The 258,110-nt window shown below is 42.6% G+C and overlaps 2 protein-coding genes across 4 annotated transcripts; both read right to left on the bottom strand.

Moving 5' to 3' along the window:
• Positions 1-4,173: 4,173 nt before the first annotated feature.
• Positions 4,174-36,949, bottom strand: Kiaa1614 (KIAA1614 ortholog). Of its 2 annotated transcripts, none has more exons than XM_036202201.1 (10): positions 36,342-36,949; positions 33,456-34,384; positions 32,577-32,640; positions 24,428-24,571; positions 17,314-18,839; positions 15,953-16,055; positions 13,390-13,642; positions 9,823-9,950; positions 8,916-9,100; positions 4,174-5,471 (listed from the first exon to the last, which is right to left on the bottom strand). In XM_036202201.1, exons 1-10 carry the CDS (start codon positions 36,383-36,385, stop codon positions 5,278-5,280), a joined length of 3,570 nt encoding a protein of 1,189 aa, XP_036058094.1. In that variant the 5' UTR covers positions 36,386-36,949; the 3' UTR covers positions 4,174-5,277. The 2 variants fall into 2 exon arrangements, with proteins under 2 accessions (XP_036058094.1, XP_036058095.1); XM_036202202.1 differs by having other exon boundaries at positions 15,953-16,031.
• A 26,826-nt stretch (positions 36,950-63,775) lies between these two features.
• Xpr1 (xenotropic and polytropic retrovirus receptor 1) lies at positions 63,776-218,923 on the bottom strand. Of its 2 annotated transcripts, XM_036202115.1 has the most exons (15): positions 218,684-218,923; positions 188,292-188,343; positions 142,009-142,110; positions 125,366-125,589; positions 121,621-121,770; positions 121,287-121,370; positions 115,886-115,967; positions 106,050-106,240; positions 105,697-105,876; positions 98,239-98,410; positions 96,895-97,089; positions 78,524-78,690; positions 74,428-74,567; positions 67,887-68,108; positions 63,776-65,845 (listed from the first exon to the last, which is right to left on the bottom strand). In XM_036202115.1, the coding sequence occupies exons 1-15, from the start codon at positions 218,750-218,752 to the stop codon at positions 65,785-65,787; spliced, it is 2,091 nt and encodes a 696-aa protein (XP_036058008.1). In that variant the 5' UTR covers positions 218,753-218,923; the 3' UTR covers positions 63,776-65,784. The 2 variants fall into 2 exon arrangements, with proteins under 2 accessions (XP_036058008.1, XP_036058009.1); XM_036202116.1 differs by lacking the exons at positions 188,292-188,343; positions 218,684-218,923 and adding an exon at positions 158,854-158,905.
• Positions 218,924-258,110: the final 39,187 nt, after the last annotated feature.

Below are 258,110 nucleotides of genomic sequence, written 5' to 3'. Positions count from 1 at the left end.
CACTCCTCCATGGCTTCTGCACCAGCTCCTGCCTCCAGGTTCCTGTCCTGTTTTGAGTTCTTACCCCTACTTCCTTCAGTGATGAACAGCAAAATGGAAATAGAAGCCAAAACCACCCTTTGGTCCCCAGCTTGCCTTTTGGTCATGGTGTTTTCAGTGCAGCAATAGAAACCCTGACTAAGACACTGGTATTTGGATCTTGTTTATAAGAAAATTGAACCCAGCTGCTTACAGTAACCCAAGAAAACCTGGAGACTGATGTGTCCAGGACGGCGTCGGTAGCGCCAGAGCTCCCAGCACATCCACGTTTCTTCCGATTCAGCTCCAGAGCTGGGTAGGAGCTGCTGAACTTGGGGAATCATGGAGCTGAGGCTGACCCTCCCCAGAAGCCTTTGTGGCCCCCAGGTGGAAATGGGTCTCCTGCTTTAGGTTCTCTTGTAGCCCACAGCATGTTGATCTGCCTTATCTCACTGACTCCACTCTGGAGCTGTTGGCATCCCAAAGGGCAGAGTGGGCCTTACCTTAGTGCCCGGCGCCTGGCCAGAGCCCCAAGGGCAGCCCCACACTGTGATAGAGGCCTGAGGCCAGATTGCAGAAGGACAAGACAAAGGCGGGCCTGGCAGGTGGCTGGGCATCCGCAGAACAGCCCCGGATACCCTCCAGGACTGGCAGGGCAGCTGTTGAGCCCTGGCTCCAGGGGCACAGTATCTGAGCCAGTCCCAGCAGCTCCCTTCCTCGGGCCCAGCATGGCAACCTGGCCAAACCCACAGCCTTTGCAAGCTGGGCAGAGCCTGCCAAGGAAGGCCATTGCCATTTGTGAGCAGGTGCTCTGGCTCCATAGGGAAGAGCATTCACAGAGCATGGTGGGAAGGGATCCGGGCATGGAGGGCCTTTGAATGGCTCCAGAACGAGCCTGAGGATAGAAGAAATGGCTTGGGCAGGTGCACCAGGGCAGAGCAGTTGGCTGCCAGGTAAGTGCAAAGGATAATTCCACTGAAGAAAGTCACAGTCTAAAGTTCCTGATCGCATGATTGGTTAGAGTTAAAGGAGACAGTGCCAGCACGCAGTGTCATGGTTTGCTCCCCGGGACAGACGCTTCTCTAATCCTTGTAAAGGTTGCCAGGCAGTGGGGAGGTGGACGAGCAGTCCAGCAAAGGCCACGGAGAAGCAGAATGAGAGGCTAAATGGATGTGTTGAACTGGAGCCCAATGAAAGGGCGCCCAGCAACCAAAACTGTTGTCCCAAGTGCCCCCAGTGGGCAGCCCCCTCCCCTGAGCTGGTGGGAAGGGCCTGGGAGTCCAGTTATGCCAGCACATCTGCTCCTAGGTCTCTGGCTTCACGGTGACTTGCATCTAGAACCAAAGATGTCCTCTAAAGACCATGCCTGGATTTCATCAGTTCCACCAACTCAAGCCAAGGTGGTAGGGACCTTGTCATTGTCCTGTGGGAGGTATACTTTGTTTCCCAGCCCTTCTCCCCAAAACATCCCACTTTCAGTGTTGATTAGGGCCAGAAATACTGCCAGGGAATAAATACCATCTCTCCTACAGGCGGTGGGAGGTTGGATCTCATCTTCCTGAAGGACCTCAAAGCTGAAAGTGAGGTACAGCACCCCTACCCTGTAAGGTCAGCAGATCAAGGTGGCCCCACTGCCTGTCCCTGTACGCCCTAGCTAACTTCAAATTTTGAGCCATGTCTCCTGTGGCTCCCCATCTTACTTCAGATCTGGGGAGCCTGCGTGCATGTGCCCAATGCTCATCCCTGCACACACACACACACACTTGGGTCAAGTGTATGTGGCCCGGCATTTGCCTTGGCTCAGCTTCGCTAGCACCCCCACCCCCAGCTGGGGCCCCTCCCTCACCCTCCACTGCATTATCGTCAAGAGCAGACCGACATCTTCATCCAGGTCACTGCACACTAGGTTGTGATGTCCTCAGCCTGGCAGAAGCAGGCCCTCTGGGAACCTTCCTCAGCGGCCAGTGGCCTTGAAGGTGTGGCTGACAGCTAGCCTGTGGCCTGCCGGGACCTTCGGGGACTCCTGCCCTGCTGAACTTGCCCCTCACTCTTGTGTCTTAGGATATGCAGGAGAGTTGCAGGAAAGCTGCTTCTGGCTGGCTGGCAGGGTGACAGTTACCTATTAGCCACAAGGCCTACAGCACACTTTCTCCTCTCCAAGGTGAACCCAGTACCCACAGTGCCTAGCGGCGGGAATCCCGCTCTCAACTCCTGCCAGCTCCTGTGCAACCTTAGAGGCACACCTGAGGGGTCACCCACCCAGTGTCCTCTTCCTGGAAGCAGAAGCAAGGCTTGATTTATAACAGTGCCTTCTGAAGTCCTCTCCAACCTTCACACACCCCCGCCCTGCAACCCCTTGGGAGACTGGCAGGTCTGAGGTCAAAGTCGGTGCTTGTTCTGTGGTCTCCAACATCAGCTGCCATCTGTGAGCTTAAGGAACAGGCTATTCAGGGGAAAGCCACATCTTTGCACAGGGTGGGTATTTTTAATGCCTTGCTCTCACTGCAGGTGCCCATTCACTTCACAAAACCTGGCTTGAGAGCCTCTTTGCCCTTCTCGTCAGTACCCTGGCTCTGCACCAGGCTGCACCGGGTCAGGCTTTCAGCTGCACGGCCTGGACAGTGTGATGCTCTTGCTCCTCCTTGTACTGCGTGTTGATGGAGTCTTCCTCATTTTCCCCTGCCCCTCTGGCCTGCACCGGACCTGGCTCATGGCAATTAATTAACTAAGTTCTGGAAGGTTCCGATGGCGCAGTATTTGCAGAAGGGCTGGACCAGGCCTTCTACGTCAGCAGCTCTCTAGGTAAAGCAGATGTTGGAGATCGGACAAGATGATGGAGAACGCAGCCCCTCCCCCAGGTACACAGGTCAGGGGCTTTACTGCAGGGAAGAGCCTCAGATCCCAGGTCAGGGGCTGGAGGGCCTCTGTTGCCTGCACACTCTCTCTCACATCCCGGTTCTGTCCTCTTCTGGCACGAGGGGAAGGCTCGAGAGTGACAAGTGGGTCACACACCAGGCAGACAGGGCTGGCATGCCTGGCACCAGTACTGGCACTGAACTGGGCTTCCCACCTCTGAAAGGGCAGGAAGCAGGATGTTCCTGCCAGGACGGCAGAAACTGCCCCACGGCAGCCTTTTCCTCCACAGCCTCAGGCCTCCACTGCTTCTCTCCAGAAGACAAGCGACCATACAGAAAACAGGTGACTTTCGCTACTGATGCTTGTTCCAGGGTGAAGTTTTTCCCAGGCCAGGAAATAGCCTCTAAGGGCTGCCAGGGTCCCCAAGGCTGTGGTCTCCTGCTAGGGGGCGCTGTTTCTGCAGGGAAGGGATAGGGGGCAGATTTATCTCTGGGGTGCTCCAGTACCCTCTTTACACCCTGAAGTTTCATGCACTTGGTTACACTGTCTCCAGCCTGGGGTAGCTTTAGCCAACCTGTCCTGCACTCTTGGGGTTCTGAAACACTCCCCCACTCCTCTCCCTCTCTCCTCAGCCTCTGGGGCAGGAGCAGCAGGTTGTTAAGTGATTTCTGCGAAGACGGTCCCATCTCCTCACCTCACAGGCTGAGGCTGCTGTCACCTCTCCACAGGCCCATGCCCTCCGTCAGTGTCTACCTTGTCCCGCGAAACCTGCCTGTGACAGTCACGTCAGCCCAGCCTACATGTAGCTGCTTTGATTTTTTAAAATAATTTTTCATTTTATTTCATGTGTATTCATGTTTTGCCTGCGTGTATGTCTGTGTGAAGGCGTTGGAGCCTCTGAAACTGGAGTTCCAGGCGGTTATGATCTGCATTGTGGGTGCCGGGAATTGAACTCAGGACCTCTGGAAGAGCAGCCAGTGCTCTTAACCTCCAAGCCCTCTCTCCAGCCCATTTTAACTGTAGCTAGCACCACGGCATGTTCAAAACTAGCAGGTAGCTGCCCGCTCCAGCCCTCTGTGAACCTTAGCTCTGTTTTTTCCCATCCTTAGCCTTGCCATGGCTCCTCTCCTGACTCAAGGACTCCAGACCTTCTGCATCCACCCTGGCCGTGACCCTACCCCTGCAGCCTCCCACTTCCCCTCTGAATGCCCTCTGGCCACACCTGGACCCTTCTGCCCCTGCCCAGCCCCCAGTCCTCTTAGGGCTGATAAAGGTCAAGAGAACACAGAATTCCGCAACTCCAATGGAAGCAGCTTCAGTTTTGTATTTTAATAATTTAAGTCTGACACCTGCCCACGCATCTAGACCTGAACCCTCGGGCAGGCTCTGAGCTGAGCAGACTGTGCCTAGGTGGGATGGCCACCCCAGTACACAGCCTCCCTGGCTGCTGCCCACCCACGGCTGCCACCAGGGAGGTCTGGACAGGAATCCTGCAGCTGGGGGACAGCCAGACACCAGCTGCAGCTGACTCTGAGCTGGACAAGAGAACAAAGACCAAGCAGCGCCCCTCCCCCCCTCCCCAGGCCAGGCCAGGCTGCAACAAACCTTGGTCTAGGCAGGGGTGGAGGCAAAGGGCTGGCTGGGCCGGCCTCCACTTCTGCATCCTTAGTACCATGGCCACACTTACTGAAAACAATGGCCGTGGTTTCGGTTTTGTTTTTGCTTGTTTGTTTGTTTGTTTGTTTGTTTTTCAGCTTTGTGTTGATCAGGAAAATTTCTTAGAAATTCTTAACATTCTGGCTCCCAGAACCTCTCAGATGTTTACATACCCAGAAGGGGCTCAGAACTCTTTAACAGGCCTTGGTTTGGAATGTACACTCTTGGCTATCTGCTATGCCAAGACACTGAGCCCCCTCTGGATCAGGAGCAAAGGTGTAGTCACATGGAAACCGGGCAAGCCACAGCTGAAAGAGACGGACACAAGGCCAATGTGGCCACTTTGTCTCTGATGTGCTGGGGGGCCTGGGGAGGCTTTTCATTGTGTGTGACCAGGAGGTGAGGCCAGCTCTCCGGGACCAACTCAAGGATATAGTCAGTCACTCTTCTCTCCTTCCAACAAAGGGACACATCCTACCACTTCTGTCATGGAAGAAGACCATTATTTTCTTTCCCCAGATCTGCATAAATTAGTGACCTTAACTGAAACACACACAGACTCTTCATCTCTTCCTGCAGGTGGCCGATCAGAACAGCTCGGCCACAGCCCAGGCAACTAGATGCCACCCTGATCTGTGAACAGTACTTTCCATCCACAAATTATCTCTGAGTGGCGCATTTCCAGCCCCTTCTTCCCGGTGGGGTCAGGGCTTCTAAGGGAGTGTTGAAAGGAACAGGGCGTCTGGGTCACTGGGGAAGAGGCCTCTGTCTCAAGACGCGAATTGACAAGCTCTCCACATGAGCCAGTAGCTCCTTGATGTGGGCCAAGCCCAGCCCAGCAACCTTGGCCCCGTTCACCTCCAGGATCTCATCCCCTACCCCAAGCAGCCCCGAGTACAGCTTGGCAGTGTCCAGGTCAGCCATGGCCTGCACGTAGAGCCCTGCAAAGGAGAAGAGGAGAGGAGAGGAGAACTCACGGAGGGCACAGTGACACCCCCACCCCCTCACAACTGCCTGCATGGAAACATGTCATGTGGCCCTCTTCCCCGCCTCCCCAAGCATAACCCCATTCTCTGTAGCCTCTTTCCAAAGAGGAAAATCCATGCAAATGATGCTTAAAGACGTCATCCATCTACAGTTAGTAAGAATAAACTGATCTTACCCTTTCTGATACTCAGCTTTTAGGGTAAAGAGGAAGTCCTCTTGACAATGAAGACCATCAGGACTTCCCTGTCTGTGTTCCCTGCCTGTGTTGCTCTGGACTCATAAGTAGATGGCCGAGGTGGTGTCACTCAGGTAATGGAAGTGGCCGAGAGCAAACCTGCTTCACAGTACTGTCCAGGACACGCCCTGGCCTCAGCCTCACACAGTTCCTCACTTGGGATTTCGGGCATCTGGGCCAAAGTCCAGGAAAAACAAACATTCTGCCCACATTTATGGCTCACTTGCCTCTTTTTCTTGTACCCTTCCATCTCTACCACTCCAAGAGGCTCAGCCAGGCCAGCAGGATCATTCCTTGGGTTGTGAAATGTACAGATCAAGCCTGTCGGGGACTTGTGGCTGGCTCTCAGGAGACCCATGTTGTGGGAGAGGCTATGGGGGCTTAGGCTGACAAGGCAGGCCTCCAGCCAGGGCTCCCACAGCCGAGGAGTGTCCAGCTGAGATGTAGACAGCTCTCAAGTTCTCTGTCAGCCGTCCGCACCCGACAAAGCTGGAGCCCATACCATGTTCTGCTGTGTGAGCATAGCCCCCTGCTGGAAGACAGCAGGGGACAGCCTTTGTGGGTGACTTTCCTGCAGCTGACTATACAATGGGGTTTGGGCCAGCTGAGCACAGTCCTGACCCCTTCACCAGCTGGCTGAGAAACACAGCGACTGCCCACATGGTAGCTTCTACATGGCCCTTCCCTAGTCAGCTGCTTAGCACGAGCTAGGCAGGATGTCTGTTCTGGTGCCCCCATCTCTGGCTCGAAGCATTGTGGACTATGGAAAGTGGTGCCTTAGCCCATAGACCAGGAAAAGGCCCTTCATTGCAGCCTGTGGGCCCCAGAGAAGCCAGGCTCTGAATACGAACTATACAACTCCTTCACCAAGGCACCTAAAAGTTTGTGGCCATTGGCTGATCTGAGCTGCATACGCGCTTCCTCTCCTGTCCCTTTCTGCGAGCCTTTCCAGAAGGCGTTTCCACTGGGGCCCTGCCCTCCCCCTGATCTTTCTTCTCTGATGCTTGAACAGCTTATCCGCTGGGTCTACACACTGTCAGCATGGAGAGAGGGAGCCACCCCTGCCTCCCCACATGAACCCACAGGAGTGTTTGGTGTGCAGGAGGAGAGGCAGGTGGGGGGAGGGGATGACAAAACCCAAAAGAATGTAGCCAAGCCAGACCAGACACTGATGTCACTCCAGCCACTTTGGGGAGACTTCCCAGCTGAAATCGTGACTGCGAGGCAACTCTGGCATTTATGGTCTGCTGGAGACAGCCTTTGTTAAGGATGTTAGATGCCTGTGTTGTAGCCAGTTAGAAGCAGAAGGCAGGGCCTGCTGTTCTCGTGGGTGTGGTGCCAGATGGGACACATGCTGGCATCCTGACTGATGCTTAGCAAGGAGCCAGGGCAGCCTCCAGCCATGGCTTCTCTGAGGTTCAGGGGAAGTGGCCCTCCCCAGCTAGAGGAGGGCCCATGGTGGGAACAGCAGCAGTCACCACACTCACTGCCTAGGGTAAGATCCCTATGTGACATCTGGTGGCCAAATACAGCCGCAAGAGTGGGACACCACCTGGACAGGACCATCCAAGTAAGGGACCCAGAGACAGCCTGGATGGCACTGTCTGGTTCCCAAATGTCAGTTCCCAGTGTGCACTGACATCTGATCCTCCCTAGGTCCAGACTGGGGAAGGCCCACCCCATACGTTCCCATTCCCAGTCTCTCTCCGTCTCCCATCAAGAAGTTCAGGTCACACTAACTGGAAATCAGGCAGATTCAAGCCCCCGCTAACCTCCTCCACAGCCACCACAGTGCCACCTGATAGTGTGTCTGCCTCCTGGACTGTAGAAATCAGTTTGGTGCCGGTCCTCATCCCATAGTGTATTCTCAAGGCAGCTGCTTTCACCCCCTGCTCTAAAACCTCTCCCTGTAGGTGGTTCCTGTCCTTCTCAGTGAGGACAGCACAGCCTCTGGGCTCAGCTCTAGCCAGACCTCGATTGTCCTACAAACTTCACGGGCCCTTTAGGACTTTTGTACCTGACTCTCATCTCTCGACTCCAGAGGGCTCCCCACTTCTTCTGTCCATCTCCACTGCCGCCATCTCACCCCAGTCTACACAACACCTGCCATGCACATGTGCTCCCTGGTGCTTTTCACTATGTCACATTCCTCATACAGAATACATGAAGGAAACGTGGAGAGCTGGCCCAGCACCCTAGCTGGAGAGTATGCTGGTGAGGTCAGAGGTCTGTGCGCTCCATGTGGTGCTGTAACCCCAGGATCCACAGGACTTATGAGTAGGCACCTGGATGTGTGTGTGTGTGTGTGTGTGTGTGTGTGTGTGTGTATTCCCTGAAAGATGCTGAGTGATGAATATGAGAACAGGTGCAAGAACACATGCTGTGTGCACACTCAGCAGAAGGATTGCTTTCTCAGGTAACCAGCCTTGACCTAAAAGACACCAAAGAGCAGGACTCCCCCTCCTCAGCAGGGCCCAGGAGCACAAACTCCTGGCTTTCCAAAGCCACCCCTCCCCCGCCTCCGCTGCCTGCCCTCCCTCAGCATACCTCCCCACCTTCCCCGCTTAGCACGGCCTGTGGATAGCTTTCAGGGTCTCTTGTACTCAAATGCATTCTGGACTACAGGCTTTGGCCTGGGCAAGTCAGGCTGCCACGGAGGACTCGTGGATGTAGAGGGACCAAGAACTGGTCAGAATTCGGTGACTGGTGGGATTGAATTAGGACACAGCAGGCGGCCTGGCCAGGGGGCTGGAGCCAGGATCCATCTGAACAAAGCCTCAAGGAGCTGGTGAGGGAGGGCTCTGGACAGGATTGCAGACAGGCAGGCCCACTCCACATGCCCAGACACACCAGCAGCTGGAGGACGGGAACCGTTGAAATACATCAACCACATCAAAGGAACAGCCGAGAACTGGCAAGCACAGACAGTTTTCCTTTGCCTCTCTGGAAGAGCCTTGAGGACTCTGATTTCAAGATGTCACAGGATGGCAGGGGGACAGTCAAATCTGCCAGCACAACCCCCACAGCAGTAGGGGCCCCTGAGACCTGACACCCAGTCAGAGCTTCTGAAGGGATGAAGGAAGCCTTTCTCCATTGCTCAGCCAAAGCCCAGAAGGAACCTGGCCACACCCTGGGCACTTTGCTGAGGATCCCAAGGGCATACCTGAATCTCGACGGCCATTGCCGTAGGCCACATGGAAACCAAAGGTGCCCTCTGGGGGTCGCTGTAGCTGCAGCTGACTCGTGCCATCTGGGAACACCTCCACCACCCGGCCCACAGTGCGAGCCAGGCTAGGGGCACTCACGTCTTCCACACTGAGGGCACGATGGGGAAAGGCCTTGGCTGGCCTACAAGGAGATGAAAGAGTAGAGGTAAGGTCAGGCACGGGGCCCAGCTTTGCTGGCCCTACGGGGACTGCACCTCTGACGCAGGAACCTGACATTAGAGGCTGGGGTTCCTCTGACCCCAGCAAAGTGAGCTCCCCAGGGTGGAGACACTTCCCACATGTGCTGCTCCTCAGGGCAAAGGGTTGAAACAAGGACTGTGGTTTCTAGCATTTTTAGGAAGAGGCGTCAGAGAATTAGAGGAAAGCTGTAATTTTACACCGTGTTTTCAAGAGTTAACGCCCCCCCCGCCCCCCAGCCCAAAGTCCTTCCAGGAAGCCTGGGTGAAAGCCGATAGGCAAGAGGACCTGGGCAGAGAGGTCAGGAACCAAGGGCCTCTTTTCTTGGGTGCTCTTGTCTCTGGGAGTTTAGAAGGATCTTTAGCTGCATTTCAAGAAACTCTGTACATTGATTTTAGGATGTCACCGGACAGCCACGGGAGAGAGGCTTCAAGCTCCCCGGCACCACCTTCCTGCAAACCCACACCTCTCAGTGCTCACCCGCACAAGGCAAGGGCACCCAGGTGTCATTCTGAGCATCACTTCCTCTCTCCACACCCTGCCTCACTTCTCTTAAAGAGGCAGGCAGACTGGCTCACGGCTGTGGTTCTGAGGGAAGAGAGGTCTAAGTGTCTAGTTCCATGGGCCACTCTGAGTTTGTCCTACAGGCTCTTGTGCCACACTTACCTGCTCGGTGTACTGGGGTCCCCCGACCCCTCCACCAGGTAGAGGCTGGACCGGTCTCCCTTGCCACCAAGCAGGGAATGGAGGTTCTGAAAGGAAGTTGCTTTCCGATGCTGGTGAGAGGGTGACACCTAGTGGGCAAGATCCAATATTGCAGGTGAGAAAAGTGGCCTGGGAAAGGGTCAGCAACAGAGGATTTGCAGGGACCACAAACCTAAAGTCACTCTAAGAAAGCATTGGTACGTGCTTTGGTCAGCACATCTGCATGCCTAGCAAGAGTCTGCAGAACAAGAGATGGGACTACACAGGCATCCAGACAGTAACTTAGCATTAGGCTAGCACTTTCTCACTATGAGAATCTACCCAGCACTCAGAGGCTGTGGCAGGAGGATCATGAGCTTATTAAGTCACGTAGGAGACCTTGTCCAAAGGAAAGGGCCTGGGGGCATGGCATACTTGATATGACACATCTTAGAACAGAATGCTTCTAGCTGGGAGTGGGGGTGAGTCTGGGACCCTGATAGCTCCAGGAGCTTGTAACCAGTTCCTTGAGTCTAGAGACATTCTGGTCCAGAAGGTTTGGGGACAGGGGAGGAGCTGGTACTTGAGTGAGGCCATGAGCAAGAGTTCTCCAGTTGAAAAGAAGGCACAGGTGCTCAAGCCAAAAAAAAAAGACAGGATGAGAGGACAGGGGGACATGAGAGAGGACATGGGGACATGAGAGAGGGCATGGGGACATGGGAGAAGACATGGGGACATGAGAGAGGACATGGGGACATGGGAGAGGACATGGGGACATGAGAGAGGGCATGGGGACATGAGAGAGGGCATGGGGACATGGGAGAAGACATGGGGACATGAGAGAGGACATGGGGACATGGGAGAGGACATGGGGACATGAGAGAGAACATGGGGACATGAGAGAGAACATGGGGACATGAGAGAGGACATGGGGACATGAGAGAGGGCATGGGGACATGGGAGAGGACATGGGGACATGAGAGAGGACATGGGGACATGAGAGAGGACATGGGGACATGAGAGAGGACATGGGGACATGGGAGAGGACATGGGGACATGGGAGAGGACATGGGGACATGAGAGAGGGCATGGGGACATGGGAAAGGACATGGGGACATGGGAGAGGGCATGGAGACATGGGGACATGAGAGAGGACATGGGGACATGAGATGACATGGGGACATGGGAGAGGACATGGGGACATGGGAGAGGACATGGGGACATGAGAGAGGGCATGGGGACATGAGGACATGGGGACATGAGAGAGGACATGGGGACATGGGAGAGGACATGGGGACACAGGAGAGGACATGGGGACATGGGAGAGGACATGGGGACATGGGAGAGGGCATGGAGACATGGGGACATGAGAGGACATGGGGACATGAGATGACATGGGGACATGGGAGAGGACATGGGGACATGGGAGAGGGCATGAGGACATGAGAGGACATGGGGACATGAGAGAGGACATGGGAGAGGACATGGGGACATGGGAGAGGACATGGGAACATGAGAGAGGACATGGGGACATGGGAGAGGACATGGGGACATGGGAGAGGACATGGGGACATGGGAGAGGACATGGGGACATGGAAGAGGGCATGGGGACATGGGAGAGGGCATGGGGACATGGGAGAGGGCATGGGGACATGAGAGAGGACATAGGGACACAGGAGAGGACATGGGGACATGGGAGAGGACATGGGGACATGGAAGAGGACATGGGGACACGAAAGAGGGCCTGGTATGTGCTGGCGTGTGTTTGGTGCGAGGAGGCCTGGTATGTGCTCAGCATTTGCACTTCTGGAAGAGACTGGTCCTTTCAGCTTCTTGAATTTCTCTTTTCCAGTTTTTGAGTGTCTGTACCATCCTTCCTGCATGTCCTATCCTTTCTTACTTAGCCAGGCTGCTCTCTCCCTGCAGCCACTCAGCTTGCATTGCAGCCGGACCTCTGAGACACAGTGGCGTTGTTATTTCCCTTGAGGGGTTTCTGGAGACAGAAACTCCAGTGGCAATAAATGCAGGTGACACGGCCCACAGCTCCCGCCAGAGAAGCTGAACTGAAGGCAGCTTCCAGGGTGCCACATCTCCACACTGCCTCCCTTCTCAGCTCACCCTCCGCTTCTCCCCACCACTACCCAGCCAGCCAGCAGACCTCCACCCCTAGATACTGTCCTGATGAAAGCAGTCCACGAAACTGCCATGCTCTTCCTCCTCGGCCTTTGAAATGAAAGGCTCCCATGCCGTAGACCACGGCTCTCTACCTTATTCTGCAGAGGAGGAGGTCAAGGACAGAATAAACAGAATACCTACAAGCTCCTAGTCCAGAGCAGGATTCCTGCTCGAGGCTCGTGTGCTGAGGTGATTTGCTAAGCACACCGAGAGGGAGATGTGAGCTGGTGCCTGGTGTTCACCCAATGTAAGCTGGATACACCAGACTAACTCCTGAGACAGGCGTTGGGATATAGATACCATACCCCAGTAAGAGGAGAGAGACATGGAGGAGGGAAGCCCTGGCAGGAGGGTAGGGAGGGCAGAGAACAGAAGGCCCCTCGGCCTGCAGACTGTGATGACTTCTGAGAGAGACATGTCTGGAGTTTTGAGGAAATAGCAGGTGTCAGCAGGTGAGACACAGTGTGATCTGACTGTAGAAGGGAGAAGGCTTAGAATGTTCTGGAAGTGATGAGACATAAAAGTAGACAGACCACAGATCCTCTCACAGCACTAAGTGGTCTCAACGTTATCCCGAACATGAAAAATGGACTGAAATGGATTCACTCGGGCGAGGGGCAGTTGGTACGGCCAGGTTTATGCATCCTCAGAAATACCACTCCGGAAGCCACATAAAGACCAGAATGGACAGGGCAGTCAAGGCTTGCTGTGCCAATACATACGAAAATTAACTGCTTTTGCGAGCTGGAGAGATGCCTCGATGGTTTTAAGAGCATTGGCTGCTCTGCCCGAGGACCCAGGATCAATCTCTAGCACCCACATGGCAGCTCACAACTGTTGACAACCCCAGTCCTAGGGACCTGATGCTCTCTTCTGGTTTCTGTGGGTACCAGGCATGCACGTGGTGCACATACACACATGCAGGCAAAACACACACAGAGAAAATAATTTAAAAAAAAACAATAAAGAAAAGCAAGAAATTGCGTTTGGACTAAAAGAGTCACTGTGGCCAAGGAGAAGGTTAAAGAAACCAGGCCGTGGGTTGGGGATTTAGCTCAGTGGTAGAGTGCTTGCCTAGCAAGCACAAGGCCATGGGTTCGATCCTCAGCTCAAAAAAAAAAAAAAAAGAAACCGGGCCGTGAACTCTCCAGGAAGTAGACACAACAAATTCACAGGAGAGTAAGAAAGTGCCGTGGGTGGCGGGCAGAAACCAGTTTTGAGAGGTGCTGCACACACAGCGGACACAGTCCTGTGGGTCGGCCGTGAAGACACCACCAGGTCCCCACTTTGTGACTTGGACAGGCAAGGACCCTTCATTCCAACAGATCCCACTCCTGGGGCCACACCCTATTGTCCCGGGCCCCGGGGACTCACCAGATGCAGGATTTGTAATGATGGGGCTCTCTTCACTTTGGAGGTGCTGGTATGGGGAACCAGTGCTGAGGGCTGCAGCTGTTCTACACTGTAGCTCCGGGATGTGCCAAGTCTGGGCCGGGGGGCGTGGCCCAGGGCCGAGAAGAGCTTTTTGAGCCCCAGGGTGGAGGGGATACTACTCCTTCTTTTCTTGTTCACATCAGAATGGGCAGATGAGGGGGGCTTGTGCTCTGCACTGGCCTCAGGTGATACTCTGAAACACAAGGAGGGCATGATGTGGCTGGAGATGGCTGAGAGGCAGGCAAGAGCTGGCCACATCCTGCATCCTAGGGCCCACAGGCCCAGATGGACCAGTGCCGATGTCCCCAGGGAGGAACTGTCAGGAGTAGCAAGGGGAGGCATGCAGACTCTGTCAAGTGCTGAGTGAAAGCAGCTTCTGCAGAGTCCAGGATAGCCCTGCCATAGCACACAGCCATGAGTCCAGGATAGCCCCTGCCATAGCACACAGCCATGAGTCCAGGATAGCCCCTACCATAGCACACACCATGAGTCCAGGATAGCCCTGCCATAGCACACAGCCATGAGTCCAGGATAGCCCCTGCCATAGCACACAGCCATGAGTCCAGGATAGCCCCTACCATAGCACACACCCATGAGTCCAGGATAGCCCCTGCCATAGCACACAGCCATGAGTCCAGGATAGCCCTGCCATAGCACACACCCATGAGTCCAGGATAGCCCTGCCATAGCACACAGCCATGAGTCCAGGATAGCCCTGCCATAGCACACAGCCATGAGTCCAGGATAGCCCTGCCATAGCACACAGCCATGAGTCCAGGATAGCCCCTGCCATAGCACACAGCCATGAGTCCAGGATAGCCCTGCCATAGCACACAGCCATGAGTCCAGGATAGCCCTGCCATAGCACACAGCCATGAGTCCAGGATAGCCCTGCCATAGCACACAGCCATGAGTCCAGGATAGCCCTGCCATAGCACACAGCCATGAGTCCAGGATAGCCCTGCCATAGCACACAGCCATGAGTCCAGGATAGCCCTGCCATAGCACACAGCCATGAGACCAGGATAGCCCTGCCACAGCACACAGCCATGGATTCACAATTCACTCCACTCATTTGGGAAGTCTTACCAGTCTCCTAGATGGCCTCAGCTAAGGGCGTGTAGAAACTTATCAACAACTGACCAATACATGAAGGAGAAAAACCATTCACAGTGGTGTGTGGGGCGAAGCAGAGCGTGGCCAGGCACTTGTTTTAAATTGTTTCCAGGGAAGGGCTCTTTGGAAAGAAGATAATCTTCATACCAAGGGCCAAGGAGAAGCAGGAGTCAGGACACTATTACTCCTGGAAGTGAGAGCTGCAGACACAGAGTGGCTGGGGCCTCTGCCCGAGCAGAGCGAAGTCTGCTGTGTTCAGCAACAGCGGCCAGGTAGTGAGAAAGACAGGAAGGGTGTGAGATGAGGCAGGCAGGCCCGTCACACTGCCGAGGAACCTCAGGAACAACCTCAGGAAGAGGAGGACAAGAGAGCCTGCTGTGGGGCTTCAAGTAGGACAATGATTCCATTTAATTGGATTTTTTAAAAATATTCCCTCGTGCAGCTAAGAAGTGAGGCAGCTTAGAGCAGATGGTAGACAGAGGGGTTGGGGGCTGGAGGGGGGCCAGAGGGTGGAAATGGGGAAAAGCAGAGGAAGTGCATGCAGGGTTTAAGCACTGTGTGGATAGCAGCATGGTGGCTAGGAAGGGGCTGTGGGGGAGCAACTGTTGAGTTTTTGTCGAGGGGACAGCTAGACACCTGGGAAAGATGTCCCAAGAAACTGGCCAGACAGACCTTGCATCTGACAAACACCCAGGCCTGGCTGGGTCATAGGGAGGCTGTGGGCTGCCATGTGGTCACAGACACAGGATGGAGCAGGGAAGTACCAGGCTCACCAAGGCTTTGAACTCAGCCCGAGGGGGTCCCAAGGCAAGGTCTCAGATGTCTAACCCCAGCTGAAGCAAAGAAGGAAAACAGTTTGCATCCTAGAAACACCCTGAGGCCTGTGGCTCTCAGCTGCAGCATCAGTAGCTGGGGGCTTAAGGGTGGGCACATAACTCAGAAAGACCTGGGGAAGGTGGGGGCTGGGAGCAGACTAAGCACTTAGCATGCAAGCCTGAGGACCTGAGTTCAGATTCCCGGCACCCATTTAAAAGCCAGGCACATGGCAGAGCACGTTAATAACCCCAGTTCTGGGGAGGCAGAGACAAGAGGATCCCTGGGGTTCAAAAAACAAGGTGCAGAACAACTAAGTAAGATACTCAGGGTCACATCTGGCCTGTGCACATACACATGCGCACACACCCACATGAACACATGTGTAACACACACACACACAGAGGGAGAGAGAGAGAGAGAGAGGATTGGGAAGGGTGTGTTAGGGTGCCAGGACATGGTTTAGGAACCTTCCAGGGTTTGAGAAAGAGGAACGTTAGAGATGTTACTGCTCCAGGTAGTATTTCCCTATCCAACATGCCCACTGCAGTCAAGGTATGTTCTTGCCACTCACCCAATGGGCATGTGGCCTCCAGAGCTGGATTCTGTCCTGTGTAGACCTCCTCCCAGCTCCAGGCTGCACTCAGGCTCCTCTGAGGTGAGGGAGAGGGTGATGGCTGTAGAATTAACAATGGCAACATCTGCTGACTGGAGAGAGTCCCCGAGGATTCCTGTACCAGCACGGCACCCCCGCTACACTGACCATCCCCACAGGGCCCAGTGGAGAAAGGCCCATTCCCCAGTCTTCAGGTCAGGAGATGCGGGAGAGAGCTGGGAGCCCCGGAGCAGAGGCAGTCAGTGAAGGTGGCCAGGGCCCATCCTTGAGCACCTTCTAAACCGGAAATGGTTTGAGGACAAGGGTGGGGTCCTACGGACTACTGTGACCCTATCACAGCGGAGCTCCTGGTACACGGCGGGTGACTAGTAAGCATTTGTTAAGTGACAGGCCATTTGTGCTGTGTGCCGCCCTTCTACGTCAAGGGACAGAGTCAAAGCAGGGGAAACAAATCTAGAATTGTCACAGCTTTTACAGCAGCTTCCGTCTTGTGCACTGTGTGCACCTCAGTGATGTTGGGCCCTTCACAGACTTGACGGTGGTCATGACACGGGCTGTATTTTAACCTTCGCTTTCTGGATAAGGAAAACCTGAGCACGGAGAGAGGAAGCCGTCACTAATAAGAGAATCCTCACCATGCTTTCAAGGAAGTGCAGACCCAGGCTTCCCAGAAACATCACTAGGTCTCAGAAGCCCTGCAGGAAGTGGCTAGGTACAAGCCCGCCACAGACCCACGCGGCCACAGTCAGCTTTGAAGGCAGGGATCCTACGTCATTTTCTTACGTATTCCCCACAGTGTCCAGGACAGGTTCAAGCATGTACCAGGTGTCTGTCTGGTCAACAGTGAAGGAAAGAGTGCGAGGCACAAGAGAAAGATGGCGGAAGAGGCAGGGTGATCATGGAATAGTTTAGTGTTCTAAGCGGTAGTGGATTCTGGGGCTGCTGGCTTGTTTTTCATACTTTACAGGAGTCAAACTCCCACAAACCCTGGTCTCCAGCAGCTCTGGACTGGAGTTCCCCTACACACCTCAGAGTTCTCAGCAATAAGAGGGTACCATCCCCACCTTGCCCACGGTCCGAGCCCTGGTTCCCCATCCTCCAAGCACAGAAAACTGGCTAACTTGCTCCATGCTTATACTAAACCCTGCGCCTGGCCCACATGCCCTCCCCCACTTCCTGGACTCCTGCTGCTGATCCCAGGGATCCACAGGGATGCTGGGAGTGGTGTGTGGCCTTATCATACAGTGACTATGATCTGGAGAGCTAATGAGTGCTACAGACCTAGCCTGGGCTGAACATGTAAGGGTGGCAGTCCTTACCATCTCCGTCACCCTCCAGGGGCAGTCCAGGCTCCTGGCAGCAGTGGTCCTTGCCAGCTCTGTGCTTGTGGACAGCTGCTCCCCGAGGCTCCTGCAGTCCCAGAGGGACATTGCTGGTGGACAGGTCCAGCAGTGGATGCTTGACACGGGGGCTGTTGGGCTGGGTCTGGGGTGGGGTGAGAACCGAAGTTCTTGGAGGAGACAGAGGCAGGGGGATATCCATATGCTCCACCTGATGTTCCTGCCTGTGATGTCCAGAGCAGGCTGACTTCTTTGGAGGGATCGGGCAGCGGGATTTCCTTGAAGAGGGAGGGGTCGGCACCCAGCCTTCAAGGGAGAGGGGCGAAGTTGGTGGCAGGGCTGGGTGAGGTGCAGAGGGCTCTTCATGGCTTTGTTGGCGGGAAGAACTGCACACAGTTTCCAGAGACTCACGGCTTTCAGTAACTTGCTCTGGTTGGCCTGAGCCTGAGGACCCAAGCTTCTTGGAAAACGACACAGCATAAGCTGTCTCACATGGAATCCAGGAGTCCTCAGGGTGGGCCCAGTGACTTCCTAACCGTGGTCCAAGCTGTCTCTGGGTCCAAGGCCTCTTAGATTTCAGGGCAAGTTCAGGTGCAGCATCCTCCCTTACAAACAAAGTCCCCTGGGGTATGTGTCCTGCGGCTCCTTTTACCTCTCCTCCTTCAACCACATCACCAACCTCACGTAGGTGAGGCCAGGCCTGAAGGCCCCAGGGCAGCTCCACCTCAGCCTTTCTGGACCACCTGGGACCTTCCTGAGGTCTAGAGGCCTGCGGCCACTGTCGAGGGCTGCTGCCTTGGGTCTGATCACCTGCCCTGCTGGGCTGAGAGGTCCTGGCATCCTTACTGTCTGTCCAGCTGTCTGAACTGTTGGTGCTGGCCAGGGCAGAGTTCCCCTCCTCAGGGTGTGTGGCAACAGTGTCTGTGATGTGTGTTTCCCGGATCCATTCTGTGTGGAGCCCTGGGAACGGGGAGCTCAAACCATGGGAATTACAGGGCCCCAGCAGCAATGCCTCTGCCTCACAGGCTGCCTGGAGACCCTGAAGGACCCTCAGGTCAGGGGCTGCTCTCTCCTCCGCAGGGCAACGCTCCTCAAGACAGCTGCCACAGGCTGGACACTTTCTCTCATTGTCCCATGTAGATGGTGGTGCAGAGAAGTTATTGTGGTCCAGGGAGCCCACTGGCCTGTGGAATGAGATGTTTCCCGTGCTGCGGTGAATGTAGTTGGTTAGGTCAGGCTTGGAGCGCAGGGGTCCTTGACCCACGGCATGAAGCACTGTGCCTAACACCTGACGCTGGCGCTGCTGGAGCCGTTCCAAGTACCGGAACTCAGCCTCGTGGGCAGACTCATCTTCAAAACGGACATGAGACAGGGGCATTCCCTGCTTGGGCCACTGCCCATTGCCAGACTCTACACTGGAGGAGTCACTCAGGTTCCCATCCTGGAGGCTCTCTCTGTCGGCAGAGGTGCTCCTGACATCCAGAGCTGGGCTTCTTTGGCCATTTCTAGTGAGGAGACAGGAGAGGGGTCACATGCAAGAAGGTGGTGAGGAAGAGAAGCATTGCTCTGGCCCAGGCATCGCTCATAAGGTTACCCCCAGTCAGGTTCCTGGGAAGTCATACAGCAAACCCTAAGCCCATCCTGCACATCCCACAAGATGGATATATCCCAAGCCCATCCTGCACATCCCACAAGATGGATACATCCCAAGCCCATCCTGTACATCCCGCAAGATGGATATATCCCAAGCCCATCCTGCACATCCCACAAGATGGATACAACCCAAACCCATCCTGCACATCCCGCAGGATGTGCATATCCCAAGCCCATCCTAGTACACACTGCTCAACAAAACCAACACAACTCCTTTTACTTTTAACTTACTTTCTGGTGCTGGGCTCAGTATGAGTAAACAAGAAAAGCTACTAAACTAGGGATGGTACAGAGGAAGATGGCAGAGCTTATATGTGCACTCTGTGTGTGTGCACTCTGTGTGTGTGCACTCCGTGTGTGTGTGCACTCCATGTGTATGCACTCTGTGGGTGTGTACTCTGTGTGTGTGCACTCTGTGTGTGTGCACTCTGTGTGTGTGCACTCTGTGTGTGTGCACACATGTATGTTTAGGGTGAGGGAGTAGCCTGACTTGGCAGTAATGAGTTGCAGAAACATGTACAGTCAGTCCTGTGTGAGTGGGCTCCACATCTGGGGAGTCTAACCGCATAATAAAAATATTTGAAAATAAAACCCCATATCTGTATTGAACATGTAGGGACTTCATTCTCCTTGTTGTCCCCTAAACATGACAATATGGCCACCACTGTGAAGCACTGCCGTCGCATTAAAGGTTGTAGGCAATCTAGGGATGGTTTAATGTGTACAGGAGGATATTTACCATTCATGGGCTCTGGTATCCAGAGGGGATCCTAGAACCAGCCCCCTGTGAACACTGGCGAGCAGTTTAAGTGTCTCAAAGCCTTCCTGGAAAAAAGTCTCCATGGTCATTCTGTGAGGCTGGAAGTCTGGGACTCGAGCATTCTTGACCTGCCATCCCCACTCAGGATTCCCTAGGCCTTGCGAGGACAGACTGCAGATCAGCAGCTCCTGGTGCCATTCTTGGATAGCCCACAGCCGCTGTGCCCCGTCACACCTCGCACACCCCCATCTTCAGATGTGCATCGCTATGTGAGAGAATCTTCGTATCTTTTATTAGCTTTGGCTCTGGAAAACACTGGCTGGTGGCCAGATCCTGCTCAGAGCTACACAAGCCTCATCTCAGGACTCCAGTAGCCAGCTAACAGAGTTATGCAGATGGGCCCAGGTCCAAGGCCCATACTTTTTTTTCTCTTCCCTCTGGAGCCTTCCCCACTGATTTACGGGCTGTCTTTGGGACTGAGCGAGTTTCTTCCATTCATTGCTTTATTTCTCAGAGCAGTGGCCTCTCAGCCTCTTCCCTCCACGCCCCATGACTTGGTTTTCACAGAGCACAGCTGGCTCACATCACACTACCCAGCAAAGGGCATCGTAACAGCCTCTGGGGTAAGCATACAGGGCCTCCATCTCTTCCCTCCTTCCTCTCCAGCTCTGACTTCCACCCACTGAACAGCATAACTTCAAAGGCCATAAAATCACACACCTAACTTCTGCCGGGATATTTAACTGTGGGCCTTTCTCGATGCCACACTCAAATCTGTCTCTTTGTGCCCACCTTTGTTTAATAAGCTCCAATTTGCTTCACAAAGACTCATCCTAAAACTTCTGTTCTACGGAGTAAGTCAAGGGCTTGGCTGTACCAGAGTGGAGATCTCTGAGAAGTCCTCAGATTGCAGAGGGTAGAATCTCCCATGGCTGGTAACATGATGGTTAATCTAATGTCAATGTGGTGGGCGCCAGGACCTAAATAATTGGTCAAACGTTATTCTGGATGTTACTGCACAGCGTTTTGTTTCGTTTTTTTTTAAGACAAAATTAACAATTAAACTGACAGATTTTGAACAAAGTAAATTAACTTCCAGCATGTGGTGGGCTTCATCCTATCAGCTAAAGGCCTGAAGAAAGCCAAGGCTGACCTCCCTGGAGCAAGAAGGGATTCGGTCTGCAGGCTGTCTTTGGAACTGAATTGGCTGCTCTGTCCTGCAGGTTCAGCATTTACCAGGCTTCTGTCAGTTTTCGAGCCAACTCCGTGAAAAAACCTCTCCATATACAGATACATCTAATGGTTGTGCTTCTCTGGAGAACTCTGAATAAATAAGTACCCTTTGAGGATGTGTCCCTGCCCTGAACGCCTGGACCACCCACTTCCTGTCACAGAGGGTTACGGGTTGGAAGGAGCCACTGAGCAACCGCATATAAGTGCTACCTCCTAGGCGTAAGTTCTAACCCCAGCACAGAGGTGGGACAGGCGGGCAGCCAGGTCTATACTACACAAGCATGGCTCTGGTGATTCTGGACCTGGCTTAGAACCTCTTCTACCTCCTGGGCTCCTGGGCCAGTGCCCTGCTCTGCTGGAGGGAAATGGGCTAAGTCCTGGGAAGGAAAAAAGTGAATGTTTTCAGGGCAGTACAGTAATAGTCTGTGTTCCATGAGCTACAGCAGTGGCCTTGAGTTTACATCCAGATGGTGAACTAAGTCATCTTAGAATTCATTCCAAAGAGAGAAATACTATTTTTATCTTAAAAGAAAAAAAACAAAAGCTGGGTGATACATATCCCCAGTCCTAGCACTCAAGAAGCTGAGGCAGGAGGATTCTGAGTTCAAGGAAGTCTAGAGTAGAGAGTGAGATCCCATCTCAAAAACAAGGACTTGATAGATATGGTGGTGTACACCTTTAATTCTAGCACTTCGGGGGAGGGGGGTCAGAGACAGAAGTACGTCTGTGAATTCAAGACCACCTGAGTCTACAAAGTGAGTTCTAGGTCAGCTAGGACCACACAGTGAGACCCTGTCTCAAAAACAAAGTAGTAGAACAAAATCCCACAAAATCAAATTCATCTTCATAATAAGCAGAGTAAAGTAAGGAAGAGCTAATCAGGTAAGGGTCTCTTCAGTGTAACTACTCAGACCACCAGGCCCCATGCAGCACACACAGCAGCACAGGCAAGCAGGGGAGGCCGAGGCAGACATGTACACGAGGGAGGCGTAAGCCAGAAGCAAATCCCAGAGCTGCTTTGCCTTTCAAGGTGAGGCCCCTCAAGGGCAGGATGGCAGCCAAGCTCAGAGCCTCTGCTGTCGCCCTGAAGTTGCACGGCCTTTCGGTGGGTGGGGAGAGTCCCTCTCCACAGCCTCACTTTCTATGACAATGCTGTCCTAGGTGCACACACAGCCTCTGGTCACACAGGACAAACCTTCCCAGGGTGCAGCCTGCTGACGCGGCCTATGTTCTTGCGATTAAGAGTGAGTACCAACCTGAGTCTGCCTATTCCCCAAGTGGCAAAAGCCAGGAGCTGCTCGATTTCTACATGGATTGACTTCCAGACAACACACCTGCCTCCACCTCTTTCCTCCTCGAAAAGGCCTGCATCCAGACTCACCTGGCCGCCTCCAGGTAGACCTAGGCTAAAGAGGGCCTTCTACAGATCGCTCTGTCTGCCACTACTCCTCCCTTATCTTTTGCCAAGCTGTTTTTTTAGAAGGAGTGATAAGGCGGGGCTGGGACCTCCTCCTGCTTCTAGCTGAGACCTGGGGCCTGCGTAGCATCGCCATGCTAACTCTGCCTGCCCTCCAGGGTGATCTGATGGAGCGTAACCTTTCCAAGCAGCTGCAGCAAGCCATCTGGTGTGGATTTTTCAGCTCTCCCCTCGGAGGATTCACCAGCGCTGCCAAGTCATAGTAATTCTTTTCTGGACACAGCAGCTGCTGAAGTAGGTCACCTTGCATTTTTACAGCATTTTTATGACCAAGAAAGAGGAAACCTACTTTACAATAGCTACTGGATGCTAAGACGAGGTGTAATGAACTAGAGAAGCAGGTGCCCAGGAATACAAAGCACACCAAGGTGTGTTTTGCAGAGTCGTGTCTGTGTGTGCCTCAGTACTCCGGTGTAATTCCTACATAACACTGGGCGGGAGTGCCTTGGCTGTCTGAGGCATCTCTCTGCAAATTCCAAGAACAACTAGGGTACCTCAAAGAAGCCATGTGATTCCAGTGAGTACTCTGTAGTTAGGGGCATACACATGGAATGAAAGGGTAACCTGATGGCACATTTTACTGGGTTTGGGGGTCTCTTGTGACTCCCTCCTAAGGGTCACAAGGACATTGAACAAAGAGACCTCTGGCAATGGAGTCATGGCAGTTCTGTAAATGTCTGGAGCCTTTAGTGAGCAGGCACAGCATCCCCCATCAAAGAGCACGCCATTCAGCTTTACTAAGAGTTCTCATTACCCCTAGCACCACATAGTAAGGAGGAAGATAAGCAAATCCAGTGCGCCTACCATACCTGTGAAGCCACAGGCCTTGTCATTTACAGAGGGGGGCCTGCTTGGGCCTGGCAAGATCTGGCATGGCCTAGCAGTTCAGAGCATGACTAGGTGCTGCATCTCTGTGTTGGAGAATTCCATGTATAGGTAGCTCTTTAAGGTGTATCATAAAAGAACAAGCACAATGCTGGGGATAGACCTGTGGTTTGGGCACTCACATGACATGCTAATCCAAGAGTTCCTGACTCTCTTTTTTTTTTTCAGTCTCCTCACCCTGGATGGGCTCATTTCTTGCAGCTCCAGCATGATGAAATCGCCATAGTAACCGCATCTCCAGTTCTGACCTCACCTCTCACGATCCTGTATCTAGCTGTTCAGTGGGTATCTCCAGTGGCTGCTCCAGTTCTCCCCTCTAAAGCCTGACCCTGAACCTAGGCATCATCCTTTGCCTAGGGGACCATGAGCATGCTACTATAACCCTAACCCTGTTGAACCTACCTGTTCACCCATCTCTGTGGTCCCACACTAGTACAGGGGCTTGTGAGCTGTTGTTCAGCAGGCCTGGAGTTCTTCCATGGCTGGCCTCTACGCAGCTCTCTAGCCTTCATGCTATACTAGATTTCTCCCTTCCAGGCTGGCTGTGCTTCCTCTCACGGCTCCCATCCCTTAGAACAGCTCTCCTTCCTCCCTGCATCTGCCCAGTGAACATTTACAGCTCCTGTAAGCCCCATCTGGGAAGCCACATCCTTTTGAAAGCTCACCTGCCCCTTCCAGGTGGAGCAATGTGCTGCCAGCTCTGCACACATGCCTCCTCCTCCACTATAACCCACATTGCTGACGAGCGGTTTGGCCCTCTCTCTCCCTGGAGACCCTGAGCTCTATGCCCCCAGAGAGCTCAGATCACATATTTCATTTGTCTTTATAGCTCAGCTTAGGACACCCTGGGTAATGATGTGTTGACTGACTAAATGATCACAGCAAGTGCCTGACACAGAAAACATATGCGTGCACACACCATACAGATATGGGGAGAAGAAGAGGGAGAAGAAGAGGAAGAGGTGGGGTAGGGGGAGGGAGGGGAGAGAACAACAGCATTTGGGCTATATCTGAACTATTTGGGCTGTTGGCCCTTCTCTGTCACAAGCCCTCTCCCAGGCCAGCCTGGCTTAGGCCCCACTCACCGGCTACCCTGAGCAATGGTGGGCACAATGTCATGGCTGGCTCGGAGCGGTTGGGTCCTGGCCTTCATTCGAGCAGGCTGTGTCAGATGCTTGGTTCCCTCATACCTGGCACTCAGCACAGGCTCCAGCTTGGGAAGAAAGGTCCTTCAGGGTAGCACAGGCCAGGATGGACAGCGCAGGGATTAGAAGAAAATAACACGGCTTAGGAGGCTTTAACAGCATCAAGCCCTGCCCTGCCAGCAAAAGCCTTGTATACACAGCCTTTCCTTCCCTTCTAACTCACACACAGGGCTCCCTCCCCCCACTCTCCCCTGCCAACCCCTGAGGCCTGGGAAACACCCTGAGCTCAGACAGGAGCTGGGGAGCCAACCTGACCTCGGACATCTGCTTGTGGAGGGGGCGGTCTGGAAAAGGGGCAGGAGAGTCTGGCTGTCTTATTGTCCCTCTCTGGGCATTAGCAGGAGATTTTGGGAAGAGGAAAAGGGAAGGCCCCAGGGTTATGGATCTGGGCCTGTGCCCAGACAGATGGTCTTTCCATGCATGGCCTCCCTGTCTCCTTCTGTCTCTCAACGCCCACACATGCACCCACTGGAACCCACACAGAACTGTCCCCGTTTCCCACCACAGACACAGGGCCAAGGCACTGCCTGTCACAGCCTTGGTCCGTTGGGGGATAATGTTTCATAAACCCCGGCGTCTCCTCATCATAGTCTCAATCCAGACCTGTCAGGAGTCAGCTCAGGGCTCACAGACTCAGGGCTCACAGACTCAGGGCAGAGAGAAACTAAGCTGGATTCAGAGCAAGTCAGCATGTGGACGATTTTCATAATAATAAGGACCTCTGGTGGTGAACCACCAGTCAGATGCACTGCCTCCCTGGTCAGTCCAGGGCTGCAGGGATGACAGGTACCTCTTTCCAAAGCTGTCTTCCAGACAGTGACACACCACCTGTCCTGGGTTATGGAAGTAAAGACAGCCCACACTCTCCCCCATGACAAGATGGCTTTTCTCCACACAGCTCCCTTTCTACAGCCAGGCTGCCCAAGGGCAGGCATTCCAAGCTTGACAGATAAGGGTGTCTGGACTGGAGGGGAATATTGACATATTGTTCAAGGTCGAGCTGAGCAGAGGGATGCAGACGACCGCCAGCCTCGGTCTCTAGCCTCATTCCACATCCTGTCGTCCTCCTCCATGGGCACCAGGGTGAGCAAAGATGTCTGCGGCTGAGGTCAGGCCGACTTTGATGGAACTCTAGCATCCACACTATCACGTTTGCTTGGCTCTGCTCAGGGAGGGTCCCCAGAAAGAGAACTCAGCCAAAGGCTCAGCAAGGCTTAGATCTCACACCTGGGGTACCCCCTAACTCCCTTGATAGGCTACATGGGGAAAGGGCCTCACCCTGACCTCAGGAAGTACTAGGGACACTCTAGACAGGAGTGGACAAGGGCTCCTTGGGCTACCCTTGAACTGGCTCTGAGTGGACCACGGTTCTTTGTTTTCTCCTTGTCACGTGTTCTGAACACTGCTTTGGGCCAGAGGGGGAAAGGCTGCTAGCATAAAGAGACTGTCTGTGCCACGAGATCTGGCAGGGCAAGGCCGGGCTTGGAAGGAGGGCTTCGTCACAGTAATGCAAAAAAAAAAAAAAAAAAAAAAAAAAAAGCACTTCTCCAGGCCTGTGGCCCCATGAGGCCTCCATTGGCAGGAGAGGCTCCCCCGACATGGCTTCCAGACTAGGCAGCTCCCCAAACCGCAGCTGAGAGCAGCTGTGCTCCCCGGGGCTCCAGCTCCAACTGCAGAGATAACGAGATGGCCAGGCACAGAGGTTCCCCTGCAGCCGCGGGCCTCTGGCTGCCAGCCTGCATGCTCACAGCCTTCCGGTGACAGCTGAGCTTCTGTGACTGTTGGAGGGCATTTGTCACAAGGCCTGGTGGGCAGGCAGGAGAGCCCCTCGGCAGCTGGCCGGATGCTGCCGCGATCAGCCTTGCCCCCAGGTTCCTAAGCCATTTCCAGCTTTGCTGTTTCCTTTTTGGAACAGCTGTCTGCCCCTCTTCCCGCGCCCCCCCCCCCCCTTCATCAACTGCCCTGCTTCGGTCTGGCAGACAAAGCAAGTTTCTCCGCTGATTAGAAAGGCAGGCTTTCTGGCTGCCTGGAGGCATCTATGCAGCAGCAACACACCACACAGGGAGGAGGAGGGGGGGCAGCCACCTTCACAGGCTGCAGCCAAGGTCAGCAAAGCAAGACCGCTATTGCGCGCCCTGGAGATGCAGGCTCCGCCAGCTGGGGAAGAGTGGGTGGTCTTTCTCTCCCAGGAGGAGGAGCAAGCAGGTACCACCACACCGGAGGCGGCCCTCCAGTCCAGAAAGAAAGGTTCAAGCTTCCACCTGAGGAAGACTTTACTCATCATTCGATCGGACCGGAGAGAGGGCCAGCAACCCCAGAGCCAATCCTTCTTATCATGAATTAAAACCCACAATCCCAGTTCTTCCAATTCCTTTGGAAATCTCCTGGCAAAGTCAGGCAGTGTGCAGCCAGGTACTGGAAATATAAGCAGCATTTATTACCATCTTGAAGCCTGAGTTTCTGAGGCCCATTACTTCTGTGCGGGGGGGGGGGGGGTGGGGAGTGCGTAGGAATAAGGCCCCTGAGTGCTTTTCCTCTAGGGTCTCAGTTTCCCAATCAGTAAGCATGAGCTTTTATAAAGAAGAGAGGGTTCACATTGCTACCCTGAGTCTGGGGCTTTGGCCAGGTAGGTTATGGTGGGGCGGGGGTCCTGAGCTCCCCACCTAGGGGGCATTTGGGCCACAAAACTGTCTCTTATGGAGTGGTGACCCAAAGAACTGCTTTTATTGGGGGAAGCTAGAGGTCCACAGGTGTTCAGGCCCTTGCCTCTAACCCTCACACCGCCTGCATCCTGAGGACAAAGGGAGCCTGTGACCCTTGCCCTCTGCCAGGTTCTTGGAGCAGGACAAGTTTAGCGCCCCTTCAGCTAAGCAGGTCAGAGGAGCCCTATCTCTCTCACTGCCAGAGAAGCCAAGAGGAGAGAGACATTTCTCAGCAGCCATCCTAATCCTGGATTACAATGATGAACTCCAAGAAGCCTGGAGTTAACCCCTTCATCTCAGGAACATGAATCAAGAAATCAGGACTAGAGTTCAGGATGCAAACAGCAAAGGAAAAGCAGAGAACAGGCAGGGCATTTCCAAAGCCTTTGCTTAGCCACGCTCCATTTGTGTGTAGCCGAGGACAGAGGTCTTCTCTGTTGCTTCTGAGGGAGGAGGAGGGTGAGTCTGAACTGGCTGTAGAGTGTGGGTTTGTGAGGGCACACCCTTCTTGTCTGCAGGACACCCCCACAGGATGGAATTAAAGAGGTGCTTTACAGTGTGCTTCCAGGCGGCTGGCCCAGATCCTCATCCTCATCCGCAGACCATCTCTTCCTAGCGGGTTTTACCTGGTGAGCGCATTCGGGAGTGAGTCTGTTTCCTCACCTGCGGATAGGGGCTCCGCTGTTAAGATCTGTGAGACGTGTTCCCCTCAACACAGTGCTATTCCACAGTGTTAGCATTTACTGCTGTGGTTTCTGTTATTAGCAGTGCGGTTACTTCCAACCCTCCACTCTGGGTGTGGAACTAAGGTCCCCTGGCCATGAGATTACCCTGCCTGTTTGGAGGTGACCCTCAGCGTGCAATGTGAGAGGGCAAACTGGGTTTGCTCTAGACTTTCAAAAGCCTCTGATGGGCTTTATGGGAAAGAGAAGGAAGAAAGGGGTCCTTAGAAAAGGCAGGTCAGAACAGTTCTGTCCCAGGTTCCCAAGGAAAGATGATAAATTTGCCAGGGGAGCCCAGAACCATCCCTGCCTGGGCTCAGTAGGGGGCTCACAGGCAGCCTGAGTGGTGGCTGAGACATTCCCAGAAGGGACTTTGCCTAACCCCACCCAGAAGATGTTCTCTTCTGTAAGCTCCTCGCGGCTCAGGATTGAGCCATGATGAGGGTTTTGTGTGTGTGGAGTGAATGTGATGAGTGTGGTGATGAGTGTGGTGATGAGTGTGGCACGGGACAGTGCACCTGAAGGTTCCCAAGCACTGGCTTTGAGTGGAATCAACCCAGGGGACAGAACACTGGGCGCTACGGAAGCCGGTTAAGCATTGAAGGCTTTGTGTGTTACTCTGTTGTTGGTTTGTTTGTTTTTTTTCTTTGAGTCTCTTGGGACTGCAAATGGAGAGCTTTCTCTGTGTCAGTATATCGACATGGCTGGTACAGGACAAGGGTGAGCAAGCCGCACAGGGCTCAACCACTTTCAGTGACATCTGGCCCGGGGTGCTCCTCAGCAGCCTCTATGACCCCAAGCATGCTGGAGCTGGCCAGTACTCTGTCCCCTAGTCTTGCTACATACACGGCTCTTCATACCTCCCTGATGCTCTGGGCCCAGAAGATACCAAAAACGGCCAGTGACTCAAGATGGCCTCCAAACCCCCTTCCCAGGCTCCTCAGTGCTCTTAGCCCACAGGACTCACACCAACCCCTGTTTCCAGGAGATAAGGTCATCCTCCTGGGCAGGAGGAGGCAGTGAGAGAAGGAAGGAGACCGTTGAATGCCTCTGCATTCAGATGAGATCTCAATCCCCGGCTCTCCCCGGGCGGGTGGCTACCCTCTACGGATCACCACACATTCCACCTCAGATGCTCCCAAGCATTTCGGCAGCCTCACCCATCTGGAATGCTCCTTCTGCTCCTATCCAGACCCTTGCAAGCCCTCACAGGCTCCAGCTGTCGGGGAGCCCTCAATCAGTGCTTTCCCGCTTTGCCTCTGCCAGGCATTTTATGAGCACCTGTTCCAGAATGGCACAGTTCCTACCTCCAGGAACTCAAGGACAAAGACACCAGTGATGGCATCAGTGGCAGTGAGTGATGATGACAACGTGGGCTGAGCCCATCTGAAAGCACATTGACACACACAAGCTGGCCCAGACATCTCTACCCACAGCGGAGAACAGGCCAGGCTCGAGGGAGGTAGAAGGCCCTAGATCCCCAGCCCAAGGGTTGCTTATGCAAGGGATGGCCTGCAGAGACGTAGGAAGGATAGCTCAAGGCATGCCCCATAGCAGTCAGAGCATAAGCCTCGGGGCCTGAGTGCAAGTCCTGACTCCAAGTCCTGGGCAAGTCACTCAGCCTGCTCTAGAGAGCTTTCTGTCAGCAAAGCAGGAACAATGGCTAAGATGTGTCCAAAGTGAGACGCAGAAACAGCACTTACCCAGCACAGCACCTGGTACATAACCAGAGGATGAATCTTTCAACTGGCAAAAGCTCAACCCTTATTAGAGGACAACCCTGGGCATGGGGATGGAGGTCTCCTGACTCCTTAAGACTACCTTGCAAACAAACTGGCCCAGACACCCCAAACTTAAGCACTGGGCTCTGCAATCAATGCCATTCCATGAGCTTGTCTTATCACCTTGAAAAACAATAACAATTCCGAGCATGATATGTTGGGCTAACCTGGCTGTCATGGTTCTTTGATTGTAACATGAATTATTCAGATTCTAAACTTGATTGAATGGGAAGCAGAATCATGTGCTCTTCCAGCCCTGAGAAGGTCTGCAATGCTTGAAGACGTCGTGCCATGGCACATATTGATGGGTAGCCACTGAGGTGGTCACTACACCTCAGAGGACTATTCTGCCCAGGGTCCTACATCCCTTAGCACAGACCCTAAGCCCGGGACTTAAGTGTTCCATGGCACTCCTGGGGTAATGCAGGCTCTGTAACTGAAGCACCATTAGGTCCTGTCTCACTCAGACGGGAGCCCTGCAATGTCTTGGGGTATCACACCAGGGTTGGCACTTTCTTTTCCTTGAACCTGACTATCTTCCCTGGCCCTTCAGCCAGGTGTCTACCTACTAGGGACTTGACCTTCATGCCTGTGGCTCTATATGCCAGGCACTCTAAGGGGACATTTTATTAGTCTTTGAACAGGGTCTGTCCTTCTCTCTGTGTGTATATCTCCCTTCAGACACATACACTGATCCACCATACACACACACACACACACACATATGTGTGAATCATACAGTACACATGCACATATGTCATACCTGAGATCAGTTTGTCTGTCTATCTGTCTCTTTTTGAGACGAGGTTTCACTATGTCGCCCAGGTGGAACAAGGCATGGAACTTGTGACCCTATTGCCTCAGCCTCCCAAGTGATGGGATGCCAGCTTTGTGCCAGCACACCCGATGCTCATGCTTGAACCCTGCTATAAAGCCTGTGGCTAAAGATGGCCTGTCAGGTTAAACTAAACTGGGAGTCTAGTCTTGAGAGTTCTAAACATCCTCACAGGCATGCGTGAAAGTCCTTCCCTCTCCCTGGCTGAGCGGCTGCTTTATGTGAAGCAGGTTTTGTTACGTATTATCTCAGTGCAAGCCAGGGGCTGGCCTTCTTTCTGCAAGGTCCTCAGAGCAGAACTCCAGCACTTAGTTACATTTCCTTGTGAGGGAACTAGGGTGGGCTGAGGGGCTTTGTGGGGGAGTGTAGCAGCTACAGGGAAAGGAGTTCTGTCCCCACAGCAAGCAGGTGCCTTTTCCTGGGCTTTCTCAGAGGCCTCCACAGGGATGTAGCTGGAGAGAAGCTATGGGAGCAGAGCATCACTGAGGACCACAGTGGCAGGGCGGGATAAGGATGTGATGAAAGGCTGAGAACAGCAGCCAAGAAGGCAGGAGAAGAGACTAGCTATAAATACAGAGGGACCAAAGAGCCAGGCATCCCTCTCGCCACCCCCCACCCCCACCCCAGCCCCTATTCTCCGGCTAAATGCAACCCTGATTACCTGACTCTCTCAACTTGCTAAAGCAGAAGCAGACATGGGGCTATGTTTCCCAAAATGTGTATGTTGAAATCTCATCCCCAATGTGACGGGATTAGGAAATGGGAACTGATTACTACCCTTGAACTGCAAGCATGGCATTCCTGCGGTTTGTAAGTTACCTGCTACATTTTGTTACAGCGGCAGACCGGGACTAAGTAAGGCAGAGGTCTTGCCCATACTCTGGGGAACAATAGGATACACAGGGAGCAGCCTGAGCAAGGCGAACAAAGCTGACTGCTGTGGGCAGACATCATGGGACTCTGCAGAGACTGATGTCATGTGCAGCTGTGGAAATGGAAGGCACTCCCAGTCCCGGGGCCTATCTCAGCCTCGTGTGTTAACATCCCAACAAAGGTGAAGGCTGAGGCCAGCCTCTGAGTGGGCACCAGCAGAGGTTCAGACCTCTGTGCGGCCCCCACCACACCTCTCTTTCCACTCTTCCAGGCTCAGGACACCGGCTCGCTTTCCCCACTGTGCTCTGGACACCAGCTTTCCTAGAACAGTGATGGACGGCTAGAACACGGTCTGTGGGCCCAGTGAGAGGCTGAAACCCTTGACCCTGAGCCCAGCACATTCCTCTGGTTAGCAAAAGAATAGGGCGAGTTAATATTTTGGGTTTCCCTAAGGAGTTTCGCCTCCATGCCCTTTAGCTTACAATAACCCTGTGAACTAATCAGACCGCTAAGACTTCTCAATTTCTCCTGCTTGAACACGGAAGCCTAGGCAGGGGAAATGGCCTCCAGGACACAGAGCAGGTAACTGGAAGGCCTCTGTGTAGTGGGTAGCCATCCCAGCCTTGGCCTGGAAGTTCCAACCCCCATTGAGGCTTCGGTAATGGTCACGCCCACAAGGCGGGGCTAAGAGAGGATGCTGAAGACCCAGGATCGAGAGGAGAGGCCTCTCTTGGTTTGGGACCCTGGACGCTGGAGGTAGACCGAGCAGAGTTCTCCAGAGAACACCGCCGGACTGCGCCATACCTTTCCCAGACCTGCAACCTATCCCTTCATTTGTAAGTTACCCCACAAAATAAACCTCCCTTTTAACTATGTGGAGTGGCCTTAATAATTTCACCAATATCTGGCACCCAATGTGGGGCATTGGCCGGGGACCCTCTGCATCCAGTGGCTTTGCTCAAATGATAGGCAGGCGGCAGCCTGGTACCTTGCACAGGGTCTCCAGGATGACAGTTGGCAGGGAAGGTTTGCCTTTCTCTCCTCTGGCTCTTGCAAGGTTCCCTACTGTTCTGGTGCAGGGTAAATGGAGGGATGGTGGTAAGGAAGAGCCCTTACCTGCTCTGACCTGAGTCCTGCAGGGGGGTGCCCGGGTCCCAGTCCACGTCTCCCGCTGGTCGCTCTAGGGCCCAGAGCAGAAGCAGAGATCAGGGCAGGGCCACCCACTGGGCTCTCAGCTGCTACTCGGTGAATACAGAGGAGGGATGCTCTACTCCCTATGGATGCTGAATGTGAAGAAGTGAGGACTAGGACCCGTGTTTTTTGTTGTTGTTTGTGTTTGTTTGTTTTTTGTTTTGTTTTGGTTTTTTGAGACAGGGTTTCTCTGTGTAGCTTTGCGCCTTTCCTGGAACTTGCTTTGGAGACCAGGCTGGCCTCGAACTCACAGAGATCCACCTGCCTCTGCCTCCCGGGACTCATGTTCTGATCTGAGAAGCTGAGGCACAGGCTGTCACAAAAGACTGAGTGAACCCAGAGTAGGCAAAGAGGACCCCCCCAATACATGCCCTCAGGTAAAGAAAAAGCTCAAGCACTGATGTCTTTTGGAGTCTGAGCACACACCTCCAACAGTGTTCCTGTGGTGCTCTGTTCAACCTCGAAGGGTAGTGCTTCTGCAGGCTAGCCCACCAGAGGGCACAAAGTTCAGTGGGGATGGCATGGGGCGCTGTCATTAGAGGGAGTGCAGGAGGCCACTCTGTAAAGAGCTACAAGGCACAGGTAAGAGTCACATAGCCTGTATCCCCAAGCACAAAGGATGGTCTCCCACTGATCGGGAGGGCCACAGTGCTTGTGGCAGTTAAGGCTGCCTGTGAGGTACAAAGGACCTTATGTCCCAACTGGACGGTGATTATTTGGGTGACATTATTGAGTTCACCCATCTTTCCAGCTTCCCTACCACTTCCCATTTGCTCCAACCCAGGTCTGCAAAATGAGGCTCACCTGTTGCAGCCCTGTCCCAGGACGGAGTCCAGTCCGGGCTTCCCTCCTTGGCAGGACTCTGTCTGGAAACCTTCAGCATCTCCTGCACCAGGCGGCGGTTCCTTTCCACCTGGTCAGACAGGGACAAAGCATTTGTCCCAGTGCCCAGCACCTCCAGGCCACCAGCTCTCCAGAGTGCCTCTGGCAGGTCTGCTCTGGGGACCAAATCCTCCTTGGAGGCTAGGGCTGGGCTGTCCAGATCTCCCTCTGTGACCACACTGTCTCCAACTGGGTATGGTCTTCTCTTCTTCAGGCTGCTCAAGTGGGTGGTTTTACAGGAACCAGGCCCCTGTAGCTGGCCCACAGAAACATGGTTGTTGGGGCTCTCTTGTAAAGAGCCAGATCCTGGTGCTGGGCCTTCCTCAGAATCAGCCAGCCTCCACACTGCTTCTGGAGACCACAGGCTTTGCCCATTCCAGCTCTCAAGGCCAGGGGTAGATGGCCTGGAGCCACCATTCCTGGCAGGTTTCTTCTCATTATTAATGCTGTCCAGCTGCCCATCGATCTGGTTCTGAGCACGGGGGACCACTAGGGCATTTGGTAGAGAGCCCTCAGGTAAGCTCCAAATTGCTTTGGGCTTGACTTGGTGGCCTTTGGATTTTGTGGGGGATGGATGCTCATAGGAAGTGGGGCAGGGATTTACTCCCTGTTTCCTGGAAGTCATTTTCTCCTTCAAGGCCTTGACCTTGGACTCTAGCACAGAAGGGCCTTGGAGCTGTAACTTCCATGGACTGGGAGGCTTGGGAGCCATCAGGCTAGGCATTTGGTCTTCCTGGGGGTAGAGCATGGGTCTTGGGAGGGGCCCAATGTCTGGCTGCTCAGGACCATTTCTGGTCACAGCTGGAGTCACGTGCATGGGGCTGGTTGTTCTGCTTCCTGACCTGGATGCCCTGCAGGAAAAAGGAGAAGCTGAAACCTTGTACCTGGATGGCCCCAGTAACCTGCTTGGTCCCCAGAGTGCTCTGAAATGGATCCCTGCTCAGATATCTCAAGACAGAGCAGAGGGGTGTCCTCTACATAATGTAGACACACATTGGAAAGGACAAGTCCAAGGACAGTCGGAACAAGTTACTGGCAAGCTTAGTTCCTTCTGGCATGAATAACATTCTTTCATGGGTGAGGAGGGGACAGGGGTGTTTACTGGAACATAGGCAACTTACCAGTGTTTATACCACTGAAGAATTGACACCTCTCCCCCAGCAACCACTAACTGCCAGTAGTCCCTCAGAGGCTCTGGGGTCTCATGTGTGCTGTGATCCTAGTATTTCTAACCCCATTTTACAGGTGAGTAAAACAAGGCTTCAAACAATCCTATGCCAAATGTGGACCACAGTGCAAAGGAGTGTGATTTCCCAACCCTGGGGTAAAGGGTGATCTCAGAGAATGTCAGTGTTGGCTAACCTAATGGCCAATATGCTCTTCCTTGTGAATGAAGGACCTGTGTGCCTCCAGAAGGTGGTGCCTGCCAGCCTCATGCCAACCACAGTGGAAAAAGCCATAGACTAGAGTCAAACTGTCCTCAAAAGGAGGTAGTCACAAACTATGCTCTATGCCAGGCAGAGACTTCAAAAATTTCAGCATTCTCTAAAATAATTCTGACATGTCTGTGCTAGAATGTTATTAGTATTCTCTTTTTTTTAACAGGTGGGGAAACTGAGTCATAGAGATATTACACTCCATGGATTCCATGGGGGAGTCCAGCTTATAACTAAAAGCTTTGCCTCCCAAGCCCAGGGCTCTTTCAGAACAGTGATCGTTTACCGCACCCCCTTATTCTTAGGTAAGACTGAGTCCACAGAGGTCAGAGACTCACCAGTGTTACACAGCCCCTTGGTGTGTATTTCCAACGGCTTTATGGAGGAGGAAAGGAACAGCTGTTCACTCACTGGAGAAGCGACTGTGTCTTAATGGTTACTCTATTAGGCCACTCTGAGAAATCATCCTACATCTAGATGTGCCCCATCTGAAGTAAACTCAGTGTATAAGAATCCATGCCTAAATGGCAGATTAGGAGCCAATTACTCCCTTCACACAATAAGGATCCACCATAAGATGTTCTTAAAGGGTTAAGGCCACTTCATACAATTCAATTTATATGCTTTTCAGGGATATATGTCTTTCATAAAGCAAGACGCATCTGTAACACAAAATTTCACAGCAATAAATCTGTGAAGTTTAAGGATTATCTTTAGGACAGAAGTCATTTCCTCTACCGATCGCCTAGAGCAGCGGTTCTCAACCTGTGGGTCACGACCCTTTGGGGGGACTCAAAAGACCTTTCACAGGAGTCACCTAAGACCATAGGAAAACACAGATATTTACCTTACGATTCATAACAGTAGCAAAATTACAGTTCTGAAGTAACAACAAAAGTAATTTTATGGTTGGGGGTCCCCACAACATGAGGAACTCTATTAGAGGGTCGCAGCCTTAGGAAGGCTGAGAACCAGTGATCTAGAATACTCCAGGCTTCTCTTTGCAGCTCAGCTACCTCTTCTTCTCTGAGGTCCAATCCAGAAGCCAAGATTGGGGTTGCAACATGAGCCCTTTCAGTAAAATCCAAAGAACTTCAGGACCTCGTACACTCTGGAGCTGCGCCCTAGACATCCGTGTCTGCAGACCTCAAAGAATGAGACCCTCCCCCTAAAGGCCTCTGGACGGTCTCCCTGGAAGACAGCTTCCGAGCCCTCCACTCCTAGCACCGCTGCTCTGACTCAAGAAACCTGGAACGAAAATGGACGTGAAGAGCGGGGCCTCCTCAACTCTTCGGGCGGTGGGAGGTCGAGTCTCGGCGGCCCAGGTCCCCTCTGCGCCCCGCCACCCGGCCCGGCTCCTCGGGGTACTCACTGACAGCGGCGCGCAGACTTTGCTGCGGCCTCCATCCCCTGCATCCCTGGGAGAGGCGAGGCTCTGCCCTCCTCTCCCCGTCCCGGGCCGCTGCAGAGTCCCGGACAGGACTCGCCCTAAAGCCGGGCGAGCGGTAGTGTGGCCCGCAGGCCTCGCCCCTGGGATGGCGTCCGGCCCCGGGGCCCGCGAGGCGAGGCCGGGCTACGGGAGTGCGCCGCATCCCAGGCCCCGCAGGGCGCGAGGGGCCGCCTCGACCGCTAGTTCGCGGCTTTGCTGGAAGGTGAAAGGCCCGGGACCCGCCCGGGAAGAGAAGGCGAGGAAGGCGAGAGGAGGGGCAGCGGAAGGGGCTGGAGGATCGCGACCTCGGCCTGTCCCCACCCCCAGCCTCCCGCGTCCTCCTGGGGTCGGGGCCGCTCCACCGGGCGGACGCTGGGAGCCCCGAGCAGCCGCGGCTCCGCTCCCCTCCCGGTGCGAGGGCCTCCCAGACGACGGGGGATGGATGCGTCCTGAGTTGGGGCGCACCGGTTGCCACCCGGCCGTGTCCCGGACGCCGAGCAAATCCCTCCCCGGGGACGCGGGCGCGAAGGCGGAGGGGAGCCGAGGTGACTGTGGGGCGCAGCCGGAGCGCCACGCTTCAGCAGACTACACCCCGCTCCGCTGGAGGAGGAGAAGGAGGAGGAGGCTGAGGATCGTTTTCGGGACGAGTCGGTGGACTTGCCTGCAGGGCAGACCCCATCGCCCTTGGGCGCCCTCCTAGGTCAAGGTCATTGGTCCCCGCTCGGTGGAGGCGCCAGGGCAAGCCGGAGTGGACCGCTCACCCTGTCCCCAAAAGTGGGGTCTGCATGGCCAGCCGCATCGGGAAGGGACCAGGGCACTGAGGACTCCCGAACAGACCTGGGTTCAGGCCTCGGCTGAAGGAGCAACAGAGGGCTGGCAACTGTACCCCAGATCGATGGAGCTTTCTCTATGGAACAAGAGGGAGGTGACCAAGTTTCTCCAATGTCCAAACCCATTTTTTGGAAGAAAAAAAAAAAAAAAAAAAAAGAGGAACCAGGACATTTCAAAAACCTCTGCAAAGAGAAAGTGCTCATTCATCTTCCTTTTCCAACAAGTTTTACCTCAAGCTAGAGCACTCAATCTTTTGTGTGGGTCAGCTGCTAGATGGCAGGTGTAGTTATAGGATCAGCTGCACAAAGCTAAGGGTCTGAGAGGGTACATAAGGGAAACAACAGTTCTGCCCTTTGTGCTGGTGTGGGCCTGTAATCCCAGCTGATCCAGAGATTGAAGCAGGAGGATCCTGCTAGTTCAAGGCCAACCTAGTCAATTTAGTGAGACCCTTTCTCGAAATGAAAAAATGAAGAAATGGGCTGGGCACATAGTGGTGGTGGGGGGGGATAGAGAATTTGCCTAGTGTGCAAGAGGCCCTGGGTTTAACCTGAGTACTAAGAAGAAGTCTACCTCCCCTGAAGTGAGCTGAATGTGGGAGGGAGACCCTGGGCAGGTAATCCACCCCAGATCTGAGCAGACTGTCAGTAGGACCAATTTAGGAACCAGAGATGTTATCAAGAGCAAACCTGTGTAAGTGAGCAAGTCCAAGTCACAGAGCTCTCTGGTGAGCAGAGTCGGAGGCACCTTCCTGCCATGTTCCCAGAATAAGTAGTTCCTTAAATGAGTCACTTTCTGCTCCAGCTTAGTGCTGATCACATCCTGGTACGGCGACAACTCATCATGAAGGGTCTGTCTCCCTGCACAAGCATTGTTCTGAGGACTGCGCTGTCATCGTACCACAACCCCAGGAGTCCAGCACTACCGTCCCTTTGTACAAATGCGGTGAACAGTCAGGACCAAGCTAGTAAGAGCAGGTCTTCAAGGACTCAAGGACCTCGATCAACACACTGTTCAGTGTGGTCATTAGCATCTGCACATAACATGAAATATTTAATCTTTCAAAACTCAAATTGAAAATGGGCCGGTGGTGGCAAATGCCTTAAATCCCTCAGGAGGCAGATGCAAGCAGATCTCTGTGAGTTCAAGGTCAGCCTGGTCTACAGAGCCAGTTCCAGGACAGCCAAGGTTATACAGAGAAACCTTGGCAAAGAAAAACAAACCAACAAAAACAAACAAACAAACAAACAAACAAACAAAAACCCTCTCAAATCGGGGGTTTTGTAAAGGACTAGAGTTGGGTTCTGTGTGTGTGTGTGTGTGTGTGTGTGTGTGTGTGTGTGTGTGTGTGTGTGTGTGTGTGTGTGTGTGTGTGTTGGGGGCAGTCAGCTATGCTAGTTTCTCCAGCTTCAGGGAATCCAATACCCTCTTCTGACTTTCAAGGGCACCTCCACATACATGGCATATATATACACACAAATAAAAGTAAAAAAAATCTTTAAAAAAAAAAAAAAAAAGTGTGTGGTAGGGAATGCCTTTAATCCCAGCTCTTAGGAGGCAGAGGCAAGTGGATCTCTATTGAGTTCCAGGCAGCCTGGTTTACATGGTGAGTTCCAGACCAGTCAGTGCTACATAGTGAAACCCTATTAGAAAATAAATAAACCAAACACATCAAATCAGGTCAAAATGTAGCTCAGTTGGTAGAGTATTCCCCTAGCAAACATGAAGCCCTGGGTTTGGCTTTGGTGCCTAGCACCACATAAACTGAGTGTGGTAGTACACACTTGTAATCACACTTAAGAAAGAGGCAGGAAGATCGCAAGTTCAAGAACGTCCTCAGTTACACAGGAAAATTCACAGCCAGCCTTGCATACATCAGACCCTGTCTCTAAACACCAAACAACAAAATCCTCTAATCAGGGCCAGGGAGATGGCTCAGTGGTTAAGAGCACTGGCTGCTCTTCCAGAGGACCTGGGCTCAATTCCCAGCACCCACTTGACAGCTCACATCTGTCTGTAACTTCATTCCAGGGGGTCTGACACCCTCTTCTGGACTCTGAGGGCACCAAGCATGAAGTAGTGTACAGACACACATGCAGGTAAAGCACCTGTATTAGTCGGGGCAAAGATAGGTAGATAGATAGATAGATAGATAGATAGATAGATAGATAGATAGATAGATAGATGCATACATACATACATACATACATACATACATACATACATACATGATAAATAGACAGATACATAGATGGGGGAATTCATTGGAATGACTTACAGGCTGCAATCCAGCAAATCCAACAATGGCTAGCTGTGAATAGAAAGTCCAAGAATCCAGTAGTTGCTCAGTCCCACTGGGCTGGGTGTCTCAGCTGGTCTTCTGTATATGTTGGAATCCTGAAGAAGTAGGTTCCAGTGCCAGTGAGGGAATGGATGTGCTAGCAAGGCGAGGGCAAGCAGGCCAAGAATGAACAGCCCCTTTCTTCTACCATAGTCCTTCCTTATACAGGCTTCCAGCAGAAGGTGTGGCCCAGATTAAAGGTGTGCCTTCCCCAAGGTCCGGATCAAAAGACTGTGTCATCCAGCCGCAAGATCCGGGTCACAGGTGTCCCTCCATTTCTGGATTGTAGTTCATTCCAGATGTAGTCAAATTGACAACCAGGAATAGCCATCACAGCACCCATACACATAAAACTGAATCATCATCATCATCATCGGTGGGGCGGGTGGTGGGTTTTTTCAATACCCAAAGTATTCTGTCAGGTGTGAGTGGCCCTGCTCCTTTGGATTCTACCTGCCGTACCTTATTCCTGCAGTAAGCCCTGCAAACAGGTTAGCCTCTTCATGTCTTCCACGGGCAGCATCATTGAACAGTTGCTGCTTGCTCTTGGGACCTACAAAACTAAAGTACTTCATAGGCGCTCTTAAATCTTTACAAAACCGGCAATAGTGGAGTGTGCCTCCACTTTGGTAATGTGGAAATCTGGGCTACAGAGACAGTGACTTGCTCTGGGCCACACAGCTAGTGTAGCTAGAGTGTAAACCCAGTCCTATCTGGCTCCAAGGTAGTCTGCCTTGCTTCTTCTCTGAACTCAGACTCCCACAGGTAATTCCACAGAGCTCCTGGTCCCTTCCTCTCTGGGAAGTTAATGATCTGTAAGGCAGATTTCTGAAAGTTTCAGTGAAGGTTTAATATTTAAAGGATCCTGACTTTCCTCCAGCCCTCTAAGATGCAAACGGTCACCTTCGGTTTGGTTTACTCATTAATTCGTTAGGAGAAAAGGACAAGTCTCCTCCCTAAAGATACCAAAGAGCAAGCTGGGAGGTGGTGGCACATGCCTTTAATCTCAGCACCCAGGAGGCAGAGGCAGGTCAATCTCTGTGAGTTCGAGGCCAGCCTGCTCTACAGAGCTAGTTCCAGGACAGCCAGGGCTACACAGAGAAATCCTGTCTCAAAAATAAATAAATAAATAAATAAATAAATAAATAAATAAATAAATATAAATAAATAAAAATAAATAAATAAATAAAAATAAATAAATAAATAATAAATAACAACAACAATAAAACCCAAAGAACAGATTCTTAAAATGTCATGTTAAATCATCTGGGCATATGGGTGTGGCATGCTACAACCAACACTCAGGAACCTGAAGAGGGGGATTGCCACAAACTTGAGTCTAGCCTGGGCTATTGTAGCAAGCACCAGACCTTCTGGGCACCTTTCTCTTCAGCCAGATTCTGCTTGTTTCCACAGATATCTGTTGAGCTCCTGTGGTGCATGTGTCAGGGACCACAGAACAAAATTAAGTGTCGTAGATTATGTCTTAGGAGTTTCCAGCAACATAGAAGCAGGCGGGGACAGGCGTATACATTTTCGTGTTGGAGTTTCAGGACAGTCTAGCACAGGGTAGTGAGGACTGCTTGCAGGAACAGGGGAAGATGTTGTGTGGGAAGTGGTGTCCCTGAGAACTGGGCCTCAGAATGAGCAGAGGGTAGCTAGCGGGGGAGGGGGGGTGCATTTGAGAAAGAAGAGCATATACACAGCACAGACGGTGTGAAAGTGCCTTGGAAAACAAACAATCCCTCGTCCATTTGAGCAGTTAGAGGAACAACTCTCCAAGAAGCCTTGGAGTCACCTTGGATGAAACCCAGGCAGGCCTCCCCTTCCTCCCCAGCTTCTCCACTGTGCTCCTAACCCAGCAGGGCTGAGGAGCCTGGGGTGTGAATTGGGTTTCACTTAGGTCAAAAAAAAAAAAAAAAAAAAAAAAAGAGAAAGATTGTCCTTCCAGCTCACAAGGCTAGAGTCCAGTCAAGCAGAAACAAGGTTGGGGGTGGGGAGAGACAGCTCTTTTCAGACTAAGGGAGCTTGCCCAGCTGGAAACCTGTCCTTCTCCAGCTCTCCTGTCTCGTCCTTGGGCAGACACATGATGAAGGACGGAGGCAGCTGGCCCCAGCAGCACGGCTCATAGGCAGGACATCTGAGCATCTCTTCAGCAGGAGCCAGAGACGGTGAGACTGGGCTGCTCTGTACCTAAGGTACCTACCTGTTCAGTACCTAAGGCTCTAGGGACGAGACTGACCAGGGCATCTGTGGACTCGATGGTCACTAGCAAAAGACTGCTTCCATGGCCTCCCCACAAGGACACTGATTCTTGACGGAGAGGCCCCAGGAACCTACGTCCCGATGAGCTTGCCAGGCAATAGGAAGCACACAGATTCCTCCAGCCTCAACTCCAAGCCTTGACAGCTGTCCACACACCCCACAGTGCCGAGCTGCTTTTGTTCCCCAACTGTGGAGGCTGATTCTGTCTCCTTGCTCTCTGCCCAGGCTTCAGACCAGTCACCCAAGGACCCTGCCACTGAGGAGGACACCTCCATTCATGTTTTGAAGCCTTAATCCCTATTATGACTGTGTTGGGGGATGAGGTTCTTGGGAGGTCACGAGGTTGGGCCCCCATGACGGGATGAGGGACTTTCCAGGAAGGGGTGCTGGTGAGCTTGCTTTCTCTCTGCCAACCCCTTCCCTGACAAATGAGAGCAGACTAAACCAGGAACAGGATCCTCGCCAGACCCCGGATCACACTGCCTCACCACTCACAGACATCAGGACTGTGAGAAAGAAGTGTCTGTTCTTCAAGCTGCTCAGTCCACCTTACCTTTTTTTTTTTTTTTTTTTTTTTTTTGAGAGAGAGGCTCTTGTAGCCCAGGTTGGCCTTTAACTCATGTGTATATTAAAGTTGACCTTGAACTCCTAACCCCTGCCGCTACCTCACTAGTACTACCGGTATGCCCGCCACACTCATCGGAAGCATCCTTGTCCTAACATCCTGCCCAGTCCTTCGAAACACTGACCACACGTTTTCCCCTTAGAAAACTTCCTCTAGTATTGTCGAATCTGATCCTCACTTGCCCCTGGTTTTGTGTCAACACAAAAGATATCGACGGCTAAGGGAAAAAGAGAGAAATCTGTGCTAGACAAGGCTGCCTAAGGACCGCTGCTTGCCAAGTAGACTTGGGTTACTTTCAAGGGCTTTGAGTATCCACTCAAAACAGCCAGTCCTGCCCTAGCCTCATTGAGAAACCTGTTTGGGGGCAAGGCCAGGCTTACCATTCAGGCACGTGACCTTATGCTGGCCTAGGTCTTACCACACTGCCCATCTTCCCCAAAAGGCCACCGATCATAGACAGCGGTGTTGTCCTTACACTCCAATCCTGAGAGGTCCTGGTAATTCGGAGGTACGACATGGATTAGATATGGTAACGGAGAGGGAGAAGAGCCAATGATGGGAGAGACATACAAAGACAAGCTGGAAGAGAACACTGAGAGAGGTGCAGTCAGCAGTGTGGCCCTGGGGACCTCCAGATGGCCGCCACCGTACTTTCTTCTGTATCTCTACGTGCCTGTGTGCCCGCGCCTGCGCGCACAGACACACACACACACGCACACGCACACGCACACGCACACGCACACACACTCACCAGCTCTCCCATGCCACAGTGGCTGCAGCTAAAATCCAAGGAAAGCAGAAATGTAGTTCTTACCTGCTCCCCAAGACTGGCAGGTGAGGGGCTCACTGGGGCAGGAACCTTCAAACACAGGGACTTCAACTCCGGACCTCGCTGGCTTGGCAGCTTCTCGCCCTGACTGGACGCAGGCTGACTCTGCCAGGCAGCTGTGCTGCGGCTTTTTGTTTTGTAATCCTAATCACAGGGAAATGACTGAGATTAGGAAAGCATTTGAACGCTCTGCCCTACCTGCTCAGCACGAGGCTGTCATTAGTATGAGAATCTTTGACCCTTCACCAATAGTCACCGTCATCTTGACCTAGCTGCTGTCAGCTGTGAACAAGGGATGCAAGGGTAGAAAGATCAGGGAGGGTGACGGAGGGTGGAAGGGGTTATTGTGATACCTTTGACCTTGAGAACAGACAGAAAACACTCTTTGCTGTATTGCTAATTGGCCTAATACAGAGCAGAGACTATAAAAGCTGCACTGGCATTATCCTCACACCAGCAGTTCAGTAAAAAGCTAGGACTATTTCAGGGAAAGCTAAAAAAGGTATCTGACAGGATTCAACACTATGCTGAGTGGAGTCTGCCTAAACAGAATAAAAATATCTTTCTCAAATCCTCCATGCAACAGCCAACATGTTACTAAATGATGCAGTCCACCGTGGGCCCATCAAAGGTAGAGATTGAGTGAGGACACTTGGAACCGCCGTGGTCATTTACTGTGCTCCTGTTAAGATGTGTGGTCGCTTAGAAGGTACAGTCAAAATCCCTCTACTTACTAGTTGATGGTTGATATGATCGTAATTTTTTAAAACGATTTATTTATTTATTCTATGTATATGAGTACTCCATTTGCACATATGCCTGCAGAAGAGGGCACCAGATCTCATTACAGATGGTTGTGAGCCACCATGTGGGTGCTGGGAACTGAACTCAAGACCTCTGTGAGAGCAGCCAGTGCTCTTAACCGATGAGCCATCTCTCCAGCCCTTATGATCGTAATTTTTACCTTTTAAAGTTGATGGGAAGTTTTGGGTTTCATATACGTGTCATTTTTACTTTGCTCTTATTCACCCCCTTCTTCCCCCTTCCCCCTCCCTCCTCCATCCCTTTCACCATCCCCCTCTGCTAGTCCCCTACCTCCTCCCAAATATTCTGCCTTCTTTACACGATTGTTTCCCACGAAAAACTGAAGCCAGATGGACACAAAGTAAATGTTAAAATGTAATTTCCTTAAATACCAACACTAGTCAAATGTACACAATTGAAAGTTACACTCCATAAAGACACGTGTCAAATGTCCACGGGTGACAGAAAGGATAATTCTGGCCCCACTGTAAAATGAAACATTGTAACAATGGAAATGAGCAAAGGTGGTCGCCGGTGGTCGCCGTGCAAATGTAGATGAGTCCCTATCATTTTGTGGAACAAAGTATGCGGAAAAACAAACAAACAAAAAAAGGTAAATAAGGGGGGAAAGTGCTTGCTGGGTAAGCAAGAGGCCGGAGTTTTGATCCCTGGAACCCAGATAGGAAGGTGGGAGTGGAAGTCAAGCCTGTAATCTAGTGTTGAGACAAGAGGCCACTGGAGCTTGATGGACAGCCAGTGTAGCCAATAGGTGAGCTCCAGTTTAGAGCGAGCCTCAGTCTCACAAACAAGCAAACAACAAACAAAATAACACTTTAAAACGGAAGGTGATTGAGGAAGGCACTAAAAGACAACCTCCCGCCTCTGCATTTGCAGACCCCTTACACACAAAATTGAATGATACACTCCATAAGTGGGGTACGATACTCTGGAAATGAGACAATTATTAATAGGGATCCAAGTGTCTTCTCGGTGTGAGAAGAGAAGGGGACTGGTAACTGGGCAGGACAAGAAAGTTCTAAAGGCAAAGGTGGGGCTGGAGAGCGCAGTTCAGAAGAGAGCTCTGGGTTTCATCTTTAATCACACACACACACACACACACACACACACACACACACACACACACGCTCGCTTGCAAAGGTGATACTTTGTAAAGGTGAATGGGGCATTCCTTTATGATGTAACATATCTATCTATTTGTCCGTATTTTTTTCTTCACAATTTTAAAACTGTGGAAGCCGCCTGAAGGAAGCCTTGCCGGGAGTACAAGAGGTCCCCCTCCACGTTGCTTGGGGACGCTCCTTCCTGCCTCCTCTGCTGAGCCCTGAGACATTCCTCAGGCCCTGGCCCAGCCTCACGTGGCAGAGCCCCGGGGTGAAAAGCATCTAAATGCTGTGTTCCTGGGGCTCCAGCCCTGTGTCTTAGCACTGGCTTCGATATGACGTCACCAACTGTGCTTTGAAGCTGTGAGGCCGGCATGTCTGCTCTGTGTGAGTGGTGTTTTCAGGAGAAACTCGGGGTGGGGTGGGGATGGGGGAGCTTATTTTCTCCATCTGTTCACAAAAACACTACCACAGTCACTCACTATCAAGCTGACTCTTGACCAATGCTCGCCTCCTTTTTAAGCAGCCTCAGGGAGAGTGCGGGGAGATCTTTCTGGTCCCCAGGAGTGCAGAGGTGAAAATCCTGACTGATTATTATGACCATTTTCTTTTTATTTTCTGTGTGTGTGTTTTGAGATTCTGCCTCTTGTAGCTCAGGCTAGCAGAAGCTGGCCTTGAACTCCTGATTTTCTTTAGTCTACCTCTCAAATTCTGGGATTACAGGCATTATAAACGACCACATCCTGGGGTGGGCATTCTCTACTGACCATCTCCCCACTGTTTTTCCTTTTTAAGTGTTTATTGACTGTATGACTTACCACATCTGCTGCCCCATTGATTTGGCAGGGTAAGCTGGGGGCTCCTGGTACATGGGAGCAGAGATACTCACCTGTTTGGGTTCTCACCACATCTTGTGATGTGGTCCAGTTTGGCATTACCCCCCTCTGCATCTGCACCCAGCCCAGCTGGACTGCTGCCCTCTCGTGCGATGGGAATGTGTTCACCAGGGTCACAACACTGAGTATTGAGAAAGTGGGAATGAGATCACCAGCTACTTCCCAAGGAGAAAAGTGGGCTAGCCACCAGGGGAGAGCCCTGGTCTGAGCACAGCTGCAGTACCGCAATGTGAGTCAGGGGAGGCCTGGTTGGGAGGTCACATTTCTCTGCTTCTTTAGTATTCTCTTGTTAATTTTGCTATTGCTAATATGTGTTTTTAAGATTAGTGGCTTTCTGTGAAGATTTAAAACAAACAAACAACAAAAATCAAGGATCCTGGGTGTATTTCCAGGAGCATCCTTGGATGCTCCTGCCTGCCAGCTTCGGCTAACTGATTGCAGATGCAAAGGATCTCTCTCAAGGTTATCCAGAACAAAGCACTTAAAATGCTTTTCAAGACAGGGTCTCATCTAACCCAGGCTGGCCTCTAAGTCACTGTTCAGCCTATCCAATTAGCCAAGGATAACACTGATCTCCTGATCCAAGTGCTCAGGTTTCAGGTGTGTGCCACACCATGCCTGGCTTCACACAGTGTTTGGGATTGAACCCAGGGTTCTGTGCATACTAGGCAGGCTGTCTGCCAGCCGACCAGCTGAGCTACCTCCTGACAATTAAATGCATAATTTGGGGTGGAAGGGTCAACCATCAACTGAAATATAGGGGGAAACAATGAAAGACTTGGGAATGAACTGAAAGATTTTTGAGTGCTCTGTCTTCATCTTTTCAATGTTATTTTACAGATAGCTTTTGCTGGCTTACATGAGCTGGACAGCAAGCCCGGGGACACTGAGCATATTAGGCAAACACTACCGCTGAGCTACATCCTCAGCCCTTTCCAAAATTTAAAATTTTACTTTGAGACAGGGTTTTGCTAAGTTGCCTGGACTAGACTTGAACTCACCATCCTCCTGTCTCAGGAGTACTTGGGATTACAGGAATACACCCACCATGTCTGGCTGCTATTGTATGATCCTAGAAACTTCAGAAAAACTAAGTCGTAGAAATGACTTTTACCATAATAATGCAAATTGTGTTTGGTGAGACTGCCCCATGAATACTGACTTGCTTTGACAGTTTTCCATTTGCTTATAAATTCTCAGTATTTCTGATGTTGAACACTTGGGATTCATTTTTGAACCAACTGTAATACTTAATGAACCTCTCACTAGTGAGTGGCTTAGATAGAAATTCCTGACATGTTCATTTCATGACTGTTGCTAAAATTCCTTCCCTGGAGGAAAATATGAACAACATTTGCCTCTTCTCCTAAGGCTCCAAAGACAAACCAAGGTACATTCAACCGAAAAGCACTCTGGGAGAACTGATGAGTCTATTAGGTGTAATTACATACGGAGCAATGGGCAAGGGGTCCCAGGCAGGAGCGTAAGTGGCCCTAAGACAGCCATGTTAAAAGATGTGCACCCAGCATGGATAAGGACTCTCCAGAGCCAGATAGATGGAGTCTTCTGTCTAGGCCCGTTCACCCATATACTACTGGCCGCTCCTGAGGCTAAGTGCAGTTACGGCAGAATTGTTACATCAGGTTTGGAGTGGCTGGATAGTCAGGTGAGTCAGTCCAAACCCCTACTTCAGCCCATCAGTGATGTATGTCGTTTTTTAAAGTAGACACAGCTGAACTCATGCGGACAGCGATGGTTTGGCTCAAAGGATTGTCCTGTGTGTGCCTCACTCAATCCTCCCTCTCTTCTGAAAGGATGTCTGAGCCCTAGAGAAGGTGACATAGGTGTTTGATTATTCTCTAACCCCAGTGAAGTACCAAACTCTGGTGCCCAGAGAGAAATCCCTCTGTCTCCAGAACATGGCTGTTGGCAAGTCTCAGGGTATCCTTCTACTACCAAACCCGTCAGGAAAAGGATGAAAAATGGGAAATAGAGGCATATCAAGTCAACATGGACTACAGCAATAGCCCATGACTGTAACCATGAATGTGGGAAGTACCTTAGCTGGTACATCATTGACAGAGCAACAACAGTTGCATCTCCGCTGGATTATGTCTTCCCTGGTCACATGTTTTGTCTAAGTTCCCAGTATCCTGCAGAGTGGGCCTTATGTCCAATCAGAGAGTTGGTTCAATCCATAACTACTCCTGCCAGTATCCCACGAGCTGGCACACCGTGCCTAGCACTTCCATCATGGAGCATGCAGGATCCACAGTGATGGAGGATTCCTCCCTAACTCTCGCCTGCATCCTTAACAGCACTCACCAGCACTACAGGGGCTAGTAGGCATAGAAAACACAAGGCCAGCCCAGTCCCAGTTTTATTTCCCCAAGCCCCGAAACCAAAGCTCTATGACTTTCCCATCTATAGCTCTGGAATGCAGCCAACAGCAGTTGTATTAGACTTTATTGTTAAAGGGCCTCTATGGCCTCTGGCCGCCACTCCTAGGGAGGTGACCTGCTCCCTAGCAAGGGGATCCTTAACAGTCTTAGTGCTCTCAGGAGCATCTGTTACCATTTTCACAAGGTTCTTGTTCGATCTTTAGCATTTACCGGCCAAGACTGTTGAGGCTTTTTCTAATCACCTTACACAGCCATCGCTCCCCCCAAAATGCCACAGTAACCCCTGGCTTTTCTACCTCTCTGAACTAACTGGCCATGATTGCTTCTTCAGGTGCACTCTCTGAGGGGTCTCCAAATCTCATGAGGCCCTGCTCGATCATGATGGACCTCCTGCTCAGGCTGGTTCCCTGAGTCAGAGAGCCTCCAGGTTAGCACTGTGGCTGTAACTGCTTTGCAGCCCCTTCACCCACCACTGCTGGCCGCTGGGGGCATCCCGTGCTGGACAGACGATCTCACTCCTAGCATAGCCTCATATACGGCAAGAAAGAAAGGCACTCTGCTAAATTAGAGGAGAAGATAATTGCCCACCCCTGAGATGGGTTTGATCTTCTGAACCTGCATTATTTGATCACGGATGCATTCTATAAACTTCTTTCTGGCTTTATAGCCTTCCAGAAGTTCATTAGCACAGAATTTGGCCTTCTGTCCAGTTTGGTTTTCCTTTGAGAGTTTGAGCTTGATGCAATTCTTGCATATTTACCTTTGAGTAATCAGAAAGGCCTTTCTCTTTGCTCCTCTTGGCTGTTCTTTCGCATGGTGGACACACTTTACAAGCTGGTTTAAGTCACTTAGATCTGTCAATGACTTGCCTACTGCATATTTATGGGTCTTGTCCCACCAAAGGACTCAGGAAAGCCACCAGAGCTCCATGCCCATCTCAAGGTCATGGCTAAATCAAGCCATCCTTCAAAGTCACTGGTAAACAATGAGAGCCAGTCAACTGGGCATCATACGTTGCTTTCCCTCAGTAGTGCCTGTCCCTCCTCCCTATTGGTCCAGCTAGTGGTATCCATGGCAACCTCCATTGGTGATGATCAAATATTTCCAATGGTATGCCAGCTTACCAGGGACTGATGCCCCTCAGACTGCCTCAGGCTACACAGCCTGTGTCTCAAGGGTGGATACATGGCTATTTTGCTCAGCTTGTATGTCCACAGCACTCAGACCAATTCCATCTGCTTCCATCTCCCACAAACCAGCCTGAGAGACTCTTTCAATGCTTGTTTGAAGCTTTTCCCTAATTCCAGGAATTCCAGGGCTGCATATGCTCTGATTACCATGGTCTCTCACACTGAACCATTATTAAGAGCACATCCTCCAGGTCACCTCTCTCTTCCTGCTTGTAAGATCCTGGATTTTCCCTGTCTTTGTATTGAAGATCACACCCGAGCCAAAGGGCATCTTTGTTACCTGACTCCTCTCATAGATCCCAGATTAGGGGGTCCCAGGAAGGGCTCATTAATACAGATCTGATTTGTGGTTTATCTTTCAGCCTCCTAGCTGTGAGAAGTGGGAAGCCAACAGCTCCATCTCATCCACCAATCTCTCTCTTTCACCCAATTTCCCTGCCAACTCAGAGGCTTATGCCGAAGGTGCTAGCCACATGTCACTTTTCCTGCTGCAATTCCTTCCTTAAGCACACAGTCTCAGCCTGGCAGCCATGTCAGTTCAGAAGCGCTTTTTACCCCTGGCCGTGGCCAAGCCACCTCTGCAGTCACCTGCTGATCCTCTCGTCTCTGGTGTCCTACTCTCAGATGGCAAAACCTGCTTTGGAGCTTCAGGTGTTCTCAGGGTATCTCGGTAGTGCAAGGTGGACCCCACTCGTCAGGCAGCCAGACCACTTCATACCCTATGGTAGTCCGCCATTCAGGAATCCCCCTGCAGATCCGCCTTGCCCTCATTGTGTGACGGCAGTCCACCTCTTCCTAACGGCCAAGGCCAGTTGCCCTGTCAAAACGCCAACCACTCTCTGCCTCTGGTCATTGGGAACCTAGACTCTTCTAGCTCTAGGCCCTAATGAGCTCAGAGTTAGAGGGACAGAAAGGAGAAAGGAGAGCCACGGGCATGAAGGTAAGCGGGGCTCCGAGTCCACCTCCTGATCTCAGACGCCATGTGTCCTTCTTTTCTTGAGGGCACAGTACTGTATCTGAACCTTTGATTCAAAGCATGTATCATGTCCTGAAAGGGATTCCTCATGCTCATGGCAGATGCTTTTGATATGGCACTGTAGGTATGTCCTCAGTATATTAGTCCAGTGCTCATTTAATCTGGAAACTTCTAGATGGTGCCTCTGTGATACCATCAGTGAATGACATAGCCATGGGCCCACTGATATTCCTCTGGTGTTGCAAAGCTGTTTTTCAGGCCTATGGTGATATTATATAGAGTCTTGTGCCAGTAGATCAAACACTCTCACAGCCATACTCAGGCTGGTTGGACCTGGGTGATAGATCTTGAAATCTTTTTCCATAGACGCTGCATGCTGTTGACCGACAAATAGCTTGTCTCCTCTTTACATTGAAGGGTTTGATGTACACTTTGACTGTTGTTATTGAGCCAATGTGAGTGGCCAGTGACAGAGACTTCCTGAGGTCTGTGGGCTAAGTCACTGGACACCTGTCTGTTTTGTTATCAATGATGGGTGCTGTTTTAGTGAAGCTAACATGTGACTGGAAGACTTCCCACTTCATGCTTCCTTCCATAAGCCCATCTACAGACTTCTCCCCTGACTCCTTAAAACTGACCTTTGGTTTTTCTGACCATTTTCCTCTAATTCTGTAACTGTTGATCTTTCCTTGTCAAGTAGATGAGCAGGTGGATTAGTCAAAGCCTGATACCTCCTGTTTTTTCAAGGTTTCCCATGTATTGAATCTGAAGTGCAGCTACCAGTTGGACCTACTGGTAGAAAGTGTCTAGTCACCAAGTCAACAAGGATCTTGTGACTGCCCAGTACATGCTGAGTCCTATCAGACAGGCTTAGCAACAAACCCATTGTAAGACACACATGATATCTTCAGGACTGAGCACAAGCAAGCTTCATGAGGTGGCTCAGACCTCCCTGTCTCTTGCTCCTCCCTATGGGCAGGCCTATGAGTGTATAGGGATCCAGTGAGGTCAGAAGGAACAGAGGGAAGAGCCCAAGATAAGACTGGTCAGCTTCGCTTGTGGGGGATGGATGCAAGGGGTAACAAGATGGTAGCTCCACAATCTCAAGGACCTGACAAACTCTACCCAACATTTAAAGAGGAACAAACACCAATTCTTAATTCTTAATTTATTTATTTTGGACCCACTTATGAATTGGTGAACCAGGTGGCACACACCTTTAATCCCAGCACTCAGAAGGTAGAGGCAGTCAGATCTCTGTGAGTTCGAGGCCAGCCTGGTCCACAGAGAGAGTTCCAGGACAGCCAGGGCTATACAGAGAAACCCTGTGTCTTAGTTAGGGTTTCTATTGCTGTGAAGAGACACCATACAGCATCTTCTTACACAGGAAAACATTTAGTGAGGTGGCAGCTTATAGTTTCAGGGGTTTACTCCAGTATCCCATGGTGGTGTGGGCAGACATGATGCTGGAGAAGTAGCTGAGTGTGGGACATCTTGACTTGCAGGCAGTAGAAAGTGATCTGTCTCACTGGTTGTAGCTTGAGCATAGGAGACCTCAAAGCCCGCCCCCACAGTGACACACTTCCTCCAACAAGGCCACGCCTCCTAATAGGGCCACTCCCTTGGGGACCATTTTCTTTCAAACCACCATACCCTGTCTCAAGAAACTAATAAATGAATAAATACATAAAAATAAAGAATTGGTGTTTGTTCCTCTTTAAGTGTTTGGTAGAATTCAACAGTGAAGCTATCTGGCCTGGGCTTTTCTTTGATGGAAGGCTTTTAATTACTAATATAATTTCATTATTTTTTATTGCTCTTGTTTTCTAATTCATCATGATTCAGTGTTGGGGAGGGGAGGCATGTATGTCTAGGAATTTCTCCATTTCATATATACATGTATATATGTATTTCTTTATTAAGTATTGCCGCTAAATGTTTTGATTTATGTAGTTATTTTTAATCTATCTATTAATATGCCTATGTGAGGATGTTAGAACCCCTGGAACTGGAGTTAGACAGTCTTGAGCTGCCATGTGGGGTGCTGGGAACTGAACCTAGGTCTTCTGGAAGGGCAATCAGTGCTCTTAACCACTGAGCCATCTGTCCAGCCTTTCCATTTCTTTTGACATCCATTGACATAAACTGTTCGTGACAGCCTCTAAAGATCTTTTATGCTTCTGTAGCATCAGCTGATGCCTCTTTTCACTTTAAGATTGTTACTTTTTAAGAATCGTTTATTTTCATTTTATGTGTATAGGTTTGCTTGCATGTACATATGTGTACCATGTATGTGCCTATGGTTGCTCATGAGCTATTGTGTGGGTGGTAGGAACAGATCCCTCCAGCTCATTTGCTTTTTATTTTTATTTATTTGTTTTTGTTTGTTTGTTTGTTTGTTGAGACAGAGTCTTATCATGTAGCTCTGGCTATTCTGGAACTCACTATGTAGCCCAGGCTAGCCTCGAACTTAGAGATCTGCCTGTCTCTGCCTCTCTGTTGCTGGGATCAAAGGCGAGCACCGCTGCCGCCACCACCACCTAGCTGTTTTTATTTTTATGTTTGTGCATGTGTCTGTTTGTTTGTGTGGAGGTGCACCAGCATGTGCATGCGTGCATGTGTGCGTGTGCGTGCGTGCGTGCGTGCGTGCGTGCGTGCGTGCGTGCGTGTGTGCGTGCGTGTGTGTGTGTGTGTGTGTGTAAGCTAAAGGACAACGACAACCTTAGATATTGTTCCTCAGAGGCCATCATTGTTCTTTAAGACAGAGTCTCACATTGACCTGGAGCTTACAGATTAGGCTAGGCTGCCTGGCCTGTGAGGCCCAGAGATCCTCCCGTTTCCACCCAGCCCTGGATTACAAGTGTCTACCACACCTGGCTTTTTCATGTGGGGACTGAGTTCAGGTCCTCATGTGAGGCTCTTCAGCCACTGAGCTTTCTCCTCAGCCCTCTCCTTCTACCCCCCAGTCTCTTCTTAGTAATTAATTAGTCTAGCAAAGCATTTGTTCCTTTTTACCTCTTCAAAGAGGCAACTAACTCTTTGTTTCATAGATATTGTCTATTTTTGTCTCAATTTACTTCTGCTTTGGTCTTTATTTCATCCCCTCCTCCTTCTGTTCCCTGTCTCCTTTCTTTTTCTCGGCCCTTGATTGAGACCAGCTCTTGCTCTATAGTCCAGTCTAGTCTAGAGTTCACAGCTGCCCCCACCCCCACCCCAGTGCTGGAGCTGCAGGAGTGGGTTGCTGTGGTTGGTACCTTGTCTACATTTAAAGCAGAAAGATCTCACATGACCTGTCACTGCATCTCAGGGCATCGACGCCTGTAAACCTCCATCAGCCTTGCTCTGGGTGTATTCCGTAGATTTTAGTACGTTACATCTCCATTTTTGTTTAAGACGCTTTAAGTTCCTCTGTTCATTTCTTCCTCGGCTCATGGGTTATTTGAAAGTAAGTCATGCCATTTCCATGTATTTGGTGTTATTTCCCAAGTTTTTATTACTGATTTCTGAGTATTTGTGTTTGGAAACCAGGTATTGCTCTGTCTCCCAGCTGACCTCAAACTCACAATCCTCCTGCTTCATCCTCCAGAATATCTGGGATTACAACCATGCACTGCCATGCATGCCTGACCTCTGTCAAAGATATTATGTTGTCATCAAAAAAAGATAATTGATATTATTTCAGTTTTAAAGTTTTTGAGAATTGTTTTTATGAACTATGGGCGCAGAGTCAGAGTGTAGTAGGACTGTCCATAGCATAGTTCAGTGGTCCTCAACCCGTGGGTTGCAGTCCCTGGGGTTGGGGGTTGGGGACAGGGAACTGTGTTAAAAGGTCCCAACACTAGGAAGATTGAGAACCACTGCCTTAGTTGCTCATGATCCAAGGAGATTGATAGACCTGGGGCAGCGGCTCTGAGTTCATTGTCTCACATCAATAAAGATTAAAGATGCAGACATTCCTTGGGAGTATGCAAAAAGGAAGTAAGCTTTATCAAGGAGAATTATAGAACAGTGAAACCCAGGGAAAGGGTGATAAACTCCCAGAGAGGGGTTTCCAAGAGAGGAAAGCTTTGAACTTCCTCGTCTGGCATTTCCAAGGCTGGAGTTGTTGCTGAGAGACTAGTTAGTTGATGTTTTTCTGTCAGCTTAGTGGCTGCATATGAATCTATTGATATTTAATTGTCATCTGCCACCCATGGCCCAACTTTTGGTCCCATGATTAAATTGTCTATATTGGTCTGTTTATCAATAAGACTCAGAAGTCAGAGGCTGAGGTGAAAACCCGCTAGATCGGAGAGGCTGAGTAGCAACTAGCTGACCTTGTTTTTTGGCTGGAGACACCACAAGAGGCATGTCTCTCCCCTCGTCCCAGAACCAAGCAAGTGCAGACTCTAGTCTTTCCTTCCTGTGCATCTTCTCTATCCAAATTGCTGGCTTCTCTATGGCTAGTTCCCGTCAGCTAGTCACTGGCTCTGCCCCCTGATTCGAGGAATAAGTTTATTGGGCAGTCTCAGGGGTGTCAGAATGCGATGAAAATATTCCACAACAGGTCTCTGAGCTACCATGGGCCAAGCCTATGGAGGGTGACCTATGTCTGTCTGTCTGCCAAGGCTCCACAAGGTAGATGATCACATGCTGTTTGTGTACTGTCCATCCAGCTAGGGATGGTCTATACCCTCACCTCTGACTTGTGCTTTGCTAGCTGCTGACCTTGAACCTGACTGTCTCTTAGCTGTTAGTCCCAGCCCGTGTTACAGTGTTAACCTCGAAGGTGCCTTTCTGGTGTTAAGCAGATTCTGCTTTCTTTGTTCTTACACTTCCACAATGAGCTTGTAGAGCTGTACTGTGGCTGGGAGTTCACTCTATCCCAGTCACCAACATGTCCCTGCAGTCTCTTTTGGTCAACTCATACTTAGCTCCTTGTCTACAGAGGGGTCTTGGGTGGAAGTGATTTACAATTCGATCTGTTACAGTTAGTTGCACTAGAAGCAACGATGTATGAAAACAGGGTTAGAGGGACAGCTCAGTGACTAAGAACACTTGGTGCTACTGCAGAGGACCCAGCACCCACATGGCAGCGCACAACCATTTGTAACTCCAGTTCCAGGGTATCCAATGTCCTCTGCTGACCTCTGTGGGCACCTGGCACATACAGGGTGCACCTGCATACACACAGGCAAAACACTCATTCACATAAAATGCAATTAAACTTTTAAAAAAGGGAGAGAGGATATTGATGCCTTACTTATGTACCTCACGGGCGTCACAGTGGAGGGCAGCTGGCTTACCGTCACTGTGTCACTACAGAGCTCTGTCCCTTCATCTGTGTAGCCCCATCCTCTCATACCCAGCTACAAGCCCTCTCTTTCACCTTGCTGTTTTAACCTCAACCTGTTTGCACTGCAACCTGAGTGAGCAACCTGCAGTTCCCATCAAAGACCTTTTCTCCTGCTATGCATAGAGAGTTAGATCCTGCATCACGTTCTCCCCATCTACTGTAGATCTCCTGCTATGCATAGAGTTAGATCCTGCATCACTTTCTCCCCATCTACTGTAGATCTCCTGCTATGCATAGAGAGTTAGATCCTGCATCACATCACTTTCTCCCCATCTACTGTAGATCTCCTGCTATGCATAGAGAGTTAGATCCTGCATCACTTTCTCCCCATCTACTGTAGATCTCCTGCTATGCATACAGAGTTAGATCCTGCATCACGTTCTCCCCATCTACTGTAGATCTCCTGCTATGCATAGAGAGTTAGAGCCTGCATCACGTTCTCCCCATCTACCGTAGACGATGGTCTGTGCTCCGATGTGTGTTCCATGCGCTGACATGCAGCCTGCAGTTGTTGGACAGATGTTCCATAGGTGTCTGTATGATCCATTTGGCCTGTGGTACAGTTTTACTCTGACACTTGTGTGTCTGTACGACTGGCCCATTGATGAAAGTGGGGTGTTCACCTGTTCTGTGTTGGAGTCTCTCTCTTCCCCACTGATATCCACTTCACATTTGATTGTTTGCTTTGTCTCCTACAAGTTAAGTAATTTGCTCTAGTAGTGAGCTCTGATTTAGTATTATATTTGGCTTGTCTCCTACAGGTTTCTGCTTTCTGTTTACAATGAGGCCCACAAAACATATGTAAATAAAATCACCTTTTTGAAATAAAAATTTAACATTAAAGATGGAAGCACAAATACACTAATATGCTTCTTCCTCCCTGCACTTTGAATTTTTACCTCTTCCTATATTGCCTCTTTGCCATGAGTGTTTTTTAATTTTCTTTTTAGTATTGAGGCTACAGGTATGGTTTATGTAACATGTTTAGAATACTGGCACATTCTGAACATGCTTGTATAGTAACACCAACAAGTTCATACCTTCCCCTTTCATATTCATCAGCATCTTTTCTATCACTTTGAGACAGTCTCACTCGGTAGCCCAGGCTGGCTTTTAGTTCTGTGTAGGCTAGTCCGTCCTCACTTACAGCTCCTCCATAACTTCTCAGATGCTGAGATCATGGGAGCTAGCCACCTTGTCTGGCTAACGTTTCTTACAGCACAGGTCTTGCTGAGCGCTCAGCTTTTGTTGGTCTGGGGATGTTTGTTTCTCCTGTCTTACTAAATGAAAGCTTTCCTGGATACAGTAGCCTTCCTGGAACTAGAGATTCAGGAGGTTAAATTGACTAGTGACCTTGACTTGCCTTTATCCAGATGTGCCCTTTTCTAGGCTCAGGGGACTTTTGTGTTATTTCTTTTAGTAAGCTTTCTATACCTCTTTTTCTCTCAGCAAACCAAATATTTTCTCTTAATGCTGTCACAAAGTTCCTGTAAACTTCCTCCATTATTCTTTCTTCTCTCCCAATTATATATTTTTACGTAACCATTTTTTAAGCTTGGAGTCTCTCTTCCATTTAATCTTCCCTGTTATGACTTCTTTCTATTGTTTTGAATTTCCTCAAATCCTTTATTTTTAAAGGCGGCTTCCATCTGTGGTTACATTCTCTGAGTATTGAAGGATTTGTGTTTTTTTCAGCTCACTGAGTATCCTTACTCACGGGCTATACATGTTCACCTCCCCTTTACTGGTTATTCTCACATCATTTCTGGATTTTATGAGGTGAGGTCATGCTTTCAAGCTCCTCCTGAGGTCATCTGCACACCGAAGGAGTGGGCATTTATTCCACTGTTCTTCATCTGGCCTTGTTTGGATGTCTTTCCTGAATTACTGGCTGGTTGATGCCTAGGTCCTGATTTGCAAGGAGTCTGTTGTTAGGGCACAGATTGTTCCAATACAGAGGGTAGTCTATGCTGATTTATCCCAGGCATACTCATTCGTGGTGTGTTGCTGAGAAAGAACCAGGAGATTATTTAGCAACAGCAGTCTGTCTCCTCAAATTTCCCCCTGGTGTTGGAGTAGGCCTGCATACTTTCCCCATAGTTACCAGGCATTGTGGGATTCTGTGCAACTACAGGCAGACTCCCTGAAGATGAACCAACTCCAATTCCTACATCATACCTCTGGCCACTGTTAATGCCAAATGTAATCTGAACAAACAGTCCGTGAAGACCAACACAACACTCAGGTAGGACCAAGAGCCACACAGCTATGGACTGCTTATTGCTGGGGACTTGTGGTTCAAGATTCGTGCCACCAGCCACAGGTGATGCTAGCTGCACTATTAGGCCAGCACACTGGTGTCATATGTCCTCTCTTGGCACTGAAGCTCCTCCTAAGGTTCTGTGTACAGGCAGGCCTGGGAATGGCATCTCTTTTGCCAGCAGCGTTCCAGAGAGATGTCTTGTGCTTCTCCCTGGCTTGGTTACAACCTAGTTACACGACCATGGAGACCTGTACCGTTTGGGGAGTGGCATTAGAGCCCACACCACAGTTGGTAGTGATGCAGACCAACACAGATCTATCCTACTAGGGTGCAGGCCTCTTTCTGCTATCAGCAGTTTTAAAACCTGTGGGCACCTGATAATAGCTGAGCTGTTTGAGGCTGGAGGAGGGTTGTAGAGACATTCTTGCGCATGGTAAGTCATGTTATTTCTGGATTTTACCATGGAAAGCTTGGTACTGGGTTTCAAGTCTAAGGCCTAGTTTTAATGGGAATTAACTAAGGAGGGCTCCCATCAGTAAGTGGGAAATGCCTCTGCTGGGCAGCCTGAAGTAGAGGAGGGGTGTGGTGGCAAGGGCATGTTTTGTCCTGTTTTTCATTGTCATGCTAAAACCAACCACTGTGGTCTCTCACTGGATATCCTCAGCCATCAAGAGTGTAGTGCTTTTGGTACATGAACTTTCAATGTCTGTAGGGAGATAGTAATTGGAGCATCTTGCCCACCATCTTGTTCTGTCCCACACTTTGTTTCTTAAGGGATGAAAAGTATCCAGAATAGGTTTTACTGATTGCCCAGAACAGGGTGAAGAGCCCCTATGAATTAGTAGAGAAAATCCAGTTTATTCTGGGTTGAGGATATCCAGGAGTCTGGCTTATTTTGCCAATGGTTTCATAAAAGTAACTTTTACCATCTCCGGTTCATAAAATTAATGAAACCAACTTCAGCGAAAGCCAAGTAATGTCGACTGAGCACATGGAAGGGACTCAACAAACGTGTGTAAATCTTTAAAAATGTAAGAACTATACGATGCCCTTAGGAGGAAAAGTGGGAAGCTGGAAAGTGAGTCAGAAAGGATAAATTGACTGTTACTCTCATAACCTTTGAAAAAGGTTTAATTAAAAACAAAAAGACAAAAACAAAAACAGAAAAAGATGCAGATGACTGAAAGTCCAAGGATTTTGGATGTATCTGCAATGGGACAAAGAGCAACTGGGATCCTGGAATTATTTAGGATTACAGATTCATCTGCTCTGGGTCCTAATTAAAATGAGAATTGCCCATGGGTCCACATGTAACTGCAGGGCTGTGTACTTGGCAAGCACAGAGTTCACAGGCACATCAATGCTGGGCTACAGGAAAGGGGCGACAATCTCCAGTGGTTCGTGGCTTGGAAACCCCATTACCACAAACCTCTCAGCCTGCAGGGAAACAGGAAGACGGGCAGAGGCTTCACTGCTCAGTCAGCAAATCACACTCCTTTTCTCTCAGGGTCAGTTAATTTTGTAACTTTCCTAGTCAGACATCAGTACGGATTTACCCAGGCTCCAGCAGGAAGAGCTGTGTTCCCCGCTTAGACTTGGGCTCGAGGCAGCAAGGGTGCTGTTCTCCAGCATGCAATAACAGTGTCTCACTTAATATTTGAGATTCTTTGTGTAAAAGACAAAACTTGCTGGATCAGCTCCCCTGTTTTAGAGCCATACCATGAAAAAAAAACCCATTTAAGATTATTTTAGTTTTGGGGGCAGGGTCTTTCTCTCTCTAGCCTAGGTGGCCTGGGACTCATTATGTAGCCTGGGCCTGCATCAAACTCATAGCATTTCCCTGCCTCAGCCTCCTGAGTGCTAGGGATTATAAGTATAGCCCATGATGTCTGGATTTTTTTTAATTGTTTGAATTCAGTAAATTATGTTTTTCCAATTCACCATGGTAAGCTGTTTGTGTTAGGCCCACATACATATTAGTACTAAGGGGAATAATGATCAGGAATCCAAGACACGCAGAGAGAAAGGCACACAGTGACACAAAGCACTCACCAGTGACATGTCAGCAAACTGTTGGAAAACAGAGCTTGTAATAATGAAAAAGGCCAGAGTTTTGTAACCAATCACTTTTCTTTTAAAAACACATAAGCACATTAACTTTTTGCTTTTTACACCATCTAGAAACTATAGAACAGTACCACATTGTGCATTTAACCTACTTATCCAGAAGGGAACTCCACAGGTCATAAGAATGCTACCCATATAGAAGGAAAAAGGAGAGAGCTAATAGCATAGTCACAGATACAACGTGAGTCCAAGCAAGCACTGATTCTTTGACGCCACCTTTTCCATTCACCAGAGTGGAGAGTAGGAAAGAAAGCAAGGGGCAGATGGGGCGAGAGTCACCCACAGAGGACTAATCACAATCCAGAGTTACTCTTGACAACTACAGCTCTCAGGGAGTCACAGGACATCATCTGACCAACACGGGGTGTGTGTGTGTGTGTGTGTGTGTGTGTGTGTGTGTGTGTGTGTGCGCGCGCACACACACATGTGAAACACAGTAGAGGGAGAGGGTTTGAAAGAAAAATAACCAATTTCACTCAATTTCCCTCCTACTCTTCATTGATACAAGGGTCTGTGCTAACCCAGAAACCCCACAAAAGGAATCTTCACAATGTAACAAAGCTTCAAGGGTTCTGTTGTTTTTGCAGCTGAAACAGGAGTGGTTTACATTTTTCCTTAACAGTTCAAAACAGTAACAGTGTCACAAACCCTCCTCCTCCCTATCCACAGCACACCCGTGCTGCTAAGGATGACGGGAGAAGTGCAGGCAAGAACTTGAGGGATAGCCTTGGAGAGACAGTGAGGCAGGACCCCGCCCGCTCTTTCTCACAAGCCCACATCCGTCCAACAGTGCTGCCGGCTGCCCTCTGATGGGTGGTGGTCACACGGATAGTCAAGTAGAAATGAAGTTCGAAGGTACACAAGGTAAGACTCAATCAACAGACACTGAATCCAAGGCAAACAATAGATCATCTGATTGTCCTCCGTAGGTGGATGTCGCCATACAAAAAAACTGAAGCTGGCATTGGTTTAATAAAATAAACCGAAGGTCTGCTACAAGGAAACATATTCAGTTGTAAATTGACATGATTCTCCCCACTTCAGGGAAAACTCATGTGTCCCCTTCACTTCCTCATCCACCGTAAGAAAATATACTCTGAAGGTTGTTTCTAGGGGGCAGCTCAGCATGGGTTTTAAAAGTTCATGTGAGAAAGGCATCGGGGTCACGCCCATCAGCACCTCTTCTCCATCAGGCAAACGTTTGTACTAACTTCGGCGCTTTCAAATTTAATGAGATGCTTCTGCTTTTTTGCTACTATTTATTGAGTAGAGTGTAGTTTGTGCTGGCTAGGAGGCTGGTCTGTCACACTACATACCACAAACTGGTTCTACAATATAATCAACTCTATCCCACATAACCACGTGTTCTGACAATGTATAAGCCTGAAATAGGCAGATTGGGAGTTTTAAGATTTAATGTCATGACTGAAATCAGAAATGCAGAAATCCATGTTTAAGTGAATGACCAGCAAAAACCAATTAGACCAAGGAGAAAAAAGCAGATTACCATTTTCAAAATCCAATCTGAATTTCTATTTTCACCTGGTCAGTAATGACACTGGTTTATTAGACTAGAGAAAAGTCTGGTTTCTGTAGTCGAGGGAGAACAAGATTCAACATGATCAACTTTTAGTCTAAGAAGTATCTTAATTTTAGACACCAGAGCATATTGTTGAAAGTAAGAAGTATCTGTTAAGAGGGAGGCAAATTTTATTAAAGTAGTTTAGCATGACAACCATATTTACGAAATAGTGTAATCATTTTAGAGGATCCCAGGGGCTTAATATAATAATGTCACAGATAGTGTTATTTCTAAGTTCTTTTTCTTAGAATAAGAAATCTCTGTAGTTAGTGCTTGGAAAATCAAATTTGGGTTTAAGGAACTATTCTTAAATGATGCAAAGTGATAGGAAGTGGAGGCATAGCGAGATGGAAAGGTCATGTGATTTACCTAGTGCTCTGTTCCTGCTGCCAAGGCCCAAATCCTGCCATCTCCACAACCCTTTTGTTACACTCCAATTCACTGCTAATGTGCTTCTGGATGACTCAGTTCTGCTCTCACCTTTTTCGGTTCATCTGTTCAGAAACCAGGGAGGCACTTTGGAAAGACACCGCCTAAAGACTCAGCTAAAATAGGGGAGATCTCATTTAGAATGTTGGGGAGCCATGGCTCCTAGGAGGTGGGGCCTCCTCCAAGAATTCACCAGGTTCTTGCTGAGTTGCTGGCATTCTTTCACAGTGTCCCCTGAATGTAACATTAAGCAGTCTGTCTCAGGAGTCTAATGACAGGGTGCTGGAGACACAAAGCCCGCATGACACGCATGACTGTTACAACCCAACTAGCAGACGACTCCATTGCTGATCACGCCATTGTCTGTGTATGAGGACATCAGTGATCCACTGTCATGGCATGGCATGTGCAATGGCCGCTTCTGGTATAGGCATTCATTTGTTGGGAACAAACCTCTAACAACTCTTTGTACTCCATTGCTTTCTACATAGTATAAAATGAAAAACAGCCTTTTTCTCCATTTCATTCCTTTTGGGAGTATTTTAAGTGCTATTAAAAATGGAGTCCTTTTCAAATAAAACTAAAATTAAGGGTGGTATGGATTCACTTCTAAGACTTCCATCAGGAGTTTCACGGTACAGGGGTACTCAATTGAACATTAGCAGGACACAGTGTTCACAGTGCCTAAGGCAGATGAAATTGAGGAGAAAAATACACATTGCCTTTTTCAAAGGAAAAACTGAAATGCATACTTAGGTTCCCAAATTCTTTGAAGTAATTTCTTTAGAGTTAGGGGGAGATGAAGTTGGAGTATGTTAGTAAACACTGGGGCATCTGCTGTGGTAAGCTGGATAGCATGGAAGCCTTACTTTTCAGTAGTTAACAGGACACACGTCAGAAAAGGAATACACTCTATCACTGCATTATTTATGAAAGAACTAATACTGATTCTAACAGGTGAAGAAAGAGCAAACTGGCCATATGCCAGCTGACGTAAAAACATCAAGGAGTCAGAAGAGCATTAATCAACTGTGAGTTTGTGTGTCATCATACGGGCTCATTAACAGAGAAAGAAGCTGATAATCATATGGCTCTGGATACACAGGACCACTGATTTTTATTTGCACACAAAATGACTGGTCACTGGACTTTCCTATATATTCTTAATAATTGCTGCGGTTACCTCAGAGACCAGTGAAATCTACCACCTGCTTTAAAGTACAAAAACCCAGAACAGTTAGGAAAAAAATTTCTAAATAGAAATAATGTAACCTTTAATCTACCAAGGGTCTCTAAATTGTTACCACTGATTATTGTAAAGTATATAATTTATTTAAAGCTTGTTTTTTATTTTTTGTTTTTTGTTTTTGTTTTTAAATAAATGTTTGTTCTTTAGTTTTGGGGCAAGGGACATGCTTGGCAAAACACAAAAAGCAACAAAACCTACAACACTGTGTGCACGTTCGAGGGTGTGTATGTATGTGTTAAAATCTCAATTCAGAAGGAGAAAAATACTGGAACCTTGTCAGAATAAAAATGAACAACTCTAAAGGGAAGTTGAGGAGTTAACTGGTAGAATTTAGTAGTGCAGTAACTTTAATGAGTAAATTATGATACACAGGCAGGCTAATGACAAGAGGAGAGTTCAAGGGCAGGAGCCACGGTTTTAAAACAAAGCAAGTGTTTAAAAAATGCCATCTTCCTTCCTATTCACTGTTGCTCTGTCTAAAGTTAATGTGAAAAGGGCCTAAGTGCATGGACACTAATGACTCTCCTATGTGGGACTTTCATCTAGGTCTGAAGGGAAGGGGCATTAATGCAGACTTGACTTTTTCCTGGTATTTTTATTAATTTTATTAAATAATGGTCCCCCCCATGATGGAGAGAAAACCCAAGGTCTTAAGATTGCTAGGCAATCACTACTCCCAATGATCTATATCCCTAGTCCTGAAGGACACTAAATTTGATACCAGCCATTTTCAAGAAAGTCAAATGTTTTATGTTTTTAGGTTTCTCTAGAGAATTTAGAAAGATGGAAGGAGATAAAGAAGTAAAGGTATTTATAGCCTGGCATTTCTAAGAAATATAGTTTTAAAAGTATGGCCAGGTTTAGAGGTCCCAAATTTAAAAACAGGTTTTTATTGTGGGAGGTCATAAAATCCAACATTTACCTTTCAATACTGCTGGGCTTAAGAAATGGTTGCCAAGGTCTTCTTTGTCAATGCAATTTGAAGGATGAAGGATTTGTTCTACATGCTCAAAAGTACAGTCCCCACAAAAGACTTTGAATCAATTCTGGCTAAAGTAGATGAGAGCAGACGGGGAAATATTTAATAGAGGCATGAAGAGTCTGAAATAGGCCTGTCTTCCCATTCCGCCAGTGAGACTCAGACTACACTTCTCTTACATGCAGAAGCACAAGGCAGAACCTCATTGCTGTGTCTGGTTTATGAGAGAGTGGATCCGGCACCAGGCCCTAAAGACACAGCTATTGGAGCCTCTTCTCTGAATGGCTACCAGCTGGAAGCAAGTGGGATGCCAGGTCATGACAGTGCCGATCGGGACTCTAGAGCGGCAACTTAATATTTAGCAATAAAATTTTGGCTTAAAGTTAAAACGAAAAAGGAAAAGTCAAACTGGTCAAGTTGTTTCCTGAAAGAGGTATGTGGGCTTGACCCTCCCAAATGCAATCTGACTTTAGTTTCTCCCGCCTCCCTTCAAAGGAGTAGTATCATTCATTTATGGTTAAGTTTCATAAATAATGAGAAGACCACAGGTAACGAATACATCATATTCCCCACCCACCCGAACCCCTCCCCAAACGAGAAAACCCACGTCAAATTGAAAAGCTCTGTGGAGGAGGGTGCTGCTCCAAGCTGCACTTCCTGCAAGTGCTGCCAGTGCCTTTACGCTGGCTAGGAAGGAAGGGAAAGAACTCTCCACAGAACCTGACGGAAAATTTAAGAACCAGTGTCCGGCTTCAAACAGTCAAACCCGGGCCAGGCGGAAGCTGAGTTATGTCCATGCTGTCCACCAGAGCCCTCCTTCCAACGCCTGTTCTTCATCCTGACGGGCATCTGTGTCTTTGTGATTGTAAACAATCCATAAGATATTAGGTTTTTGTTCCTTAAACATCCTCTGATTGGCAAAATGAAGTATTTGTTTTAACAATAGAAAAATGAAGATTAAACCAGAAGAAAAGAAAAGAAACACAGGGCGCTTGCTCGGAGTCCATAGGACCCGATCTGAAGAGCCCGGGAACGTGTTCTGTTTTCTCCTGTTCTCAGCTGGAAAAAGGTGCTGGAGGTTGCGTTGGTCAAGGGAAGAATTGTAGAGTAGGAAACCAAGGATGGGAATCTAGACTTCAGAGAATTCAAGTGTTAGCTTCGTCATCTGTGTCTTCTATCAATACCTTCGTGTCTCGGGCTTTGGATCTAGGGTAATCAGAGGAAACAAACACATAACTGACCACATACAGTGCTGGGTGCATGCCCACCCTTACCACCATTGGGCATGCATCCTAAACAGGAACTATCTCCTGCAGAAGTGAACCAGCAGGAGCCACAGTGGGTCATCTCCAAACATCAGAGGAGCACTCAAAACAAGATCAGAGTTTGGGTACCGACTACCCAGTGATAATGCAGGCACCTCAGTTAAACCGATTGCACAAAACAATCAGTTACTGAGGACTCTGTGTGGAGATTCTTGTACTCTATAAAAGTGGGATTAAATAAAACAAAAATGTCCTCCAGCTCGTTAGCCCCAAGTGTGAAGGGGGTGTCTGTGAAAGGAGACTGTTATTCCCACGAGGCAGACGGGGAAGCTGACATTTAGAAGGCTAGGAATGTGCTATGGCTGCAGGAATTGTACGTCAGAACTCATAGACTCAGGTCTCACTCTAGATTCCCGGCACTTTGTGGAGCAAAAACCTGTTCCTCTAATTACCACCCTCTGGTTGCCATCTAGTTTCCTGTTAAACACCTGAAATGAACACAATCTGGTGCCGAAGAGCCTCACTTCTGAAACAGAACGTGTGTAGACTGCCCTCTGCTGGCGGCTCTGAGACCTCCACACTGAAGAGCTCTAGCTCACCCGCTTTATTTTCTTCAGCGGTGAGGCCAGTCAGCGGCCGTCCCTTGACAGAAGCGCGCCTGGCTGGCCCCACTCTTCTCGTGGCGTCCTTGTTGACTTCTGCAGCTTTACTCCTCCTCTTGCCTTGCTTTCTGCCTTTTCTCTTCTCCTCTCGCTTCCCAGACCTCTAACGAAAGCTTGGCAGGACCTACCCTACTTCCCACGCTAGGTGAGCTCCAGCCCCTTCGGCTCCCTCCCTTTATGCTCCTTAGTCCCACACTTCCCACCACGCTGTGCCACTCAAATCCTTCCACAGCGCTCCTTGAAAGAACACGTTTCCTTCCTGCAGCCTTCAGTCTTCGGCTACTGGTTCCTTTGTTTTTGAGACAAGGTCTAGTGTAGACCAGGCTGGCCTTGAGCTTGCTATGAAGCCAAGGATAAGCATCAGTTGATCCTCCTGCTTCCACTGTCTGAATGCCCGGCCAGTCTTTGACCGTTCAGGGGCGCAACCCTATTTTCTCACAGTTGTTCTGGACACGTGCTTTTCCTTTCCACCCTTCATTTCCACCGTGGTCTTACCCAGACACTCCCTTATCTTCAGAAAACCGGTCAACTTACGTCTCTTTATTCTAGTCTACTCTGTCTGTTCTCTAAATCTCAGTGAGTCAGCAGATGTTCTACGCATACTATTCATTTTTGAAACAAAAGGTAAATGGCCAATAAGAATCCTAGTGTATGTGTTTAATAAGATAGTGTCTACTTGCTGGGTTCTTTCTGTGAGGATACTGGGTAAGTTTCACAAATAATGAATTTATTCCTCCTCTTCCTCCTCTTCTTCCTTTCCAAGACAGGGTTTCTATGTGTAGCCCTGGCTGTCCTGGAACTCACTTTGTAGATGAGGCTGGCCTTGAACTCACAGAGATCCATCTGCTTCTGCCTCTCAAGTGCTGGGATTACAGGCCTGTGCCACCATGCCTGGTAAATTTACTCTTGTTAATCTCCCTTTGAACTATGTACATTCCAATGTACAGAAGAGTGGTAACAGAGAAATTCAAGAATTTGGTCAAGGTTACACAAATGATAGGATTCTAAACTAACTTGAAGGTTTTCTGTATACAAAGCATACCATATTCAAGAATCAAGTGAATCATTTTCCAACAAATTTTTTCCTATGTTCTTTTATATTCCCAATTAGTAGGTAATACTCTGACATTTATCTGATGTACTCATGAAGACATTCTAGAAATTGATCATATGGAGTGGTTTGTGACTCCTACTGTCTGGAGCGGAAGCATGGCTGAGTATCAGCAACGTCATCTGGTTCATCTAGGAGCTTCTTAGCTGGTGTTACCCGGTGTTACGGACCCAAACAGTACTCTACTCAGAAGAGGAGGCTATACATACTGGGACGCGAGGCGAGGCCGGCGCAGGGATATGCTCTGGTTGTACTTCCATGACCGATTCTTCTGGCGGTTTCGAACCCCATCTTCCTGGTCCATCATCTGCTCAAGGAGTGTCTGATCATCTGCATTCAGGGGGGCCACAGAGATGTCCCGCACGGCACGGAATTCACCACAGTTATTTAGATGCTCATTCTCCAGGCGGAAGAAGTTCCATACGAATCGCCTAATAAAATGGGGGTAAACACATTCACGTTAAGATCTGAATATACTACTGTCTGTCAACTTCCAGGAGACTCAAGTTCCTACTCACCAAGAACAGAACAGAACACTGACTACAGGCTAGACTGTTACAATCAAAGGGAGGGCTAGGAAGATGACGATTCAGTGGTAGAGAACTTGCCTCAAGAGCATGAGGATGTGAGTATGGAACTCAGAGCTCATGTAAAAGCCAGGCCAGTGGTGTGCACTCCTAGTGACAGCAATGGGGAGATGGGAAGCAGAGACGGGTGGATCGGCACTGGACCAGTAAAGCCAGCCCAGCCTACTTGGTGGAGTTCCAGGCTGCTGAGAGACCCTGTCTCAAACAAAAGGGGGAAGGCATCTGAGGAATGACCTTGACCTCACATGTACCACCCCTCTCCCCCTGTGCACACCCACACAATACATAAAATGAAAGGGAAAGATGGTGTGTGATTGGGGGAAAGTCAAAAAGATTGTCTTCTGGAATATAATCTTTCTCTTTGTCCAGTAAGTACTTGCTGAATGCTTAAATGACACTGACCGACACAAATATAGTCTCTGCCCTTCTTCTGGTAGTGAAGACAGGTAAATAAATAATAAAGTTGTTAGGTGTTCTGCAGACTGTTGAGCAGAAAAGAAACACAGAGCACCCTGCCATAAGACTGGTTAGGGAAACTGACTGACAGATAGATGGCATCCAGGAGAAGTCTGAACGATACAAAGAGGCAAATCATAGGAAACTCAGGGAGACAAGTATCTTAGCTTGGGGAACAGGATAAAAAAAAGTAGACTAAGAAAACACTTTTGGTGTTATTGGAATAGAAGCAAGGTCTGTGGGGCCAGCATGGAAAACTGTGGTTAAAATAGCAGGAAATAAGATGGAGATTCAGAAGAGGACCCATCCCCAGAGGAACACATACACCCCCGCGAAGAGCCCAACATGATTTGTTCTAAATGGATTGCTCTAGTGATAGAAGAATGACTGGACCAGGCAGAGAAGAACACATGGAGAACAGTTAGAAGTCCAGGAAAGAGGGTGGTGACAGGGAGCAAGACTAGAGATCTCCTAAGAAGAGGAGCTGGCAGGACTGCCTAGTGGTCTGAGTGAGGGGAACATTATTTACTGGAACCAAAAAAGCAAATTTCTTCCTGTTAGGCTGGAATTACCCAGTCACTAGAGACTCAAGTGGAGAACTCAGTAGGTAGATGGAGACAATGAGCCTGGAGATCAAGTCTGGGGCTGGAGATAGCATAAGGACAATATTTCAAATCATGGCCTTTAGGAATAATATGACTGGAAGAAATATGTGCAGAGCATCATCCCAACACTTAAGGTCAGAAAGAGGAAGAAAAATCAAGTGGAGGAGTTGAGAAGAAAAGCTCTGAGAGAGGAGAACACAGTTCCTGAGGAGCTGAGTGAAGACAGTGCTCTGCTGGGAGATAAAAGAGAAACACAGAGGACTGAAGGCAAGAGTTTTCACAACAGCACCATCCAGGAGCTGCAGCTCTGCAAGACTCTCCAGATTCTAATCATGGCTCCACCACTTACTAGCTATAACGATGATGGATGAGTTAGTTTCTCTGCCTCTGCTTTTCTGACACCAGGATTGGGTTAACACTGGAACGTCACCCTGGCTGTGCAGGCTGAGACAGTGACAGAAGTATAATTGGTACCACAGAGTACTTTGTGGTGGTATTTTATCTGTATACTCCAATAAAGGTGATCTGAGGATCACAGGGAAAAGCCAGCCACTATAGTAAACACAGAAGTCAGGCAATGGTAGCACATGCCTTTAACCCTAGCATTCAGGAGGCAGAGATCCATGTGGATCTCTGTGAGTTCAAGGCCACACTAGGAACAGAGTCAGGTGTGGTGACACAAGCTTTTAATCCCAGCACTAACCATGGAGGTCTGGAGGTCTATACAGAGAGACAGGAGGTGATGTAGCCGGGCCAAGAGAGGAAATGAGATGGCAGAGCAGAAAGGCATATAGGCGTGGGTATACAGGAAGTAGGTCTCTCTGGGGGCTGAGGGTTGGTAAGGTGAGGTTGGCTGTGGCTTGTCCTATTCCTCTGGTCTCTCAGTTTTAACCCCAATATCTGTCTGGTTTTTGTTTGTTTTTGTTTTTTGGAGACAGTGTTTCTCTGTGTAGTTTTGGCGCCTGTCCTGGATCTCGCTCTGTAGATCAGGCTGGCCTCCAACTCACAGATTGATTTGAGGGTCAGTGAGATAGCTCAGCAGGTAGAGGTGCTTAAGTACAAGCCTGATAAACTGAGTTTGATCCTGGGCTCCTATAAGGTGGCAGGGGAGAACTGACTACTGAGTTACAGTGACAATGGCAGGTTTGCACTTACACTCACATGTGCATGCATAAATACAGAATAGTTATTAAAAGTGGCCTGTTGAAAGGAAGAACAGTGAGAAATGAGAGCAGACAGCCAAGTGCAGAGGGTGGTTACTATGGAGTGTTTGGGCCTCAGACACAGATGTCCAGGGAAATGAAAAGGGGCTGGGGGTCCAGAGTAATCAACGGCATCCACAAACGAGCACAGTCTTTTTCGAGCCCTCCTTCGCCTTTCAGGGTTAGCTCTGTTTCCAATCCTGTCTTATTTATCAGGCTATGTTTGTCCATCCACCTATCTAAAAGTATCTTTTTATCTTCTCATTTGTGCAAGTTAAAGGGAGGGAGGCTTTCACTTTTCCCCCAGCACATTTAAGACATAATTTTAGGGATTTTTGACTTTCACTGTTACTGTTGAGGAGTTATCTGTCAGTCTAACGGTCACTTATTTCTCCAAGGTTATTTTAAAAAAAAGTTAAACACAGGTCAGTGAGATGGTTCAGCAGGTGCCTGCTGCCAAGCCCAAGGACCTGAGTGCAGTCAATGGGACTCACAGAAGGGAGACAGCCAGTTTCTACAAGCTGCCCTCTGACCTCCACATGTGTACGATGACACACATGCACCCACACACATAATACACACAAGATAATTATAAATATGCAATTAAAAACAAGCATGTCACATACACCTCAAGTTCACATGCTAGTCAATAGCTTGGCCAGTATACAAAAATACATTGCGCAACTACTGTCTTGAAACATGAAATACATCACTACACTGAAGGCCACCTCCAGGGCTCTACCAATGTTTAGCAAGCTTCTCTGCTGCTCTTATTTAGATCTGTGACCTCCCAGTAAGTGATTCTATATACTGCATATGAGAGGTTTCAGGACTCATTTTCCTCTGTAGACAGTCAGCTGACTCATGTTTAATGTTCTCTCTTCCCTGGTACGCAGCTAATTTTGTCAACAGGTGGTGTCACGACATATATGGGTCTGTCTCTGGATGCCCTATTTCATTCCAGTGGAGCCTGTTGTCTAACCTCTTACTAACAGGGTAGGCTGCCTTGTTCTCTCTTTATATGACCAGTCTGCAACTTAGACTATTACTCTAACCTTGCTCTTCTTGAAATAGTCTTGGTTATTCTTTGTGTTTCTATATAAATTATAGAGCTGCCAGGGATGGTTGGCATAGACCTATAAACTCAGCACTTGGGAGGGAGGCAGCAGGATCAAGGTCAACCTTGGCTGCATAGTGAATTGGAAGCCAGCCTGGGTAACTCAGTGATAACTCCATCTGAAACACACATGCGCACATGCCACTATAGAATTGGCTTGTCAATTTTCACACATATACCAATCTCTCACTAGACTGACTTCTTGATGTTTTAATGTATTTGGCATTATTAAAATGATATGGTTTAAGTTCTGTATGACCTCCTCATTTTACTACCCACACTTCCAGCATTATGGTGGTAAACATAACTGGGGACAACAGACATGGGCTCGGCTGAACCACAATGGAGAGCTTAGAGTGCTTTATGACCTTATATCTTTTCCCTATTTTTTTTCAGGAATAAGTGTCGATTTTTAAGTTGCTGAAATTTTTGTTTGGTTTTGAGATAGGCTCTCACTGTGTTGCCTAGTCTGAACTCCAACAGTCCTCCTGCCACAGGCTTCAAAGCAGCTGCTAGATACAGACCCCTTTGCTCAACCAGGTATTGTTAACAATGGCCTTTCTCACATGTAACAGACTCCTCCCTTACTCTGTTACTGAGTTAAATGACATGAATTAGTTTTTGAACATTGTGGTAGTCTGAATAAGGAAGGCCCCCATAGGCTCATATATTTGAATGCTTGGTCCTTAGTTGGTTGAACTCTTGAAGAAGGATTAGGAGGAATGGCCTTATTAGAGACGGTGTGTCACTGGGATGGGCTTTAAGGCTTCAAAAGCCCATGGGCAGAACCAGTCTTAATGCCTCTGCCTGCTGCCTCCAGGTCAAGATATAGCTCTTAGCTACTGCTTCTGCACCATGTCTGCCCACTGCCATGCTTCCTGACAGGCTGATCAGACCCTGACCCTCTGAAACTAAGTAAGGCTCCGATTAAAGGCTTTCTTTTATAAGTTGTACCGGCCATGGTGTCTCTTCACCATGTAACAGAACAGTAACTAAGACAAATACTAAATCTTAAGTCATAGAATGATCCTAAATTTTGAAGTATTAACCTTTTTAGTGGACTCACTGGCCAATGTTGTGTTCAGGATTTCTGCAATTATGCTGTAAGACAACAGAGTGCTAGCACAGGGTCTTTCTGGGAATATCCTTGGAAGTTTCAGATGACTATCATGCTGGTCTCATATTCCTTTTTTGTCCCTCTCCTTTGAAGTGCTTTGTAAAAAAACATAAGTAAAAAACTGACTTCTGCCGGGCAGTGGTGGCACACGCCTTTAATCCCAGAACTGGGGAGGCAGAGGCAGGCAGATCTTTGTGAGTTTGAGGCCAGCCTGGTCTCCAAAGCGAGTTCCAGGAAAGGCGCAAAGCTACACAGAGAAACCCTGTCTCAGAAACAAACAAACAAACAAACAAACAAAACCCCTGACTTCAACTATTTGGAAAAATTTCTGGGTCTGGCGTTTTCTTCATGGAAAATATTTTGATATTGATTTAAATTTTGATGCCTTCAAAGAACAAATTTCCTAGATTTTTTTTTTTTTTTTTTTTTTGGAACTTGACTGTTTCATCCAATGGTACTTAAAGTCTCTTTAAACACCTTCACAACTCCCCTCCTGTGCCAGGGAGGGGATGCAGAACTTTGTTCATGTTGGTCAGACTTTGCCTCTGAACCACATCCCAGCCTTCTTTATGGTTTCTGATGAACGTCTCCCCCCCAACCCCCCACTCTCTCTGGAGTAGTCTAATGTACCGCTTCATCAATTGTTACTTTTTGTTAATGTTCTGCACTGCACAGTTTCTGTTCAGGTCATTTCTAATCTATACATTTCCTTCTTTTGGGTTTGATTTGCAGTTTTAATTTTTTTCTGATACATGCATTTATGGTTATGTTTCCAGTGGCTTTGTAGTTGCATTTTCACTTTCTTTTGGCTATCACTTTCAATTTCAGTCTATTAAAAATATTTTACCATTTTTGTTACAATTCTAACTTTGACTCCAGGGCACTAGACATTACAATGTCCCCAAAGGCTCATGTGTTGAGTCTTTCCAGTATTACTTTGAAGGCTGTGGAACATGCAGGAGGTGGGGCCTGGCCAGAGAAGGGCACTTGGGATCTTTGAAATTTAGACTTGCCCCTAGTTCTGGCCTCCACCTTCTGGTTCCTGGTCCACCGTGATGGACCAGCCTCTGTCACAGGCTATGTTACCACACCTCTGCCATGCCACCCCTGCCATGGACTCAAGTCTCTCAGAAACCTTCCTTTCTACCCTGTGCCTGTTGGTTCTCTTTCTCAGTGGAAAAGAGACAAACATGTTTTGGTTCATTCCTAAATGTCTGCTATTTTTAAACCTATCTTTTTGTGATTTTATAATAATAATAATAATAATAATAATAATAATAATAATAATAATAATTTTTTGAGACAGAGTCTCTTATGTATCTCTCTCTGGTCTAGAACTCTCTATGCAAACCAAGCTGGCCTCGAGCTCATAAGGATATACCTGCCTATGCCTCCTGAGTGCTTGGATTAAAGGTTTGTACCACCCTGTGACCAAATAAAATTTTTTATTACATTTAATTGTCTTCTTTGTATTTGTGTGGGCACGAATGCCATAGCTCATGTGTGGAGGTCAAGGACAAGTATCTTCTACCATCTGAGTCCCAGGACTGAACTCAGATTATCAGACATGGTAGTGTAAGTGCCTTACCTGCTGAGTCAGCTTGCTGGCCCAGTACCAGGCATCTTTTAAAAGAATCCTTGATAGACTGTTCAATGGTTTGCTTACCGGAAAACCTCCAGGGGGGCAAAGACAGTAGCAATGATGTCTCCAACGTGAGGCTGAAAATTCGTAGCAGTAATAGAGATTTGGATAGTCCAAGCAAAGCGCAGAATCACATCTTCTATGATGGCACAGTAGTAGTAGGCCTAAGTGACACAAGCAAATAAAGTATGTTCTGTTAACAGACCGTTCTCTCCTGCCTGCCAATCCCTGAATAACCACTTAGAGGCTTAATATTATTTATAAATGCTTGGCTGGTAGCTCAGGCTGATTACTAGCTCTTACACTTAAATTATTAAATAAATTAACCTATAATTCTTACCTATATTTAGCCACATGGCTTTGTACCTTTTCTCAATACAACATTCTCATCTTGCTTCTGCATCTGGCTGGCATGAGACTGTGAGACTAGGAAGCTGCATCTGGATCCATTTTTGTGTGTTGAGAACCTTCTTCTAAGCTTTTTTAGGTTTTATGTGGAAATTTCAGCCACACGTTGAAACTCCATAGGTAAATGGAGTTTCTCTGTCCCACCCCATCCCACAGCCACTTCCAAATCACTTAGGGGCTTATATTATAAATGTTTGGCTGATGGCTCAGGCTTATTATTACATTTAAATTAACCCATTCCTATTAATCTATTTATTGCCATGTGGTCCATGGCTTACTGGTCCTCCAGCATCCTGTTTCTTGAGTGACTCTGTCTGACTCTGCCCTTCTCTTCCCTTTCTTGGTTTGGTTGTCCTGCCCATACTTCCTGCCTGGCTACCAACCAATCAGCTCTATTATTAACTATGAGAATAATACATATTCATAGCGTACAAAAGATTGTTCCACAGCAATGTTTCTCATCACGTTTCTCACAAAGTACCCCTACATTAGCTGTTGAGACTCATAGACGTCTCACCAACAGATACATGGGGGAAATGTTACATAGGTTTTACTTTCCCTAAATAGTGCAGTAATATTTAAAATAATGTAGCACTGAGTTTGAGAAATCATTTAACAAATATAGTTCATGTGTACACTGTACGTAAGACTCTTTCTAAGTTAAATGAGAACCCTGATCAAATGAGATTATATTCTAGGAGAAACATGGTAAGCCAATGACTAAGTTGCTAATACTAAGGATATTAGCAGATTTATTAATTGTACCATTTGTACTTAAAATTTTAAATTTCTTTATCCCATATATAATATAAGTTTTGTCTTGTTTTTCATTTGATAAATCAAATGAGGCTTAGATTTCACAAACATGGCTGAACATAAGAGATATTATTCAACTAATCCAGTTTAATTACCCAAAAGTCTTAAATATACAAATTGCCAAAGATCCCAAAATTCATGGATTTGCTTATTACTAAGCAAAATTAGCACTTCAAAATGTATTTAAAGGCTAAGGTTTTGATAACCAGAACTGCTATATACTAAGCTATAGTACTTATTTAATTTACTTTTAAATTGTTCTTGTTAGTATTGTTATTAGTATTGTTCTTTTATGCGTACAAGTGTTTGCTGGCATGTTTATATGTATACTGTGTGTATGCCTGGTGCCTTTGGAAGCCAGAAGAGGATACTGAGTCCCCTGGAACTGGAGTTATAGGTGGTTGTGAGTGGCCATGGGGTGTTGGGAACTGAGTGCAGGTCCTCTCCAAGACCAGTAAGTGTTCTTATGCACTGAGCCATCTCTACATTCCTATTTAATTTTAACAAAGTGTATGAGTCACCATCAGAAGGCTATTAAAAAGAACCAACAATCAATCCTTGCACTTCCTCTTTTCCATTCCCCAGAGACAGACATTTGTATGTACCCATTCTATTTGCCCTCCACAATTTTAAATAATAATGTGTTTAATGTTTTGACTAGTCAGTTTTAGACATTGTCCACTGACCGATTAGTTTTTAAATTACAAATTTAAGTTAGCATACAATAAGCTATAGGCTCCAGAGGGCATTTCATAGTCTTTATTCTTATTCCTTCTGCCCCACCCTTTGCCCCATCCCATCTTCCTCCCCAACAACAGCTCCTCCTTATTTTCATGTCATACATGTGTCCTCATTTCCATATTCCTCCTTCTGTAAGGTCTTTTTAACCCTTTCAGGGTCCTCTTTCCAGTTTCACCACCACCACACACACACACACACACACACACACACACACACACACACTCACTACATACCAATTTAGGCTCCCACATGAGATAAAGCAGGCAGTATTTTATGAGGCCTATGATAGGATTTTATAATGAAGGTTCACTGGACTTCACAAATGGTTTCTTCACTTTTTTTTCTTTCTCATAAATTTGCAATTACAATGTAAGAAAGTATATCCTTTATTTTCTATGGCATTAAAATGTACAATAATAGCCGGGCGATGGTGGCGCATGCCTTTAATCCCAGCACTTGGGAGGCAGAGCCAGGCGGATCTCTGTGAGTTCAAGGCCGCCAGCCTGGTCTCCAAAGACAGTTCCAGGACAGGCGCAAAGCTACACAGAAAAACCATGTTTTGAAAAACAAAACAAAACAAACAAACAAAAATGTACAATAATAATAATAAACTAATTGAAAGATTCTACTCACTAATTCCATTACATAGAAAACAGTAAATCAGAACTCATTTGAACAGAAAGCAGACTGGCATTTATGTAAAGATATGCTGCACTGAAACATCAGCACAGGAAACAAATGTGTAGTGGTGTTCACCAAATACCACAAGCAGTAATAAAAAGCACACATGTGGGGAATTGAAAAGCAGTTTTAACTGAACTCATGCCTACTCTGATTACTGACCTTCTTCCTCTTTTTTTTTTTTTTTAATGGCATTAGGGATTAGTCTGGGTACTGGTCCTGCCAGTGCTTTACCAGCGTGCTATTGCCTGGCCCCACGTGTTCATCTTCCTTTTAATTGAGAATTATAAAAATGTTTAATGCCTCAGTCACAGTCTTCTCTCCCCAATACTACACAATCATATACTTTTCAAAACACAAATTTGATGTAATGGTGACATTTTAGTATAGGATAAAATACTATTGACTCACTCTATGCGTTATCCATAACAGAACTTCAAGTCTGAAGTCTGAGACTATATCAAGAGCTAATGTAGTCTAAACCCTTATCTTTGAGAATCCCCTGAAGCGTCTGGCTGACTAATAGCTTAGTGATACAGCTGGGATTGGAATACACACACCCAGATTCCCAGGTCATTGTTCATTTTTTTTTCCAGGTCTAATCATGGCACTTACCTTTACTAAATCATCTGTGTAAAGATACTTTTTTTTAAATTTAAAATTCAGTTTCTCATACCCCTCTATTCTAATGTGCTGGTAAAATGCTAAAATAATTCCTATAGAATTCTCTACTTGTTTTCTGATTGGGTTGCCACCACCAAGTACTCACTGCAATAGACAAAAGGATCTGAGCAGCTGGCAGTCCTTTCCTCATGGGTGTTCATAAAGCTGCTTTTCCAGTCAAGTATGTAGCCACTCAGTCGGTGTACACCAGGTCTACTACACACTAGAATTACTCTGAGCAGTGAGGAACACGAACACCCAAGCATCATTCTAACACAACATAATTACTATAGCAGAGAAGATCACTGAGGTTAGAGAAGGGAGTGTGCAAATGGCCAAACACACTAAGAAAACAGGCTTCTCAGAGCAAGTCACTCTCTCCACAGTTACTACTGCACTGCATTTGCGGATCCGCTTATGTTCTCACTGCATCTACCACATGGCAAGCATGATACTTTTTTTTTTTTTTTTTTTTTGGTGGAATGAATTAGAATCTTGGATAATTTTTGTTTGTTTGTTTGTTTTTTGAGACAGACTTTTTCTGTGTAACCATCCTGGCTGTCCTGAAATTCACTCTGTAGACTAGGCTGGGCTCGAACTCACAGAGATCCACCTGCCTCTGCCTCCCGAGTGCTGGCATTAAGTGTGTACCACCCGGCTGGATAATTATTTTTTTATCATAGTTAGGTTAATGTAATTAGAACTTTGGGTCAGTATTGCTGTAAAGTCTAACTACTGATACAGGTAAGGTTTTTGTTTTTGTTTTGTTTTGTTTTAACCTTTCCCTTAAGTGTGAACATTCCATACATACTTTTTGCGGGTAGACAATCTCTTCCCGGAGGAAAGTGTTTTCGCCTGCATTCTTGTCGAAGAGACCCCAGTCCATCTTGAGATCCCAGATGAGGGTGTAACAGGAACTGATGACACAAAAGACAACCCACAGGTAGAAGAACACCACGGTGTCAGAGTGCTGTCGCTCTGGAGAGAGGGAGGAAGAGAGAAACCTATTAGATTCTCCCTAGTGCCCCATAAAGAAATCAAACTTCTTAAAACCAACATCCTGAGTAGAAGCATCGTCTGACAAAGGATAATAATAATTATGACTTCTCTGAGGTTCAAAAAAATCAGTGAACCAGTAGAATACAAAATTATACAAATGTTTATTAAGGAGTAAAGATCTTTAACGAATCTCTTTAACATTTCAATGTACTCTTTGGATTTTATAAACGTGTCATTTAAACTTTTGCCATTAGGTGGCAGCTTAGGGTAAAAGATGAAAACAAACGACTGCAGAACTATCACAAAGAACGTGTCACTTCTTCTCCATGAAGTCGTGGGTTGTTTTTGACATCAGAGCATTTCCTTCACATACTTTGATCTTGTCAATACTCACTGTGAAGGCAATCAGGAAACTCTAGAAAAAAAAATGCCCAGGAACCCAACAGACTGATGAGGCATTCACCCATTACGTTTATGAAAACGAATTCCCTCAAGCCACAGAGCTTGGTTAGTTTTCCTTCTTTCTCAGGGACATTACTTATACAAAGGCCCAATCCATCTTTGTACTGGAAACAGTACTTTTGGCTTTATTCTGAGAACACCATAAAGCACACTAAATCAGAATAAAAATAATCTGTAAACATAGTTAAACAATTTGATCTTTTTTGGTCTTCAGTGCCTTGTTTGCTCTCTGAAATTCTCCTTCAGTAAATTCCAGAGTTCCCGTGATGTTCTCCAGTTTCAAGATATGGACAGATAACAAATAATCTGGTTCTGAACTAGCAGGAGAAAGAACGGTGCATATGATCTAATTTCAAAAACCTTTAAGTTTTGGTCAGTTTCTCAGTCTGTATCATGCACTCTCCAGAATGTGTTTCATTAAAATAAACAAGTATTTATTAATCATTTTAAAGCTATTAATGTGTTGAGTACAGTATGATCCAAAGGTAATTAATAATCTGCTGAACGATAGACATTTGCTACAAAAATAAACTTGAATTCAAATGAAGTACAAGGAACTGAAAAAACATCAAGGAGAATGGGAGTTTCCCACAGAAGGAAATGAGCATCAGCAGCATTTGTGATATTTCTAGAAAAAGAAATAAACAGTATTGCGAAAGCCAGGCAGATGAAGTGAGGTCATTCAAGGCTGAAGACACTTTTGAAAAGGTTTGGGGTAGGAAAGTGTACTATGCTTAAAAAAAATTACAAGTCATCTTGGGCAGGGGACACAGAACATAAGACAGTTTGTAGCTACTTGAAATGACATTGAAAAAGATATGTGGGACTTGACTGCAGAATGACTTCTTGGGCCTTAGGATCAGCTCTGTATCTTAGAAAAAATAAATGCTTGGACATCTACCAACACCAGAATTGTATAGTTGGAAAACAACTGATACCTTACAGGTCTAGAACAACCGGAGTTAGTATGTATCAGCTCATGAGATACATATTGTTTGCTGAAACAATCCTTATTAAACATTAAGTCACACAGACATAATTAGCTATATGAAGGTAATAGATACTTGGAATTCATCACTTCTTCAGGGTGTTAAACCTTGTTCTTTTCTACCCTTCGGAGGTTGTATACATACATTCTGTCTGCATGATGGAAACACTGTATGATGCTGAATGTATAATGTGTAATCTTTTCTCAACACTACATTCAGCATCAGTAGCCTAAAACTGGGTCTGAAGAAAATATCTACATCATGGAAATCAACAAACACTAAAACAGTGTCCTCAGTGTCTACTCACCAAGAACTGGTTTAGTGACCCCAGCACAGCACTTGTTTAGTTTCCTTTAGACAGTCAGGAGGAGGAGAAGGCAAGGGATTCTGATTGCTCCATCCACAAAAAGCAGAAAAGCTCTGCTTCGAGAGAAACTAGTCTTCAGGTTTAAATTATAGTCGTAAAATTTTTCTTCTTCAAAAGCATATTGGTCTGAATATTTATATTAGAACATTGAATATGAATTCTAGGTGTCTAACACATTATTAATTACCTAGGTATATTTGGATTTGTTCAGAGGTCAGTTAACTAGTATCAATTATCAGCTTCATGGATGCATTAAAACATGCTCACAATTCATCTATCAAGGTTTGTAAAACAATACAGCAAATTTAGAAATGGAATGAAACCCACTCTTCCCCCACCCTCCCCCCCGAGATAGGGTGTAGCTTTGCGCCTTTCCTGGAACTCACTTGGTAGCCCAGGCTGGCCTCGAACTCACAGAGATCCGCCTGGCTCTGCCTCCCGAGTGCTGGGATTAAAGGCATGTGCCACCATCGCCCGGCGAAACCCACTCTTTGTATTTCAAGCAATTTAAAGTTATATTTGCAACTTTAAAAATAATTTTTAATTATTTTTTATTTTAAAATAAAATTAAAAATGTTTATGATAAGCCATATACTCTACAAATACTACTTCAACTTTTCCAATAATAATCTATTAATTAGTTTGCTAGTAAGTAAGAATTTGCACACAGAGTAACAGGTATACATTCATCAGGTCACAAATTGGTGTTTATCAAGTGAGTATTGGTACTGCTGAGTCTTATTACTGAAAGCTGATGTTCTTTATTAATTACTGAAGAAATAATCAAATATAAATTATTGTCAGAGGAAAAGTAATTAATAGTGAAACAAAACACTGTGTGCTAATTTTCCTGCATTTCTAGATTTAAGTTTTGTCTTTATAGTACAATTCTTAAAATGGTACACTGATTCAAGTACCTCCCTCTTTCTAAGCCCAATTATTCTATGAAGTTTCTATGAGACACATGTGCAGATTTACTGACCTTTAAAATAAACAAATATTCCTAAAGAATATTTCAGAATAAGGGATATTTTACCTCACAGACTTAATGATGAACATGTGCTATATCTTGGTCTTTCCCATTTCTCAGATAAAGAACGTTTCTCCTTCATCGGTATTCAGGGACATACTGCTAGGATGTTATCACTTTAGGCAAGCGATTACACCTTACTCTCTCTTGGCTTACGCTGGTAGTCCACTTTAGAAATGGTGAGAATCACAGAAAATCAAGTCATTGCTATTCTACCAGCAGAGTCTCTCTCTTACCCATCTGCCACGTTAGAAGCAGAATATATGGAATAAATTTGTGGGAATGACATCCATTGAATTTAAAATAAAAATAAATTTCCTAAGAGTTGCATACCCACAGCCATGAGAGAAATGAAAAGTGAAGAGTTGGAGGAAGTGCTAGGCAGAAAATCAGAACATAGTCCAGCAATCAACCTCTGTCAGGAAGGGTAGTCTAAAGTGAAGAGAGTGAGCAGACTTTTCACCCAAAGATAGTCCTACTCTGACAATTACTACTTTTTACCCTAAAACTAAATAAAAAAATAAAATAAAATAGAGAAGGCATTGTTTTCAAAGTCCAAACCTTGAAGTAAACTAAACTGTGCCTGAGCTTAGCACATAATAAATTCTGCGTTTATTCCTATAGACCCCAAACCAAATCATTAAATTATGAAAATAATCCTGTTCTCTGAGAAATGAATAAATACACAGATAATCTGTAACATATAATGACATCAAAGCCATACGCTCTCAGGAGAAATTATAGTTTGCGTTTTGACTAGCTATATGCCTCATGAAATTCTCACTCTGACAGGCAGCAGCAGTAGGCACAGCTCCAGCAGCCATGAGTTCATGCCTTCAAGCAGCTGGTCCTCCACAGTGCACAAGCTGTGATGTGTGGTTTGTTATGTGTCCTGAACACATTTTCACTTACTATATTCTCAGTGCACACAGATTCACAGGACAGAAGTATCAGTACATAGTCAGTGATCATCACCTTTTTAGTTAGCACACAAGATTGCATATAATACTCTTTAGGTGATGACCACCTTTACATTGATGCATGCAAAATGGCTTTTCTTACTTCATTTACAGTTAAAGATTCTAAAGTTAGAGAGACAGGAAGTAGAAAAATAACTGGTTTTGTAGTTAAAAGATCTGGGTTGGAATATAGACAGACTATCACTTCCCAACCTTGTGGTTACACAAGATTCATACTCTTACATGATTGAGACAAAAACATACAATTAATTAGGCCCAAGAATAAAAGAGGAAAAGAGAAATAACAATCCCATTCAAGAAACTTTTTGTTTGTTTGTTTTTTGAGACAGGGTTTCTTGGTATAACAGCCCTGGCAGTACGGAACTCGCTTTGTAGACCAGGCTGGCTTTGAATTTATAGAGATCTGCCTGCCTCTGCCTCCCAAGTGCTGGGATTAAAGGTGTGTGCCCACCACCAGGCTCAGAGTAACACAGAGTGTGCTTTCCTGAGCTCCTCTCACCTTTAAAGTGAAAGGGGAAGTTCTAGGAACTATGGAGTACCATTGAAAATATTTCCAAGATAATGCAGAAAACTGACTTAAAAACTGCACACAGAAGCTAAGGGAACAGCTCTGTGGTAGAGTGATGCTCAACAAGTGTGAGACCTGGATTCAACCTTCACAACAAAACAAAATCCAGCCAAAGAGTGGTGGTGCACACCTTTAATCCAGCACTCAGGAGGCAGAGGCAAACACATCTCTGTGAGTTCTAGACCAGCCTGGTACATACATGAGACGCTACCTGAAAAAAGCCACCCCTGCAAACAAACCTCAAACCAAAACAACTATACACATATTATTTCACATTATTTTTGTATATAAAATGATGATTTCAGCAATGACAAAGATGATTATTCCTGATGAGGGAACTCATTTTAACTTTAATTCTTTAATACAATTATAGTAACACATATCTACACCTACATATATCTACATATATATCCATGTTTTACTTGAAAATTTCTTTTTAAAAAAAGACTTATTTTTATTTTTGATGTATGATGTTTGCTGCATGTCACCCCATGTATGAAACTTGTAAATTTCTTTAAAAGGAGAAGGGAAGAAAGTGAAGGAAGAAAAATAGTCGTTAGCATGGTGACATTTATAAATGATGTATTGTTTTTTATAGTAACAAACTGTACAGGAATCCCTTTCTTCAACAAACAGCTATAATTTACATCATTTGTTATATGGCTATAGCACTGAAGATTATCTTCTACAGAGTGAATGTGGCCTGTAACCTATTCTAGAGAATTAGGGGCATGCTGAAGAACAAGAAAAGGCTACATCCAGAAGAGATGGTGCAGACAGACACAGTCCCTAAGAACAGTCAGAGACCCGGGCATGGAGGAAGAAGGTAGCTTTTAGGAGAGGCAACAACCACGAAAGGCTTCATGAAGGAGCTGCTACTTGAAGTGACTCTTGAAGGGACTTGAGCTGAACAGTTTATGGGTGCAGAGAGAGCCATTTCCAGCGAGTGGAAACCACTCATCCAGCATATGAGCATCTGCTGAATGTGAATCAGACATTATCCTAGATGCTAGGTACCTAGCAGTCAATCTTTTTACTAAAGGGCAGACAAATTTCCTGCCTCATTGAATCTTGCTGTCTAGTGGGGTAGATAATTATCTCATGCACAGATGAGCAAGATAATTGTGGACAGTGAAAAGAACCATGAGGAAAACAACAGGGTGATATGGCAGGTGGGTAGAACTCCTTCAGATGGTACTCAAACACTGTTCTGGCAGAGAAGGTCTGTGGCAGTATGCTGAGAGGGAGTCAGCCACATGAAAATCTCAAACAAGTTACAGAAACAATGCTATATTTTCTAGCCACCATGTTATAAAAATGAAAAGAAACAGACAAAATTAATTTAAATAATACATCTTATTTAATTCAACATATGTAAGATATTTTAGTCATTATAAAATTATTGAGGTATTTTATACTCTTTTTCATACTAAGACTTCAACATTTAGTTTGTATTTTGCACTTATGGAATATTGTATTTATACTTTATGGCACATTTTGGGGGCTTGGGTAATAAAGCTCAGTGCCTACCACATGAAATCCCAAGTTTGAATCCAGCACTAAAGATAGAAGGAAGAGAAGGAAGGAAGGGCATGGGGGGTGCTGGCCCCAGAAGGCCAGACTGACTAACTCTGCTACCACCCAGGCCCACATCCAGGGCTTTGAGTTGGTCCATTGCAACATCTACCCCATCTAAAACCTGCTGGAGCACATGAAGAGACTGGTCTCGTGGAACCAGAGCTGCAGGATCTCCATGACTCTGGGCAACAGGAGGATCTGAGAGAAGTTTCAGTGAGGGTCCAGGGATGATGGTGTGCCAGAAGCCAGAGGCCCTGAGCCAGACCAACAACTCACTGAAATGAATATTTGTAAGGAAAGCTGTTTAAACAAAGGTGTCTACTGCATGACACACCACAGCTCCCAAGGCCAATGACAAAGGAATATGTGATGGAGAGGTGGGAAAGACAGAGAATCAAAGTGGTTTTGGTTTTGGTTTTTGTTGTTTTGTTTTAATAATTTTCATTTTTTAAATTTTCTTTTTTAGGGGAAGGCTACAAGGGTGGAGAGAAGACATAGAAAGGCTAGGAAATGAGTGGGATTGGGGTGTATGATGTGAAATTCCCAAAGAATCAATAAAAATGTTAATAATAATAAAGACTGAGATTAAAAAAAAGAAAGAACTAGGCTTGGTAAAGAGTTGTTAGTCTTGGGTTGGGGATTTAGCTCAGTGGTAGAGCATTTGCCTAGCAAGCACAAGGCCCTGGGTTCGGTCCTCAGTTTAAAAAAAAAAAAAAAAAAGAGTTGTTAGTCTTAAAACTAAAAAAAAACACAGTCCACACAAGGAAATATTGATAAACTAAAGTCTGCCCTATAAAAGGACATGTTAGGAGAATGAAAAGCTGCAGATGGCAAAACATATTTTAAACACTATCTGAAGAATTCTATTTAAGTACACAGAGAACTCAACAAATTCAAAAGTAGCAGCAAGTTCAACCAAAGATGGGTAAAAGGTATATACTGGTACCTCATCAAAAAAGACATAAAAATTCCCAATGAAATGTCTAAATTCCAAATCAACCATCTAGCGAAGTGGCATACTTGCAAACAGCGCTACAAGAATAACAGATGGGAAACTGAAGGGACCGCTGATCTTTGTTTTCTTTTGAGACAGGGTTTCTCTGTGTATCTTTGGTGCCTTTCCTGGAACTCACTCTGTAGACCAGGCTGGCCTTGAACTCACAGAGATCCACTTGGCTCTGCCTCCTGAGTGCTGGGATTTAAGGCGTGTGACACCACCACTGGCTGAGACCTCTGACCTTATTGAAGTCCTCCACAAGTGTGTTAAAAACAAAACAAACACCTTTCTGGGACTGGCTCAGCCATTAAAAGCACTGTCTTCTCTTCCAAAGGAACTGGGTTCAATTCCCAGCACTCACATGGTGGCTCACAACCACCTATAACCCCAGTTCCAGAAGGTCCCATGCCCACTTCTGACCTCCAAGGACATCAGGCTCACACTTGGTGCATAGACATACATGCAAGCAAAACATTCACATACATAACAATGTTAAAAAAACAAAACCTTTTCTAGTATTTTACATGTGTTTTCTACATACTTTTACCACACCATGGAGAGATCAACTAATCACAACCAGATACAGAATTCTTACACAGAAGTTAAAGCTTACAGGCAAATTTTGGCAGAAACTGGTGTTTTGAATTTATGAACCTATAATCCAGATCAGTGTCTTTTTCAGGGTAACACAGTTAACAACTGAGTTAACTAAGCTGGTCCTCCTGTTGAAACTCCCAAGCCCATGTTCTAGTTCTTCACACACAAGAATGCTTGTCACGGAAAATGCCACTTCAAAGTGCTTTCCAGCAGAGGACTTGGTTACACTGACAAAAGGAAGGTAGTGAAACCTTCCTGTAGGCAAGAGAAAGTTAGGTGGGAGGTTCTAAAAACAACTGCAAACATCAACGTTTAAAGTTTTTTTTTTTTTGTTGTTTTTTTTTGTTTTTTGTTTTTTGTTTTTTTGAGGGAGAGTCAGGTGGAGATGTTTTTGAGACAGGGTGTTTGTATGTAGCCTTGGCTGTCCTCAAACTCAAAATCCTCTTGATTCAGCCTGTCACGTGCTGGGATCCCTGGCATGTGGCACCACAATAAAGAAACAGAACAGTGTGTAAGTGACAAGGACAAGGAGGACCAGGCAACAGATTCTAGACTTTATTCAATTTCTGTATCAGGTATGAAATGTGTTGAGTAGGCCTTAATATTCCACTTTATTTGGTAAGTGTTGAGTTTCCTTGTGTAAACAGGTATAAATTTTGCCTTTAAAGAAGATATGCTCTAGGGTCTTATTCTATAACCATTAAAAAATTATTTAGAAAGCCCCGAGAAGCCTGCATGAGGACTCCAATGCAAATGCTATGTGTCAATGAGATATTTAGGTGATAAGTAGATTTTGATTTTCTTTTCCATTAAACAGAATGAATGAAGCACTATTTTACTTTATTAAGAGACAAAATTCTTTCAAAAATTTGATGAAAATCACATCCTATCCCTCATTCATGGTATTACTGAAGAGGCTGAGGTTGTAGTTCAGTCTAAGGATGTGTTGAGCATACTCAAGGCTCTGGGTTCATGTTTGTGCTACAGAGTTACATTCTGTACATTCTAAGAGGCATGTAAATGACACGTCTTGTTTATTAGCATAATAGTCAACTTCCCCCTAATTTTTTCCATATTTCCTTTTTAAGAGTATTTTCTTCTTTTTTGTTGTATGTGTATGGGTGTTTTGCCTGCATGTGTGGCTGTGCAGCACTTGTGTGCCTGGTGCCCTTGGAGACTTAGTACATAGGATCTGGAACAGGAGTTATGGACTGTTGTGAGTAGCCATAAAGGAGCTGGGAGTCAAACCTGGGTGTACTGGAAGAGCAATGAGTGCTTGTAACAGCTAAGTCATCTCTCCAGCCACCTGATAGTTCTTCAGAAGTGAATTTAAGACCATAAAAAAGAGCATTATTCTGACCAGTCAGATGGCCTGGAGGAAAAAAGCACTTGCTGTGAAAGACTGACCACCTGAGTTCGATGCCCGGAACCCATGTAAAGGTAGAAGGAGAAAACAGACTTCACAAAGTTGTCTTATCACATACACATGCACATGATGGCATGCAATGTTCCATTATATACATAAATAATAATGAAATAAAAATTTGAAAGGAACACAACACTAAGCAAATTAGTTATGCTAAATCATTTTCCCTCTACATTATGCCCCCCCCCCCTTTTTCTTTTGGTTTTTCAAGACTGTGGTGATACTATATTTGTAAAATGTGACTTTATTTGTATATTAATAAAGTCGCCTTGGGGTCAGAGCAAGCCACAGCAGAAGCAGGTTGTGGTCGTGCACCACTTTAATCCCAGCATTTGGAAGGCAGAGCTAGGCGGATCTCTGTGTTCAAGGATACAGCCAGCATGGCAGACACACGCCTTTAATCTCAATACCAACCATAGAAGACCTGGAGGTCTGTACAGACAGGCAAGGACGAGAAGGTCATGTGGCTGGGTTTACAACCAATGAGAAAGCAGAACAGAAAGTCTATAAAAAGAAAAAACACACAGAAGTAGCTCTTGCGGAGAGGAAAGACAGCAGAAACAGTGAAGGGTAAGGTTTTCAGCTCTTGCTCTGACCTTGTGGCTTTTAACTCTGCAATTGGATCTGTGTTTCTTATTTAACAAGATGGTTACATCTACACGAGACAAGGTTTCTCTATTGACCAGGCTGTCCTTGAACTCACAGAGATCCACCTGCCTCTGCCTCTCAAGTGCTGGGATTGAAGGTGTGCACCACCACCTGGCGAGCGTTAATATTTCTGTTTTCCTCTGACTCCTAGGTAACTCTTCTTTCTGGCAGAGGGGAACTTCCTTTCATATTGGCACTGATTCCACACTGCTTGAATCAATGCTGTGGCTGTCAGTGTGAAAGGCAAGTTCCTGGCTTCGTTGTTCAGTGGATGTGGCAATTAGGACCAAGAACCAGGAAATGGGTGTCTTCTTATGAATACAGCCTGCATTATTCTTACTCATGTACTTGTATGCTTTCTCCAATACAGCTTTGTCACATGGAATGACAGCACACTACTACCCTACCTAACTGGTTCTGTTTTGTTTACCTAGAGTTTAACAGCATGCCACTGGGTAGAGTTCAAGGAATTCTACAAACCTAGAGCAAAGAATGGTACAGCAAAACTAATCATAAGGAAGGCCTTGATGTGAATTCTAGCTTGTTACCCACTTGCTAGTTGATTTTGGAGATACAATCTCTCTATACATAGTCACAGGTTCTTCTACTTCCTAGCTGGAGGACTAATATCTTAACCACTGTTTTGAATTTCCTTCCCTGTAAAATGAAGATCAAGCATTTGTCTCTATCAAAGACTCTCTCCTTGACCAGCTTAGTTAAGACACTTGACTCTCTCTAGGCCCCAACCCTAGCACCTGTGCTTTTCGAAAGTCACCCTGCTGTAGCAAGCATCTTGTTAAGTTTAGTGTCTCCAAATCCCATAAACATCAGAGAACCTATGTCTGCCTTCAGTAAGAACCACATCAAGTTGGTTTAGCCAATGTGCCTAATCCTGATGTTTCCTTGTAGTAATTTTCCATCCTCACCTTCCTCATTTGTTCCTTCTTCCACAAGCGGAGTTACAAACACAAAAAGAATAATGACCACTTTTCCTCAACTGCAATATTTCTCAATGAAATGCTATCTTAAGAACTGCCCAGCTCTGCTTTTAATAGCCAAGGTTGCTGTGAACTAAGCTAGTTAGTACGTGTTAAATTAAGTGTCCAGCCCACAGATGTATCCCATAAATATTACATTTCATAATATTAGTATTCTTTTTGTGCTTGTGTTTGTATATATGGAGGTCAGAGGATAACCTTAGGTGTCCTTCCTCAGGGGCCATTTCCACCCCCTAAGACAAGGTCTCTCCTAGCCTGGAACTTGCCAAGTAGTGCTGGTTGGCTGGTCAATATGTTCTATCAATCTACCTGTTTCTACCTGCTCAGCACTGGGATTACAAACATGTGCCATCACACCTGGCTTTTAGATTGTGATGTCAATCACTATTCTTCATCTACTCTTTGCAGGTGATGGAATTATCCTTTGGCAAGCTACTGTGTAATGTTTCATGTACTGCACCTATGAAATCTATTATAAACTTGTTACATTGTTTCATTTTCTTACTATATAGTGCCATGAGCATGTCTTAAATTTTCCCAAATTCTCTACTTATGCTAGTTGTGGAAGTGGATTTACTAGGACAAAAGATATATATTTTGGTTTTCTACGACAGGGTTTCTCTGTGTAGCCCTGGCTGTCCTGGAACTCACTTTTTAGAACAGGCTGGCCTCAAACTCAGAGATCCACCTGCCTCTGCCTCCTGAGTGCTGGGATTAAAGATGTGCAGCACCACACCCAGCTAAAAGGTATATTTTTAAGACTCTTAACAAAATAACCAATTACCTGAGACTGGATGTTCACCAGCCTATACCTTTGCTCACCATGAGCATCACTGCTCTCTCATCAACTACTATTTTAACTTGCATTATCCTGCTATTAGTTCATACCCTCTGCCAGTTAAGGATAAATTTAAATTGTTTTCCATATAATGGGAGATTAGATTATAGCTGAAGAATATTCATTCCCTTCAGCCCCTCCATTTCCAAGGCAAGAATCTTCTTTGCCTCAGTGATGTTGGGTTTGGTGACTGGCTTTAGCGTCCGAAAAGAGACTTCTTTTGGATCTGCTGTGTGACTTCCACTGGCCAACAAGAAGCAGAAAGACAGCAAGTAAAGACGCCTTCCATGTATTTGTGCAACAGGACTTGCTTTCCTCAGTGCCGTGTCAGGAGACTCCTGTGCTAAGTGCTGCTCCATCAGGTGTGGCTCCAGAGCGAACACACATGGAACAGACTCACCCCCAAATGAGAGTGAGAGCAAAGCCCAGGTAAGATAGTTCGGCAGAAGCAGTCCGAGCAGACAAGCTCAACCTATCCCAGTCACTTTCCAGCTGACCCAAAGGGGCTCAAGCAAGAACACACTGCAGTTTTTCCCTTACCAAATTTTGGGTTGGGTTACTATGTAGTGACAACAGCTGATGAGTGAAATCTCTTCTGCTCCCTAAAGTACCATACATAGTAGAAATAAGGCCTTATAGTTTATTTCCTCACTCATTTTTCTGCCTTTTCTTTCTTTGCTAAAAAATGTAGATACAATAAGTTCATTGTTTTTCACTGACAGCATCAATATAAGATTATATGCATAAATTAAAATGAAAATTAAACATTCTATACATCTCAAATTTCTCTCTAATCAGGCATTGTTGTATAAGTTGAATTCAAATAATTTTCACCTTTGCTTCCTTTTAGCATCAAAAATCCTATAATTCTGAGCAATAAAATATTACAGATGATTTAAAAACTTTAAACTATTATACATGAATGTTACTACAGCAACATAATTTATATAGAAATGCTGTTTTCATGAGTTTTAAGAACAATTAAGATAACCAATGTGACAAGAGAAAACCAAAATTGTATCAAGGTGTCAACCTGTATGTTACTTTTTAGAAGTATTTTAAGTTAGAAAGAAGGTAAAAAGGTTTAATTTATTCAAATATATATGTAAATCACACATAAATATCACACATATAAATTTATATATAGAAACAATTATAGCATTTGAAAAATTATCTTTTTTTGTTTGTTTGTTTGTTTGTCAAGACAGGGTTTCTCTGTGTAGCTTTGTGCCTTTTCTAGAACTCACTTGGTAGCCCAGGCTGGCCTGGAACTCACAGAGATCTGCCTGGCTCTGCCTCCCAAGTGCTGGATTAAAGGCGTGTGCCACCACTGCCCGGCATGAAGGAAACTATCTTATTTTTGGTTTTCTGGTATCAACAGGTCTTTTAGCCAATCTTGTCTAGATAGACTGTAAAAACAATTTTTTCCTGCTGTGAGGAAATTACGACTGAATAAATTAACTTTCAAAAGGGTTAATGTTTTGAGCTACTTTAAATAGCAACACAAAAAATGAGAACATTTCTCTAAATGAGTTTTTCTTTTTTTAATTGAACATATGTCTTTTAAAGCTAATGGAACAAAAATTTCCCCAGAGAATTAAAAAAACACAATTACTATTCCTATTATAATATGAGAAGATGAAAGTGTGGACTAGAAGCCTATTATTCAGGGTAGCAAGAGGAGAGCAACTGGCTGTACCCCATAGAAGCAGCACTTGAGGATTGTGTGCTCACGCTGAATAATGAAGTGGCTACTGCCCGAAAGGCCCTGACTGCTACTGGGGAAACCTCCCTGGGAGCCTCAGCACCCTTCATAATGCACAAAGGATCCAGACGAGACCTGGGCACCAACAACATGGATGTAATTGAACTTGAGAGACAAACTCTTTCAAAAAATGTTATAGCAAGTCTCAGGAAATGTGAAGTGTAAATACCCCTCAAGTATTTACATGAATAGCAAGGTTCTAACTCCACTAAGAACTTTATGAGTATTAAAGAATTTTAGAAGCTACAAATGCAGTATGATCTAATGAAGTACAACTTGTTAGAAGTAATAATATCACGGCCTTTCTGCTATTATACTTCTCAAAGACCTTTCCTTGCAAAGTCCAGAAACCTCAAGGAAACCAAAACCCATTTCAAACACTTTCCCACCTCCTCCAATCCCAATCTCAAGAAAACACTTGGAGGAATTGTTTCAAATGTGGTCATGTAATGAAATATGAATTTTTAAACACAGAGATTAGCTACTAGCTGAATTCCTTTGTCTCTAAAAATCAATGACAGAAAATAAAATGTCCTGAATTATTTCAAATGTGCTTCTTTTTTAATACAACAAAAGAGGCCTAACTAAAATATTATCATGATTAATCTTCCTAAATGGGCTGCCTATATCCTCACCTTCTAAAAAAATGATTCTAGGTTCAGGGTTAATGCTTACACATCCATTTTTACAAATCATGCAGCATAACATAAGAAACAACCTCTGTACCACTTTTGAAAGTGCACTTAATATAATGCTGTTACTATGGTAACCATGGCAGGCTAGTTCTTTGAAAAGACTCAGATGTGAGTCTGAACAAGGTTATGTCATGATCTTTTACTCTTCTTTCCTCATAAATGTAGCTTTTGTAACAGCACATGCACACCATAGAAAAGTAAATAATTAGTCACTTTGAATTGATTCTTCTGACTCAGTAATTATTTCTAAAGTCTGAATTTTCTTAGAATACTATCCAAGAAAATAAAACAACTTAAGGCTGGAGAGATAGAGCTCAGTGGGCAGAGCACTTGCCTAGCATGCATGACTCCCCGAGTTTGATGCTCCATCACCACACAGAACTGTGTGTCGATGCACACTACTGCAATCCCGGCACTCAAGAGGGAGACAGAGGCAAGGGCACCAGAAGTTCAGTCATCTTTGTTGAGCTATGTGAGACCCTGTCTTTTCTTTTCCAAGACAAAGTTTTTTCTGTGTAGCCCAGGCTTTCCTCAAACTCAGAGATCCACCTGCCTCTGCCTCCTTAATGCTGGAATTAAAGGTGTGCACCATCACGGCCTGTTGTGAGACCCATAATCACAATTCAAATGTCAAAATTTTGTCATTCCAAGTTTTAGGCTTTTTGGTTCAAAAATTTAGTGATATATTCAATATATAACAACTACAAAATATTTTTTAAGACTTTAGGGATATGATCAACATACACAAAAATGGTCTTTCTAAAGAGTGCATTTTCTGCTCTTGACTTTTAAAAATCTGACATGGGCCCATGAACTGTGCTCAGTGAGAAAGCTGCTATACCACATGAACTAAAGGTCAAAACCCTTCCTGATTGACACTGGCTCTCTGTAACCCTAAACCCAAGGTCCTAAAAGTTTCCCTCAGGAATCTTTGTAAAGGAAAGTGCACAACATCAGCACTGGTCAGCAAATGGAGCTATTCTTTCATTTTCCTATCCATGCCATTTATGTAGCCTATCAGTCTATAATGGGATTTCATGTGCAATTCTTACAATGCACTCATGAAGTAAATACATATAGGTAAAAATACTGCTTTGTGTGAAACAGAAACAACCATGACAAATGAGGCCAAGGAAACAGAAGTAGGAAACAGAATTGACTCTACCCTCCAACTGCAAGGTGAGGCTGGGATGAACTCAGAGATATAATACTTGCTGGCATGCCACACACAAGGCCCTGAGTAGGACGATAGTATCACAAAAATAAAAATAAAGAGCTAGGCATGGTGGCAGCACACATCTGTAATCCCAGTACTTGGGTGGTGAAGGCAGGGGATTCAGAAGTTCAAGTTAATTCTTAGCTACATGTCATCTGGACATTACTTTTCATCTGTGGCCTATCAGGCTGGGTCAGAGATTTGTGCCGTGTGCTTTTCTGGTACCCTGCTTATACAAAATAGTACTCTATTTTGATGTCTTTCAAAATATGTAGTTTCAAACCCCCATAAAATTTACCATTTTAACCATTCCTCAGTATACAGCTCAACAAAGCTCAATAATTATAAAAACAGAAGTAGAAAAAATTCTCTTAGCACCTTGTAGTGAGAGGATATAATTTTTTTACATATATATGTAGCAGATATGTCAACAACTATAAATATATATTATATCAATGTAAAACTATCACATCAAAACATAGTTCAATAGGAAATACATATATATTACCTATTACAGAACTGCTTCATTTAAAGATAAATTATGCTGATTCACCTTCCCCAGCCCACTGTAATACTGGGGATAGAACAGATATCTCCACATATGCTACTGTGTAAATGCATAGGGAGGCAGTTCTCCTTCTACCATGTGGTACTCAGGGACTGAACTCAAGTTGTCAGGCTTGGTGGCAGATGCCTTTACCTGTGAAGCCATTTGTCTGGCCCATCCTAGCCTTCTTTGTACCTATTTCTTGATTTAAAGGGTCTCATACATGCCTAGTTTATACTGTGGTGGGAATTAAATAAACACAGGGCTTCCTGCATGGTGGCTGAGCTACATCCCCTGTCCATTACACTTATTTTGAGACAAGGCCTACTATGTTGCTAGGCTTGCTTGAATTCATTCTGTAACTAAGGCAGGCCTTGAACCTGTGATCCTTTTTGTCTCAAATAGGTCTTTGTATAAACTGAGGTACTGTGTGTGTGTGTGTGTGTGTGTGTGTGTGTAAGCCATGCCTGTGTTAAAAGATTCCCCAAGGCTGACTGGCTGAACTTTGTGATTGTGGATAGTGAAGACCAGAGCCAGACTACCTTGGATTGTCTTCAGTCCTTTTAAAAGCCATTCGCTGTCCACTCCTGATTCTGACTGAGCATCCCTATCAGAATCTTTAAAATGTACTCTTTGTGTGTGTGCAGAGTTTGGTATCGATATCTTCCTCAGTCACTCTCTCCCCTGTTTTCTGAGACAGTGTCTCTGACTGAACCTTGAGCTCAATGATTTCACTCAACTGTCTGGTGAGCAAGCCACAGGGATCCTTCTGTGTCTATCTCCCCAGGGTCGGGATTATAGGTGCCTGCTGTCAGGCCCAGCTTTTAGATAGGTTCTAGGACCAAACTCAGGTCCTGAAGTTTGTGCAGCAAGCATTTTCCTGAATGAGTTATCACTACAGCCCTAAAATGTATTCTCAGCAGAACATTAGCTCCTACCAATCTAAAAGCTAAAAATGTTATCAGACAACATCCCTGCCCTACCCAGACTTTCCCTTGGTTTGCTGTAGCCTGCCTACTTGCAGTCACCACCAATGTACTCAGTAAATATCTTGATTGATGGTTTTCTTTGTTCTGTAGTTGTAAATTCTCATGTAGCCACTTCCAGTGGAACATGTCTTTCAGGGCAATCTGAATCTGTGCTCCCAGGCTATCACCACTTATGTTTGGCTCAAGAATAAACTATTTCCTGAGGTGAGTGCTGTATTTGTGTCAATAGCACTAGCAGCCCAGACGACTTCTCAATGAATGTATTATTAGTATAAAATATTTACTCCAAAATAGTGGTGCTCATTTTTACCTAAGATGAGAGGCAAGTATCCCTAATAATTTAGTAAGAGGAGCCATAAGGCATCTTGCATCAGATTAGTTGTCAAATTTATAAATTTGATAGTAATAACTGACTAGTGTCATTCCTCAGCAAGAATTAAAATTATGGGAGCTTTGGGGATGTGTTTCCTTCACTGAGGTATTCAATTAAATTCTATCACTTAACAAGAATGGCCACGTGGTGGCAAAATTTTTGACTCCATTTATCAACACTATTCTAAGCACAGAACCTATATCACAGTGTGGATGCTCAGTTTAACGTGCTCCACTGATACCAATCTCATGGTATTAACAAGTGCCTTCATCTTTCATGACCATCAGACTACATGTTATAGCAACAGCAGTTTTGTACCACTGAATTAAGACTCCCAAATACAGCCTCACAAAAAGGTTTCTGAAAACAGTTTACCTATTTAAAAAGCACTATACTGATTTCCATTAGTCACATTTCTTTGCCACCTACGGATGAGAAATTGTAATGTCTAAGGTGTGGGCTGATAGTATAATGTGTTTTAGTAAAAGGAAGTGAAATCACTGATTGACAGTTCTTGGGAAAAGGTTAAAAATTCAAAAGGAGTGTCTGCATGTGGCTCAGAACTTAAAAGCTTTTTTTCTCTCCTAACAGAAGAGCAGTAGCAAGTAATAGCAGGTTGCCATGGAGACAAGAAACTAGAGGGATCAGAGAACTCAATTTGCAGTTAAATGGGCTGGAAACAATCCTTACTAGTTGGTGAAGGAAAATGATTAAAAATATACTTGATTGCCAGAGGGAATCTTGTTCACCTAGCCATTTCCTAACCTCATTAATGAACAAGGAGATCTTTAAAAAAAAAAAAAAAAAAAAAAACCAAACAAAAAAACCCACTAATACAAAACCACTAAATGAAAGCCCAAGGCATCCATAGGTTAAACCCACTGAGCATAATGTAGTATTTCAAACAGTATCACATTTCTTTCTATCTGACCGACTGTGATTCTTGTTAATGATATTTGCTAATATACAGTGAAATGAGACTAAAACTGTGTTCAAGGATAATTCATGATAACCAGGGGCTGGAGCTTCAGTGGAAACCAACAGCATAAACGGTCAAGTCCAGGGCAACAGATTCAAGGAGCAACAACTCAGATTTAAAAATCCCAGCATACATACATACCTTTGTGAGTGCTGTAAAGGGCTGCGAAGGTCACGGTAAAGAAAGTGGTGGAGTATTTGCCAGCATTTACTAAATGAGGAAAGGCCCTTTTTGTGTCACGGTACCGGCGCAGGCACTGGATGAAGCGGAGCCAAGCAGGAATGCACTGAACAACGGCTCGCAAACCATATGAATATTTGTGGCAAAATTCTGGTTCTGTGAAGATTTCAAAGAAGAAGAAGAAGAAGGAAAATAAAATCAGAATTCAAAAGAATGAACTGTTCACGGCATTTAGTCACACAGTCCAACTACCCATCAGCACACCCATACAATCCAAACCATTCCTGTGGGTTCAGTCACTTTCTCCTATGCAGCTACTGTTTGCTCAAGCTTTGCTGTGGTAGATAAGCCAAGAAGAGAAGGTACAAACCAGAGGGACTACTGGGAAAATTTGTCCTCTCAGACTTCTGACTATCCTAGAATTATTTTTTTTCAGGTGTAATAAAACTATAGGAAAAAGAGTCTATGAATCAAAGGAAGAAAAAACTGCTTTGTTCTATGACAACATATGAAAATCTAAAAAAATTGCAGGTACCCAGACAGTGCTAAGCTACTATAAAAATATACTCAGAGTACCTGTTCTATGGCCTCCCTTTTACTCAAGAACAAGGTAGGGTTCATTATTAATTGTTTCCTGCTGCTTTGTTGTGTTTTTGTTTTTGAGACAGGTTGAAATGGGACTTACTCTCCTATGGCTTCAGCTTCCTCAGTGCTGGGCTGCAGGTTCCTGTTAGGCTGCCACACCCAAGTTTTCAGTCTCTTTTGTGAGCAGATGCTGTATGATCTGTCTACATTAGATCTTTGTTATGGATGCAAACTTCCTAACTACACAGACTTGGCATTCCCTAAGAGTGGGTAAAAAGCTAGAAGAAAACTAAGGTTTCAAATAAGATTTCTAAGCAATCTACCAGGACTTTGTCAAGGCACTTGACCTGATTCTAAGCAATCAGTACTTGGATCACTGGTACCTACAATGGTATCCTGAGCATTTCTGTGAGGACAAATTGCTGGCACTCTAGCATTTGTGATACAGCTACAAACATATAGGAACGTTGAGAAGTAACTGCAGAATTCTGAAGTGTAAGTTGTAAATTTCTTGGCAAACGGATGGCTAAAATAACACAATTTAAAAGCCAAATTATTTCAGTGAAGGAGATTGCTAACAGAATGCCAAGTACATTTAATTAAATTTATAATGCTATTGGATGAGTTTTTACCATGACCTTAACTGTTGCAGTTATCATTCCCAATAGTTCTTGGTTTATGCTGGCAATGCAGCAGTGTGGATACAAAAATCATACCTACCTTGTGGATCACTTGGCAACAGGCCCTTATTCTCATCCCATTTGAGCTCAAAACTGTAGAAGCAGATCATATATTCCAGGTCCATGAGTATCACTGACAGGCTGTTCAGCTGATCGGCCAGCCAGAAATCAGCAAAGCCGACCTTATGGAAGGGAGCTGTAAATACTCGAAACTGAGAAAAAGGAAGGAAAAAGAGAGAGAAACATAGAAATAGGAGAACTTATATTCACTTTCTCCAGTCTCTGTCTGACCACTCAGAGTGACTGCTGATAAAAACGGAACCAACAGAGCGCGGACGCACACAAAGCCCGGGCAATCAAGGCTGGATGAAGTAGTGGTAAGGGAAGAAGCCGAGTGCAAACTGGAAAGATAACAGTGTGCCTGTGTGAGGTGCGGGTCATTGGCAGGAGTCACAGGTACAAGCAGACGTCAACAGGGGGAGAATAAATTAGGCACAGTGGATCATTCCTGCAAGCCCAGCACTTAGAAGGCTGAGGCAGGATCGCCACAAGTCTGAGGCCAGCCTGGGCTGCAGAGTAAGGCCCTGTCAAGAAAAAAAGTGTTGCAAGTCCAGACAGGAAATCTAGTATTAGGCTACAAAGCAAATTTATTGGACAGAGGAGCACTTAGCTAACTGAACACAAAGCTCTTCTTTGCCTGTCAGACAGGCAGGGAAAGGTGGTTATATCATCTGAGGCACACCACATTCTCTATCCTAGATGCCATTATTATTATTATTTTTTTTTTCCTCCAAGACAAGGTTTCTCTGTGTAGTTTTGGTGCCTGTCCTGGATCTCGATCTGTAGACCAGGCTGGCCTTGAACTCAAGAGATCCACCTGGCTCTGCCTCCTGAGTGCTGGGATTAAAGGTGTGCGCCACCACTGCCCAGCCCCTAGATGCCATTCTTACAGCATTGGATTTCAAACCCAGGACCTTGTCCCTAAGTCAAGCACTTTATTTATCACTGAACTGCAACCCCAGTCTATGTAATATTTATTTCCCTAATGTAGTGGTAATGACTTGTTAATGCTGGAATTTCACCACAAAAAACACCCCTCTTACCACTGTCCTGAAAATGATAAGTCTAGTCAGCAAACCCATTGAACACTAACTCATAAAATATATTTTCTTGCCGGGCAGTGGTGGCGCACACCTTTAATCTCAGCACTCGGGAAGCTGAGCCAGGCGGATCTCTGTGAGTTTGAGGCCAGCCTGGTCTACAGAGTAAGTTCCAGGACAGGCACCAAACTACACAGAGAAACCCTGTCTTGAAAAACAAAACAAAATAAAACAAAAACAAAAAAATTTCTTAGAGTTTATGGAATACTACAGCTTGACCTTTATAACAACTCTTCTTAAGGGGAGTAGGTTGAGACAGGCCTCACTATGCAGCCCAGGCTGGCCTCTAACTTGAAATCCTCCCACCTTACACACTAAGTGCTAGGATCATAGGTGTGTTCCACCATGCCCAACTCAATTCCAAAGCTAGGTAGTATTGCTATTCCCATTAAACACAAACTCATCTTGGCTTGCTCTGCATCAGCTTGTTATAACTGCAAAGAGAAATTCTGGTATTGCAGAGAAGAGGAAAATCAGACACTAATGCTGTCACTAGGAATAAGCTCAAGTTGTAGAGAGCACCCGGATGACCCTGTATGAAGGTGTATGGATGCAGACAGCTTTTATATTATCGGGTCAGACTCCCTTAATTTATTATACAGAAGAAAATGTATAAAAAAAATAATAATAGTAATAGTAATAATAATTATGTACTTATCTGCCAAAGTAGCAATTTTGAAAATAAGTCTAAATTTCTAGCTCTCTAGACATATAGCTGTATTCATTTAGTAGACAAATTCAACCTGGGAATCTATGGCAATCCTCTTCTCATATGTGGCTGGTTCTTTCTACTCATTCCATAAGCATTTCTCTTCAGAGAGAGACATGATTATAAAGTATGAATCAATCCGGAGTGTCATCTATAACAAATACTGTATTAGAACTAGACCAGGAAACAATAATACAGGTTTTGAGATATTGGTTTCTGGAGCTGGTATCTTTGGGTTCCATGACTTATTCTCTTGATAGCTCCCTTATATTTTGTTGAGTTCAAAAGAACCAGGTTACAAGCTATACTATATAGCATTATAAACTCCAGACAGAGGACACTTCCTTACAGGGAAGAGGAAGAATGAGGTCTCAGCAATCCATGTATGAACAGACTCTGGTGTGAGCCTTTGTAACATTTTGAGATACTCTAGGATGTAGAATAGACTTAAATACTTCAAAGAAACAAAGGCAAGAGGTAATTTCCAATATAATACCAAAGGATCAGAAAGTAGTTGACTTTTGCAAAATTGGCAGCCATGGGGAAATGGATTCCTTCTGACCTGAGGCAAACTTCCATTACTCTTTTAATCACCAACCCCATCTTCAAAACCTGGCCAGTCCAGAATGTTTCTAGAAGTACAGCACATGCATGCAATGCAACAAGAAATAAAGGATAGAGGCATAAGACTACAAGAGGGAAGAATTGATGTGAAAATTAAAAAAAAAAAACAAAAACTGAAATGAAGGGATTTTTTTCAGAAAGAGAAAGAAGATGAAAAAGGGAGGGAGGAGTAAATGTTAGTCATTCATGCATTGAACTTAATTATTTACTATATGTCAAGCATTGTGGAAATGTAGATAAATAAAACACAGTCTCTACTCTCAGTGACCTCAAAGGCTTAGATGACCCACAGTTCAGTTGGGCAAACAAAAGCTCAGAGATACAATAATAGCACCCTGTGACAAGTGTATCAGAGACACATTAAAAATGACACCCTAGAAAACAGATGGGAACAAACAGTTCTGTCACAGGCAAGTCAAGAGGGAGGACAAGTCATACTTAACTCTGACATTTATACACAATCCACTTCATCCCAGATTTATCTGAATCTTCCTCCTAAATGAGTACCATCTAATTTTTCTTTTTCTATTCCAGCCAAAGACTTCCAAATTCTCTACCTCTACTTTGATTTTGATGAAAATGATAGATTCATGAAGTAATAGCATTATGAAACCTAGAATTAATTCTGAATGTTGAGTCAGATGTACAAACGAGACCATTGGTAAGTTATTGGTAAGTTACTGCCCTAGGGCCCAGCATTTTAGAGTCTGGAAGATTTGCAAATCCTTTATGAGCTATCTTGGGGATGGGACCTAAGTTGACATGTAGAATTTATGATAGCTGAAGGTAAATATACACTATACTTAGTGTGACTGTTTTCTCTGATCTCATATAGGAGCAAATGGCCCACTACTGATGGGATGTTGATGCCAAAAAAATGTTGGATTTTGAAGCATTTCAGATTTCAGATTAGGGATGGTCAACTTGTGCAAAGAATTAAGCTAATACAGATAAACAGTAAGAACATGAGGCTGAAGTTCTACTTCAAAAATTATTTTATGTGTACGGATGTTTTGCCTGCATGTATGTCTGTGCACCATGTGTGTGTCTGATGTCCTCAGAGGGTAGAAGAGGGAGTCAGATGCCTTGGAATTAGAGTTACAGGTAATTGTGAACGTCCAAATCTGGGTCCTTTGAAACGGCAACCTGTGCTCTTAACCACTGAGTCACCTCTCCAGCCCCCTAAGTTCATGTGCATATACACATGATTTTACTATAGAACTAAAGAAAATATTGGTTAAAAACTGATCTCTAGGGTTGGGGATTTAGCTCAGTGGTAGAGCAAGTGCAAGGCCCTGGGTTCAATCCTCAGCTCAAAAACAAAACAAAACAAAAAAACCCCCTTGATATCTAAATGATATAACTAAGGACTCTATTTTAAAACTTTTTGTTTGTTTGTTTGTTTTAAGACAGGGTTTCTCTGTGTAGCTCTGGCTGTCCTGGAGTTCACTTTGTAGGCCAGGCTGGCCTCGAACTGACAGAGATCCACCTGCCTCTGCTTCCTGAGTACTGGGATTAAAGGTGTGAGTGCCACTGCCCAGTTCTATTTTAAATCTTGAGTTAGCTTACTGGAAGAATAAGGTGATGTTACTGTTGGAAATCTGGGTTTTTACTTATACTTTATAATTGGATTTCTAGTTGGGACAAATACAGATGTAGGGAAGAGACCTAATGGATATAAATAGACCACACTAGATTAGACATATTAATATTGCAGTAAGTTAGTATCTTAGTGCAACAACAACAACAACAACAACAACAAAAAGTTAGTATCTTAAAGTTCTTAGGCTTTTCTTTTAATGGAAGGTGGCATAATGCAAATTTCAAAGATTCCCATATAACTATGAATATAATATATATTCCCATATAACTATGAACATAATAGTAGTCTTTACTATTATGACTACATGACATATGTGTTTTTCACACTAAAAATTGGAGGTGAAAAAAAGGGGAAATAACCATTTTATTTTAGGACAAGTCTTTAAAAAATTTCAAAGAAATATAACTACAGTGAAAACATTCTGTTAATTTTCTGACATATTATAGGGGCTAATTTTATCAGTGAAGTCTGAATAAAATAAACTAATATGTCAACTAAATTTAAATGACCTATAAACAGTAACACTTTTATTTTAGTAACAGTATTACAAAAGCACCAAATCAGTGTTTCCTTCTACATCTCACTGCTTCTAAGAGTGCTTTCCCCTAGTCTGTTACTCCTTATACATCGTTGCTAGCCTATTCAATCAACCAGTCTGCACATTAACACACACTACAGACACATACATAAACATCTACTCAACAGGGTCATTCTACTAATCGGAGGAAGTAGCCATGCATGAAATCACGTTCTACTTAAACAAAGGATGCACTGGGGAATTACAGCACACTTAGCATACAACACACACAACTACATCATCCTGCTATTGCAATGATATTATCATAGTAAGCTTTCTGAATCTTCCAAAAAACCTCATTTAGAAATAATTTTCTAGACAAACTTAAGAGGTGGCGCAGCGGTTAAAAGTTTCTGCTGCTCTTGTGGAGGACTTGGGTTCAGTTTCCAGCACCCACATGGCAGCTCAGGGATCCAATGCCTTTTTCTAGCTTCTACGAGCACCAGCCACATACACATACACAAAGGCACTCACATACACAAGATAAAAATAAACAAATCTTAAAAACTAAACACTTTATAGGGATTTTACATTTATAGGTAATCTAAGATAATAGTTTTAGTATATTCAAGAGATAAATAATGGCTCTATTCTTTTCTTCTCCCTCTAAAACCCAAAACAATCCTCTCTAGAAAGCATACCAATGCTGGGTTCTTGGTACATGCCTGTAATCCCAAAATTCAGGTTCCTGAGGCAGTAAGGTTGTAAGTTCAAGGCCAGTCTGGTCCACATATTAAATTTCAGGCTAGCCTCAGCTACATAATGAAATTGTATTCCTTATTCCCCCCCACCCCAAACAAAAGCATTGTTTCCTAGGTGGTAGTTTCTTTATGACTGACCAAGATATTCTTGTACATTTAAGATTTATATTCAGAAATCAAATCTAAATTATACTTAAGGGTCTTTTAATTTAATTTTTAAAAAAAGACACAGTCTTGTGGGTACTCTGGAACTAGGTACACAGTCAAAGATGACAGCTGTGATCTTCCTGTCTCTCACTCCTGAATGTAGGGATTACAAGTTGTGGGCTATCAATGCCTAGTTTATACTATTTAAGGAAATCAAACCCTGGCCTTTTTGTATGCTGGACAAACACTCTACCAACTGAGGTATATTCCCAGCCCTGAGCTTTTGTTGTCTTCCCCACTCCCAAGAGGGAAAAAGGAAGAATTTTAATTTGTAGTAAAAATCTAGGTAGAAAATGAAATTCTCATAATAAAATTCAACTTTGGAAAAGTCAAAAAAATTTGACTATCTTATTTTCTTAGTTGCTATAAGCATTTACTTTCATTTGAAAACAAAATAAACAAATAGAGAAAGAAAGCTATGTTTTAGGTTCTCAGGTTTTGGGTGTCGCATGTATGTATGTACATACATATGTACGTGAGTGCATGCATGCGTATGTGCATAAGTTCAGACAGGGTCTAACTTTGGACTTTACTATGTAGACCAAGCTGGCCTTGAACTCATGGCAATCTTCCTGCCTCAGTCTCCAGAATGCAGGGATTATATGAATGAGTCACCAAATGTAGCTGTTTTTAGTTTTAAAATTTTAAACAAGTATTGCTAATCCCCTAGGGAAAAACAAGCAAAGGAAATAAAAATTACATTTTTCAGGGAGGTATATTTATATGATGAAGAAGAGTATTACAGTAATTCTTTTTTTTTTTTTTTTGGAGACAGGCTTTCTCTTTGTAGGCCTGGCTGTCCTGGAACTCACTCTGCAGACCAGGCTGGCCTTGAACTCACAGAGATCCACCTGCCTCTGCCTCCCAAGTGCTGAGATTAAAGGCGTGGGACACCACTGCCTGGCTACAGTGATTCATCTTAATCACTATTCTTCCTTCTATTATCATTCTAATCCATAATCTAAGGAATATCTACATGAGGACATTCTTAACTGATTTCAGAAAGAGAGCTGGCCTCACTTAGGAGGGCATCAACTCCACCGGAACTACCTTCACTCTATCACAAAACAACACAGCTATGGTTTTCCAGGACATCTCCATCCTGCCGTTAAAAGATTTTGAAATTAGGAAAGAGGCAAAGACCAAGCATGTGGCATATTTGCTATAACTACGACACTTAGGGGCTGCAGCTGAAAAGCCATGAAACTGCAATCAGCCTGGGCTATATAAGGAGACCGCCTCAAAAACTGAAAGCAAAAGCATATAAAACAAAATAAGTAAGTCACTACAAACAAAAATACAAGTTGGCATCAAATTCAGCTTGGTGGTCTGACAAAATATCCTCACCACTTTTGGAGAACCAATCGGTCCTAGAACAAAGGGCTTGGCTAACTAGTCACAACAACTGAACAATCAGGAACAATAGTGTCACTACTTTAATGAGACAGGTTCAGGTTGGTTTCAAACCTGTTATGCAGTTGAGAATGACTGTGGACTTCTAATTCTTCTGCCTTTATCTCTTAAGTACAGGGACGACACGATGCCACTATGCCTGTCTTTCTTTTCTTTTGAAAGAAGCAAAAAGTTCTACATATTATCACATTGGTTTAATAACCTGTATAACAAAATAATAAATAATCATGATTTGCAAAATCAATTCACTACTTGGTCACTTTATAATTCATTTTAGGAGGGAAAAAAATGCAAAGCATTTCCCCAGGGCTGCCATGTTGTAAATTTTCAAGGTTATCCAGTATCTGTCAAAAGCACTTTTGTTCCTGAAGCTGGGCACCACTCATGTGGCCCAATGTGAACCATGCATATGGGCTGTACAACTCAGCAGCCACGAGTGACCTTTGAGGAAGCCAATGACTAACACACTACTCTAAAAATGTCACATAAGTCTTCTAGACTTACCAGAAGTTTAAGCAGCCAAAATCTGGATTTATAGTAGAAAGTTTTGGTGGGGTTGATAAGAAAGAAGACCATAAATCCATACAGGGCAAGTGGGTACACATAGATAGGGATGATACTAATTGGAGCGAAAAAGCAGGCCAGAAGGCTCAGGCACCATAATATCCCCAGGAATCCAGCAATCTAAAGCACAGGGGACACAAAAAGAGAGAAAGTTACTTTTTATCATTACACAGAAAAACCTTTAATAAACAAAGAAAAACGATAAACAATCCACCAATCTTCAAGCGGAAGATGGACCTGAGTACTCATCTGGTCAGCAATTCAGTTACATTCACAAGACTGTGCTTTATTACCTCAAAGAGATGCTGATGAGACAGGTTGTTCCTTGGATTAAGTTCAAAGATGAGGACATGATTTACTCCAGCCTGTCTCCAACCATACGTGTTGATGCCCAGTAGAAAAAGGAATTCAATCAGAAGAAAGCCACCCCGATAAATTCTTATCAAGGGCCATATAGTTCTATCTGTTTCAAGTTTAAATACAGCTGAAAGAAAATGTATTGATTAGTTATAAAATCTATAATGTCCCCCTTAATTATCTTTATCTTTTTTCTTCATTCTCTGAGACACAGCCCTGGCAGTAGGTTTTCATTAAAAAAAAAAAAAAAAAAATCTGTATCTAGATTACTCTGAGTCCAATAAACTTGCCTATAGATTCTTTCCTCTCTGCCTCTTTGCGCTGCAGAACCTCAATAGAATAGTTTCCTCCAAATTTGTTTTTTTTTTACCATTTTATTCCACTGTTCTATAAAATTTTTTATTTTATTTTTTTAAGCTTTAGTACTACAGAGTCAAATGGCTTTGAATGGTAAGACCAGTTTTAGTTTTTGTTTTGAGGCATGTAGTCCTGGCTATCCTGGAGCATGCTCTGTAGACCAGGTTGGCCTTGAATTCACAGAGATCCTCTGCTTCTATCTCCTGTGTGCTGGCATTAAAGGCTTGCACCACCATGCCTGCCTGGTATAAGACTAGTTTGGTTAACTAGGGCTTCTCCTATGGCACCTCCTTTTTCAACATTGCTTTCTCTCCCAATAAACTAGATACAGTAACTACTACCTCACAGAGTAATCATAAAACAAAAAGATACAAAACACAAGAAGACAATGTGAGAATTTAAATGTCATATAAATAGACAATAGTTGACATATATGGAATGCTTAATATGGTGGTTGACCTTATTCTTGGTGCTTTTATATGTAACTATTAGTTTAAGTCATTATAATTGTTCTCTAAGTTAAAAACTACTATGTCCATGTTGACTGAGAAAACTGGAGTACAGACAGGTTAAATCATTTGCTCAGGGTTACTGAGCTAGTATAGGATAGAGCTAAAATGTATCCCTCTGTGGGGATTAATAGTATTACCACCATACCTGGTTGCAAACTATATAATTTTATGCAAAGCCTATATTTGTGCAAAGTACTATATTGCTCATAAACCCATACTAACAATCAGCATCATCATTATTCTATAGCTTTCCTAGAATTATACTGTTCAAATGCCTTCTCTCTGCAAACTTGAGCTCTTAAAAAAAAAAAAAAAATCTAGTTTCCAACTTACTTTTCCCAAACTCATCCTATAACACTCCCCAATGACCAGCCCCAATGAATTTCATCTTTTTAAAAGTTAGTTTTTCCAGTACCTACAGTGCCCTTTTATTTCATCTCTACAATTAATTTAAATAACCATGTATTATTTATTTTGCATTCTCTACAGTATAAAAGTACTTACTAACTTAAAAATAACAAGGGAGAGAAAGTGTCTGCTTTGGAATCAAATACTATATAAAACAGATATCAACTCCTAGGGGAATCAATTATTTAAATGAGTTTCTAGTCCTCAGTTTTCCCCGTCAATGAAAATATGTCTGCTCTCACACAGGCTTTGACCTTCAGTACTTCATAAAGCAGGGTCACGCATGCCTGTTATCCCAGCACTTGAGAGGAGGAGGAGGAAGAGGAGGAGGAGGAGGAAGATCAGAAGTACACAGTTTGAGTTCAGCCTGGAACACATGAGACCTGTTTAAAAAACAAACGAACCACAAAACAAAAACAAACAACATACTTTCACAAGCTTGTTAAGGTTAAATGTGAAGAACACATCGAATGCCTAATGTTTGACCCATTATCAGTGTTCAATATATGTTAGTTTCTATTAGTTGCAAAATAAAATATTTATACAGTAAGTACTTATTAGATGTCTTTTACACCCAACATCACCCTAAGAACTGGGGATTTAGCAATAGTAGACAGATCTCAATTTCCACTTAACTTCTGTCTAACAGTATCGCAGTAGAATAGCAGAGTAAGACTCCAGGAGATTACACTTGCCTTAAAGCCAAGGTCACTATCATTGGAATAAACTAGAGATGAAGTTCCCAGTAGCATATCAGACAGGGTCTTATTGTACTTCACTCAGATTTAAGCTTTAATTCTGATGTATGAACTAATAGAAGGTAACCACTTTAAAGGACTGTTCTAGTTGTTATGTGACAAATGGACCACAAGAGAACCAGCATAGAGTCAAGATTAGCTGGAAAATTAGATGAGTAGAGAAGCATTTGTAGCTTTAGGTCCTGAATCCTAAGCAAAGACCCCAGACATTACAATGTCAAAAAACACAATACAGATTCCAAAGAATCCACAATAAAACTGTAAGAGTTAGTAGTTTTGGCCAAGCTGCAAAAATACAAGGTCAATCAACATACAAAATTCAGTGTGTTAATATAAATCAGCAATAAGCAATCTAAAAATAAAATTATGAAAACAATTTTTTAATTACAACAGTACCTAAAAGAATAAAACCAAGGAGGTGAAAGGCTCATATGTTGACAGTGACAAAATACATAGAAATTAAAGTGGACTGTGGTATTGTGTTCCCAAAAATATTATGCAGGTAATAAACTTATCTGGGGTCAGAGAACAGACAGCCACTAGATACAGAGACACAAATGGTGGCTAGAAAATGGGAAGAGTACGCCATAGCAGAAGTTGGGCGGTGGTGGAGCACGCCTTTAATCCCAGCACTTGGGAGGCAGAGCCAGGTGGATCTCTGTGAGTTCAAGGATACAGCCAGCATGGTGACACATGCCTTTAATCCCAGGGAGTGGAGGCAGAAAGAGAAAGATTATATAAGGTGTGAAGACCAGAAACTAGAAGCATTTGGCTGGTTAAGCATTCAGGCTTTGGAGCAACACAGTTCAGCTGAGATTCATGTGGATGAGGACTGAGAAGCTTGCAGTCTGAGGAAACAAGACCAGCTGAGGAACTGGCGAGGTGAGGAAACTGGCTTGTTCTGCTTCTCTGATCTTTCAGCGTTCATCCCAATAACTGGCCTCAGGTTTGATTTTATTAATAAGAACCTTTAAGATTCATGCTACAGTGGACTTAGGTATATAGAAAGAAATGCCATGCTCATAGATTAGAAGGTTTGATGTTGTCAAGATAACAAGTCAATCTACATATTTGATAAAATCTTGTCAAAATTCTAATGGTCACTTTATTTTCAGAAAAATAGAAAAGTCAAGCAATGTTGGGTGATGCTTGATATGCATAATTTCAATAATTTTTACACCAAAAACATACATCGGTTTTCTAGAGTAGATACATAAAGAAACAGAGTTAAATTAAGTCCCCTGTCTGAGGACACAGGGATTTAATCTCAGTAATCTGGCTCCAGAGCCTGACACCTAATAATGGGGCTAAGTTACATACAAACTACCCTGTGTCTGTTAAAACAAAACAATAGCCCAATAACCCAAACAGAAGCCTGTTCTAAACCTTAGAAAATAACAGTCCTCACAGTTGCCAAATTTGTTTTCTTTCTGTTGTTAATTCTTTTGATTAAGAATTTCATACATGCATATGATGTGTTTTAATCACACACACCCCTCAAGCCCTCCCCTATTCCCATGCTACATTTCTTTCTTAATTTCTTGTGCTTAGCTTTTAAACTCACTACAGCTGCTTAACGCTGCCTTTTTGGACATGGGTGTAGGACTGTCTGCTGGAGCATGGGTAGCCTCTGCAGAAATGCATCCCTCAAGAAAATGCACTCAGTCCACCAGGAGCCATCAATTGCCAACAGATCTCAGCCACAGGCAGGGTTTCATGAGCCTTTCCCCATTCCATGCTGAGGCTCTGGATGACTAAATCAGTTTTTGTTTTGCCAAAAATATTTAGGAATAAGGAATGTATGTATAAGAGAAAGAAGCTTCCTACATTCAAGTCCCTGCCTCCTTCTGTAGAGGCTACCATGTTAACAGTTTTGTCTACTACCTTCCAAGAAATTCTTCACATACTGAAAAATACCAAATTTAACTTTCAAAACAAAGCAACTAACCAACTACAATTAGCAGCATGCCGCATATGGCTATCCTAAAGCTTATTTTCTCATTTACACCCTAGAGGGTTATTTTTCTCATAAATACAAAAATCTCACTTATTTTCTAATGTAGGTGTCATATACTATAGGAAGATGGAACAAATCATAAGTACACAGTATAATAAATTTCAACAACAGTGAATCAGGACCCAGAATACAAAACTGTGCCTGAATGACACCCCAGAGGCCTGGCTTTACATCCTCTTTCCAGCCATGGTAAGTACTCTTTTCTAAACTAATTTTTTATCTTCCTGTAAATTAAATCATATAACATGTACTTTTGGTGTCTGGCTCCTTTTGTTTACTTTTATGGCTAATTTTATGTTATATAAACCTCATTTTCATTTGCTTGTGAGATTTGTCTATGTTCTTGTGTTTAGCTACATTTTATTCTTCTCACTGCTACATACTATTCCACTGGGTAAAAACATCTGTTATACTGTTGATGAACATCTGGTAACATCTGGGTTGTTCCAGTTTGGGGTCATTAACATGGTACAGTTACTAATGTTCTTAAATGTTTCCTGATAGATTCATGCACTCATTTATATTACTAGAGACGAATCATAGGTTAATATAGAGTCATTTTTGGTAAATTGTGCCAAACCATTCTCCAAAGTGCTATACCTCTCTTTCATTTCCAGCACTACTCCCCATGATACGCCACTGTATATGGGAACACACTCATTTGCATAGTTCACTGTCAGTGGCTATGTGAGCAGTTTCTAAGATGTCGTTGTTATAAGCAACATGACAATAAATAATTTTTTTACCTTGTAGGATCCTAGGTTGCAAGCTAAATTTGTAAAAAACTAAAGTTGGTCAAAATTATTATAAAATATTTACATACACTACCACATTATTTTCCAAAGAGATTTCAACAATCAACAGTCTTATTAATTTACAAGTGCTTGGTTTACATCATTGTATTACTGTAAATGGTAAACTAGTAAGTGAAATATGGCATACTGTGATTATTTCAAACTGACTAAAGGTTTCTAGAAGAAAATTTGAAAAAAACCCTATGCAGCAAAACTTTCATTTTTATGAAACTAAAACTCTGGGATATGTGTTGTTTTTTGTTTTTGTTTTTTTCTGGCAAATTATTGACCACTGGGCCAAGTTCCCTTGAGAAACCACAGCAATTATGCACGTAATTTTTTATGTGAATGCTCTAAGCAAAGAATCGTGCTTGTACATGCATTACTACTGCTTCAGTTCCCTCCGACTCTCAACACTGTTATCTTCTGAGTACCCGAGGGGAGATAAATAAGGATAGACAGCTGGCTTTATCTCTGGTTACCCTCCCCCTCACCAGTACACAGGAAGATCAAACAAAGAAGGGTTCTGAGGTTAGAACATAATGTACAATGCTAAATGTATAAACTGCATGCATTTCAAAAATCAAATTATCACAATAATACAGTCTATATTTATTAAAACCCCAGCTTGACATAAATTAAGAAATAAAAAAACACGAACAACCCTTTCCATTTAATTCACATGAAAAGAAAGACATTAGCTTCTTCCCTGAGTTAAGCCGGTGAGGATAACACCACCACATACATCTTGGAAATTAGACAAATAAATCCATTCATGAATGAGTAACAACATTTTCCTAAAGAGAGAGCCACATGTGCAGTCTAACTTGGTACTGATTGCTTCGCCAGGCGTGAGCTGCTCTCAAAGCTGGACCATCACCCTGGTCATCTAACTAGCCTCTCATTAGCCCAGGTGGATGTATTATTACCTCTCTGGTAACTCCCTCCCTCCTCCTACACCTGACCCTCATCCTAGACCAACTCAGTCACTCTTTCCTTCTCTGGGAATGCTTTTAATTCCATCAACTTAAATGTCACTTCTTCCACAGCATCTTCCCCAATAGTCTAATTAAAAAATACTCAGTTGTCTCATTGTACTGCTTAGAACATTTAACCCCTTCTATATTTTTGAGACAGTTATAGACAGCCCAGGATGGCTTAAGATAACACTGACCTCCTGATTCTCCCAGTTCCATTGCTAAATGCTGATTACAAGTATGCTACACACCTGTCTGAAAGATTGATTTCATCTAGTTTTGCAGTACTGGAGACCTAACCCAGGAGTCCATTTATGACAGACAAGCATGTTGCTACTGAGCTACACAACTCAACAACCCCACCCTCCACAACTTTTTATGTCTTAAGACTCCTGGGGGCCAGGCGTTGGTGGCACAGGCCTTTAATCTCTGTGAGTTCCAGGCCAGCCTGGGTTACCAAGTGAGTTCCAGGAAAGGCACAAAGCTACACAGAGAAACCCTGTCTCAAAAAACCAAAGACTCCTGGGGATTGGGGACAATGGGAGGCACATAAAAGTGACTTGTGGATACGCTGGGAAGACGACTTGGAGAAGTACAGTGCCTGTGCTGCAAGGGTGAGGCTGTGAGTTGGAATCCTCGGAAGCCACGTAAAAAGTACGATCTTATAACATTAATCCGCAATCCAATGCTCCAGCAATAAAATGGCAGGTGGAGACAGGAGAACACTGGAAGCCTGTAGGCCAGCCAGTCCTGCAGAGTAGAGGTAAATAATAAAGAAACTCTGCCTCAAAACAAGATGGAATGATACTGGATGTGTCCTCTGACTTCCCACATGTGCAGTGGCATGTGACTGCGCTTGAATCTACATTTATGCAACACTCACACACACACACCAGATTTTAAAGTGGATGAACAAATAAATTCTCAAGTAATCCTGTAAACTTAAGATACTAAATTCATTTAAAAGATGAGGAAATTGTTTTAGAAATCTAATGGTTGTCCATACAACCACAACAACTAACAAGCAACGGTGGACCTGGAACTGAAACTCCGGAAGGACGTCTGTTCTTCTCATGGTAGCTAGCTTGTAATTAGGCAAGGGTTTGTACTGTAGAATGTCCATATATTTTATACAAGTAGACTAAAATTACCTAGTATGAATAGAAACAGCTTACAAAATGATCATAAATCTCATCAATGTTACCTTGTAAGCTATGGCTGTATAATACTTAGCAACTGGTGGGAAGGAGAACTCTCTCGATGTTTATGTGGTGAGCCTGGCCTTTAATGGCTGAGCCATCTCTCTAGCCAGAGAACTCTAATGAGTTCTGTACATCATTTAATTTCAACTCTTTATCTCGTCCATCCATTCAAACTTCCTCAATATTTTTTGAATTCCTATTACGTTCCATGTAATGTTCCAGTACTAGAGACAAAAGCCCAAGCATTGAGAAGTTTGGTATCAAGTTCAAACAATGTTTACAGGATACGTGATATCCTGTCAGACAAGCATTCTAAAGAAAATGAAAGGAACAGACAGATACAGAATAGACTATTTGAGTGTAGGGTGAGCACAGAAGGTCTCACTGAACAGACAGCATTTGTGTAGAGATTTAAATGAAGGGAAAGAATAGCTCAGATAACAGATTGTTTAAAGAATAGTTAATCAAAGTGAGTGAGTGTAAGGGAGAAAGCTAGGAGAGGAAGTAAGAAGTGACTAAGTGTGCAATCTCCTCGAAGGTTTGTATACTATGGTAAGGAATCTGAATTGTAAGAGAAACCATAGATTTTACATATGACATGGGCTGATGAAAGAGGGGCTGAGGAAAGGGGAAAGGGAGGAAGAACCCCCCCCCCCCCACACACACACACACTTGTGGTCAGAAGAAGGCAATACTGGATGTAAACAAAGAGACAAGTTAGAAGGCTACTGTATATTAAACAAGAAGTGACCCTTGAGACAAAGACAGTACTGATGGATGCAGTGGAAAGTGACCAAATTCAAACAGAATGAGGACAGAGCAATAGCATTTCTTGTATGCATTAGTGATAAAATATGAGGGATGCTGTTTGGATCCTAAGTGTTGGCCAAAGCTCACATATCTTGGTCATGTATCATGTGTGTTGTTGGTTCCCAGCTAGTGGTGTTACTGGGAAGGAGAAAGTTTAGGAGGTCAGGCCCAGTTGAAGGAAGAAAGTTACTGGGAAGGACCCATGAAGACTGTACTAGAACATCCTCCCTCTCTACCCTACACTTTCTGGCTTCTACTCAGTAAGAAATTTTGCTCTCCAACAGTCTCCACCGTGATGTTCTGCCTTTGCCACAGGCCTGAACTGACAGGGCCAACTGATCAGGGACTGAAATCTTTAAAACCATGAGCCAAAAAACAAAAACAAAAACAAAACAAAAAACAAAAAAAACCCTTTCTTCTTTTCTACATGCTAATTACAGCTAAGACAGGGGTAAACAGGATGTAAAGGTTTGGGGCCTACTTGGGGGACTTAAAAAAATCAAGGGTCCTTTTGTCTATTTAATGGGAAAAATGCCTATTAGATATCCAAACAGCCAATTAGATTTTTTTTTCAGAAGAGGTGACATATACTTGTGAGTCATTAGCATATAGAGAGTATTTGTAGCCATAGGCTTGAATAATTTGCTCAGCTAGGAAATGAACATAGATAGTAGAGATGTGAGGATTGAATAGGGACTACCCAACATTTCAATGCCACAAAGAATAGCATGACTTGGGAAAGAAATACTAAAGAAATAACAGGAAAAATAACAGGTGTGGCATTTGAAGGTTTTCAAGCAGTGATAATGTGAAATGCTATTGAAGGGCTCCTCAAATTCTTGGGCAGGTTTAGTAAGGTTAGCTGTCCCTTGGTACTGTATTATTTCCTAATGTTGGGACTACAGTTGCTCCTATAGAAATCCTTTCTAATTTTTAATTTCTTTGTGTGTGGGTTTGTTTTGTTTTTTGAGATAGGATCTCATTTATTTCAGGCTGGCCTCAAATACACTATGTAGCTGAGGAAATTCTTGAACTCTTGACTTTTGTGCTTCTCCTTCCCAAATGCTGGGATTATCAGTATGTGCTACTGATACCTGGTTTTATGTAGTGCTGGGAATTGAACACAGGACTTCATGCATTCTAAACAAGCACTCTATCCCCTACTTTTAACTTCCACTGAATTGAAAACGACATAGCCAAGCATGCAAAACAGGGTGTTTTTATAATAAGTAGAGTAAATATGGCTTAGTGGACGAAGTGTGTAACGTATCTATCTTCATCTATAACCAAGGAAGCAAGTTCTTAAATTGATTAGACTTTTTACTTGTGTGTGTTTGTGTGTATGTCCATGTCATACATGAGGAGGTCAGGGACAGCTTGTGGCGGTCAGCTCTCTTCTTCCACCATGGAAGACCTGGGGGTCAAACTCATGTAGTCAACTTGGCAGCAAGCATCTTTACCCACTGCACCGTCTCACTGTCTCAAGCTTGAGTTCTTGATAAGTGAACTCTAAAAGTCCTGAAGTTAAAGATTAGAAAATGATAGTAAATAAGAGGTCAATGTTTTAAAGAGTTATACCCCAAAGGAAAAATAAACAGCTGTCCAAAACCACCCACAAAACTTCTTTCAGTAGTTTTGGTAGATAAGTGCTTGATTCTTTTACAAAAAGGCAGACTACAACATAAACATAGGAACAAAAGAGTTAAAAGGTTAAGAATTACACCGGCGGTGGTGGCGCACGCCTTTAATCCCAGCACTCGGGAGGCAGAGGCAGGTGGATCTTTGTGAGTTCAAGGCCAGCCTAGTCTACAGAGTGAGATCCAGGAAAAGGCACAAAACTACACAGAGAAACCCTGTCTTGAAAAACCATAAAAAAAAAAAAAGAAAAGAAAAGAAAAGAAAAGAAAGAAAGAAAGAAAGCTAAACAAAAGAATTACCTGCAAGCACAAGGGTGATATTCAACACAATGAATATTCCACAAAATAGGCCAACTCGAAAAGTAGTCCATGCTGGTGCAGGCTGTGGAGAAAACAGAATTTTGAATAAAAGACAAGATATCAAACACATGTATAGTAACTTAGTAGTATGAACCTCAAAGTTCCATAGTGAAAGTATATTTTATTATCTTAACTTTTTTTGTTTTTTTAAAGATTTTATTTATTTATTATGTACACAGAAGAGGGCCAGATCTCATTACAGATGGTTGTGAGCCACCATGTGGGTGTTGGGACTTGAACTCAAGACCTCTGGAAGAGCAGTCAGTGCTCTTAACCTCTGAGCCATCTCTCCAGCGCCTATCTTAACTTTTATAACTCAGAAGCGGAGGATCATTAAACTTCATCAACCTATACTAGAACAGGGACATCATTGAGTTATTTTACAGAAATCTGAATTGTGGGGCTGGGGAGACACTCATCCAGTAAAGTGCTTGCTGGGTTGGCCTGAGGAAGGATTCCCCAGCAACCACATAAAAAGCCAGGCAGACTGCACATAAAAAGCTGGGTACAGTGCATGTCTGTAGTCCCAGTGCCAGACAGGCAAAGGCAGAGAGTCCTGGAGCTCGCTGGACAGTGAGCCAAGATAAACTGGTGAGCTCCTAGTTCAGTAAGAGACTCCGTCTTCAAAGCAAGTTGGTACGTGACTGAGGAACACACACACACACACACACACACACACACACACACACACACACACACACGGTGGGGGAGAAGGGGAGAGGGACAGACAGACAGAGAAAGAGAGAAACAGGAGTCATAAAACAAGATGGTAAATTTAGGCTTTAAATTAATACACTGAAGTATATTTCTTTGAGTGATTTAGAATGCAATTTAATTTTTATAAAATGTATTTATGTGAGTGGTGGTACATGCCTTTAATCCCAGCATTTGGGAGGCAGAGACAGGCGGATCTTTGTGAGTTCGAGGCCAGCCTGGTCTACTGAACGAGATCCAGGAAAGGTGCAAAGCTACACAGAGAAACCCTGTCTCAAAAAACCAAAGATTTATCTCTACATTTTTAAAGTCAGAATTACTCAATTAGAGTTGACTTTTTGTTACTATGAATACTGAGAGTCAATGGCAAAGACAAGAACACTTACTTTCTCTTAATACGTTTTTCCCTTATACTGAGAAAACTTAAATAAAAAATTTTAAATATTTGTGTGTGTGTGTGTGTGTGTGTGTGTGTGTGTGTGTGAGTTTTTGTGCAGCATATGTGTATAGGCACCCACAGAGGCCATATGACATCAGATCCACCTGAAACTGGAGTAAGGTTTTGAGTTTCCTGTGTTAGGTCCTAGGAGCCAAACTTGGGTCCTCTGCAAGAGCAATAAGCACTCCTAACCTCTGGGCCATTTCCCTAGCCCCTTAAATGAAACATTTTAAGCTATGCTAGAGTTATTAAGAGATAGGCATATTAAAATCTCCAGTGCAATGGACTTAATTATATTCTTCTTTATTATAATTTGATTTTATATCTATAACTGACCTTAAATAACTTTTTTTTCTAAAGCAAATAGAAAGTTCCTTAGATTTTAAATAGAAAGGGATGAAGGACAGATAAACTTATGGCTTTTTTAAAAAAGTTTTTTGAGACAGGGTTTCTCTGTGTAGCCTTGGCTGTCCTGGAACTCACTCTGTAGACCAGGCTGGCCTAGAACTCAGAGAGATCTGCCTGCCTCTGCTTCCCAAGTGCTGGGATTAAAGGCGTGTGCACTACCACGCAACAAACTTATGGCTTTTTAATGTTGTGAAGGATAAGAGACTAGACTTAATTATACTTTAATCCCCCCGTAAGCATCAAAACTCCCATTACTGGTCACAAGAGGTATCTGTATTGTCAGTTTCCGAATGAAAGTATCTAGAAGGAAGATGGTAATTTATCTTTTCTTAAAAGCTATTTTAGTTTCAAACATTGCACAATACATTCTACTCATAAAAGAATGTATGTGGTATATTTAGAATGTTGGAAGTAGCTGGTAAAGTGAACATACATGGTAACTCCCCAGTCTTCAGACAGCACCCTACCTGCAGTCCCTCCCTCTCATCACACACCTTCCTTCCTCCCAGGACAACCATTTCCGTGTTTTCTGCAGGACTGTCCCATATAAACGGTGTAATAAACTATATACACTTAAAACACACAATTTCTGTTTGTTCTGATGCTTTTACAGTTTCTTTTCTTTATCTTTCAATTAGTTTGACTGTGATGTGTCTATGGTTTCTTTTAAAAATACAGTTTTATTGAATACATTGGCATACATTAAATTGCACACACACACTAGATTTGAAGTATTTAACTTGGCAAGATTTTTATAAGATTTAGTATATATAGATATTTATGAAATCATAACCATAATGAAGACAATCAACACAGTATATTTAGCAAGGCATAGTGGTACATGTCTATATTCCCAGCACTCCAGAGGTAAACGCAGGGGCACTAGGTATTCAAGACCAGCCTTGGCTACATCGTAAGTTTGAGGTCAGCCTGGGCTACAGGAAGCCTTGTCTCAAAAAACCAAGTAAAGGAAAGTGAACAAAACCAGATACCCTAACATATTCACTACTCCTAAGAGTTTCCTTAAGCCCCTTTGCTGTCTTTCTGCCGTAGCCTCCCCAACCCCTTTCCTGCTTGACTGGCAACCAACGCCTTGCTTTTTGTCACTGTTTACTGGTTTACATTTTCCAAAGTATTAAGTACATGGAGTCAGATAGTGTATACTTAAAAAAAGAAAAAGAAAAGAAAAGGAAAGAAGGGAAAAGAAATAAGAAGAGAAAGGGTGCCTTCTTTCTCTCTCTACCTATATGTGTCATGCACCTACAAATTATTTTTCAGGCTGAGAAGATATAGCACAATTGTTTATCCATTTACTCACTGATGGACACAGACTGTTTCCAGTTTTAGGTTACTACAAATAAAGTTGCTATGAACATTTATGTAGAAGTCTTCTTTGTGGACATATGCTTGCGTCTTTGTCTTAGACAGACACCTAGGAATGTAACAGCCAGTCACGTGGTAGATATACATTTGACTGTTTAGGAAACTCCCCAACCACATGCTAATGGATTAGATCATTAATTCTACCATCGGCATATGAGATGGGATTTGGGTCCTCCAATCATGGGGGCAGTCAATCTCTGAATTTTAGTCATGGTTACTGGTAGTATCTCTCAATGGTTTTAGTTTGCATGTCTCAACAGGCTACTGAAGTGGAGCACCTTGCCATGCTCCCATTTTCCATTTAGATAGCTCTGATGAAGTTCAGGTTGTTTTCTCACTGCTAACTACTAGAGTTCTCTATATGTTCTTAGTAAAATACGCCTTTACCAGACATGTTTTTATAAATATTTTCTATTAGTTTAAAACTCTTTGTTCTCCTTAACAGGGTCTTTTCAAGATTTGTTTTTAACTTTGATGAAATGCTTTTGATGTCATTTCTAAAAAGTCTTTGAGTCACCTAAAGTTGCTATGACTGTCTCCTATATTTTCTTCTAAAACTTCATAGTTTTAGGTTTAACTGAGGTCTGTGTTATATCTTGAAACACATGGTATAAAATACAAACGAAGGCTTGTGTTTTCTTTTTGTATAGAGAATCCAACTGTCCAAGCTAATTGTTGAAAACATTATTCTTCCTCTACTGACATGTTTTATGTCTATATTGAAAATTAGTTTTATATATGTATGTGTAGTTTTAGATTCTATTTGTTTCATTGAAATGTTTGCCTATCTTGACTCTACCTTGATTACTGCAGCTTTTTTATACCATGTAGTGCTAATATTTTAACCTTCAATTTGTTTCAAAGATGTACTGGCTATTGTAGGTTTTTTGCATTTCCATGCATTTTACAACTAGCTTACCAACTTACACACACACACACACACACACACACACACACACACACCCCACATATTTACTGAGTTTTTTTTTTAAGATGGATTATGCTATGTATCTAAAATTAAGGAATGGCTTCCTAGAAACACTGAGCTCACTTACATAATATGCTCATAATTCAACATTCCTCTCACTTAAGTGACCTGCAGTTTATTTCAGCAATGCTCTGCAATTTCCAATGTAAAAATCTTTCAGATCTTTTGCCAGGACTATTATTACACATTTTCTTATTTCTGTGGCATTATAACCAGCATTATTGGTAAAGTTTTGACTTTAAACTGTACTTGATATGCAGACATACACTTGATTCTTTGTAAACTGGTGTTGTATTCTGCAAGCTTGGTAACTCCTTGATTAGCTTAGTAGCTATACAGATCATTGGACTTTCTACAGAAACCATCAATTTACTAATAACAAACAAGCAAACAAACAAACAACAAAATCTCCAGCATTTTTTATCTTTCTTTCTAATCTGAATACCTTCTATGTCTTTTTCTGATTTTCTGGCTATAATCACCAGGAAAAGATTCAATTACAGTCCTAAGACTGTAAAATTGTTTCTGGTCAATACAATTTGTTTCTGGTCTCGTAAACAAAGTGTCAGAACCGGGTGGTGGTGGCCAGGGGGATCTCTGTGAGTTTGAGGCCCACCTGGGCTACAGCGTGAGTTCCAGGAAAGGCACAAAGCTACACAGAGAAACCCTGTCTCGAAACCCCCTTCCCCAAAAAAGAAAGTGTTAAGTATGACAAATTTTTTCAAACATGCCAGATATTAAATTATAGAAGTGTTTTATTATTAATTTCAATATATTATAGTATTCAATATATTAAATTCAATATATTCAAATACTCCATGATAAAAATTCTTTTAATTTATTGAGACATGTTTTATGTGACAGAAGATATGACTTAAATGCTAATATATACATATTATATATTATAAATAGCATTTAGTAAGCCCTTCCCCTCTTTTGCAAGGGGTATAACTGCTATTTTGGAAAAAGCTATATGGTACTCAGTACATCTGAACTTCTCATATCATGAAACACAACACAAAACCTCATCTTAGTTGATAAGGCAACTGCCAAGAAGCAAGTGTGTGTCAGAAGGACCGGGAGAGGGAGTTGTGGGGGGCATTACAAGCGGTCACGACACTGCAACTCACTATGACAGGAAGGCTCACATCCTACTTGTGCCCTCTCTCCTTTCCCCGACAGACTGGCCTGGGACTAACTTACTCTGCCTTAGCTCCGAAGTACTGGATTAAAGCATGTGCTGCCATGCCTGGAGCCTAATATCTGTTTTTGTTGTTGTTTTTTTGGGGGTAATGAGAGCAACAATAATCTGCCTTAAAAAATTTATGGTAAAGACAACAACCAACAACATTATTATGCTAATTATTCAATATGAAAAAGGAAACAAACCACTAGAAGCCTATACTAACCTGAGCAGCTCCCAAAGGGGGGACGCGCAATCGCTTCATAGCCTTTTGTCTGTCACCATCTTCAAGTTCATTGGTTACTACAGCCTAGAAAGAAAAATTGTCAAGTTCTGGTGCATTATTCTAAATGAAAGTGATAAACATACATATACATATGTATAATGTTCTGTTAGCCTCTTGATAAATAAATATACTGATAAAAAAAAAGACCTTAAATAAGAGCATAGGTATTCTAAGACAGCAATTTACAAAAGACGGACAAAAATAGTGAATTATTTCTTTAAAACACATACAAACGATACTGGACATATACGGGAAGCAAGCAGCGGTGCTGTACCTCAGTCTCAGAAATGAGCTGGTTGATTTTCTTGCATGTATAAAACGGGGCCACCTCTACATGAGCCACTCGCCAGTCTGCTCCACGGCATGTCTCCAGGATCTTGTCATGCTTTTTAAGGATTTTTCGAAACCCTGTAAAATTCAGATTCTATAGGAAGATAGAGAAACAAAATTATCCTCTCTACCATCATTAAAGAAGATTAAAACAATAAAGTACTAGACACCGACAGAGTTGACCAAGACAATACTGAGAGCCCTGGGGCGCAGCAGTGTCTTCCTGGAAGTATTTGCTGTTGACAGGCTAAGGTCTCCTGTCACTTTCTGGTTCTCAGGTAGAATCCTACTAGGAACACAACTCTGTTATTTTTCTTCCAAGTAAATTCATAAAAATTCTCAGTTCAAAACATTTTTATTTCCAACATATAACCATTTTAAAATAGGCTGTTTGGCTGCTTTGGCCAAAAGAGTATTTTCAGAAAATGTTTTGAATTTATCATGAACAGAATCCATTTAATTCTTTGCTCTTTGAGGATGGTGAAGAGTGCAGTTTCACTCCTACAGGCAGTACATCTGTAAGAACAATGGACACTAATCTAGTTCCTCCCCCCCCCCCCCCCGCCCCCCAGAGCTGAGGATCGAACCCAGGGCCTTGCACCTAGGCAAGCGCTCTACCACTGAGCTAAATCCCCAACCCCTTAATCTAGTTCTCTTAACTATGCTTTTCCTTCTACTCATCTCAGTTTAGGGATGGAAGTAAGAAGGAGGGGTTGGCAGAAAGGAAGACAGAACCACTGCACAGGGCAGGTGACAATGGATAGGAGCTCCACATTCTTTCAATTTCTACAAAATCAAAATATTACATTTTCCTATACTCTCACATTCATTTGTTGTTTGCCCAACTGAAATGGCAGGAAAACACAGATTTGTAAGTCTAGATTAGATCTACCAACACAAGGCTGTCTGTATTTGCTGGTAAGGTTTCTTGCTCATTTGTTAGAATCTATTCCTCATATCATAATGCATGGTCTTCTTGGGTACAGCATACAGCTCAACTTAGAAACAGGTGTGTGTGTGTGTGTGTGTGTGTGTGTGTGTGTGTGTGCGCGCGCGTGCGCGCGCACGCGCACATGCATGCAATGTAGTGTATATTCATGCATCTATATAGATGCAGAGGTGGTCAGAGGCTGACTTTGGGTATCACATTCTATAGCTGTCCACTCTCTCTTTTTTTCAGACAGGGTCTTTCACTGAACCTGGAGCTCACCAACTTGGCCAGATTGGCCCTAGACATCCTCTTGTCTTTCTCCCCAGGCCTGGGATTATAGGCCAGTGTAGCCAAACTTGGCCTGTTCGCTTGGGTGCTAGGAATCTGAAGTCAGGTCATCCTTGCAGCTCCACAACAGAACTTTCAGAATTACTGCTGAGGCTGGAGAGATGGCTCAGCAGTTAAGAGCCTCGTTCTTGCAGAAGACCTGGAGTAGAATCCTAGTACCTACATGGTATCTTACAAGGGGATCCAAGGAATGTTTTTGTCTTGTTTTTTTTTTGTTGTTGTTTTAATAACTGTCCAACAAAAAATGTTGCTGGAATATGGAAATCCTATTACTCTATTTTTATTTTTTTGTTTATATGTCTGTGTAGCTATGCCACACTTGTACAGGTGCCTGTGGAGACCAGAAGAGGACAACAGATCCCTGGAAGCAGAGTTAACTGGTCATTGTGAGCCTACTGATATGGCTACTGGGATATGATCAGGCTTGCTAGAAGAGCAACAAGTGCTCTTAACAATTGAGTTCTCTCTCCTACTCACAAGGTTAATACTTTAAAACCTGTGGAAAAGCATTTTGTTTCTTTTAAATATTTAGTTATTAATATGAATTTTTTAAAAATTAAAATATGCCAGTTGATGGTGGCGCATGCCTTTAATCCCAGCACTTGGGAGGCAGAGGCAGGCAGATCTCTGTGAGTTCAAGGCCAGCCTGGACTACAAAGCGAGTTCCAGGACCAACTCTAAGGCTACACAGAGAAACCCTGTCTCAAAAAAACCAATACACACACACACACACACACACACACAGAGCTATGAAAAAAAAATGCCAAAAAAGGGGCCTACATGTCTGGTTAATTAACCTGGCACTCAGGAGGCTAAGGCAGGAGGACTTTAAGTTTAAATCAGCCTGGGGTATATAACAGAAACAAAGGAATTTATCAATTATTTCTCTTACATTATTACTTTTCTGCTGAATTATTTCTCAACTGGGTTCTTCTTTGAATGATGAAACATTAAATGAAAGACAATTATGAAAAAGTACACATATAAACAACTTAGATCATTGTAGATGGGGATTTCTAGTACTTTGTATTTTAAAATTCCAACACTACAGGGAAAACATTTTTATTTATTATTTTGAGACAGTCTTAAAGCCTATACTAGCTGCTTTCAACTCCGTGTAGTTGAGGATGATCTTGAACTCTTGATTCTCTGGCCTCCACCTGCCTAGTGCAAGAATGACAGGCATGTGGTACCACACTTGGTTTTATGCAGATCTAACCCAGGGCTTCATGCATGCTAGGCAAGCACTCTACAAACTGTGCTACTGGTAAAACTTTTCCTGCATAACTTTTACTTTTTAGATATTCTATCATCCTACAATGTGTTAACCATTCCTTGTCAATTATAATCAGAGAATAAAATACCAAGTATTACATCAGCCTCAAAGATGTAAATGTTTATTATGGAACATAACATATTTATCAACTGTCTTTTATAGCATTAATTCTATAAACAAACTTATAACAAATCACAAATGAATGAATACTCTAATATAGGGCTAATGGACGTTCACAATTTTCATACTAGGTTTAAAAAATATTGAGTGATATAACAGCCTAGAGTGTTAGTCTTTACACATATCTAGCATGATCTAATTACTTTATTTTTGATATGATTACTTTGTATCCTATAAACAATAAAATTGGAATTCTTTTAATAGCAAGCTAAAAAGTTAAGCTCTTTTGTTTTATTATGGCAAGCTTGTAAAATGTCAGCTGTCCAGTTTCTTTTCTTTTGTTTTATTAATGTCTGTTGCAGAAAGATTCAATGATTTTCTGAAATTTAGCTATTTATTAGGAATATAAAGACTTATATAACCAACATTCTGATAGATTATTTATTTTTATTAACCACTATAAGAGCTGCCTTCAAATAGGAAGCAAACTGCTAGTCTCTGAGTCAAAAGATACCCATAAATAGTGTATAAATTCTTTTTTAACTAAGTCTATGCATGTGGAGGCTTGAAGTTGATACTGGGTGTCTTCCTTACTTGTTACTTACTGTTACTGAGGCTACCTTACTGAGCCAAGAGCTCTCTGCTTCTGCTAGTCTGGCTAGCTATATTCTCTGGGAATTCCCGTCTCCCTTCTATATGTGGGAATTACAGGAGGCTGCCATGCCTGCCTGGATTTTCTCTGGGCTCTGAGAACCTGAACTCTGAGGATCACACTGCCATCACTCAGCCCTATAAAAGTCTGTCTCTGTGTGTGTAGCTTAAAAAACAAAAGCCTTGTTGATAGTTTTAATCCTTCTAATACATGGTTTTTGGCCAACAAAGACATCTAAATTCCAACAAACCCCCAAATAAAGACGATGTCCCTTGAGGACTGACTCAGTGTAGACCAGGGTAATCCCACTTGCTGGCGTTTACTTTCACACGTCACGCCTAGGGTGAGACTAAGCACCACACCTGGTAGTTCTGCAGCAGGATGAGGCTGAGGTAGAACTCGCTGAAGGCCAGCTTAAGGTCTTTAATATTCCTATGCTGGACGCGCTCCTCGTGGGACAGGTGGAAGACGGGCTTTCTGCGCTGCCGCAGTGTGGTGACGCCAGAGCTTTCCTTCTGCGCGTCCAGAGATGACTGAAGCTCATTCTGAAGTGTAGCAAACCTGCGCTGAGCCTCTGCCAGCTTCTCTGTAAGCGAAGAGCATTGTCCAGTCCGGTTAAAGATACACATGCAAACAAAACACTCATGCATAGAAAATGTTTTAAAGTCTAAAAGTAGAAGAAAGTGTACTCATCTACTAATCTTGTATAAAAAAGAAGTGACAAGCACTCTCAATTTTGAATCATTTTTTGTTTTATTGAATTCTAAATTTTTCTTGACTATACTGCTTTGCTAGAATTTCTAGGGAAAATATTACACATGCTATGTAGTACTAGATAGGAGAAAACATTTTGGCACGCCTGTACATTCTACCTCATACTTTCCTCCCTGCAAAACTCTTACCACACCTATTTTCATAGATTAAAAAATGTACAGTAGGGGCTGGAGATCTGGCTCAGAGGTTAAGAGTACTGACTGCTCTTCCAGAGGTCCTGAGTTCTATTCCCAGCAACCACATCTGGCTCACAACCATCTGTAATGAGATCTGGCGCCCTCTCCTGGCCTACAGGCATACATGCAGATAGAACACCGAATACATAATAAAATGAATCTTAAAAAAAATGTAGTCACTAAGAGTGAAAACATAAAACAGTACAACTATTATGAATTTGGAAAACAGTTAAACACAAAATTTACCATATGATCAGCAACACCCATCCTAGTTATACATCTAAGAGAACTGAACATAAGGCACCCACAATGAAACCTTGTATACATATATAAACATGTCCTCATACCAGCCAAATGTCTATCAAATAATGAATAGATAAACAAAAGGTAATGTGCTGAATACACAAATATATATACAAAATGGAGTATCAGCCATACAGAAGAATGAGTATCAGTTTACGCTACAATGTGGATGAACCTTAAAGATATGTTAAGTGAAAGAAGCCAGACAACCTCACCGCAAATATGATATGACTCTACTTACATGAACTGTCCAGAATAGGGAAAACAACAGAGTCAGGAAGTAGATTAGCAGCTGGCAGTAGATGAGGATAGAGAATGTAGAGTGACTGCTAGCAGAAATAAGGAATAGTATGTCTTTGAGGAATGACAAGAATGTTCTGGAATTAGATAAGGATGATTGTACAATAGTGTGGCTATACATAAAATTACATATTCTAAAAGAGTAAACACTGGGGCTAGGGATAGAGCCCAGTTAGTAAAGTGCTTGCCTGCGTGCATGAGGCCCTAGGATTTATCTCAGCATATAAATAAATAAATAAATAATAGAATAATTTTTTGTGCTATGTATTTTATGTTCAAAGAGCTATGTAAGATATATTTCTGGAGGTCTAGCAAATGGGCTAGAGGCACTTTGCTGCAAAAGCCTGAGAGCCTGAGTCCAATCCCTAGGACCCACATTGTAGGAAGAAAGAACCAACACCCCCCCAAGTTGTCCTCTAGCCTCCAATAATACACTGAGGCACACATGCACACACTAAATAATGTAATTTTAAAAAAACATTTAAAGAAATGTTCCTGGTTTTACAACAAAATAGGACTAGAATTAGAGTTTTGGGCTCTGATTGCTGTTTCCCACTGTACCTCATCATTTCTCCAAAACAGGTGTTCCAAAACAGACTAAAACTAAAATATTATGTGTTAAAAAACTAACTATTCTAGATACATGTGTTTGTTATACATATACAGTTTTACCTCAGTACAATAGGGACTTTTTCCACAACCCAAATCTTCAAATGTTTCTTTAAGTAATACTTGCATGTGACCTACTCAGACCCCCATATTCTTTAAGTCACCTTTTGCCTACTTATAATATACAGACTTTTAAACTGTGAGTCACAATCAAAACATATGGAAACAGTAAAAGCTTTCAGAAGATGTAATGACCAAAATTTAATTCAAAATCAAACAAGATATGAACCAGTAGTTAGTTTCTAATAGTGATCATTCAGGGTGCATTGTATACTGCATTTGAGCCTTGATTGTGAACACACAAATCTACTTTGCACTGCACATGCCATCAAGACATGTGATGCCAATAAATGCTGACTGTATCACCTCAGCTCAGACTACTGTATATTATGATTTTTTTCTGTATATGCAAGAGTTCCCCACTTACAGAATCACAAGTGTTTAATTACAGAAAAGACTCTGCATTTTCCTGCTGCCATTCCTTTAAGTATCAAATCAGTGTATTTTTAGGCTATATTGTTAGAATGTTTGATCTTAAACATTGCTGTTACCTTCTTCTTTCATATAAACACAAATGTGTAGCCACAGTAAGTAAAGACATAAGTCCTTTGCTACTTCTTTATCACTGCTGATACATAAGTATGATCATCATTTTTTAAAATGTTATTTTTTGCAATTAAAATATTACACTGCTTTCCCCTTTCCTTTCTCCTTCCACCTCTTCCCATGCACTCCTTACTCTATGTCAAATTCATGACCTCTTATTTCTTTAACTGATGATACATCTATCTACCTACCTACCTAAATATATAAATACAACCTGCTTATCACAAACGCTATTTCCTAAAGTTAGTGCTGTATGTGTATGGAACATCATTTTAAAGTTGTATTTACTATTTTGTGAGTGTGCATGATTTATGCATGTGTGGAGATGGGTGTGTGCTATGGCATGTGTGTGGAGGTCAAAGGAAAACTCTGTGGGCTTGCTTCTCTCCTCCACTTCCATGTGGGTTCTAAGAATCGAACTCAGGTCATTAGGCTTGCATCACTGAGTGACAAGTGCTGAGGCATCTTGGTGGCTTCATAAACACCAATATTAAAAACTAAACATAAAAAATTATGTTATACATTAAAGCTAGTATTTATTTGAAACATTACTAGTAACATTTTTATTTTAGGATGAGAATATTCTCTTTTATGGATAAGTGACTAAATTTGAGCAGAAAAAAGTAAAATAGTGACCACAGTGTAGCACTCTGCTTCACAAACAGAGTATGTAGTAAAATCACTTTTACAGGATTTACTTTTAATAATCATGATGGTGTGGAAAAACCTCTCAGGTTAACTGAAAACAAAGTTTTGCCTGTGGAGAGCATGAGGCCAGTTAAATTAAAACAATTTAATATTGAACATGCAGTATGCTAAAATAAGCCACTATAATATTTTGAATACTTTAAATAATGTTTTAAGAAATTGTTACTGTCAATTAAAAGTGCTTCCTTGTATTGTTTGAAATTTCTATTTAATTCCAAAATCTAAAAAGTCCTACATGAAGGGAGATCGTGTGTTACCTGCTGCTATTAAAAAAATGAATAGTTCAGCCAGGCAGTGGTGGTGGCACACACCTTTAATCCTAGTACTCAGGAGACAGAGGCAGGCAGATTTCGTGAGTTCAAGGTCAGCCTTGTCTACAGAAGGCGTTCCAGGACAGCCAGGGCTACACAGAGAAACCCTGTCTGGGGGGTTGGGGGGGGAGTAAGTAGTTCATGGGGGGAAAAAAGTATGGGTATGAAGGAAATAAAACTCCTAGAATTCGTAATGACTAATAAAAGCAGTTTACTACAGGCATATAGACAACCCTTAAGTTTGCCATTCAGTTAGATGAAACATCTATTTCTGACAGAATATAATTGTTTATGTAAGAATGTTTATGTGTGAGAAATTATTCTTTCACTACCCATTAGGAGGGGAGGATGTCATTGGAGAGCTGAACTTTTCACAAATGGAGCTTTTTATGGTGAATATAAACTACTAGTGTCTGTATAGATGGTGATGGAGCAACACTGAGTGAGAAGTTAAATTTGTAGCAAAAAAGAAAAAAAACTGGTTGCGAGCACATCACTTTTACGCAATGCTTCATAGGGAGGCACTCAGCCTCCATCAGAGCACCAGTGAAATGTTATGCTTTCTGACATAAGAAAAAGCATTAGCGTTATTAAAAGCTGTGCCCCCAAATAATAGCTCATTTTTAAACCCTTCCTTGAAACTTTTACTAAACAGTTAACAAATGGAAGATCGGGTTGAAAAAGATTCAATAGAAGCATTTACAGTAAATGTAACTTTCTCAATGATTTAAATGTAAGAGTTATTAAGTCATCATCTGAAATGTCTGGAGACAGAGTTTCAGAAATTCTTATCTTTAAATTTTGATTATTAAAAAAACTACATTGCTCTACACACTAAGAAGGGGAAGTGAACACAAAGTCCCACCCCCAACCAGAAGCTATTTGCAACTGATACCTGCTGAGAAAGGGAAAATCAGTTTTCTCCAACAGAGTGTCACTGGGTGTATCAATCCCAGTCCAGGGCAGGCCCCATGCCCAGGACTAGTTAGCTAACACAAAACTGAGTCCATGTTTTCTCCTGTGCTTTTTGTTTTGCTTTGTTTGGGTATTTTTGACTTACTGGGTTTTTGGGTTTTTTGTTTTTTGTTTTTGCCTTTTTTTTGTTTTGTTTTTGAGAAAGAGAGAAAAAAATGTTTATTCTTTTGGTTTTTTGAAACAGGGTCTCTGTGTGCAGTTCTGGTTGTCCTTGAGCTTGTTCTATAAACCAGGTTGGCAGATTTCACGATTTTAAAATATCAAATAATTGTAGTTTGAGATTAAGAAAAAATTTCTAACAACTTCTTAAATAGCCCTTATAAAACTGCTGCCATTTTTATTACGCATTTAATGAGAAACAAGTATTCTCATTATTGGCAATTATGAAGCCATTATAAATTGTCACTAGACAATTATAAACCATTGATCAGCTCTGGAAAATTTTAAAGTTGCTGTTTCCTACAACATCAAAGAATCAGCAAAGACTCAATTATTTATAAAAAAGTAAGTAAGTATATTCATCTTGCTATTATGCAAATTTGTATTTATCCTTAATAAATGGTGAAATAAAACAAAGTATAATTATTATTTTTACCAGTAAGTGTGTGATTTATAATCCTATTTTACATACCCTAAATCAAGTAAAAATTTGGGGGGTAAAAAGGTATCATGAAGGGAAAAAATTTAAGCCCCGACTTATAGGTCTCTACACACACACACACACACACACACACACACACACACACACACACACACAATGTGTCATGGCAGGGATGGAACCTAGGGTCTCATACATGCTAGTCAAGTACTCTACCACTGAACTATACACTTTGCTCTTCTGATTTTTTTTCCCTAAATATATTGGTTGAATTCACAGATGCAGATTCCATTGGTATAAAGGGTCAATTACTTTTTAAAAATAACTGTAACTTACATTCCAAGATTACAATTTAGTATATGGAATCAGGCAGATTTGTATTCAAATCTTTGCTATTAACTCGTACAATTTTAATTGAGTTTATTTTTTCAACTCTTGTAGGTCTTTCATAGGTGAAAAAAAAGATAATAACAACTCTCCTAAAAAGTACTTGTAATAGATGGGATGGAAAAGCACTTATAAAGATTAAGTGAAGAGTGAAATGGGGCACAGCTAGCATCAGTAAATAAGGATGGTAATTAGACGGTAACAATAAGAGGGACTAACTGTGACTCACCCTCTTGGAATTCTCTCCTTCTCAACTGTGGAGACTATCATACACACTGAAGTAGAGTATTAGTAGTTTTATATTCGTTGGTACTGCCGCTTCCTTCATGAGTTATATGATTATCTTTCTCAGAAGTTAGGTCTACTGGATGCTTTGAAGATTATCTTTATCCTTAACTACCAATCATTTTATGTTTAATAATTTATTTTTCATGTCTATCTTATAATTATAAACTATATTGAAAACTAAAATCAGTTTTCACTACTAGAAATTAAATTAACATTCAAATTAATTTAATCCATCCTTATAGTTCCATTTATCTGGGATCTGCTTTTAGATTCAAGAGCTCACTCTCTCCATCTCTAAAACCAACTACATTCTCTCCAAGGAGGCCCAGCAAAACCCCTTCACTAGGGCATGTAGGAAGTCCCTGAAGAAAGCACCTGTATCTTTGAAGAGCTCTGAGTCTGCTCTCCACCACAGAATAGGCACAGTCATGAGAGATGCATCCATCGTGGTTCACTGATTTCAGTGGCAACAAAAAGACCCTAGAACAGAAGGTCCAGATGGTAGCATTTCACCACCAAAACAAAATGGGCATGCTTATCATAAAAGGCAACTGGGTGAATCACTAACCAGAACAGTTTAGCCCACAAGATTTTTAGCTGTGGTTAATTGATCAAGGTTTTTCTTAGGAATGAAACAAATGGGCAAACTATTAGAATATTGCATGATCACTGCAAAGACTGTATAGTCTTGTGGCAGACAGCTGATTTTAGTCAATTGAGCTCTTGTTTCCAGACCTAGAGCTAATTCACAGACAATGGGACCCCTTACTGAAATACAGCAGGTTGTCCTCTCTTGCTGCTTCCAAAGGAATATATTGTAAATCTTTTCTCAACTCCTTCTCAAAGGACCTAGTGGCCATCTTCTAGCGTGACTGTGGCTTTTGGAAAAGGAAACTTCCGGACATTTCTAGAATTGCCACGTACTGGCTTTTGTATTAGTTTTCTATTTCTAAACTCAGTGGCATCAACAAACCAAGCATGGTGTAGCTGGGTTCCCTGCTAGTGTAGCTCTCAGGACCATCTGTAGTTTGGGATCTTCTTTCACACTCAGTGGGATATAGCTGAATTGAGTTCTTTGTAGTTCTAAGACTGAGGTCTCCATGTCTCTACTGAATGTCACTGGGGGGTCCCTTTTTAGCCCCTAGAGATCACTCTTACATTTTCAAAGTCACTAAAGGAGAAACTCTCACTTCAAGTCCTTATTTACTTTGTATGAAGGGTTAGCTCAGTTCCTTTTAAGGACTCAACTAACCAGGTTGGGCTAACCTGGGGTAAGTACCATTACTTAAAAACAACTGATTTGAAACCTTAATTACTCCTAAAAACAAAACAAAACAAAAAACACTTATAGTAGGAATTCTGTGCTTAAAACTATCTTATAATTATGCCTATGATAACAATAAACTGATACAAATTTCCAGAATCTCCAAACACAATTGTGATTTAACAATCAAACTAACTGTACATGGTCAAATCATCGAGTACTTGTCCAGGTTTGGCTCGCAGTAGACAGCTGGTCTACAGACTCATCCTATGACAACTTTCTCAGTTCCAAAATGGAACTGGAATAGACATTAGGCTACAAGTAGGATTTCCATACTGATTGTGATGGAGAAAAGAAAGAACAATGTAGTACAGGGAGCTAAGCCTAAGTTCCTGTAACTTCCCAGTATCACAATAAAACTTTAAAGGTGTCACCACCAGACAGCTAAAAGACAAATGGATGGTGATGCCTATACCAACTATCACTTAACATAACGCTTTACTTTGTACACAGTTGGATGACTCTTGGGAAATACAGATTTTACTGCTAACTTAGCCAAGTGTTCTCTCCCACAGCAGCTGTTCTTCTGGATACATATCTTCACTGAAGCAGATCAATACAGCCCTCATTACCTGGTATGCACCTGCATGCCTGATAATGCAAGTATTCAATTACTCTGCTAGGAATCTGAGTTCCAGGTCTTACATTAAGATCTTTGACCCATTTTGAATGTATTTTTTTGTTTTTGTTCTTAGTATAAAATAGAGATCTAGTTAAAATCACATCACTTGCTGAAAAGTCTTTTTCCCAATGTCTGTTCTGGCAGTTTTACAGAGTCACATGCTCGTAGCTGCACAATATTATTTGTAGATCTTCAGGGCCATTTGTTTACATGGCTGTTTTGTGTTTGTACCAGGCTGTTTTTGTTACACTGTGGCTGGATAGTAGTTTGAGTCAGATACTGTGATACCTCTAACATTGCTGTTTTTACATTTACAAATGGCTTTGACTACTGGGGTCTTATTGTGTTTCAGATGAATTTTATGATTTTTTTCTGTTAGAATTTTCATGGCATTACACTGGATCTGAAGATTACTTTGGGAAGTATGACCATTTTAACAATATTAATTCTGCTAATTCATGAACATAAAGAGTCCTTTCTATCTTCTAACATTTCTTCAGTGTGAGTTTTCATGCCAGTGGAGTTCTCATTCCATATTCCTTCTTCTCCTACTCTTTGTGATCTGAGGTAATGATAAATGGGACTGTATTTCCAAGCTCTTGCTAAGTGATTTCACTACTGCATATAGAATAGCTACTCATTTTTGATGTTTTATTTTGTATCTTGCTACTTTGCTCCTTTAAAATTAAACAAGACATATGGTGAAAAACAAGGAAGTAATTTACATCAGGTTTTCAAATGAAAACAGCTTCTTACTCTTAACAAGCACAATCCTAAAAGTCCTGGAAATTAATTTATAAGCAAGTGCATGTTGGCTTAGGATGGTTATGGTGCACGCCTTTAATCCCAGCACTTGGGATGCAAAGGCAGGCGGGTCTCTGTGAATTTGAGGCCAGCCCAGTCTACAATGTTCCAGGACAGGCTCCAAAGTGACACAGAGAAACTCTGTCTTGAAAAACCAAAAAATAATAAGGTTTTTAAAAATCATAAAATTAAACAAAAACAGCCAGATGATGGTACATGCCCTTAATACCAGCACTCGAAAGGCAAAGAGGCAGGAGGATCCTGAGTTCAAGGATAGCTTAGTTTACAGAATGAGTTCCAGGACAGCCAGGGACCTACACAGATACCTTATCTTTCTTGAAAAACAAACAAACAAGACAAAAGAAAAAAAACTAAGGTTTAAAAATTCAAAATGTAATCAGTTGAGGGAATTAGCACTCTTATTATTTTATTTATCTTTGGCATTTTGGTATGATTAGAAAGACATAAAATTGGAAGGTATTAAAATGTTTGGTTCAGACTATATGACACTTAAAGACTGACCGTCTTTAGGCATTAAATAATCTGTGTGACCTTAGTTGATGAAGGTGAGTTCATAAAAAAGCTCAAGTAGGTGGCGTACACAATTCTACCCAGCATTGGAAAGCCCTGTCAGGAGGCTGGTGTCTGAGACTAGCTTGGGCTAACTAGAGCGATCTTCTCCAACCCTTACCAGAACTTAACTCACCAGTTCTTAGGACTTCTCTTAGGAGCGAGTGTCTGAGGACTGCAGTCTATAAGACAATCTACTGTGTGAAAGCAGCTAACAGGGAGGAAAGGGAGACTGTCTCCAAGGGCCAGAGCCGTTTCTGCCAGTCCTGTCTTCATGTTACTCACCCCTTGCTGATAGGGCAAAAATTGAGCGACTATCAATTTGTACCCAACGGCCCTGCCAATACACACAGATAAGTCATCATCTTACAGCATCCAAAAATTTTCATGAGAGCCAACCCAAAATAATTTTTGAAAACTGATCTACTCAAAGATATCACTTTTCAAACTGAATCCTGCAACACACTATGGGTCAAAACCAATTTAGGTGGGGTATGATCCCAGAACTCAGGAGGCAGAGACAGTCCAATCTTGTGAGTTTGAGGCCAGCTTGGTCTATATAGCAAGTTCTAGGCTAGTTAGAACTGCATAGATATCTTGTCTTAAACAAAACAAAAACATCAAAACCCCACAATTTAGTGAATTACAATCAACATCTAAAAATTAATCAGAAAAAGTATTTTAAAAACAGATTAAAAGCAGACAAAATATTGTTTGTTTAAAAACATTTAAATCACAAACATTTGTATATTCACACTCATAGGTGCGAAAGTACACATGAGATATGAAGGTTTAGCCAAGTATAGTGGCACACACCTTCAATCCCAGCAGAGGCAGGTGCATGTATCTCTGAGTTCGAGGCCATCCTGGTCTACATAGAAAAAAAAAAAAAACGCTAATAAACCCAATCTTGTATATTTTTCATTGACAGCCTTAGACCTTATCTCACAGCATTTTAACGTAGACACGCTCCTTCAAGTGTTCTTTTATATCACGGTAACCAAAACCCCTGGCAGATTTGTTCTGGTGTAAGGATTCAGACTCAAGTCCAGCAGTGGGAAGGAGTGGCAGAGCAGTGTGAGCTGGAGGCTGTTCATATCACCGGGAAACAGGCAGTAGAGTGTAGGCTACAACCAAGGGCCAAATGAACTGTTCAAAGTCCACCCGCAGTGGCTGGTCTCTGCTCTCCATGACCCATCTCCTGTAGGATCCACAGCTTCTCCAAACAGCACCACTGGCTCAGGAACAAAGGGTTAAAGGCAAGCTTTCGGGGCAGTTCCGACCCAGACCACAGCATCCTCTCCTACCAGTTGCTCCCCACTGTCTACACTGCTGGCTCTCCCTTGGCCTTCTACCTCCTAACTGGAAATCACATCTGTCCTGGGGACACTGCAATCCTTTCTGGACAATTTTCTCTTCAACATCTACCCATTTTCATGCTTTCAAACAAGAGTTCAATTTGTCTCTGCTTTTGGAGGTTCATGTAATCTCTTAATAAAGACACTGTGTCTTTTTATAAACTCCTCTCTCTGCCTGGGAAGAAGCCCTGACATAAAAGAAAAAAGAGGAGGCTATAGTTAAAGAACTTGCTTATTTTCTTCTGGTTTGAAAGGAATGATTTGCTAAGAACCTTGAACTGGTTTAAAGGAAAGTTAAATCCATTTATTCAATTGCTCTCAGAAGAAAGCATTACTGAAACAAGCCTCAGAGAACTGAATTCAAGCAGTGCTATGGAGAAAAATAAGGAATATTTACAGTCATCTGGGGAAGGTGTGACATAGATACGCATATGGCAAAGATAGGAATAGGTGGCTGCTGTTTTTTAAAAATTACTTAGTGTGTGTGTGTGTGTGTGTGTGTAAATGTGTCCTTGAGTGTATGTTCCATGTGGGTACCCGTAGAAAGCAGAGGCTGGCATTAGAATGTATTGCTCAATTGCTTATCACCTCATTTTTACTCATTCTCTCCCTTTCTGCCCCCCTCTTATTGTGTGTGTGTTTGCACACAATGTGTATGTGCACACACATATTTGTGAGTGTGAATGAGGTCCCACAAATGCCATAGTATGAATGTGGTGGACAGAGGACAACCTCAGAGGTCGGTCCTTGTCTTCTACCTTGTTTGAGACAAGCTCTTATATTTTCCCTACCCTTCCACACACAAATTGCATATGTAGGCTAGCAAGCCTGTAAGCTTCCAGGGATTCTCCTGGCTCTTCAATCCCCCTGAAGGGACACTGGGAAGAAAGACACGTGCACTCCTGTATACATGGCTTCTAGGGATTTGAACCCAGGTCCTCAGGCTTAGGTGGCAACCCTTTACTCAGTGAGCCATCTCCCTAGTCCTTCACCTTATTTTTAAAATAAACTTTATTATTAAAACACAGCACATTTTTTTAGACACAGTCTGTCTCAGAATCCAAGTTTGCATTTCAGCTAGACTAGCTGGCTAGCAAGCCCCCAAGATGTCTTGCCTCTTCTCCCCAGTTCTGGGGTTACAGAAGGCATTATCATGCTCAGCTTCTAGCTGGGATCTGAACTCAGGCCCTCATGCCTCCACAGTAAGCACTTTACCATCTGAATTGTCTGCCTTCATTTTGATTTGTAAAGAAAGCGGTCATTTAATGAGTTCTAAGAAAGGGGTAGGGTGATAAAGAATTCAAGAGTGATGGCAAGGATAGCTCAGTAGTCAGGAGCTTGCCTAGAATACTCAAGGCCTTGAATTTGATCTTAGCAAAGAAAGAGAAAAGTAATAAAACAAGATACCTTGTAAGGTTTTGAAGACCTAGTTAAGGATGAATTTGTATCTGTTCCAAGTTGTTCTATTGTTATGTGAAGCAGTCTAGAAGGCTGGCACTAAGGTACAAGATGCACTGAGTTTTGCTAGGCGAGCACAATATAAAGCACTAAGGATAAAAGGATTGAAAGTACAGGGGCAAAATGATTACAATGACAGATAAAAAGACACCAATACTGGGTGTAACATGATTGACTAGAATAAAATGAAGTAGTGAAGGAATTTGAACTCTGTAAGATACAAAATAAATAAACAAAACAAATAAAAATAAGGGGCTAGAATAATGACTCAGTGGTTAAGAGCCCCATTTTCTCTTTCAGAAGACCACAATTCAATCCTCAGTACCCACATGGTGGCTCATGACCATGGGTAACTCAGGTCCCATGGGTCTAATCCCCTCTTCTAGTCCCTGTAGGCACTACATGCACATGGTTCACAGACATGCATGCAGGCAAAACACCTATACACACAAAATGAAAGTATGTGTGTATGTATGCATGTATCCATCCAGATGTTACAGAAGGGGTGTAAAAAGCTTAAAGCCTGGAAAATATGGTCACAGAATTTTATGCTGGGATTTACTAATTGGGAGGAGAGCAATTCTGGGCAAGTATGGCCATGAGAGAATGTGACCAAAGTAGACTGGAACCCCAAATGGACTGTACACAAGGGCAATTAAGTCACCAGAATTATGCACAAAGTTGAGATAAAACTTTAAATTGGGAGGTGGGCATCTCCATTCTCAGTGAGTAACCAAGAAATCAGCAGTAGCAAATACATCGGAATGGTGAACTCCATGAGAAACCAGATGTTCAAAGATCCACTTTGTAGGATACATAGCAGTACTGACTTTGAGTAACAACAGCACCTAAAAGAATGTTGGACCTAGCCTCTTAGGGTTTGGGCAAGCTGCTTCATACTGCTTCTTACCTCTCCCAATCTCCCACTGTGCCATACAAAAGAATAATCAGACCCATCTGAGGGCTGTTGAGAAAATACCTGAATAAGATGCTTCCAAAAACTGTACACAAGCGAGGAGGAAAAAACATCCTTTGAAAAAGAAACTAATAAAGTCATGCAACTAGTCACTCTCGGTGTTAGTTAGCATTCAGGCATCTGCACTGGCCTGCCCTTAGGGTCCTGACAGGATAGATCTCAGCTGCAGCAGCTACTAGAACACCTTATAAAAGGTAGGCCTTGTACATCTCCCATCTCTCTCTCTCTCTCTTTCTCTTTCCCTTCTTGTCCCCAGGGACCAGTCCCTGCCCCCCTCTCCCCTCCCCTCAATAAACCTCCTACATGGGCCCTGTTGTATGGTGTGACTCCTTCCTGCCATTTTTTAAAATACAACATTGGTTCCCTGACAGGAAAGGCTCTCCTGGCAGTCCGAAATGTGCTGGGACCCTGGAACCTGGTCTGCCTACTTTTCCAGCTAATGGATTGGCTTGCTGGGACTCTCTATCCAACCTCGACAACTGGTAAGCCCCCCACTTCTGGCCATTTCCCACGAATGAGGCTTTGTTTCTCAGGCACAGTCCTCGCCTTCTGGCTTTTCTCAAAGTCCTGGTACTGATAGTCACGTCCCAGTGATCTCGAATGCTCTAGCGGGACAGTCATTTCTGCCCAGTCATTTCCGGGTCACACGTCCTATGTAAACCCTTGTGCTATGTGTGGTTGTGTAATTCGTGCACAGCGTGACCATGGTACCTATGCAGGTGCATGGAGTAGCCACGTAGACCAGAGTGTGCACGTGCAGGCTAGCCCTTAAAAGGTGGGCCCCTCTACCTTGCCCTCTCTTTTCATGTGTTTTTCACAGGCCTGAGCACATCTTCTTTTGTTCCTTTTTCTTTTTGATAAAACTCTTGTTAGTGGGTTTGCCACAAAAACCAACAGGCACTAGACAATTGTGTGTCACTCGGGCTGCTAGCCCATGGCCCCTGCTTTTTTGCATGACGGTCCACTGACCAGCTTGTGCCTCATTGGTCCTCACTGAATCTCTGGGAAGCTAGAGATGCCAGCCCTTGGACCTTCTCTACCTCACTCATGGAAAATGTACTACCTTCATATCTAGTACATGATTTAAGGACTTAACTTATCTGCCTTTGCAGTCAGACTTGGTCCCGTATTCCTTAGATACCAATCAAAATGGCTGCTTACCAGCACCCCATATCCCAGTATTTCACAGGACCTTTGTGACTTCTGCCAGTGATCCAATAGATGAAGGCAGTACCCTACTTTCAAGCTCTCTCTTATCAAGTCCCTACTCCAACACAGCTCTTCATTCTTTCACTCTTTTGCTCTCTCCCTCCCTCACACCTACAACTTTCTGATCTGCTCTCTTCCACCTGCAATCAATTTGCTTTCTCATTCACCAACAGCTCTGCCTTCCATTCAGTACCAACAATTGGGTCTCTGGTGGGGCCACCCGACTCTGACCATTCCCCTGAATGTAAGGCTTTATTTCTCAAGCACAATCCTCTCCTTGCCTTCTGGCGTTTCTCAAAGTCCTGGTACCAGGCGATTCTGTCTCTCTTGGGCTCTTAATGGATGACAGTTCATTAAGCACCTTGTGCCTTCTTGTCTGTCCTCACTGAATCTCTGGGACGCTAGAGATTCCAGCCCTTGGATCTTCTCTCTGTCTCATACTTGGGAACTGTGTGTTATACAACACCTTTTGGAGACCCACTGACCATTCTTTGGACCAGGCAGTTGGGAACCGAAAAAGAATTCTCCACTTTCTTCCATTTTCTTTGCTCTAAGACCTGTTTATGTCTGTCTGCTCTTCCTCTCTAAATGTTCTGTTTGCTGCAATGTGCAAATCAGAGATGGAAAAGCCAGCTTTGTCTTGCATGGCTCACACTGGTTCTCCTTTTCTATTTACCCAACTCCTGTTTAATTCTGTGTGCATGTGCATGTAACTATTAACAGCAACCACGTGGCTCTCCTCCATCTTGGCTGGTGACCTCATTATGATTTCTTGTGGAGCTCCAGGTAGCTGACTTGGATCCATCTGAATAGCATCTTGCCAGGTCCAAGAGGTGCAGGTGGTTCCATAGAGCCTGGACAGTGAAGTGAAACAGCCAGCTACCCCAAGATGTGGCCAATACCCTAGTTTTCTCAGGTCCCCTAAAGATGATTGACGCCCCACCCCAGGACAGCAAGAAGCAGTCTGGAGAACATGACCCCCTCATCCCCGCCTCACCTGCTACCCCTTTCTAACTCCTCACCTTTTTATAATAAACAAAAGGGAGGAATGTCAGCATTTATGCATCTGCACCGGCCTGCCCTCAGGGTCCTGACAGGATATACCTCAGCTGCCGCCACCTAGAGCACCCCCTGTGCATATTCACTGTTTCCTTATAAAAGGAGGGCCTTGTACACCACCCATCTCTCTCTCTTTCTCTTTCCCTTCCTTGTCCCCAGAGACCATCCCTGCCCCTTCTCTCCCCTCTCCTCAATAAACCTTCCACATGGGCCCTGTTGTATGGTGTGACTCCTTCCTGCTGTTTTTTAAAATACAACACTCAAACTAACCCATACTAGTGGTTTTGTTTGTTTGTCTGCTTGCTTGCTTTTAATGATTATGCCAGTATTAAGACTATGGTATTTCCAAAGCCTTTGCCAAGAGAAGAGAGAAATCCATTTGTGGTGGTATTGTGTTCCCCAAAATACTGTGCACCCTAATAAATTTATCTGGGGTCAGAGAACAGACAGCTACTAGATAGAGAGCCAAAATGGTGGCTAGAAAATGGGTCAGAGCAAGCCATAGCAGAAGCTGGGCGGTGGTGGTGCACGCCTTTAATCCCAGCACTTGGGAGGCAGAGCTAGGCGGATCTCGATGTGTTCAAGGATACAGCCAGCATGGAGACACACGCCTTTAATCCCAGGGAGTGACAGCAGAAAGAGAAAGATATATAAGGTGTGAAGACCAGAAACTAGAAGCATTTGGCTGGTTAAGCTTTTAGGGCTTTGGAGCAGCACAGTGCAGCTGAGATCAATTTGGATGAGGACTCAGAAGCTTGCAGTCTGAGGAAACAAGACCAGCTGAGGAACTGGCGAGGTGAGGAAGCTGTGGCCTGTTCTGTGTCTCTGATTTTCCAGCATTCACCCCAATAGCTGGCCTCAGGTTTGATTTTATTAATAAGATCATTTAAGATTCCTGCTACATCCTCTAGTTATCATTACATCCAGTAGGTGATTCCAAGCCTCAACGGGGCAAATTCAGCAATGTATGAGGGAATACACATAAGGTTATTCAGAGTCTGGATGAATCTCTCTGAATCTAAATCACTGTTGTGATTCTGTATGCACAAAACCATCTAATTATCAACTAGGCTCCACAGGATTTGTGGTGCCTAAGGCAATGCTCTAGGCAATCCATTACAAGGACATTGCTTTACTAATCTCTATTAAGTACATTAAAACAAGCTAGACATATAAAAATAGCAGTTAGTATTTTCTTTTCAAGCTTCAGTAGTATCTTGCAGATGACACTCAAGAGACCAGTGCTTTAGAGAGATGCAGAAGACTGAGTGCTTTAGCCAATGAAAGGGCGTAAAATTAGCCTAAGTGATAATCGGGATGTGGGGATTAAAACCTATAAAAAGATAGATCAAATGTATAACTGAAGGTCTTAGAACTGTAAAGGAACCTAGGCAATGGCCACATAAAGTATAGATACTACAGTAGCAGACATGTTCTTCATCCAGATAAACAATGGCACTTCTGCAGCATAAACAAGGAAAGAAGTTGAAGGACATTGCACAATGTCTCTTTTTCTTTGTGACTACTCACCTGAATAAAATGTGTTGATTTTGGCAAGTTCCTTTTCACAGGTTTGGAAAAACTTTTCTTCAAACTTGGCAAAATATCTCTTAACTGTATCTTCATCCGTAACTGAAAAGCAAGGAAAAAAAACATTCAAATTTATGGCAGAAGGCCAAGTGGGTAAAGTAGGTAAAAATAGGACTACTTGCTTAGTCTTCAAAAAGCAAGCAGACGTCTGTATGTAAGTGCCTGGCAGTGAGAAGAAGCTAATCCAAACACACTACTTGTATAGTAGATGTTATCATATTGGAAAAAAGAAATGCTCGAAGACTTCAGAACGGGTAGAGACTTCTGTAGACAGTTAATCAAAGAGATTCAAAGTGCTGGCAGTTGAGCTGAGCAGAATTCACTTAGTAAAAGGGAAATTAAATATATCAGAGTCCTGAGTTCAATTCCCAGCACCCACATGGTGGCTCAAAAACCAGCTGTAATGAGATCTGGTGCCCTCTTCTGTGCACACAATAAATAAATAAATAAATAAATAAATAAATAAATCTTTTTTAAAAAGAAAAAGAAAAATAGGCTCCTTTCCATCCCCCAGATCACTGACTCTTAGTACAATTCCAGAAACCCTTAAATAGTCCACCTGTATAAGAATAAATGAAGTGGCATTTCCCTAATATGATACACACAGACAGACAGACAGACACACACACACACACACACACACACACACACACACACACACACACACACTCACTCACACACAAATTCATAGCCCTAGAAATACTTTAAAGAGATTCAAAAGGCTTAAAATAGTCTTTAAAAGGCTGTCAAATCTGCCAGGCGGTGGTAGCGCATGCCTTTAATCCCAGCAGGTGGATCTCTGTGAGTTCGAGGCCAGCCTGGGCTACCAAGTGAGTTCTAGGAAAGGAGCAAAGCTACACAGAGAAACCCTGTCTCGAAAAACAAACAAACAAACAAAAAGGTTGTCAAATCAGACCAGTGAGCTGGCTGAGTGGGTGGAGGTGCTGGCCATCAAGCCTGATAATTCTTGCAGTACATAAACAATGGACAGAGAACAAACTCTTTCAAGTTGCCTACATGATAGAAAGTGTGTCCCCATAAGTACATAAGTATAATCAAGGAACTTTTAAAAAAGATTATCAAATCTATTCATTTAATTTGAACAATATAATTGTAAAACAAATACTGTCTATTCTTTATTTTTAAAAATGCATTTCTATATATCCACTACTCTACTTCACATGCTTTAAGTCTAAGCATACAATGCAGAATGTTGTATTGATTCTTCAGAAATACTTTGTTTCTTGTGTAGAAGTAGCAATTAAGGTGTAACAAAAGCTACAGCTACTCAAGGCCACTAAGAGTTATTTTTTTCAAAGCATAAAGCAGGCCCCAGCATTTTAAGGAAGCTGACCCTGAGTTAAGGAAACTCCATGGTAACAGAAGCTGTGCTTAGAATAGCATCTAGCTCCAGCTAATTGAAACTAAGAGCAATGGAGATCTTTTCTGTTTCCCCTTCCCAAGGTTATCTGTACATTCCTCTTAGTGTCCTCCTTGTTCTCTGGAGCTTCTCTGGAGCTGTGGGTTGCAGTCTGAATATCTTTTGCTTTACATCTAGTATCCACTTATGGGGGCAAGAGAGGGGAGAGGATGGGGGAGGAGAACAGGAAGAAATGAGAAGGTCCAGCTTGGGGAGCGATGGAGTGGGAGAGTAGTGAAACAGGTATCTTTATAGAGGGAGCCATTATGGGGTAAGGGAGAAACCTGGTGCCAGGAAAATTACCAGGAATCCTAAAGATGACCCCAGATTAGACTCCTAGCAATAGTGGAGAGGGTACCTACCCTGGTAATCAGATTAGTGAATACCCTAACTATCATCATAGAACCTTCATCCAGTGTGGGTATTGTGTTCCCTGAAATATTGTGTGTTCCCCGAAATAAACGTTATCTGGGGTCAGAGAACAGACAGCCACTAGAACAGAGCCAGAAATGGTGGCTAGAAAATGGGAAGAGTAAGCCATAACAGAAGTTGGGTGGTGGTGGTACACACCTTTAATCCCAGCACTTGGGAGGCAGAGCTAGCCAGATCTCTGAGTTCAAGGCCACTTTAGAAACAGCTAAGCATGGTGACCCATGCCTTTAATCCCAGGGAGTGGGGGCAGAAAGAAAAAGGTATATAAGGCGTGAGGACCAGGAACTAAAAAGGAAAAAGCATGTAGTTAGTTAAGCTTTGGAGCAACACAGTTCAGTTGAGATTCATGTGGAGGAGGACTCAGAAGCTTCCAGCCTGAGGAAACAGGATCACCTGAGGAACTAGCAAGGTGAGATAGCTGTGGCTTGTTCTGTGTCTCTGATCTTCCAGCAATCACCCCAATAACTGGCCTCGGGTTTGAGTTTTATTAATAAGAACTTTTAAGATTCCTACTACAATCCAGTAACTGAAAGAAGCAGATGCAGAGATCCACAACCAAGCACCAGGCCCAGATCTGGGAGCCCATTCGAAGAGAGGGAAGAGGGCTTATATGAGCAAGTGGGGAATCAAGATCATGACAGGGAAATCTACAGAGACAACTGAACCAAGCTCATAGGAACTCATGAACTTTAAACCAATAGCTGTGGAACCTGCATGGGACCAGACTAGTCCCTTTGCATACAGGAGACAGTTGTGTAGCTGGGTCTGTTTGAGGGGCCCCTGGCAGTGGGATCAGGATCCATCCCTGGTGCATTAGCTGGCTTTCTGGATCCCATTACCTATATCAGACTCCGTGCTCACTCCTGATGCAGAGGAGAGGGGCTTGGTTCTGCCTCAACAGAATGTACCAACTTTGCTGTGCCCTCATGGGAGGACTTACCTTTTTGGAGAAGGGAATAGGGGGGCTAGAGGGGGAGGCTGTGTTGTGGGGAGCAGGAGGAGGGATGAGAGGGGGATCTGTGGTTGGTATGTAAAATGAATAAAAAAATTTTTTAAAGAAAAGAGCAATAAATTATTTTTCTACATTCTTCATTTTAATTTTATTCTCTATTGTTAAGGAATAAACCCCCGCCAGGCGGTGGTGGCGCACGCCTGTAATCCCAGCACTCGGGAGGCAGAGGCAGGTGGATCTCTGTGAGTTCAAGGCTGGTCTACAAAGTGAGTTCCAGGACAGGCACCAAAGCTACAGAGAAACCCTGTCTCGATAAACAAAACAAAACAAAAGAAAAGAAAAGAAAAGAAAAGAAAAGAAAAGAAAAGAAAAGAAAAGAAAAGAAAGAAACCCCAAAAGCAAAAAGGGGCTTGGCTATATTTGCTTTGTTTCCCTACTAACATTAAGATAAAGTAGCAAAGTCCAGCAATTTAGTTTAAATATAGCTTCCATTCTTAAAAATAATTTTAATACACATCAAGGTTTATATAGAAGTTACATATTCAAGAATATCAACTGTGTAAAAATATTGCCAGGGACTTAGAAACAAAAACATCCATGTATGAGTTAACTGTGAACATTCTACTTTCTTATTTCAAAGACTATTTCATCTAAAATATGAGTGCTCCGTTATCTCTATTCACATACAACCCAAACACCACAAATCTTAATGGAATACAATAAGGTTACAGCAACACAGGGGGGTACTTGCTGAGGGTAGAGGAGAAACCATGAGTGAAAAGAGCAAGGGCAGCTGTGCAGAAATTAATAAACGACGGTGCTTTTATCCTCTCAGATCTCCAAGACCTGATCCATACAGGAACTACTAGAAACACACTACTGTAGAGGACTAGAAAACAACACAGAGAACAGAGAATCAAAAGAGACTTGCACATAAAAGAATGGATTATACAGAGAAGTCTCTCTTAAACACTACACAAAATACAGAAACCATAAATAAATAATTAACATGTCTACAAAATGAAATATCTCACTTTAAAAGATGCCATAAGTGTAGTCCAAAGAGAAGTAACTGATCAGAAAATTTATATGTGCAGCATTCAATAAAAAATTCATATTCAAAATTTATTTTTGGTCTGGCAAAATGGCTCAGTGAGTAAGAGCACTTGAGTTCAGATCCCCAGAACCCATGCAAAATTTATCTTAAAAAGTGTTTATAAATAAATACTAAAATGACTTTTAATTTCTTAATTAAATGAGCCAATTAAAGCAATTCATAGGAAAATAACAAGTGGCCAAAAAAAGAAACTGAAAGGAGGCTGAACATCAAGATTTCAAATAAATTCAAGATCTAAAATATAAAATGAAATTTCAACGCCAGACTAGAAGCAATTTTAAAATAGTGATATCACTTTGGCAATAAGGGTAAATCAACACCCTCACTCCCTGTCGATAGCTATGTGAATGTGCAGTCTTTCTAGGAAGACAGTTTGGCAGTAGTTATCAAAATGCTCAGTATGCTGGATCCCACACGTAGGAAACACACTCTAAAGGAATCAGCCCAAAATAATGTATTTGTATGGATTTCATACATTGTTATTTTTAATAATGAAAAGAAACAAATGAGTCCAGTAGTCACATTACAGCAGTCATTTTTTAAGTATACATGCTTTATTTGTGGCACCTCCTAGGGGTCAGCTGTGTCAAGATAAAGCTCACTATCTTCTTACCAGCCAGTGGCCATCAGAAACTCATTGAGTTCCCATGAACACAAGCTTTGTACTGTCTATGAAAAGTGAATGGCCACAGACGTAGCTGCTGATGTTCTGGGTGAAGAGTGGAAGGGCTGTGTGGTCCAAATCAGTGGTGAGAACAACAAACACAGTTTTCCCATGAAGTAGGGTGTCCTGACCCATGGCACAGTGTGCTTGTTGTTGAATCTGGGGCACTTTTGTACTAGACCAGGGAGAACTGAGAGGAGGAAGCACAAGAATGTTTGTGGATGCCAATCTGAATTTTTTTTTTCTTTTGTTGTTTTTTGAGACAGGGTTTCTCTGTGTAACCCTGGCTGTCCTGCTTTTAAAAAAGGAGAGAAGGATATTCCTGGACTGATAGATACTACTGTGCTTTGGAGGATGGATCCCCAAAGAGCCTACAGAATCTGAAAACTTTTCAGTTTCTCTAAAGATGATGTCCTCCAATATGCTGTCTGAAAGCCCTTCAACAAAAAAGGCAAGAGTTCCAAGACCAAGACACCCAAGGTTCATCGTCTTGTTTCTCCACATGTTCTGAAACTCAATACAAAGTATTGCTCTCAAGAAACAATGCACTACAGAAAACAAAGAGGAGGCTGCAGAATGTGCTAAACTTTTGGCCAAGAGAATGAAGAATGCCGAAGAAAAATGCCAGGAACAGATTGCCAAGAGACTTAGGCTGTGTCTTCTCTGAGAACTTCAAATTCTGAGTCCAGTCAAAAATAAATCTTTAAACCAGGTAGTGACTTTAATCCCAGCACTCAGGAGGCAGAGGCAGGTGGATCTCTGTGAGTTCAAGGCCAGGCTGGTCTACATAATGGGTTCCAACACAGCAAGGGCTATAAAGAGAACCCCTGTCTCAAAAAATAAAAACAAAACAAAAAAGTCTTTAAGAATAACAAATAAATGATCAGCTATTCGCGCGCACACACACACACACACACACACACACACACACACACACACACACACACACCTTGGTATGTATGAAAAAACCTCCAAGACAGACAAATGGTTATGTCATTGATGAATTCATACTGAGCGACAGGTAGAGGGAACGTGGCTGGAAGGAGGAGGAGTCTGGGTGGGTATCTGAAGAGTAGATCTTGCCCTATCCCCTCTCCCATCCACACTTTGGGTCTGCCATGAGGTGGAGCTGCTTTGCTCCAAAGCACGCTCTGCCACAACAGTCAGTCTCCTATCGGGCTCAGCAAGGATTCAGCCAACCTTGGGCAGAAACCTGTAAAGCCGTGAGCCAAAACAAAGAATTATTTTCTTCTTTTAACTTCTTTCTTCCAGGTATTTACCACAGCAACAAAAACTTGACTAACACAAAGTTAGTAAGACCTTAAACCAACTGGACTATTTTCGTGTGTGTCCCTCCTATGGATCCCACAAGGGCCCTGAACTCATAGTTGTCCTATCTTGTGTTTCTAAGGCACACAGTTACATACAGTCAAGACTGGCATTATTTTCTTCTTTTTTAAAAGATTTTAAAAATTTTAAATTATGTGCATGAGAATGCAGGTGTCTGCAAGAGCCAGAAGAGGGTGTCAAATCCCAGCCACCTGGTGTGAGTGCTGGGAACTTAACTCAGGTCCTCTCCAAGAGCACTACATACTCTTAATCACTGAGCTATCTCACCAGCTCTAGGAAAGAGAGACACCAAAGAACTCTCTCCTTTCCCCATAATATAATGGGAAGGCCATGTGATGGACCATTTCTTGCAAGCAAAGAAGGGAAGCTTCACCAGAATCTAACCCTTGCAGCATTTTATCATGAGCTTTGAGCCTTTAAAATGAAGAGAATAAATGTCTTATACCACCCAGCCTGTGACCTTCTGTAATAGCAGCCTGAGCAGACTAATGGGTCAAATGTTGTGGGATATTTGTATGCTGTGTGAAGATATATTGCTGTGACTGGTTTAATAAAGAGCTGAATGGCCAATAGCTAGGTAGGAGGTATAGGTGGGACTTTTGGGCAGAGAGAGAAGAAACAGGAGATGGATCTAGGTGCCCAAGAGATGCCAATGAGACATGGAGGGAGTTGGACATACAGAATGAAAGAAAGGTAAAAAGTAATGAGGTAAAATATAGATTAATATAAAGAGGTTAATTTAAGTTATAAGAGCTAGTGGGACAAACCTAAGCTAAGGCCAAACTTCCATAATTAATAATAAGTCTCCGTGTCACTATTTGGGAGCTGGCTGACAGGACAGAGAAAAGCTAGCTACAGTCAAACATGACCTAAATTCAATAATTAGCCACCAAAAGACTAAGCTTAACTGAAAGAGAGCTAGCATGAAAAAGCACAAATCTTGGTAAGGCACAGCAACATCTTCTGTTGATTTGCATTAACAGGAAAAAAACTGAAGTGTACAAATAAATTGAGAGCTGATGAAGAATGATTCAGAGACTGTTGCTGTAGAGATCCCTTTGCTCTGGGTTAAGCAGTCAATTATGCTAACACAGACGGTCTGATTTTGTCATTTCTACAACTGCCTTATACCTACTTCACATTTGTGGATGACAATTTCTCATCCAACCTGCTATGCTCTCTAAGAGTACTAATCAAAGCCAAAACTACCACTGCACAAAAATCACCATCAAGGGCTTTACAACCACTCTCAGGAATAGTTTAATTTTATACCAAACAGGCCATTTAATCTTCTAATGCAGTATCTGGGTTAGACAGATCAACACCAAACCTCTCAAAACCCAATTTAAAGCTTCTATGAATTTCATTTCATTTCTGGTGTGTCATTAAAATTTTTATGATATTCTTCTATAAAGAATACTCCTAATTTCCAGATTTGTGAGATACCTAGGCTAGGGACTATGCCTCCTTTATTTTTGTAAGTTCTATGTCAAACATATTATCTTATACAATATGTGCTCCATATATTATTTTTGAAATGTAAATGTTGAATCATATTAATGAGGACAATTTATTTTTGTGATGATTTATTAAACTTAAAAGGCAACAACTGGCCAGGCAGTAGTAGTGCACCTTTAATCCCAGCACTTGGGAGGCAGAGGCACACAGATCTCTGAGTTCAAGGTCAGCCTGGTCTATAGAGTGAGTTCTAGGATAGCCAGGACTACAAAGAGAAACCCTGTGTCAAAACAAACAAACAAACACACAAACAAACAAAACAAAACAAAAGGTCAACAACTGATGAGAGGGAGTGGCTCAATGGATAAGCTGGGTAAGTGTGGCTACTGCTTACTATTACCACACTTGGGAGACAGAAAAAGGGAGTCCCTCCGGCAAGCTGGCTACCGTAGACTAGCTGGAACTGGTGAGGACAACTTGTAGGAGTTGGTTCTCTCCTTGCATCATATGGGTTCCAAGAGCCATCGGGGTTGGTTGGCATTGAGCATCTTTGTCTGCTGAGCCATCTCGCTCCCCAGCTGCTGTGATTTTTTTTAAGGTATTTACCCTCAGTGATAGAAAGTCTACCTCCTAGGGTATATCTAGAGAGCTTTTTGGTTGTCATAACTTACTTAACAGGGTACTACTAATCTAATGGGTACAGGCCAAAGATACTGCCAAAATGTCTTTCGATACCCAGGGCAGCAATCCGTCCCTGCCCCTGCCCCTCCCAAATACTATCCCCAAATGTTAACACAGGCTGAAAATCTCTGCTTCTAAGCAAAGAAGCTTTACTAAACTAGCAAAGGGGACTCGGGGCATTGTTTCCCAACGTTAGACATACAGTGCAATCCTGAGGAACTCTTGAGGCTCAGCACTCTGGGGACACTCCTTCTGGAGGCATTGACTTTAATGTCACCATGACTACCTCTGCACTTTTCACTTACTCTACATGCAATGACTTCTTAGTTTCTCCTACTTATGAGAGCTTAAAAAATAAAATTCAATAAGAAACTAGATAAAAAAAAAAATAGGAGTATTTGGTATTACTGATTTCATGCTTTTAAGAAAACTAGTTGGAGTTTTTAAGAGTGTGAAATTTATAAGTGGGAATCACTAACTTGAAATTCTATTTTTTCACAGATGGGAGGAAAAATTATAAAAAGCACATTGCAAATAAGACTCCAAAGACAAAAACGTTACTCTGAAAGCATTGGTGCAGTAGAAATGGGAAAAGACTGGGAGCCACTCATTCAACAATACTAAGTCCCTCCTACACATCAAGCAATGTGGTGGGTATAGCAAGAGTGATGAGCAGACTACACTAATTCTGCACTCAGAGATTACAGCCTACCTAAGAACAATATATCAATCAAATATATTGACACAAACGTATAAACAAAAATATGGATTTTGAAGAAAAAGCAAAGGTGAAAAACAAACAAACAAAAAACCCCAGTAGTAAGACCATATCAAGTCTAAAAGGACTGGGAGAAGAAATGTAGGAGTCTCTAAAGACATGTCCTTTGAGACGAAGGATAAGCACTCACTCACTAGAAAAGCAGTAATGGTCTAAGCAGCCAGAACAGCTCTTAAAAAAATGCTGAAGGGAGAAGGGAGGGGGAGGGAGGAAGAGAGGGAGGGAGGAAGAGAGGGAGGGAGGAGAGAGGGAGGAGGGAGGGAGGGGGAGGGAGGGGAGGGGGAGGAGGGGAGGGAGGGGGGGAGGGGAGGGAGGGGGAGGGGAGGGAGGGGAGGGGGAGGAGGGGAGGGGGAGGAGGGGAGGGGGAGGAGGGGGGAGGGGGGGAGGAGGGGGAGGGGGAGGAGGGGGAGGGGGAGGAGGGGGAGGGGAGGAGGGGGAGGGGGAGGGGAGGGGGGGAGGAGGGGGGAGGAAGGGGGAGGGGGAGAAGGGGGGGAGGAAGGGGGAGGGGGAGGAGGGGGGGAGGAAGGAGGAGGGAGGGGGGGAAGGGGGGAGGAAGGGGGAGGGAGGGGGAGAAGGGGGGAGGAGGGAGGGGGGAGGAGGGAGGAGGAGGGGGGAGGGAGGAGGGAGTAGATGAGAGAGACTGGAGTTTGTGAGGAGGACAAAGGAACACGGTCACTGCTGAAGCTAGGGGCAAGCCAGGCATGGAGGGTTAAGGACCCCGAAGACTAGCCTTCCTTCTGAGAGGAGTCATCGCAGAGATACTAAGCACAGGGCAATTATGAGCAGATACGTTTTTTTAATAAGAGCTGTGGCGGGGGATCAACAAGGCACAGGCAGGAAACACAAGCGACCATGGTAGCCTGGACTAGGGAGAGGACAAGAGGTAGAGAGATCCAGATGATGGGCCTGGTGGGCTGGGGCTGAGGTGCAGGGTAAGAGCATGTTGTCAACAGACCTGTTCATCTGTTCCTTTTCTCAGTGTAGCCACACTGAGTAAGTGCATTCTCTGTTTCACAGTAAAAGAGAACTCTAAGAGCTGCTTTCAAGGTCAAATCAATAGATTTTTCATGACAGGTTTTGTTTCTCATTGCCTATATGAGTTTGATGATTCTCTACATTCTCTCTTTAAAAGAGAAGACATGTGAATAAGGAATCTAAAAATTCTCTTATCTTCAAATTTGATGTTCCATAATTAAAATGGCTAATTTGTACAACATGATTCTGAACTAAGCCTGGCTTCTGTGGCCCTAAACAGAAGCCTCTGATTCGAGTTTGTCTTTGAGGTTTTATCACAGAAAGTTTTAACCAAATGTGATTTTAAAATATTTTTGGCAGAATACAGACCAAAAAGTCTTTTAATTCATATTTGTGATATGTAACAGATAGATAAATATCATTTGTAGTAGCGCTAAAACAATCTAAAGTATTAATTATGCCAATGAATATTTGCCTAATACCTGCTAAACAAAGAAATCTAAATGAAAACACTGACAAATAAATTCAAATAGAACATCATTCAAGATTAAAATGAGCCAGATAGCCTAGTGACTTCAGAAGTGTTTTGATCTTATAACCCTTAAAAGAATTCTGAATAACTATCTTACATATTTTTAAGTTAAGACAAAGGATTTTAACACACTTAAGTAGTTAAAACAATGTAATTTCTGATGGGTTGTGATTAAAATGACCCTTTGAGAAAAGGTATAATGGAATTCAAATGCCACAGGAATTTCATCACTACTATTAAAAATTCACTTATTCACTTTAAAATGCATAAATAAAAGGATTAGGGATCCAGGTCAGCAGTAGAATGCTTGTCAAGCAAACATAAGGCCTCAGGTTCAATTCTCAGGAATGTATGAAAACCTAAAGCACTTGTCAAACACATAAAAACAAGATCTTTGCCAGGCGGTGGTAATACACACCTTTAATCCCCGTGCTCAGGAGACAGAGGCAGATGGATCTCTGTGAGTTCGGGGCCAGCCTGGTCTACAGAGTGAGTTCCTGGACAGCCAGGGCTACACAGAGAAACCCTGTCTCGAAACAAACAAACAAATAAATCAACAAACAATGAAAACAGAAGATCTTTAAGAGCTGATACATTCATATCACTATGTTTTCTTCTTGAACTTACATTTCCATTTTATTTAGACCACAAAATTTACGTTTAAGTCATTTACTGATCACAGTGCTATATTTCCTGGGGATTAAATATTGATATGAATTAAAATTTAAATACCAAAACTATCATGCTTTAAATATTAAAATTTCTCCTGCATTGAGATATCATTATAATTATTATTATTAGAATATACTATATCAAAACATTAATATTTACAAATATTAAATATAAAATGACATCATTGAAGATTTGAAAATAAATTTCATTTTAAAAAGATGGAGCTTCTCCTCCCAACTATTTCATATATCCTTTGATAAATGTTATACTGTTACTAGAAAGATAAATACTATATTACTTACAAAAACAATGGATATTAAATTGCCAGCACATTATGAATAGTGTGGAAGAAGATTATCTATCCCATTTCAGAAATCTTATCCATGTGAGAAGCTTTGTACATACAAATGATTAGTATATACATGCAAATAATTACAACAGGTGTTTCCTTCCCCCGCAAAATGTTGACTATGCTCTGGCACTCACCTGCTGATTAAAGACATAGTGACCAAGAAAACAAACTCAGTCCCTGTACTTTGAGAGACACTAAGTAAGTCATCAGAAGAGCCATGTAGTATGGAAAGGAAAGCACAGGCTGTGAGGACACATGCCAACAGGCTCTAATGCATTAGGAAGAGTTCAACAAGCCATGCAGAGGAAGTCACACTGCAGTTGAGGTCTGAAGGAGAAACTGAAGGATGTAGGTAGAGAGAAGTAGGAGAACTGAGACCAGTGCAGACTAAGAATACAGTCTGAAGCATAGTTAGCAGTCATTATGAATAATAAAAGGTAAAGAGGCTGAGCCTTGCATTTCAGGGTCATAAAGGGGCTCAATACCCTGAGGAACCCTCATAGTACAGAATACCTGGTGCTTTGCCCACCAAAAATTCAAATGTTGAAGCTCTAACCCCCAATATATTATTCAGAAGTAGGGCCTTTAGAATTAATAGGTTCAGATAAGATCAAAAAGTTGGAACTCATAATAAGAGAGAGAGAGAGAGAAAGAGAGGGGGGGAGGACAAGATCACTCTCTGCTAGCACAAATCCAGGACATGCCATGTGACAACATAACCAGGAAGAAAGACTTCACTAGAACCTGGCCATTTCTAGCACCCTGATCTTAGACTTCCAGACTCCCAAACTATGACAAATAAATGACTGTTGTTTAAGCTAGCGAGCCCAGGATCGTTTGTTTCAGTTGTCTGAGCTAAGCTGCCATCTCATTAAGTGTGTAACTAAGAAACAGCAAGAAAAATCTGCAGGAGCCAAACACACAGAGAAAAAACCCTCTAAGTTTACTGAGTACTGAAACAAAGGACTAAACACCAAAGGTGGCTAGAGATATGCTGACTGGTGAACAACAAAACTATCCAGATTAAATAGCTCAAAATCCCAAATAATCACTTGACTTCAAACATAGGCATAGATATGCTTTGCTGTAGATAAACTTTTCTGAAGATGCTTCATGGACCACATTGCTAGGAACACCAAATGGAGGTGTTTTTTCTTTCTCGCTGCTCGCATTAATTTGTTCCTTCCATTCTATATGCTATCATATTTACCTTTTAGTAAATTCTTATTTTACTTGACCATTGAACTTGTTTACAATGAAAGAACACACGTTATTGACACAACTGAATATACATAAGCCTTGAATCCATGGAGAAGAGTCGATGTCAACCTCTATGTTAAGTCTGTGTCATCAAGTGAATCAGTTTGTGCATAGGGAAGTTCAAACTAAAGTTTGTCTGTTCAGGCAACTTATGCCAAAGGCTATATAATCCCTGGCTCCAGATTCTTTCTAGGAGACTGATGTGAACATATATTTATATTTGATAAGGTCTAAAACAGACCATAGTTGTTCCAATCAAGATTACCCTTAATTTGAGAGTAGAAGGCACTTACTTAATCCAACTTTTACTTTGTCAATCTCAAGTTAACGAAATGCAAAACAGAAGGGCATGCTCTGTATGAAGGGCTACAACCTCTCATCTTCACTGGCTCCTTCCTAAGAAAATCAGATCTTTTGCTTATTATTTAGGAAGCATCAGAGTAAGAAAATAGGTAAGATATAAAGCATTAATAAGTTTCTAGAAAGCAAAAGAACAGTTCTTTAGAAAAAGACAAAAACCTACGCAAATGAGTTTCCAAAAACAAAGAGACACACAAAATCAAAGATACCTCCAAAATGCATTCTTAATCAGAGATTCCCAGATGAAATGTAAGGGAATTTTCTGAAACTGGATGTAAAGCATTGTATACCTTGAAGATTGTCTATAGTTTCCTTGAAATGTTTAAAAATCATTCATTTACTCCAGAAAGTTTAGCCCCACTGCCTCAGCATGCTGAAATCTCCAAGAGGAGAAGTGGCATTGATTCATTGGCCCAACATGCCTGGAACAAGTGAGGACCAGCAGACCAGAGGGAGCGCACTCAGCTCACTGCTCAGAAGTAGAGAAGTGCACTCTTCTGAGCTTATGGATGTTTTCTGTCAAAAACTTTATGAGAACACCCTTAATCCCAGCACCTGAGAGGCAGTGGCAGTAGATCTCTTCGAGTTCAAGGCCAGCTTGGCCTAAATAGTGAGTTCTAGGTCAGCTAGGATACACAGTGAGAACTTCTCTCAAAAAAAAGTTAAACACATACTTAACAAATGACCAAGCAATCCCATTCCTGAGGATCTAGGGAAATAAAATTAATTCACATAAACAAATGAGTGTCTAAAATGGCCTTATTCACAACCACTGGAAAATCAAAAACATCCCAAATATCCTTCAGCAAGTAAATGGCTCACAATGGGATACTGTTACAATAAAAAGAGATGAGTTACTGGTATAAGCTCACACAAAAACCTCAAAGGAACTAAGCTGTACAAAGGGTGAAAGAATCACGAGTTATAAATTGTATTCTTCCACTCAGGTGTTATTCTCCAAAAGACAAAACTACAGTGCTGAAAGATTGAGCCTTTTTTTGTTTTTGTTTTTGGTTTTTTGAGACAGGGTTTCTCTGTGTAGCTTTGCACCTTTCCTGGAACTCGCTTTGTAGACCAGGCTGGGATTAAAGGCATGTGCCACCAACGCCTAAAACTACAGTGCTGAAAAACCTCAGTGGTTGATGGGACTGTACACAGCTGTGTGACTACAAAGGGGGAAAGGTAGCTCAAAGAACTTCTGTATCTTGATTTTGGAAGTAGTAGCACTCAATTCTACATATGTTAAAATCCATAAACTATAAGAAATAAAAGCTCAATCCTATTGTATGTTTACTTAAAAAATATAAAAACCTTAAAAGTCAAGCAATTTACAGTATCAATGTATGTGACTATTATTTCAAGATTCTATTTCCTAAAGGGGGTGATGAAACAAAAAGGGGAAAGTTAGTTTAAGTCAAATAAATTGCTTTACAAAATCTTGTAAGGTATAGATAAATCAAATATTCCTCTGCCTTACCAGCTAACAGGTGTATGAACTCACTTTGCTATCTACTGCTTATTGCCTTACACAGACAATACCTTGTCATCTCCTCTTTGCTCTCCAGTCCATTACTTACAGGAGGCCCAGATGTCTTGCAGCATTCCTAAGGTTTTCGTGTTCTGTTCCCATTATGTTTATGTCTAGTTCCTATAAAATCACTGAAGGAAAGTGTTTCCCCATCACTAGTGCGTCCCTCCCAAAGCTTCAAACCCTTAAAGGATTCCTTTATTTCTCAACATTAAGACCCATGCTAGGGTCATACAGAAAAGGACAGATGCCTTCCCACGGGAATTGTTTCAGGTCTCCAATGTGCCCGGACTTATCTTAGCTAATTCATCCTCCAAATTCAGTTAAAACACATGTCCCTTAACGCAACATTCTCTGACTCTCATACATTATACGAAATTCTGTCATTTTCTATTAACACTCTGTTTCTAAGCCAAGCATACTTTAAACCCAGCCCTCAGGAGGAAGAAAGAGGCAAGTGGATCTCTATGAATTCAAGGCCAGCCTAGTCGACAGAGTTCTATGACAATCAGGGCTACAATGAAAAACCCTATCTCAAACAACAACAACAATCCACTATATTTCTCCTTCACAGAATGATGCATTTAAAAGTCACTGTTAAGCCCAGAGAGATAGCCCATGCAAGCCTGACAATTGGAGTTCATGCCTGGAACCCACATAAAAATACAAGGATAAAATCAATTCCACAAAGTTGTCATGGCACCAACAGGACCAACATAATGCACATACACAGTAATTTTAAAATCTGACCTTAAGCCCATGTGTGGTGTTACATACCTAGGAAACTAGCACTGAGGAGGCAGAGGCAGAGGTTTACAAGTTTGAACCTAGCCTGGTATCGATAATGAGTTTCAAGCAGACCTGGGATATAGTGAGACGCTTATCTCAAAGAAAGAAAATAAAGTTACCATCAGCCTGTTTTAGGCTCTAAAAGACAGGGCAAGTTTATCTGTGTTGTCCATTTCCAGTCCCTGGTGTCTCCTGCAGGATGGACCCTCGTGACTGGCTGCTACATAACTGACAAAGCAATGAGTTCCAGGGAAGTGAAAAAAAAAAAGCCATGTAACCATATCCATCCTGGAAATAACTAAGGATTTCATGTAAAGGATTGAATTGGAACTAAATGACCTTTAGAGTCCTTTGTAATATTTTTATTATAATAAAGATTTTAACATTTCAAGTACTTAATATTCGATGGGATGTAGAAGTTATAAAACTTCTAAACAAAATCTATCATTTATTCTTATTTAAAAATATGCTTTTAAAACTGTAGTGCTTTAGAGTTATTAAAAGCATTAATTATGGGGGGTTGGTGGAGAAATGGCTCAGTGGTTAAGAGCACTGACTGCTCTTCCAGAGGTCCCAGGTTCAATTCCTAGCACACATGGCAACTCACAACTGTTGCACGAATCTTAAAAGTTCTTATTAATAAAAACAAACCCAGGGCCTGGTACTGGGGTGAATGCTGGAAGATCAGAGAAGCAGAACAAGCCACAGCTTCCTCACCTCGCCAATTCCTCAGCTGATCCTGTTTCCTCAGACTAGAAGCCTCTGTGTCCTCATCTGAATGGGTCTCAGCTGACCTGCTGCTAAAAGCCTGAAAGCTTAACCAGCTCTAGTTCCTGTTTTTCACACCTCATATAACTTTCTGCTTTCTGCCATCACACAATTGTCTGTAACTCCAAGATCTGACACCCTCACACAGACACACATGCAGGCAAAACCCCAATGCACATAAATAAAAATTTTAAAAAGCATTAATTATCATATTATACATTAAGGAAATGAATTCAAGTTTAAAGAATGCTATACTAATCAGATGTCACCATTAGATCTAACTATAAAATATTAAAATATTAAATGTAGTGAGTGATCATACACCAGTCATTCCTTACATACAGACCACATATACCACGGTAGACCCTTACGACTATAATGAAGCTGAAAAACTATCAGCTAGTGACAATGAAGCCAACCTAACATCCTGGTACAGCATAGTATTTATGTTTGTGGCAGTGTTGGTGTCAACAAACTGTCTATATTCCATGTGAAGGTGCAGGACACAGTCATGCACAGTATATAACTGATGATAATCTATAAATATTACTGGTTTATGTATTTATTGCATTACACCTTTTCTCATTATGAGTGTACACCTACCTATAAAAGCTTACTGTAGAACAGTAAGCCACGCTGTGCCACCAACAGCCTTACAGGTCTTGTATTTACCCCATTTTCCCAGTGTGATATGTACCTCTGTGAGTAGTCATCGAGTCCATGTGTCACATGTCATCAGAGTCACCTCAGTGTCGATCCTTTCCTTTGTCTTCTACCTATTTGAGACAGGGTCTCCTGTTGCTCCAGGCACACTTCTGTCTCTGCCTGCCATCTCACCTGCCACAGGAACACTCAAATTATAGACACACAGTGACTGTGTCCAACTTTACATGAGTTCTGGGCATACAAACTCAGGTCCCCATCAAGTTGTTTTCATTTCATCAAGAGACTGCATCAGTAACTGACCTATAACATCTTGGTTTGTGTAAGTGCTCTTATAATACATTTGCACAAGATTTCCTAAAGACACAATTCTCAGAAGTATTTCCGCTATCAAAAGACACATAAGCGACTAGACACAGTGTAGTGGCACACATCTTTAATTCCAACACTAGGAGGCAGAGACAGGTGGGACTCTGAACAATTTGGATTGAAACCTTGTCTAAGAGAGAGAGAAACAGAGGCGCGCGCGGGGGGGGGGGGGGGGGGGGGGGGGCGCGGCAGGGTGGCGGCAGGGAATTCTAATTTTAGGTTGTGGTGTAGTGGTACTGTTTAATAAAAAGTACTTAAAACATACTTGGAGGAGCTGGAAAGATGGCTCAGCCGTTAAAGAGTACTCACTGCTCTTGCAGAGGACCTGGGTTCGATTCCCAGCACCCACATGTCAGATCATAATCATCTGTAACTCCAGTCCCAGGGGATCTGATACCCTATTCTGGGCTCCCCATGCACCAAGTATGCAAGTAGTGTATATACATAAATGCAGGCAAAAACACTCATACATAAAATAAAAATAAATTTTTAAAAAGTTTAAGATAAGGTCTCACTATGTAGCCTTGGCTAAACAGGACCTCACTATGTAGACCAGGCTAGCCTCATATAGGTCCAAAATAATAAATAAATCTTTAAAAAAGCATACTTGAAATAAAATTCTGAACAATACTTAATTAAAAACTCAAAAAGATATCAGGCTCAGTCTTGTGTTCCCAAATGAATTAACAGATGTGTCTGGTTTTGTTGGGAATACAGGCTACTTGATGGAATTGTTTAGTTAATATTTTATTTCTTATGAAATCTGGTGTTAATTGGAAATCAATTTTTCCTAAGTCTAAACAAGTTAAATGTCTAGAGAGAATCATAATGCAATACTCAAATCTGTCTAAAACTATTTAAAAAACACTATTTAATCAGTTTTCAAATAGACTTGAACCATTAAACACAGAACAGACACAGTCTGTTTGACAATATGTATCTGAACTAAAGTGTGTATCTGCACTCTAAAAGGCATAAGTGAGAAAAGCCACAATGTTCTTATGAGAATAGTTCATTCTACTTGAATTAGGGTCATTTTTCTGGTCACAAAATAACTTCTTTATTGCTAAGATGACGGACCAATGCCACATTTCACAGTTCTGATCACTCACAGTTCTTTTGTTGTTGTTTTTCAAGACAGGGTTTCTCTGTGTAGCTTTGGAACCTACCCTGGAACTCGGTCTGTGGGCCAGGTTGGCCTCTGCCTCCCAAGTGCTGGGATCAAGGGTGTGAGCCCAGCCCCACACACACCCCTTGACCACACCCCTCTGCACATTCATTTCCACAATACTAAAACTCATAGTAGGTGCTTCCTACTGAAGCCTACCAAATAATATGATGATTTCAGAGTCCTAATCTCTAGTCCAGCATTTAAGCCATACTGATCACTGGCCACTGTATCTCATCTGCACCTCAAGTTTAAGAAAAATAAAAAAGTTAAGTTTCTGATTAATAACAACTGAATGGTGTTTGTATCACACTAGACTCTATCCATTCACTATACTTCTCTGAGTTGTCCTATATGCAAGTGCATTGTCCTCGTCGTGCCCCCCCCAAGCTGAGGACCGAATCCAGGGCCTTAAACTCTACCACCGAGCTAAATTCGCAACCCTGCAAGTGCTTTAAAGTCTGTCTTCTGTGCTGTTCCTATAAGGTTGCTATTTTGTTTGTTTGTTTTTTCAAGACAGGGTTTCTCTCTGTAGACCAGGCTGGCCTCAAACTCACAGAGATCCACCTGCCTCTGCCTCCCAAGTGCTGGATTAAAGGCGTGTGCCACCACTGCCCAGCTCCTGTAAGGCTGCTATTAAAATACATTAAACTAACAAAATAATTTAAGTGTGTTTATGATTTTTAACAAGAATTATAAGATGCCTTCAAAGTCATCCTTTGGGAAACAATGGGCTAGAAATGAAGTGTCCAGTTGTTATTTTAGGCTTCTAGTTTACAGGCTTTCTTTTGGGATCCTTATCCAGAATCACCCACAGTCACTGGTTCTTTGGTTGTGGTGGCTACTATGAGGCAGTTCACACTAGCAGAAAGGCGCCATAGTCACTGTATCTAATGCATAGCTCCACTTCAAGGCCTTGAACAAGATACATAAATAAAACAAATGAATAAAGTCAGCTTGTTTTGTTCTTTCATCTCCTCCAAAGTTGCCTCAAGACAGCTAGCACTGCAGCCTTTCTCCTCATGTAGGACTTGGTTTTCTTTTCATAAACTAGCTCTCAGAAAATCTCCATTGCTGTGTTCCAGTGTTTTTGATAGGCTAATATTCATTTCTCTTCGGTTAATTGTTGATGGCAAATGTGAAACTGTTAACTTGACAGACTAAGAACAGATGCAGGTAGACTCAGAGAGAACCCACAGTCCTCTCATCTTTGTAGAAATAAGGATAAAATAAGAATTATATGATCAGAACAAAAGAAAAGGAAGGGGACGGAGGGCTGGAGAGATGGTTAACAGCACTTGCAGCCTTTGCAGAGGACCTGCGTTTGGTTCATAGCACTCGCTTTGAATGGCTCACAGCTATCTGTACCTCTAGTTACAGGGGATCTGACACCCTCTTCTGGCCTCCTCAGGCACTTAGACTCACATATACATACCCTTCCAATATACTAATATCGATCATTTAAAAAATAAGTCTTAAAAAAAAAACAGAAAGGATTGATGAGCACTAATGATCACAAAGAGATTTTCAATCATGTAATGCAAGATTACAAAAGAGCAAAGTCTCAAGACACAAGCTGTTTCTCCTAGTGAATGTGTTACGAAAAGGAACATGGGGGTTGGGGATTTAGCTCAGTGGTAGAGTGCTTGCCTAGCAAGTACAAAGCCCTGGGTTCGATCCTCAGCTCCAAAAAAAAAAAAAAAAAAAAAAAGAACATGATGAAGAATTCAAAACTTCAGATGGCTTTGACTATCTGTGGCTTAACTGACACAGGACAGAGAACTTCTGGACAGAGAGAAAGACATGTAAGGCAAAGAAAAGGAGACATATTTAACTAAATGGAAATAGATTTGAGCTTTTGAAGAACAAAGCAAAAGGGAGGAAATGAGTTTCAGAAACAGACTCATACTAAGGAAGACAGCAACTAAGTAAAGTAGACTAACTAGAAAGAAGACTTCTGTTGGTGCTGTATGATGTCCTTCATGTCAAAGTGGTCCTAGTGTGATAATTGGAAGATCAATTTTAAAATGCCTAATTAATATAGCAATAGTTTTAAATATAAAAAATGGTAAAAGGTTAAATTTCAAAGTTCTAGTTATAGTATCAACTAGCACATTATTAGTTTTAGCACAATACAGTAATTTAGAATTTTACCAGGAGCCTCAATAATGCATGATAAATATCCTGTTTCTACAGGTTAACTCCTTAAAAATATTCCTATCATATGAAGCCAAAACTGCAAGGGGAAAGAGTATGTTTAAAACTCGTGTTTTTTGTTTGTTTGTTTGTTTGTTTGTTTTTTACAAAGACACAGAAACAGTATTAAAAAACTTTATGACAAGGCCAGGCATGTGGCACACACCTTTAATCCCAGCAGATGCTGGAGGATCTCTAAGATCTAAGCTACATGGTGAGACTGTCTCAAAATAAAACAAAAACAAAACAAGATCAAAAAAGAAAAGAATCTCCTACTCACCCCTCCCCTGCTCCCAAATGATACCTTGGTCTACCCACATCGTTACTCTAGTCTTTTAATTACAAAATGTGATGATAAAATGAAATGCTCTGACATTAAATAGTCTCAGGGACATTTGATAATTTTACTGATCTATGTAAACACAGCACCTGTCCAAAGCACACTAGTCTATAAATAATCACAGCTCTTCCAGTCCTCAATGGAAATATTTCAGGAGGAAATGTATCAAGTTGAAAAACAGTCTGAACCCTATTTTGGGACCAGTATTCTGATGGTCAAACATTTAGCTTACTTGCCTAGGAAAACAATGAACTTACAAGTCAAAAACAAAACTGATAGAATTACATTTATATTCAACTAAACTACATCCTATATTAGGTCATTTAACAATAATAAACCAATTTGAAATGCACAGCTTCATTTCTCTACTTCTGCAGTTTCATTTCACCCTTTCTTAAAATCTAGGCACAAGGGAAATAAAAAAAACAAACATTTCTAGCTTAACCCTCTCTATAAACACTAATGCAATGTTTATGAAATAAACATTTCACACATATTAGGGTAACAATCTCAAATTAAGATCCACATACCAGGGGCAAAAATAATGATCCCAAAGCTTGCTCAAGATCAAGACAAGAATAATCTCTTCCCTCATCTCCCTCAGGACTTACTCTGACACCATCCCAAATGACATTCCAGACTGACCAAGATCAACTAACAGAGTCTACTTTAGATGGTCAAACCCATCAGTCAACAAATAATATCAAAGAGAAAAAATAGTAATAAATTTATCTAAAACACCAAAACCTGACCATCAGTTTTCTCAAGGTATGGGAGCAGGATGAGGTGGGTTTTCTCTCATTTTAAATGACATCTAATATGTTATCATTTCTGTCTCTGGTCAATTATTTTAAACATTCTGATAAAGGTGATATAAACTGACTGAGACAGTTGATACATGCTTAATTCTTGAATAGCATAGAATCTGATTTAGTGACAGTAATATTCTAGGTCTTAGGTTTTCAAACTCAACAGGTAACCCAGATCCATTCCCAGAGTTCCTGTCTATCAAATGATCAAGAAACACCAGTACTTTAAGATACAGATGAAAATTACTGATCTGGTAAAAAGCAAATGTGAATTTTTACATCATACATCACCTTGTTTTATAAATGTTGTTTCAAATTTCTTTTATTGGATAATATAAAATTACCATGTTCTAGCTCCTTAAGAATTTTATTATATCCCTATCAAAAAGAAAAGCCCTGGCCAGAAAAGGCAGCACAGGCCTGTAATACCAGCCAGCACCTGACTAATAGAGGAGGATCCCAGTGAGTTTGAGGCCAGCCTGAGCAACCAAGTGAGACTGTCTAAATCAAGAGATGGGGCACTGCAGGGATGGCTCAGCAGTTCGGAGCATGGGCCACTCTTCCAAAAGACAGGGTTTGATCCCCAGCATCCATATGGTGATTCAAAACTATCTGTAATTCCAGTTCCAGAGTTCAAAGCCAGCCTGGTCTATAAATCCCAGTTCAAAGACAGCCAGGGTTACACAAAGAAACTCTGTTTCGAAAATAAAAATAAAAAGAGGGAAGTAATGGAGGAAGGGTACAAGGGAAGGAAAGTTTCCCCAAAGCTGAAGGACCAACTACTTTAAGACACTACAACTTGAAATCTATTCTATGCCAGTATATTATATTTGTCATTTTCATTAATAAAGTATATTTATCATTTCTCAATAAAGTTTATTCTTTAAAACATTCCAGTCTAGTTCAGATGAACCACAATTGTATTTTTCTTCCTTTTAATAATTATTGAAAGATAATCTAATAATCTTTTTTTGTTTTGTTTTGTTTTGTTTTTCAAGACAGGGTTTCTCCGTGTAGTTTTGGTGCCTGTCCTGGATCTCACTCTGTAGCCCAGGCTGGCCTCGAGCTCATAGAGATCTGCCTCGCTCTGCCTCCCCACGAGTGCTGGGATTAAAGGTGTGCGCCACTGCCACCCAGATAATCTAATAATCTTTGTTCTTTCTATTTTAAACTTGTCACAGTCTAGGCATGGGTTAAGTGACCCCTCCCCTGTGCCCGAGCACTTTCCCTCCGACCTATCAGAACCACTTGCCCTTTATAAACTAATGCAAACACTCTGGCTCTACTGATCTCTACAAAACAAAATATGGATGCTAACATGAATCAGTATGTTTTTCTGATTTTGTTAAATATATTTTCTGGGTTTTTGAGCTGGGATTCTTCTCCTCCTTCTATTCCTATTATTCTTAGGTTTGGTCTTTTCATAATGTCCCAGATTTCTTGGCTGCTTGTGTTAGGAATTTTTTGGATTTAACATTTCCTTTGATGAATCTATTTCCTCTATTGTATCTTCACTGCCTGAGATTCTCTCTTCCATCTCTTGTATTCTGTAGGTGATGCTTGCATCTATAGTTCCTGTTCCCTTACCCAGAGTTTCCATCTCCACAATTTCTTCAGTGTGTGTTTTCTTTCTTGCTTGCTTCTCTTTCCATTTTCAGATCTTGAACTGTTTCCTTGCCCCTTTTTGGTTTTTCTTAGCTTTAAGGGATTTATTGATTTCCTCCAATTTTTTGTCTATCTTTTCCTTGATTTCTTTAGAAGACTTTTTTCATTTCTCCTTAAGGACCTCTATCACCTTCATAAAGTTGGTTTTAAGGTCGTTTTCTTGTGCCTCAGCTGCATCAGGATATTTAGGTCTTGCTGTCACAGGAAAGTTGGGCTCTGGTGGTGACATATTGCTCTGGCTATTGTTGATTGTGTTCTTACAGTGGTGTCTAGGCATCTGGGTTTGAATGATTATAGGTCTAGGTGCTTATTTCTGAATCTGCCTTTGTTGAATGGGTGTTTTGTTCCTTCAATAGTTTCTAAATATCAATCAGGATGAGCCCAATATATCTTTCCAATCTTATCTCCCACCATATCACTCCAATCTTATCTTTCCAATTCCAATCTATCCAATCCCTGGCTGACAGCTAATTTCCTAGCTATCATCCTTCTCAATCATTGTTCTACAGTCTTTCAGATTAGCTTCAGTTCTACAGGACACCTGAACCAAACACCAGTTCTCTCCTCTCTTTCTCTAGTCTCCTGACCTCATGCAGTCCTCTCAGTAGCCTTCATCTCTAAGTACATATTTACTTTGAACTGTTAATTTGCTGTTTGAAAAACTGCTTTTTTGTCACTAAGTATACATTTGTTCCCCAACCACCCCAAAACCACCAAAATTGTTTCATTCCTTCATTTAAAGACCATTTCGGTTTTATTTGTTCATGCCAGAGCGCCAGATAACCTGAGGGAAACTTTGGAGGGAACCAGCTACTAGATGGTTCGATTAGTCTTTCGCCCCTATACCCAGGTTGGACCACTGATTTGCACGTCAGGACCGCTACGGACCTCCACCAGAGTTTCCTCTGGCTTCGTCCTGCCTAGGCATAATAGTTCACCATCTTTCATTTAAAGAAAAGTTTCTTCAGTAAAAAGGCATACAATAAATGCTGGCTGAATCAAGTACCTTTGATAAATTAGCAAGTTTACTAAATAATGTGGAAGAATGTTACTGCTCACCAGTAGTTGTTCCCTCTTCTGTCTAAGCATACAAATGCACAAATGAATTATATCTCTTAAGATCTATTTATATTGGTGTCTATGTTTATGATGTATGTGGGGGCGGGTAAAATCCCTCTATTTGCCCTACATTTTGAATGAATCTTATACTCTCCCACAATTTTATAATATACTTGTCATTTGGAAAATATTTACTAAATTACGTAATTCTTTGAAAAGCTGATGGATTTTACCATATATGCATTTCCTGCCAGTGCTGAAAATGTGAATTCAGGGACTTGTTCATATTTGGAATGTGCTCTATCATTTAGCTGTACCACCAGCACCTTTAAGAAAAAGATTTATATTTATGGGTGTTTTGCCTACATATATGCATGAGCACCACATGTGTGGCTGGTTCCCTCAGATCCCCTGGAATTGGAGTCACAGAGGTCATGACTTGCCATGTGGGTTCTGGGGGTCGGCCCCAACTTGATTTTTACATTTTAGTCAAAGATACCATCTAGTTAAGTTGCCTGAACTTGTTACATAGCCTAGGCAAATCCTGAAGTTGCAATTCTACCAGAACTACTGAGTGTGGGGGTTACAGGCATGTACCATCACACCAGCTTATGTAATATTTTAAAATGACAGTTATGGATTAAATATTTGTGTTCCCCTCAAAATTCTTATGTTGAAATCCTAACCCCTCAATGTGACAGTATTAGGATCTGAGGCCTATGGGGAAATGGCCAGTCATAAAGATGGGATTCTCATGATTAACTCACTACTTATGAATACATTTAAAAATGACAAACCCAAGGTTTAGAGGCAAGAGAAATAGGAGTTAAAGGTCATGGGCTACACATCTAGTTTGAGGTTAGCCTGAAATATATAAGATTTTGTCTAAAAAAAAAACAAGAAACAAGCAAACAAATAGCATTGTATTTTAATACATTTTACAAAAATGTGATTATTCTGGTAGAAGACTCATAAAAGAGACAGCAGAGAGCACTCTACCCCTCTATGCTAGGTGAGAATACAGACCCTGGGAGAGTGGCCTCCCTACCCCAACCATGCTGCCCCACAACTCCATGCTTCCCAATTACTGAAGACAACGGCTCTGCTTAACAAACGATTAGTCAAAAGCAAAGCATGAGGGAGCCACCAAACTCACAATGGCAGATAAAATATCCCAAAACTCAAATTTCACTTAAAACTTCAAATTTTATTATTGGCAGCAATACTATAGGTTTTTCCTGAAGTGAGAGACTTACTTTACTCCTTTTTTTTGAGAAATTGTCTGCCAAATATCCAAATGTGGACAACTATAGTCTGCCTGTCATCTGTTCCCATAATTTAAAAACTATACCTAATTATGCAAAAGATGACACTGCTACATAGTTACATACATAACTGTGCAGAAGATGACACTGCTATGCTATATAGTTACATACATAACTGTGCAGAAGATGACACTGCTATGCTATATAGTTACATACATAACTGTGCAGAAGACGACACTGCTATGCTATATGGTTACATACATAACTGTGCAGAAGACGACACTGCTATATGGTTACATACATAACTGTGCAGAAGACGACACTGCTATGCTATATGGTTACATACATAACTGTGCAGAAGACGACACTGCTATATGGTTACATACATAACTGTGCAGAAGACGACACTGCTATGCTATATGGTTACATACATAACTGTGCAGAAGACGACACTGCTATGCTATATAGTTACATACATAACTGTGCAGAAGATGACACTGCTATGCTATATGGTTACATACATAACTGTGCAGAAGATGACACTGCTATATGGTTACATACATAACTGTGCAGACAACACTAGCTTAGAAAACTTGGTCAGTAAACTGAATCAAGTAAAGCCATCAGTAAAACATTTGTAAGATGAACAATTCACGCCTCTACTTTTAGGAAAAATGAAAATAACTTTCAAAATATTCTCAACGTGTCAAACTTCTTTCAATGGTCACTACTGAGCCATTTCTCCTTGAGCTGGAGACTGGGGTGACGGGGAAGCTGAACAGGGATAAGTAATGCTTCCAGCAATCACGACCTTTAACAATTGGATCGTAGGAACACAGTACAATGCAGGATTTCTTTAACTCATTCCTGAATTCCTAGATATGTGACTTCTCAGAAACATGAGGGCTGTGACTCATACAAATTGAGTTTAACTGAGGGGTCTCCTTGGCAGATACTTGGTCTGACATCGTCTCCTCTGTGGCCTAGACAAGCAATCACAGGAAACACTACTAGACCTAAGGAAAGGAAACAAAAATTACTGCCCACTGTGGAAGATCCTTAGCACTCAGAAAAAATGGAGTTCAGTGATAACATATTAATGGTCCACATCCCCTTCAGCTCTCCACACACAGACTGAGTCTCCCTAGCAAGTACAGTGATAGCGGTTACACAGGAAGGAAACTGACAACTCTCCTTTCTTTACCAGCACATACATATCCACAGGGAGGCAACTGTTCTGCTTTCAACCACCATAGCATTCCCACCAACTCACAGCACTCAAACTTTAGAGCTAAAGTCAAACAAAGATGGGGCAGGGTCCTGGCATGTAGTCAATAACAAGCAGAATAATCAGAATATATAACGATGAGAAAATTGAGTGAAATAAAATGCTGAGAGGAAAAATTGAGTAATATAGGTAGACAGCTTGAAGAAATGTTTTCAATTTCTAAAAATTATTATTTCCTTTAATAGGGATAACACAGATATTTAACATTCAAATCCAAACTATGGCTGCAAAGAAGATGCAATAGGTATGCACAGAACAAAAATGAAGATGCAGAAACCAAGACAGAAAAGACAACCGATGCAGTGAACAGGTTCAGGAGACCTACACACAAATAGCAGGTGTCTAAAAGGAGACCCGATCTTACACAAATTATGCAAATAACTAAACTTATAGGTTAAAATGATTCATTTTTAATGGGAGGGAAATTCCATATTAAACATATTCTGATAATACTCCCATTCTCTAAATGTTATACAGTCTGAATGTTTTCACTCTTTTCCTCAGTTCATATGCAAAAATACTAACTCCCAATGTGACAGCATTGATATAGAGGCTATGGAGAGAATTTAGGTGAAGAGACAGACACCTCACAAATGGGATTTGTGTCCTTTATAAGGAGCTTACCTGTCTCTTCTACCAAGTGTGGACAGTGAGAAGTCACCATCAATGAGCTAGAAAATGAGCTCTTACCAGACATAAAATCTGCTTTGAACTTTTACTTTCCAGCCTCCAGAAATATAGATAATGAATGTATATTGTTTATTAAGTGACCCAGGCTACACCATTTTGTTAGAGCAGCCCAAACAGACTAAGATACCATATCTGGAATTAAAAGACCAAAAGATAAGCAAGAACCAGACAAAAGTAGATGAAGGAAATAATATATTGTTAACTATAGTTCAACAAAGAGATCTTTACATTTTTTCAGTTATCTTGAACAACTTTCATGTAGAACATTCTCAAGTCCATGTCTTATGAATCAGCCCAATAAAATTAGAAGCCATAAATAAAAATCACATTAGAAATCACAACTACTTATAGAATAAGTGTAAAACTCTCAGGTAACCCCCGATCCAATAAAATATCAACAGGAGATGAGGGCAGAGACTGGGACAAAGCGCTATTCGGAGAGGCACTACCTGAGACGACTGGGAGGCAGGGAAAGAGTTGCTGAGTAAATTGCATGCCGAGGGAAAAGTAACATATCCAGATTCATTATAGTGAAACTGTTAGAAATTAAACACAAGGAAAAAAATCTTTTAAAAAATATCCACAGGAAAAAAGGTGCATCATCTTCAAGGCAGCAATGGCAAGACTGGCAGCTGTCTGTCCAGCAGACAGCAGTGGGCAGCCTCTGCAGAGTGCCAACAAACCAACTAGCAGCTTGTCTAGAGTCGTGCTGAATGCATCCTTAAAAAGTGGTGGGGAAATAAAGGGTGTTTATTTTTGTGCTTCCTTTTACAGAAAACCTGAATGAATTTGTTGCCTTAAGACCTTCAGTGAAAGAGTCACAAAGGGCAGCTGAAAAACAGAATTTTGAAAAAGGAGAAAGGATACCAGAAAGTATACATGAATATTAACTATAAAGCCTATAATGGTCTCAAGAATTTAACATATATAGAACTAAAATGTGTGCCTAAAAGAATTAAAGGTTCGGAAGTTGTATAGGAAAGTAACTTTGAAAAGCAGTGATTCATACTAAACTAACAGTAATTCCAGAATATAGTCTGCACTGGCACAGTGGTGACAAGTCTGTTACAGGGATAACCAACGCCATCCAGCCTTATAGGAGTTCTGAGGCTCCAAACTCACACGTGTGTGGTAGGTGCTTTACCACTTTACCCATTCTAAAGCTATGCCCCAGCCCAGGGACACAGTTTTACTGTTTCTCTGAATCACACTAGTTTTTCCTAAAATTTCATGGTGTGTGTTTGTATGTATAACTCTAAGCTCAAAGAAATACCTCATATTTCCACTTACTAAAGCAGTTAAACGCAAACAGCTTAATAGTTATAGCCCATCAGTTATACTCTGCACTTCCAAACTTTGAAATTACTGATACCAGCAACCACATATCCTGATTTTTACACAGTACCCACATTTTATCCCAAGTCCCCCAGATTCCATCTTTATAATTACATGACAGCAACAAAAGGAAGACAGTACAATCTAATGCGGAAATTGTAGAACTAACTTGCATTGACACTTTGTACAATCTAAGCCCTGCTTTAACACTCCTTTACCAAGCCAGGACAAGTCTGCATTGGGCACTTGGAGTCCTTCTCAGCAATGCGTCCACACCAGGAAAGAACGCAGGAGAGGTGAGTGTCAGGCACCTCAGGTATCCCTAAGACGGGGAGAGAAAATGAGTGGGGGGTGGGGAGGAAGCAAGGGCACAGGTGGGGGGGGGCATGCATAAATTCAAGATCTTTTAGCAGAACACAGAAGAGAAAATAAAGGAGGGATTAAAAGGACAAAGACATTAAGAAACAGACAGGTGGCCAGAAAGAAACAGAAAGTCAAGGAGAGAGAAAGGGCAGACTTGGGAGAGAGACAGAAAAAGCAAAAAGCAAGGACGGACAGAAAGAGACAGAGCAGTAGTCAATGAGGCAGAAACAGATTGAAACAGATGGACAAATTGAGGAAACAAAGGAGATCAGGCAAAGGTGATACAGAATGAGAAATGGGGAAGACGAAAACAGACGAGTCAATGCAGACATCAGAGCACAGCAGGAGTAGCTGAAAGGCAGAAAGACCAAGAAAGATAGTCAGTGGATTCAAACAGAGAGAGAGAGAGAGAGAGAGAGAGAGAGAGAGAGAGAGAGAGAGAGAAGAAGAAGAAGAAGAAGAAGAAGAAGAAGAAGAAGAAGAAGAAGAAGAAGAAGAAGAAAGAAAGAAAGAAGAAGAAGAAGAAGAAGAAGAAGAAGAAGAAGAAGAAGAAGAAGAACAACAACAACAACAACAACAACAACAACAACAACAACTCAGGTTGGGTAAGTCTATACCACTGTGAAAGGGCCAATTTCATCTGATCCTAGAAGATAAGCAGTCAGGCTGTTCAGGACCTGAATAGGAGAAAGGCGTCCCTTCCCACCCCCTCCACCCTAGGGAACAAAGATTGCACCCATTAATTCATTATTAAAGGCAGGGTCCCTACAGTCCACTAGTACATGAAAATGAACTATGAATTATCAAAACCATTATTAAGGGCACTGAGTTCTGTACACTTAAGTTTTGTTGGTTTTTTTTTCCTGGCTGGAGGGTATCTTTCTGCATATTACTAGCACCAGTTTCTTATTTCAGATATTAATACTTTCAGAGAGAAGCTATGTGTGTTTTCAAGGGTTTCTGCTCCAAGCACTCAATGCAGTATGCCAATAATTCATTTTTCTAGGAAGATTATAACCACATAAAATTATATATGAACTACTTTTAAAAAGAGGGAATTAATAAATGATAATGCAGTTTATCTCCAGGACATACCAACCTCACATCCTCTTTCACTCTGTTGTAAGATCAGCACTACTGGAGCTTCATTTTGCCGTGTGTGTGTGTGTGTGTGTGTGTGTGTGTGTGTGTGTGCGTGCGCGCGCGCGCGCATGTGTTATTGTTGTTTTTATTTTCTATCAAATTTTATAACCAACAAAGAAGTGAAAGAAAATATAAGCCCAAACATGACTAATGCTGAGGTTAACCAATATTTGCAAATGTCATCTCATTGTATTTTATATACAAGAAATAAAACTCTAAGAATAAAACCTTTTCTTTATTATTCCATGGATTTTAATTGCATTTTTACTTGAATATGGACCTTAAAAATTAATTTTTTTTCTGTTTATTATGAAATCACCATACAGGTACTTACATAATTTCCAGAATGAGAATTTCTGTTCTCAGATTCAATAAATCTATACTTACAAAACAAATTACTCAAAGTCCTTTCCTGGAAAACATAGTGGGGCAATTGTAAAGATAGATATAGACAAGGACTTATCCATTCCAATAACTCTCAAGCTTTGCTGCACAATATGATGACCTGAAAAGCTGTATGAAAACATCCAGATGCCAAATCCATAGATTCTGTTTTAGTCAACTTTATAAGGTATATGAAGCTTCTGTTTTGTTTCTTGGTTTGGTTTTGGTTTTAGATTTTTGAGACAGGGTTTCACTATGGAACTCTGGTTGTCCTGGAAATCACCATACAGACCAGTCTGGCCCTGAACTCAGCAATCTGCCTCCTGTCTCCCATCTCATCTGCCACAGGAAGACTGGGTTTAAAAGCATGCACCACCACACCAGACCACACCAAATTTATTTTTTGGACAATCTCTGGTAAGTCTGATGTGCAGCTACAGTTAAAAGTCACCAATTTAATCCATCTTTCTACATAAAGCAAAAATGTTCTCTAAAAGCTGTTGTAGCAGCTACCCCACATACATTCTATAAGCCTACTATATATCCATCAGTTTAATTTTGGAGCAAATTTTAATTTTATGGAAGTTCTGAAAAGCAAAAATTGCCAGCTAGTCCTACTTCTTATTCATCATCCAAGCTCATTACCCATGTATCCCCCAAGAACTCTGTGCTAAACTTTGCTTCAACTACTGCTACTCCATGCCTACACCTACATGCTGATGGCTCAGTTCTAGAAAAGGCCAATATCCTTTTAATGCATGGTACCCATTATCATACTCAATATTCTAGACATGGGTGGAGGGTGCTCTGCAGTTTTTGTTATTGCTGTTCTGTAAAACTTACTATATACCAATGACTAGGATTTTACTCATGGCTCATACCAAGGAAATAGCTAAATCCTTAGACATCTTTAAATTATATATAGCCATGTTTTCATTCTTCATTCCTACAGGTTTTTATAACTACGCATCTATTCAATCTTATTTAATTTAACTAATATTGTGCTAGTAATTGTTCTCCAAAGTGACAGACTAGTCTGTAGACATTATCAATTTCTATGCCAGAAATAATCTCATCATAACTAATTTCAAGCTATCAACTGTAGTCAGACGTTTTCCTGTGTCCTGCCCAGGCCCTGAGATAGGCGCCAAATGTATTCAGAAGTTTTCCTGTGTCCCACCCAGTCCTGCAGCCACTCAGACCCACGTAAACACACAGAGGCTTATATTAATTATCTATGGCAGGCCTCTTGCTAGCTAGCTCTTATAAACTTAAATTAACTCATTTCTATTAATCTATAGTTTGCCACATGTTCCATGACTTCCTGGTCTGCTGGCATGTTGTTCCTTGGGTGGCAGGCTGGCATCTCTCTGCCTCTCCTTTCTCTTCCTGTCTATCTGCTTGGATTTCCACCTGCCTCTAAGCTGCCTTGCCATAGGCCAATACAGCTTTATTTATCAACCAATCAAAGCAACACATATTCACCGCATACAGAATGACATCCCATAGCAACCAACACTAAATATAAGGTTGAAAGGAGATGCAGATAATGATCACAAGCTTATGTGAGAAGGCTCAGGGACTACCGTGAGTTCAACTCATCATTTTAGCTAGAAGTTCCCATCACAGTTTCTACAAATGCATTTTTAAAGAAACATTTCCCAACTGGTCTCCAAGATTCTGATGCAGTGAGTATAGCATGGGATTCAGGTACTTGGACATTTTTAACAATCCTCAGGTAGCTCTAAAGCATACACTTGGATAAAAACACTTTTGGTTGCCATGGAACTGCCAATATTCTTTGAATATTGAATGTGTTCAGTTAGCTAAGAGTTCTACTAATTATATTTTCACTAGTCTCACATTTTATCCTCCATAAGCAGAACCTGACAGGCTTGAAGGTTCTTGACCTGAAATGACATGCTTCCAGCATTTGCCTAGTCAATTAGGAAAACCAACTTCAGAGGAAAATTAGGTCAACAATCACATGACTTGCTTTTGTAAACCAGTATAAATGGCTAGGAGATGAGCAAATTGCTGAAAGCTCAATATTCAACTGTTTTAGAAGGGTTAATCCAGGTAAGAAGTAGGTAGAGGCCCAACTAGCATTCCCATGGTTACAACAGACAGTGGAATTTACTTTAGGCATATGCTTCAAAATAGCAAATAACTATTTAATGAGCAAAAACTAGAGGTGAAGTGCCTAATTCCAGAGAGGGAAGGACCAAAGAGACCCAAATTGACCTTCTGTGCCACTCAGCCTTGAATGCTTACCAATTCAGGCATGAAGCGTGGACTTTGCACATGCAGAGGGAGCCACACAAAGCAAGAATTTTTAGTGTAGACAAAAGCTTACACTTGAAAAAAAAATAGGAAAAGAAGGGCAAGTAAAATCCAAGGAAGTAAATAATAAAGAGCAAAAATCAAAACACCTGATGATATAAAAATGTGATACTTTAACAAGATCCACAAAACTCATAATGTTTTCTTCATACTTAGATGGAAAAAAAGATAATGCACAAATATCCAATAGCAACAAGAAACAAGATCTATAACTGCAGATCTTAGAGGCATTAAAAAGACAGTAAGAGGCCAGCTGTGGTAGCACATGCCTGTAAAACCAGAATTTAGAAAGGGAGGTAGAGGCAATAGGACTGTGAATCTGGGCTATAGAGTAAAATCCTGCCAAGAAAAGAAGGAAAAGACAGAAACTGGAGGGTGAAGCTCGGGTGTAGAGAGTGCCTGTGGGGTGAGGGGGAAAGCATTTATTTAAAGAAAACTACAAAGGCCAGATGGTTTCATTAGAAATTTTCATTAGAAACATTTAAGGAAAACAGTACTCTACAAAAAATTTTAAAACACAAAATGGAGGGAAAATCCCAACTCATTTAAGCTACCAACATTAACCCAACACAAAAAAGGGGGAATTAAAAGCAAAATAATATAAAACTAGACCAATATGCTTGACAGACAGACAGATAGACACACACACACACACACACACACACACACACACACACACACACACACCCTCTTCATGAAAATAACCTGAGATGTAGGTGTGTATTCATACCTTTGGTTGACCTATTATCCAACAACCATGACCTCCCAAACTCTTTGGAACTGAAGCACAAGGGTACCTACCAAACACCTCTTCAGCACACAAAACCAGGGCAGCAGCTGTGCCCTCTTTAGGGATGTTCAGGTACTTTCTCAAGATGAGTCAAAACCCTCAGTACCCCAGAAGCCAACATGGCCTGAAGAACCTCAACCTTGTCAAACATCCATACCCTGGGTTCTGTCCACCTAGACCCCAATCTCTGTGACTTCCTAGATAAAAAGGTAAAACTCAACAAGAAGACAGATGACCATCTGGCTCACCCCTACACACTGACAGCCCCCAGACAGACAGATACCTGTTGTAAATGCTCTCCCTCGGGCAAGGATAGGAGCCTCCAGAGCCCAATGACCTCTGAGAAGCTGCAATGCATCCCCAGTGTCAGGGCTTCTTCCTGAGCTCCCCTCTACCCCGCCCCATGTCCCTCTACCCCCCCCCCGTGTCCTTTACCCCCCCATGTCCTCTACCCACCGTGTCCTCTACCCCATGTGTCCCTCTACCCCCTGTGTCCTCTACCCCCATTTTTTCACCTTTTAAGTTTCATTGAGACTGAGTCTTACTATATCATACAGGCTATCCTCAAACTGTCTTCTGCCTCAGCTTCCCAAGTTCTGGGATTACAGATCTGCACCACCACAATTAGCTGGGCAGCTTTTTAATCACTCTAGAGTCCTATCCCAAACCTAAACCAAATGAAAATAAAGCATTTTGCAGAAAAAAAAAAAAGATGTATCAATAAATTTAATTCATGTTTTAAAAAAGAAAAAAAAATACTTAAGACTGTCTCAGTTAAGTACAAGAAAAACATTTGAGCATGTCCAACATACAGTGTTCATGAAACCTCTGACAAAGCAGGAACAGAACATTAATGATACCTAACATGTCAAGGAACACGACAACAGACACTCATCACATATCCATACTCATTTCTAGGCGCTTGTATAACAAGAGTATTACTTTTTCAAAGTTCTATTCAGGAGATAGGAAACCGATTTGAAAAGCAGTAATAACAGTAATAGCTGTAGTAATCAACTGAAGCCCTACACTGAAGGCAGTGCCAAGTGCACTGTGAGAACCTGGGAGAGTAAGCCACTTACAAACACCTTAGTTTTGAAGGCCAAGTGCATTGTGAGAACCTGGGAGAGTAAGCCACTTACAAACACCTTAGTTTTGCTCCTTAGTGTCTCATATTTCTTATTTAAAAAAAAAAAAAAAACAACTGTTGTGATCCTCTAGGACTAAAGCTTAACTTGACTCCCAGAACAAAAGGTTTGAGAAGCCAGGATAATTATTAGTCTTGGAGCAAAAGATCTTCTAAATCCCATCAGGAGCCTTGCTGATCAATAAAATTAATTAGTTGACAGTTATTACGGCCTCGACACAAACCAAAGGAAGCATAATGAAGTTTAAATTACACCGCTGCCACACCCAATAGGCTGACAGTCTTCTCAGGGAGACAGTCAAGTAACAGTCAAGTAAACATGAGCAGCAGGTGCCAACAACCCAACCAATCCATTCTGTAGCTCCCACAAAACGCCAAGCATTCCCTGGCACTGCTCAAAACCAGATCTCTAGGACAGCACTGCCTATGTGGGATATATCTCTGTGTGCTTCTACCACTTCCTCTCTCATCTACCAACTAGTGATTCTCACTAGGTAAGCGGTGGTGGCCCAGCCTTTAATCCCAGCACTCAGGAGGCAGAGGCAGGCAAAGTCTCTGAGTTTGAGGCCAGCCTGGTCTACAGAGTGAGTTCCAGGATAGCTGGGACTGTACAGAGAAACACTGTCTTAAAAAAATTAAAATACATACATATACACACCACACCACACACACAGAAATAGGAATATAAAGACTTTTCTCTGAGGTAGCCTAATCTAAAAGTTTGGGTAATGGTCTGCAGTTCTCCAGGCTATGTCTGTCACTTTAGGGACTGATATGCCATGAATGATGTAAGACCATGTCAGCTATTGTAGTACACTGAACATTTCTGAGGAAGAAACTAGTTTAGATAATCTTGGATGTAGTTCCTGGCTAGCCCTCTATTTACTGTAGCCCAGGCTGGCTTCAAAACAGGATTATCTTGCCTCCATTTCTAACGGGCTGAGATTACAGGCCTGGGCCACCACATGTAACTGTACACTATAATTTCATTCATTTTTCTGGTCTCTCTACACATTATATAACATAAGTTACATTTAAAAAATATATGGAGGGTTGGGGATTTAGCTCAGTGGTAGAGCGCTTGCCTAGCAAGCGCAAGGCCCTGGGTTCGATCCTCAGCTCAAAATATACATATGGAGATACAGTTCACCATAAACTCCTTAAAGATATGAAAGGGCATGACTTTCAGCTGGGTCTCAAAGGAGGAGAAGTTGCTAGTAGCATTTCCAGAGAAAGTGCATTCTATAAAACAGAACAAAGCATGCATGAATGCCAAAAAAAGACAAAAGTAACTGGTTTGCCCAAAAATCACAACTGTGGTGCTTACCTTTTCAGTATATGTGAAAGCAGTACAGAAGCCAAGAATTATACTAACTATGCCAAAAGTATAATTATTTCTACAGAAACACACATCTGTTTAATAAGATATAACAGCATAAAGACAAAGTTAATATGCCAGGCAACAAAATGATTTGATAAGTTCCATAGTTACTAATTTGCTTACTTACAATAGTTTTGTTTTGTTTTGTTTTGTTGTAACCTGCCTCTTAATTACAATTGTTTGAGACACAGTCCAGTTGAGGTTTGACCTTGAACACATAATCTGTCTTACTCTCCCAAGTGCTGATGTTACAAGTATGGTTTTTGTATAGTTTCTCTGTGCCTAGAAGGCCCTCTCTCAGAGTTGTACAAAAATGTTAGCTAGGTTTCAAGACTCGATTAAAATCCCATCTCCTCTAGTCTAAGCATCCTCTCACTACTTCACTTACAAAGATGAGATTTTATGGTAACTGGGTAAAATGCTCATGAAGATATATATCTTCCTAATCTATAATATTATTTTGTATTCTTAATTTTTTCTGTCATAACATTATTTACCATGTCATAAGTGAATCATCATTTTTCTGAAGCAAGTCACTAGCGTCTTAAAAGATAACGACATATTTTACTAACAGAGAACTGTATTTTTATTTCTTACAAAAATGACAATAACACAATTTATCATACAAATTATCTTATTCTGATCTAGTCTTTGTAAAAGAAATACACAAAACTAGTTATTTTTCCCATTGTAATGACAAATAGCATTACTTTATTATAAAAAAACCTAATGAGAACTCATATTCTAAAATTGCAACAGTGATTATAGAACAGGACTCTAAAATGTATTTATCACACTATGTCAGATTGTAGATATTTCAACCTGGCAAAAGATGCATGTGCCTCTGGTGTATATGCAAAATTAATTGCACGTGATAACACACCAATATAAATTCAATTTCCTTTTCCAATCCCACTGATTGCAACTCTTATAACAAACATATAGCAGGTCAGCTTCTCATCAGGAGGCACAAATTGCCACTCAATCTCCTAGGCAATTAGCAATGTTTCACCTCTCACCCTATGACTAAGAAAATGAAAAGTGAATCAATATGGATCCCCAGTCTCAACACTCTAGTCCTAAGGAGCTGAGCTTGTGCTTGCTACACCTGACAATCTTACTCAACCTAAAAACTATCACATTTCAAGCAAAGCTCACATCTTCAAATCCAAAGTGGACTTACTAAGAATCTAACATTTAACAGATAAAGCATTTAAAAAAATAAATAAAAGATTTGCATGTGTTTATCTTTGCGTGTTTTCAGGTATATATGTATGTATTTCATTTCAATGAACAGCCCAATAGCGGTGACACATTCAAAAGGATGCCCAGGATGCAGTTTCTAAAGGAAGAAAACCTTCTTGGAAGCCACAAAAAGAGCCAAGATTCCATGATCAAATGGCAAGGTCTATCTGGGTCCCAGACTGGAATTAAGTGTGATCAGTTTGTCGTCATACAGAAAAGCCATCAAAGACAACTAGGATTATATCAAAAGGACTTTGGAAATGACCTAAAAGAGACTCCCACTGGCCAAGTTTGAGAATTTGATAATAGATGCAAAATCACACTCGACCAAAACATATATAGATTATGGATATATGGATTTGTTAAAAAAATACCTTAAAAATAAAATCTTTCATTAATAATTTGGGAAAAAATATTAGATAGCTAAAATTACTTTTAAATTTTTAAATAAGGACAAAGGAACAAACAATTATATTACATTTTTTTAGAAAACCCATGTCTAAGAATAATCCACTGACAAAGGTAAATTTCTCTTTACAGAATTTTAGCTAATGAATATTGATAGGATCAACAGAACAGAATCTCTCTGTACCTCTTAATTAACAGACCTAATGCTAGGCAACTGTCATGAATACCTAGCAATATTAATACAAAGCAAGGGAAGAAAACCCTTGATTGTCACACATGTGCAGCTTCCAGAATTGTTAGAAAACAAATTTCTGTTGTTTTAGGCCATCCAGTTTGTGGTAAAATGTACAGCAGCTACACAAAATTATTTTGAAGGGTTCTCTATTTTAAGACTAAGTTCTAGTAAATGAGCTTTAAAGTATGATAACCAATTATTTGGAGGGAATGTCCTGCACTAGCCTCTTCGGGCTCCTTTGTCCCTTCAGGTACATTAATTACCATTGGCATGTAGGAGCCGTTTGTCAGTGCCAGCACAGAAAGTTTACCTGGAGCCACCACATCCATTTGTCTGTCCTTTTTCACTACCATGCTGTCTACACCAATACTTCCCAAGGTTTGTGTTTGTTTGTTCATGTCATTATTTCATGTTTCATAGTTATTCCCTCTTTATTCATGACCCTCCTTCAAACAATTCTGAAAAGAAGGGTGTGTTCAGGGCCACTGGTACTCCCTAAGCCGAGGCTTCCTCTAGCTCACCAAGCTCAAGCTGAAGGAGAAGTGGGGTAAAGAGGACTCTGTACCATGGTTGCTGCACAGCACCCTGCATGCAAACTCAGAGGAAAGCATCCAGCAAACCCAGTACAAAAGCTGCTAGCAAGAGTGCGCCCTCTAGGGGCGGTGAGGAAACTTGCGCCTTACAGGCTTGCTACTGTGACACTCCCCAAAATTCACAAATACCACTTCCAGCCTCTGGTGTGAAAAACTTCTCAAGGCTTCAAAACAAAGCGGGCCAACTGGTGCTTTGCAGGTGGCAAGTGGCCTCTTTGAAGATACCAACCTGTGTGTTACCCAACCAAACTGTAACAATTATTCCAGGAGACATGCAGTTAGCACAACCACATCCACAGAGAACATGCTTAAGAATACACTGAGGGAAACATTTCAATCTAAAACAGTTTTTCCCCTAATCTTCCTCTTATTGATAGTTCTAAATGTTAGATTCCTCCATGCCATGGGGCCAAAAGGCATCTAAGTATATGATTGGAAAGGGAAAATGGGGGCAGAAACCAGGTATTGATTATAGTTTCATCTGTGTACGAATTTTTAATATAAATATTGGAGATAAAGCATTAATGCAAGTCATATGTTTCAGTGAACATGGTTCAAACTTCACAACAATTATAAACTTGCTATTGTAGCTTCTTTTCTAACTTCTGGGATAAAATACTCTGACAAATACAACTTAAGGGAGAAAGGACTTGTTTTAGTTCAGTTCTATCTGCAGTGGTTACAGGCTTGCACAGCCTGGTAGTCACAGCCAATAGATCTTGAGGGAGCTGGTCACATGACACCCACAATCAAGAACAAAGAGGAATGAACACAAGTAATCTAGTGCCTTTTACACAGCTCAGATTACGTACACAATTAAAATGGTTCTTCTCAGCCAGGCATAGTGGTGCATGCCTTTTATCCTAGCACTCAGGAGGCAGAAGCAGATCTCTGTGAGTTCCAGAACAGCCAGGGCTACACAGTGAGACCCTATCTCAAAACAAACAAACAAACAAAGATAGGGCTTCTTGCATTTAATAATTTAGTATAAACAGTCCCCCATAGACATGTCCAGATGCCAACCTCCCAGGTGATTCTAATTTCTGGCAAACTGAGAACTAATAGTAACTATCATAACTGTTACATTATTCTAGATAATGCCAGCATTTGGATTTTTAAAATGTGTTATTTATTTTTATTGCTATTTGTGTGTGTACCTGTGATGTATGCATGTGTACATACCATGGCATGCACGTGGAGGTCAGAGGGTAACTTTCAGGAGTTAGTTTTCTGCTTTAACTTGTCTAGATTATGAAGACCAAACAGGTCATCAGAGTTGTATGGCACCTGCTGAGACATCTTGCCAGTCCTAGATTTTTGCTTTGTTTTTTGAGACAGGGTTTCTCTGTATAGCCCTGGCTATCCTGGAACTCATTCTGTAGACCAGGCTGGCCACAAACTCAGACATCTACCTGCCTCTACCGCCTGAGTGCTGGGATTAAAGGTATGTGCCACCACTACGTAGCTAGAATTTTTTTTAATGTAAATTTTGTACTGGTGGCAAATAAATGGTGCTTGTAGCATTTTTATCATATAGTAGATCCCATTCATTCACTATATTTTTCTAAATGACTTGTCTTACATGCAAGTACACGTTTTTAATGCTGTCTCTTCTGTGCTATTCTTATAAGTTAAGAAACAGCACTGTATGATTAATGGTGACTCTATATGATATACCAAAGGTACTTTACTCTTCAGGATCACCAAGATTAAAAACCTGCATTAGAAACATTTCATTTCCTCCAGCATCCCATCTATACTCTACTGAGTTGCATTTATTTTTTATAATAGAATTCTGTTACCTATTTATACGATTAGCTAATGTCTAAGAATGAGCATTAAATTATCTTTAATTCACTTTCTGTGAAAGAGTAGATATTTTCTTCTGCTGGAACGGTAATGCTATTTGTTCCTTAGAAGTACTCTATTAACAAAATACACTGAGGTTGGTGGCATCTTCAAAGAACACATGAGCCCCGTTTACCAGGGAATGAATTGTTTTCATCTACAAGTTGTCACTTAACATTGCAAATGAAATAAATATACAATCCTTTTCCAATATAAACGTGAGATAAGGAAAATAAGGCATACCCTTAACTCTACTTCATGACTCCAGGTATCAATCAGGATTTTATATCCTTTCTAATGCAGTTAATAAATGGGATTTTTGTTTTTGTTTTTGTTTTTTTTGTGTTTGTTTTTTAATTCTTAAAGAAATGACAATAGATGGTTTCGCTTTTATTTCAATTTCCAATTCTTAGTCATATTTATTTCTTCATGGTTCTCGAAAAAAGTTGCTAGAAATAACCTGAGCATTCCATTATTACTCTTTAGTTTAGTCTTCTCTTACAACAAACCCATCTCAAGCAAAAGGATTTTGAAAACATAGTGACAAAATAACACCAACCAAGACAGGAAGAGTTACTCTTTGAAGCTGCCCAGCTTAAGAGCTAGCACATTGATACAGCTCTTTCTTTTATAAATGTCAAAGATTTTATTTCCTGGGTCACAAAACCTATGAAAAACAATTTTCAAAGATAATGAGACAACCTAATAAAAAAAGGAAATGGGGACTATGAGACCAGATTATAAACATCATGAAAAAGTAATATATTATGGATATACATTTGACAATAATCCTAGATTCAGAAACTACTTCATGAATTTTAGAAATGCAATTCAATCTTCAGAGGAAAAAAAAGCTCACATCTATTAAAAACAACAAAGATCTAGGGACAGAGGTGAGATACAAGAAAATGCCTGAAGTGGACTCTGTTCATTCAAGCAGATAATCAGAATGAATTATTTACAAGCATACTTTTATCTTCAGCACCACTAAGAGCTCAATCCTAAGGAGCTTAGGGAAACTGTAACACATCTGCTAATCAAAAATAAACAGATCGAAGGCAAAATGTTCCAACAAAACCCATGTATAAGACTGGAGAGAAGGTGGTAAGACTAAAGAAAAAACAGAAAAACACAGAATAGTCTGGTAGCCACTTATATCAATTCAGATAGCTGTATTAAACTAATGAACTAGCTGTATTTAGCTAAGGTTGGCTAAGTATGTTCCCCACCAAGAGGAATGCATTACTAAATAGTGCAAAGGAAAATGACTATTCTTTCTATCTTAATTCAGTATCATTTAAATTTTTAACTAGACTGAGAAAAAAAACAAAACAAGAGCAAAACCTAACACACATCTTTGCACATCTTTAAAAGGAGACATATCAAACATATAAAAGCACAAAAGAAACCTAGTGTCCTCCTGCAAAGAAAATGCAGTCAATAATTTGCCAGACCTTGGACATCAAAACAATATAATGTCATAAAAACATAAGAACTTTAAAATTATGATCTTGTCTCATGTGTTTTACTCATTTTAAAGAAGCTACTTGTCACATCAAAAAAAAGTATCAAATTACAGCGTCAACATTATAAAATACAACAAACAAAATGTCCGATCATCTAAGCTGCAGGTGAAATGTTATATTCTAAAGGAGAATGCTGTGGAATAATCCTTCTGTACACTGTAAAGATGTGGTACTCTCATTGCTAATAAAGAGTTGACTGGCCTGGAGGTGGTGGTGCACGCCTTTAATCCCAGAACTCGGGAGGCAGAGGCAGGCGGATCTCTGTGAGTCCGAGGCCAGCCTGGGCTACCAAGTAAGTTCCAGGAAAAAGGCGCAAAGCTACACAGAGAAACCCTGTCTCGAAAAACAAAAACAAAACAAAACAAAACAAACAAAAAAAAAACCAAAAGAGTTGACTGGCCAATAAGCAGACAAGATTTTCAGGGCAGAGGGAATGCTGAGAGGAGGAAGGGTGGAGTCACGGGAGTCTGAGGAGATGCTGTGAGATGCAGAGCGAGCAGGATGGGAAGTACATACATGAGGTAAACGTGCCTAAGGGCAGCATGCAGATTAATAGAAATGGGTTAATTTGAGTTATAAGAGCTAGCTAAAAACAAACTTAAGCTATCAGCCAAGCATTTATAATTAATGTCAAGTCTCTGTGTGGTTATTTGGGAGAGCAGCTGGAGAGACAAAACACTCCGCCTATAGGAGAATGGAAGGAAAACAAAACAACAAAAATCACTACATAAAGAAGCAAACTAGGTTGATTTGTTCTTTCTCCCCAAAAACAATACTTAGGCCTCACATAAGATTGAAGGTAAAAATGTACGTATTTCTACTCATTCATGAGCCAAGTAAATGTGTAAAGATCACGTATATTTTAGATACTAGATATAAAACAGTAGAAAAATGAATAAATAAAAATCTTGATCTCAAAAGATTTGTATTCCAGAGCTAGGTGTAGTGGCCCATATTTGTAATCTCAGCTAAGTTGGTTGTGAGTTCAAAGGCAGCCTGGGCAGCATATTGAGACCTTGTTTCTACAAAACAAAATAGAACAAAACATTCACAAAATATTGGATAATGACAAGTGTTATAGAAAGAAACAAAATAGGATGATGTAATATAATGTAGCTGAATGGTTATTTTAAATTGGGTATTCAGAAGGTCACTTGAAGGACACATCTATGGTTCAAGAAAGGGGCAGAGAGCAAAGCTCTAATGTAAGTCCAAGCTCGTCCAGACACAGAAGGAAGGCAAAGTGACTGGAGCCAGCATGCAAGTGGACAGTACAGGAGATGAAATCAACATAGAACCAGACAGAGCACTTGTGGGTCACAGTAATGCATTTTTAGATTGCATCCTTGGATCATAGGAAGCAACCTTGTTAAACTCAGTGTCTCACGCTTTCTGGGAAACTGCTGTTAGAGATCCTATCCACCACACAAACTAAATACTCTTCATAGAGGCCAAAGGAAAGCTTTTCTTTTATTTCTTGCTCAAAGTTGATCTTCCTGAGAAAATAGTATATATCTGCCTCGTGCACATTTAAATAAAAAAATTAATATTGTGTGTGTATGGAAACACATGCCACAGCACATGTACTGTCAGAGAACAACTCTACAGTGTTAGCTCTCTCCTTGCACCTTTACCTTTGGGTTCCAGGAATCAGACTCAGGCCATCTGGCTTGCATGGCAAGCACCTTTACTCCTGAGCCATTTCCATGTCCCTCTCATGTGCACTTTGAAATTATGTTCTCCTCTATCCTATCCTTGGAACTCTAGAAAACCTCAGAGTTGAATCTACATTTAGCTTCTGGCAGCTGCATAAAACCTTATGGTATCTATTTTCTTTTAAAATGAAATTTTCACTTTAAAATAGTTTTTAAATTTACCAAAAGGTGACAAAGATAGTACAGTGTTTCCATACACCCCCACCCACTTCCTATCATGAGCAACTTATATAACAGTTTATCACAATTAATAATTAGTAATAATGATACATTATTATTAGTCAGAGTCCATAATTTACTCAGATTTCCTCAGCTTTTACTTCTTTTATATATCTATGATAGTTATTATTATGTAACATATATAATTATTAAAGGCTTGCTCTGGTGTTACCTCATATCTTTTCAAAGATTATGTTTAGAGAATAAGACAAATCCAGAAATTTTATATTCTTTAATCTTAACAATAAGCTATAAACATTTAACATGTCTAAATAAGATGATACAGCTATTACTTACATTCAATTCAACAATAACATTTTAAAAGTAAATGCCCATTAAATACTATTAAAATTTTCTTTATATATGACCAAATGTGGTAACACATGCTTATAATCTCAGTGCTCAGAAAGCAAAGGTAGAAGGATCCAACTGAAGGTAGTTTGGGTTATCTGGTGAGTTTGAGGACAGACAAGGCTTTATGGGATTCTGTCTTTAAAAAAAAAAAAAAAATCCTTATATAAATAAACTAACCAAATTATCAATGAACTTAAGAAACCTACTAACCTACTGGCTAATTAATGTCCAAAGGAGGGTTCATATTAATCAACTGACTTTACTGTGGTTATACACATACATATGAGAATCACTGGGAAATGGTTTAAAATTGTAAAAATCAATAACTACCCCAAGCATTACAATGCCCATAATCCATCCCAAGATCCTATCTCAATTAGTCTGAGATAGGGACCAAGGGCTACTTTTTTAAAAAATTATTTGTATTAAATAAAAAGACCCTCAGGTTTGCTGCACATGAGTTATAACTGGTAATCACGGTTTAATATAAAAATATTCCTTTCTGGCACCAAAGCTTTTAACTCTACTAAATCTTAAGGTCTGTGGGGAAAAGAAAAAGAGAAAGAAGAAAGAAGTACTTTTTAGATATCATCACGTCCTAACAAATACTTTTCTCTTTAAAAATGTTGAAGCTTAGGGGCTGGTGAGACACTTGAGGCCAAGTCTGACAGCCTTAGTTCAATCCCTGGGACCCACAGAGTGACCTCTGTGTAAGCATACAATGGCATGCCCCACTACTGCAATACATAAATGAAAAAAAAAAAAAAACGCTGAAGCTAAAATCCTGTTTTAGATCTTGTTAATACAGTGTCATGTACTGTACAAACAGAAAAGTTGTACTGGTCTAACTAATTATGAAGTCAGACTGGATGGATGGATGGATGGAAGGAAGGAAGGAAGGAAGGAAGGAAGGAAGGAAGGAAGGAAGGAAGGAAGGAAGGAAGGATATAAACACTGAGGGAGGAAGGCAACAGAAAAATCTCAGACTAACCCAGTACATATCACAGACCTAAGACGATGTGTTTGTCAGTTTTTTTGTCACGGTGCCAAATATCCAGGACAAACTATTTAAAGAAAGAATGATTTATTTCGGCTCACAGTTCCTGGGGCTTCAGTTCATGACTGGCAAGCTCTGTTGTTTCTGGGTCAAGGATCACAGTAGGTAGCATCTGGTGGAACACAGCAGCTCAGTGCATTGCAGAACACTGAGAGACTAGAAGGGGCTCAGGACAAGGTCTGTCATTCCAGGGCACATCCCCAGTGATTTGCTTGTTCCAGATAGGCCACAGCATACCTCTAAAAGTTGCCACAACTTCCCACAATGTGTCACCAACTAGGACCAAACCATTGCATATGATCCTATAGGAAGCACGTCATATAAAATAGTAGATGACTCAAGAATAAGATGGATCACAAGCATCCAAGGTTAAATGTAGAGCACACAAACTAAAGTTAAAATTTTTAAAAAAAGTATCAAACCAAAATAGACATACATAATAAAGTTATAGTATTCATTTCACAGTCTGATGTTTAAAATATTTTTCTTTAAAAAGAACTTTTTCTGTGACTAAACCTAGAAGTTAATTCATCTTACCTTCGACAGAAGGTGCCTGGTCCTGAGCTGAATACAGCATATCCTTGAATGCCTATTAGAAAGAAAGAAAAATAATACATAAAATCACAAATTAAAGTTATATTGAAAGCATGTGAGCTAAACAATTTTTTCACTAGTCAGTAACATTTAATTTCCTAAATTAAACATTTATTGAACTATTTTAGGTAACTTTAATAATCCATCCTGTATTGTGTGATCTTTAAGATGAGTGCTCATTTATATACTTAAAATAAAAGGGCATTGGAAAATGAAGACATACCTCAAAAACCCTCTGGATTAAGAACAATGTGGGAAATAGAAGAGATTTCATGATTTCATGAGAGGTCTGAAGGCGGGTGGGGATGGGAACATAAGCAATCAGGTTGGAGGGAATTGTACAGGAGAGTACTGAAAGAGACTACTGGAAAGGGTGGGGCAGGGGCATTTGGGGTCAGGTAAACACCTGGCACAAGGGAATCTCCCAGGATGACCCCAGCTAAGACTCCTAGCAATAGTGCATATGTAGCCTGAACTGGCCATCTCCTGTGACCAGATGGGAGCCTAGCCCAATTGTCATCCAAGAGTCATCATCCAGCAACTGATGGAAACAGATGCAGATCCACAGCCAAACATTAGGCAGAGCTCAGGGAATCCTGCAGAAGGGGGGAGGAAGGATTGTAGGAGCCAGAGGGGTGAAGGACATCACAAGAAAACCCACAGAACCAACTAACCTGGGCCCATAAGGGCTCACAGAGAATGAACTGACAACAAAGGAGCCTGCATGGGACCAACCTAGGCATTCTGCATATATGTTACAGTTGAGTGGCTTGGTCCTCTTGTGGGACTCCTAACAGTGGGAACAGGGGCTGTCTTTGACTCTTTTACTGGCTTTGGGGACCCTACTCCTCATACTGGCTCACCTTGCCTAGGGAAGGTGCTTAGTCTTACTGCAACTTGATATGCCATGTTTTGTTGATACTCATGGGAGACCTGCCCTTTCCTAAACAGAAAAGGAAGAAGAGTATATTGGGGTATAGGAACAGAAGGGGGTGGGAGGAGGGCCTAAGAGGAGGGGGGCACTGCAGCCAGGATATTAGATAGATAGATAGATAGATAGATAGATAGATAGATATAGATAAATGTACTTTTAAAAAAGGAAAAAGAAAAATGCCCTAACAATGGAGTAGCTCAGTGGATGGACATATGATCTCAAGCCCGATGACCTGAGTTCAATCCTTTGGACCCAAATCCTAGAGAGGACCAACTCCTGAAAGTTCTGATCTACACATGCCGCATATGCACATGTACACTAATAAAATAAGAAGATCCTAAAGATAAACACTGGACCTACATAATAAAATGCAAAAAAACTAGAGAAACTCTGTAGCCTGAGCTGGCTTCCAAGTCATGGCAATCCTGGCTCTGCCTCCTGAGTGCAGGGACTGCAGGCTTGAGCTACCTACCATACCTAATCCCCAGAAATCTTCCTAGTTTAGATATAAATGTTTATTAGTGGAACTCTGAAAAGCTTAGGGCTATAAAAAGAACAAGGATTTTATAGTTTTTCTCCCCGAAATTACATAGTAGATTAGCTAACAACCATATTTAGGTAATTTGGATAGTTACAGTGTAGTTTCTCAATAAGTAGGTTGGGAACTGTATAAGAAGCATTTCTCAGGCCAGAGATGAGAGATGGCTCAGCAGGTAAGTGCCATTGCTGCCAAACCAGACAACCTGAGTTCAAACCCCAAGGACCCACATGGTAAAAGAAAAGAGCCAACTTCCCAAGCTGCCCTCTGACTTCCACAAATGAACTATGGCACATGCTTTCCTGCTCCAAAAAAATAAAATGTTTTAAACAGAAAGAGCACTAATTTAAAGAAAAGAGAGTTGCCCATATAAATCAAAATATTTAACTCATTAAGTGGATAAGGTTCCAGAGATGAAGAACTAGCTATAAACTTAGTGACTTTAACCACTTCAAGTTTCAAATACAGCCAACTACTGCCAATTCCCAAACTGGTATATGACGGAGTTCTTCAACCTTAATATAATTGACATTTGAGGCTAAATAATTTAAGAGGAGGAGTTCTCAGCATCTCTAGTGGCATCTAGAGACACCAGCATCAATCCTCACCTCCCAGCTGTGATACTGCTAAATGTCTCCTGGCAAGCAAAATCACACTTCCCCAGAACTACCCGCCCACAGTTTTCAAGCATATAAATACTGAAAAGGAAGAAATAAATCTTCAGTGGCCCACTCTTTAAAGAGTATTCACATCTAGCACATTATAGTCTTCCCAAGTGAATTTACTATTTGCTTTGCTTTAATAATTAGTCTGTTAGTTCCATATCTGTCCAGTCTAACTACAAAAATCTCTAACATGTGGGGCATTTACCCACCAACCCCACGGCTCCCCAGAGTTTTCTCGAGTGTGAGCAGCAGGAAATATTAGAAGGATTTATAGTGCAGAGATAAACAGATAGAAAATACAGGATAGCCTGGAGAGGGCCTGGAACCTATTCCAAGGGGCCCTGACTGTCTCTGCCCCAGGGTATTTATAGAGATGCCAAGAGGGTGGAGCAAAAGACCACCTCCCCCAGCACAGCCAAGTGCAGACCATTTCAGACACCTGCACTCAGGTCTGTGGCCCTAATCATCCTATATGCGGACCTGCTGGGTAAAGCCACGAGGAACCTGAAAACAGGCTCCCACACTAACAAAACAAGAAAATTTTAAATTCTTAAATTAATCCAACTTTGTTCACTTTGTTTTATAAAAGTGTAAGAAAATTACCTATACAAAAGTTTTATGTTTAAATGAAAAAATATTCAGTAAGAGTCAATGTATAGAATTTGAATAGGCAATATAACATTGCTGAGGTATAATAAAAAATACATATTTGGTCTTTATGTATAGTTCTTGGCTGGCACTCATGAAACCTTGGAATTTACTGTCTTTTATATATTGAAATCACTCAAGGGGTAGGGGTTAGAGGAGAACCTCAGACAGCATCAGGATGAAGGCTAGCCTAAGGAAGTAACAAGTAACTACAGGGTTAAAACTTTCAGCCCTAGCTCCAAACTTCTGGGAAGGGCAAGGTGTTGGAAATAAGTTCAATCACCTCCCTATACATAGTCAACCATGCCTGTGTAGTGATACCTCCCAAATGTGTAGAAAACAGAGTATCGTGAGGTAGTGATACCTCCCAAATGTGTAGAAAACAGAGTATCGTGAGGTGGGGGAGAGGTATAAAGTTTCTTTTCTAGGTCCTGGATGGTCAGGAGGACAGTTCAACTTGTAGACTATTGTCTTTCCATTGGTTTATGTTGATACTGAGTCTCTACTAGACAAGTGCTGCCTAGTGTCCTCAGAGCTGTCTGCACAGCATCCGTTGTCCATCTTTGTGTCTCAGGGGTCCAATGTAGATCATGTTTATTTATGTGGCAAACTCAAGACACAACAGATGTTAAAAGATGACACCAAGTATCTTCTTTGATCCTAATATAATGAAATTAGAAATCAGCAAAAAATAATAATAATAGAACTGCAAAATTCTTAAGATGTGGAAATTGAACGATATTCCCTTAAACAACTCATGGACCAAGCAAATCACAGAATAAATTAGAAAAGGGAAACACACATTTATGAGACATAATGAGAGCAGTTGCAAAGGGGGAAATTTATCCCTACAAAAGCTAAAAAGGCTCAAACCAACCACCTAACTTTACAACCTAAGGAATTATAAAAAGAGGAACAAACTAAATCCACGGCTACCAGAAGGAAATAAAATCATTAGAGTAAGCAAATGACACAGAATGGGAAAACAAGAGAAAATCCAGTGAAAGCAAAGATGCTGCTTTGACAATATCACAATAAAACTAGCAAAGCTTTGGCTAAGTGGATTTAAAAAGCAAAACCTGAAGTTAGTAAAATCATAAATGGACATGGGGACACTGCTACAAGTTCTATAGCAATAAAGGGGCTACAGGGACACTATAAACAACTATACACTAAAAGTTGGATAAACCAGATAAACTCCTAGAAATGTATAAAACCTACCAATATTAAGTCACGAAGAAACAGAAAATCAGAATAGATAATATAATGAGTAAGAAAGTTGAATCAATACTAAGCTTCCTCAAATGTTTACAAAAAAGAAAAAAAGAACACAAAAGAAAATTTTGTAGCTCCTTCCCAGTCAGTATTACCATAATATCAAAGCTAAAAACTACATTCCAAGGGACTATGGAGGTGGCTCAGCATCAGTTAAGAGTACTGGCTGCTCGTCCAGAAACCCAGGTTCAATTCCCAGCACCACCTAATCGTCTGTCTATTTCAGGTCCAGGGAGGCAGGCAGGCAGAACTACAAGGAAAAAGCTCACAGCAATGAGTATCTCTTATGAAAGCTAATGCATACATTCTCAACAATACACTGGATGTATAACTTCAGTGCATAGAGTTTGCCTAGCACAAATAAGACCCTGGGTTTGATTCCTAACGGCCAAACATATCCCACCCTACCCCTCCTACCCCCCCACCCCCCCACCAAAAATATGCCATGCCTGATTCAAAGGACTTCAAAAGGCATTTCTCCAAATAAGAGATACAAAGAGCCAATTGCCACATGAACAATGCTAACGTCACTCATCATCAGAGGGATATGAAACAAAGCCACAGCAAGACAGTGTTACTATCACAAAAGCAACAACAGCAGCTGTTCTTGGTAAAAATGTAGATACTTGTACTGTTGGTGGCAATTGTTGGTAGGAATGTACACTACTGGAGAGAATGAAAAATGGAGAGGCTGGGGAGATAGCCCAGTTGATAAAGTACTTGCCCCACAAGCATGAAAACCTGACTTTAATCCCCAGGACTCACTTAAAAATGCCCTGCATGGCAGTGTACAACTGCAATCCCAGCACTGGGGAGGCAAAGACAAGGAGGATCCAGGGGATTTGTTGAGTCTGTCAGAATTCACCAGTACCAGATTCAATGAGACACCTACCTCAAAAAAATAAGATGAGAAGCAATAACGAAAGACACCTGACATCAACCTCTGGACTCAAAATAGATGTGCATACACACAGCAATAAACAATAAACAAACAAACAAACAAACAAACAAACAAATAAATAAATAAAACAAAACAAAACCCCAAAGCTATCAAGTTATTTAGAAACTAAAACAATGAAAATAATTATGTCTGAAAATCATTGTTTAGGTGACTGCTTTGCACATATGTTAGAGTTAAAGACACAATACAAGTCAATAATTGTCTAAGTCACTTTTTCTTATTTCTGTGAGGTAACACTTGACAAAAGCAGTTTCAGGGAGGGTGGGTTTATTTTAGCTTAGAAGATACAATTAATCCTTGTGGGATGGCATAGTGGTGGGAAAGTGGCACGGCTGGTCACATTCTATCCAGTCAGGAGGCAGAGGGAGATGATGCTGATGCTCAGCTGGCTTTCTCTTTTATCCGTTTTTATTCAGTCTAGACCCCATGCCCGTGGTGCTACCCATGTACCTTCACAGAAGGTTTCCCTCCTCAGTTAAACCTCTCTGGAAATATCCCTACTGAAACACTCAGAGAAGAAGCTCCTAGACAAATCCAAATCCAGGAAAACTGAAATGAAGATGATGTCAACTTACAAGCACATCAGTCGTCAACATGACTTAAACTGACCACTTTAAATTCCACCCACCCCTGGCCCCCAAAGGCTCATACCCATAGTTCAATGAATATGAACACATATCCTTTCATTCCAATTTCAAATGTTCCCACAGTCTTTACAGTTTCTACATTATTCTAAAGTCTCTTCTTAGAGTAAAGACATTCTCTTAACCACGAGGCCCATACAACCAAAGCACAAATTACATACATCAATATACAATGACATAGAAAAAACATTCACATCCCAGAAGAGAGGACTGGGAAGGTAAGCATAGAGGGCAAACACTAAACCTGCAGTCCCATGCCAGCATCTGAAGCTACTGATGAAATCATCTGTTCTCCAAAGGGCTTAGATATCCCACCCCTCTAGCTCTGCTGCCTACAGCACATACAGCCTCTCTTCAGCCAGCTCCACTCTGTGCCTTCTACTTTCTTTAGCAATGTTCCATAGTCCTACAGCCTCCAACATCCTAGTTTCTCCACTGCAAGTCAACTTCACCTTCACACACTTCATGAAATGGCCTCTCCAGGCATCCCTACAGGTAATCTACCCTGCCACATACAGACCCCTGGCCTCCATGGCTGACTAGAATCTTGGTGCAAGCCTCTCTGACCCCATATGTCTTATTCTGTAGCATGCAAAACCAGCACTATGTGCACAACACTGTCAAATCCCACTGTTAGCTCAAGTTGTAGTCTGGTCCCTTTCTACCACAGCTATAGTGCCCTCTGTACACTTTGGCAGCTGAACCTGGAAAAGTACTTCCCTTGGCAGTTGTTCTGAATAGTGCCTCTTCAATGGATCCTCAATTTAGTTTCTCTCCTCTTCAATTAATTTGTTTTTAAGTTTTGGGAGAATTTTGTATAATGTGTTTTAAAGATAATGTGATTTACCCTCCCTTCCCCAGTTCCTCCCAGAGCCACTCCCCTCTTCCATATTGGCCCAACTCTGTCCTCTTTTTTTAAGTTTTTATCCATCAAGTCCAATTTGTGCTGCCCATATAGTCTTAGATGCGTGGTATTCCACTGGAATGTGGTCAACTCACCCGGGGCTATGCTCTTTAAAAAAACAAACCTGTCTCTCCCTCTTCCACAAGCTAACAATTGCTCCACAACTAGGGGTAGGATTACGTGCCCAACTCCCCTCTCCATGCTGGGATTTGGTCTGGCTTGAGCCAGATTTTGAGCATGTTGTCACAACCACTGTGAGTTCCTATTTACAGCTCCTCATTGTGTGGGGGAAGGTACCATTTCTTTGTAGTCTATCCACCACCTCTGGCTATCAGTCTTTCTACCTCCTCTTCCACAATGAGCCTTGGGAGGAGAATGTATGACATACACGTCCCACTCCAAAAGCTGAGCATTCCATAGCCTCTTATTCTACGTATACTTGGCCAGTTGTGAGTCTCTATGTGAGTCACCATCTAGAGCCAATAAAAGCTTTTCTAATGAAGCTTGAGAGATGCATTTACCCATTTTAGTGACTTAACAAGAAGTCACTAAATCAGTTGAATACTATATCCATTTAGCAGAATAGTAGAAGGTTCTCTCCTAGGGCCTATGACTTACCTAGCCATAGGTTCTTGGCCCAAAATTAGTGCCAAGTATGAGTTTTATTTTGTGGAATGGAACATAGATGCAATCAGAAAGTGGTTGGTTACTCCCATGATGTTCATGCCACTACTGCATCAGTGGGCATGTCTTGCCAGGCCAGTTGTTACCATAGCTTACAGAGCCCATAGACAGGTAAGACTGATGATTACTTTTCTCTTCTGGTAACATGCAGAGGACCTTCCACCACTACAAAAAGCTAGCCAATAAGAACGAAGCTTCCAAGTCAGTACCATCTTGATTTTCTACATGTTCTATTAGTCAAGAATGTGGTATCACTAGGCAGTGGTAGAACATGCCTTTAATCCCAGCACCTAGGAGGGAGAGGCAGGCAGATCTCTGAGTTCAAAGCCAGATTAGTCTACAGAGGGAGCTCCAGGACAGCCAGGGCTACAGAGGGAAACCCAATTAAAGAAAAGAAGAGAAGAGGAGAAGAGGAGAGGAGGGGAGGGGAGGGAGAAAGGAGGGGAGAGGAGGGGAGGGAGAAGGGAGGGGAGGGAGAGGGAGAGGGAGAGGGAGAGGGAGAGGGAGAGAAGAGAAGAGAAGAGAAGAGAAGAGAAGAGAAGAGAAGAGAAGAGAAGAGAAGAGAGAAGTGGTGTCCTCAGCAATAGAGTAATCAATCATAGCATGGTCAATAGCTTGTAATGTTTGGGGATCCATGGGATCTTACTTGTTAACAATACCAAAAAAAATAAACTAGGCACTGGATTTTTATTTGTTAACCTGGTACCTAGTGGGGACACTGTTGTTCTGTTATAGGGTAACTCCATTTTAATATATATCTCACTCGCCTATCTCTCAATCTCTCTCTCTGTCTGCTGCTTATGAATAAGCTGTAATCTCTCAACTACTCCTCAATACCATGGCTGCCTGCTTGCTGTCATACTCCCCACCATGATGGTCATGGACTCACTCTCTGAAACTGTAAGCAAACCCCCAATGCTGTCTTTCAAAAGCTGCCTTGGTCATGGTATCTCTTCATAACAACATAAAAGAAACTAAGACAGCTTCCTTGAAAATGCCCCCTGCCCTTTACTAATTTCCTGACTTCTATGAGTATTTTGAATGAAACACGCTTATCTGAAGATTCAAATACATACATGCAAGCAAAATATTCATGAAACAAAATATTTGTATTCTTCTAAACTGGAGCCTTTGATGGGTGTGGTCTTTCCTATTGTCCCACTGCAAAAGTACAAGGTTTCTCCTTAATTGTGCTCATCTCTTCAACAACTGCAGATGTTTTTTCTCTGTACCCCCTCGTTAGAACTTTAACTCAATCATACTCCTTTCTTCACCAAACTTTCTCCTATCTTTCAGTTCCACTTGCTACTTTCCTATAAACCAGGTTAAGAGCAGTAAGCAGTAACCACACCACAGGTGAATACTATCCTGTCTTAAAATTTCCTCTGCCAAACAAATTAGATACTTTTGCCTTAAGTCTCACTTGACTTACCAGAATTTAGGCAAGCTGAAAACAGATTCTTTGCCAGAATATAACATGAATGGCCTCTAAGCAACTTCCCAATAGAATCATGTCATTCCCTACCCCCCAGTTCCCTGTAACCTTGGGAGTCAGGCTTCCAGGTCCACATTTCTTTCTCCTGGAATTCTGATTTTCTGAACTCTTACCAAAATGGCCCAGTAAGCTGCACTTAGAGCATTATTGTAGGGTTTGTCTCTAGTCCAAAGCTCCAAACACTTGCACATTTCTCCCACCAATCAACTAACAACCAACAACTCACATTGTCAGGTTTATCATGGCAACAATTACACTGTGTACTAATTTTCCATATTACGTTTTTGTTTTTGCTGTGATGAAACAATTGACAAAAGCAACTTAAGGGGGAAAGAAGTTAAGGTGATAGAGTTCATCATAAAGAAGTTAATGTGATAGAGTTCATCATAAAGAAGTTAAGGTGATAAAGTCCACTGTAAAGAAGTTTAGGTGATGGAGTCCATCATAAAGAAGTTTAGGTGATGGATAGAGTCCATCGTAAAGAGGTTAAGGTGATAGAGTCCATCGTAAAGAGGTTAAGGTGATAGAGTCCATTGTAAAGAGGTTAAGGTGATAGAGTTCATTGTAGTGGGAAAGTACAACTGGTCCTGTTAACATCCGGTCAGAAAGCAGACAGGGATGACCGCTGTTACTCAGGCAGCTCCCTCTTTATTCCTTTTTATTCAGTCCAGAACCCCAGCCCATGGGATAGTACCACCAACCGTCATGGTAGGTTTTCCCTATTCATGTAAACCTTTCTGGAAATGCCCTAACCAACACCCCTAGAGGTATGTCTTTTGGTTATAATAAATTCAGTCAAGCTGCCAATGAAGATCACCATCAAATATATAAAAGTAATAACAGTTATATTTTCTGAATGCCTATCATCAGATATTATATTTTAATTTACTATTTAATGAGAAACTTGTAAGTCTCCTTTAAGCATAGACTCTCATTTCACCAATTAAAGATCTGAGACTCAGAAAGGTTATTAAAGTACTTTGCCCAAGTACTGCTAAATATTAGTCACTTTACAATCAACATTTCTTTGAGAAAGATAATAAATAGCTCATGATTGGGAGTAAGATCTTATTTCCTAAAACAAACTTCTATCTTGGCCTCAAATTTTTCTAATTGTTCCCATATTTCTAATTTTTTTTTTTGTTCCCATATTTCTAATTTTTTTCTGTGTCTTTAGTTTGGTTTTGGTTTTGGTAGGAAGTATGGTAAATCATCTCTAATAATCCTTGCCTCCTGGTAGTAGTGCTCATGTGCAACCCCCTCCAGTACTAGAGATGGCAGGTTTGTGTAAGCAATTGAATATTGCAGGGTGCCAGGGTAGAACTTCCAAAGATAGATCATAAGATATGGTGTTTTCCTTCTTGTTCTGTCTAGTATCACATACTCTGGAGAAAGTCAGCCAAGAAAGCCTCAAGTATCCCTATCAAGCTCTCCATGTAGTAGAGCCTCGTAAAAAGTGCAGCACAAACCTGCAAGCCCTCCGACTGAGCCATCCCTCACTGCTTTCTCAGCTCCACATAGGCACTGACAACTTCACAGAACCACTTGATTAAGCTGCTCCCAAATTCTTGCCACACAGAAATGAGACATGTTTATTAATTTAAGCCATTACATTTTGTAACAACTTGCCATAATGCAACAGATAATTAATACACCAAGCTAGATTTGAAAAAAAAAAAAAAAAATGTTATATAATCAAATGTACCTGTTAGTAGATCATAAGTAACATCTTTGGTTTGTTCTGATCAAAGTAGCTTAAATTTTTATTCCTATAAAATTAAAGGAGAAGGCTTGTGGCTAAGAGTACTTGCCACTCCTGCAGAGGACCTGGGCTCACCTCCCAGCACCCACATCACATAACTCACAACTGTCTGTAATTCAAGCTCCAGGAAATCCAACACTGTCTTATGACCTCTGTGGGTACCTGCACACTCATGGTACACAGACATATATGCAGGTACTCACATATATATATAAATAAATGAATGAATGAATAAATAAATAAATAAATGAACGAGCGAACAAATAAATAAATAAATAAAATCTAAAATTTTAAATTAAAAACAAAATGAAACTATTGGCCAGGTGGTGGTGGCATATGCCTTTAATCCCAGCACTCAGGAGGCAGAGGCAGACAGATCTCCATGAGTTCAAGGACAGCCTAGTCTACAGAACTAGTTCCAAGACAGCCAGGGCTACACAGAGAAACCCTACCTCAAAAAACAAAAACAAAAACAAAAGAACTATTGGGGCTGGGCAGATGGGTTAGCATTAAAAGCACACTGGCTGCTCTTTTGGAGAACCTGGATTTGATTCCCAACACCCACATGCCGTACCATGACCAAGCCTAGTGGATTTGATGCCCTCTTCTGGCTGTGGGTATCAGGCACACACATGATACAGAGACATATGCAGGTAACTCATACATACAAAATAAAAAGTTTAAAAATTAAAAATACAGAAAAACTATAGAAAGGAAAACTATGGCAACTTCAAGTTATTTATTTAGTGATGATGAAAAAGTATATTCCTATGTCAAAGCTACCACTACTGTAATTTAACTTATATCAATTCAAATATAGTCATTCAGAGCTGAGCTAGAACTGATCTGACAGAAGACTAAACAACATGTCTTTGTCTATGGATCTTATTCTGATGAAAAATTAAAACTGAGAAGATGCATTTTTCTACCACTGACATCTATATGGCTCATTCATACATTCCTGGGGTACAATGTCACTTCAACCCTTATGAGCCATAGCATCCAACAAAGTATACATTTAAAATGTATTTATAAACTAGACTAAGTCATCACTTAATTTTAAGTGCTAATTATTACTTTTATTAAACTATTTTACAGTGTTTCCAGTTTCATGAGATATCAAATTGCAAAGTCCTTTCTCAGTTATCCCAAATTTCATTATCTTTCCTTTTTAAATAAAATTCAAATCTCTTTCATTCAGTAGACACAGAAAAAAATTTTTAAGGTTTTGCCTTCTAGGCTTCCTAAATATATACTATGACTATTTAATTTAGTAAAATGTGTTGGATTTTGGTCAAATATAATAGTTACCAAAATATAACACTGCTAGCTGCTCTTCTTAGTACAAGTTTGCCATCATATAGGGGTGAAAATCCAAAAAATAAAGGTAAACTCAAAAGGGAACTAAAGTTTACAATGATACTGCCTACATGCCTATAAATTCTCTTTTTAATCTAGGGATCTCAGACTACTTCATGGCTCAAGTTTAAATGTTAAAACCCTTTAAGAGACTAGGTTTTACCTTTACAGGTAATGTTTTCTACAAACTTACCACTACATTTCGAGAGATATTTAAGAAAATACTACTTCATCAAACTAAGACACTCTTGTCAGAATACAGTTATTGTAGGTACCATTCAGAAAGGAAAACATCACCAACTAAACTGTGGCACGTGTATGGTATATCCCAATGTCGAAGACACTTGAATGTGGCACTGCCACTCTTGCTGTTGGTTTAGAAAATGTGTGGGAACAGAACTCCCATTTTTAAGAGTTTACGAAGTCATAGTTCTGGAGATGCAAAACCAGGTACTGGCATCTGCTAAGTTGGGTAAAGACACTCTGGCTACATCAAGACATGGCAGATGGTATCGTGTTGGAGCACACGTAACAGGCAAAGAGCACACGATGACACAGGAAGCCAAAGAGCAAGGCAGGGCCTGGCTTGGTCTTTTTCTAACAATGTTCTCACAAGAACTAACCTGAATCACATAAGAACTACATAAATCTCTCCCCGAGATGGCATCCTCAACGACCTCAACACCTTTAGAGGCCATACCTCTCACAGATTCTAAAACTTCATCCCACCACAGAAACCAAGTCTCTGCACATGAATCTCTGCCACATCCCATGCACAGTAAATGAATCTAAATGTCTAGCTGTCATCAATTGGTTTCTAAGAAAATTTCTGACAGTGAAAAGGGGTAGTATTATGTAAAAATACTGAGTAATAACATGTAAATATATATGATGGAAAATAACAACTATAACCTTCTATAGGCCAGGTCTTTCAGCACTTTCAAATATTGTTATATCTAATTCTCACAACAATCTAGCAAGGTATACTTATATACCCAGATACTGTCTACACACTTTACACTTATCAATGCATTCCATTCCATATAACCCTCCTAAAAAGACTATCTTGTTCTCTATAGTTTATGGATGAGAAAATTGTGACACAGATAAGCACAATAACCTGCCCTAGCTGAGCTAACACAAATTTTATTTTAAGTGATGTCAAAAATCAACATACTTTCTAAATCACTCTACTAAGAACCAAAATTTTCAATCCAGAGGCAATAGGCAGATTTCTGTATGTTCCCGGCCAGCCTGGTCTACATAGTAAGTTCTGAGCCAGCCAAGGCTACATAGTGAGATCCTGTCTCAGAAATTTAAAAAACAAACAAATGAATGAACAAGAATTGTTAAAGGCCTTGGGTACAATGCAATCAAATCCAATAGAAAAAACTTTCTGTCCTTTCTAAGAAATACTCAATAATAGAAAAATCTTAGAAAAATGGGAGAAAATATCAAAAACATAGTGCTAAATATGAATTTACTGAGCAGCAAAAAAGAAAGAAATGAAAAAGAAACGTCTCTAAATTCATCCCTGAAGCTCACTTACATGCAACAGAAGACAAACATGAACTGTCCCTATGTTGTTCACTGCCTTCAGCCTCCCCTCCTCTTCTAAACAGTGCCTCCTTGTCATAGCAGCAGATCTCACTGACATTTAGTCATCTTAAAACAAGGCTAAAGTTTCCATGTGAAACACATTAACTTTTTCTTTCTCCCCGAGCCCCTCTGGTCACTTCTGGGTTTGGAGCTAAGACGGAATCTAGGTCCTTACCCGTGTTAGACAAACACTCTCACATCTCCAGCTGTCAACAAATACAGTGACCAATTATTTGTTCATTTTTCCCTTCAATATACTATATTAAATGCTGTCAAACAACCCAAATATTTGATACTAGTTTGAAGAAAATCGCTAACACTGAATGAAAACACTTATTTTAACATAAATTCTGAAAGGTACCATCACTCTCATTTGGGGAGTGGTATACTGGGGATTGAACCTTGAGTTCTGTTGTTACACATATACTCTACCAGCTACCATTCTCAGCCCCCAAGTTCTAAATGATTCTCCTAGCTATTCCAAGTAATAGTACTAATATAGGTAATGGAGTAACTCTAACAAATAGTGAGTGTATATTCCAGAAATATGATAGGTTGACTATATACATGTGGTAGTTTGAATGCAATTGGCCCCCATAAGCCCATAGGGAGTGGCACTATTAGGAGGTATGACTTTGTTGGAGTAGGTGCAGCCTTGTTGGAAGGTATGTCACTGGAGTGGGGGGGGGGCAGCTTTGAGGTCTCCTATGCTCAAGCTAAGCTACACCTAGTAACACAGTTCACTTCCTGTTGCCTGCAGATCAGGATACAGAGATCTCAGCTCCTTCTCCAGCACCATCATGCCACCCTGTTCCACCATGTTGATAATGGACCAAACCTCTGAAACTGTAAGCCACCCCAATTAAATATTTTCCTTTAAAAGAGTTGCTGTGGTCACGGTGTCTCTTCACAGCAATAGAAACCCTAAGACAATATATTTCTCTCCCCTTTCCTTCTCAAAGCTTTTAGGTATAAAGCTGTAAGGAAAAAATGGGGAAGCATATAGCAGGCAGCAGGTTTAATACATCTGCCCAAAACAGAGCAGGCAGAAGAATAAACTGACTGACCACACAACACAGAAAATTTGAAATACCTTCAAAGTAGAACCTAACAGGAAGCAAGTCAGTTCAAGTCTCTAAAGCCAGAACAGGCCAGGCACTGGAAGCATCGTGTGGTTGAGAAGACAAAGTTAAAGAAAAGGCTAAATATAGGAGCGGTTGAATAAAGTAGTTAACAGGTCTACTTCTGGCTTACCATGACACATACCCCACCAGACACTAACATCATTTAGACCAAGAAACTAAATTAAAGGAGAGAAGAAGGATTAGGATATTTACTGTAGACCAAGCAGAAGACAGAGGTGACAAGCATAGCCTGAAAATGAAGTACATACACTAATGGTAGGATGCCAAGCTGATTTCTCCCCCATAACCCTCATAACTAAGAACATTCCTATTAAGAAAATATAACTAGGGCTGGAGAAATGGCTCAGAGGTTAAGAGCACTGACTGCTCTTCCAGAGGTCCTGAGTTCAATTCCCAGCAACCACATGGTAGCTCACAACCATCTGTAATGAGATCTGTAATGTGCTCTCTTCTGGCCTGCAGAGATACATGCAGGCAGAACACTGTATACATAATAAATAAATCTAAAAAAAAAAAAAAAAAAGAGAGAAAGAAAGAAAGATAGAAAGAAAGGAAGAAAGAAAGAAAAGAAAAGAAAATATAACTAGAGGGACTGGGAACAGGCTCAGTGGGTAAAAGTGCTTGCTGGGCAAGCATGAAGACCTGAGTTCAAATTCTAAGCATCGATGTAAAAAGTGGGATGTAGCGACATGCACCTGTAATCCCAGAACTGTAGGAGGAAGAAACAGGAGAATCCCTGGGCCTTACATGCTGCCAGAACAGCTCCAGGTTCACTGAGAGACCCTGTGTCTCAAGGGAATAAAGTGGAAAGTGATAGAGTAGGATGCTGAAGTCCTCCTCTGACCCCTGAGCATGCAGATACAAGCATCCACAGGCACATGTGCACATACAACACAAACACACACACACACACACACACACACACACACACACACACACACACACACAGAAAGAGAGAAAACAATTGGAGGAAAACTAGGATATTGCCTCTCTGTCCCTCTGTTCCAGTGTCCGTTATTTAAACAATGACATGTGAATATGATGGTAATTACATAACAGCCTCATCAGAGCTCATTTGCATAGATCACTCAAGAGTGATCTCTAAAGTCAAGCACTTACTATTTTATTCTAGATCAAGAATCCTCCTGTGAGTTTGCTTTAAGGTGGTTATCCATCTTTAATTCTTTAATTAAAGTATAGAGGCTATGGACTTTACACTAGAAAATGCTATTCTAGGTTAGTTTCACAAACAAAGCAGATTTACTCTTCTTACACGCCTATAGGAATTGTGAGAAGCAACAAAATTTTCATAAACCCAGTACATGAGCAACATGGAAACTAAGAAGCAACTAGGAAACTAAGTCTCCTAGTAAAGATGCTACTGTAAAATTAATCACAAACACACTGAAATGACAAACTTATAAATCTCCTATTGTAACAAATGAATCTGTTCTTTTCATAAATGTTCTTTTCATTTATGAAAATAACAAATATAATTAGTTTAATAATAAGAATCAACTCAGTGGTTTACAGAAAGTTGTTTTCCTTTTTAATCAGAATATGTAGTCTGAATTCTAGAAATTCTACTTTCCATAGATTTAGTGGGGTCCAGATACTACATACACTTCTGAGGTCTGTAAATTTTACTTTTTTTTTTTTTTTTTTTTTTTTTAAGCTCAAGAACACTTTTATCAGAGTTTAAAAGAAAACCACCCTTGAGCTGGTAAGCTGTATATCTCAGCAGCTACCCAGAGGAGGAAAGTGGAGGAGAGACATGGAGGTTACACAACCACATGGAGGTGAGGGAGCTTAAATTAAGGAGTGTGAAAAGCTCATAAAGTTTGGGCCAGCAGCTGAAAGAGACAGAACGAAAGAAAAGAGAAAGTTACACCCTTCTGAATCAGAACTCAGAACTCATGCTGGTTTGATTCAGCTTATAGGGACTGTTACTTTTATTTATTGTTATTTACTTGTGTATGTGTGTGTGTGTGTGTGTGTGTGTGTGTGTGTGTGTGTGTGTCTGGGGTGGAGTGAGGGTGCAGAATGCCACAGTGCCAGTAGAGGTCAGAGAACAATTTCCACAAGACAGTTCCTTCCTTTCACTATGGGTCCCAGGCTTGTCAACCTTTAAAGGCTGAGCCTTCTCTCTAGACTGCGTTTCTGTTTTTACATGCAGCCTGAGGGGCTCTAAAGCAAATAGTCATTGGACCAATCTTTGAGAAATGATCTCCAACACTTCAAAAATTAGATCTTGATTCAAGGCTGCTGGACAGCCATTGCCAATGACAAGCCTAGAATACTGGCCTCTGCTATCATGGATCCTAGGGAACCCAGAGTCAGGGACAGAAAAAAAGTTGTAAAGTAATAAAAAGAATCTAAACTGGGATACTCAGTCCTTGTCATGGCCATGAATAATACAAGTTTGAGCTTTGCAGTAGCCACCAGCCACATGTTGCTATTAAAATTTTAATTAGCTACAATTAAATATTGAGTTCTGCAGTCTCATGAACCACATTTCAAGGACTCATCAGTCATATGTACTCATGGCCACACACTGGACTACACAGATACAGAACATTTCCTCTAGCACTCAAAGTCCTACTGCATAGTGCTGTGCTGCAGTTTACCTATCAAGATACTTGTCAATGCTGCTTTCCCTAGAACCAAATAATGCCTTCCAGTGATAAAACCTATAGCAGTCAAGTGTCTGCCTGGCTTGGTAATAAGTAAGACATTATCACTACCTATAATATGCAGACCAGATGTTTTGCCTACAGCATCACAATTACTGAGAAAGCCTGTTCTACAGGTAGAATCTAAGATTCAAAAAGGGCTATAACTATTAAATAATAAAGCCAGATTTCAAATTAATCTCTTAAAATCCAACTAGGCAGAGGCCAAGGATGTAGTTCAGTGGTAGAATGCCTGCATAACATACACATGGCCCCAAGTTCAAGTCCTAGTACTGGAAAAAACAAAGCTGTGAACAAAACATTCATATATCAGTATAGATATTTATTAGCATTGCCTTTTTTAAACATTCTTTAACATTTATGTGAGTGTGAGTGCATTCGCACATGTGCTGCAGCATTAACATTATCTTAAAAAGCAAAGGAAAATAGATTAGGGAAGGTCAACACTAAAGGGGAAAGGACATCTCAAAACAGTAACAATGGCAGCATATCCAGGCATATTCCAGTAAAAAAGATATCACACAAAGAATTTGATTCATCCAAACAGTGTAAGACCTTGGCCTTATAGAATGAAATGAGTACATCATTAACTCTAGCCTTCTAATCACAGGCTCAGCCAGTCCCATAATTTATCTTCTCTCAATAGCTTGGTAGAGAGAACAGACAAACAATTCAATGACAAGGAAAACCTGCTTTAGCCTAGAATGTGGGTGCTAAGTGCATTTCCCATTGTAATAAATAATTTGGAACATGGGTATTTAAATATCGCTCCTTTGTGAGCTTACAATATTCAGCCAACCACTTAATTGTATACAATTGGCCAAGCCCCATCAATCTAGGGACACTGAAAAGATCAAATTCAGATTGGAACTTGGGACACAGTGAATTCAGCAAAGTAAAGACATTCTGTGAAACTTCTTGGCAACCAGTAAAATGGTGTTCCCAAGCAAGGCACTGACCTCAAATGACACCTTTTATTCAAATTCCAGCGGCATTTATTAGTCCCTGTAGCAAATGCCCTGAGAGTCCTAACTACCAAATATCTAAAAAACCAATTCTTCCTTTTCAATTCTTTTCCTACTCAGCAGAACCACTGCACAGAAAACATACCAGTGATAACACAACCAAATTTGAATGAGAGCAAGGGAATGGGGTACATGAAGAAGTTGGAGGGAGGAAAGAGAAGAGGAAAATGACATACTTGTATTATAATCTCAAAAAATTAAAAATAATAGAATCTGGACTAAGACAAATCTGAGTTCATAATCTTAATTCATCCTAAACTAACCGTGCAACCTTGGACAACTACTAAAGTACGAGATTATCATTCTTCAAAAATAGGATAAATACCTTTATGTCAGTAGGCCTGTTGTAAAGATCACATAAGAAACTTCATTCAACAAGTATGTAAGTAGTTAAATGTGATGACAGTGAGCTAGATGCTAGATGGATAATATCTACTACCTGCCTGACACCCAATAAGCATCTGGTAAATTTTACATTATAACGTCAAATCTAAAAAACCACTAACAGCAGTACACATCATTGTTTTATATACTTCTATGACTGAAACACCATGTCAAACTGAAAAATGACATAGCATTAATTTTAACACACCCCAATTTTATTTAAAATATGGATACATATAAAACCAATTAAATAAAACACCAATTCAAGCCTTCATAATTTTTTACTATACTGTTTTTCCTGTCTTTGATCATAATTTGTCTAAAGCATCACGTAAGATACAAATTACATACATATACATACACACACACACACACACACACACACACACACACACCACGTTGTGTCATCTCTTTAAAATCTTTTATGGACCAAGAATGGTAATACATGCCTATAGGAGGCTGAGGCAGGAGGATGGCAACTTTGAGGAGTCTGAGCTACATACTAAGATCCTGTCAATAAGTAAATAAATATTTACAATTCATACCCAGGAATATATCTTAACTTCACAGTGTTCTAGGCCTTTTAATCCCTCCCAGATCCTTTCCAAGTTCACTCTATAGACTGTCCAATGCTCTACTAAATCGAATTCCATTAGGTATATCTGGATATTCCTACCTATGCCATTCTTCAATCTCATTCTTTCTGCCTATGCTGTCTCTAGCGTCCTTTCCCTTCTTACCTGTATGATAAAATTATACTTAATCTCTTGTATCCTACTAAAATTATACCACTGTAGATCTAATGTAAATGCCTTTGCTCTCTAGGGCAAAATCAACTGGCCACTCTTTTGTAATAAACAGTGTGTGTGTGTGTGTGTGTGTGTGTGTGTGTGTGTGTAATACATTTATATATATATATATAGATATAGATATATAGATATATATACATATAAATTAGAAGACCATGTAAGCTGCAAATTACTCAAGGTAAAAACTAGTGCTCACTGCCTTTACCCCCAGCACCCTGCATGATGCTCACTATGGCTCACCATGTTAGGAACCTAGTCTCTAAAATAAGACACACCTGCTTTTGCTTTCTAGCTCTAAGCACTTTCCAGCTATGCAACCCTGGCCAATCTACTCATCCTAAAAGTCAACGTTTTCTCCTAACAGGAATAATAACACACTTCGCATAGTGAAGATTAAAGTGCACATCAGAGCACTCAATAAACATTAACTGTGGTTATTGTCATCATTATTGTTTTATTGTTGTTTTAAAAAGAAGAGGGGTACTCATGAATAATGAATATGTTTAATACACACTCTAATATCCTCCAGACCAGTGGTTCTCAACCTTCCTAACGTTGCAACCCTTTAATACAGTTCCTTATGGTGTGGTGACCCCCAATCATAAAATTATTTTGTTGCTACCTCATAACTGTAATTTTGCTACTGTTATGAATTGTAATGTGAATTGTTTCTGGAGACAGAGGTTTGCCAAAGGGGTTGCAAACCACAGGTTGAAAACCACTGCTCTAAACACATTGCCCTGACGTGGGCTTCACAACTTGGGCTATAGGAGGTAGGAAATGTAGTCTCCATGTAACCTATGCTACAAAACAAAGAGAGGAATGTTACAGAGGAGTAGGCTATTCTTTTCTTAACCTTCCCGAGTCTGTCTTTTATTTCTGCCTGACCCTGCAAGCCTTGCTATAATCACTCAATCCTATCTCCTAATTCAAATGGCTTTCTACCTGTGATTATACCTTATAAATGGGGGCAATGGTTAATTTTAAGTGGGTAAGTAAACAACAGCATCATTAATATCTGAGTCTCATCATTTACTGGGTATTTTAATTAGCATACAGAAAAAACATTTTAGGCTGTTAATGTGATCTAATAGATTAGATTCAGATAAATGTATTAGCACAGAACATCTATTAATTTGAACAAAGAAAATTCATCCTTGAAATTTTAAGGCAAAACAACAACAAAAGGCATTATTTATATGGTCATGCTAAACCTCAGCAGCCAGCTGTAAGGCTGATCCCAGCAGTGTGTGACCTGTATGTCTTCAATTTATCCATTCAAAAACAAAGGTATTGAGAAGCTCTTTTCCAATTCTAAAGCTAACTTTAAGACAAAATATTGTTTTTATTATAAAATTGCAAAGAACTAATAGTAAGCAGCCATTAGAAGCTCACTTAAGCCACCTGGGTACATTTAAGAATGCATTGGTGATTCTCACTTCAATTAAAAAAACAAAAGAATACCTTGACACAGGCTAGCCAAAATACATGAATTTACAAAACGACCATCACAACTAATTTATTTCACAACTACATCATCATTTATGCCTGGCTTTCTTAGTGTATACTAAAAAAGCTAAGAATAATTCATCAGAACAAATACTACAGACGTTTGAAATATTAGCTCAAATGAACACAGCCATTTCCTAGAAAAAGCCACATCTGACATCTGACAGATAAAGCTTGAGGCTCCATATCCCTAATATAAACACGGCTAACCAAGCACTACAAAATATCCTTGAGCTCTTTGAACAAAAGAACTTTAATATATCCCCCTTACTATATGCCAGGCATTGTTCTAAGAACTTCTTGTGTTATAACTCATTTAATCCTCAACAACTAGGCATGTTGCATATATCTGCAATCCCAGGATTTTTTCAGGAGGCTGAGACCAGAGTATCAAAAATTCAAAGCCAGCTATAACTAGTAGTTCAGGAGTACCGTGATTACCTAACATGTCAAGACCAGCCTGCATTACATAGTGAGACTGTCTCAATGACTTTGGAAATATCAACTAAACAAATAAACTTCGGAAATGCCAATTTTCATAATAGTCCTACAAGAATTATACTATCATCATTAGTAATTAACACAAAAGGAAACCAAAGCACAAACATGTCAAGTGACATGGGCTGCGGAGATGGCTCCACAGGTAAAAACCATACAAGCTTGCCATACAAGCCTGATGACAAGCTCCATCCTCAGGACCCAAAGTAGAAAGAGGCACTCAACTCCACAAAGTTGTCCTCTGAGCACCTCAAGTGTACACTCAACGCGCGCGCGCGCACAGACACACACACACACACACACACAAATTTATTAAGAAAAACTAATTGACAAGTAACTTGCCTGAATCCACTAAGCTAGTAAGCCAGCAAGCTTTGATCTGAACCTTCACAGTCTGGCTTTAGAGACTGCTCTCTGCATTAACACACAAAGCTAATAAAATAAATCAGGGTAACGGTTAGCTCAACCACTGATCAGGCCAAATGACCTTCACTATTTACTCTCTATGATTCCATTCTCACTTGAACAAAAAATTAGAACTGAACTAAATAACCCTGAATATTCCTTACAGGTCTAACATTCTATGACGAAAACCTTGAAGCCAACTGCCACAACTGAGGCAAGTCAATAGCTATATCCACTTTTGTCCTCCTCTTTTTACCACAACCCATTCCCTTTTTCATATAATCATCTTCATTAGGTCCTTTGTTAGATGTTTATTCATAATGTTAGGATCACTTTGAGGAAACATAAATTAACAGAGGTGAATTCTGTCCTACTAAGGACTCCCCTGCTTTCCAAACCCAGCAGACAGAAAAGACCAGCCAGCCATTGCTTCACCATGCTACAGAACAGGTGCTACAGGGACAGGTCAATGGTGCTGAAGAACAGGTCAGGAGAGGCCTCTTAGGACCTCGTCTGTGCTCCCTGGAACTAGGGCAGCAGCAGCACAGCCATTTACAGGCTCAGTCTCCCATCCTGAGACAGCAGTAACAGCCTACCTACACTGCCTGCTCTTCAGAGAAATGTTTCTAAAGTGTTTACTACAAGGTGTGACGTAAGCCCTCAAATAAACAAACCAACCAACAACAGCTGCTGACAACACTTACTACCATCACTGTTGCTATTTACACTCCCTCACAAAAACAAGCGCTCCCCGGGCTGAGACTAATTTCAATTCTAGCTCTACTGACTGTATAGGTGGCATCCAGGAAGCCAAATTTCTTTCTCTATGGCCCTTCACTGTGTGGCAGACACCAGGAAATCCTCACCCTACAGAGTCCTTTATTCTCTCATGTGCTTTGTAAAAACAGGACCCTTTTTTTTTTCAGGCCATCTCTTAACTTTCTGAAATAAGTGCTGTGCTCAAAGGAAGCACTTCTGAGCCAATTATGATGGCACATGCCTTAATCCCTGAAGCAGAGGCAGGAGGATCTCTGTGAGTTTGAGGTCAGCCAGGGCTACAGGTTGAGACCCTGTATTTATAAAAAAAAAAAAAATCTTCATAATGCTACCACTCATTTGCTTTTTTTCCTTCTCCCACAGGTACACAAGGTAGTTTCAGGTGCTGTATTAAATGTCAGATTATACTCCTAGTGGCTAGTAAAAGATGTAAAAGGTGTGCTTGTATATTGCATATTAAATCTCAATTTTTAGGTTCCAATATAGTATGTCAATAGATATTCACATCCTCTATAATTTTAAGAGTTTCAACATGTCCTGGGATTTAAAAAGCTTGAAAAACATTGCTCTAAGGCATTAAAAAACAAAAATAACAAACCAAAAAAACCAAAAACCTCCATAAAGCACACTTTCTGGGGCTAGAGATATCGAGATATCAATGGATAAGAGTGCTTGCCTAGCACTAGTGAAAAGCCTTGGGTTCAATCTCTAGTAAGGCATAAACTGGAAGTGGTAGCTCATACCTATAATCCCATCACTTGAGAAGTAGAAGCAAGAGGATCAAGTCATCCTTGACTACATAGAGAGTTCAAAGCCAGCTTGGCATACATGAGACCCTTTCTGGGAAGGGGGAGGGAAAAAGGAAGGAAAGATAGGGAGAGAGATATGGGGGGAGAAGTGGGGTGCAAGAAGAGGGATTGAGAATGAACTTCCCCACTTTCCTCTGTGATTGCATCCCATCTATCTTCAAAAGACCAATTATTGGGTGGAGGACTGGGGACTTGGCTCAGTGGATACAGAGCTCACTCACTGCACAATCATGAAGACCTGTGTTTGGATCCTCAACATCCATGTAAAAGCCTGATATGGCAACATGCATCTGTTGCCAGGACAGGGGCAATAAAAGCAGGTGGATCCCTGAGGCTTTCTGGCCAGGCTGTCTAGCCAAATCCACAAGGTCCAGGTACAGTGAGTGATCTGTCTTCAAAAACTAAGGAGGAGCTAGGCGGTGGTGGTGGCAAATGCCTTTAATCCCAGCAGCACTGGGGGGGGGGGGGGGGGGGCCCAAAGCCAGGAGGATCTCCGTGAGTTCGAGGCCAGCCTGGTCTACAGAGAGAGGTCCAGAAAAGGCGCAAAGCTACACAGAGAAACCCTGTCTGGAAAAACAAACAAACAAAAACAAAACAAAACAAAACAAAAAACTAAGGAGGAGCTGGGCACACACCTTTAATCCCAGCACTCAGGGCAAGGGCAAGCAGATCTCTTGTGAGTCTGAGGCCAGCCTGTTCTACATAGTGAGTTCCAGTACATGTTCCAGGGTCATGTAGATAGACTGTTTAGTTAGTTAGATAGTTAGATAGTTAGATAGTTAGATAGTTAGGTAGTTAGGTAGTTAGGTAGTTAGGTAGATAGATAGATAGATAGATAGATAGATAGATAAATGAGGTGGGGCCAGGCTTTAATCTCAGCACTCAGGAAGTAGAGACAGGTGGATCTCTGTGAGTTCTAGACCAGCTTAAGCCATATTTTGAAACTGTCTCAAAAATAAATACGATGGAAAGCAACAGAAGATACCTGATGCCAACCTCTGGCTTCTAAACACAAATGCACGTAAGTGGGTGCATACCTGTACACAGAAGTGCACATGCACACACAGAAGTGTGCACAAACCAGCAAGCAGTAATTTGTTCACTATTTATGAATACTCAACGACAGAGCTGCACCTTAGGACTTATTTAGCTCCTTATTTCTGACCTAAGTTCTTTATTATAGTATAGACCTCCTTCAATAATAAAGCTTTTTAAAAAACCTTTCCTATATGAGTATTTTTTGGTCAAAAATTTATCCTAGGAATTCAAAGGGCTAGTTCAAGGCTCAGGACTGCTTTAATTTTGAACTTAATTACGATGGATACAAACTGAAAACTGAACTTATCAAGGCATACTTGAGATGTAAGTTAATTGTTGATGCCAGAGGATGTAAACTCTGACTTCCAAGGGTTTCTTATTAATTGTGAACTATTTTGGTGAACTTTTTGTCAGATCTAACAAAGTATTGCTACTATACCTGTGGTCTGGCTAAAGGCTGTTTCTAGATGTGTCAGCTGTCACTGCCATGCTGTTCACTGTGCTTACATTACGGGTACTACTGTTACAGCATCTCTGATTGGGCTGACTGAGTCAAGTTTACACAGCACTCATTTACTTAGGCACCCATAGCTGCACTGACCGCTGACAGTAAACAAAGAGAGGAGCAGTCACTGGGATCCTGACTCCCTCAGAATCTTAACACTTGTGGGCAGCCTCCTTGGAAAATGCTACACAATCCATCTACTAAACATTTGGAAAATGATATTTCTTCCTCCTCATATGCATAAAATTAACAAAACTAACAGTTTTAACACTATCTTCTCTTACTCCATGGAGTTTGGGGTACACTGTTTTGGGGCCTAAAATTCAAATGTACCTGAAACCCCCAGCAGTACAACTCGGTCTCTCAAATGTTTTCCGAATGAGGACTGAAGCCAGGACTAGTTTTCCATGGTCACTCCAGGTCAAATAAGATTCTTAGGTTCTTATGATCTGGGCCTTCACCCAAAAGCTGATCCAAAGCCAACCTCAGGGATGGACGGACAAGTATAATCTTACCAGGATACTCACCCTAACATACTTTACAGAGACAATAAAGAACAGTTATACTTCCTGTCTCTACTTTTGTTCACTCATTTAAATCATATTTGTAAATGTCAGGCATCTAACAATCACTAACCATCCTTTGCAAGCATTATTTAAAATACACTACACTGTATTTTTGTTTGCAGAAATCCCATAAAGAAAAAGTGTGGTTTGTGCCCCATCGGGTGGCCAAACTGGAAATTTCAAACAAGTTCCAGCAAGGCAAGTGAACCCTAACTAATCAACATAATACCATTGAGACACTGAAGCCTGCAACACAAGTTTTCCCACGGGAGGATTCTATAAATGAAAATCATAACACCACCACGGCTATGCTTCCTTCTACCTGACAATAAGGGAGGTGCAGTTCATGCAGTACGTCTTCCAGATCATGCAAAAGACAATTAGTTCATGGCCATTGCTTTCTGTTTATTTAAGTTAAACAGAAGTCTCATGCTGGAGATGTAGTTCAGTGGTAGAGTGGCTTGATTAGCACGCCCAAAGGCCTGGGTTCAATTCCCAGCAACGGAAACAAAAGGTTTCACTGAGTTTCCTAGTCACAACAAACTCTCAATTAAAAATTTTTTAATTTATTAATTTTTTGGTTTATTGATTTATTTATTGGGGGGTGTTATGTTTTTAAGACAGGGTCTCACTATGTAGCTCTGTCTGTCCTGGAACTCACCACATAGACCAGGCTGACCTCAACTCACAAAAATCCTCCTGCCTCTGACTCCCAAGTGCTGGGATTAAAGGTGTACATCACTATGTCTGACTTTTCACTAAGTTTTTTGAAAAGATGATTTTTTTTAAACATTAATTTTATATTAGGATTTAAAATAGCTCCTTAAATTTTCTCTTCATAAGCATAATTAAACCATAACAAAACACAGAAATTTAGAGTTGAATGGGTGCTTAGATTCTATGAGGCTTACTTAGAAACCAAAGTTCAGTTCTCCAACATACAGATGAACAACCTGAAACCCCAGAAGGAGGAAGTGATTTCATCAGGGTCACACAGCTAATGTGACTGGTTCCTAATACTAAAACATACAGTGCTCAAGAAACTAGCTCTGTGTGTGTGTGTGTGTGTGTGTGTGTGTGTGTGTGTGTGTAAGAGAGAGAGAGAGAGAGAACACATTTATATGATGCCAAGTGGCTTAACCTTTCTAGACCTGCATTTCTTTGCTTGAAAAAGCAAGAAAGTAGATAACCTTTAAAATTCTCTTTCAATTCCTAAACTTTGGAGAGTTCATTGTTTTAGTATCTTATGCTTACTACAATAATACACTGAAAAAAGTCATTCTTGGTTCCTCAGGAACCAAAGCACAAGACTCTAGGGAGAAAAAAAAAAATCATGTCAGCAATCAAAGGCATCAAATACTTGCCTCTTTTGTTAATATTCTGTAAAATATTATCTGCTCATACTAGTCTATTTGGATGAAACTGGTCTGAATTAATTTCAATTAACCTAATACAGACCTCTAAAATATACAACCATTGATTCTAAATTTTTTGGAAGGATTGTTACAACACTTATTGATATTCCATTTTCCACCCTGAGATTTGTACTCAGGTTATTAGAAACAAAGATAGTTTCTGACATTTGTATTTATTCTTGGTAAAATTGTTCATACACATCAACTAAATGTCCTGTATATGATATGGTCTTTCCTTGCTTCTCTATTCTTTTGTGCTTATTCTGACTATGAAGACCACAATTTTTTAAAATATATTTATTTATTAAAATTTTTTTTCATTTTACATACCAACCCCAGTTCCCTCCCCTTCTCCCGCCTCTTCACCTCCCTCCCACTCTACCCCCACCCACTCCTCAGAGTGGGTAAGGCCTCCCATGGTAGTCAACAAAGTCTAAATGCCACAATTTTTTAGTTAAAATAATTTTCAGGATGTTGATATGATACTATCATTAATAATTTAGAAATTCAAGAAATTAAAAGTTAAACCAAACACTTAGGAAATAGAATAGGCCTTAATAGGAGGCTCTGGTCCTGTATGGTTTGTTGTTGTTTCCTTTTTTTTTTTTTTTTTTTTTAATGGAAACAAGAGCAAAAGTATTCTTTCCAGGGCCTCACAGCTCACATAAACAAGAACTAGCATTTGCCATGCTGCCATGTATCCATATTACATATAATTAAACATTACATAGAACTAGAGATGTAAACAAAACGTTCAGCTTCTAGCTAAAGCTCCACCTAACTCAAGTAATACTAATAAACTGGCATAAACAAAGAAGCTGGACAGTTCATGTTGGTTAAGGGCACTAGAAGGCAGCCTAGGCTTAAATTAAGGGTAGAACAATTTCATCACCAGTGCTTGAAAAACAAATCCAAGTGTCTGTTCTGCTAACTGTTTTGTACAGCATCATTTTCAACTACATGAAAATACATATTACAAAAAATTAAGCAAAGATCCCAGGCAAAAGCTAACTTTTTAATATAGATACCTTTTTTCCCTGACTTTTTTTTTTTTTTGAGACAGAGTCTCTTCCCTGATATTTTTAAGTAGCTAACATTTTGACCTTAAAAATTCTTACTCACATCTTTATGCTATTTTTAAAAGAATAGCACCAAATCTTTAGAAATAATACACAGCACAAAGACTACACTCCCATGCAAATGTCTTTAATGGTTCCAACTCACAAAGAAAACAAGCCCCTTCTTTTTCATCTTGCCTAAGGAACAATGAATTCACCAAGAATAGGAGTGCATAGTAGGGAATCTCTCTGTAGATCTGATTTCCACTAGCCACAATAAATGAATTTTTCAAAAAGTAATTTATAATTGGTCTGAGAAAGATAATGCAGTCACTCAGAAGCAGAGGAATTCTGTCCCTCTGTGACCAATCTAGAGTAACCATTTAGAAATAATAGTAACCAAATAGACTATGTAAATTGAGGGGTCCCAGAGTCACTGTGGTTACGCCAGCCACAAAGCTGACATTACAAATCAAGGGTTAATTGCATTTTAAAACTAAATCATACGCTTCCCCTTCCAGTCCAAGATCTTCCAAGTTAATTCTATGAAACAGTCCAATGTTGAAATACTCAACACCCATCACAGGATACATCCAGCCACTGTTACTCTGACCAGAAATCAAGCATTGCATAGTATGTAATAATAAGATGTGCTTCGGCACGCTCCAGTCCTAGCCTCTCTGAAGACCTGGCAGTGGTGCTGAAAGTGCTGGAGGAAGATGAAAACCCAATGCCCTTCTCTCAGTGAAACCCACCATCTGGATTCTAGCCAAGGTTTTAAAACTGACTGAATGTTATTACAAACAATAAATCAACACTCTACAGCCTGAAATGTTAGAACCTTTGCTTACAGAATGTGGCTAAAGAACACCACAAGGAAACTGACCAGAAAGTATTAGTAATAAGCCATTCATTTCTAGCAGTAAATACAGCATACTATAAATAAACTTATTTTACAATCTTCAAGATTCAGTTTAACCTAACTACACCCTCCCCCTTCTCTTCAATTATTACATTGGCTACATGAATAAATGAACTTACTGCTGTTGCCTAAACAGCCTATCACTAAATTTATATAAAGTTAAAAAAGAGATCCAGAATATTTTAATTCATAAAACCTAGCCAGTGTATGTGTATGTGTGCTCCTATTGATTTTATACTCTTTGTTCCTGCTCATACCATAGATGTGAATTCCTGGAGGTTACAGCTCTGGCTGTCTTTCTCTATGCAAGAGCTGAGCTACTAGCTTTTGAGAATAACCTATTGCAAGCTTAAAACCCTTCAGGTATCCTATCTTCTAAATACATAAGTGGTTTTCACTGTCTTTACTATTCCCAATATTGATTCAAGGTTCCTTACACTATCTATTAAATACCCTCCCTCCAAAAGCTGTGGAGGAAGAAACTGAGAGGAAAGGAGGAACTAGACTCGTGTAATACACAAGTAAGGTACAGTATTTACATTACAGTGATTTTTTTTTCTCCCTAACAAAAACTTAGCAGAAAATCTGAAATTTTAAATAATCCTCTTCCCTCCATTCCAAAACCTGAGAAGAGTGGAACATCCAAAGACGTGGTTACTCTGTAGAGTTCGTGCAATCAGTACAAAGACAAGACACCGTCTCCCAACCAAAACAGAGCTACTGGTTCCACGCGTTTGGAAACTATAACCACTGCATTAGGTGACACACATTTCACTAAGTTTCAATCCTGTTACAAAGCCTTTGTCAACAGCGGGCAAGTGGGGGGTAAGCCGACGGGCTCGGTGGGGTGACGGCAATCGCGGAAGGGGCTTATCTTGCAAGAGCACGATTCCTCGGCGGCGAGAGGTGAGCGGCGGGAAGCACCTAACCTTGGCGAGGGGGCAATCCTCCGCGGTGGGGACCTGAGGTCGGGGGTGAGAGGGGAGGGGGTGGCGCCGAGGCGCCGCGACCCCGGGCCGCCGTCACACCTGCGGCTCAGCCTCCCACCACCATTCCCCAGCCCCAGCCCGGCTGTGCCCTTCCTCTCGCCGCCGCCTGCATATCCGTTACCCCGGCGGCAGAGGGCTGCGGGGGAGGGGAAGGACGGCCTGGCCGCCGGGGGCCAGAAGCGCCGGGGATGCCGCAGTGGCTCCCCGCGGCGGTGGGTCAAAGTCCGCCCCGGCCGGGGAGCTCAAGGCGGCGGCGGAGGTCGCGGCTGGGGAGATGGCAGCCCCTCCGAGCCCGCCCCAACCCCGGCCGCCGCGGGTACCTCATACTGGATGTACTGCTTCCTCCACTCGGGAGTGATGTGCGCGGAGAGGTGCTCGGCGAACTTCATCCTGCCGTGTCCCCCTCACTCCCACCCGGCTCCGGCAGCTACAGGCGGCGGCGGCGGCGGCGGCAACAGCGACTCCGACTCCTCCCCACATGGGCCCCAGCGCTGCGCGGAGCTGCGCTTCTCTCCTCCTCCGCCGCCGCCGAGGTCTCCTCAGAGCCGCCCTCCCGCCATCTTCCTCCTCCTCTCCATAGCCCCGCCCCGCCCCGCCCTCTAGACGTCATCGCCATGGTAACCGCCTACGCCGCTGGGAGGGAGGGGCGGGGTATGGGGCGGGGCCTCTGGGGGGGCTTTCCTCCATGCTCCGCCTCTTTGGGCCGGACGTGGTGAAGGCACCTCCCCTGACCTCTTCCGCCTGTCTCCTGTCTTCCTACAGCGGCTTTCTGCTTTCTACAGCCTGCCTGGGAAGCAGAGCTGTTGTTATTTCAATTAATATTAGTACTGGAGCAACAGTAATCCACACAAGACGCTTATATTTGCAGAGAACTGTGCAAATATTTTTTTTCCATTTTAATATTGATTCTTCATAAAACCCTTAAAGATGAATCAGCACTAATCCAAATTGAATAGTTGAAACAGTTAAGAGCCAAATGTATTTAAAGGAACTTTACTTGCACACTCTAGGTGCTCAATAAATGCTTGTTGAACTCAATTTAAAATGTCAGTGCCAAAAAAATTGGGCTGTTTCTGTCTTTCAATGTAATTGTCTAATTAGTCCTGGAGCTCCCAGAAAGGCCCAAGGACCTGGATACAAACCAGGACTGAAACTAGGCTGTGATCCAGCTGACTGGGGCTGGGGGCCAAGGGTTGAGAGGGGCTGTTTGCATCCAGCCTCTGGTGAGACAGTCCTGAATCCAGGCTGAACCTCTGGGAAGATACCACCTGCAGAGCAAAGTACCACATTCAGTGTGAGAGTGACTGCCCTGGAGGACTTATTTGAGGCAAAAGTCCAGGTCCCAGCCTGGGTGGAGGAGCCCTGGATAACATAGTAGCTGACATTTTTTTTTTTAGTACTTGTCTATCCTAGCCCCCATACCAAGCACTGTTCTAAACCCCTTATATGTACTTTGTCCTTTAATTCTCACAACTTTGATGAGATTCGAAGACTTGCTAGGGAAGTATTGTACCTGGGACAATATAGATCTCTGCTGCTGGCTTCCCAACACACACACACACACACACACACACACACACACACACACACACACACTGTGTTTTTCTTCTTCTTCTTCCCTTCCACTTAATTCCTGCCAATAGTGTGCTATAAATGTTTCTTCAGGACAAAGATAGAGCATGAGGCTTGGTGAAAAAAAAAGCCTAAGTCTTTCTGGCAAACTTTTGTACAAAAACCTCAACCTCTAGTGAAGGGTTATCAGAGGACCTGAGAGATGGCTCAGCAATTTAGGGCAGTCCTGAATTTGATCCCCAGCATCCATGTCAAAGAGCTCACAACCACCTGTAACTCCAGCTCCAGGGATGTTTGTGGTACCTGAGGGCACCTACACTCATGTGCATGTACCCACACATATATGCATAACTAAAGATAATAAAAAATAGATTGTTTTTAAAAAGAAAGAAAGGATAATCAAGGCCAAAGAGAAAGAAAGGAGGAGAGGGAGGACTCGTCTTCAGCCTGGGACTCCTCTGCCCTCCCCCATTCTAAACAATATGATACCAGGAGGAAAACTCAGGCAAAAGGGAACATTATACACTGGGTGTACTGCTCCCACAGCACAGCCCTCCCATGCCTTAATTGTATATAAGATTCAGGAACTGTGGTCCGGTTGAGGGAAAAATGAAATTCTTAGCACCAGCTCTAAAACCAATAATTCTTAGTTTTTCTCCAGGCTGACTCAAAGCCCCGCTGCCCAGCCAGACACAAAGTCTTTATTTATCCACACAAGTAGGTAAGAAAAAAAAAAAATTGAGACAGGGTCTCCTTATGCAGCCCTGGCTGGCCTGGAATTCTCTATGTTGACTAGGCTGGCCTACAGCTCAACAGAGATCCTCCCCTACTTCTGCTTCCTGAGTGCTGGGATTAAAGGCACACACCATCATGCCCAGCAGAAATTTCTTTATTTCTAGTAGTGTTGCAAATGTTTCATCAAATATTTGAATGGCGTTTACTGAACACTTACTCTCTGTAGAGGATAAAGCCAAGTGTTTTAAAGATACTGTGAATGGTTTGTTCTGAACCAGAATGCCCCTCTGCCTAAGACTTCCTTTTGTGAACATAATCTCTATTTAACAAAACCCTGGTGAGCATTAAAATATTCCAGGCATGCCCTTTGGCAATGAAGGACAATTCAAAACTACACAAAACTGTCTTTTTCTTGAAGGAAATCACAGTCTAGTCAAAGTGACGTACAGACAGACTAATAGCCTACAATGTGATCTATGCTGTGAGTAAGGTTTAATAAGGAAAAAAAAAAACATCTAACTGAGGAAAAAGTAAAAAAATGGTGCCCTGGAGATGATTTTGAAATCCAGTCTCAAACAATGATTTGACAAGCAAAAAGGGACACGTCAAGGACCTCAAGGGCATATAGCAAGATGCCAGGATTGCTAAAGAGTGACTCGAAGTTGTCTGACCCACATATCCTCCAGAAGGCTGAAATTGTCTGCTTGGTACCCCCTCCTCCCTGGTCTGGTTCTTCTCCATTCACTGTACTGCCATTAATAGTTGATCAGACCATGAGCTCTTTGAGGATAAATTGCTCATTTTTCTTATCTTCTAAGACTGAGCACAGTGCCTGGCACTTGGGCATTGAAAAAGAAAGAAAGTAGGAAAGGAAAGAAGGGGGAAAAAGGAAGGATGAAGAGAAGGCCACAAAGGTGGAGACAGAAAAGCAAGACAGGCCAGACCACCTAAAAGAAATCTTAGGAAATGAAGTTAAGTTGGAACAAGATTGTAAAGCAATTGTGGTAGTTTGAATGTAATTGGCCCTCTCATAACCTCACAGGGAGTAGTACTATTAGGAGTGTGGCTTTGTTGGAGTGGGAAGGCCTTGCTGGAGGAAGTGTGTCACTGTGGAAGTGGGCTTTGAGGTTTCTTATGCTCAGGATACTGCCCAGTGTCTCAGTCGATTTCCTGTTGTCTGCAAGATGTAGGGTTCTCAGCTACTTCTCCAGCACCATATGTGTCTGCACACTGCCACACCATGATGATAATGGATTGAACCTCTGAACTGTGTGTTGCCACATCAATTAAATGTTTTCCTTTATAAGAGTTGCCATGGTCATAGTGTCTTTTCACAGCAATAGAAACCCTAAGACAGAAACTGATCACAACACCAACATGGAGTCTGAAGAAATTTTAGTAAGTGCCTAACTTGGGTCTGGGCAAGCAGTGCATGTACATGTTCCCAACACTGACTCTAGGAATAGACCTGAAATAAATTTCTAATCTCCTATTTACAAACTATATGGCCTTGACCAAGGTACATTAGCCTTTAAAGGCCCAGTTTCCACAATTCTACAAAGGCAATTAGAATACCTCTGCAAAAAATTATTTTGTGGGCTAAATGAGATTCTGCACTGAAGATGGCCCTGATTGAGCAGTCTGTAACTGGTAACCTCTCAAAACCTGCCAGCAGGGTGAGGGATAGACTAGAATGGGGACAAACTCAAGACTGGTGTATCAGCAAGCATATATATACTAGCACTGGCCTACCCACTTTGCAAATGCAAATCTAATCCTCACAAGAACCTGTCAGAGGTAGTTCCTATCGTTATCCTCATTATCCTCATGTGGGTGCTCATTAAAGGCAGAGGGGATAAGTATCTTGCAGATCACCCACCTAATAAGTGGTAGACCTGCCTTTGAACCCCTGTTGCCCTGCTCCAGGGTACCTTGAAGCATTACATTTTATGTGTTCTGTTAATGCACAAAGTTCAAGCTAGATGTGGCATCTGAATCTAATGACAGGGGAGATGGTGTTTCCATACACTGAGATGAGGAATGCAAATAGAGAGTGGGTTTGGGGGTACCCCTGGATGTGTTAAGTATTTGGAATTCTCCAATTGAGTGTACAGCACTAGAGCTTTAGAAACAAGCTGATACTGAAGTCTGGGGAGTGATTCACATTGAAATGATAATTAAGTCCAGCAAGATAGCCCAGAGATAAAGCATAGACAGAAAGGAAAAAGAAGCCAAGGGAACATCCCTGTGTCAGGCTGATGAAGAAGAGGTCAAGGAAGGAGGCTAAGATGTGGCCAGAGTGGGCAGCAAGACAATTAGGAGTGAGTGATGTCAAGAAAGATGTAAAAAGATGAACGTTTCATAAAGCAAGCACCGATCGATAAGCCAAATGTCATAGAGAAGTTGGGCTGTCCAGCTCCTAAGCTCTTGGGTTTAGCAAGCCGAAAATCATTAATAGAGGTTGGAGAGATGGCTCAGCAGTTAAGAGCATTGGCTGTTCTTCCAGAGGACTTGTGTTCAATTCCTAGCAACCATATGGCAGTTCACAACTGTCTATAACTCCAGTTCCAGAGAATCCGACACCCTCACACAGGCATACATGCAGGCAAAATGCCAATGTACATATAATAAAAATAAATAGCCAGGCAGTGGCACACATCTTTAATTAAAGGGATTAATTGCTTCACTTTAATTCCAGCATTTGGGAGGCAGAGGCAGGTGAGTCTCTGAGTTCAAGGCCAGCCTGATCTACAGAGCAAGTTCCAGAATGACACAGAGAAATCCTGTCTCCAAATAAATAAATAAATTATTTTGAAAAGTTATGTAAAAAAAAAAAAAAAAAAAGAAGAAGAAGAAGAAGTCATTAATAACAATAAGGGAAAAAACAGCCTTGATAACATGGAGGCATGGTGAAGGCTGAGTAATGCAGGGCATTTTGTTTCTGTCGGTCCTACATTGTACTTATTCTGTGTACCTGTTGTGCATACCTGTTGCAGAGTGACCAGGAGTGAGGATTTAATAGTGTACCCAGCAATTTATTTAGAAATTCGTAAGTACTAACTCTGAACGCTTTATATTTATCACACATAATTCTATGTTTGGGAACAATTATGCTTACCACAAAGTAACTGTTTTAAACCTTAGAATTATGTGTGATAAATATAAAGCCAAACTGTTGCTTGGAAAAAAACAAGACTGGTGATCACAAAAGCAGAGGAACTGACCTGCCGAGAAATCAAATCTTAAGGTGCACCTTAAGCTGAGCAAACTATGGTATCACAAGAATTTTAAGATCTCACTCAAAATATATCCCAGAATCACACTCACACAGGGCCCAGAGCAGCTTTGAAATATGATCAATTTACAGACTCAGAGGTTCAATAGATGGGCTCTGGATGAACTGCAACTCCTTTAAAGTGACATAAAAAATGCTGTTATTTAAATACTTTCCTGGAAAGACTATATCTCCAAAGTTTGCCCAATTTAAAGATATTCAGACTGATAGCGCTTGGGAGTTAATTTCCCTTCTTCTTCCTCTAAAGTGAAAGCACCCTGAGGCTGGAGAGATGCTTGGAGAACTGGCTGATCTTCCAGAGGACCTGGGTTCCATTCCCTGCACCCACATGGCAGCTTACAACTTTATATAACTAGTTCCAGGGAACCCAACACACTCCTTGGTCACTGCATGCACATGTTACACAGACATATAAGCAGGACAAACACTCATACACATAAAATAAAAATAAATAAATCTCAGCTGGACAATGGTGGCTCATGCCTTTAATCCCAGCATTCAGGAGGCAGAGGCAGGTGGATTTCTGTGAGTTTGAGGCCAGCCTGGTCTACAGAGCAAGTTCCAGGACAGCCAGGAATATATAGGGAAATCCTGTCTTGAAAAGAAAATAAATAAATAAATCTTAAAAAAAAATTTTTTTAAAGAAAAAAAAACAGCACTAGGAATTTCAAATACAGTTTCAAGGTAGTCAGTTGATGCTGTGATTTCTGGAAATACGCCTATTTTTAACACAAATGAAATTAAATATATCTCGCTGAGGGCTGGGGGTGGGGTTCCTGTGCTTGTATGTCTTTGTGGTATACATGCATATGTGTTTACCTGTGTACCTATTTAGGCTGGAGGCTGACATCACTAGCCTTCCTCTATGGCTCCTCAACTATGTTTTGAGACAGAGTCTCTCACTGAACCTGGGGCCCATTTGCCTTGGCTAAGTTGCCCAACCAGTGAGTTGCTGGTAACCACCTTCTTCTACCCACTCCAGTGCTGGGGTTAAAGACACAATGTGCAGGGCCTGCTTGGCTTTTTAATGGGTGCTGGAGATTCAAACTCCCGTCCTCATGCTTGCATGGCAGGCACTTTAGATCCTGAGCCATCTTCCCAGCCACTTGAGTGTTTTCTTGTTGGTGGTGCAAGGTATTTTGCAAGCTATGAAAGAGCATCCTGGACCAGGGCACAGCTCCACAATAGAGTGCCTGCTTAGCATAATAGGCCCCTAACTTTAATCTGCAGCACACACACACACACACACACACACACACACACACACACACACACACAATGTTTATGCTATTTACCTTTGTTCAACATCCATTCAACAAATCCTCATTAAGCAAGTAATTGCCACCAGGCAGGCATCAGGGCACTGTGGATAGGGCAGTGACTGAAAATCCTTGATTTGGAGGAGCCTGCTGAACCTTGAGATACACACACCAAACAGAGCAGGGTGTAACAGGTTACCTGGGGATACACATGTATGGAGGAATGAGAACAGGGTGGGGAAAGAAAGCACACTGTATAATTTTATAGTGAGGCAAGGCCTTCCTGATAAGGTCAGTTTGAGTTGGAAATTTCAAGGATGAGTGAGAACTATGTAAACTGAAGTTGGAGGTAGGAGCGGGAGGTGAGAATGGTCTTCAAAACTGAGGACCCTGCAAAGAATGAGGCCCTGAGTCTGCCCTGTGCAGAGTGTTGGGAGAACAGCAAGAATACCAGCTTGGTGAGATGTCCTAGGGAAAGTGGTGGTACCAGACTGGGAGGAGGCAGCTGCCTTGGCTAGGCTAAAGAGGAGTGGACTGAGGCCTTGGGGGCCTTTTCCATGTTTGCCTTTTTTGGGTTGGGGAAGGGACTTTACATGTTATAATACTATCACTATCAATTCATCTATGCATTTAAAAATAGTAGCACATAAGTTTACCATTTTATTGATAAGCATGCATCCATAGCATTAAGTATGTCGATAGAGTTGCACAGCCATTGCCACTATCAATTCCCAGACCTTTTCTTCATCTCAAACTGAAACTTATCTCTAATAAATATTAACTCTCCATCCTCCCTTCCCCTAGCCCCTGGAAATTTCTGTTGGACTTTCTGACTTTACGAAGTTTTCTTTTTTCTAGTTTCCAACTGTGTTTGGTTTCTTTCACTTAGCACATTCTTTCCAAAGTTTATCCATGTTGTAGTATGCATCAGAATTTCATTCTTTTTAAAGGCCAAATCATATTCCATTACATGCACTTTTGACAACTGTCTGCTGATGCATGTTTGAGCTGTTTCTACATTTTGACTATAGTGCATACTACTACTGTGGATGTTGATGTACACACACCTGCTGCATCCCTGCTTTTAGCTACTGTGGCCCTCTAGCAGTAGACTTCTTGAATCATATGATGCTTAAGTATTGACTTTCTGGAGAAATGTCAGTCTTTTGGATATCATCCATCAGATAAGGCATATCTGTTTCTGTTGTGTGAAAAACAAGTCTCCAGAGAAGAAAAGGAAAAAGGAAGGTGAGTGCTTAACTGAATTTTAATCTCACAATTCTGGGGGCTAGAAGTAAAAAACTCAAGGTGTCAGTAAGACCATGTTCCCTCAGTGACACTGGTGGGAAATCTGGGCTGCACCCTCCCTGAGCGTTTGGTGTTCTTGCCTTGCTACTGCACGGGGCCCTCTCTGCCTCCTCCATCACATGGTACTCTGCCTGTGTGGGTCTGTGCTTCACACGCCATTCCCCCTCCTTTCTACTTTTCCTTCTTCTACAAATACTGCTCTTGTTGCATTAAAACCCATTTGAAGCCACTATAAGCTCATCATAACTTGATTATACTAGCAAAGGCCCTGAGTCCAAATAAGATCTCATTCTCAAGTAGGACTTCAGTATAGCCTTTTGAGGGGCTGCATGTCAACCTACAACACAGAGAGATTATAAACACACTCTCTCCAAGGGAGATTGGGAAGCAAATAGCGAAGGTGATGAGAAGTGGCGAGAAATTGAAATACAGTTTAAAGCCAAAGCAGGTAAGACTGGATGTAGTAGATGTGAGTTAAAGAGAGGTATCAAGGTCCTTTGCATGAGTAACTAGGGTAGGGCTGGGAAATACTGCAGAAGGAATAAGTTTGAGATAGAGAGTGGAGCACACAGATTCTACTTTGGACGTGCTATATTGAGAATGTTTGTCGGACATCCAGGTGGATATGCCCAATAGCAACTTGGAGTCTGGAAGTCAGCAGAGAAGGAAGCCCTAGATAGAGATAGAAACTCATATAAACTCACGAGTCAACAGGATAAGATGGTGTTTAAAGCCAGGAGTCTCCATGGGATCACTTAGGGAATGAGGATAGCTAGAAGAGAGAACTCTAAAGTCAGATCCTTGGGGCACTCCCAGGCTGACTGCAGTGAGGAGGAGGAATCTGCACAGGAGACTGAATGAGAGAGAGGAAGTCAGTACAGGGAACTCATCATTGCTTAGAAAACGCTTCCTTAAAAGGGAGCAGAGTAATAAGGTGATAGTCGGGTTAGAATGTAATAATAGAGAATTTCTCAGGATAGGAGAAATAACAGCATATATATATTATGATGGGGATGATTCAGTGCAGAGAGGGGAAAGGGTGATTATGCAGGAAAGAGAGGAAACATAAATTTTCTTGACATAAAACCAACCATAAATATTTGTGTGTTTGACCAGACAGACAGGAGCTTACTTTGGGTTAGAGTGATTTCAAGTGATTTTTATTCTTGGCACGTTTTTTTTTTTTTTTATTGTTTTTCATTAAGTCTACAAAAACAATATGTTCTATTTTAATAACTGCAGAGACAGAGACATCCAATGAGTGTGGAAATGTGCCCCTGCGGCATTTGATTGTGCAAGCTACAGGGCAGAAACCAGTGGGTTGGGGAGAGAGAGGAGAGAGAGAGAGAGAGAGAGAGAGAGAGAGAGAGAGAGAGAGAGAGAGAGAATATCCAGGGACAGAAGCTAAAGAAAGGGCTCAAGCCATGGCTCAGTGAAGGCGGAATAGCAGCACACTCACGGAGGGAACCAGCTTAAGAGGAGGAGGGACCAGACTTCAGTGCAGTCTTGAGGGAGGAGATAATGATAACAATCAGGGGAAATCTAGGTACCGGATGCTCAGGAGGGAGGCTGAAAGAGCTTACCTATAAACTCACTCAGAAGGACACAAGTGAATCCATGTCCTCAGGGGGAATGAGAGCTGAGTTGTGCAGGAGTTGTGGGAGTCCTCTGAAGTCTCTGGAAGTGGGGGACTATCTGTCTGTCACAAAAATCGCCTGAGCATTCATTCCAGAGCAGAAGTTGAGGGAAAGGGTAGATTGATCTGAGATTAGGAATGTAAAACTTTCTTCGATACAAAGAGATAATAACAGATGCGATAACAACTAAGATTGATTCTACTTTGCAAATTGTTCTTTAATCATAGCAATGGAGGATAAAATTAACATTAGGGTAAAGAACTGCAACAAAGGGCAGGGATCTTAAAAGAATATTATGGTCTCCATTGTGCAGATGAGGAAACGGAGGCGTAGGGGACATGATGGACACCAGGGTTTTGTCTGTCTGCATTGGAGCTGTCTTCCTAGACAGTGAGTGCCCCATGTTAAGTCTGATGCCAGCCAAGACCACTGCTCACTCTAGGCTTAGAATAAGCTTATATCCCTACCCCAACTCTTGACAAAGAGCATAGGATCCAGATTTGATGAAATGCATGCTCCTGCTGGGGATCTTGCCTCATGGGGAAATAGCCAAAGACATTGGGAGAAGGCCAGCCTCTCCTCACAGTGAAGCAGACTTTGGGGTCAGCAGTGAAAATGGAAGTGTCCAAAGCTGACTGCTAAAAATGGGGTACCATGCTGCTGCAACCTCGGCTCGGTCCTTGGCTGTTGACCTTTTTCTTGGCATTTGCCTTTTTTTTTAGATTTGTTTTCCTGCTTCCACATTGATACTATGAGCTACCCAAAGCCATCCAATAAAATCTATTTCTGTTTAAGGTAACCAGCATCAGATTTTCCTACTTGTCGCCAAGAACCATGGGGATTAAGAAATGTGCCCATGGCTGCTGCTGAAGAATTTATAACCACATACAGAGAGATTTTCTATGGATGTCAATCAGCCCCTTTCACCAGCCACTCTAGGGTTTGGCCAAGAGGCTCATGAATAAAGTGGCCATTGAAGCAAGGATGGAGGAGTCTCTCCACCAGTGAGGAGCTGACAGCCAACAGGGACCAGTGATGAGTCCTTAACACACTGTTACATTGGAGTAGGGTTAGACTAGTTAGTAACAAGGGAGCAGGTTAATCTCATTACTCTTTTCTCCTCGTCAGGGTGGGAGAAACAGGCAACATCTTCTCACTGATACAGACACTTGTCTGGATGTGGGGTTTTGACCAGTTCTGTCTCTGCCAGTAATATGGCCATAAACACCAGTGATCATCATTCACTATTGCTCCTCCCAAAGAAGTGAGGGAAAGAAAAGATGGCTTCATTGTTCTCACCACCTATCCCATCTCCTACAAACCCTTGCCAACAGAGTGCTGGAATGGCTTGTTGATGACTCAGTTACAGTTTGGTGCTGTGCTACTAGAAGAGAGATGCTTTAGCCAATAGTCAATGTAAGAAGCTGCTTCTTGGGGATGGAGAGATGGCTCAGCAGTTAGGAGCGCTGGTTGCTCTTCCAGAGGACCCAGGTTCAATTCCCAGAACCCACAGTGGGAATCCCTAGTGGGTGCTGGGGTGCTGGGAATTTAACCTAGGTCCTCTGGAACAGCAGTCAGTGCTCTTAACCACAAAGCCATCTCTCCAGCCCCTGATTCTGACTTTCAAGGTGAAACAGATGTCGAAGTGGGTGGGGCGGGTAGGTTGGAGTGCATCAAAAACAAGAGGACTCTGCAGAGCACCCCTTATAATCCCATAGTGAAAGTCAATGGAGTATGATTCAGCTCTCAACAGCAGATTACCAAAAACTCAAACCCCTTAGGACAAAGGTTTCAGTTATCAAGTAATGGAGCATGATCAGGCAAAGTTCCGGTTGAGGAGCACAGATAGGAGCAAAAGGAAGTTAGAGATATCAAGCCTGGAGTTGGGCTCACACTAAAGTGGGTTCTTCTGTAGGAAGTACTGTGGTGTTCTTCCTTGCTTTGTTATCTACAGCATAAAGAGTTTCCTTTGTTTGCTCTCTTCATTTTCTCTACTTCCGTGTGTGTGTGTGTGTGTGTGTGTGTGTGTGTGTGTGTGTGTGTGTGTGTGTGTGTGTGTTGCCAGGATCAAACCCAGAGCCTTTGACATTGTAGGCAAGCACTCTAGCACTGAGCTACATCCCTAGCCTTATGCTGTTTCTTATTATCTTGTTGGAATTCATAGATTTTATGTCAACCCTTAGGTTAAAGGTACTGTGACCAAACTGCAAGTCCCCAGGAGTTCCTCTTAGCCAGCAACCCACTCCCCCAACCCTTCCAAAGAAGTTGTAAATATCCAGTTTCCCCAAGTTAGCCCACCTGCTTTAAATTGCTAGGGTAGTTTTCTGTTATCTGCACCTAAGCCTTGACCAAAACAGAAAAAACGCTGCAGGAAATGAAATAGCATAAGTTGGGTTATTTTGGATCAAAATGCTTAGGAAGCAGTGGCTTACGTTATTTGTTTGGGGTTACTTGCAAGAGCCTTTTGCTTTCTATTCCGGCAATAAAAATTGCTGCAGGCCATTATGTAGTTCGCTTTGCCGTGCCTTTGTCTCTCATTACCCTCACTGATGTCTTGATCAAAGGAAAAGAATCACTCTTTCCTGCTAATGCTTTAAAGGTAGAGAAACAGCCTTTCTCAAATTGCAGTTGGCTCCTTAGGGACAGATACCATGCCTGTCTTAGTCATTCTTAACAGCACTTAACATAGTAGATGCCACATAGCAATGCAAGTAGGCTCTTTAATACACAAGGTTTCTTTCTCCCTTCCTGCTCTTCTTATTCCCCGCTCTGGGAGTGATCAAAAATGACAATTTTTGAATCTATGAAGATCCATTCTTTTCACAAAAATGTGTCATCAGAATCTGGATCCTCCCCCAACTCTCAGCTGAAATTTCAAGTTAGAGTGAGACACCTACAAACACAGAGGAAAGAGAGATGTTCTGGAAAGCAAGAGGTCTGAAGCATTCGGAGGGTGGGAGGTCTTGGGTCAAATTTACTAAATTTATGAGTCATGCTTTTGAGTTGCCAGTACATTCAATTAAAAAAAAAAAAAAAAAAACCTTCCAGTATTAAAATTAAAAAAAAAAAACAAAACAAAACTCTCAGGCCGACAAGCTAGCTCATTAGGCAAAGATGTTTGCCACCAAGCCTGATGATCTGGGTCCTATCCCTGGAGCACACAGAAAGAGAGAACTACTCCCACAAATTGTCCTCCACCTCTACATGAGAACTGTGCCGAAGCATGTGTATAAATAAATACACACATATATACACACTGAACAAATGAATAAATATAAGAAAGAAATTTAAGGTCAGAGCAAAGGCCCTGGATTGGATCCTTCACACACACACACACACACACACACACACACACACACACACACACACATACACATCTCAGAATAAATTTCTATCTCACCATCTAGAAGGGGATAATATCAACATTTGGACAAATTAGTTTTGTCATTTTAGATTAACACGGTTTTGGAGTTAGGAAAGGTGTGATATTTGGAGCAGAAGCCCAGTCCCCTTTCTTAAATCTTTAGCGACCCTGACACCATCGTGCAGGTCTTTAGAGAAGACCCTCCCTTCATAGACACTTCCACAAGATACCCCAAGTCTCTGACTTGAACTGGAGGCACAGTCAGTCTTGTCTGGGCTGCAGGGGAAAAAAGGAGTCCTTTTTGCATATGGATTAGCATTAGGAAAAGTCAGTCAGGGAAGCCCAGCATGTCTGACAAACACTTTACAAGTCCTCACAACACACAGTGTTTAGTTGTATCATGAGAGCCAAGGTCTGGGTAGAAGTCAGCGAGAAGAAAGCTCAAAAAAAAAAAAAAAAAAGAATCAGTTAGATCTGGGGTGATAGAGAGAAGGGTGTGCTTATATAAAGGGGAGTATGTCCATGTGGCTGGCAATGTAAAGGAGTGACGATTGGGAAGTTTTCTGGGCAGGTGCATTTTGAAGATAGCTTCCTTAGGCTCTCGCTAGTGAGTCAAGGAAGAAAGTAAGAATGGAGAGACAGCACCAAAGAGAAACATCTCCTTTATTAGCAAAATCACGATTTCCTTCTGCTGTCTGAATACCTCTGAAAGGTGACCTCTGATGATGGCCTTTAAAAACAAAAACATAAAAACCCAAATGAACAAAGAAATTTGTTTACTCCCTGGAGTCCTGATGTAGACCGTACAGCTGGGGAAAGGCATGCACTAAGATGAAAACCAAATGTCCCATTTGGAGGTAAATCAGGCACGTGGTCTTGCTCAGTAGTATGTTCTTGAGAAGTATTAAAGTAGATCCTCTGTGGTGACACCGGTGCTGGGCAAGCAATTAATTTCCAGGTTGTTTGGATTCATGCCTGAATAATTCAGTCATCTATGTTGTTAAGACTTCTTAAGAAGGAAACTTCTCTGGAAAGAAACTTGCTTCCTCTAAAACATCTCTTGCACGCATCTCTGCCTTCACAGTTAATCTGCCACCATAGTGGTTTGAGTGAGAATAGCCCCCATAGGCTCGTGTGCCTGAATAAATGCGTGGCCCCCTCCTAGTGGAACTGTTTGGGAAGGATTAGGAAGTGTGGCCTTGTTGGAGCAGGGGTAGCTTTCCTGGTGGAGGTCACTGGGGGTGGGCTTCAAGGTTTCAAAAGCCCAATCTCCTTTCTCTCTCACTGTCTCTCGCTGTCTGTCTCTGTCTGTCTATCTGTCTCTCTCTCTCCTGCCCTAGGACCAGGATCTGAAGCTCTCAGCTACTGCTGCAGTACTATGCGTGTCTGCTTCATACCATAATAGTACAGGACTAACCCTCTGAAAATTGTAAGCAAAACAATGTTTTCTTTTATAGAGTTGCCTTGGCCGTGGCGTCTCCTCACTGCCATAGAAGAGTAACTAGGACAGCCACCGTCTCCTCTCCTCTCATCCTAGTTTCTTGGTTGATCCTCCTCCATCCCTACTCCTTTGTCTACTCAGCATGCAGGATGGGCTTTTAAAACACAAATTTCATTGTCTCTTTCTCCTGTTTAAAATTCTTGCTGTTTCCCATGGCACATGTGGTAGACTCCAGAACCCTTGCCATCGCCAGTCAGGATCTCCCTTTTAGGTTTTATCACCTTTTTCCTAATTCGTGGTTCTGAAGGTTCAGTAGTCTTGTTTTCATTTCCTTCAAGTCATCACACTTCACAACCTTAGAACCTCTCCATGTGCTATTCTCCTGCATAGCATGCCGTTCTTGTGGCTGGGAATGTAGCTCAGCTGATAGGGTGCTTGCCTACCATGCAGGAACCACTGGGTTCAATTCCCAGCACCATATAAACTGGACTTGGTGCACACCTGTATTCCCAGAAAATGGAGGTGCAGACAAGAAAATCAGAAATTAAAAAGCACCTTCAACTTATTAACTCAAGACTAGCCTGGATTGCATGAGACCCTGTCTTGGAGAGGGGAAAAAAACCTGCTATTGTTTTCTTTCCACGCATTCTTCAAACTTGAGATTAAAAGCTAAAGACTGTCCATGCCCAATATAATTTAGCTTCTCCAAACTGTACCGAGTATCTTATCTATCTCTTCCATAGATCTCACTAAGTTTGTGAATCTAGATCTGCTTGCAAGATTATTACTGTCTGGGTTCTCCGTCAGACGCTGGCTTTGGAGAAGATGCAGATTCTTGCTTCTGTCCTGTTCCCTAGTGTATGGCACAGTGCCAACACTAGGCTCTCTCTCTCTCTCTCTCTCTCTCTCTCTCTCTCTCTCTCTTTCTGTCTCTGTCTCTCTGTGTGGGTGTGTATGTGTGTGTGTTTCAAGACAGGGCTTTTCTTTGTATACCTGGCTGTCCTGGAACTCTCTATGTAAACCAGGCTGGCCTTGAACTCATAGAAATCTGTCTGCCTCTGCCTCCTGCATATTAGGACTAAAGGGGTGCACCATCAAACTTAGCCTCAGTGTTTCTTGGATGGAGGATTTAAGTAATCCAGGTCTGAAGAGTTAAAGAAAAAATTAGTTTCCTGAAAACTAATTTCCTTGTGTTTTCTGCTAATGCAGAGTATATATGGAACACTCAATAAATATTTGTACATAGACTGAATAACTAGATATCTGGGTGGAAGGAAAGGCATCAGATCTTAGAGGCAGATAGGAACAAAGCCATGCAGGTATAATTATCATCTAACCTTTCCTTATTGTGGAGAAAGTGAAAAGTGTCATAGGAACTAGGTACAAAAATATATAATTACTTTAATAACAGGGATACTCATAAAAAGAATAAATCAAAACATACTCTTGCTAAACATTGATGGGCATGGTTGTGTTATCCTATAGTGAGGGACCGTGATTGGCTGAAAGGGCTGTGGAGCGATGTCAAACATGGCAGTCAGTGGATTTAGCAGACTCGGCAGAAGAGCTAAAACTGAATGTGAGGTGCATGGGAAAGTCCTTCTAAAGGGGAGAAATTCTCTTCTTCTCTTCAACAGCAGACCCAATAAACAGCACAACAGTTATCAATGAGAAGCCTTGTAGTGGATTTTCTTTGGACTGCCAGCTTCCAAATAAGGACACAGACACTTCTTATTAATTATGAAAGCCTGGTCTTAGCTTAGGCTTGTTCCCAACTAGCTCTTACAACGTAGATTAACCTGTTTATATTAATCTGTGTCTTACCACATGGCTCATTATCTCTCCCCAGGTACCAAGAGTCCCATTTTTTTTTCCCATTTCTGGCTGGTGAATCCCACCTCTCTTCTTCCCAGAGTTCCTCTCTCTCCTGGAAGTCCCACCTATCCTCTCCTGCCTAGCTATTGGACATTCAGCTCTTTATTAAACCAATCAGAAGGTGCCTTGGCAGAGACACATCTTCAGAGTGTACAAAAAGATTATCATACAACAAAACCTTATGCTACACTTACATTTTTAGTGAATTAGTTCAAACATGTATCAGAGAAAGCCATGGTAGTAGCTTAAGAAGTTAATTGCTATTAACACTAAGGACTCCTGTGGGGAACGATTTTTCTGAGAAACGCTACTTGTAGCTTGCTTTTACTAATCAAACTCTCACTCAACCAATAACCAAGTTAATAATATCCTGTTTAGAATCAACTGACCTTTGAAAAGAAACAATGTAGCCGGTCTTACTGTGCTTTGGATTCATGATGTCAGTACTGCTCACAAGCTCAGCTGAACGCACAGCATCAAATGCCTCACTCCTATCCCATGATTCCTGCTTCTCCTTCCTGAGCCATTCACGCCCCTGATTCAGAACAATGTGTCTATGTGTAAGATGTGGTAATTACACCTAAGATCACTGACTACAAGCAGCGAAATCTTGAAAACATGTCCCCCACAGAAAATGTTGAAAACAACATGTCGTGGAGTGATAACATCTGTTTGTCTCTCTGTGTGCGGCTCTGAGTTAACAGGGTCAGAAAATCAATCTCTTACTTTGTGTGACTCCTGTAACAGATTGATCCGAGAAAAGTTCTTCCTTCTCTTTCTGTACCATTTTTCCTGTGCTGCTCAGTAAGTAGAGAATGCCCTTTGTTTGGAAGGCTAGAAGTCAGCTGATTGTGGCAGCGCACATCTCTAATCACAGCACCCATGAGGCATAGAAAGGTGGATCTCCATGAGTTTGAGGCCACCCTGGTCTACAAAGAGTTCCAGAACAGCTAGGGCAGAAACAGAAACAGTGAGACCCTGACTAAAAAAAAAAAAAAAAATTAGAACTCTTCAGAAAAGATCAGGCTCGGGCCGCACGGTGGTGGTGGCACACACCTTTAATCCCAACACTCGGGAGGCACAGGCAGGCAGATCTCTGCGAGTTCGAGGCCAGCTGGAGCTACAGAGTGAGTTCCAGGATAGGCTCTAAAGCTACACAGAGAAACCCTGTCTGGAAAAACAAAACAAAACAAAACAAACAAACAAAAGATCAGGCTCACATTTCTTTGAAATGACCACTAGAGTTAGATTCTTCTGTGATACTGCCTCAGTTACTGTTGACGCCTGGGCATGTTTGGGACTAGCAGAAATTTTATTTGTGCCAACTGATACCAACAACTATCATCAGACCAGGGAAAAAGAAAGATGGAACTCACAGAGTTGTTTCAAGGACTCTGGTTCAAAGTCAGTATAAGCAGGAGGGATGAATGAGCTGAAAGAGCATCATCATTCTGATTGGTCTCAGTCCCGCTGAGTTTAGGGAGTGGGACCTGCACTCTAGAAGTTAGAGCACTACTGTGCCATCTACAAAGGGAGTGGGGCTGTACCACTGTCAGGGTGGCAAGGCAATGATATGGAAAACATGGGAGTCCACAATGGGCAGAGTAGAGCACCTATAGCCAAATCAGAGGAGGCTCAAGACAGTACAAGCGATCGCAGTGACATCAAGATGCCAACACTTGGGACAGCATTGTCCATCTGAGGCTTCTTTGTAGGTCTGTAGTATATTGGCCTTGGTGCCACTGTGGAAGACACACCTATAACAAGCCAAAGCAGGAGAGAGAAAAGCACATTGACACAAAGAGTCCAGTTTGTGACCATGCAAGAGCCCTCCTATACTTTCAGAAATAATTGGAGGACTTGGTTTTGCATTATATTGCATGCTGTAGAAAAATGTATTGGAAACATAAGCCCTAGAACCTGCAAATGTGACTTTGGAAATAGGGTCAATGTGGATGTAATCAAGCTATGATGAGGCTTTAGGGTGGACCCTAATCTAATGTTACTGGTATTTTTATAAGAACAGGGAGGTGGTGGCGCATGCCTTTAATCCCAGCACTCGGGAGGCAGAGGCAGGCAGATCTCTGTGAGTTCGAGGCCAGCCTGGTCTACAGAGTGAGTTCCAAGACAGGCTCCAAAGCTCCAGAGAAACCCTGTCTCGAAAAATCAAAGCCAAAACAAAAAAACAAAAACAAAAACAAAACAACCCAAACCAAACCAAACAACAACAACAAAACAAAACAGGGGAATGGAAGCTGACGAGACAGATCTCTCTCACTAAAGTCCTAGTTGTGTAAATGTTAAGACTTGAGTTCGATCCCCGGCACCTACAAAAAAAAGCTAGGTAATCCCGACACTGGGAGGACTGGGACAGGAAGATCCCTGGGGCAGCTACCTAAGCAGCCCAGCCTAACTGGCAAGCTCCAAGCTCCAGGATCAGTGAGAGACTGTCTCAAAGAATAAGGTGGAGAGCCACTAAGCAAGACACCTGACAGCAACCTGTAGCCTACACTCACACACACACACACACACACACACACACACACACACACACACTTTCTCTCTTTCACTCTCTCTCTCTCATACAGAAAAAGAGAACAAGAAAATGCTACACACACACACACACACACACACACACACACACACACACATTCTCATACAGAAAAACAGAATTAGGGAACGCTATTTGACAACAGAAACAGAGGAAGCATGGCTGTGTCAACAGAAGCAGAGAAAGGAGTAACTCGGCTGCAAGCTGAGGGACACCGAAGATCACCAGCCTCCACTAGAAAGAAGCCGAGAAGAAGAGCCTCCTCTGCCTCCTCAGAGGGAGCACCGCTGTTACACCTTGCTTTCAGAGACTAGTACCCCAAACTGAGAAACAGTAACTTTCTATTGTCTTAAGCCACTTAAGTCATGGCACACTGTTTCTTAAGCAAAGCAAAGCAAGGTAAAGAAAGCATGCACTCCAGAGAAAGTTTGGAGTGAACTACCCCAAAGAGGTGGGACATGGGGGGAAGGTAGCAGTGCACTGCGAATTGGAATTGAACTGTAGATTTTTGTTGTTGTTGCTAGTGTGGTTTTTGAGACAGGGTCTTTTACTACAGTGCTCTAACTGGCCTAGAACTTGATGTAGATCAGGCTGGCTTCAAACTCAGAGATCCACCTGCTTCTGTCTCCCAAGTGCTGAGATTAAAGTTTTGTGCCACCATGTCTCCCCTGTGTAGTAGATTGTTAAGTTTTTTTTTTTTTTTTTTAACTATTTATGAGATGAGTAGTATATTTCACATAAATCAGGTGACCCTTTCCCCCTGTTAAATTATGTAGGACCAGATCTCTCATTTAGGGTAATTTTTTCCATAATCCCCTTGAAAAGCCCAAAAGAGGTTAGGAATCACAATGCAAATGATATCATAATGAAGCCATGGTCTTTTGAGAATACAAAACCCTTTTAGTATGCATGTATACCAAGCTGTGTGGTGGTAGAGCACACCTTTAATCCCAGCTCTCAGGAGGCAGAGGCAGACGGATCTCTGAGTTGGAGGCTAGCCTGGTCTACAGAGTGAGTTCCAGGACAGCTAGAGCTTCAAAGAGAAACCCTGTCTCAAAAGACCAAAACCAACCAAACAACAACAACAAAAATGCATTTGTGTCCATCGAGAAAGAGCCCTGGTGCCTTAGTTTCTGATCTGATAGAAAGAACCTAACCGCAGTTTCAAAGTTGTTTAACTACCAGGGGACATTCCAGCCACCAGGAGATGCAGCATCGGAGTTTTCCTTGGTTACCTCATGTCTAACTCCTTCCCGACCTGGTCTCATACAGAAACACATGAAGAGCCTGCCTGCACCTAATTAAATGAGATAATGTCTATGAGGGTCTTAAAATAGCACTGAGTATTGTGTAAACCGCCAATAAATGTCACAATACTGCAGTGCCAGGGAAATTGTTATCTAATATGAACTCCCAAGTGCTCCTGTCTCCTCCACACCAGCAGTCCTGAGAGCTGTTACACAAACCTCACCCGTAGGCAATACAGTGCCACTAAAACTTCAACACCAGCAGCCTCACCAGTTTTCCATCCTGCCTCAGTTTCCACATCCTCTCGCCCATAATCTACAGCTTGGTTTTTCATTCATGGTCTCTCAGACCTCTACCACCAACATCGCTCAGCTCACTCCCGCAGGCAGACCAGGAGCATGTCTACCTCTGAGAAAAACAACAAAGAAAAGGAAAAGAAGAGTCCCCCAAATCTACCAACCCACAACTACCCACAGTTGTCCTGTTTCCCTCCATTATTTGGACATAAGAGATATGCTGGCTGCCTTTTCTCTTCCCTCTTTTTCATTCACCATTTCAATCCCTAGCCAAATGGAGTTTGTTCTCTATTTCAGGGATCTGCAATCTACCCACTGGCCTCTCCCTCTTGGCCTTTTACAAATCAGATTGTATCACTGGTCACTTAAATACATCAATAAAATCCTTCACATGTTTATATGACCACCCTCTAGGCTGGGCTCTCATAACCCGAGCTTTATCAGCGTTCCTAAACTCGCTTCTTATTCTGTAGCTCCTGGATACTACACTCTAGGCTTCAGGTAACTCAATATACTTTCACTGTCTTGTTTAAAGAACTAACATTTTTACGATGATTACTATGTCCTGGGCACATAGCAAGTCATTTACCAGAACAATGGCTAGGTTAGTGCTGCTGCTTTATAGATAAGAGAACAGCTGGAGAGGTGGTGCACACCTGGAATCTTAGCACTCCAGGTGGACATGGGAGGATCAGGAGTTCAAGGTCACCTGCCGCCACATAGCAAGTTCATTCTCTGCTGGATAGCAAGGCCAGCCTGGGCTATCTAAAACTGTCTCAAAACAAAACAAAGCAAAACAACAACAAACAAGGAAATAGAGGCATAGAATTAAGTGACTTGCCTCGGGATGAGAAAAATGACAAGTCAGGTTTTGAATCAAGAACATTGTCTGTACAGTCTACATCACTGCCATCTTGTGACTTTGTCTCTCTCCCTGACTCTTCCCTCTTCATTACTTCTTCTTTGGGGCCAGACCTCCCTCTTCTGCATCTTATGTCTTCCCTTCCTTCCCTCATTATGGTTTAGCATTTATTTTCTCTTAGCAATTTTGCAAGTTCCATGAAACCAAAGCCTTGTCTGCTGCATCCAAACTCCTTGACATATAGGTGACCATCAGGCATTTTCTGATTAAATTAAAGGATAGGTATTAATTAATTATTAATTACTTTGAAGCACTTCTGTGTATCTAGGACACATAACACAGTATCTGGAACAGAATATGAACTTTATGATAAGTATTTATTTGATTTTATGTACAGGAAATGGCAGGGAGTCCAGTTTGAGTAATATCAAAGGTTTGATTCATTTGTATAGCAAGCAAATAGCGTTTGCATGCCAAAAGAGATTATCAGCAGTATATAATCTCACAAAGGCAAATATTAGCATTTCAGAATGCCTCCTTCCCAGCCCAAGATGGTTTTGGATTTTTGTTTAACCACAGGGTCCAAGTTTGTTATTGCAGACTTCAGCAAAGTATAATTGGTGTACTCAGGGGATCTTGGGCATAATCAGAACCATGCACTAATGACCCAGGTGAAAACAAAGATCAGTTGTGGTGTACTCTGTTTAACACAAACAGCTATGTCCTACTTTAAAAAAAAGGGGGGGGGGGTGTCTAGCTATCTAAAAATCTAATCTCTATGAGTACAATTGAAGATTTCCTGTTCCTACCTGCTTTAGAAAAAGTAAATAATTTATTATCCTCAAAGGGCTTCCTGGCTACTGGCTTGATCCTTTTAAAAGGATACATCTGGACACTCTAAATTCATTACAATTCTAGACTCTGCTACCTGCTACTTTTTTGTGTGCTTCTCCAAACTGAGTGGTGCCAGGGAGTCTAGAGGCAGCCGCCGGCAAGCCAGGTTCCAATCATTGTTTCTTTCAGGCTGTGCTTTGGCAGCCACAGCAGCAGCAGGCTCAGCCTCCAAGGAGCACAAGCTTGTCACCTTTGAGTGACCCTGAGTAGGAAAATTGGAAAGAGAAGAGGGTGACTTTCAGGGAAGGCAGCTGACCCACCACCTGCACAAACACACACCTAACTGGCCTGCTGTGGGTATCCCCTGGGAAGGGATTTGGGAAAACTGAGGAACTGTCAACATGTGGGGCCAAGTCACTGCACTCAGCCCCTGACAGAAGCCCAGAAGACTGCGTTATCTTCTGCACCACCAGAGCTGCACAGCCACTTTATTCCAGAAGCCACCAGGGCTGCACAGCCACTTTATTCCACTCTGTAAAATCATACCCCTTCCAGCTAAAGGGTAGCGTGTGTCCAGGACTCCTGTCATAGGATCAGCGTCTTTGGTCCTGTTTTCACACCACAGGAGACATCTATCCTTTACAACATTCTGATCTCTGGCTAGCTCTTAATTATATTTGCCGCCAAGAACCAGTTAATGAAGGGATATTTCATGGCCGTTAGCAGAAACCTCAGATTCAGCAACCAAGACACTGAAAGCCCTGACCTCAAGGCAATCCCCACACCAGCCTCTTGCCTGATGCATATTTCAAAGGTTTCCAGGTTTTAAAGCATGGATTATCTTTGCAAATGAAAAATTCAACAAGCAAAAGCGGTTAGTGCATGTTATTACAGCTCCAGCACTTTCCAAAAAGGTTTCTCAGTTTAACCAGACGCTGACTTTCAAATAAAAGTAGAAACAATTATGCACTATATATTTTTCATAATTTTCTGCTAATTCTGCTGCCATTTATAGCATACATTGATTCCCACCTAAGGTTACTTGACATTATGACAAGCATATATCAACCTATTGAAAAAATTAAGCATATTGATAAAATATTTAATAGCTTCAGGAGCATTCAATATCCAGCCACCTCCCCAAATTGGCTGGTTGCCTTTATCTAACAAGGATCTTGAGTGGATATCATATTTTAAGCTTAAGTCAAAGGACAAACTTATTCTTCCAAATATTTCAAATCTTTCATTTATGAGGAAATTGAGTTAAGCAGAATGTAAGCAAAATCAGTTCTGTCTTTACCACTGAACACATACTAAATTTATGAATGTTATATTCAATTATTATGATACCCCAGTGTGAATTAGTTCATTGGAATTAAAATTAACCATAGATTAAGTCAAGCAATGAATGATACTAAAAAGTGGCATAATGCAAAAGTCGGCCAATTTGTTTCCTATAGGCCTTAAAAAAATATCCATTTTCACTTCAATAGGGATAAAACTCCCTCCAGAGGAAGATTAAAAATTCTAAGCATCAAACCAAACTTCTCAAGGTCTCCCATGGGCTCAGATCCATACCAAGAAGAAAAGTGAAGGTGGGTACGGCCCACAAATCTGGTTTTCAGCTTTAAAAGGCCTATGTTGTAATAAACTCGAGGTATGATCCAATTTTAGGACAATGTTCTTCTGCGTGACTATTGCTTCATCAATGAAATGAGCATGTTCATGTATATCCATGTATCTGACAAGAATGCACAGTTTTCATGTAAAGTAACAAATGAAAGTCTGAACACAGGAAAATAAAGAGTATAAAATTTCTATGAATTTGTTTTGCACATTTAGATGACAAGTTCCAATAGGACAGTATTTTTTCACATTTACAGAATGAAATTCCTTTATTGTAGGGAAATAAAAGCAGAGTATATGTCTTTAATCCCTTCTAACAATCTTTGCAGCAACAGAGACAAGTCAATAAACATGCAGGTGCCTCTATTTCTGACTCCTCAGCCAAGTGTGTTTACCCATTCCCCCCCACACACACTAGCACTTCATTGATACTTTCATTAACATCTCGATTTCTTGGCTTTCCCCTTAGAATAAGATTCTGCTGATCTAATCTCAATTGAATGGAGAATAAAGAAAAACAAAAACAGACAAAAAACAAAACAAAACAAAGAAACAAAGCAAATCTCAAACCTGTTCTTTCGTCTAACAAAGCCTGACCTGGGTTCTGCCGAGTACATCCAAAAATTGCTAAAAATAGAACAGTTTTTTTTTTTTTTTTAATTTGGTCTCAATTGACTTGTACTTCTTTAGACCTGTCAAATGTTAAATAATAAATTGTTATCTCTGAATAGATTCTTTCTTGCCCAAGATACAGTTGGAAAATGTGTTCCAAATGAGTCATTTCACTGGAATAATTTTCCTTTGGATTACTAGAATCATTACACACACACACACACACACACACACACACACACACACACACGAGTAATTTTCCATATATCTAGACTTCAATATCTCAGCTGCTTCACTTGCCTTGTGTATCACAAGGCACTTTATTTTAAAATACAGGCACTTCCCCCTCTCCGCTTCTTCATATCCCTTCCTCTTTAACGGCTGAAGGCAGGCTCATCAGCCATAGCCTGAGTGTCAGCCAGGGCAGTACCCCTTGTGCTCATGTGTCACATTCTGAGTGAGGAACCACACCTCTAAAAGAGCCACACAGCGTCTTCCCCCTGCTCGTCCTTGTCCTTCTGGCCTTTTAACAAGGAGTGTAACAACAGTAATAACAAAAGCGTTAACCGCCATCAGAATCATCATACGAACCAAAGAAAGGTACAACCTCTGTAGCTCTACCAAGCTGCAGCCAGAGAGCCTCCCACACACTGACTACTGCTGGCTGGGGGGTGGGGGGAGAATGCTGCTGTGTTCTAAGCGGGGTTGGGGGAGAAGGCGAAGCAGGGCAGGAGGTAGAAGCTTGTGTTTGACAGGAGGATTCCAACTGAGAAAATCATTTCTCACCCTGGGTAAGAAGCAGGTATACCACTGAAGCAGACAGGAGTGCTGGTGACCTCTGCCAGAATTACAAGGCGATCAGGACACTCATCGGGAGGGGCAAGGCCCTGCATGGAAGTCTCAAGCTTATTATTTTTATTTATTTTTTCTGTAAAGGGGACACTTTTAAAAAAATGCACAGCTAATATTTCTACCATTCACTTGTCTTGTTATTGTATATTGCATGGATACTCTGTGAGGAAAATTTGATCAATATATTAGATTCCTGGCAGGAAGATGCTATCAGACAATACATGTATGCCTTGACACAGCTCAATTTCCATCCATCCAAGAGGGTATTGATTTTCCACTCACAGAAGCACACACACACATACAAAGAGCGCTTAGGGAAGATGGGGGTTGGGCAAGCACTTATTCAAGAATAGATAACTCTGCCGTTCCCCAAATGCATTCAGAATACCCTCTGGCTCAGTGACTTAATATTTGGATGATCTATATAAACTCCTCACATCAGGAATAAATCAATGGCTGATGAGCAACACCGTCAATTCCTATGTGCACTCTGAATGCTAAGAACTGTCTCTGAATCAGTGACTGGGGCCCTCATTGAAATCCTGTTCCAGCTAGTTCATGTAAAATGCTTTCCTGAAGCCACATCCTCCGGACACAAAATAGAATTAATCCTGTATCACCGGATCACAGCCTTTTACCCAACAGCTGCAGGCATGTAAACACCGCCCCTCTGTCTCTACTGCATCTACCTTGTTTGCATCTGTCTCTAGGGATTATACTTCCTAAACCTTCTATGAGAAGATGCAATTATTGCATGACCATTGCCGACCAATGAGTTGTAAGCAGAAGTTGTCTGTGTTGTTTTCAAGTTAATCTTCAATGGCTAGTTGAGAGACTTTCTAGATATCTCTTCCCTTTCCTTTACTGAGGCAACATGCCATTTTCAAGATGGTGGTCACTCCATCTGCCTGAGATCCTGGGTGATTTTGAGGACAGAGTTTGTGCCTCATGTGAGGGTCTCCCTGTGTGTGGGGCAATACCAACAGTGGGGCTTCCATGAAGACCCCACAAGTACATGGAAACAAGGGTGATATGGGGATACAAGGGGGTAAAGAAAGATGAACCCCTGATGACCCAACCTCCAAAGGGACTGCCTGCCAGAAGTTACATGTGCTTGCATGCCCCAGCCCTGTCTTCCTCTTACTCTAAAAATGGGGAAAGAGGTCACACTCTTCCCATGATGTAGGAAGTTCCATGAACATCCTACACTTAGGTTCCATCTTAAACTTTCACAGAGATTTTCTTCATATCTGGTTGTTGCTAAATTTTACATAAGTCTAAATTAGACGTGGTTGCAAAGTATTTTGTAAACAAACAACAACAAAAAAAGGCATTTTAATCAAATGATTGTTTTTCAGTCAAAATGTCACATACCCATATATTCAGATGTACGTCTAACTATGGGTCCAAACAAATTATGACCTTGTAAATTTTATTATTATAATAGCATAATGTTATAACAGAGATCTGGTCTCCTTTTTAGTTTTTTAAGACAGAGTTTTTCTGTGTAGCACTGATTATCCTGGAACTCACTGTGTACACTAGGCTAGCCTTGAACTCATAGAGATCCATCTACCTCTGCCACCTGAATGCTGGGATTAAAGGCATGCACCACTACTTCCTGGCTATAATGTTATAATAAAATAAGCTAGCTAAAATATAGTCTGAGTAGAATATAAATAGTTATCACATGTAGTGGGTCTGTAGATACCTGTGTGTGTCAAACTATGATATCAATGCTTAGTCTGCTTAAGATATAAACTATGTCAGGGTTGGGGATTTAGCTCAGTGGTAGAGCGCTTGCCTAGCAAGCACAAGGCCCTGGGTTTGATCCTCAGCTTAAAAAAAAAAAAAAAAAAAAGATATAAGCTATGTCAAAAGAGAAAACTCAGTCAGGTGGCGGTGGTGTATGCATTTAATCCCAGCACTTGGGAGGCAGAAGCAGGCAGATCTTTGTGAGTTCGATTCCAGCCTGGTCTACGGAGTGAGTTCAAGAACAGAGAAATCCTGTCTTAAAAAAAAAAAAACAAAGAGAGAGAGAACTCTAATACATGAATAGAATGACAGTTTTAGAAATGTTCACAGTATCTAGAACACAATAAATTAACCTTTAAAAATATCAAATATGTGATTAAAATTAATGTATGTACTATATATGACATTTCAAATAATTAAGGAGAAATGAATTGGAACAATAACTACTTCCATTAAAAAAAATTAGTTAAATTCTAATCTTACACAAAAACAAACTCCAACTAGATTATAAAGGCCAAATGTAAAAACAGAGTTATAGAAATATAGGGAAGAATACAATACACTTTTGTACTTAAAATTTTTTAGATTCATTTTCTGTGGTGTGTGTGTGTGTGTGTGTGTGTGTGTGTGTGTGTGTGTGAATATAGGCCATGTATATGTGGGTGCCTGAGAAGACAAGAAGAGGGTCTTAGATCCCCTGAAGCTAGAGTTATGTACCATCTGACATGGATGCTGGGAACAGAGCTAAGAGAAAAGACTTTTAAAATGTAAAATGAATTGTTAGTTATTATATATAAAAAAGAGTCAAAGAATCAACAGAAAAGTTTGCCTCAGTCAGGATTTTCACAGTAGGAGAAATATACATCATTAATAGATATATCAAAAGGCACAGCCTCAGCAGTAACCAGAGAGGTAGCACGCATAGCAGCAAGCGGGTAGAGACATGAGTCCCCTGGCAAAGTGCCTGCTGTACATGCAGAAGGACCAAAGTTCAAAACCCCAGAACTCACGTAAAAGCCTGAGCAATGGTATGTATGCAACCCTAGCACTGAGGTAGGGAGAGGGGAGGGCAGAGACAAGTCGATCCCTGGAGCTCATTGGCCAGTCAGCCTAGCCAATTGGTGAACTCGAGGTTCAGTAAAATTAAAGTAGAGAACAACTGAACAAGGTTTCAACATGTGTATACACATTTGTGGGCACCTGCACACATACATGCACAGCTCCCACAAACACCCACATGTAACACACACACACACACACACACACACACACACACACACACACACACACACGCATATACCAATAAGATGCCATTCTTATCTATGAGGCAGATAAAATTAGAATCTTACAACCTTAACAATTTCAGCCAGGCAGTGGTGGTGCACACCTTTAATCCCAGCACTTGGGAGGCAGAGCCAAGCAGATCTCTGTGAGTTCGAGGCCAGCTTGGTCTACAGAGTGAGATCCAGGACAGGCACCAAAAACTATATGGAAAAACCCTGTCTCCAAATACAAAAAAAAAAAAAAAAAAAACCCCACAAAAAAACCCAAGCAATTTTCATAATTGACAAAATTGTAGGGAAATAGACATTTTTCTTTTTCCTACTGTAATAAGTCTTATTAGATGGCAATTATTATCTTTCAAAATCATAAATATGAACACGACCGCAAATTCTATTTTTATAAGTCTAACTTGTAGAAATATCTATCTCTAATATTAGTATTTGAATATGTGTCATGCATAAAGTCCCTTGTAACTGCTTTGTTTAAATTAGCCAACCCTACAAGTCCAGTTCTATTCCTGTCCATTCTACAGATAAAGGAAGAAGCAGAGCCTAAGTGAGTCAGTCACTTCGGGAACAGAACCAGCAAGAAACTGTGAAATGCCTCAAGTACAAAACGCTCTCTTTACCCTTGTACTGTCTCTCTCAAATAAATATGCAGAGGTATTTATTGCATTATTACTTATAATAAGTACAAAACCCGAAAAAAACATAAATGTTTACAGATCTGAGAAATGGCTACACAACAAAGTCCTATCACAGAACACTGGAACACTATGGAGTCATTAAAAAAGAATGAAACCCAAATAATTTAAAGTACTAGTCACGGGTTGGGGATTTAGCTCAGTGGTAGAGCGCTTGCCTAGCAAGTGCAAGGCCCTGGGTTCAATCCTCAGATTAAAAAAAAAAAGTACTAGTCACACATATTCATAGTAGCACTATTCATAAAAGTCAAAAGTGGAATCAGTTCAAATGTCCACCAACTAAGGAATGGATAAAAGATATTAGCCACCTGTGGAAAGGAATGAAGTATGATTACATACTGTAGAATAAAAGGGCCAGCCAAAGAAACACATCCTGATCCTAAACCAGAGCCAGTGAAAGAAACACACCCTGGCCCCGAAACCAGGGCCAAAAGGTTAAAAAGGGTTAGAGAAAGAAACACACTTTGGCCCCGAAACCAGGGCCAAAGAAACACTCTGCCCCTGACCAACTCAGTTCAAAATCCAATCCTTGAGCAGGAAAATCAACCAATCCCTGAGCACGAAACCAACCAATCCCTGAGCACCAAACCCAGCCTGCTGCGGGGTGATGCTTCTGTACACTGTGAATAGGCATTACTCTCATGAGGGAGGGGGTTGGGGAGAAACCCTCCGCTGCTGGAGCAGAGTTGTTAACATTGGAGAAACCTTGCCCTGGAGCAGGCTGTAGGCTATGCTTTTAGTGACTTTGGGTTATTCCTTGGTTCCCGGTTGCCAGGATACTTTTTCCATCCGAGCTGCAATGCTTACACATGCTACAACATCGATGAGTCTCACAAACATTCTGCGAAGTGAAAAAACAATGAGGCACAGAAGACCATACATACATTTTGTTGCCGTATTTGTATGAAATGTTCAGAGTAGGAAAATCTAGAAAAACAGACTAGTTTAGTGATTGTCAATTGGGAATAGGGACTAACAGCTAGTAGATGGGAGAAATGATTAATTTTATGCGCCGATTTGATTGGATGTGACAGCACAGCTTTTTTGTCTAGTCATGACATGATCCTCTGGCCATTCTAGAATACAGACTTCCTTGGCCCCGGTAGCCATGGCAACAAGATAAACAGAACAATACAGTGCTAGCCGAAGCTATAGCGGAGAAGAGTCACAGGATCCTCACCTGGAAGTTCAGCCTTTACTCCCACCCCCCATCACTCCCCTCCCAATTGGCTGCAAATGATTTGGGAAGGCAGTAGAAGATACAGGAAGTGACAGGTTCACTGAAGGTGGGATTCCACGATTCAGCTTCCATGAGGTCCTCATCTATGTTGGGCTGGGACTTTGTGAAGATGCAGCTGTTTCGGTATCATCTACACTCCTGTAAGCAGTCCCTCACCTGTGCTCTGTAAGTAAGCCCAGTCAATGCATTGGTTTTTCAGATGAACGCTGGGGGAATCTTTGTCTTGGTTTATCATGCCCGGCTTGGGCAAACCAAAGTTCGTTCACATCTCCCCAGAAAAAGTTACCATAGCACCAGGTAAGTGGTTCCCTCTGGCCTTCCTGGTCCGTTAGCTTACAGATAGCATGTTGCAGGACATCTAGATCTCCAGTGGTTTTGTGAGCTGATTCCCATAATCCCCCCTTACCTATCTCTACCCACAACCATGTCTGTGTTTATCTTACTGGTTTTGTTTCTCTGGAAAAATCTAATCATACCATGCTGCTGCTTCTACAGTGTGTATGTGTGTGTCCAAAATGTTCTGAAATTAGTGGTACGACTGACTGAACAGCATACTAAAAGCCACTGAATTGTTCATCTCAAAACAAATGTTATGGTATGTGAATATGTAAGAGCTAAAGTTAACCTGTAAGTCCCTCTTGCCCAGGGACAAGATAACTTCCTGGAATGCTGGGAGTTGTAGTTCTTGGGAAATAACAAAGCCACATGGTTTCATTCCCCCTAACCAGATATGTTTGATCATGCGTGGGCAGGAGATGTGCAAGCAGGAAATACATCAGGATGTATGTTTGCCCCTGATTGGACCTGATGGGAAAAAGCAATGAATTGTGGATTTTGTCTTTTTAAGCTCCTGCAAAATGTGACTTGACTCTCTGGGAACCCAAGGATGGACCTGACCAGAGTCCATTTCTCTGGCCAGTACTTAATTAAAACTTGCTTTAAATTTGGCTCACAATCGTGGAACTAGCTTTTCTCTGGAGAATCTCAGGATTAGCAAATAGTTTCTCAATTTAAAAATTAAGGAGGAGCCGGGTGGTGGTGGTACATACCTTTAATCCCAGCACTCAGCAGGCAGAGGCAGGAGGCTCTCTGAGTTTGAGGTCAGCCTGGTCTACATAGCAAGTTCCAGAACATCCAGAACCACATAGAGAGACTCTGTCTCAAAAACCAAAAGCAACAACAAAAGAGGAATATAACTTCATGCTGATACAAAAATGTAGTAAGTGAAACAAACAAGCCCCCAAATAATATGGACAGTATGCTCCCCTTAGGAAACAGAAAAGTCAGATGATACTGTAAATGCATAGGGGAGATTCAGGAAGAGCACACACTGATCCAACTAACAGAAGTTTCTACTAGAAAGAAAAAATGCACTTGGGAAACTCACAATTTACTCTATATTTCTGTTTTGAATTTCTTTACAGTAAGAAATATATCACTTTCATAATTTTGAAATCAACAAAATGAAAACAAAAGCATTCCAACATAAATAAGCAAGTGAATATACAAACTGAAAATAAACCACAGGCAAGTTTCCAGCATGCTTAGGAGGCGGGGTCCTGGCTCAACTTTGCTTTGAGGACCTGGGTCTTTAGAAAATCCATCTGGCGTCTCTCATCCAGAGTTTTCTTGTCTGTCAAAGGAGGGCATTGGACCAAATGGCCACACTGTGCCACTTTCAGCTGTAAGATCTTTGGATTCAACAAGCCATTCTCTTTCCTTGTTTTGTTGCCAAGGTTACTGGCAGCTCCATTCTTTCAGAACATATTTTAGACAAGACATCAAATATGGCCATGAATTTACACACACTCCAAGACCGTGACCTTAAGGGAAAAGATCATAACCTCCTTGCTCAGCTGCTGCTTCACTGTGACCCTTTCTGTTGTATCCATTAGCCATCACACACATGGGCTCTTTGGCTAAATGGAGGAATAAAATAATTCTTGGACAAAAAGATAATTGGCCAGACAGCTCAATTTTTTTTTTTGTTTAATACACTGAAATCTCATTTTAGAAAGCATGTTATCCTGAAATAATTTATTTTTCTTTCATCATGTGCATAACTTGTAGGTTGCCTTTTCATTAGATTCTGCTAGTCCTGGACAGAGGAAGATTTTTAAAGAGAGGGAAAAAGAGGGAGGAGGAATTGCCCTGGGAATCCGGGGGTGCAAGGGAGGAGTGGTTGATTAAATGCCTTCCGTGAATGGACAAACATGGATGAGAAAATGAGGGAGACTTCAAGTCCCTTCTCCGTCAGTCTGCCAGCTGCTCTGCCTAATGGTCAGCCTGCGGAGGTACACAGTGGAGATTACACACATAGCTGAAGGGCCAAGAGAGGGTCCTCCAGAAGCTGAGGCTCCTTCTCCAACAGCTGGACCACCACCCTCAAGCACACTGTAGATGTTCAGAACGTGTCAGTATTCTATTCTGTCTCTTCCTCCGTGGGCAATGAGAGAAATACATAGAGAGACACCAAGGCTGCAGCCTGTAAAGTCTGAGCCTATATCCTACCTATCTATGTTCTACCCATCTATACCTTCTGTGTGATCTTATGTAAGTTACCAGAAACACAACCAGTATTGACATGAAGGTCAAACAGAACAACACGTTCAGAATGCCTATAACCATGCTTGCTTTTCATCTCTGAATGCCTTAGAGTTTTGCCAGAACTGAGCCTCAAGGCCAGAGTTGATTTCTAAGAGTTAACACTTTTTTTAAAACTAATTTAGTACTTTTAATGCCATTTCCCTCCTCTGATTTTGATCAAGGGTTTCTCAAGTTTGCATTTTCCCCTGGGCATCACAAATCAGTTACACATCTATCAGGAAGTGTCAGCCTATCTGTGTTCCTTTGAAGCCTCTCACCTGTGCCTGGGGCCAAGAAGAATGACTCCAGGAAGGGGCGGATGAGCATCCCACCACCCATCTCATCGGCAGACCTCCTGACCTACTAACCCCCTTTCACTCCTTTCCAGGGCTGAGACGGATGACGGCTGGGCTGGCAGGTTTAAAGCATGATCCAGCACGTTGTTTTGGAATGTGTGGGTAACTGACTGATTAGTTAGGGTGTTTTATTGCTGTGAAGAGGCACCATGACCATGGCAACTCTTAGAAAGGAAAACATTTAATTGAGGTGGCTCACTCACAGCTTCAGAGGCTCACTCCATTCTCACTAGGATGGGGAGCATGGTGGCATAGAGGCGGATGTGGTGCTGGAGCTGGGAGTCCTCATCTTGACTCAGAGGCAACAGGAAGTCGTCTAACTATTATACTGAGGGAAGCTTGAGAAAAAGAGACCTCAAAGCCCACCCCCACAGTGACACACTTCCTCCAACAAGGCCACGCCTCCTGTTAGTGCCACTCCCTGTGGGGGCCATTGTCTTTCAAATCACCACATTGATATTATTCATTTTTTTCCCACCTTTTCCTTGCAAACCTTGAACCTGTGACAAAATAAAAAAAAAAAAGAATTCCATTTTAAATATCTTGTTTCTCCTTGATATACAGACTGCATACCCCCCATCCTCACCACCCCCACCCCCCCCCCCGCCAGCATATGTGTAAGAGTCTAAAGGACTTGAACTCTATAATTTAGTGTACAAGAAGTACCAGGCAAGGTGCTGCATGTCTGCAATCTCAACAATTGGGAGGCAGGAGATTGCAAGGCCAGCTGGGTTACATAGTGAGTTCCAAGCTCATCTGGGCTACATGCATATCAAGGGGAGTGAGGAAAACAGAGAGAGAAAAAAAGGAGGAGGGAAAGGAGAGAAGGAAACACTTCAGGATGCTTTCTGTGTATGTGTGCATATAGGAATAAACACATGAAACTTAGCTGTTTATACTATGGAAATTAAGCTCTGTAGTGTGTGTGTGTGTGTGTGTGTGTGTGTGTGTGTGTGTGGTATGCACATGGAAGCCAAAGGTCAAAGTCAGGTATCTTCTTTGATTGCTATCCAGTTTGCTATTTGTTTGGTTGTTTGTCATTCTTGGGTGGGGTCTCTCACTTAACCTAGAGCTCACCAATTTGGCTAAAATGGCTAGACAGTGACCATCAGGAATTCTCCTGTCTCTGCCTCCCCAGCACTGGGGTTTAAGGCATGCGCCACCACTCTCGGCCTTTTATGTGGCAGCTGGGAATCTGGATTCTTGTTCTCATGCTTGTGTGGTGAGCACTTTTTAAAAAAAGAATATTTATTTATTCATTTACATATGTGAATGAGTTGTCTGTGAGTTTATGTGCAAAACGTGTGTCCAAGTGCCTGCAGAGGCTGGAAGAAGGTGCCAGATCCTCTGGAACTAGGGTCACAGGTGGATGCGAGCTGTGTGATGTGGGTGCCTGAAACTGAATCCAGGTCCTCCGCAAGAGTGGTGGCGCATGCCTTTAATCCCAGCACTCCGGAGGCAGAGCCAGGCAGATCTCTGTGAGTTCGAGGCCAGCCTGGTCTACAAAGTGAGTTCCAGGAAAGGCACAAAGCTACACAGAGAAACCTTGTCTTGAAAAAACAAAACAAAACAAAAAAGAGTAGTAACCACTCTTAAACTGCCGAAGCATCTCTCCAGCCCCCCAATATCATCTCTCGGTTTTTCCAGACAGGGTCTCTCTGTGTAGCTCTAGCTGTCCTGGATCTTGCTCTGTAGACCAGGCTGGCCTCGAACTCACAGAGATCCACCTGCCTCTGCCTCCCGAGTGCTGGGATTAAAGGTATGCGCCACCGCCTCCTGGCCGTGCCAAACTTTTTAACACGGGTTCTGGGAATCGAACTCTGGTTCTCCTCTTTGTGTGACAAGCACTTTATATATTGAGCTATTGTCCCAGCCCCCAGCCTACTTTCAAATGACAAGTCTCCTTGGCCTTTGGCTCAGGACTTGACTCAGAAGCCAGGTCAGTGTGGGTAGGATGAGTCTCATACGTTTGAGGGATGTATGAGCTGTGAAGATGACTGCTCAGGATACAGGATATGGCATGTGTAATCACTGAAAGCCATGCTAGGTGCAACAAAAACTTAGAACACTGTCAAAAACATGACTTGTACATTTTGATCTTCTAACCTGACCACCAGTGTGGCCATAGACCTGGGCATTTAATTCACCGGAGGGAGGAGGAAGTAATAAATTCTGGTAAGCAAACAGCTGGGTATCCAGAGCAGCATGGTTCTGCAAACGGCAAAAGGGATCTGCTGAACTCACTGAGTTTAGACTGTATGGAAACCTTGGGCCTCTGGCATTCTTAGGAAGGTATGTGGACAGTCAAAGGAAGGAGACAGGATGCCTTCAGTTCTGACTGGCTCCTTTCCCTGCTGAGGAAGCATGGTATTTCTAGTTGGTAGATGTGGGTTTTCCCCTAAATAGGGCACCCTTGTATAGAGTAGTACTTTCTCCTAGAAAAATGACAGCAGCTATGCCTTCAGACAGCTCATCGTAAGGCTTCAGTCAGGCTACTGGGAATATCACTCAGCAGTTGCTCTTCCAGGCAGGTCATGAGCCAGGATCCAGAGTCCTGCTGCAGAGCAGCTGACATGGGTTTAACCTGCCGGAGCTTGTTAATAGCCTGGCCAGTGCATGCCAATTGAATCCAACTTCAGCACTTGAAGCTTGGCTTACGCAAGATGCACCATGTTCTTCTACAGGACAGAGAGACCAGGAAAACCGTATACTTCACCTGCATTAGGAAGGAAAGAGCTGAGTCACGAGAACCATGAGAAGTTCCAGTTGTAGCAGGAAGCAGGCTGGGTCTAGATTGGGGCTTAACTGGAATGGAACTGGTTACGTAGCAAGGGAGGCCTTGACCATGTAAAATAGCAATTCCTACATATCATGAACTCTTCTCTCAAATTTATGTACGTTGCCTGCAGGGCACAGAGATGAGTTGCAGGGACATTAAGACTCTTTTATTTGGACTCCTGTAGAGTTCTAAGGACAGTGTGCCTGGGCTTTGGGCAGGCCCTGTGAACTCTGGCTTTAAGCCTCAGAATTGAGCCAGCCTGGTTCATAGCATACAGTCCTCAAGTCCTTAGGGGACTGGGATGTTTGATGTGAAACACCATTGCAAATGTTCAGTCTCCAGTCTCCACCAGCCTCAGGGTGCTACCCTATAACCTTGTTTCTTCTTAGGTCACTTCCCCTTTCCCATGAGTGGTTGTACAGACCTTCACAAACCATGACAGATCCGCCCCAATCTCCCATAACCCCTGTTCTCAGGAGAACCCTACAAATCTAACTCCACCCATCCCCATTGCCATCTGTCCCTCTTGTCTTTGACACACCCACCTACATCCTGAAATTGCTCCCACTTTCTCTGGACACTGTCCCGTCAACCCTTTCTCTCTTCTTCTGTGCCTCATCTAGTATTCCTTTCATCTAGTATCCTCATCTAGTATTCCTTGACTGGTCTCTCACGCGGACCCCTTCTTTGACTCCTCTCCACCGTGTTCCCTATACACTTTCTTAGGAACCAAATACGCTTTAAATTTGGCCAAAGCGAAGGCTCAGGGTAGAAAATGAATGCTCGTATGGGAAGGTAATAATACACAGCCATCAGACACGGAACTAAAAGGGAATTGAAGGCAGCGTCCCAAGCAAAATAGGATGAGAACATGACAGTCACATATGGTACCAATCCAAAATGTTCTAGGCAGAGAGGGGAAAAGGCATGGGTTTAAGGATCTATAAATAAAGATGGAAAAATAGATCCCAGATGGGCCTGGGTGAGGGCCCCAGCAGAAAGGTTCCCAGGCTGCTGAAGGGTAAGGTCAAGTCTCCATTTAAAGGTGCATGACATGTACCTTACAGATGAGAGAGAGGATGAGGGATGACATGCCTGTCTGGCAATCTTAAAGGGTTATCAGTGATCACCATTTCTGTTTCTTCTGTCTCTACCTTCCTACCAAGTGACCATTACCAAAATGTGTGTGTGTGTGTGTTGTATGATTGTGCTCTATAAGTATGTATAGTTAAAATTGCACACTATAAGTATGTACAATTAATTATTGTGTCACTCAGAAAAAATTTTTGAACAGATAAAACAATAAAATAGAACTGAGATTTCAACTTTGAAGATGCTTACTCTTTCCAAAAAAATCAGTGTTAAGATATCCCTACACAATTTAATCGACTCTACTCTTTCCTGACTATGAGACCAAGTACAGGCTTGGCTCACAGAATGCTCACCCTGGGGCACTATCCATTAAGGGAACTCTCTGTCAACAGGCAAATCATTTAATTCTGTTGGTTCCTCTGAAAGAGAATCTGGTTGACTTTGCTGTCTTCACATGCCAGGCCTTCACTAGACAGACCACCTTGGGTCATTACAGGCTATTTTGTTTAAGCCTTACAAGAACCCTGTGTAGTGTCGCATATCATAATGTATTGGTTTCAAAAACTGAAATTCAAGAAGGTTAAGAATTTGTCCGAGATCCCAGCTGGATCAAGAACAGAAAGGGAGAACAAGGGATAACAGACCATGATAAATGAAGACCACATGAGAACAGGAATAGGCAGAGTGCTGGAGAGGTCCCCAGAAATCCACAATGATACATCCCCTGTAGACTGCTGGCAATGATCGAGAGAAAGCCTGACCTGATCTAGTCTGGTGATCAGATGGCCAAACACCCTAACAGTTGTGCTGGAACTCTCATCCAATAACTGATGGAAGTGGATGCAGAGATCCTCAGCCAGGCCCCAGGTGGAGCTCCAGGTGTCCAATTGTCGAGAAAGAGGAGGGACTGTAGGAGCGTGAATTGTTGAGACCAAGATTGCAAAAAGCACAGGAACAAATAGCCAAATGAATGGAAGCACATGAATTATGAACCAAGGGCTGTGGAGCCCCCAGCTGGATCAGGCCCTCTGGATAAGTGAGACAATTGAATAGCTTGAACTGTTCGGGAGGCATCCAGGTTGTGGGACTGGGACCTGTCCTTAGTGCATGAGCTGGCTGTTTGGAACCTTGGGCTTACACAGGGACACTTTGCTCAGCCTGGAAGGAGGGGACTGGACCTGCCTGTACTGAATCCACCAGGTTTAAATGAATCCCCAGGGGAGTCTTGGCCCTGGAGGAGATGGGAATGGAGGGGAGGGGCTGGGGGGAAGGTAGGGGTGGGGATGGGAGGGGGAAGGACAGGGGAACCCATGGCTGATGTATAAAATTAAAACACAAATGTAATAATAAAAAAATTTTTTTGACAAGAAAAAAATAAAAAAATTTAAAAAAAAAAAGAATTTGTCCGAAAGCAATTTGCAAGAATAGTGGGGGAGAAAGCAAGTTTGAGTCTTTAAAGCCAAGTAGTACTCCATACTTGGATAAATCACAAACATAGAAAAACAGTATGTTAGATCTGATATAATTAATTGAACTATACCTATCAACTTAATTGCCATTAAGTACTACTGACATATTCTAACTTGATATGTTCCTAAATGGAAATTGGTTCTGATTATGTAACAAAAATAAGTATTCTTCTGAAATAATTCCTTTTTACCATTACTATTAGTACTAAGCATATATATATATGATGTGTGTGGCAGGGGGAGGCACAAGTGCCACTATATGTATATGAAGTCAGAGGACAAATCTGTAGAGTTTCTTCTCTCCTTCCCATGGAGAGAGTTCCAGGAGTCAAACTAAGATCATTAGGCTTGCATACAGAGCCATTTCACTGCTCCCCCCCACACACACACACTGTGTGCCAAATGAATTAAAATGTTCGGGGGGGGGGGGGCTATGGTGCTAGAAATGGGTCTGGGATCCCAAGAACCTGACCACAGAATCCAAAATATTTCAGCATGCCAAAAAGTTTTTCTTTTGCAGAAGGGCATGTAGCTATGCCAAATCAAGCCAGCAAGCACACCCACCCAGGGGCCTGGGCCACATACTCTAAGTGGTCAGAGCAGCACAGCCTCATTTTTTTTTTTAAACTTTTTTTTTATTATTGATTTTTTTTGTGTGTGTGGATTTCACATCAAACATCCCAGCCCCAGCTTTCCCATTCTCATGACCCCAGGGGCTAGCTCTCCTGATTGATACAGGTGATGGGGTGGGGACAGGGGGTGGGTGTGTGTGTGAGGGAGCATCTATCTTTCCCTCACCCATGCCATCCCTTGGCAGACGTGGGCGGGGCATGATCAGCTCTCTTACTCTCATGCCCTTGGCTGACTCATCTGCTCCCTGGAGAACAGAGTCAGCTCTAGTGTGCTCCTCGGGTGAGGTGCAGGACCAGCTCTCCTGCCTGCCTCAGGTGGCAACGGGTGTTGGGAAAGGGAGAGGAATCTTTCCCTCACCCATGCCATCACATGGCAGATGATGGTGGGGGGAAGGGGCGAGGGACAGAGCCAACTCTCCTATTCTCCTGCCCTCAGGCTTGGCTTACTTGCTTCCTGGCCAAGAGAGTCAGCTCTAGTGTGCTC

The sequence above is a fragment of the Onychomys torridus genome, chromosome 11 (genome assembly GCF_903995425.1).
Source record: "Onychomys torridus chromosome 11, mOncTor1.1, whole genome shotgun sequence".
NCBI classification, from domain to species: domain Eukaryota; kingdom Metazoa; phylum Chordata; class Mammalia; order Rodentia; family Cricetidae; genus Onychomys; species Onychomys torridus.
This window is presented reverse-complemented; position numbering and strand designations above follow the sequence as displayed.

Bases quoted from the DNA above. Each gene is read 5' to 3' on its own strand.
- Kiaa1614 (XM_036202201.1), bottom strand. From the start codon at position 36,385: ATGCAGGGGATGGAGGCCGCAGCAAAGTCTGCGCGCCGCTGTCA. The intron at 13,643-15,952 runs GTGAGTGGCAAG...CTTGTGTTTCAG, and splicing joins GGAGGCCACATGCCCATTGG to AGTATCACCTGAGGCCAGTG. The intron at 9,101-9,822 runs GTAAGTGTGGCA...ATCTCCTTGTAG, and splicing joins GACCCCAGTACACCGAGCAG to GCCAGCCAAGGCCTTTCCCC.
- Xpr1 (XM_036202115.1), bottom strand. From the start codon at position 218,752: ATGAAGTTCGCCGAGCACCTCTCCGCGCACATCACTCCCGAGTGGAGG. The intron at 188,344-218,683 runs GTACCCGCGGCG...TCTTTCTAATAG, and splicing joins AGCAGTACATCCAGTATGAG to GCATTCAAGGATATGCTGTA. The intron at 98,411-105,696 runs GTAAGTCTAGAA...CCTTTTTCTCAG, and splicing joins TTTGGCTGCTTAAACTTCTG to TTTCGAGTATTTACAGCTCC.